Source organism: Anastrepha obliqua, chromosome 1, assembly GCF_027943255.1.
Source record: "Anastrepha obliqua isolate idAnaObli1 chromosome 1, idAnaObli1_1.0, whole genome shotgun sequence".
NCBI lineage: Eukaryota > Metazoa > Arthropoda > Insecta > Diptera > Tephritidae > Anastrepha > Anastrepha obliqua.
In genome coordinates, this window is record NC_072892.1 from 97,049,090 (window position 1) to 97,337,447 (window position 288,358).

The following is a 288,358-nucleotide window of genomic DNA, read 5'->3' on the forward strand; positions in this document are numbered from 1 at the left end:
CATATAGCAATCCCCTCTGAAAATGTTCAGCTAGTGAAATAGAAAAATAAAAGCTTATATAATGATGTCCTGCCCAGAGGATATCACGCACAATACACAAATATAAAAAATAGGCCGCATCGAAATACCAAAGACGGATTTAAGTGCAAGTGATTTATTGATTCCGTCTTTTTTTTGGGGCTTTGCCAAGTGCCAGCATACGACAAGGAGCAAATCTGCGACGCTCATCTTCGATAACATACACATGTCTACTTTGTTGAACTCAAATATTTGTGTGTGTATGTGTGTTACTTCCCTGCACATCATTGTCCAGCTAAGAAATTAGCTAATGTAGACATATAAGGGATCTGCCAAAACCTTAGTGGCATTTGTGTTATCGTGGTAGTCACCATCTCCACCTCTAACTATGGGGATTCTGGCATAACTTATTGTGTGTATAGTTGCGAATTGCCTGAACAAACAGAAATCAGGAATATCTAAAAGAATCTAATGAAATGGTCTAACTATTTGCTTTTTTTTAGACTAACTTTCATGTGTGGAAAAAGGTCACATACTATATTTTTTGTTGCTCATCATTTAGAGGATATGCATTGCATCGGCATTTTGGTAGGCGCTATTTTTGTGGTCCACTTTATTTCAAATTTCTTACATATATAGCAGAGGAGACCAAAACTTGCCAAAACAGCTTTGTGACTGCTAATTCTAACGGCAATTTGTTGATATTGTAGAAAAATTAGGAAAGAGTGCTACTTATTTAAAGCAAATGACTTTAAAACTAAAACAAAACAGAGCTTTCACTTTTGTGCTAAAACTTTCAATCAATACTGAATTGGGAATAGGGAACAAGAAGCATTCAAAAGTATAAGCTAATTTTATGAACTTAACGAATTTCTAGGTATGCTAGTGAGCAGCTTCATAATAACTTGCTCTGTATTAAAAATAGGCTTTGGGATAATCTGGAATTAAATTTAACGGCATCTGCTGGAAAGTTTGCAAAAAATTGTTATTGCAACTTTCACTTCAATTGGTGACCCGAGCTTTTATCGGCTCTAATTTAGAAAATATATATTTAAAATGGTTGAAGAAAGTTTGGAAGAAATAAGTGAGAAAATTTAAAATATCTTAATCCTTACTTTTATTCAAGTAACTTTGGTAAAAAATAGTAAATAATTTACAAAGTATGGTGCATTGCCCAAAAGCTTAAGCTCCCGATAAAGTCTTGTATCACGTGAAGGAAACACATTTATCTTATATATATATATATACATATCGCACCCTAAATACAAAAGGGTCACAACTCAAAATGTCCCTTCTGCTCAAATATGAACGAGACGTTATCAATAAAACGGTCGGCGGATGACATATGGCAAAAATAAATTTTTTGTTTTTTGGTAGGACTGTTACAAGCTTACATGGCAAATTTCAGCGTGATATGTCACATAGTTTGTTTTCTGTGCTACTGTAAACAAGTCAAGCTCGAGTGTGGAAAATTTTGAGTTGTGACCCCTTTGTATTTAGGGTGCGATATATATATTAAATATCATTGACGCTAACACCTTTTTTTAGTTTTTGGTCGAGGTCCTCCTTCTATTTGTGGTGAGTGTCTTGATGTTATTCCACAAATAAAAGCATCTACAGTTTTACGCTGGAGGACAGATGGTAATATAATATGATAAACTTTTTCGCGTCAAAAATACACGATGCGACTATAAGGGTCGCCTCTAAACAAATACTCCTACATATATCTGCTTACATGCCTTGAAAATTTGCTTGGGTAAAAAAATGTGTTAAAACTTTTAAAAGAAAACGCTCCTAATAAGTAAAATTAGGATTGAGAAGAGATTTCCAACTTATTAATAAAGTTTCGCTTTATAAATTATTAAAATTTTCCACTGGACGATTCAATCACAGGCTTCAAAGACAACCCGGATATTGTCCCGATAAAAAAGCTTAACGGTCTACAATGGGCTGGTCGCATTATAAGAGCAGAGGAAGCATATCCACCGTAAAAGTTCCTAATGGGTATGTGCAGAAGAAATAGAGGGAAAGGAAGGCAAAAACTCCGATGGTTGGATGGCTAAGATCGGGACGCTGAGCTATTCGGTAGTGTTGTTGAAGCATTCACACAGAGTGAACTTTTGGACTATTTTGGTGTTTCTTATAGTATGAAATATATCTTTTTTTTTTTAAATATAAAAACTAGTTTAAAATAAATAAAAAATTATGAAGAGTCAAAGCTTTACTCAATACAGTCAAATGTCAGGTGCTTCATATTCACATAAAAATTTGTATGTTATATATTAAACATATATGTGAGTAAACCCCCCATACGTCCTTCAGTAAGCATTAATCTAAGCTTCTCATTAAATTTATGCTGTGCGTCTTAATGTTGTCCTACAAAGGTGGGACTTACTAATTTCTATACCGCCCACGAAATGCAGTAGGTTTTTTTTAACTATTTTTATCGAAGGTTTGCTATTGCCTGTCGAGAATCGTCGAGGTCTATTCCACATTCTGTCATTTGATGTTTCATGCGCGTGTCGATCCCAGTAGTAACCAATTAGAAGTCACGAAAAATCTCACTGGACTACGCCGTCTCTCAGGCTTATGTACATACTTATGTACTTGCATACATGAATTTGAACAGCGCTTCAAAGCCTTATTGAACAATGTAATAAACCCTTCCTATGAAAACACTTCACTCTGCCCAATTTCAATATTGATGAACCCTCAATTTCTCTGGCTTATTCCAAATAAAAATAATTGAAACCCACCACAATTACTGTACCAGTTTTCCATCATTAAGAAAAACAGAACTCAGTCTAAATGAAAATTGCCAGAGTTTAATGTGGGCCTGCATTAAATATTAAAATTCCCAGCAAATCCATCACAATTGCCATTAGGCCACACAAAGCCACTTACAAACTATCGATGAAATTCAATTACAAAAATACATACATACATACAATGGTAAAGGTTTATTTATTTAAGCATTAAACTTGATATTTAACTCCCCTATGGGAATACGAATAAAAATATACAAAATCAATAAGTGACCACAACTTTACGTAGAAAAGGGTTAAAGGCAATTGCTTGATATTTGCGTGCACTCGGCGTAAAGGATTAAATTACAATTTACAAGTGGTCAATATGCCGGTCAAATGAGTTAAGCGCTTTTAAGCGATCAAAGCACTAAGGATTCAGGAGGAATTCAAGAGTAACGGCACTTTAAGGGAAATATTTTGCCGATTTCCACTCTAGCTCCATCATGGGTTTCACATGTGATGCGGTCAAATGGCAATGGTTTTTCCTTTTTGAAATAACATTTGCACTCATTAGCTACATTAAGGCTAAAACTAAGACCCTTGATGAGAGCGAATACTCGTGCATAGCCACAACAATGGGGAAGTTGCTTAAACGTAGACTGATAGCTTGAAGTGAATTGCCAATTGGAAATGCCTTTGGACTATGCAATGGTCGACGTTCAGGAAGAACTTCTGCAGACAGATGCAAAATAGAGCTTTTAGGGGATAAAGGCTTGATAAGTTTAAGCTTTCGCAAGTGTGTGTTTGTATCAGATTAGATCTTCGAAATTTCGAAAGATAGCCATGCAAATAATTTATGGTCAGAATGAGAGGAGCAACATAATAAAACTAAGTCTCATATAAGGTGGCGCAAAATTAATCACCGTATCGGAAGATTTATAATTTTTGCAATTGGCGTCGTACTTTAATCATATTCGACACTTGTGAACTTGACAATTGCATTAAATGTACAAGAAAAGGAGGGCGTAGAGGTCAAAATAAAGATATCTATCACTCAGAATCATGTTTTTTATTTATTAAAACAAATTATTCAAAAACAAAATTGAGAGTTCTTGAGGCCATGTAAAATTCTAAGGTCAGCATAAACTTCCGCATGCTTTCTTAAACGTATGCTTTACCTTAGCGCTTCCATTATTGTGTATCAGATATGCATACCGCTACTTTACTTAAACTTTTCATTACTTTTTTTTGGTTGTTTTAGAATTTTATAAGTTGGTGTAATTTCAAATTGTATGGTCAGTATGAGACGTTACGATAACGCTGGGTGAATTGCCAATTGATAAGTACTTAGAGCCATGCAAAAGCTTTCATTATTGTTTAGTATATCAGATATGCAGTCAAAGCATGGAACTTTCATTAGCTGATCATGAAAATTGTTGAAGCTTGTTTCTCTCAATTATATTTCTTTGAAATTTCAAAAGCTGGCCAACTAAGTTAATGTTTTATATTTACTCAAATGTTGCCTGCAGGGCTTTTCATAGATTCTACCCAACCATACCACGCCTACGCGCGTTTCGTTTGATATCCAATCGCTCACTTTTTATTGAAGCTTACGAACGGATTTTAAGAATTACCGGAAGAAAAATGCGCTCAGCTCAGCTGGGCTAAAATCAATTACAACCGCATTAAGGGTCAGCAAATTCTAAACGAGTCAGGAAGAATGTTTGGAATTTGCGCATTTTTTCCTATTTCAGCTTAAAAAGCGCAATTAATTGCTAATACAGTCGGTAACAAGTGCAAGTACAGCACCCCCACCTTATTAAATTTCAAGCAATTACCACATTAACTCGAAGCTTAAAGGCGAAAAACAGCTTTTGAACTTAGGCCGCGTTGGATGTAAACTGATAAGGCTTCCCGGTGTGTTTACGGCTAATATGTCTTAAGTGTGAGCATTATTTAGCGGGTGTTGTTTGAAAAACGGCACCTTATGCCGTTAAATGGCAAGTGTACAACACCCCCATATAGTTTTGGTGGATCAGAGCACCAAACCGACAATTCAAGTAGGAAATGTTGCGTGAAAAAATAAGGATGAGTCAAATATTGTTCACTCAGTCAAGTGAGCCATTAGCAGTTCGCTTGCTATTAGAGAAGGTTTTTTGTTGTCGCCTTTACTTGGGCTATGCCCTACAATAATTTTAAGCTCTTAAGCCGATTTTAAGCTTATGAAGTAAGGTATTTTGCGCTCATTTGCCTTAACTTTGTTGTCCCGCTTGCTGTAGTTTTTGCTATGCCTTTTTACTTCTACCCAATTACTTTATGCGTAATTGTAGAGCGGAATGTGCCAACGTTGACACATTTGCTGGGGCGTTCGCATTTGGGATGGAAAATACCAGTTAAAAAGCAGCAAGTGCTTTTAATGGGAGCAACATGCATCGGAGAGCGTGCGAAAAATATGGGTTCAAGTTAAATTTACGAATTCACGTCGCCAATAAGAGGGCATAGAGCCGTTATAAAGAAGTAATTAAATTCAGAAGTAGAGATAATGAGCTTGCTGTTGGCAGATTTTATATTTTTATAGCACAATAAGTATACCACCAGCAAAAGCTATCAAAATCTATTAAAATTTGTTCTCGCCGAAGATAAAAAATAATCTCGGATGCTTCACAAGCATGCGCAAAGACAATATATGGAATTATATAAACTCTTCGGCCACTCTCAATATACGGAATTTGTGCGCCTCTACGACGTTTTCTGTTATTCCCGCATCGCCAGCCATTCGCAGAAGAATGCATTAATCCCAAAATTAAACCCAACCAACATGACAAAAACCCAAACAAATGGAATGAGTTAACAAACCCGTCTAAAATCAAATTTTTAAGCCTGATTTGGGCCAAGGAATGTTTGCGGCACAGCTACTTTGCGCGCTACTCAAGAGCATCATACTCAAAGATAAGTACGAAACCAAACGAAACGAAACAAATTTAATACCATAAATTTCTATAGAATTTTGAAGTGTGCGCGCGACTCCTGCAAAGCGCTTCCCACAACGCGCAACACAACGGCAGATGAGTTGGCCTTAAAAACGGTCAGCGACGAAAGCCAAAAATAAACGAAACTCCGACATCAGCAAGCAGCAACTGGTATTGATTCGACTCGAATTGACTTTATGTCGCTCGATGTAGTTTTTTCTTTTTTTTTTTTTGCCTCTACGACACACTATTTAGTTATTTTCATTTTGTCCTTTTTGTAAAGCACATGCACACAAACAACAAGTGGGTTTTTGTGCGATCCGGTGCGGTGCGATGCGGTTTGTCAACCGTCGCGTTGCGTTATAGAAATCCGATTTAATGCGTACGTGCAAGCGGACGGCACCGATTGAGCGGCTTCTATTTGAAATTTTTGTTTAACCAAAAAATAAAAAATATATTTGTAGCTACTACAGAGTAGTCAAAAGTAAAAAAAAAAGATGTTTTTTTTTTCAATAAGCTGCATAACGCAGTTTCATTAAATCAGTTGATTAATAAACACAAACGTTGATGAAACGGGCAAGCAAACGACGGAGAAGTGGCGAAAGTACATATGTATGCATGTATGCGAAGCAACAAAAGAAATAAAAAATATTGATGCTATTTTCAATTCTAAGAAATTTACAACAAATCCATTTGGTGTGTAGAGAAAAAGGGTGATACTTTTTAAATCAGATTGGCTAGTCTAGCATTCAGCAGGACAACTCACAAGCAAAATATGATGGATTGGTAGATCTAAGCAGTTAACACTATCAAACACATTTGGGAATTCATAATTTCGAATTATGCGACTATAATTTTTACTATTTGAGACTATTTCAAATTATTTCAATTGGCCGTTGAAGCCACATGAGGCAACTACGATCTGTATTAAAATACACTCATATGGAATTTTTCAAAGGAAACTGACAAATGTTGTGGTTTCTTGAACTTGAAAACCAATAACTCAAATATGTCAAAAGTCAGATGATTTCGTTAGCAAAACCCAAAGTACATATCCGTGATTCTCAAAATTTTTGATACAATTCTTCAAGGCAACGAATTCAACGCGCCACCAACAGAATCACAACAGTGCCGGAGCCACATAACTCGAAACACATGTTTGTTTGTTTGTTTGTTCATTTGGCTGCATACACATACACCATGTACGGAGATATGTATGCCAATTCCTCGCCACAAAAGTAGCCTCTTTACTCCTTTGAGATTTTAAATGTGACACCCGAAAACCGCCTATCATCAGCAAAGCTTCTTTTTCTTTTTGATTGCATCTGAGCATTGCCCAAAAGTGAAGAACTGAAAAGACAAAAATCTACCAAAACATAGGGCAAAGACTGAAGTAAGTCTGAAAGCGAAAAAAGAGGGACGCAAAAGCGAATGACTGCAAACCGCAAAGAAATTTCGCCACATTTTGACAAAGAAAACCTGAGCCCATCATTCGAATGTAGACTGTCCCGAATGACTGCTGATTTTGATGTTTATGTCACTGATCGTGAAGGTATAAACGAGTAGACTTGTACTCCTATACTGTCAAATGTTCGTGCCAATAGATTGCTGGATTGGCATGAAGAGGAAGGGGCACTAGGTGCATGTACGTGATTATGACGAAATTGATAATAATGACGTATCGCTTGTTGATCGTTGACGAATTGTCCACGAAATTTTATAGTTGACAAAAGTTACGCTGTACAACTTTTTTCGTTTTGTTATTTGTGTTTGTATTCATTTTTTTTTTTTTTTTTTTTGTTCTTTGCATTCACTTTTGCGTTTTGTGACAGTTCCATATTTTTAGTTTTTTTTTTCTTTGAGTTTTGATAACCAACAAAAAAATGGGCAGACGCGACACTTCATCCATAATAAAATCATGAAATCATGCCACAAAAGTTTGCAAATTTTCGGATAAAACAACATGCATTGTTTTTGTATTTGCAAAGTTTGGTGTCCTTTTGCCAAATATTTTTTGCGCTTTCATTCTCATTTTTTTTTTCTTTCATGTTGGTGAGGTTAGCATTAGTAGGGTTTCCTTTGATACGATTCACAGTGATGCATTCAACCTCCGTTGTTGTTGCTTTAATTGTAAATTCTTTGGTTTTTACAAATGACTGCACACATTTCGGCTAAAATTCGTTGTGTCGATCACTGGAACACTTGCGTCGATCACTTGATCTTCATTGACAGCAAAGAGCGTTGATCAAAAATGTCACTCGTAAATAAGGTTACTGTAGGTATTTTAAATTATGTTGTTGTTGCACAAATTAAAGTGAGCAGCCAGTCTAGCAGACAGTATGACGTCCTCTCAATTGTCCGAAAAGTTAACGAAAACCCGTCAACCACAAAACGCAAATGGAGATGGATGATATTAAGGTCGAATTCGATTTTTTTTAACAATTTGAGGCAAGAAACTTTTCGTGGCCTCAACTGGTTCTTACCGAAGTAAAAACTAATAATAAAAAAAGATGCACGCAGAAAGCTATTGCGCTCTTTCAAACCTCAAACTAGTTTAATTCATCAGATACCTCTTAACACGTTTCCTGACATGCCGCTTATGAGGAGATATTATTTCTAGGCCGGCTTTAAAATTTTCGGTACGCGGTAGCAGAGTATATAATTGTTTGATGGTCACAAATTTTAAAATTAATTAAATAAAAAAAATGCTGTCAAAGACATTACGTCACATAACACAATCTTTTTCCTCCTCTTTTTTTTGTGGTGTACGTCTAGATGCTGTTCCACTATTGGAGGGATCTATAGTTTTAAGCCGACTTCAACGGTAAATGGGTTTGGAAAAATCTATCATTCAGTAGTTCATGCCCGGAATTTCGAGCCATGCTCTTCCGCATTATAGTCATAATCACTAGATATCTACTACTCACTATCGTCGTGTTCACGACTATACGCACCACTCATCTCCTCTACCTAGAGCACTTTCGTCTGCCTACAGAGGCGGAATGTCGAAAATGTGTTGAACATATTGGAAAACAAAGATACATCCCTGGCCAATATAAGAACCAGACCAAATGGAAATAAAGAAAGTGTTCAAAAGTAAGAGGAGAATAGCAATCTGAGACATCCTGCTCTTTCATGGATAGTCTGGAAAGATTTTCGAGTATCAGCGTTTCAGCTAATAGCGCTGGGGCAGTGCTACCGGGGTATATTTGCATGTTAATGCAAATTATTTCCTAATTTAATAGTACCTACCATGTAAGCGATATCTACCGAGAGGTCGATATAGTAGTTTTTTAATCATTCATTTTAATCATATGACAGTAACTATTCTTTCTGGCAGGATATCTTGATAGAAAGTCAGCATGATATCTCCGCGAAACGAAATGATTCGCTTTACGCTTGAGCAACTTTGTGAAATATTGCAAACTTATTTCTAAAGTCAATGTGGTTTAGCCCAAATAGTGCGTTTATTTAAAATTAGTCAAAATCATATTTTCTGGCAAAGCGCATTTTCATCCAATTCAAATGCATACTCAGAGAGGGTCAGTTTGTGGCAACATTGGCTAAGCTTTCCTCGAAAATGCTGCTAGGAATGCGCTGCTGGGAACGCCATTCCTGTCAGCAGTTAGCGCTACAGAGGCATAAGAAGTGATGTTTTGTAGCCGGAAATTGAAGATATGAACTTAGACGATCTTTGATATCAGCAGGATTGCGTACAAAGTCACACACGGCTCATGCCACAATCGAGCTTTTGCGCGCCAAGTCTGGTAATCGTGTTATCAGCCATCTCGACGACGTCATTTCACCACCTTGGAATTGAGATTCGATGCAGTTAAGCCTTTTTGTGGGGTACCGTGAAGGATCGATATTATGCGTATAATCCATTAACTATTGAGGGCCTTAAGACAAATATCGACTAAGGCATTCGTGAGATAGAGGCAGAAACCCCCACCAAAGTCTTCGAAAACTGTGTTAACGGGATACGATACTGCGAACTAGCCGATGCAGTCATATGAATGAATTAATTCCACACCAAATTGGTTTTTGTATTTTTTTCTAATTTTTAAAAAGAAACTACTTTGTGGATTACCTCGTATAATATGGACGCTCATCAAAGCCAATATATTTGAGCGTGACCACCATTCGCAAGTGCCTAGGTTCGAAACCTACTGTGTGCATGGAGCATCAAATCATAGAAAAAGTTTTTTATGCAACAACATCAGTAGAAGCTAGCCTAAATACATAAAAAAGGAATTATATATTTAGTATACCTATTGTATAAGTAAATTTTTAGAAGTCTAACGAACTGTTTTTATTATAGACTAAAATTAAAGTATCTGCACTCGCCCATAGTTTTATCTTCAACCCTTACTAATTAGTTTTCAGCGATTTGAAAGTCCATCTGAACAGCTTACGCCTCACCTTAATTTACATTTGAAAATTCAAACGGCTACTAATTGACGCAACTGCCATTTTGTTTAGGGAATTAAAGGAAAAAATCAAATTGGGCGTTGAAATCAGTCAGCCAAGCCATCACTTTCTTGCCGACTGCAATATTTTTGTTTGAATTTTTTTTTTCATTCGAGCAATGCTATTCGTAAGCAACAAAAAATCGTAAAATAAAAAAAAACGCCAACAAAAATTCGTTTGAAACGCTCGAAAGACCTCAGTCAACACGCCCACGGCAATCACGCAACGCAACTTTGCAGGAGAAAACGATTAAAACAACAACAACACCAAAATGCAACCAACAAACACTTAAATACTTGGGAAGCCAAGTGCGCTCGTCGGCCAACCTACAAAAATTACAATACAACAGAAAATCAAAGTGGGAAAACCCTCCTCAAATGATCCCCAATAAAAATTAGTAGCAAAAATAGAAATAAATGTTAAAAAGGAAAGAGCAAATGCGAGCAACACAAAAAAGTCAATGAAGGTGTTTTCACATGCTTCGTTGCATGATTTAAACGCTTAGCGTTAGTGTTTTGGTAGGTGTTGTTGTTGCAACTTTTTATACTTGCACACGCATTAAATGTAGCAACATTCGTTGCCAACGTTATCGCCTCTATCAAATGGCAAATAACTAAGGTAAGAAAATAGCAAACAAACAAAAAAACACAAAAAGGAAAATACAATAAAAAATAAAAATAGCGAAAAAGCTAAGAAATCGTGCACCCACAAACAACCCTCAGTGTGGCATACAATCATATTCTTGATTGGTGGCTCAAAGGAACACCAACTAGCCAACAACGAGAGGCGGCAAATGACGCGGCGCGCCCAAAAACCCACGTAGTAAGAAAATGTACTTGGAAAACGAACAAATGGTAATCGAATTACAACATTTTCGCCCACAAATTTGATTTTCTCCGTAAGGTACAATAGCGGAAAAATTTTAATGCCATAATCTTCACACACACACACATACTTTATCACTTTTTTGATGAGTGAGTGAAGAGCGCAAATTGCTGACATTTTCGACACTCTGCCTAAAATCCACAAAAAAAAGTAAAATACGAAACAAAAACGAGCTATACAATGGAAAATGAATTATGATCTCAAAAGCATGCCTAGCTTATTGACTACACAATCTACGGCACTGGCTGATGTTGTTAGCTGTTACCGCCTGCTTGTGAATCGCTTTTAAGCAGCCGCCCTTATAATTCGCATCATCTTTTCGGTGCACTCAGCTGCTGCCGCTATTGAAATTGGAGACGCCACGAATGCCGCCGACACGCTGACTGCTGCTACTGCTTGCTCTTGCTGTTGCTCTTTTGTTACAAAGCGGCTTTATGCCAACAGCTTTCCAAGCCGTCGAAGGGTGCAGCACTTTTAATAACTTCATTATAACGAAATTTCATACGATTTTTTGCCCCAAAATCGGCAACTTCTACCTTTTCCCAACATCCCCAAGGATGCTGCGCAAGCAGCTTAAAACTTGATATACTCTCACTACAAGTAAACATGAGTATGCCGACGCAGAACACTGTTGATTGACCGGTCAAATCAGCGCCGAAAAATTCAATTGATCTGCTTTATACTCGTAGTTGGTAGGTCGAAGAGTATTTTCGTTCGAAAAGGACGTGGTGTAATTTGAGTGCTGTAAATGAATGCCGGCGCATGTGGCATGTGTAAATGATAGGCTGGACGTTACAATGATTATACTGAGAAAGAGATTTTAAACAGGGGGAAAAGAAAACAAACGAAAAAAAAACTATCTGAAATTTCAGGGAATGTGTAAGTATAATAACAAAATTGCTGAGGGCGAAAATTTTCTATGCTGGAAGAAAAAGTGCAAGTGCGTGATACGTAGTTAGTAGTTGAAAGACAAGTTAAGCTGAAAATTCTAGAAAATATTCAAAATATTATTACAAAATACTATTTAAAAATACAGTAAGTCTACATTAGATTATTATGAATTACGAATCATTATAAAATAAATTACTTAGATATGTAAAGTTTCTACCTAACTTTGAAAGTCACAAGTTTTTAGTGCGTCATTCTCAATTTCTCGGCCCTGCTGGGCTTCAATTTATTTTAAAATAGAACTATTCTTAGCTGAAGTGGATCTCTCCCATTATTTTTCAAAGCTATTTAAACCAGATTAACCAGCTAACTCCCATATTTCCTGCTAAATTCGCTTTGGTTTGTAATTAGAAAATGCAATCCCTTGAATTTCGTAAACGGTTTCGCATTTATTTAACTTATACTTATACATATATACATACAAAATTATGGAATAAAATAAATTACACAGTTATGGAGCATTCGAGAAATAAAATAGACATTCTCTTATATATGTACAAGGCCAAAACTAAGCACCCTATCTAAATATTATTGCTTTTACTTGAAGTTTTTTTTAACAATATGCGCATATTTGCAAAAATACAAGTATAATAAAAATTTGTTTAACCACTTTGGGTTGACAATATTACATGACTGCAATTTGAAAAGCAACAAAATAACTTTGGTTAGTCGTCGGTTGAAAAGAATTAACAAATATGTGGATTTTTGGCAAAACAACCTCAGTTAACTTACCAATGTATGTCCGTTAAGCATAAAATTTCTGAGCCTCAAAGCAATGTTAAAACTATTAAAAATTTATGGCTGCAGCTTAGGAAGTAATTTAAATAGAATTCTAACAAAAGTTTTCAATTTATCAGCGAAAGAGTTCATAGTTCATTGATCCAAAAAGCAAAAGCTGTTAAGACAGATAAGAGCGGTTCTATGTCAAGTTATCCAAGAAGTTTGAACATTACCATAAATTTTTCTGAAAATTCATTTATTTGTATTTGCTTCAGTTATACATATGTAATAAGCGGTAAACTGAAAAATATTTTGAACAAAACAACAGTATGATTCTGAGATTTATTCAATTATGAAAATTTTGGTACATGATTCTTAAAGACATTCAAATAAAATTTTTGTTTAATATTATATTTTAGGTGAAAGTATACTATTTATACAAAATTTTTGTGAGAAAAAAGTTTGAGAAAAAAATTTTTGGAGAAAAAATTTTTTTTAAATTTTTTTAGTTAAATTTTCTTGTTGAATTTGTGAAGAAAATGTAATTTTTTTACAAAATTTGTCAGAAAACATATACCAACACTTCGCTCGAGCAGCATTTTGCACGGATTTCTCACTGATTCACTGTGCGTATTTGAACAGTTCCAAAAAAAAAGTTTTTTCGAATAATTTTTAACAAAAAGTGGAATTTTTATGCAAAAAATTTTATACAAAAGTTATTTTACTATTGGGGAACAAACTTATATTATATTTTATTTATAATTTGTTTATATCGCTTAAAAACCTCTATACCGAAATTTTCCACATAGAGGAAATCTTAAAATTTCAATTGTAAATCTTTTTTAATTTGAACAATTTATTTTTCATTCTTACTTTAAGCCCACAGATACACCAATTTTCAGAAAAACGTACGACAATATTTTGTACATTGGACCGCTTGACATGGCATCGCTCGAAAGTTACTTTGCCAAAAGCCCACATATACCTATGAATATGCATGTGTAGGTAAAGTATAATAGTTGTTGTATTTAAAGTGAATATTTAAAAAGTTTATAAAAATATGATGAGAAATACTTATAAATACAAATGTTTAAGAACTTTGGAAATGGCATTTTCCTCATTCGCATCATACGTGATTGGAGACAAATGAAGCGATTATTTTCACTAAACGGACTTTGAACTACTTACGTATATAAAATGTGCATGTCCTTTCAAAATATAATAACTGTACTTCATATATTTTTTGCACTGGAACTTATCAAAAATGCATGCACCACCAAGTTGCTTTCCCTGACTTAGCAAACACCTACATATAACATATCTGTGCTTGCGGTTATCAAATGTTTCAAAGCGTTGGCTTCTCGATAGGCTTTCATTATATTGATGTTTTTGAAGCAGCTTTTTTTTGATTATTGAGCTTAGAAGCGAGTGAAAGGTGGAGTAAATAACAGCTTCTTAAAAGTGCTGCTATACAAAACTAGCTGACAATGAGAGATTACTTTTTATATTGTCAAGAAAGCTGGTGAAACAAGTCCAGTTTTTTAACTAGGTTTACCAGAAACAAATGGAATATTTCTATTGATAAGGCAAGTGGAGCAATCGACGACCGTCTTCTTCATCGTTCATTGATACACCAACGCCGTTGACTTTTCAAATTGGTTGACAGCTGCTTGTAATTGCCATACATAGTAGTTATTTAAGGATGTCATGTGTTTACAGTATACTCAAACTTTTTTTAGAATATGCGCTTTCATTGCTTCAATTAACAGCTTTCATTAGGTATCTGAAAAAGAACTTTCCTACCTTCGGCGAAAAAGGAGCGAAAAATTTCACCATAACACTCGTTAGCTTTCGCTGGCTCTGTGAGATCAGCTTCTCGTGAGATATGGTCCTCGTTTCTGGTGCAGCTGTGAAGTGCGTTGGTGGCCGGAAGTTCAGCGTCACAACAATTTTTTTTTTTTTTTTTTCGGTTAGCCTCAGTCCAGAGTAGTTGCTGCTGCATCGGGTGGAATTGCTTGTCGCTCCTGCAAAGCTGCAGGCCTTCAAAATATAAATGCTACGTAGGAGTCGCCTTGTGGAACTTTCGGGAACTGTACTGTACATAAATTTTCCGCATCATTCCATAGTAAAGTTTTGCAGCTGAATTTAGACTACTAACTAACGCCTCCCCACTCTTTTTTCGTATAAAAATTACAAAATGCTTGTGTTTCTTATTTTTTCAAATATATTATTCATATATTTATTGGCTAACTTTTTTCATCTCTCACACCTTCGATCTTCTTACTTTCAACCTTTTTTTATTAATTAGTTCATTTTTCTGCTTAAATCGTTAGTTATTATTAACTTTTCCCATTCAATTTTTTTGTAATTTTGTTGCTATTTTTATTTTTTTTTCATCGTTCAGTATTAATTAAACATTACACTTTACGTTTTGCATTTCTTTTAATATATATAATATTTATATATATGTATGTATAATTTTTATTTACTTTTGCTGTTGTTTTTTTTTTAATTAATATTTATACGTAGTTGTTAGCAATTATTGTATTATTTTTTTTTTGATTTGTTAATATTTTTTATTCAATTAGTATACATACAAATAATTAAAAATATTACATTAAAATGTACTCGTATATCTTGTAAATTGTTTTTTTTTTGTTTTTGCATTCTTTATTTCACTTAATTTCAGTATTTTTGTTTTACTTTTATTAATTTCTCTCATGTTTTCAAAAAAATATTGGTATTTTAATTGCGTTTTATTACAATTTTGCTAATAACTATACAATCAGCAATTAAATAAACTAAGATAACAAAAAGGAAGGAAGTACATAGTACGTATTTATGTATGTAAAAAGATTAACGACGCAAGCGCGCAAGAACAAAAACGAAAACGATTTTGTTGCTGTAGGTATGCAATAAAACAAACAAACAAAAAACAACACCTGAACAAATGTTGGTTTGTAAAACTACTTTAAAGCACTAATTTTGCATGAATGTATGTATGTATATAAAGAAAAAACTCATATTTTTCACGTTTTTAATTTTTTTATTAGACAATTAATTAAGCTTTAATAATATATATATCACCTAAAGCAAATTACGTATTTCAGTTGCGATATCAACGTTTCATCCAACTCCATCCTCATTCTGATTTTCTTATGCTCGTATCTCAATACCTTTTAAAATTTCCATTTTTTTATTTTTTTTTGGAATTTCTCATTTAACAGAATAACAAATAGTGAACAGAATTTCTGCGTGCCAAAAATATTTTTTTTTTCTTTTTTCTGATAATAAAAATAATACAGTAATTATTAAGTATTTAGGTCACTTAAAAAATTGAATTTCAACATAGCAAAGCTTTTGGAAAATCGTTTTCACTGTGTTCATTGCTCAACTCATTTTTATTACTAATTTTCATTAATTAGCGAACACAGTTTGCCACGATTTAGTTAAAAACTAAAATAGGAAAATTACTTTATTAGTTCATAACATATTTTAATAATTCTACCCGTTGCTATTTGCTTATAATCCAGTTTTTATTTATTAATCCTTTTTTTTATTATTAAATATTTTACAAACAGCACAAACGCGCTTAGGTTCTGTGCTTCAACAAAATCAGTCGCACTTGTGCTTTATTATTATTTTCATTTTAGTTTTTTACATATTTGTATGACAAAAAAGTACAACAACTATTTCCTTTACCAGCTATTTGAATTTTCACTCCTTTCACGCCTATTTATAATTAATTTTTTGCTTTACTTACGCGTAAGTTAAAGAAAAACGTATACAAGTTTTACTATATTAAAAAATTTTGTTGCATTTCAAAAGTTGCTACTATCATCAGCTAGAAAAGTTTTGAAATTTTCTTAGATAGTTGCTTTTCCATTATTTCTATTAATTTTCAACGCTTTATATTGTAGTATTTGTTGTTGTTGCTTCCAATGCCCATATAGCTTTACAATTGAAGCAAGGAAAAAAAATATTGTATTTATATGTATAATAATAATAAGTATTCTAGATTTATAGTTAGTACGTACAGAGATAGTTCATTGTCCTTTCGATTTTCTTGTGTGAGTTTTGAATTTTCCATATTGGATTTTAAGTACGTATTTAGAAGCGAAAGAACAAGATAGTAGTTATGTATACATTTTCTTAAAGGTCATGTGGCAATAGAGGGGGGCATGAGTTGAAATACGAAAAGCAGCACGGAGCTTTCATAATGAGTTGAAGGCAAACAATATAACGCTTTCGCCGCAAAATGAATGAAAGCTTAACAGCGAGAGTGCGACGCTGTATGTTGGAAGATGTACCTAGAGGAAGAAAGAGAGAGAGAGAGAGAGGGAGGGAGAAATTTGCTAAACTTGCAGAAGATAATTGGAACTATACGCCAAGTAGACTTTGATATTTTCATGCCTGGGTAGTTTTTCAGTCTTTCAGTACCCATGCGTCTCACAGTTTTTACGCGATTTCTATATACAAATACACATACATATGTGTATACATATGCCAACTTGACACGCATAGCTACATTTTATATAAAAAATTATATAATATACGAGTTATTATGTGGAGGAAGACGCATACTAACTAACTTTCAAATTCCGATTTGAATTTTTTTTTCAAAAATTTCGAATTTCTGTAATAGAGTTCTAAGGCAGTTTGATTGCAATTTCATTCATTTCAATTTGATTTCAATTTCGATGTAAACACATTGAAGACCTGTAATTTGATGAAACTTGAAAAAGTGCCAACATCTGAATTTCTCTACCTATTCATCAACGAATTGTGATTTGAAATGGCGTGCTTAAAAGCTTAAAGCTCGCTACTTAATACATTTTCACCTGCATCGCAAAATGTAAAACTAAAAAATATGCTTTCTTTCACAACACAAAACTCAATTTTCTGAAATACATTACTTTCGGACACTCCTCATGCTGCCCCTCTTATACCACTTCGCCGTTACTTTAGTTAAGGTTCAAAGATTTTTTCTTTTGTTATTTTTCATTTTTTGTTTTTTGAATTTAAAGTTGTAGTTGAAGTCACAATGTACATAGTAGGTATGGTTTACTCATGCCCGGCTCTGCTACACTGCGCAGCGTGGACGGGACAAGCTAAGCATAGGAATAGTATTTAGTATAGTTTACTTGTCTGTTAAATGTGTGTGTGTGTGTGTTTGCTTGTATGCTATGTTGTATTTATGAATTAGAAGTTTAATGTTAGTAAGTTTTCGTATATATGTATGTATATTTTCCTCTCCTCTTTTTATCATATATTAAACTTCAACACTCTAAAGTAATAGTTAAATTTAATAAAAAAATAAAAATCATTTCGTATACTTTCATTTGAACTTAGGTTTTTTTCCATTTTATTCACACTAACTTGGGTTTTTGTTATGTATTAACTAACATTTACACTACTATAAACATTTTATAATTTTTTTTATTTGTTTTTGTTTTTTTTTTTTTGTTGCAGTATATTACGTATAAATGGTCGCATTTTTTGAACAGCACTGTCGGTTGTAATAAATTTTGTTGGTGAATTTGTTAGTAGTGAAAGAAAATTGTTTGTGCAATATTGGCAAGTTTAAAAATGAAGCATAAGTTTATTAAGATTACGAAAAATATGCATAAAAATTAGGAAAATTTTGTATGGGCAAGAGAAGTTGCAAAAAATGCTGAAAAGCCAAAAACAAGTGGGGAATAAAGTTTAGTTGAAATAAGAGGCCAAAAAAAAGAATTAAAAAAATAAAAAAAAACAATTCAGCAATTTGAGCATGTGTTATATATGTTAGTGCGCTTGTATGAGTGTTAGTTAAGGACATGAATGGTATGTTTGCATATATGTGTTTTTGAAATCGTATAACAGCTGGTTTTTTAATTTTCCTTAAGAAAAATCGTATACTTTGTGTTTTAGTGTTTTACTTTCATCTACATTTATTTTAATTTTTTTGTTTTGTTTAATTACGTATTATGAGTTTATTTTACTTCTTTTCAAAGGAATATTATTGAAAATTAAATTAACACTAACATTTTCACCGCTTCTAGTTTCCCTCTGTTATTAAAGTTGAGTTTGTAAATATATATATATTGTATTATTTGCCTTAAATATTATTTTAAATAAACTTGAATTTCTCAAGTTGCTGTTGCTATTTTACAAAATATTTTCTTTTGCCTTCAACTAGTTGTAAACCGACTAATCGTACTCAAGCCAAGAAAAAACAAAGAAACAAAAAAAAAAAACAAAAAGAAACAAAAAAGAAAATTGCGCTCAGTGCATTTTTACGTATATCTGTTTACAGTTACACTAAACGCTTGCCTAAGTATGCTCTTTCACGTACTGCCCTCTGCTATTGACTATAAACTAGACCTTCGCTCACAATATACATTAGACTTTGTATATATATATATTTGTTAATTTTCAGTTATTTCTTTACGTATATGGTTTTTAATTTTTTATTTAGTTACTTATATTCTCAGTCATTACAAATTATTACGTATATCCGTTGTGTACAGTAGTTTTTGTAGTAGGGGTAGAAATCGTAGTATTAGTGATTGAAGTATATATATATGCATTTTTTTGTTTCTGTTTGGAAGTAATGTTCTCTACCCATCTCTTGAAAAGTTACGCCGCCCACTGTTTGCAATATTTAAATTAAAAAAATTTAACCGAGTTGATTAGCTGGTCATCACCTTGCGCCGAGAGTTTTTGTGCAACTGTGTGGATGCTAAGATCGCTGCTCCTAAAGTGGCAGCTAAAAGCGCTTCGTTCGGCAGTCGCATGCGCGCTCGTTAAAATGTTTGGCCTAAAAATGCAACAACTGTTCAATACATTGTTTGTTCGACTGCAAACCGTTTTCTGTAGTTCAGCTGCGCGTTAAATTAGGTCTCTGCAATTTTTGCATCATACAGCTGAATTATTTAATTTCATTTTTTTTCTTCTAAGCAAAGTTACCGTATAAGCCCTTAACCCCAAAATTGTTAACTACTCAAACAGATGATTTCAAAAAAATAAAATCTGTTTGTCGTCTGTTAACGCAAACTCACTAAAAATCCGCCTCATTTTTAATGTGATAGCTCGCATATGTCTGCTCCAAGGGCGTGAAATGTTGTTGCAGCTGCTGCTGGTTCGCCGTATCCTGAGTTGCATCATTTGGAAATACATTTTTTTCATTTTTAGTTTTTTATATTGGAGAAAACAGTAGGAAGGGAACAAGCAACGAAAGATTACTGTCGAGCTACTTTCAATTTTGTGGTGAAAATAAAAGTGGGAACTTTCAATATTGTCTGCGCCAAAAAAAATGCTCAACTATATACATATTGAAATAAAAGACCCACCTCCGTATAACGAATGGAATACTGCGGAAATCGAAAGTAAGTCAAAGGCGGTATTCACTGTGTGGGGTATTTTCAACGAACTCTGTTCGACAAAAAAGCTAATTTTGAACTCAAGCATAATACGTAAGTAAGTAAAGGTGGCTGCTGCTAAAAATCAGTGGCACTTTGCGCTTGCTGGCAATTGAAATTACGCAATTCATATAATACCTTTAGACAATTGTACTGTGAATACCGTCTTTTGCTCTTTTAATTTCCGTTTGGGTTCGTGCTATAATGGGCGGGAGGCGGCGGTAAATAGTTTACTAATGTATGTATATAAATAATTTAGTTTAAATCTTTAGTATTAGTTGAAATAAAATTTAATATATGCAAATATATAGGTATGTATTTATAGTTGGTTGGTATATATAAATCTTTTGTAATAATATATTCATATAGAATAGTACATATATATATATTACTTTATACATATATATAAACATATATATATAAATATATATATATTGGCGAGCTATATGGGCCTCTTGCAAAAACGAAGTACTTTTTCTCACTTTTCCGTGCTCTTCAATGCGCTTCTTTCAAATTTTCATGGCATTTTATTGCGTTTGCGCATTCGCATTCATTTCAAAACTTTTTACTCAATAACCCTGGCATTGGTTTAACATTTTTGTTTTAGTTGTGGTACCTTTGTGTTAAAAATTGTATTTTCCTCTTCTTGCTCTTTTACTTATTACTTTTAACTGGTTGTTATTGGGAAACTTTTTACAAATGTATTTTGTAGTTTTTTGTTTAAATTTAAAACTCTTTTTTTTACAATAGTTTTTGCAAAAAACAATAAACAAAATAATATTAATTATTATGGATTTTGTTATTGTAATGCAAAATTTTCTTATGTGGTATTTACACAATGTCATTTGAATTCCCACCGCTGCCAGCGCGCACCCGCAACGCTGCAAACACCGCTGCTTGCAACAAGCATGAATGAACATATTTCACTCACACATGTTGCTAGCAACATTGTTGCAACGCAGCAGATTGTGCTGGCCGCCAACAAACAAATTCACCGTTCTTTGCTTTTGCGTTGCATCTGTATTTGGTTTTGTTTTGATTTTTCTATTTTAGTTTGCTTTTCTATTTGGCAATTGTTGTTGGTGTTTTGCGCAAAGTGCTTTGCGTTGCTGTTGTTTTTCTTTGTTTTCATTTGTTGGTGTTGATCTGGCGATGTTGCACCCACGTATAGTGACAATAAAAAATGGCAATGGCAGTGATGGTATGGCAACGGAGGCGTCGACGGCGACAACTGCGTCTGTGTTTGCCACTGCGACGGCGTCAGCAACAGCAGCAAACGATTTGATTTTAATTTGCAACTAACAGCTTTCAAAATTACATATTTTATATGTTTACTATTATTTACATTGCATAGTTGCATATTTTTGTTGCAATTATTTTGTTTATTGCTGATTTATGTATGTACATATAAATTTTGCGCTTGGCAATGCCGCAATTTTCTCTTTTCAAATTGCTACTCATTCCTGCCAGTTGTCAAAACAGAAATAGAAACAAAACCATTTTTTATTATTTAGCTGCTGGGACATTTATCCACCAGTGGAAGAATGTTGCTGCGGCAATGTTGCTCAGTTGCTGTTGTTGCTGTTGCTGTGGCGTTTGGCGGCTAGTTTGTGCATGCGTTCGTTCGTTTGTGCATTCGTTTGTTTAGATAAATTTTTGTTTGAGCTTTTCATGCTTTTGAGCGTTTCAATTTTATATTTTTTGGCTGCCCATTTCCATTTTTCTTTGTTTTACTATACGTGTGCGTAACGCCTTATGAATTTGTTTGTTGTTGTTGTTATTGCGGTGTGGGTTTCTTTACTATTGGTTTTTTGTTTAATAAGTTCTTGAGTTATTAGTTTACAATTTTGCTTGTGGCCATGTTTTTCTCCTTATTTCTGACTTTCTTGAATTTGTTTTTATGCTTTTTCGAAGTTTTGCAATTTTTTTTGGCATTATTCGTTTTCATTTAAATTTTATTAGTACGGATCTTTTTAAGTTTTTTTTTATTTTACTTTACTTTTTATAGTTATTATTATCATGTTTTTTTTTAATTTAATTTAATCCCAGGGCATTGTGAGCACCCGCTTCGTTTTTGCAAGAAGGTCGTTATCGTACTACGAACATGGGTGCACCACCGCATTGTAGCTCGCCAATATAGGACCATGTGCTCCCGCGAAGGGGGTACTCACAACGTCTGGTGTACTAGCTCCATCGGTGTGCGATGTCGAATCGGCATTACTTCTTCCTTCACCATTAGCTGAACCTACTTCTGGTGGTTTGGTGGTGTCCCGTTCGTCAATCACTAAATCTATTGGCATTTTACCCTTTAAACATGAGATGTATCGATGACAGAAATTGTCGCATAATTCATGCACCTGCAATTGTACAACAGAGAACACGAAGAGAGAGATAGAGAGCGGGAGAGAGAGAGAGAAGAAAAGAAAGAAAAAGAAAAAAGGTTTATGAGTCGTGATTGCAAAATTTCTTGGCAAAATGTAAAAACTAAGCACTAAAATATATTTTTTCTATAGCTATAATATTTTTAATTGAATATTAATATGAATATTTTGTATGGTAAAAATTTCAACGTTTTTTGCTCCCTATTTTTTAACTTTTTTTTATTCGCTATTAAATACACGTACCCTCCTACACTTGCAAATGTGGGCAGATCTTAAATCAAATATCTGTTACTGAATGCATCAGAGTAACAGTTTTTGATAATAAATATTTGAAGAGAACATGCATTTTTTGGTTTAGAGATTCTGCATAATATAATATAATGGTTTGCCAATTTTTTGTTGCATTAACCTTAAATGTTTACGAGAAGTCTAATAATTTGTATATTTTCTAAGACAAGGGTTTTTGGGGAAATGCTGTGACAAATTTCATTAAATTTTCATGCATTTTTATATGCTTAGTGGCGCCAATATTTGAGAGGCTAATGTGGTTACTTAGTTCTTATAAATTCTGAATAATAAGTGTTATAAATTAATTGCTTCGCATAAAAAGTGATTTATAAAGGTGGGCAAATGTGACAAATTAAATTTAATAACACCTCTGTTATGCAAATTAATATAATATATTTTAATAAGCAATCGAGGCGGTTGAACACTACCTGTAGTGGAAATGTTAGAACATGCATACATATGTATGTATGTAGGTTTTATGCATTGATTTGCCTCGATTAAGCGCTTTTCTTGTTGTGTAATTTAGTGTCGGTTATTTGATCTAAGATTGCCTAATAGTATGATTTCAGAAGGAAATAAGCATAGTAACCGCTTCTAACTTTAAATTTATTTAGTTTTTCTACACAAGTTCGCTTGCTTGTCTATACTAAAATATCGTGCAATACCGCTTTAATTTTTTTTTTATTTATCTTTTTTCTCGCTTTGTGTGCTTAAGATATCTAATAAGGGCTTGCCATATACTAATAAAAATAAATTTGTATAATTATGGCATGCCATATATGCCATATGTATCGCATACAATTTATTCATGGCCACTTTCACCTATCAATTTTAAATTTATTAGAATTTTGAAAATTTAAAGAGCAAAGTTTTATATTCAAATTGTGCTATTTTAAATTTTAACAACCTGAAGTTGTGCAAGTTTTTGCTTCAAATAGCATCGTATGTCAGTCATATTTGATACATGTGAACAGGACTAAGGTCAAAATATAGGTTTCCATGACTCAACATCTTTTTTGTTTTTATTTAGTAAAAACAAGTTATTCAAAAACAAAATGGATGATTAATTTTGCGCCAACTTGTATATGTATAATAAGTTTGCTTACTTATGAGCATACCATTTATTGGTCAATGTAAATAATTTAGTAATTCAAATTTTTTATTGGAGCATTTATGGCATACCATTTATTGCTCGCCATATCTGGCATATCATTTTATCAAAAATATTTAAATTTTAACTTGCGTATTTATGTCATCAATTATTTTGTGTTATGCCATTTATGTATGACTTTATGTCATGACATATTAGCATTTAAGTTTTGCCATTAATATTATTATTATATTACCTTTCTAAATCACTTTTATACAAAGCATGATATTCTTAAAAAATTACAAATACTATTTTGGATAATGAAAGAAGAATGCAATTATATTCTGAAAAAAATTCAGCGCATATACATATGTATGTATATACATCCATATATATTAGGGTGGTCCAAAAATGCATGGGAAAAAAATTATATTAAAATTTTTATGCTGCCGCCCCCCATAATGGTAAAGAATGAAAAATAAAAAGACCCGTATTTTTTTTTTTTTTAATCAGACCATATTTAATGGTGCCGACGGGGCTTTGAAATATCCCATGTATTTTGCATGGGAAAAAAATACTTTTTCGTAGATTTCATGTAAAAACCTGAAAAATGAATATATTTTAACCGGATACCTCAGTTTCTCTTCATAATTGGTCAGGGAATAACAACCAATTATGAAATAATTAATTTTCTTGTATTAACTATTTTTTATAGAACCCCAAAAAGCCCCCATAAAATTAAAATCTAAGAAAAAATCGAAAAACAATATTTTATATTACTTTTATGATATTTTTTTGTGAGATTATTTCATAATTGGTTGTTATTCCCTGACCAATTATGAAGAGAAACTGAGTTATCCGGTTAAAATATATTCATTTTCCAGGTTTTTACATGAAATCTACGAAAAAGTATTTTTTTCCCATGCAAAATACATGGGATATTTCAAAGCTCCGGTGGCACCATTAAATATGGTCTGATAAAAAAAAAAGAAAAATACGGGTCGTTTTATTTTTCATTCTTTACTATTTTGAGGGGCGGCAGCATACAAATTTTTTTTGGACCACCCTAATATATATGATGCCAACAATCATTTCGCACTTTATATTTACACTTTTTCAACACTGTACAAGTTCATGAATAATAACTGCACATTAAAAATATTTATTTATTAAAAAAAAAGTAAAAATCTTTCCAACGAGTATTTAAATTGTCTTAACTACCCATCAACATTCGCTTATTCATCCATCCATCTATCCATCCGTCCAATTTCATCGTTAAGGATGCACTCATTGCAAGCAAAATTTTTCGCGCAATTAATTACGCACAGTGTTGCATGCCACATATGTAACTACATACTAACACGCATTCACTTGCAGTAGAATTCAACTGTCAACCTCAACACTGACAGATTAATTAAAAAATTATTATGTTTATGATTATTATTATTGTTATTGTAAGTGTTATTGTTATTGTTGCTGCCACTACTGTAGTCATTATCAGCGCATCAGCCGACCTCCCCACCACCATCCGATGCGCGCAGATCGCACCATAAACATATCAATTGTGAATTTATGTGCAAGCGCGTGCGCAACCAACGCCAACCAAAGCACAGCAAAGCAAAGCAGAAAACAAAAATATTTCACTTAAAATGTCTGTTGGAATTGCAATAATTATTTGTGAGTTCGCTCGCCGGCTGGTATTGTTATCATGAGCATTATTAATGTTCTTGTTGTTATTGTAATTATTATTACGATTATTGTTATGCTTATGTGAATGTTTGTGGCATTGCAGCAGCAACAACAACAATAACAATAACAATAAAACGCAATCATCAAGCCGGCTGGTCGCACGAAATTGATTTGTACTCATGTTATCTGTCACACCACCAGCACATCCGCAACCGCCATAACAACAATAACAACGATAACAACAATTGCAGAAACTACTCCAACTTTGCTGCAACACTCTTTAACGGCAACAAGTGTTGCTACTATAAAAAAGCGTTAACGTTCGCGCTAAGGAATTTTTGCGGCGCATTCTTGTAGTCCCTTTGGAAGTTGCACGAAGTGACAAGACAAGCGCTAACGCGACTGACTAACTGAATGACTGTCTGGCCAGGTTATGTTGCAGTGCAGAAAATGATTTGAGCAACGCTGGACTGTTGGCCATTTCTGGTATTTGTAGTTTTGATTTGATGGCAATACGAGAGCGAGGAGAGTAGGGCAATCAAGTTGCTTTTATGGCAAACGACATTTTCATGCAAATCTCGTATGACCATGCATTCGACGTGCAACAATTTGTGGCACATTGTGATTAGTCGGCTGAAATGTATTTTTATGTTTAAGATAAAGCATGGCTTGAGTAACTAGAAAAAATATTTATTTACCAATTTTTGATCCTCAAATAATCCATATTTACCACAACTACAGCAAAGTTTCTTTTTTCCCAATAGAAATTATTTTTGTGCACTTTTTGCTTAAAATGTTTGATGCGAATTTTAAAACAGGCCAAAATATCATAGTAAAAGGCAAAAGAGCCAGCTTATTTATTTATTTATTTGCTTTTTTTGCCCTTAACCCAACTTTCAATATCGCTGACTTAAATTACAATAACACTGACCACAAGTACGTGCAGACAACAGTAACGAACAACAGGTAAGTGGTGGCTGAAAGTATGCACTATGGCGGCAACAGTGACGGCGTTGCACGCATTTCTTATAAACTTCTTTTTTGGCTGCATCAGGAAGAGGCCAATGCTGCAACAAACAAGTTTGACCACTTTTACGGCGAGCTGAACTGTGCCAAAGAATATGCAAATGAGTAAATAGCACGTAAAAGGAATGTTGGAGGTTTCGAGATGAGGCACAGAGGCCAATGCGCGAAAAAAGCAACCACTTAATTCAGAAGAAAGTATCAAGCCGAACAATAGACTGAAAAAGGAACTTATTTTTAAATTTTGATTCCGAAGACTATTTTATCAAATAACATTAAATGTGCCATAGTTTAACTGCGTAAAGTTGCTTAAAATAGAAATAGCGTTTTGCCGCACAGAATGCAAGCGTCGCAACAACATTGGCATTTCCAAGACTATACCACAGCATTACTACTCGTTTTGCAATGTGTAGAAACTTTAGTTGTAGGTAAGTCCAGACATCATCAGCTTTTAGGTCAAATCCACCAAGTGCATCATTAAGTGAACGTCGGCAGCAATGCACTTCATTTCGTTGCACATTATTCAATGCCCTTCGAGTAAGCTGGACTTTGAACGGCCGACCAACCAAGTCCAAGTCTGTTGCTTTATTGTTGGTGCGGGTACACTCAAAATGTCAGTGCTTATGCGCGCCTCGCGTTCATTTCCTTATCGCAGCTGTTTATCACACATACGCAGCCATACTTACACACATACATACAAGTGTGCCTGTGCAAGAAAAGACTTAAATCGCTCGAAGCTTTTGGCTAATGCATGCTTGACATCGTTGTTGTTATTGTGGTTGTCTGGCATCCACAACTTTGTGCATTGCTAGACTTGCATGTTGTTGCTATTATTTTCAGTGTTGCTGCTGCGCATGCGTACATGCACTGCTATTATCTCTATGCCGCAGCTGGGTGAGTATACGCGTGTGTGTGTATGTGCGTCTGCATATAGGTAGCATTGTTTGTGTTCGTTCCCTGGACCCGCGGGCAATTCGACTTTTATGCATATTTATGCGATTTTTGCATTTCAACCGGCCGTCAGTCGGTCGGACATTTAAGCGCAGAGACAAGAACTTAAATTGCTTCGCGCTGTGCAAAATTCTATATTTCGTTGATTTGCATTTGTTGCTGTTTTTTATGGTTTTGCATCCTATTTCCAGCTCGCTGTATACAGCGAGTGCGAATGTTTGATGAAAAAATTTGTATTTTTTTCGCATTTTTTTGTGATTATATTCGCCCGCCATTTAAGCACATTTCAGGTTTTACGTGCTATTTTTGCGCCCTTCATTTTATATTCAATCTTCTTGTACGAATGTACGTTAATATGTGTGTACGCACTAAAACTAATTTGCATGCGATTTGCAGGCAGTCAAGCCTACGTAAGGCATACACTGCATCAGCCATCTTCTCCTTCCTGCCAACATTAGTTGATTGGTTGGCCGTTTGGTGGTGGCAACAAAGCAATTTTTGTAAAGCCAGGTAAGCGTGTTAGTAAAATTTAGGTGTTTGGTGCAAAAAAGGGTTAGAATGGTGAATGAATGAATGGTTGGAGAGAGTATTCTTATTGAGCTTTGAAAATTTTTTCCAGATAAAAGTGGTATTAAAAATAATGTGCATAGTTATGCAACATTTTGCAAGTCAAACAAGAACCAATTTCGTTACTTGACGGTTTGTTAGTTGGCAGTTCGGCAAAATGTGATTTGCTGTGAACGAACTTTTTTACTTATTCCAGTTTGTTTGGTAATATTCTTTCGCATCAGCTCACTTAGCAATTTTACTATATATACCAGTACAATTTAAAGCAAAAAAGTAAAAATGCCGAAATATGGCGAAAAAGTAAAAAATTATTAATCACTTAATAAAAACCGCTTCGGGCCAAATTACTTGGAGTGGAGGGAAATAGGCATAAGCAGTGCAAACTTACTTTTTTTCTTTAATTTGTGATAATATAAACTTAAACTGCGCACCTGACCACCAAATTTTCAAACAGCTGATTGTCAATTCACGAACTTCAGATCAACTTGCCAGCTTACCACCGCGGCGCTTCGTTACATGGCGCCTTCGTGAGGTTTACAAAAGCAAAATGTATGTCGTTCCATAAGCAAACAGTAAAACAAAAATATTTATTTTATTATTTTTCAGCATAATTGCCTTTCAGCTCTACACACTTTTCTCGAACTTTTTGAAGCTCTCTAAGAAGAAAGATTTTGGAAGGTCCTCAAAATAGGCTTTTTATGCGTTGACATTCTCATTTGACGTGATCTTTTATCGACTGAGCAATTTTTATATCGGTTTTGAAATAAAAAAGTCGCTGGTGACCAAATCCGGATGCTGGGATAATTCAAACTTTTAATTCCATATTTGCCTTGCCATTGAAACTTTACTGGCGAGTTTAAACACCAATCGAAACTCAGTTTTTGTCATTCTTCTGAATAAGCAAAAGTTACTTGCTTCAAACGAGCATTAAAATAAAGCCATGTGATCGCTATAACTTAAACTTTTACAGGTATCAAGGGAGTAATGATGGTTACTAAAAATAAAACGTTCTCGTTGTAAGGTGCGCTATCGCTGAGATTTTCAAAGTAATTCAGTTCATAGAAATTCGATAGTCTGAAAGTGTCCTTACAGCACGCGCTTCATTTACTGTGTTCGCTTTATTTCATCAAAAACTGCACAAAAATAGGGCAAGACATCACATCGGTTCACAGAAGCATTACACAAACAAGCAGTTAAAATTCTGAGCGGAAGAAATCTGCCTGTGTCAAAATAACATACAAAAAGTTTCTTGTATTTAGCTCACCCTGTAGTTTACCAATTAGACCTCTTCAAAATTACGAGTATTCAGCGCGTAAGAGTTTCACTCTTAAACTATTTTCCAAGCAAATTTGAAAATATTTTGAATAACAATAAAAACATTATTTAAAAATATAAAAAAAATTTAGAAATTAAAGTCTTTGGATGCCAAATATTAAAACTTAAAAGTAGTTTTCGAACTAATTTGCATATCTAACATTAATCGACACACAAGTGGCGGCAATCTTTCACCCTCTAATGGCAACACAGAAAGGCCATCGCACAGATGTTTCTTTGCCCCCAAAACGCATTCCATTCGACTGTTTTTTGTTATTGTTTTAATGCATTTATCAGCATTGGAAAACGTGAAAGACTAACGCATACATAATTTTTTAATCATTCAATGTATCGTTAAGCAACAAGTTTTTACTAAAATGAAAAACAAAAGAAAAAATGTAGTAAAAGGTAAGCCAATGTATAAAATTTAAATATAAATATAGGCATGTACATACATACATATATCAGATATTCGTTTGGATGTGCACACGTACGAACAAAACTGACCACAGTCCCCCATCGGCCGGTCACATTTGTTGTTATGAACAAGAAGACGTAAGTAAGGTATCTTTTAGATATGTAGATGCACATATATAGACATAAACACACAGACATACACGCATACTTGAAAGACAAAAGCGTCTGTCACGCAAACTAGAACTACTTAAGAATTGTGCTCGAACTCCGCATTTTAAATTATCAAGGATACACATGCACTAACTGCACTATATGTATATGTGAATACATACATACATACATGCATACATATATAAACTAAGTCACTTTGCATGCTGCTTGTCGCTTAGTTGTATCTGCTAAATGCAGATGCAAATCTTTTTGTAGTAATTTTCGATTTCCTTTCGCAGATATCTAAACGATGACAAGTGACTTAAAGGCGGCAGGCTGTATGTGTAGTTAGTGCCATTAACTAATGCAAACGACTAGTAGTCAAATGAATTGTAACCAAAACAAAAAAAACAAGCACACTTCAAATGTTTTTTATTATTGTTATTATTGGAAAAAGAGGCGAACAAGTAGAGAAATATTGTTAATTGCAATATAAGTGCCCAAAGTCTAAGCGCATGAGCCCACTGCGCAAACTCAGAGTGGGTTTTCAGTTTGGCGTGTATTTAGCTGTTTATTTGTTCTGCTTGTACAATTGCAATCGGATGTACGTGTGGACCGCTTGGCGTCAGAACGTCACAGAGTCATAGAGCCACATACTGCATACGAGTATTATTCTGTATACTCACTTTAGCAAATTTCTCCGCAACCGCGCCAAAGAACAGGTTTCTCAGTGGACCAAAAAAAAATTAAAATAAAAAAATCCTGAGACTCACACAGATTGTTAATAGGGCAGACACTGACTCAAACTGACAAATGGAGCGAACGATTACAATTGTATAGCAGACAGGCTGAAGATGGGAGGTGTACAGGGCAAAACAAGTGCACTTGTTATTATTAGCATTTTTTACAGTGACTGCAAGTAAGTATTTTATATTTGCTTAAAGTAAAAAATCAGCAACAAATTCGTAACAAAGTCCGCAGGGATAAGGTATACAGGCAGGCAGGCAGGTGGTGACAGAAAAAAAGCAAAAAGCAGCAAAAAAAAAAAAAAATAAGTACAAACGAAAAACCGAAAAAAGAACTAAACAACAGCGTCTTGCCATTTCACGTTACATATTAGTCGTACAGGTTTGTATGTACGAAGGTTTACAACAACACAGCTATTGTCAATAAATATAGGGTTTCCTAATAGGATCTGGCAGATGTTGACAGGCTGTGGCGGATAGGTTGTTTGAGCAGTGTCCAACAAATACTTCATTCAGTGAATTTCACCATTGATTTTGTCTTTGGTAGACATTTATTAAGAAAGATCTCAAAGTAGGGTCATCATTAATGGAGGTGCTGGGAATTGGCTATCAGAACTCTGTGATTTGACATCACCAGACTCTTCTTCGTGATATTTGCTGTAGTTCGCAGGCTGATGCACTCAAAATTAGCACAACCTAACCATTGCTCAAATTGAAACGTATCTGTGCTGCAGCGCAATTGAAAAACGCACATCTCGGATGCATGCCACAGCACGTAACCGTGGCGGACATTCGATGTAATTATTTATATGAAAATGTAATATGCTGTGTATATAAAGTTTCGAAAAACCAATTATTTAATAATACGCACAGCACAGAGCTAATTTGATTCCATTACGATACGCCCTTATTGGAAAACCCTATATGTAAATCATTTTTCATTGTAACTACAAAACTTTTTCTACGCTTCGTTTGTTGTAAGTCTTTTTTTCTTATTTCAATTACTTTTTTTTTGTATTTTTTTTTTTTATATTTCCATTGCAATTGTTATTATTTCTGTTTTATGTATGACTCTTTTTATTTTTCTGTTATTTTTGTGATTGTTCTTATTGTACTGCCTTCTTTTTCTTTTGTGGAATCGCGCCTCAAATACAACCCAGCGCCACAGAGCGCCGCAGCGAGTGAGTGACAAATGACAAAACAAAAACCTGTCGTGGGATGCGATAAAGATCGTTGGTCACACCGGGTTGCATGCATTACTACAAAATACACATGCACCAACACATGCATACATATGTATATGTACATAGCCAGTGACAATATTACCGGCTGGCTATGAGCAAATGTGGCACATAGTAGTTGAGGAACCGAAATGGCATAGCCCAAGACTGGCTGGTTGTTGGTTTGGCTGACTAAATGGACTCATGCATGCATGGGTGGAACGACAAATGGATGACTGAAGTGATGCATAACTGCTTATTTCAGAGGTTTGCAGCGAAGGCGCGGGTATTATTTTCGACCCCCACATTGGAAAGTATTCGTAAGTCCGTTGTTTATATTAAAAAAAAGTTGTTTTTAAAACAAAATAGCTGCGAGTTTCATTCAAGCAAATGTATCTTGTTCACGAAAAATTTAACTAAACTAAAGAAAAATGTCGTCATCAGTGTCTCAACTTCAATAAAAAGCAAAAAACAGAAACAAAAAAAAAATAGAAAATAGTGAAAAAGTTGGCTCCACTGGCAGTGAAAACTAGGTGCAACATTAGCGTCTTATATGTCGCACTATTAGCAGACATTTGTCAATAAGTAATGCACCTGTCAACTAATCAACAGTTCATTAACTTTTTACAGCGACAGTGTGGCAGACCTACATATTTAATATGTAGCTTTCACTTATGCCCGTATGAATAAAAATGAAAAGTTTGAAAAATCTAAATAATGAAAGTCAGAGTAATTAAGAACAGTTTTTGCACTTGTACGCAATTGCTTTGTTACGTTGCATTTGTTGCGTGCATAATACGCAATCAGAAAGAAAAAAAAAACGCATTTCACATGCAGACAGTAAATTTCACTACTTTTTTTGCGTAACGCAAAATTAAGCATTGCTCGCATGTTGCAACGAAACTTGGTGCGTAATTTAGATGCATTGCATTTACAAAACTAGCAATAAACATGTGTTTAATAAATAAATAAATAAATAATTGGCGCGTACACTTCTGTTAGGTGTTTGGCCGAGCTCCTCCTCCTATTTGTGGTGTGCGTCTTGGTGTTGTTCCACAAATGGAGGGACCTACAGTTTCAAGCCGACTCCGAACGGCAGATATTTTTATGAGGAGCTTTTTCATGGCAGAAATACACTCGGAGGTTTGCCATTGCCTGCCGAGGGGCGACCGCTATTAGAAAAATGTTTTTATTAATTTTGCTTTCACCGAGATTCGAACCAACGACCTCTCAGTGAATTCCGAATGGTGATGACGCACCAACTCATTCGGCTACATGTGTTTACATCAATCTAATACGCCTAACTGAACTATTCAGCGCAAATAGTTGAGGCTTAATATATGGAAATAATAAATTAATAACAAATATTTTATAATTAAAAATTAATATATCAGCGCTATTTAGCTACGTTAAATTAGTTGAAGTAGCAACATAAATGCTATCATTTTGGCTTTGAAATTGAATTTGGAAAAATGCAAAGTTAATTATTGCAATTCAGCTGAGCTTAATTGTGTCTCAGTGCAGAAAGGTCTTATAGAATTGCATACAAAGATATTCTGCTAAGCTGAATTTGAAGTGTTTCGGCCGAACTTTACAAATACTGAGATGGTTATATTTAATATAAATATAAGTCTTATTTTTGGAGGTAAATTTAAACACTTTGACTTAAGTTATTTGAGTTTGATTTATTCCGCAAATTTTCATATAAAAAATTTAGACAGTGACAATGTTTCACCTACAGAGTTCAGTGTTGTGAACTAATTGAAAAAAACCCTCGAAAGCTGATTAATTTGCAAAACAATGTATCTATCTAAATTATTTAAAATCATTTTTTTTATTTACAGCGAAATTTATATTAAATTTTTATTCGCTGCGCCAAAATACTCGAACAAAAGTAATATAGACAGCAAAAATATTTAAGCCAAGAGCGAAAACCAGTTTCTCATCCCAGCGCTTACTGTGCTGTTGCTAGAGCCAATATGCCAGCCACTGCAAGCATGCTAACAGGCAGCTGGAAAGGAGATATGTATGTACTCTTGTGTATGAAGAGAACGAAGTCCCGAATCGGTTGTAGCCGAAAAAAATGTGACCAACAAAATTTTTGCAAACAGAAAAAACGATGTATTCAGGAGAGTAAAAAAGGCATTTAAAAAACGAACAATATTTCCAAAATAAAAATTAAAAGAAATCAACTACAACAGTTGAAATACCAAAGCTTAAACAATTCGAAATTCAAACTGAAATTGAAACCGAAACAAACACAACAATCGAAAGGCAGCCAACAATAACAGCATGGCGAAGCAGACAATCGCATTTACCTGCATTGAAAAACAGAAAGAAGGCTCAAAAAACATAACTGGAAGACGACAGTGACACAGTCTACGCGATTCATTTGTATGCGATCATTGATTTTTAACAATCCATTTCTTTCTTTTCTTTGTTGTAGATAGAGGGAACAAGTTCAGCTTGAAAGCAGTAAAAACGAATATGCGCTTAAAATTTTGAAAAATTATTCAATACTGCTGCAACGGATAATCATGTGGAGCATCATTACGAAAATGTTGATAGGCAACATGTTGCGCCAAGTAGAGCAAATGGTTAACAGCAACGCACACACAGAAGATTTCCGCCGTTAAGTTACATGGGCAACTAACAAAGCCGACGTCAAATGCCACAAACTGAGAAATACATATGCACATATACATACACATTTGTGTGCGCCAAGTTGGAATTTATTTAAATTTTTCTATTCTCATTATATATATTTTTGTTTTGTAAAATTAACTCGCATTTGCATAATTTCTTACCTAATTCTTAATGAAAATCATCAGACTTAGCGTTAGTTAAGTGGACAAGCCAACAACATGAGCACGTAGAGCTAATAGGTTGTACTGAAGCGGTTGGTGGTTGGCGGTTGGTGTTGATGTTGGTGGCGTTGGCAATCAAGTGAAGGTTGTAGCCACAGCAGAGCGACTGCGCCCAAGAACGAAGTGGCCACTGTAGCGAATTTTATGGCGCGCATTTAACTGACGCCATGTTACTATTGTAGCTATGTAGTGACCACTGACGACTGACGTTGAAGTTTTGTTCAAGTTATGCTCGGCTAAGCATTTGCTTAATTAATTTTTGAGCTGCACGCATTAATTTTGAATTCTCAAGCTGTTATACAGTGTTTTTGGTAAGCAGTAGTATTCTAATAAAATTGTCTTGTGCTTATATTTTTCTTCTAATTTTTGTTTTTTTATTTCCCAAAAATTGGTTAAAAACTCCCCCATCAAAGTGCTTGTAGCAAATTAGGCAAACAAACAATTCATTTTTTTTAGTAGAGGAAAGAAAAAATGCTGAACTGAAAATATTAAAAATTAAAAAACGAAAATTGATATAATGAAGTGGGTGTTACTGTGAATTTACCAACTAACAGCGCATGAATCTAACGCACGCATACGCACACAAACACGCAGCACAAATATTTTATGATAATATTTTTTTATAATGTATTCATTTAAATTTTTGATAGACCAAGTGCGGATGTCTGACAAAATGCCAAGCGCTGGAAAAGATATTATATTAAAAAAGTAAGTTTTGATATCATCTTTTAGATAGACAAAATTTATGGGAAAGAGTAGGGTAGAGGGGCTGAAAGTGTTAGTTAAAGAAATGGCTTTGCATTTTTATGCGACGGCACCTTTTCTTATCAACATTATGGCATCAAAATATTACAGAAAATAGATATGTACTAAATAAAAATATATTTATGAGATCATTTATGACGCACAAAAAAATTTATGTTCATTATGTGAATTTAAAATAAAGTAAAAATGTTCATTAACAACCAACGTCTATGCATAATGCAAAATCACACCTCATGCTTTTCATTGAAAGGTCACTTAGACAGACAGGAACTACAAAAGAGTGACTTTAGGAAGATTTCATTGACTGCAGCTGAATGGCATTGCGCGCTGCTACTCCGAGCGTGGAAAGCAATAATTTAAATTTTAATGTGTTATATATATTTTTAGTGTAAAAAGTTATTTGAAAGAAGCTAATAATATTCATAAATACAAAACCAAAAGCAAACAAAGTAAAAAAGAAATAAAATAATCCGAAACAAAAGTTTGAGAACTCTTTGTGCCAGCTGCAGCTATATACGTACAAGGTGGCGCAAACTTAATCTCCCTGTCGGAAGATGTATAATTTTTTCAAATGGCGTCGAATGTCAATCGTATTTGACACTCATGAGTTGGACAGCTGCAGTATACAAACAGACAAACAATGCAGCGCGTAAAGGTCTAAACAGAGATTTCCATCACTCAAAATCATTTGTTTGTTGTTTAGTAAAAAAGGTATTCAAAACAAAAATGGATAATTAATTTTGCGCCACCTTGTACATATATGTAAAAGCGTTTTACCTATAGATAGGTTGGAAAAACGTTTATTAAAATAAAAGCTTTTCAATTTTCAAGAAACTTGGTTTAATTTATATATTAAAGTTTTGTGGTCCAGAGAGATGACAAATATGTGCATTAAAGCTATGCAGAGCTACGCCTGAATGAATGAATGAAAGTGAGGTTTGCACTTTGACCTCATGATCCTTTGTGCCCTCTACTCATCACAGTGTCTCATCCAAGCCAGGTTCCCTTCATAAACCTAAGATAGAGCTGCGGTGGACAGAGCAATCCTAAGCAAATGACTACGCAATCTGAAGTGCCCTGTGTGAATGCCCGTCAGCATTCTCAGTTTTTCCTTAAGCATAGTTATGAGTCTTCTTGATTAAATATTTTAAAATTTATTATTTCAAGATTGATCTGTTTTTTGTTTGAATTTTAAAGTCAATTTGTCTTCAATTTTAAATGATTTTATTTCATGGTCACTGAAGTTTTACCGATAACAAAAAAGTTATATCCCAAGGCAAAACGCTGGACAAATGCCGAAAATATCCCGAAATCTTCAGATCACAATTTTCCGCCAATATTGGCATCCCTAGTGGATATGTATGCCTTTGACAGCAGACATCCATCCGAAAAATTTATTCAAGATAAATAATTCGGCTAGACACTATTCGCGAAAGTGAAAGAATGACTAGTGGAATCGACCAAAACCAAATTTAGTGAGCTATTGGTCAAATAAATATTTTTATACTCTTTTGCTATAGGGCAACTTTTTGCCCAGCCTGTATATTTTTATTCAATAACAATATTTAAATTTTACTCATTTTCGCATATTGCCGAGAGAACGTCAAGAAGAACAACAATAGTGCTAAACAGCTGAGTATTTTGCCATGACAAATAGAAAAAATCACATTTTCCACCTGCTTTATTCTTCTTCTTCCTTTTATTACTATTTATTTAATTATCGACTATATGTTGTTGGTATTGTTTTATTACGAGTGTGCTTGACGTTGGCGTCACTGGTTATATTGTTAAAGTTCGTGTTGGTGGTGCATTTAATGACTTTATTGGTGCATACTTGTTTGTTTGTTGTTTGCATCCATTTAAATGGTTTTGTTGCTATGAGTGGTTGCGGAATTATTTGTTTATGACATCAAACAAAAAAGCGGTGCGCATTCAAAGTTGAAATGGAAATAAAATAAAAAATAAAACACAAAAAACAAAACTTAAGGAAACAAGTATTCCATGTTTTTGTTTGTTCGAGTTGTGACGGTGGCAAGTGGCAACACTGAATTGATCTACTTGCTATAAGCAAATATAAGTGTGTGAAACTGGCAGCAGTAACACAAAAGCATGTATAAAAATATAGGAATTGATTGGAAGGAGCTCAAACAGAAAAGCGCGGTTAGAGGCAAGGTAAAAAGTTATTAATAATAAAACGAAATAAAAACAGAAATCAAGAAACTGGACATTTTTATTTTTATTTATTTTTTTTTTGGTTTTTTTTGCAATATTTAAACAAAGCTTACTAAAGCGCCGCCAAACTTAAATTCAGAATGAAAACTTGACTGACAGCCAGCAACATATGTGTGGTATGTCATTTCCATGTCGCCCTTGATGGATAATCCCCCGAGTGCAGCAAAATTAATAAAGAACAATAACAGTACACATATAAATAAAAAGGTAAACATTAAGCCGCCAGCAGTAGTGTAGGTATCTACATTTGCTGCCATTTTCGGCACTAAGAAACCCCTTTTGAGTTTATTTTCAAACTGTGACGCAGTTGTACAATCATACACCTATGTTGCTTTCAACAGTAGGCCATTGATACCTCTTACTGGTGGCTACCGTTGCCACTGACGAATTTTATTGCTGACAACAATTACCATACCATGTCAGCAGCAATTCAGCCAACTAACCAATTACTCATTCATTCGCCCAAGCGGGTAGCCTGCTAGTCGGGCAGTTATTCAACTGGTTATTGTCGCTTGATGTTTCATTTCATTTTGCACTGATCAGTATTGACTTAATTTAGACATTTGGCTTTCAGCCACCACAGCCAGCAGTTCGTAGCCAAGTTTAAAAGGCGCATAAATTGCATGTCAGCCATGCTGCAATGTAACTCGTTTCGTTACTTCACATATACCTACTCGTAGGTCTGTTTCTAGACACATTTGTATGTATGTATGTATGACTACTTGAGAAATTCGCAATGGCTATGATATGTCAATACATTAAACAACTTGTCGCTGCCATTGCGCCTTGTTGTCTTATGTACTTTCCATCAGTTAGCTGTCTTGTTGACGTTAGTTACAGCATTATTATTTTATAATTTAATTAAATTTGCCTTTAAAATAAGTTGTTGTTCCATAATTGTTTTCCTTGTATATGTTAAAAGCTTTCACAAGGTAATTTAGCTTTATTCCATACAATTCAGCTATGTTACGGTAACTTTTAAATGTATTCAGCACTTATTCAGCTCAATTCAACGCATTTTATTTGAAATAATGGCAGTGTTTCCGCAATGGTGGTTGTTTTATACCTTGAATTTTATTTATATTCGCGAAGTTAAGTCCATATAGCAGAATCATGCGCAATATAGAAAGGTTGACTTTGTGTAAGCGCGCGGAATGTTGTACAATTAGCATCATTCAGAGTATTTTTGTAATATTCAGCACTTTCCAGTTTCCTAACTTAAGTTTGGTTGATTTTTATTTAGCTAATTGTTTATATTCACCAGCAATCAGCAATATTCAGCGCTTTTAAGTTCAATTCAGCCACCGGTTAAAGCGTGGCAAATATGTGTAGCAGTTAAAGCGCAGTTACCAAAAGCATTATAATTTAATTCAGCTAGCAGTATAAGCATGTTTGGGCTGTATTCTGTGTCTTTCTGCTTCATTCAGCTGGCAGTCGCAGCGTGATTCAGCTCTATTCATCAGATTAGTATTATTCGCTAACATTCAGCAATATTCAGCGCCTTTCAGTTTCCTGCATTTTCCAGTTTTCTGAGTTACCATGTTCGAGCTGTATTCACCAAATTAATATTCTTCGCAAATTATAATTATTCACTAAATGAATATTCATTAAGGTTCAGCGCCTTCCAGCTTTATTCAGCTGCCGGGCAAAGGACTTTTGGAACGTATTTTTTTTAATTTTTAGTGGAAACCTCAATTTGCAAGCTTTTCTTACAAATTTCTGTAGAGTATTAAAGATTTTGGGCAAATAATAAAATTCTCCAACTTCGAGTAACCATATTATTTGTTAGTTAAAAATATGTTTTATTTGCAATTTGTTTCTCTGACTTTATTGCATTCTTCTTTCATATCCTAATTCTACCATAATTTATTTTTAAAACAAAAATTATGGTACTTACTTTTTCTAACTCTAAAAGGTGAAACCGAAGTACTTGTATTGCTTGCACCATCTGGAAAGAGCAAAAATAATCATTAATGTAAATAAATAAGTGCAAAAGTTACGTTTATCTTAAAAAATATTGTTTAAATATTTAGCTTATTATCAGCAAACGATGTTTAAAGTTCACCTTGGCACCAAAGCATTTAGCCTAAATTATTTCCTATTTATGCAAATTTGCGTCTATATTTTATGCATTTTTTTGACTTCAATGCGGATTTTATATTCCAATGAGGGAAAAGTGAGCCTTAAACCTGCAGATGAACGGCGATGAGTTAAATTTTACGCTTCATTTAAACGCACCTTAATTGGCTGTTCGCAGCGACCGAAACAAAAAACTTAAAACACAAACTTGCCTTTGCACACACGCAAAAACCGCGACAAAACCGAAAAGAAAAAAATTTAATCCAAGCGCTGCTGCCGTGGGCAGTGCATGCATGTACATATATTATATTATATATATTGTTATTGTTGCATGTAGTATTTATAATTTCCATGTTGGGAGTTCAGAGCTTTTTAAGAATAAAGAAATCAGACGTTTTTAAAACGCTTAGTGTTCAAATTTTTTTTGGTTTAAATATATTCAGTAATTTCAACCATACTCTGCTACGTTCAGATTTCATTTCTACTTTTTCATTTTATTATGTTTTGCTTTGTTCACACATAAGCTGCAAGTTTTAGTCACTTTTAATCGCATTAAAAACGATTTGGAATTTCAGGCTAATGATGATGAGCAATACATGTGCACAGGGACAGGGGAATACAAAGCGAAGCAGAAAGAGCAAGCGAAAAGGCTTGCAAACTTTCCACAACCTTAATCGCAGCAGGCGGCAACAGTAACAGCGAAATGAGTTAATAAACGAAAAAGTAAGCTGCATTTAAAACATCACCAGTGTTCACTTACAAGTGTGTGCGTGTGACTGCGTGCTTTCCCTGCAGCCGATTTCAGACACTTCACTGCTAAGAGAGGCGGTAATAAAAAATTGCACTGTCAAAATTGGCTGCTTACAATAACTAAGCTTACGAGAATGTGTGTACAAGTAGAAAAATAAATCCTGTGCTTGGCTGGATGCCTCGTTACAGTCTCACCTAATTAAACTGTCAACTTGACATTTGACATTTTTACGACGCTTTGCAGCCAGTAAAAGAAAAAATGAATAAAAGCAAGAAAAAATGAAGCCACAAAACAGATACTTGGCTATTAAAAAGTCTAACTCCTTACTTAAAGACGGACTGACTGACAGAGAACACAAGTTCATACACATACGAGACAACACAATAGTGAGTGGAAAAATCAATAACCAAAAAAATAACAACTGCAGCAGTGCCTACAACAAGACACGGCATATATTGACAAGTTCAACTGCAACATATTGCAATTTTCTCGCCATACAAACCATAACAACATAATCACGGTACATTGCTAAAGGCCGCGCTGCGCCATGCCGCTTTGTTGCGACCAGCTAGCGCTAACTGACTATGTCCAAAACAGCTAGCAACAAGTACAAAAACAACAAGTGCAATAAATGGCGATGGAGCAGATATCCAATGAAAATAAAAATGAGTTTTATAGCCTAGCGTTTTTAGCTGCTGCGTGTCGCTGATGTTGACGCTGACGCTGCGCTTGCTCTTACTGCTGCTGTTGCTGTCGCTGTTGCCGTGGCCGCCACCGCATTCAGACTCTAGTAGTCGCCGCTAGTAGAGTACTTAAAAATACAAACGTTAAGTATGTGTTACTAAATGCACATTTAAATGTTTATTCAACATTTTGCGCGCATTCGCACATACACACACATATGTATGTGCATATATGCATACATTCGTAGTTATATGCACACAATTCACTCACTCCACTGGGCGGATTCATGGCATGGCATGGAGTACTCGTATCCGTAAGTGAGCGTTGCAATGAAAGCGAAGCGCAATCCGTAGTAGCCCATGACAGCTTGGCTTGGAAGCGAGGCAAAATGATTTATGGCACAAGTACGCAGGCGCACTGTCAAACTGACAGTTGGAACAAAACACTACAACGCCATAAAATGACGCGCCACTGTTATCGTCATCATGTAAGCAATAGTATAGAACGATATTGTTGGTATTTATGCGTTGATGGCGGCGTTTATTCCTGGGTCCATGAGTCCTCGGATTGAATTGCATTGCATAGAAGGGGAATTGTGCAAAAAATTAGCGGGAAAGGGTACGTGGGGGTTAGAGAAGCGATAAAAATGGGTGAATTAGCAACATGTGCCCGCAGCGCGACAAAATGCTAATAAAATGACGTCTCCCAATGTCTGGGCATTCTGGGAGAGAGTAAGACGGCATAGTCGTCAATGCTGCATGATGGTTGTGCCAGTACTTATAAATAATTGGAAGGAAGTAAGGCTGTACAGCGGTGAACATTTTACGCTTGTAGCTTTTGACTTTATTAAGCGCGTCAAAATACTTTCACAGAATTCAGTGCGCTTTCAGATATATTCAGTATTCAGCTTTATTCAGCAATGCTTTAAATATGAAATTAAGGCTCATCACAGACGACACTACGTTTATGTGTTAGTTTCCCATAAATTCAGCTCAATTCAGCTTAGGTTTAAGCTCAAAAACCCCATTTTCGAACATTGCTGTTACAGCCGTATGCATGCAATCCAGCGCTTAGTATTATTAAGAAGTAGTTATTGGGGTGTTCCATACTTCGGCGTACTTTTGAAGTTTAGATTTTGTGCCTACTTGATAATTTTGTTGTATTTGGAGGGTATTTGAGATGTGCCAACTGGTTTTGCAAAATTAGATTTTTTTTTTTTTCAAAAAAAGTTTCGAAATCTATTGATCCTAGAAAAACATTTTTTTAACAAAAGTTACAGAGAATGAACTAACTATTAATAAAACATTTTTAAAATGGCTAAACTTAATGTAGCAATTATTTTTTACGCCAAGGGAATAATCAGAGGTTATCAAAACATATTCTTATTCAAATTAGAGGAGCTCTTAAGTAGTCTTGTAAGTATACAAATATAAGTGTTGTGCTTTTCTAGAGCAATTAATTGTTGAATTTTTATCTCATGGTTCATTCACCGCGGCTTTCTGGTGGCGATTGCAAGCTAATGAAAACTTTTTGCAAAAAACAAATGTTTTTCTAATACATTTTATTACTAATTTCCGCATCATCTACGAGCTACGCACTGAACTATTTTTGCCGTGATATTCTGCACGACGACCATTCGGAAGTGCGTACGTTTGAGTCTCCGGGCATGAACCACCAAATGATGGAAAAAGTGTTTGTTCCGATAGCGTACGCCCCTCGGTAGGCAGTGGCAAACCTGCGAGAACATTTCCACAATGAAAAATCTCCTCATAAGAACTCATTTGGCTTAAAAAACTGCAGGTCCTTCCATTTGTGAAGCAACATCAAGATTCATCCCATAAAAAGTTTAGCTCGACCAAACACCCCATAAAGAGTGTAAGCACAAATTATATAAATGTATGTACGCATATGCTCAGTAGGCCTAGTCCACGTGTCCTAAACTAAAAAAATGAAAAGCTCACGGACATATGGAACGTCCCTATTATCAACTTTTCAATAAAATATTGGTTTAGAACTGCACGTCGAGGCTATTGCAAACATTTCCACTACCACACTCTCTAATGCGAAAATTTTGTATGCAACACACGGAGTGCTGTTAGCGCTTGACTAATGATGATTTCAACACTTAATAAATGCGCTTTAACTGCGATTAAAGTGTCACTTTAAACGAAATGGCATTATTGGTATGCATAATTTGCTTTCCCTGCAGTGCATTGCGCTGATTGGTAATTGCTGTGTGACAGCGAAATTAACATAAACGCATTTTTGTTTTTCCAAAGATTTTGCGCAGATTAAACAGCACGGGTTTAAATTCATAATGACACTTACTTGCTGGGCATGCAGTATCTAGCTATTAAAAGACATATAAGTTAAGCGAAACAAAAAAAAAATATTTGCATTTTTCTTATTCAGCGCAAAAAACATTTATTCAGCCGAATCATTTGAAGCTTAATTATTAAAAGAATTAATTTTCGTGTATATTCAGCTCATTTTTATCGTATTCAGCGCAATTCAGCAAAGGTTTTTTTAATGTTTTTAATATGCCACTTTATAATGTATAAAATAGTGAGGAAGAATAAAAGATTGGTCGCAATTAATGATTCAGGAGTCCTTAAATTATAGCAATGTTTTACTTAAGGTCTTACTGTATGCAGCGCAGTGGAGTATAGAGAAACTTTGTCTTTTCTTTTTTTGTAGAATTGACTACGAAAATGTCATACGGCTCATTTAAATGGTACGCGCCATATTCGGCTACACCCAGTGTGGAAGCCAAGAATTGCTCGAACGTTTTTATTCTCGCAAATCACACTTCGAGTGAGAGGTACTTGTACAGGCACAACGACATATAATGAAACCACATATACCATATGTAGGTATGTTTATGCATGTACGTAGCTTAAAACTGTGGCATGCCACTTAAGCAGCTCGGGGTATTAAAAGATGCCAGATGCAACAAAGGCAGTGAAGTAGTGAATTTTTACGATTAAATTTTACTATAGTCGGCATGACTAGCATGTTGTTGTCTTTCGATGCTGGTGGTAGTGGTGGAGATGGTGGAGATGGTGGTGCTGGTGGTGAAGGTGCTGGGGCGAGCTGCGCTGTGGCATATTGGCATGTTGCTGGGATTTTACATGCATTAATAAAATAAAATCTTCAAAATTGTATAAGCAGCGCATGGTGAAAATCGTTATTGTTGCTATTGTAATGATTATTGTTGTTGTAATTGCAACATTGACAGCCTTCAGCATACTGGCATACGTATGCCGCGCAACAAATTTACCGCGCACACTCAGCCAACTTCACCCAGCATCACCTACCATCACAGCATAGCCGCTGAGCTCAGCTGCGCTCAGCAGTCAAGCGCTCGACAATAAAATAAGTTAACAACTCAGTTATTGAAGGAACGACTGTTTTTAAACTTTTTTTCTCATGTGTATTTTATTCCGATTCGAAAAAGTTTATTGTCTTTGTGTGAGTATGTATTGCTTTTTTTTGTTTTTTACTAATATACAACCCAGCGAATGTGGGCTGAGCGGGCATAACTAAGTTCCAGCCTCCAGCAGACAGAGTCGTGCATTTGTATCTAGATACTTGTGGACTGGTTGCATTGTTTATGGTCAGCAATGCCACTTCAACACAAGCTGTCAAGCTTCTTCATATATAACTGTTTATGTGTGTGTGTGTGTATATGTTTGTTGCTTTACACTGGCATGACTGCGACGAGCTTGTTCGTCACTTTGTATTTGTTTATGTATCGCACAGCTTTGACATGCCGGATCACAGCCACTTGAGATTAAGAATGATAATTTTGTGTCGCTTTGTATTTAATTTTTATTTTTATGTTTGCAATTTTTCTTCTTTTTTTGTCACCGCAGTAGTGTAAAGTTTTATTTAAAAAGCGACTGTAATAAAAATATACAAAGAAAAAAATTAAAAACGTATGTATACTTGCACATAGCGAAACTGCAGTAACGACATTGAACTTGCTGGACGACAAGTGCGCATGCGCTGGACAGTAGCTTAGGCCGATGCTGCTATTACTATTGCTGTTGCCATAGTTGGCGCGGCCTGCGGTAAATTGTGACAAATTTATTTAAGCAGCAAATAAAAATGTTAACGAGCAACAGTCACAGCGGCAACGCCGGCGACTGCCGCTCATCTAATTGAATTGAATTGAAAAAATTATATGTGTGCAACATTGTGTGCGTCCCGCGTTAAATGTTTGTTTGTTTGCTCGTTGCTGAGAATGGTTTTTATTATATTTTCTTAATAGTTTTTATTTGGTATTTTAAATTTTGCATTTTATTTTGAGGTCAAGGTGAACTTGTTGCGCCAATATTATGATTCTATGCAACATGCATTTATTACTATGGCCTTAATATGTTGCAAGCGCATTTTATTAACCTATTTATGGGCTATTCTTTATAGTGAAACACTCATACATATGCGCTGCAAATCAATGTGTGTGCTTTTGTGTTAATATGCCACTTACCAGTGAGTCGACTTCGGGATCCGCTGTGTAGTAGGGTTTCTGTGATCGTATCTGCAATGGATTGAAAAAGAAGATTATGTAATAATTTTCATTCTTAAAAATTATATGATTTTACAAAATGGTTAGTCATTTATACATATTTAAATAGTCATATTTATTTATATGTAAATTTAGTCTATGACAATGCAAGTTCTTACAGCCTATAAGCAAATAAAAAGTTTATTACTTAAAGCACTAAAAATTTCATATTACAAAAACTTAGTAAAATAAAACATTAAAAATAGGAGTTTAAAATTTTAACACATTCATATTTCGCTAATGAAAAATCAATTGATATAGAATTGTATATTTCACTACTATTTTTTATCACAGATAGGTAAAAATGTTTGAATGTGTACAACAACGGAAGCCTACTTGGCAAAATTTTGAAATTTTTTTTTCTAATTTGTAAGGAACTCTCAACAATATTTTTTAGTATTTTAACGCAACTCAGCGCACTTAAAGTTCACTAGTGCCTTCTAATTGTAGTGATAATATTTTAGTTAATTATTACACTAGAAAATAAATAAATAAAATCTTTTATAATGCATTTAGGCATTTATTCAATAAAACTTAATACTCCAGTACACTACTTGCCATTCAGCTGCAATTCAGCATAATTCATACGAGTAACATTCAGAGAAAAACACACATTTTATTTCTTGCGCTCCAGTGTAGAAGGGTACTAGAACTTCGACCACATAAAAGAAAGATAATCATATTCTGACATACGCTAATACTGGACGCTGTAAGTCAACTGGTTTCCTTGCAGTTGCGCATACACCGGTTCCGTCCATAGCGATACCAAATGGAGCTTTATAGTTATGTGTTTTGGAATAGTCCACCCGCATGGTTACCGTTTCTATTACGAATTTAAGAAGGCATTTCCAACCTACTGCTGAAATATCTTCCAATATTGTAAAAAACAACTCGACGGAAAGTTGAGATATCTGAATCAAATTTAGAACCAAATTTAGTGTTGGTCCGAGAAGAGATTCATATTAAAAATTCATTTTTAAAAATTCATTTGCAAAAAAATAATAATAAAGATTGCCCAATTAATTTGAATTCTCGTTGTTTTATTTCAATTTAAAATCCGATGTCTCTAAATTGATCACCCTTTAATTATAAATTTTATATAAATTGTTTTATTAATTTTTTTTTTTAAAACAACGATCATATGTGGAGAAGTGCAATTTTTCAAGATGCTAACACGGAGGGGACATAGAAAGTCGGTCCAAAAAAAAATTTATTTTGCAACTTTCATCATTTCCATATCGACCACATTGGCGGCATTTTATCAAGTTATTGCCTTGGTGATTTTTATCTTAGTCTAATCGTTTACATTACCCAGGCATGTGTGCATGTGTGTGGCGTGAGTTGGTTTTGTTGAAGTTGTGACTAGTAAGCGCATTTACACCACAACTGAGGCTAATAAAAATTATGTTATCAGAAACCAGCAATAATGCTCATTACTGAGTAGTATAGCGTACAAACACATACATACATACATATGCACATTCATTTGTAGATGCGAGTGTGCCTAAGTTGCGCGCTTTGCGGCGGCTAGCATGCGTAGTAATTCGCATATTTATTGCAGCAAGTGCAGCGTACTACAAACATGCATATTTACCTATGTATTTATATCCACACACACATACATAACTAGGCAATATTGCTCATGTGTGCGTACTTAGGCCAAGTAACTCTAGACATGTGTTGCTCATTGCGCACAAATGGTATTTTTCCCGCGCCAAAAACACTGCCGCAAACCCTGACCGGCTTATCTTGTCAACGGTTTCAGTTTTACTCTTCTATTATTATTATTATTTTTGTTTTTCTGTTATACAATTTTATCTATTTTTTATTTTATTCCGTGCATTTTTTGCCTTTTTGGCAGTCGAGCTGTGGGGTTTCTGCTGAAAATCACATGGTGCATACCCAAAGGCATGCCTGGAAGCATATGCATGTATGTACATATGTATGTGTGTAATGTGTATTTATGTAAGTTTGTTCATTCGTGTGTACGTATTTTCATCAATAAGACCATTAGTCATGCTTGCGGCATGACGAATCCACATTTTTCAGCACAGCATTTTGATTTTCATGCAAACAAAGCCTTTCCATGTATTTTTTTATTCGTATTGGTTTTTGTTTTTTTCTCATTGCCCTACACATATACAGGTAGTTTGTCTGCATCTGCTCGCAAGAAGAACACTGACAACATTGTTGCGGTCTAGCAGGTAAAGTGTCTGCATTCATTTCCATAAACAATACATATACATATACATATACACATACATTTACATGCATTGTAGGCTTCTTTACTTTACTTCATATTTTAAATTTATTTTCTGATTGTTTTCGTTGCTCTACGCTTCCCGCTGCGTTCTGTAAAATGTTATTGGTGTTTTTATTGTTGTTGCTGTTGTTGTGTACAATACACGCTTAGACTATAATCTGCTTAAAATCTCTGCAACACCAAAACTCTTCGTATCGTTTCGTTCTGTCTGTTTTCCATTGAAACAATTATGTTATTGTTGTTTTTATTTGCTTTTGTTTCGGAATCGCTATGCACTTTTGTGTACATATCTGCTTTGTGTTGTGTTGTTGTGTTGGTGACATTGACAGTTGGCTGTCAAAATGCATTGGTGTGTCAGTAAGTCTTCAAATTGTGCGCTGCTCTGTAAGTGTCCAGTGCCTGTGTAGGTGGGCGGTCTCTGCTGACTTTTACGGTTTTTACTTTTTTATTTATTTGTCTTTCAGTTGAGCCTATTCGGCTCGATCTTGCGGCAAATTGTTAGCTGTTTATATGTTGCAAAGTGTTAAAGTGACAGCTGTCAAACAAGAAAGTGTTACTGTGTCTTTTTGAACTGAAAAAAATATATTTTAAAGTTATAATGCCAGAGACAACCTACATATGTTACAATAAGTTCACTTATTTAGAGCGAAACGAGAGTAACTGAGAATGACTGTAACGCTAACCGTAATGCAATTTCCATGTTTGCAGTAATCCATTTCTTCGGTTTCGAAGGAAAGCGCCAGAAATGCTATATTATAACAAAATCCACAAAATCCTCACCCAAGAGTGGTAGATTAGAAGGTTTGAGTTTCTGAAGCTAATTTGTGAGAGTATAACAAATTACTTACTAAATAAATAATAAATGATTTTGAGTAATGGAAATCTTTACTTTGACCCGTTTAATTCAGAAGTGTCAAATAGTACCGTACGCCAGCGCAATTTCCAAAAATTATAAACCTTCCTATATCACCCTGTCTCATGAACACAATCTCAGTTTCGACGTAAACAAACCGCTGTCACATCACCTGCTACGTCAGCAAATCAACTCATTCCTTCAAAATCGCTGAGATCCGGTTAAAGGGTTGATGTTCACCAAACCTTCCAAATTCTCTGCACCGTGTTTCTTACTGTTTATATATTCAAAACGAATTCACACCGCGAATTTCGGAAAATAACGAATTCGCGCAAGAATGATAGAATATAAGGTTGCGCCATCCCAAGTGTGTGACGTCAGTACAGAAAATAAACAAACGAAAAGAAGTGAAAGAGCAAGCGAGGAGAGTAGAAAGCCAAGAATGATAAAATATATACACTTACATTTTCACGTGCATATATTGAAACACAAAGGCTTGTTTATTTATGTGCTGACGTCACTCGATGCTCAAATTCCCTAAGATCAAAGTAGCGGTTTTCGGATGCTCGGTGTTCTCTACATCATGGAATTCGGAATAGATGTTTGGCGAGAAGTATCATCGAACAAGTTCTACTCTGCAATCTTTTCACTTAACTATTCCTTAATTATTGATACGGTAATTTCCATTATAACCTTTTATTTGATAAATCCACTCCAGCTTTTCCAAATACACGTCCACTTACTAAATTCAAGTTTGTGAAATTGAATTTTTCATGACTCGCCATTACGTGGGGCGAGAAAAACTTTAATCACAATTTGTAATTTCACAGTTCAGAAACTCCTATATTATATTACAAGAATAATTTCAATTTCAGGAGTTTTCAAAACTGCAGCATTTACATAAACCGAAATTAATCTCTTGTAGAAATTATAATTAGGATTTATTTTTGTCTCTCATATGTATGTATATTTATTGTTTTCACTAAATGCTCAAAAAATGTGTTCTCATACATCGTAATCACGTCGCGAAACATGTTGCAGGCGCATTGGCAACATAAACAGTCAGTACGCCGCTATGCTATTCTTTGCAACTCAACAAAGTTGTATGCTGCCGAGCAAGTAAAGCTGGCCAACAGGTTTAAGAGAAGCAAAAGCAACTAAAATGAAAACAAGTAAAGCAACAACAATAGCAAGGGTGAAAAAACCAACTACCGCCGCACAAGAACAAAATATTGCAGCATTACTAGTAAAACACAAAAATCAATATCGCACGCATTTTAGCAGGCCAGCAAGCAATGAGGCAATGGCAGAAAAAATTATGTATAAATAAAAAATCAAACTAAAAAGCGTTCGCGGTCCTAAGATGCTTCGCTAGCGCAATGTGACTGGTGCTTGTCTGGTGTTTTGTTGCTGTCGCCATATTTGATTGCTCATGCCGAAACGTCAGTGGCAAATGTCAGGCGTCGAATGGTTGAAAAGAGTGAATACAACTAAATACATGTACTACACACGTATGCTAGTGTATGTGTGTATGTATGTATGAATGCGAAGTTTGCGCATAACGTCAAACGCCACCGAACGCTTGGTATGGAGTTAATTACAGTGTTTGGTGGTCGCCACAACAACAGTAAATCGAAGCAAAAACAATTCAGCAAGTAAAGAAAACAAAAGCAAATAATTGAAAAGCGAAAATGCTGTACAAAGCAACCAAAATGGAGCGCCCCGAGCTACTACTTCGATACGGCCCACTGTGCAAACTCGTGTGCACACATACAAAGACACCAAAAAGCAAAAGTAAGCTTGAGTCACTGTGTTTTAGTGTGCGTGAATTTAAAAATGGCCGACATGAGTGCATTTAAAATGCTGTTTGCAACTAATTACAACATGAGTGCGCTACATGAGCCTGGCATACATGCAGGGGGTGGGTGGCGGAGGGGCGGTGTAGGTTGCAGGCTTTAGTAAAAGTCATAAGAAAAATTAATGACTTCGCAGCCTACAAATCAAGCCACTTGCATGGCTGTCAAGCAACATGTTGCCTTCATTTTGGTATATGTTTTTAGTATTTATGTAAATCCGAACATAATGACATTATTCGAGATGTGTTGCAAGCAACATGCACCCAAACAGAGGCACCAACATCCCGCACAGCCACTAAATGCAAAAAATAAAGCAATACAACATAACGGACGTGCGATGGCTAGCGAAACATTGATGATTTTATTTTGCAAATCGTTTTTACTATTTGCTTTTTTGGCAGCTGTGTGATATGCTGTGATTATTTTCTTCGTTTTTTATATCGTTCATGTATTTTTTGTTACCGCTGTCGTTCACTGGCTGTTCAGCGCTTCTTATTCATGGCGTTGGTTGGGTTTTTAAAAATGTATAAATCATCATAACAAGTAAATTCACAGCATGAGACATGGCTATAAATAAAATTGGTTTGTGTATATGTGTGTAAAAGCAACAAAATTTTGTCGTATTCATGGGGCTGTCAGTGAAGACGTTCGCTACCAAATAAAAAGGCAAGCAAACCAAAAAATTCAAATAAAGAAACAAAGAGTTTTTGAGATCATAATGAAAGCAAGCGAAAAATGAGTTTTAAATTTAAATAAAAATATAATTTAAATGCATTTTTTGTTTTTTTGTTTATCGTTTATATCTGATTGCTTTGATTTTGCTTTGCTTTGTTCTCTGTGTATTTAATATGCAGGCAGCGTTGCAGATCAGCTACAGTGGAGCAGTATTTGATAAATAGAGCATAAATTTGATGTGGAAACTGATATAAGAATTTGAAACGAAACTAAGAATCAAAATCTGAGTCACCATAAAACTCTCAGTGTCATCACTTATAAAGAATTCGTGGATTTTCTTGGGAAGAAAGTGTAACCGTAGCCATACCAGGTAGTGACAATATGTTGCAGACTTCAAATCATTTGTGCTACACTAAATTAATATTTCATATTTTTATTTTGTTTTTAGTTCTCTCAACTATACAAATCTATAAGCTAAAATTATCAGTGGACTCAAGTTTTATATGCGAAAAAAGTACTAAATTTATTTTGTACTGGAAAAAATGCCCAAAAAAAGCGTCATTTATGAACGCTTCAATAGAACTGAGCTTGGTGTGACTTAAAGTGGACTTAAAATTTTGCAGAAATAAAAGAATGAATTTTACAAAAAAAATTTAAAAATTTTTTTTTTCATTAAAAAATGTTTTTCTTATAAATAATTCAAATTTCTGGTTCATTGAGTGCTTCAACTATCAAGGCTTTGGTTTAAAATTGAATTGTGAAAAATGTAAAGTAAAATAAATTGGTTATATACCTTCTAAAATTTCTCAAGCTATCGCATTTTTTACTAGCAATGCACGCGCCACTTTTTGCAGTCTAAGGGTATTATGTGTATCGAAGCGAATGCTCACGCGTAAATTTTGGACATTGACATTATGAGGAGACAATGAACACAATCGTTGGTATTTGCTGTAGGTGTACAAAAACAAAGTGTACCTGATTTTGACAAATCAAAGCAAAATTATTCTAAACAAGAAGTGTCAGCTTATTATTACTATTATTATTATTATTGCCGCTTAAACCTTTTGTTGATGTTTGGTCGAACTCTTTTGCCAATTGTTGTTTTTGATGCTCTTGATATTTTTCCACAAATAGAGGGACCTAAAATTTTTTGCTGCCTCCTGCTGTCAGATGATTTTTTTTAAAGAAGGTATTTTATGACAGAATTGTACTCGGAGGCTTGTCACCAGTTGCCGAGAGGCGACCGCTACTATCAGAAAATCTTAAACAATCACAAATAGTGACTGCTCATTCGCCACATATTGGTGAATGCATGCTCATTGGGCCAGCAGATGTATTCGCTTCAGAACTCATAATAGCACTCTAAAATTTTCAGTACATATTTTCTTATCACAATAGCTTATCAAATATCATAGTAATTGCATGATCACTTTCGTTTTTAAGGTTATACAGTTGAGAAAATGTCACTCATTATTCTATGTAAATAATTGCATGACAATTGGCTGCTCTTAGCTATGACAGTTGCATGAAAGGCACGTTACACGTTTTGCGCGGACTACAAGTGCACTGAAAGAGTACCACTAGAACAACAACAACAATTACATCTATTTCGCACTTGTTTTTGGACTATTGAAAACTGGATATGGCTTAAATTGTTATATGAAAAGTGTAAACAAAGTTTGAAAATTTAGATACCAAATAAAGTGGAACACATTAAATCAGCAGTTCTATGCCTACTCACTACCTGTTCAATTTGCCTTGAAGATATCAGGAATCAAAATCAAGAAAAGTTTTAATACGTGTAGTTAAAAGAAAAACACAATAAAACTTTAGAAAAGTAACAAACTACAAATCAGTGAAAGCACCAACATTTTTTTAAGCCCAACAATATTTAGATTCATACATACATACATATGTATATATAAGCCCATTATCTGTGTATACAACAACCAGCTCATGGCAAGGTGATCACAATAATTTTATTTTCATTTTTTTATCTTTATTCATTACTTTTTAATATTTTTTGTGTTTTCTTTGTTCTACATGTGTACATACATATGTATTTACGTAAAAATTGGTTTAGTAGCATGGCAGGCCATCAGCAATCAGGGCTCGCTTATCAATGCCATACTCAAGCGATTATTTGGTAAATTGTATAATGTAATGAGTGGTGGACGAGCGCCAGTGCTGGTGTCATGCGGAAAAATGGGATTCTTTTTCATAAGCACATATGTATGTATGTACCTATGCATAGGAGCAGTTTATTTCAAGTTATCGTTCTCTCGAAAACTCACTGCATACCTATACCTATTCGTGCAAACACTAGTAGTCGCTCACCGTCGACGTGCGACGAAATCAGAACCCAGAAAACTGTCTATCAACAAATATTTATGCATAAAACTCTAAAGCTTATTGTTAAATTCAATGCTAGTGCGTTGTTGTTCTTGACTTTTTAGTGTTTATTTTTGTGTGCGGTATTTGTACGTAGAGTAATAAAGATAAAGTGCGACTTTGTACCTTTACAACAATTTTGTATGTATCTACAGTAAAAAAGAGATACCATGAGAAAACTGTTTCCTTAAAAAACTACACCATTGGAAGTTAGATTTCGATAAATGTTAATTGGATATTAGAAAGCGTCAATTCAGAGTAGTCAATTGGATTTTAGAAAATGTTAATTGGGTTTTAGAATAGTAAATTGGATTTTAGAAAACGTAAATTCGATTTCAGAATAGTGAATTGGATTTGAGAAAGCGCCAATTTGATTTCAGAATAGTGAATTAGATTTGAGAAAATGTTAGTTGTATTTTAGAAAGCGTCACTTTGATTTCAGAATAGTGAATTTGATTTCAGAATAGTTAATTAGATTTGAGAAAATGTTAATTGTATTTTAGAAAGCGTCCCTTTGATTTCAGAATAGTGAATTGGATTTTAGAAAATGTTAATTTGATTTCAGTATAGTGAATTGGATTTCAGAAAGCGCCAATTTGATTTCAGAATAGTTAATTGGATTTGAAAAGATGCTGATTGGATTTTATAAAAAATATTAAATTCGATTTGAGAAAACGTCAAAGGAATTTTAGATAAGTCCATTGAATTTTAAAAAGGACCAATGGAATTTTAGAATACGTCATCGAAGTTTAGAAAGCGTCAATTGGATTTCAGAAGGGTTAATTGGTTTAGAGAAAACGCCAATTGATTGTTTTGTTTCTATTCCGCATTAATTGTTTTTTTTTTTAATCTACAAAGGTTCAAAAGGGTCTTTAAGTGTGGTTTATGTATGCCATTTCCAGCAGGCCACTAAAAGTAGCACAAGCCGAACGCGTCACCACACGCAATAAATGTACCATAATAAAGGCAACAACAATAAAATTATATCAACAACACGAAACACAAGCAAATCGGCGATATAGACAATAATGTGGCTTATAATTTTTGTTTGATCTATAAACGTTGATTCACTTGTGCGCGTGTGTGTGTATCTGCGCGTATGCACTTTTTAACAATTTGTTGTTAACATAAATTTTTATCTTTACAATACCGAAAAGTAGGAGCACACAAAACTAACATTATCCGGAACATTAGACGTATGTATGTATGCATAGCAAACCGATAAGAATTTTCAAAAAATTAATAACAAAAGCACTCAACTGGTGTATCATTTTTTCATGTTTTTGATATTATATTTGAGGTGATAGCTGCAAAGCAGCAAGAAATATGGGAAAATAAATAAATAGAGTGAAGAAAAAATAACCAACGTAAGTGTGTATGTATGTATATCAGAAGCAACAGTTGCAGTCACTTTGTTCAAAAATGTCAACAAATGCATTATAGTTATTGTCTCAGGGCAAAGAAAAGTGTAGCAGCAATACAACACTGGCAGAGCAGCAGCAGCAGCAGCAGCAATGTGCTTAAAAGAAGGTACTTGTGTGCTTAGATGTACAATAATGCGAGTAAGCATGCGCAAGCACAATGCAACTGCTGGTTGTGTTGTTAGGTACATAACAACAAATATGTATATAGGTATGTACATAGTTAAATATTTGCTTAGTAGCTGTGTAATGTCGAGATTCGAATTGTCTTTGGTCGCTGCTGCAGTTAGTGCCGTAAGAGGCGCACGTTGTGCTACTGACTTGACTACTTTGAATACGGAAAGACAAACATATAAACATGTGTATGTACATTTATGCGTGAAGCGGTGCAATACCAGCTCCATGTCGAGTGCACTACTTATCAATGGATGTTTATACATAAATATGTATGCTTGTAGAAATAGAGACTTCTTCTTCTTTATTATTTAGGCTAAAAGCAACTAGTTGTAAAAAAATTTGATTGTCAAATAAAAAAAGGTGAAATTTGTAGGTGAATGCACGTTAAGAGGGTAAGTACTTGCTTACTAGCAGGCAAAGAGCGCAGAAGGAAATAGGATAAATAGTTCTACAATCTAGTTGTAATGGTGCATAAAGAAATTGCTTTATATGACTGTTTGGCTATGATATGTATGTATGTAGGCTTGTCTTTTTCTAGATTTTGTTTTTCTTTTTTCATTTATATTTTTTTACACACAAATATCCGGCCGCTTTCTGATTTAAGTGAGTGCAGTAGCTAATCCCTATACTTGTCTGCCAAGTTAGATAATACAACCATACATACATATGTGTGTACAAACGTTCCTGTTGACTTATGTGTGTATGTTTATGCGTCATAATTTGTATGTACATATTTGTGGGTATGTTTTTATATTTATTGTACAGAAGTTAATTAGGTAAAATCAGTGAAAGACGGTCGAAATCTATGCCATAAAATGATATGAAAAGGCAATCATAAAAATTCGTTGGCACATTGATAAGCTGAGTACGCAAGCCGCGAAAGAAATTTTTAAGTAACTTTAAAAAAAAGCTAGTAGGAATGGAATATAACATAAATTGAATACCTTCTAGGAAATTCTAAAGAAAATAAATTTTATACAAATAAATTCGAACTTTAAATTAAATTTATTGTAAATGAATCAAATTAAAAAAAAAGTATTAACTCAATTTAAAAAGTTTACATTTAATTATAAAAAATTTGGCATTAATTAATTTTGGTTTAATGAAGTTATATTATAGTTTAGTTGTTTTTTTCTATCTTATTAAAATTATTTTATTTATATTTCTTATTTTCTTAATATTTTGTTTTTTCAATTTACTTTTGAATCTATGCGCATTAAAGTAAAAAATTCTACATTAATATTAATTTCAAATCCAACTTCAAGTTTAAACACAACTTCATTCTAATATTTTTTAAAGTTTCATTTAATATTATTTTAATTTAAATTTTACATTGAATTTTTATTTTAAGTGTAGCTTTACCTATAGCACTCTGCAACAAAAACTAACCTTTTTTATTAACCGCAAATACTGCCTACCATATGCACCTGATATGGATATCAAACGAAAGAGAATACATACAGCTAAAAAAAAAGTTTTGCGTACTTTTCACCACGACCTATACAGATTTTTTATGCAGAAGTTCCACTTCTATTTTCACAAGAAAAACGTGTTGAAAAGTTTTTCATTTCAATTTTCATTTTAATTATAATTTTCATCTCACTTATTAATTTTATTTTTAATTTTTTTTTTTTCAATGTTAAAGTTAATATTAATATTTATCTTAACTTGAATTCCAATTTAAACCAAATTTTGAACTTAATTTTTTAATAATTTTAATTTAATATAATATAATCAAAATTTTAATTTTATCCTGAATTTTCATTTCAAATCTAGCTTCACAATACTTATTTTTATTAAATTTAATTAATTTTAATTTACGGTTCAATTTTTCATTTTATTTAGATTTCAATTTTTACTCTATTTTAAATTTTAATTTTAATATTGTATTAATATAATATTAACTTGAGTTTTAAAATAAATCTAGCGTCATTTATGATATGAGTTTTAAACTTAATTTTCATTTAGTAGTTCTTTAAATTTCTGTAAACAAATTTAAATAAAAACTTTTGTAATAATTTTACTTTTCTACTGATTTTATAACACAATTATTATTAACATTATATTTAATTTTCATTTTTATTTAATTTTAATTTTTATTTTCAATTAAATTTTATATTTAGTATTAACTTAAGTTTGATTTTAATTTTTTTTATTTATTTTATTTTATTTTATTATTCACTTGAATTTTCATTTTCATTTATATATTTTCATTTTTCTATATATTTTCATTTTATAATATTAAATAAATTTTAATTTCCATATTAATTTTAATTTTTAATATATTTTATTATTCACTTGAATTTTCATTTTCATTCTGGCTTTAAACTTAAAACTTTAATAAATGTTTATGAAATTTTAATTTTATTTTTAATACTAATTTTAATTTTAGTATTAATTTAAATTTTATGTTATTTTGATTTTTAAATTTAAAAAAATTAGTCATATACATATTTCAATACATTCAACTATTAGAGTAAACCCAAGCTGTTTATATTGAACTATTTTTCACTCCTCTTCAACTCTTTGCCATTTGATATAATTTTCTGTGTTGTAATTACTGCTTCTTGCTCTGCATTTTATTTGTCCTCGCAAGCTTTATGACCCCGCACTCCAGTGGTTTCCCATTTTACAACATAGCACCTACTACAATCCTTCTTCGTTCGAAGCTTTATGACAGCGTCGGTAGTCAAGATAAACAAATATAAAAAGAAAAATGTACACATATGCGAGACTACACATTGAAATACATATGCACACACAAGCACACTCGTACAATAACGTATATGTATGTATGTATGTATATTCTTGGTGTGTATATCCCGTATTCGGTGTTTGGCCGAGGTTTTCCTCGATCTTTCTGACGAGCAACCGTTATTAAAAAACAATTATTAATAATTTCATCCTCTACATTCACAGTGCGTTTCGAACTCGGTACCTAACGAATAGAACTCACGCGGCAGCCGCATCCATATGGTATAATTAGTGTTGTAGGATTATATGTAGCAAATGTTGCCCACAACAAATAAATGCCAATTTATTAGCCACAATTTGCTTCAACATTTTTACTTCTCACTTTTTTTATAATATTCTCATTGTTGTTGCAGCAATTTTCATTCAGTGCTTTATAAAGTTTTATATGCCTCTGCTATTAAACAGTCATCACGTGAGAAATTAAATTCGTTTTGATTCAATAAAAATTTTAGAAAAAAGACGCTGAAGAGTTATGAAACTTAATAACTGGTGTGTTTTTAATTTTTTTTACACCGATTAAAAAAGTGAGAGCCAGTAGGGAAAAACTTGTCATGAAATTTACTAATCTCTAATACATTTGCCCTATTGGGAAAGGAGGTAGAGCCAATGGGTGTAGAATACTGGCCTTATTCAATCAATAATGACGTGCTGCTGGTATAAACTGTTATTAACTGTTATTGTATGCCTTGTATGTGTTGTTTGTTTCTTTTGGCTACTGCCTGCCATCCTCATAAATGTTGTATAATTGATTTTATTGCGTCCGAATTGGCGCTCGTGTGTGCTGTTTAAGGCAATTATAAATTGTAGTGATTTGAAGTTAAAGTCTTTCCAAATACCACAAAAAAGTATTTCTGGTTTTTTTAAAGAAAATTTATGGTACGAGGAAGCAACAAGAGAGAAAGCATTGCGTAAGTGATAACAAAGAAACGAAAGAAATGCCAAGTAGTTTTTAGGGTAATAAAATGCGCTATTAAATTGTAACAATAAAAGCCTACAGAGGGGAAGACCAATCAATTGTTTTGCATCTTACAAATTTAAATTTAAAATTAAATATAATTTTTTAATATTATACTTCATGTTTGAATAACAAAAAAATTGGTTCAGTGTAGTTTATTTTTGTTTTTTTCTATAGATTTACTGTATTTCAACAAAAATGGTATACAATAACATAGATTCCAATAAAACAAAAAACAAAAGAAGGAATATTTATAACATAAGAGTGAAGCTAAATTAAATAATCAAAAAATATATGAAGAATGAATAATCAGCTTACTCAGAAACTCTTACACACCCACAAATGTTCATCGACTAATGTTGCCGCAACATGTTGCTGAGGTAGCACAACTGCTAGCAATCAACATGCAAACAAATTGCATTGGCATTATTCACACGTTTACTCCCAGCATGTTTAATAACACGCAATCATACATGTTGCTGCAACGTGTTGTTGACAACAACCAAGTTGCCTAATAAACAACGAAAACTTGGTTAAGAAAAGTGAGTGCGCACAAAAGCCATAAAGCAGCAAAAAACTTCAGGAAAGCCAATAACAAGAAAGCTACCGAAAAATGATTTACAACACAAGCGTGCGGAATAAAAGCACGCAGCAAGTTTATTATTGCTACAGCGAACGAGCCTGCTACCTGCTGCTGATGACAACATAGCAACAACAACATTAGCAGCATCCCAATATCATCAACAAATACGCGCGTTGATAGCAACAGCAATTAAATCGCAAGCTTTCAACTAAATCATTTCTTTATATGAATAGAGGCGTTATGGTAATCACACAGAATAACAACAACATCGACAGTGCCAATGCCAATGTTTTGATCATAAATTTAACGTCGTTTTTCTTTTATTTGCTGCTTTTTTTCAAATAAAAATGTTGCGCAGCAAGCGTTTGTCACGCGACGAAGAACGTTTATGCAGCCGGTTACTTAGATAGATGGTTTTCGTTGTTTTAAAAACTACTGCGCGTGAGATTCAATTTATGTACCATATAACGAAAAATGCAACTATTATTAATTCGTGTACTTTGGTTTTGTTTTGGAATTTGTAATATTTCAATTTGTTAACAAAGGTCAAGTCAATTACTGCAATTTGAAACTGATTCAGTATAGTTTTAAACACTTTGTGAATGCCTTGCCTTCTTTCTATTTTTGTTACGTACGCGAATTCGGAATAATTGTTCTACCGGATTTTCATCAAATAGTTGTAAAATGTGTAAACAATTTTTAAAACGCAAGCCCACGAGTGTATTGGGATAGAGAATAAAATAAAATCAACAGTGGAAGGTATGAGCCAAGTGCTGAGGAGATGGAATACGATTAATTGGAATGCTTAACCCCTTAATAGCACGAAATATTTCACACTTTCCTCACTTCTTTGTATTTTATAAAATGAAAGAAATATCAACTAAGGTTGAGTGAAAGCAAAACATTTCAATAATGAACTTGAGAAATATCGGTAGAAGAGTAATTTTTTGTTTGTTTTTTCGAATATTGCGTGTTTTGTGCTTTTTGTATTTTTATTTTATTATTTGTGTGCAGCCCACCTTTTCGTTCTGCTTTTAATTGCGAAATGATAAACAAAAATATCAATCTCACGCATATAAAATGTAAACAAATTCTGCTGCAACACACACAAACTTACAATCAGTTAGACAGCGAGGCAAGCAGCAGACATGTGGCAAGCAGCGAAAACAGCAAATAAGTATTTTTTGTTGCATTTGTTCATTTTGAAGTGAAGTTGAGATATACAATGGGGCGCAAAATTAATAATCCTGTCGGATGATTCAATCATATAGTATTTGACACTTGTGAACCAGAGAGCTGCAGTATACAAACAGACAGCCAATGGAGGTCAAAATAAAAATTCACATCCCTCAAAACTAGTTCTTAGTAAAAAAGTGATTCAAAACCCAAATTGGATGATTAATTTTGCACCACCTTGTACTACCACAACTTATCTAAAACATGGATAACAATTCCAACTCGTTCTTTGATATGCCACTTTTTTTGTTGTTAAGATTTACATGGAAAAAGCGATTTGCGAATGAGCGTCTCAATGTTATTAAATAAATTTATTGCGCTTTTTAGACTTCCTGTAAACAGTCAGCAAGCGTTCAAAAACGCTTTTTCTCATTTTCCATATTTTATATTAGTTCCTTTTCACGGGCGCACATCAATCAGCGGCGTTTCGTGATCATTGCGCCAAGCATATCTGGATGCATTACTAAACATAGAAAATGTTTATCAATTTTGTATTGTAGTTTTATGCAGCTGTGCATAACAATTTTAGTAAGTACACACATACATACATACATGTGTGTAAATGTGCATTCCTATCAATGAAATAATCTAAATCGATCTACTTCAGCGTTGAGATAAATTTCGTATAAAGGATATACCGTCAATCAATGGCGTATTCTGTCTTTCGACTAATGGATCCCATAATGTAGTAAAATTTTATGTCTGTAATTTCTTAGTGAAGATGATACCGAAGTCAACTGTACCACAGCACGTTTTTGCTTAAAATCTTGACTACGGATGCCACTTGTGAAAAAAATTATCAACCAAAATCTAAAAAAGAAAGCAAAAGTCGTGATCCTGACTGTCAGTCAGTGTCAAACGTCCGCCTAATGCTTGAACAACGTTGAGAAATATATTATGTTGTGCTGCTTTTTTGTGCAGTGTCCGATATAGGTGGGAATCCATAAAATTAAAGCATTTAAAGCGAATATCATCCAAGCCACAAATGAGATAGAGCCAGAAAATCTCAACAGGGTCATGCGCTACTGCGAGACCCACCGATCCAGTCACATGATTGAAAACGCTTTCCGTAAATAATTCAAATACATATTTGTTATTTTTAATAAATCCATAATAGACTGAAAAAATTACTCTTGTTTATTTTACTTTCATTATTTTTGAAAAGAAATTTGTACTTAGACCCATTTCAGGTACACGTAAAATGAAAAAATCAAAGTAATAGCCCAATTGCGTGATCTCTCAACGAATTTTTGAGCCTCCTACTGCCCTACACCGAATACGCCCCTGCTTTTATTGGCGTAAATTTGTGTATTCTGTATACAAATACAAATTTGTGTGGATGGAAAAAGAAAAATTATTTAAATGTTTTTGCTCCATATGCAACAGCGAGGGCTAAATCACAAACACAAAGCCCACACAGCGGGATATTTTTTCAGCATTCGTCCAAAGGTCAAGAATAAAAAATAATAATTTTAAAAAATTTTAATATTTTTCTACTGAGCTTCCTAAAATTTTAATTCCTACACGCAGGAAAAGATACATAATGAAAGCTCTTTAGATTTAAAAAGCTCTGCGCCAAAAAGGCGCAAAAAGTGATTTTTCAGCTATTTTGTATTCCATACTCTCATTCTCTATGCGGATGTAGACGAGGGCCCAGTAAGGACTGGATACCTGGCTACTAAAGTGTTCCCATTAAGCAGTGTCAGGTGATGATACCTACTATTGAATTAAATAAATTCAGTGGAGATTGATGAGAGACCTAGTTGTATTCCATTCTAGGCTAGAACTGCGCACATGTCAGTGGCTCTGTACTTCCTTTATTGCTGGCCCGCGTAAGGTGAGGAGAAAACTTTGTATGATTTCATAACTCATCCAGTGCTCACCATAAAAGAGGATATATTGAGCCAAGTAACTTTTTTTAAAGAAATAAATTGAGAAGAAGCTTTGATTGAAATAGTTTCGAAAAGCTCTAAAGTTTTCGTTCAATAAAAGAGAAACAGTCTCGTTTGTACTTGGAACAATTAGGTTGTTATTGTCACAGGAACAATGAGACTTCTCAGCATATTTCATGCGAATGCCTAGCCTTAGCTATATTTATATAAACATTTCTTTAGAAAGGTCTACCTTATCCTGTGACTTCTAGAGAAATTGAGGTTTAGGGACCTAATATCGGTATACAAAATTTCTTCTAGGCCGCAGTAACCGTCCTTTACCGCGTACCTTATCTTTGGAAAAAATTGTGAGAACTAAATAAAGTGTTGTGCTTTGCACTCGTATTGCTAAATTACTTACAAAAGTTTTAAAAATATAATATTTTAGCTTCCAGTTCAATATGTATAAATTATTTATTGAAGGCGATAAATTTTAAGTAATTTATAAAAATAGCAGAAAATATGTATTTCTTTGACGTTTTAAGTTTTTTTACGCACTTTTCATCTTTCGATTTATTTTTAGTTTTCTATTCGCACAAGGAATTGCTTTTCCACGAACATCAAAAAAAAAAAAACAAAAATAGAGGCGTTAAAAATATATATTATCCAATGACGTCTGTCTCGCGACTGACTTGTAAATGACAAGTCAAACGGCATTGTTAAACATACAGATAAATATTTGTTTGTATGTATGCGTGCTGTGTTGCCTTTGTGCTTTCGTGATTTGCTTGATTTACGAGCGAGCGAATTTCTATGCCACTCAATGCGCTACAGCGACGGCCGCCAGCCGGTGACGGCATGCATGCGTGGGCGGGCATTTGATGAGGATGGGTTTTTGAGTGTGATGCGGTAGTGGCCAGCACTGCTAAGTGGCAATTTAAATTTAAATAAAAATATATTAAACAAGTAAGGACGTGCGAAGTTCGGTCCGGGCCGCACTTTATCAACCCGCATGCATTTTAGTTAATTTAGTAATGCAATCGCATTTGCCATAAAATGCGCGTAGCACTGCCCATTTTTCAAAGTTTTACTAGCTTTGCATTTATTTTTTTCGGTTGGTTAATTGTACTAAATTAAAGTAATTCTTTTTTTATTTTCAGCAGAGATATCACGCTTTTCTTTTCTGGAAAAAAGTTTTACAAAATCAATGTAATTTTTTACCGACTTGAAATTTGCATTTTATAATACCAAAAAAGTTGCAGACTCGAAATTTTTTTAAAAAGTTAGAAACTCCTACGAATATTCTCTGAATTTTTCTAAATTTTGTACAATATCCGAAACTTTGCGTTATACGGTTTTTGGTATAGTATGAACTACAATACATACATTAAAATAAAAATAATTTTAATAAAAACAAATAAATAGTCAAATCTTGTCAATATGTGGTGCACCCTTTTTTTTGACGCTGACAGTATGTGTATATATATCTCGATTCCTTCAGGCTGTTACATACAACCGTTATGTGAGCAAACTAGGAATACCTTGCGCTCAAGTGTGCGGGTATAAAAACCATAAATAAGTATAAATATAAACAAGTATGAGTGCAAACTAATACATAGAAATCGATCTTTAGAAAATACTTTTCTGATGTATACGAGTAAGAAGAGAATTTGTATAACACGTGCATATGTATGAGCTTTTATGTAAAAACAAAATCACAGAGAAGTAATAGGAAAATACAACAAAATAAAGAATATACAACACAACCAGGTTTTTTCCTTCTGTAAATGCAGCAACTGCAGACGTCAATGACCAGACCAAGCACAAGCTAATGTAAACATTTACGAAAACGTTACTGCTAAGGCCGCCCTGGTTGAGGCGCTGCTGGTGCTGGTGCCGGTGTCGGTGGTGGTGCCGCTGCTGTTACACTTGTGTGGCGCTTGTGACATGTACTAGTACGAGTACATACCGCACCAGTTATTTGCTCTAATCTGAATTTCAATTTCAATTTTGAATACGAATTTCCAAACACACACTCATTTAACGCTTTTACACGCCAGCAATATTGTTGCAACACACAGGCGCAGCCAGTCAACTGACACGTAAAGTATTGCAACGCAACAAATGGAAATAATAACAACATTTAAAAGGCGCCAAGTGGTTTTATAAACAAATATTATGAGAAAAGTTAGCAACAGCAAGCATTTTAAGAGAAAAAAGGTAACAAGCGCACTGCGTTCTTCATTGCGTTCATTTCTCCGTTTGGCCTGTGGCAACGAACTGTCTGTCAGTCGAGCTGTCATTCAGCACGTTGCTGAATACGAGATTCAATTTTTCTTGCTGTTCATGCACTGCTTATGAAATTTTCAATAAATAGTATGGTATATTTGAAAGAATCAATCTTTTTATAAACACAAGAAGTTGATGGTTAGCATTGTGGTAAGGATAGACCAATGGGCAGCGGTTGGTGGGGGCTGGCATGCAGCCTAAAACGTCTGCTTGATATTTCAACAAGTCTTCATAGCGAAGAGGGAGTAAGAGGAAAAAGCGCCACAAGAATGGCATACTGACGTATTTTAAATAAACATTTTCGGCTATTGGTGGTGGGTAAGCGGTCAAAAGCTGTGGAAAGAGTTTGATCAGAGAATGCAAAGTGAAATAAACATTAAAAATACGAGAATATTGTGCTAGAGTATGAAGAAATATAAGTATAAATAGTAATTACATATTTTTATTTGAAGATTTTCTTTTTTAATTGGAAGTTGAATTTATTTTAATATAATTTGGTTTAATTGTATTAATTATTTGATTACAAATTAGCAAAAAACAATTTATTAAAAATTAGCAAAATTTTTAGAAAAATATAAACTGGTTTTATGCTAAGCATAATATAAGATTTTTGGAATTGACATGAGAAAAATAATTGCTAAATTTAAGGAAAGAGAAAATTATCTCCCAGAAAAGAAAGAGAAAATTTCAACTCCCTCACAAATTATATATACAGACACAGGCACACAATCACAGTCATGTTAAAGCCGGCTCTAAATAAGTTTAAAGCATGCACTTAAGTGAATTTTATCTTAGCCCAGGAGTACTAATGTTAGTCATTCGACTATGTTCGACTAACATAGTTCATATTTCGTAGCACAGTTTTTCTCACATTTTGCCGAGCGATTTCAAATATCGTGTAATCTCAGTTGCTGTTGTATGCAGTATCATGTTATCATTTTACCTTGTTGTAAAGATTATCTTAATCAATCTGTTAAGGTAGAAATGGCGTGTGGAGACCCCAAATTTCATTGCCTTCACAAATCTATCTTGCTGAAATTCTGGCCATCGCTGTCTTAACATGAGTTGCCATTTCGTAGTTTAACAACTCAATTTTCATTTTAAAAATGAAATGTAGCAAATTGGCAAATTGACTAAATGTGAAACAGAATTTTTACAGATGTTAAGCTACATTTAGCAGAAGGCGTAGATGTGGGGCAAACAAATCGCTCATTAGCTGCAAGAGTGTCATAATCAAAGAAATGAAAATACCGAGAAAAACGGTTCCAACTTTAAATTTATTCTGTCGTCCTGAGTAAAAGTGTATACATATTTTCATCTAATGTTTTACTGTTAATAGATTTCGCCATAAATTTTGAATGCGGCACAAAATAACGAGCTTTGCCGAAGTTGTGTACACAGATAAATTAAAATCTGCTGGACAACGCTCACCCCCTTTCTGCATTGAGGAAAAGAGCACGACACCCTGGTAAGAGAAGAGAAAACGCTGTTACAGTGTGTGAAAATGAGAGTAAACTTTTTTTTACTTCCAATTTCACGAAACAACAGTTACGATTGCGCAATTGCTGCAGTTAGCGCGAAAACTATTTGTAGAGGTTAGCAACGCTAGCAGGATGCTCATTTCGAGAAACTTATTGTGTCCTTTATAATCGCATAAACATCTGTACGTGTATGTAAGTGTGAACCAGGAGCGCTCTAAATGCCAATACATTTTGAAAAGAAAAATATATGTATGTACATATGATAAAGGCCTTTGTTCGGTAACCTAAAACCGCTTACAAACGCTCTAAGGGTTGACGAAAGGATGCACGGCAATCTATGATATAATTTTATTTTTTTATTTTTTTTTTATTTAATTTTTTGTTTTTGTACTTCAACTCATTGTTGAATTTTTATGTACGTACATATGTAGGTATTTTTGATGCGCTTTAAATACATTTACGGCGTTGAAAGAGGGTAGTGGCAAATTAAAAATGTACCTACCCCACACCTTTTTTCGAAAAGAAAGAAACGAATCGAAAACTAAAAAAAAAACGTATCGTATAATTGAAGGAACAGGCATATTTCTTTATAATAGAATCTTAACAACAACAACAAAAAAATACGGAAAAAAGAAATGGAACAAAGCAGATTAAATGCACAAGCGCAAAAGGAATGTACGCGCACAACTTGCTGAAGGCACACAAGTGAGCAATACTCGTGCACGCATGCGCAGCGCAATAGCAGCCCAGCAAGGAGACAAAAATATGCGTTAATGCCTTTTTCTAATATTTATATGCATATGCATGTGTATATGTGTATGCGTATGTGTATGTGTCTGCTTTTCCCAGCATTGTTTTTTGTACTTTTTTCCAAAGCATTTTTTTCTCCGGAAAGCAATGCGATTTCAAATTGAAGCAATGGGCAGAAAAGGTAGAGTTGAACCTTTGATGCTTCAAATAATTACAAAATGAAATAGTTAAAACCTGTATGTGAGGCGTATATTCTTGTGGCGGCAGGTAAACTAGAAGAAAGATCGCTACGCCGTTAAGAAATCATAGAAGAAATTAACGAAACTAGTAATTTTGGGCAATTCTAGAGAAACGGCACAAACGAAAATAGAAAAGGTAAATGATAAAAACTGTTAAGAACACCCAAATAATTTTGGAACCACGAAAAATCTATACTTTTTTATGTTCGCATATCTTTTTGTAAAAGCAGCAAAGAAGAAAGTAATGAGAAATCTTTTAAAAAGATCCAGGCTTAGATAAAGATGTGTGGAGAGCGTGTAGTCAACCTTATGGTTTGCTTTGACAGCTGGATATTAGATGAGGCATCAAAAGTTGGGCGAACCAAAGACAAAAAATAAAATAAAAAGTAGAATGTGGCATTTAACAGGCAATGCGTGCAGCAAAGATCCTAAATGGGATAGCAGACTGAGAGTGGCCGAGTGAAATAACTACAAAGCGTCCGCATGTGGTTATGTAACTTACACTCTTTTTTTTCTAGATTTCATTAGAAGTGCTGTTCGGTTTGTGGCGACAATTATGTCAACACTTTCGGCTATTAAATTGCCAACACACTTGCCACACTGTACTCCCTCTCATAATTTTTTCATATGTGGGCATGTATATTATTTTTCTTTCGCAGCTGTTTAGGTGGGATGAGCGCAATAAAAATGTCTACCTACATGTAATTTATTTGTTTATAATTAGCAGTGTCTAAAATCAGCTACACGCAGTTAAATATACGTTTACAAATGCATGAAATTGTGGCAAGTGCCACACAGCGGCTAAATGAATGCATGTACATACATACGTAGGTGTTGCCACTAACTGCTGCTCTGCGGCGCTGAGTAATTTATTTGTTTGCATGCTGCGCTCAATTAACCGATTGATTTACGCGATTAATTATTTAATTAATTAATTGTGATTTTTAGACTAAATGACTAAAATGGTAAAATGTCAGAATTGCAATACTTGTAAAAATTAAATTAAATTGAATGAAAAGATGAAAAACGGCAAATAAATAAGGTTTCACTATATAACTGTACTATATACATATTGCTTATCTGCTGTAAGAGTGGCATAATCCAAAAAACATTTTTTTGCCGATAAATACCAGAAACTACAGAAATTACCACTTATTTTAAGATATATAAAAAATTCATCACGACATCTTTAACAGTAATTCGTTAGATTAAAAGGGGTATTTACTTTTACTTGGAAAGGCATAGTAATTAAAATGTTATTTTTTTTAATTTTCTCGACATTTTTTTTTTTTTTTGTTGACATTCACAAAGTTGCATTAGCTTCCGAACGCATTTGTCTTTCATAAGCAGATTTTTAAAATACCGGCCTTACGTTAAAATTTAAAAAACTATATGCCTACAAAATATTTTCTTCCATAAAAAAAACTTTGTCGAACTCACTTTGTGCGGGAAAAAATGCGTAACCTCTCAGCAAAAAAAATTGCCAAAAATCAACGGTATTTCGTAGCCACTTGCAATTTGCACTTCATTTTACTAAAATTGCACGGACTATAAAACTGCATACTAAAAATTATCCGAAAAATTCGGTTCAAAAAGTTTGAAATTTCAGTAAAAATTTTCAGAATTTTCATAAGTTTTGCACAAGTTTAAAAAAATTACTTACAAGGATTTTGTTGTATACTGAGTTAAAAATTTATAAAAAATAATTGAAATATGAAATAAAGAGAAATAAAATAGCAAAATCTGGTAGAAATGTCGCGCATCTATTTTGTTGTTCATCATACTGTTCATCACTTGTTTTTTTTTTAATCAAATACATGTAAATGTATTTATATATTTATTTTTTAATGTTTGAATAAAACAAAATGTTCTCCAATTTTGTGCTTGTTTTTCAAATTATTAGGCATAATTTTTTTTAGTATTAGCAGGGGCCTCATCATACCCGCTTGCATGCAGTTTCCTAATTAATTTACCTTGTTCCCAATATTAATGATATGTTGTTGACCAAATTATGCATACCTAATTCTTTCAATTAAAATGTATGTTTGTTTTTTCAGAAGTCAAGATGAAATAGAAAACGCAATAAGCCAAGCCCATCAACGTTATACTCGTACATACACACATACACACATAAATACATGGGCACATAGTTTGCAACAAAAAACAAAACATTGAAAAATTATTTTCATACAGCTTTTCAGCCATAAGTAGCGACTGCGGCAGCAATGTTCGTTGCAAATTAACAACAACAAAAACTCACAGCAACAAGCATTGACAACACCACTGAACAAAATCTAGAATCTGAGAAATTCTTGTTTTCATGCTGATGGCTGCGTTAAAACAGAATCACAACATTGTACATACATATGTTTGTAAGAAAAAGAAGAAGAAGACAAGGAAGTGTTCACAGAGTAGACACACAGACAGTTGACAGGGCATACAGCCAGACAGACAATCAGCGAACATATGAATAAGCCAACACAGTTAGAGTGAAAATCAGCAGTCAATACCATCATCCTCATCATCATCAGCCTAAGCATCAGCAACAGCAACATCAACAGCAGCAGCAATGCATGAGAACAACAACAATAATATTAATAAGCAAACTACAACCATGCCATTTACCCGCACTTCATTAATCATTATGCCAAATGCCAAAAATCCTAAAGCAAAAAATACAAAAAATACAAAAATCATCTGTAACTGAAAAACGCGTTTCCCACTTATGAATACTTTGCGTATAGAGGCAGTTGAGACGGTTGTGCGCGCTGAGTCAATTAATAAACCAGTAAACGAAAAGCATTTGAGTTGGGTTTACTAAAATTATAAAAAAAATATGTAGTTGACCAAATATCATCAATATTTAGCTGAAGCTTTTGATGAAGTTCTGTACGACATTGGAGAACTCCATATTCCATGTTTGGATCTTGCAGGCGTTAGAATTTTTGTTATTTTTGTATTTTAGTGTTTTAGAAAGAAATTTAAAACACTGGCATTTGCCGGCCGATAGCCGGAAGAAAGGATATATAAATGTGCTTGTCCGAAATTAGATCAAAAATGATATTAAAAGCATATAATTTCGAAACAAGATCAAGTGAATTTATTGCAAAGGCTTTGGCTACCACTATTCTTAAAAACTGATTATAAAAAATTGTGATTTTGTTTTTTTTGCAAAACTATCCGCTAATGATGATATTGTAATTCTATTGTTTTTATTCCCAAATTTGCATTTGTGGCTCACTGGTACTTGGTCTCTGGCCCTGACGTTGGTATCTCATTTCAGCTGGCAAGTGTGTATGTGAGCAACGCACATATTTTTAATTTTACGAAAGCAAATCCATTTCTCTGTGCTTTATGAATAATTTTAAAAATGAATATGCATTGGCCTGTGGAGCAACACAAGAAAGAGATTGAATGTGGGAGAGGCAGAGATGGCAGTAGAAGCCCATACTAGGGATTGAGAAAAATGTGGGCGCTAAATGAGATGTGCTTGAAGTTTCTTTATGGCATAGTGAGAGGAAATTGCAAAACTCGCATAAGTATTGATTTCATGGTAAATAAAATAATATTTTTAATGCATTTTGAATTGTGAAAGAAAATTAGGATGCATTTTTACATACATACATATCTCTCAAAGATTTTCTGTTCGTGTTTCTTATTTTAATTTTAATTTATTTAAATTTTTTTATTTAACTTAATATCTAATTTATTGCTCCAATTTTTTTCATATTTACCTATGTATTTAATGGTACACTCATGACACACTTAGTGTTTTATTTATATTTAAATTTTTTATTTTAAATTAAATTTCGATTTTACTAGTGATTTAAATATTTTTGTATCAAACTTTAACAAAACAAAATTTTTAATTTTTTTATAATTTTTAAGCTATTTTTATTCCAGTGATATTTTTCATTTAAATTTTTTCATATATATGTATTTAATATTGTGACCATTATCGATGTTTTATTTATTTCTAAATCTTTTATTTTAAATAAAATTTCGGTTTTACTTTTGATTTTAATATTTTTCATATACAATTTTTGCACAATTATATTTTTAATATTTTATAATTTTTTAGCAAATATTTTTTATATTTTGATTTATGCTTTAGCTACGAGTAATACATAAGCATCCAACTAAGTTAACTCAGACTGTTTTTTTTTTATTTTATTTTTTTTTTTTATCTATTTAAATTTTTTTTTTAATTCTTAAGCATAGATTTTCCACCTCATATTCCCCATTTGCAGTTACTCTGTGCTCTCATTACTGCCCCCCCCCGTTTGCCCACTTTGCTCCCGCTACACCCTGTTAATACTCCATCAGACTGCTTTCGCCTATCTCCACCGATCTGTCTGCCAGTTAATACGCCTATTTGCCACAATACAGATGCACACTTTGTAGTGATCGCCTAACATTTACTCACGCTCGCTGAGCCCGAAAAATTCTTCACACCAAAACAACCATTTTACCCCCACTTCTAAGAAATGCGGCACTCACACGAACAAAAAAAAAAAGAAAACAAAAATTATAAACACAAACACATATAGACGAGGGAAGGAATTAAGTATTAAAAGAACCGCATATATCAAGTATTTGATACACATATGCAACATCGCTCACTAGCTCGACGGCAAAGTTTAACCTCTACACTCGCTGCCTACAAATATTTCAAGTCTTTCGTTTTTTTCTTGTTCTCTGTGTTCTTTTGCGGCTTTAGCAGCTGTCGATACTGATGCTGATGCTTTTTCTTCTTCCTTCACACTTAAATAAAATATATGAGTTTCGAAATAAACCTTTACAAAAGTCAACTGCGGCAACTACTTAAATTAGAAACAACAACAGCAACAACGTGAAAGCAGTTTGAATAACCAAAAAGCCCCACTAACGAGAGAAAAATTAAAAAAGAAAAAAATCGCTGGGCACAACTACAAAAAAGCTTTTAAGAAAAGCAAAATTTAGAAAATGCAACACAAATAGCAGCAACTAATGTTCTGTTGGCGATATTTTTGGCAGTAAAAATAAATTAAAAAAGGTGAAAAATGTGGTGATCGTTTTTTTTTTTCTTTTTCTTTTTGCCGCAGTAAAATTACGTTGTGGACGCAACAGTCAAAAATACGCAGCGGTAGACAACGCATTGATGAAGACAACTTTGCGCCTGACAATCATGACGTTGTTGACACATACACACACACTTACACGCCGCGCTCTTTTGAATGATGATCGACATGATAAACATGTTGATGAAGTTGCTGCCGATGGCTGGCTGCCTCGTGGATGTTGCTCTTGCTGAGACTTTTCTTGCTCGCATGTAAGATTCGTTGGGCAAATGATAGTGCTTTCTTTCATTCTATGCTTAAGTTTATTTTCACATTTTTATTTTTTTCTCGACAAGTTATTTTTACAAAATTCACTAAGTGTGGCATTTAGAAGTTGTTGGAAATAATAAATTTATACGCATGTGTGTGTGGTTATGAAAAGCGAGACGCGCGCAAATTAGTATATGAAAAATTGTTGCCTCTAAATTTGTATAAAAAATGTGTGTTTGTGGAATTAAGTTTTTGCAATTGAATAAATGAAAATGTTGCATTTGTTGTGTCGTCAATTCTTGTGGTGATGGAGATGTGAAGTAATATAAAGTTGAGTAAAAAGTAGTTGAAAGTGGAATATTTTGGTTGATTACGTCAGTGAGTAAAGTGTGAGTACTCAAACTTTGCAAAACAAACAAAATATTAAAATTAAGTTTTGATAAATTATTTTTAATTTTTGATAAATAATTTTTGACGTTGTTGATAAAGAGTTTTTAAAAGTATAAAAACCATTATTAAACAAAAAAAATATAATATGTTTAAAATAAAACAAGAGAATTTTCGTTTGAATAGGCAACAACAAACTTTTTTTTTAATTTTAGAGCTAAGCTAATTTTTTAATTCAACTGGGTAAGTAAGTCTCGAGATATCATTCAAAACCTGTGTGCTTCCTGCACTAAGTAAAAATTTAACTGCCCAAAAGTAGCAGAAAAAAATTATTTGACTGTAAAACGAGTGAAAACCAAATATATTAAAAAAAAATATTATATAATTTTTTTAATTAAACTAAGTTCAATGAAACTGCTTGAAAACCCTATATTTGTTGAAAACTGTATAAATATCTCTCCATCATAATTCAATTATACGAAGTGAAAGCAATAAGTCGCTGGAAATTCAAGCAGCTGGTCACAGCATTTTTGCCTCAAAACAATATATCAAACATATCTTTCAAAAACAAAACAAAAGAGATTATTGTGGCAGCTATTTGAAACAAACACCTACGAGCATTTTGACAAAAATGAATTTCATGCGCTAATTAAATACTTTTCTTCCACTTTTCTCCATCGACTGGAATTACTCATCACTACATTAACCAATCGTTGGACTTGCTGAGGGCGCAATCGGGGTCATCATATAGGAAATCGGCAATAAAATCCTGATACTGATCGATCGGCGAATACAGTTGCACGAACTTAAAGAGCTGAGTTCATTTTGTATAAATATTCGGATATGAAAATGGTATATGCAAGACGGGTGCCACGTTTATTTAGAACTGACCACAAATGCAGTCTTCTTCACAACTCTTTTGACAGCTTCAAGGAAGTATCTGGCACTGTTCAATCACAATCCGCATGAGTTTTCGCGCCGTTCGTAAGTATGGACGAGGTGAAACATGGAATCAGCGAAGCCAAAAAATTCAAGGGTGCGTATGTTGAACAACAAAGTCATAAGAACCAATGGGTTAACTTGAAAAGGGTAAAACAGGACCACATTTGATGAAGAAACAGTTTTAAAATCAAACACCCTGCGCCCATTTCCTGTTTCCACATTTGAAAATATGACCCGACGGTAAGAGATTTGGGTAAAATATAGAGGTAATCTATATAATGACCGCCTCTTTTCAGCGCCACTAGAAATTGTACTATGTATTGATGTGGAAACTATAGACATATGAAGGAAACTATATAATATATTTTATATTGAAATATTTGTTGCTGATAGGATGGAATGATCATAGATCATTTAGAGCAGGCTCAGTATTGCGAGATGCTATGTTCTAGTTAGGGCCAGCGAGATGGGGTTCAGTGAGAAAATGAGAGGTATGTGCAAGAGCACATATACAAATTCACAGTCTTCTTCACTATCCTCACCAAAGAAGTTTCAGCTTGACTTATTGCTTTTTGGCAACAGTCGTTAGTTTTTAAAAAAATACGATATGAAAAAATTAAAATAAATACTTTAAGTATGTAAAGATCATCGCAATCGGCCATGAACTCCTGAAAAACTTGCCTCACAACATCTTCAACTTAATCACTCGCGCCTGACTCTACCAACGCAGCTGCAAGGCAACAGCAAAGACCTCAAAAATCCCACAAATGAGCCATAAATAAAAACATCATTTTTGTGATTATTATTTCAATGCACTGGCATGTCACATTTGGCATATTGATAATTTTTATGATTTTGGACTTGAATTTATTTTCTCGGCAACAAAAAAAAAATCAAAAAATTAACTTCCTTTCGTGGCTACTAAAGAAGACAAAGAGTGCTATGGTTATTTTTGTGCAACGCCACTTTTGACGAATTTTTGTCATAGCAGCACATGTGCTTTGAGCATACATTTAAATGCATGTATGCACATACATACATGCACACTTATAGGAGTATGATTGGCGATGGTGGCATGCAACATCACCAAGCTATGCAGGCAAAGAAGGGCAGACAAACAGCAATCATAATGTGATGAGGTGCCTGCGTTGATGGTGTTTTTAATGTGATCTCGCACCAATGCTGCTGATGTTGTTGGCGATCATGCCGTCGATGTTTTTTTTTTGTTTTCGCTTATTTCTGTTTTTATTTACTTTTCATTTTGTTGTTAGCTGGCTGCTGTTGCATACTTGAAGTTATCGTGCCATAAAAATAGTTGCAGACTCTGCGTCAAGTGCGCGGCGGACGGGAGCTTAGTTTGGGAGACATGCGCAAATATGAAATTCAGCAAACAAAAACAACACAAACAACAACCAAAACATCACAAGAATATGGGTATACGGAGTGTCGTCTTCGCAGGGTATTGGTACTGAGCACAGGCATGTTGAGGGGCATGTGCGCCACGCAGCGTGATTGCTGTCATCATCATCCATATGATCAGCAGCAGTACGCGTGTGATCTAAGTACCATAGCAGTAGCGGCTATCCAAAATCGAGAAGGGTAGCTATCAGCAGCCTCATCATAAGCCACATCAACTCCATCACCAACAACTGAAACTAGCTCACCCTATACGCCCGCATAGCAAACACATAATTTTGATGTTAAAACATCGTAAATTATTCAAATGTCAGTGGCAGCAGCAAGTACGTTTTTATGAAGTCACCAGCACAGTCACCGCAAGGGGGGCAAGGGGAAAGTCGCAGAAATTGTTGCTGACTGCTATGCATTTAGAGGAAGTGCATAAGTGTAATGGGGCGCTGTTGGTTGAAGTACTGATTTTTCATTTGTTGTTTTTTCTCGCTTTTGCCTCACAGCCTCATGCGAAGTTCCTAAAAACTGCATGGCATTTATTTGTGTTGGCTCCAGTTGCTACATAAAAGGAAGTGGCAACTTGTGTTTTCAATTTTCGTCGACTTTGTATTTCCTTTCGATTTGCTTGTTTCACATTTATAATTATTTTTAATTTTTTTCTTTTAATTTGATTTTCGCTGTTCATATGCGCTCAATTAGTGAGCATTACCAATATATGTATGTATATAGGCAGCAGGGCGTTGCTGACAAGCAGACTTGTTGGCTGAGTGTCTCCACGAGCATTTGAATGTATGTGCATATGTATGTCAGCGTCTGCAAGTAGGCATTCCGGTCCAAGCAAGCACACATCCCACCACACATATCTATACAAGTATGCATGTACGTCCGACAGTTTGCCCGCCTGCTTGCCATACGCATACCCGTACACACATTTGTCACATATGTTTGTGCTCAAAAGCGTTATTTTCACCGAAATAATATTATTATTGTGCATCTTTAGCATATTATTTCAACGCCACGGATGTGCACAACACCAACAACAACCACTACCGAATTGAACTACAACCTACAAAACACTAAAGAAGCGTCGAGAAAAAAGTACGAAAATTAAATTAAGTATCCTTACTTTATAAGTACACGCATACATACATATGTGCATACATTTGATGTTTGTCTGTCCTTTCATTGACTCAATATGCCTCAAGTACCTCTGCGGGGTTAAGCAAACCGATTGAAGTCATAAGGCGACCCTGCGCACTTATTTAGACTTTGAATTTACGCTGCTGTCATTTACTTAAATAAAATTCGCTCTCACTGACTGATGCATTTCTTGTTGTTTCCAACTATATCGTCCCGTAATCTGATCGTTTAACAGTTTTGTGCGCTTTCAAGTATGTGAGTGTGGCACATGTGTTGGCTTTCGAAAAATAATCTCCAATTACCAGTGAAGTGGATCTGCTGGCATTGGTAGGGACTCAGCTAGTCAGTCAGTCAGTCAGCAAGGCAGCGAAGTGTAGAGCAGATAATCCATCACTCGCTGATGGGATGTAACTACATACATACATATGTATGTATGTGCATGCTACTCACACTATAAATGCTCGCATAATTACTCACATATACGAAAATAAGATTTATTCATAAATATTAGCTGCAAATGTGCCACAGATATGGGGAAAAAATGTTACTGGTAGAGAAACATGCCTTCCAAAAATATAAAACGGAAGCCGCAAAACCAGCGAAACCGAGAATTTTTCATTGGTAAAAGTGAAATTCTATTACGAGGCACTTAAGTGGGAATTACAAGGAAAAAATATGAGCCTTCATCGAGGCAGGCTGGCACATATGGTGAGCCATTATTATGGATTAGGATTGGTAAACCACATTTTAAGCAAATCTGGGTAGTAACTCGAAACTAAAGAGTACTTGAAATTTCTTCAGAAAACAATACTAATATGCTCCAATAAGCCGGGAATTAGAACTCGAAATCAGTTTTGTATACAGACACAAACTTAATCAACTCAATCGACCAAAGTTTGTTTTATATTTATCTTATTTTAAAGTCTATGACTCGATTAACTTAATAAAAATACTTCCTGATGCTTTCCATTTCAATTCAACCGGGCTATTCGGGTCATGTTCTTCGATTTCGATGTAACTCAAATATGTTGCTCTCTGGTCAAAATAATGAGACACGTATTTTTTTTGTTCGCCCGAAAAAAAAGTTTTTTCGATAAGCAAATTTTATTTTTAAATGCCCATAACTTAATCAGAAATGAACCGATTTTAATAATTCTGGGTTCAAAATGATCATCATTACTTACACGAGCGACTTCATGTAGAAGAAATTGCAAAAAAGTAGTTGAAAATTTTTTATTTAGCAAAAAAGAAAAAAATGAAATTTTTTCGAAATTTAATATTTCAAAAAGAGTATTTTTTTTTTATAACTTTTTCCAAATTAAGAGGACACCTCAAACTTCAGTTGAGCTGAATGCCCAGTATCTAAAATGAGTTGTTTTTGAGAAATAAATTTTTGAGTAAAACCCTGTTTCGCACTTTTTGTTTTTTGGAAAATAAAAAATTGCCAACTACTTTTTTGCAATTTTTTCTACATGAAGTCGCTCGTGTAAGTAATGATGATCATTTTGAACCCAGAATTATTAAAATCGGTTCATTTTTGACTAAGTTATGGACATTTAAAAAAAAAAATTTGCTTATATAATGAAAAAAATCGATTTTGAGCCGAAGAACAAAATTGCCGATAAATCTTGAAAAAAAAATTTTTTCGGGCGAACAAAAAAATACGTGTCTCATTATTTTAAACAGAGAGCAACATATTTGAGTTACATCGAAATCGAAGAACATGACCCGAATAGCCCGGTTGAATTGAAATGGAATGCATCTCCTTTTAAAAATATGTGAGATATGTAAAGAGTATTATGTCAACATCCAGGCGTCAGATGTTAGTAATAAATAATTCATAGATGGTTTATATTTTCTATGTTAACTTTGACGCTTGGGTAGAAGGCTGGTGTATATTTCTATACGCTAGAAGAACGTGTTAAAGTTAATGAAAGTATTTCAAGCAATTGGCGCTGTCCAAGACAAAAAAGGCACTGGCAGACCAAAACCTAGACTTTCTGTTGAGAACATTGCTGCTGCAGCGCAAAGTGTTACTGAACAACCTTCATATCTCGTCAATATCTCGACGTTCCCAGCAATTAGGCATTCATGAATCGCCTGTTTGGCGGATTTCACCTGCAGACGTGCTCATGGATGTGGGCACTTAAATGAAATAATTTTTCACATATAATTGTTAGGCACCGAATGTTGATTAAAAATGGTGAGATTTAAAGGAATCTAAATTTTTACATGACATACTTTATTTTAAAACACCATCTAGGCACGTCGTTTGAAATACCCTTTATAATAAAACAACCACATAACTGCAAAATTCATTAGTTTTTATCTTACCTGTTTGCTGAACATTGCTATATCTTCATTGAATGATTCTGACGAACAGACATCACCACCTTGCACGCCGGGTTCTCGGGGCGTACATGTGGCCAGCTCACATTTTTCAAATATTAGCGCCAAGAGCGGGAATAGTGGATGTCTGCAAGAAGAAAAACGAACTTTTATTAGAGAATGTGGAGGAATATAGCAAAGGATAAATATTAACAAAAATAGCTATTTAATGGCAGAGTAAAATAACTTAAAAAAACTAAATGAAGCAAAAAGCAAAGTAAACGCTTTTAAGAACCCAATAAAAACCACATTTGTTTACACTAATGATCATAAAACAGTGCCTACTAAAAGTTTGGGCCACAAACGCCCTATTAGAGCAAACCGAAAAAGTACACACCAGCATACAATCGCTGGTGAAAACTATGGCACCAACTACATTTCTCATCATACCAAGCATTAGTTGAAATAGTAAATATGTATGTGTTGAGCTGAGAGTGACCAGGGTACTAAGTAATGCATTTTAATTAGAGCATGCACTGAGAGTCGCATCAGCGGCAGCCATTTTTAGCAACACCCGCGAAGTACACCCAAGGAACTTTTCGAAAGCCGGTAATGAAGCAAAGCGTATTTAGAGAAAGTGAACTGCATGGCACCCAAGAGCAGTGCAGAGTCTGAGTGAGAATATGACGTGCAACTTGACGGCGCTATGTACTCCGCTGGATACTGACTACAATATTCTACCGAAAAGTCATATGACTGTATGTTCTCAGATGTATGTACTTATGGCCCTCAAATGTAGAGTGATTTGGTGGTGCGGCGCGTCGCGTTTATGGTGTAACCATAGCCACGTTGTAGGCAGAAGCGAATGCAGTCAAGCACAAAACGGGCAAACGGGCATATGGAAGGCCGCGTAGTTGCAGGCGACGCGGGCATGATTTGATATGTTGCACGCTGTGGTGGAACCAATAAATGTGTATAAATAATGAGCTGCAGTGGCGTTGGTGCGTGGAATGTCTTTACTTGACGGCAGTTGTTGGCTGTTGATATTTGGATAGCGCTTTTGGTGTGTATGTTTTTGTTTTTATTACGTTGTTATTGTGGTACGAGGATGTGGTGTACTCATTAGATGGGACAAAATTGCTCAATAAATGTATGTATATATGTATATATGTATATATGTATATATGTGGTAGATAGTAGTATTGCAGGAGTTTAGGTATACATGGAAAATTGTGAAATTCAGAAGAACCCAAACCTTTAAAAATTTAAGAGCAAATGTCCACCAAATTTATTCAGAAATAAAAACAAAAATTGCATACACATTAAATACCATGTCATGCAACAATTGTTTGTTTACAGGCGCCATTCAGCAACATACCAATAAGCAACATTATTGCACAAATAAATGTGGGTAATAAAGTCAGCACTGCACAAAAACAAGTTTTGTACACAAATGTTGCAGCAACAAATTCACCTCAAAACGCCAAAGCAGCATGTTGCTGACCTTAAAACGTTTGTCTTAAAATTAATGGTTAAATTGTTTTAAATTGTTTTATATCATCAACGCAGCCTCACACCAAATAAATTACACTACACTACTGCGAGAGAGCACTACGACAAATGGCACAAAATGTGTCGAGGGAGGAGCGATAGAAGCGGGAGCGCAAAAGAGAGAAGCTTAACACAGTGTTGGGTGCACGTGAAGCACGTAAAAACAGTAAATAAGCAATTAAATATGTGTTTGTGAGCAGCGCCAAAAACCTGCATAAATGGTAATAATTTATTGAAATCAACAAGTATGTGACAGCAACAGCGCTAAAAAGGAGGGTCATTGCTGCACGAAAACGTAATAAATCTCAGAATACAAAAACGCTACACAAACACAAAAATAGCAGACGCAGGAGATACTTTATACAAGTATAGGCTTACAAATACATACACATTCACATAGATGTGCACACATGCATATACAGGAAAATGTGTGTGGCGCTGTTGCAAGAGCCTGCATAGGATTGAGTAACTGGGCAACTTATAGGGAACATGTCCGGGCAGTTTGTAGCATTTAGCTGTTGTATATTTATTGTTGTTGTTGTCAAATTGACTAATAAAATTGTAACGGAATGTTGCATGCGACTTTGTTGTTTTTGTAAATACCTAAATACGTTCGCAAGTTGCGCCTAGTGTGTCTTAATCAGCATTGACAGCAGCTGTCAAAAATTTTGCAAAACTCAGAACGCTATGAGGCAGTAGCAGTAGCAGCAACAACAACTTCAACAACTGCAATAAAACGCGCAACAAAAAAATGATACAACAAAATTTGATAAGCAAGTGTAGATCAGCAAAACAAACAAAAACAACTATTCTTAACTGTCAAAAGCAATGAATCAGCTGTTTACTTAAAGCATCTATTCGTTTTTTCACGCATGATACGAGCGTACGGGCATAGCACATGCCAAAGCGCCCACAAATGTCACAATGACATTACTGGCTGTCAAAAAGTGACAAGCGCGCAAACATGCGCGTTGAAAACTTTGACCAATATCTGTCAAAACGCAAAATATATGTCTGCACATTTTTTTATTCCTTCTTTTTTTACGTTTTGAGACTCACTTTCGTCTGACTGCTTTCGGCCTGTCACACTGGCAATTTGTGCGTGTCAACACTGAACTTCAACAGCAATAGCGGCAGCGGCAGCAACACATAAAACTGGACTCAACAACATTTGTTTTGTCCAGCTGTTAAGCCTGTTTGCCACCGTCCCTGGCCTCTCTCGCTTTGCTGCCGCTCTGCCATAATGACAAATTGATTTTCGTGTTCATATGTGCGTGTGTGTTTGTTTTGCCGGCTAAATTTGTTGTTGTCCTACTGTCACATGATAAATGGTTTATTTGGGTGTCTGCGACTGCACATGTGAATGCTTCTCAAATTTTTTAAAATTTATTATATTACTTTTTGTGCTTCATATTTCTCGCAATTTACATCTGAATAAAACGCGAACGACCTACATAGAGAAAATACACACATATGTATATATCTACATATGATACATTTGCATTTATGTTGTGTAAATAGTCTTGGCAGCAGTCTCTTGCTCTGTGTGTACAGGTACACAAATGTTGAGATGCATGTTGCGGCAACAAATGTAACGTGAAAATGTTTCCAACTTTTATATAGCTATTTACAAACATATTTACATACAGCAGTTGGTGTTGGTGGTTCACTTAGCATTCATTCTGAATTTTTTTTTAACAAACAAAAATCTATTAAGAGAAAACAGCTGCCTTTAGCGCACAGCCGGCCTTTCCGACTGGCTTACTTTTGCTTACTAACCACTGCTGGCTGCTCTTTTTCTTACACCTTTCTCGTTACTGTCTCACATGCTCTGTACCACATGCATGTTACACACACACAAATATTATCTATATACTTTTGTATATATGTATATTAGGGAGGGCATATTTTTCTTCGATCTCGCTCCGAGCAGATTCGGGTACTACACAAAATTCTATGAAAAAGCCCACTAGAACATTGCTAAACAATTCAATTTCCCAAATTTTAAAAGAAGTTATCTTTAATTAATAGGAAGTTATAAGAAGATTAATATTGGCCAAAGTATCGTGGATGTTATTGTATTTTTTTAATACAAACTTGTAGTTGGGGATTTTTCGTTTCGAATAAATTGTGGCGCTACTAAGCTAATTTTATGGAATTTTTTAGTAGTGAAATAGAAAAAATGGCGGCCGCCGTAGCCGAATGGGTTGATGCGTGACTACCATTAGGAATTCAGAGAGAACATAGGTTCGAATCTCGGTAAAACACCAAAATGAAGAAAAAGTTTTTTTTCTAGCAGCGGTCGCCCCTCGGAAGGAATGGCAAACCTCCGAGTGTATTTCTGCCATGAAAAAGCTCCTCATAAAAATATCTGCCGTTCAGAGTCGGCTTGGAACTGTAGGCCCCTCCATTTGTGGAACAACATCAAGGCACACCACAAATAGGAGGTGGAGCTCGGCCAAACACCCAAAAAGGCGCACGCGCCAATTATATATAAATGTATATATATAATAGAAAAAGTGACTGTATGTATATTTTGTATGAATGAATGTAATACTTACAAAAAACCGAAAAAAATTAAATTTTACAACATTTAAAAAAACATTTCTTCTAATAAATCTTATATTTTTTTACGATTAGCAACTTATTTATTTCGGTTTTAGCTCCTTTTTACTTTAAACAATAGGCGTATTTTTATACTTTCTATCGTCAGTGCCATAACTTCCGATAAATAAATTTGGCGGAGTCGAATGTACTTTTTTCTTCGTATTTTATGCAGAATGCGAAACTGATTGGAACGATACCGCCCTAATTCAAATATGTATATATATTTTTATTCTTTTCTTTTTTTCTTTTTGTTTTTGTTTTTGGATATCCTTTGCTCGCAGCAAATTTCAATAATCCATGCGCAAGCAGCCGAATAATGGAATTCCTCATACAAAGAGAAAAGGTATACTGCCCTTAAAATGATCAGGGGCTTTTGTATTTTTGATAATGGCTTGAAATGGCCAGCTACATGTGTTGCTTGGATTGCCATAGTTTTTGAAAAAAGGCCTTTAGTTACTTTTTATATTTAATTTTTATTTTTTGGCTCTCCTTTGCTCTGCATGAATTGATGGATTATGTATGGGCATTTGCGTCGAAAATGTGCCTGCCGCCGAGTCTGACAATGCAGCCGCAATCCAATTGTACTCCATACGAGACTCAATATACATTCATACATAGTTGTATGCACCAGTATATGTGTGTCAGTATTGCCTTAATTCTCCACGAGGGTCAGCTGGTGAGCAGCCATTAGTTGAACATACTTAGCTAGAGCGCCCATTTGCATTTTAGGGCACAAAATATGCGTTTTTAGTTTTAAAGGAAAGGTGCAGTAGGCGTTCAGTAATTTCTACATATTTTGAAATGATCACATCGAAATAAATAGGTTTTACAAAGTGCTGTAAATGATGCAGCTAATATCGTTACCTTTCGTACAAATGTGATACTTCAATAAATGGGTGCAATAAGACGTGGAAAAAGTACAGTGATCTCTAGTAATTTCAAATTATTAGTACTTTGCATTTTAACCAAAAAAAATTGTTTGCTTTAAAAAGTTTCGGCTTTTACTTATATAATCCATAGAACTTTTTTTAAATTAAATTTTTATTTATGTGTCTCTTTATGATACAACTTTGATTGATTAATAGTTAAAATATTTCATTAAAAACTATTAAACTTGGCCTTGACTGCTAGTAAATGGGAATTTGCTTAAAACTTGTTTGCTCAAAAATCTACAGTATACCAACTTTCTGCTTTCCAAGCTCTAAGAAAACATTAAATGTGGCTTCTAAATTTCTGAAAGCAGAAAAACCACACATATATTTTTTTTTAATTTTTTCAACTTTCAAACCATTTCTGCACGCCGTAAGGAAATTTCCTTTGAGCTGTCTTAAAAAATTTCAGACATTTTGATGTCTGCTAGCAGCCTTTGGCATAAAAACCAACCTAAACCAGAACAACAAACACCAATACAGTTGTCTTCACGCTTTTGAAAACAAATTGCACCTGAACAAAATTAGGGTATATGAGCACGCAACAACAAACATGAATCTAGCAACCTTAATAGCATTTTTAGTGAATATATTTTCTGCGTTTTTTTGTTACCAGTTAGCAAGCGCTTGCTTTCTTCCCTCCCTCACTTCCTCACTTACTTATGCAGGGCAAGTGGTAAAAAAGAATTAATAAAACTTCATAAATACACCTAAATTGTAGCCCCTCGTAGCTTAGTCACACTGCCTAGCTGCGGTTAACATCCACTTTTTTCACCCTCGCCCTGTCCACTTCAATGCAAACACTATAATTTTTCAATTAGAATTTCAAATGGTTGCTGTCACTCCCCACCATTTCGCCAGCACTCAGTCATTTGCTCGTTTATTTGACATTTAATTGAATGATTTTCTTTTCAGTGAAGAGCCAGCAGTAATATTTTGCCCGCTATTAAAAAACAAACAAAAAAATAAGCAACAACAACAAAAAATGTTTTAATAACATTTACTTGCTACTTCATTAGAAATGAATTCAGAAAAAATGCTTTTGGGGCGTTTGATATGCCTACACTTAAGGCACTTTAGCACATTGCAAGTAGTTGTTATTATTGTATTGCATGCGCTGCTGACCAGCAACTAAGTAATAGCGAATGCATTAGCGCTTGGTGCTTGTGTCCTTTTTTTCGATGTATCCTTTTATTATTGTTTAGTGCTGTTGTGAAAGTATCTTTAGGATAGCTGCTACCATTTGTGTTGCCAATAAAATTGACGACTCATGCACGCTCACAATTGTGGGATGACCAGTAAGAAACTGACAATACGCACTCAGCTCAAAGCCGCAAACATATTCATACGTATGTATGTATATACACATACATGAATTTTATACATTTTGACCGTTTTTATGGAGTCTCAATTGAACTGACTTTTGTGCAAGTCATAAAAGTCCTACGAACAGTTGGCAACACTAAAACGCTGCTGCTGCTGCTGCTGCTGCTGCTACACATTCAGGTTGTTTACTTTTATGATAGGCACTAACACGCATTCATCTGCTTGCCTGCGTGTGCGCAAGTATACACAGCCTGTCCATTTCAACTTTCAGCCAACAAACAGCTCACCTGGACATTTGAGTGCGCTTACAAGTTGTTAGCAAACACTTGAGCAAAGGTGTTAAGTTCTTAATAAAAATGTGCACTTTTACTGCTGCCGGTGCTGTCAGTGTTGCTGCTGCTGCTGCTACAATAAATTTCTTGTTAATGTTGCTTTTGTTTTCCTTATTGCACTACCACAAGATTCGCTTAACTCCTCCTCAGTGGCTACTCCTTAGTACTCTGGAGTTTAAGGTGTTTTTTCTACAGAACTATCTCTTGGCTGTTATCATTTTCGTTGTTAGCACTCGTACACACTCTGTGCCTTTGTGGTTTTATTGTTTGTTGTACGTCGTCTTACGGGCTTTACTCATACATATGCACATACATACACACCCAAATAAGTGTTTTCGTACAATACACTTGATTCTATAATTACCTTTTATGTATAAAACACTTATGAATTCACTCAATCGGCTGGTGAATGTATGGTAAAATAATGGGGAAAAATGTGCCAAAGGAAGTACGTATTTCCTTTTTTTATGGATCATTATATCCCGTCTTTATGAGTTTTGTTGGAATTTATGTTCCTGTTTAATTTTTCTTTCGATTTCTTATAGCGCATCACACTTCGGTAGGTGTGAATTACACATTAGTGCAATGTTTTTTAGCGCCTCTGGGAGCCTTTTCAAGCAGAAGCTGGTGTATAAGAAACAGGTGAATAGAATTTCGCACCTGAATACTAATTGACAGCATAACAATAAGTGATATTAGCAAATTTGGAAGCAGTAAAATTTGAAGCACGAGTTTGAGAAAAGTGTAGTAAATAAAAAAAAACGCTAACTGGAGTACGAGTGACAGTTATGCCAAAAAACGAACTAGGCTATCAGCTGTATTTATGAAGTGAAAGGTTTTTTAAGGAAAGAGCGCATTTTCTCTTTCATATATGGTATTTGGTTAGCTAGCTATAAACCTTTTTCCCAATAAAGGAAGTGCAAGCATTTCTTACACTAAAGTAATAATTCCTACTTTTATCCTAATCACTTTATAGAGGTCTAAAACAGCTTTCAGGTCTACTTTTTGTTTCACTTTCTTTATATGAGCTTAAAAAAGTGTTCATTTCATACTGAAAGCTGTCAAAATCAGCTTGTAGACTGACTTTTACATTTGTTCTAACACGTTCCTTATGAACTTTCATTTCATAATGAAAGCTGCCAACAGCAGCTTATAGACTGACTTTTACATTTGTTTTTACACGTTTTTTATGAGCTGATAAAAGTTTTCATTTCACGGTGAAAGCTGTGAAATTCAGTTTGTGGCCTGACTTTCACTTCTTATCTCTTTTTCTTTATATGAGTTTAAAAGGCTTTCATTTAATAGTGAAGTCAGCTTGAATGCCGTTAAATGCAAGTATAAGCCCAAAAAAATGCGACTTCAGGGGAGAAGCGATGTTGGAATTTCATATCGTTGAGATTTTACTTCAGCTTTCAGGTCTACTGATCCTTTAAGAAGACGACACTTCTCTTATACTCTTTCCTCTCTCATTGCCTCTACTTAAAAATAGAAAAGTGTTAATTTTTGAAATTCCGTTATCAATTACGTACATGTCTGCAATTTTGCATCCTTTCTAAGACTGTAAATTCAAAATCAAGTGTCAACTTAAGTACCATTCTCATTCTAAAAAAAGTTTCATTTCCCTCATTGTGGCAGGTCAGTTATTAACACCACTACTGCTATTATCATCAACTTCGCAACAGCTGAGTGACTCACTCACTCGCTCTACACACATTAATTAGTAATCCACAACAGCTTATGACGGATACAAATTGTGTATTTGATAAGCAAAACTGGACAAATACACATACGCACAGAGCGTCGGACGGAGGGAGAGAATTATGAATGGCAAAAACACTGACTTTCATATTCTTTTTTAATATTGATCAACTACTTGTATGAACGGACTGTTGAACATTTTTGCAAATACGAATACGCACTGTGCATAACAGGAATGACCGACAGACAATGCGACAAGTGACGCGGGTATTTATGTTGCTGTCAAAAAGATGACATATTACAATATGACAACTTGTCACAAAAACAGACAGGCGTGCAATGTGCACTAGGGTCAATACGGGGATAGAGCTGAGCTTGATTGCAATATGCCAGCAATACAAATTAACACTTGCAGGCAAGTGACAGGAAGCGAGAGAGAGAGAGCCCGATGGAGAAAACGAGAGCGATTTAGGAAGAACGAGTGAACAGTAGATGAATGCTCGATTAATAAGAGGCATTAAATGCAAATACGTATGGATAAGTGCCATGCAAGAAATATGCGTATATTTGTAAGTAGGTGTGTGTGTGCATGTGCGCAGCTGATTGATATTTGCGTGAAGAAAAGCTGACTGTGGCAAAAAACTGTCATATTTTATATGATTGGTTGCATGCAGATCAACGATTCGAGTTCATTCAATGCATTTTTTTCCTATCTACTCCTTGCAGCGGTCAAGCATTTGCATACAGTATTCTGCATTCGTACGTTCGTTAGCCTTATTGCATTCATTCATAAATTCATAAATATTGCAAATTGCTAGTTATTGCAGCAGGCACAAGAAAACAACAGGAAGAGACAACCGGCGCATATGCATATATACCATACATATTCACACATGTATGTATGCATGTGCATATATTTTTTAAGAATGTGCAAATATTTGCGCCTATTAAATAAAAGAGGCTGTTTGGCAGGCTTTGACACAAAAAAAGCTTTACAAAAAACAGCTGGAGGAGATCATTTGAATTGAGCGAAGAACGGTCAACGTTCAAGCTGACCAACAACGCTACATTGTCATGAATGGAAGCGTTTAAATAGATACGCACTCGAATACATTTTATAAGAGTACAGTGGTGTGTAATAAAGTGCAGTGGCATGACCGAATAAGGCGCTTACGATAAATATAAAAACAAAAAACGAACGAACGCCAACAAAAATGCAGGCGCTCATCTCATCGCTGCCGCCGCTGCTGCTGCTACAGTAGCGCGTGCAGCCATTAAGTGGCACGCCAAGTCAGCAGACAAACAATATTTGCTGCACGCATGTCAACGTTAGCCTCCCAGCCAGCCTGCTGCATGTATGCTCAACATACGCATTAGTACAATGCATGGGCGCTGCCGCAACTGAATCGCCCAGCAACCGCTAACCACGTAACGCATACACGCAATGCAACGCGCATGCAAGCCCAGCTAAGAGGCAGGTTTGGCCTGGGCTGTTGCTAAGCTGCCGTTAAGGTTTGCTGGCTGACTGGCTAGCTAGCTGGCTAGTTGGCTGGTTGGCTGGCATGAAAGCCTTGCACTCTTGGCTTGTGTGTCCCCATTTTATGGCCGCTAAAGTGTGTTTTGTATCTCCGCAAAAGCGGAGCGGCGTAGTTTAGTGTGAGTTCATGTATGCTTGCGCAAGCTTGCCATGTTGCTGCTCAGCTTTTGCGATAACGCTAACAATGCGGAATGTTGCCGAGATCTGCACAGTGCTTGCTGCTTCTTTGCTGTTGGATGGCATGGCAATAAGGATTAAGACGACTGGCTGCAGCATAGCCGCTATCTCTAACTTAACTTCACATGCAGCTAGTAGCTAGGCCAGTGGATGCAAAAGAAGTTTACAGCTTTAATGAGTGGTTAGTTATTTTTATGGTAGTCGCTAAACGGAAATCAGTTATGCAGCAAAAAAGGGGAGAAAGAGAGAGGAGGAAAAGTAAAAATCAACTAACAAAACACAAATAGACTGGTAAACGGTAAAGTAATCGCGGCATAACTGAATGTAAAATGCTAATATCTGCTGCACTACGCACCCGGGTTTGGTAGAATGATGATGGAGTGTGCGCGCTGATTAAGGAGAGCGCCACTTCTACCAGCACTGAATGCAGCTGAGTAGTGAGTAAATAACATACATACATACAAACATCTACTTTTTTTTTAAAGTTAGCACGCAATGTGCACATTAAATTTTTGTAATTGCTTGCATTTACACCTTGAGCAACAAACGCAATCACATTATACAAAAAAAAAACAAAAAACAACAAAATAATACACGAATGGATACGACGCAAGCCAGTTTTTGCAGTGCGAATTGACGCAAAATTTCATATATTGTAAAAGTGGGGCGCAATGCATTCGAACTGCAGATTAGCCTTTTTGCATTTTTTTCTTAATTTTACTTCCACAAATAAAGTGTTCCTCTTCATGAAGTGCTCACCAAGTATTTTTGCTTCACTCCTGTCACGTAGAAAGCAATCGCTAAAGCTCCTCTTCTCCAACTGGCCGCTCGAAAATCGAAAAGCAAATTAATACTTGCCACGAACAAGGCGGAACGCGTGAAAACGTCTAACCACACTGCTAACAGTTGCTAATACAGCAACAACAATCCAACTAAACACTTAACTAAACAACTAACCCCTAATAAATTTCGGCTTTTAATCAGCGCTTATACCACCTACCTACATACATACATATACACATACATGCACATATATATGACACGTCCGGCGAGCGAGCAATTTCAGGAACCCCTAATTTAACAATTTACACTCCAACAACGCCCTGAAATAAAAAGGATCGTTGAGAGAAAAAAAGTGACGCACGCGTGCACAAAAACCACACACCGATCACAGAAATTAAAAAGGTGAGCCGAGTAAAAGGTTTGCAAATTGTTTTCAATGAACTTTCAAATTTCTTTATTTCCTTGCAGAGTACAGAGTGACTTCAAAGTAGGCGCGGAAGGGAAGAGTAATAAAAATTAACAAACAAATAATTTATTTCATGGTTATTTTAACTAAAAGAAAGGAAAGCTAATTGCAGGGAAAAATAATAAACAGCGACTGAGAGCAAAACATCATTTAATTGAAGCAGAAATAAAAAATTTAGATACTTTATTTTTTGACACCATAAACAGAAGTTTAAGGTCGCACGAGTGAAAAAAGTACAAAATGAAATTCTTCTTTTTTCCTCTCAGTTCTACTTACTCATAGATCGCATCCTTATCACGTTTATGCACTTCGGGTATTGCGCCCATCAAGTGATTAGCAACCGGTGATACATGACTAGGTGTACCATGGCCACCAGCGCCAGTGTGGTAGCCATGCATGCCAACTGTTGCCGCCGCCGCAGCAGCGTGTGTCATGTGCGGTGAATGATGCGTGGGGAGGCCTTGTAATCCGGGCGGCCGATGTCCGACATGTGGATCGTACATGGCAGCTGCTGCAGCACCCGAGTCCATACCATAGCCATGCAGGCCATCGTCATACTGTGTGTGAGAGAAGAGGAAGAAGTGCAGAAAAATTTATTAACAATTTGAAATGTGAAAAGAAACAGAATAATGCAATTTGAACAGAAATTAGTAACAATTAATTTATTTGCCATAAATGTAATACGTTCTGTAAGTAAAATAAAAATTATGGGTAATAAATAATTTTTTGGTTGCCATTCCGCGAGCAGCTGCTTTTGTCGACACATTTGCCTTTTACAATGCGATTTTCAGCTACTTACATACTTGGAAGTACAGATATAGGCATACATACATATGTACATATACATAAAGTATTGAAATTTTAAATATCTATTTTTTCTTTTGACTTGTCTTTAGGTTATTAACACTTTGCACCAAATGCAGAAAAAATACCAAACAAGTAATTATTTCATTAGTACTTTTTTCCAATGTGTCTTTTCCATATTTGGTGAGGCTGTTAGTGTTTTTTTTGTTATGAACAGTAAATATAATTGTTGCCGTTGTCATTTTACTTACAGTCATATTTGCAAATGTATGACTTTTTGGATGCGTCATTGTTAGCGTTAAAATTGCTGTTAATTAAAATTAATTGCAAAATAATCTCAGTTATTTTAATTGGCAGTCGGCTATAAGCCAAAGCCGTGAGTGAGTCTAACGTGCAATATTCGTAAGTTTCCTTTTTTTTAGCATCTCAAAGTCGAACTCAGCGCGGATGCGTCGGACTGCAAAAATACTTCAATCACTGCTTGCCGTTGTGACTTAGAGCTTTGTAGAGCGAGTCTGAACATTTTGCAGTGATTTGCGTTGCAAACAGAGCGGAGGTGAGATGAGGTGAGGGAGGGAGTATGCAGAAACAAGTTGTCAGCTATAATCACATTTATTTTATAAATGCAAAATTAGATGTTTTGATGAATTACAGGTTTCAAATACGAAATGACTTTCGCGGAGTTTATGCATTTATTATATACACATATTATATTTTTCAAAGTGTTGCCAGACAAAATAATGTATTGATATTTATTCCCGCACTTTGCATATCTAACTATTATATTTTATTTTATCTGCAAGTCAGTTGCCATAAAATAGTTTGATAAATATTTTATGGCGCATTTAATAGCTCAATAATGTCAAGCGCAGCGGCTCATTAACACCGTCGCCCGACATACACATGCATACATATGTCGACGTCGCGTACATAGTTAGTGTGCTGCGTCGAGGCTATTAAATAGCCGTAAATCACTTGGACTTACTGCGTAAGCGACTTACAGCAAAGCAAAAAATGTCAAAAGAAAAAATCTACCCAACTTACGAGACTAGTTGACGGAAGTGCCAGCGCCCTTTAAAGTGGAATAAAAAGCTTTCGTGGATGTGCACACATATGTAAAGGGTGTGTTTTTAAGAACTTAAGAACTGACAATAGAAAATGATAATACAAGGCAGAAATATTGTTGGAATACATTCTTTTATTATAATCTGGTAGATCATTTCATCGCATTTATTTTTTGAATGTGACATCCGACATATGTCCGCCGCGGTATGAGTTGCATGATCCACTCGATACGTCCAATTTAATTTCTGACTACTTGTTCCAATAGATCTAAATGAACCCAACCAGCAAAAATGCGACGCAAACGTTGGTCATTGGCCTGAATTCTTGCACGAGCTGTATTTTTTAGGCACGTAAGCCAAGATCCTTACGTAAAATGTTCCACTTAGTGGAAGAACAAAGGCCCACAAGTAGAGAACGACGACAAATCGACTTTTCGGCGTCTTCTTCAATATTTCGCTCCATGAACTACGTGAACAGATTTCTTTTTTTTTCAAAAAAAATTTCCACAATTTTGAAGCGTTGTTCTGGTATTAAACTATTTATGACGACTTGCCAAACCTGACTGCACAGAAATGTCAACACACTTTGCCATTCTCAGCTGTTAAGCCATAGCTATCGATAGTTCTCATGCAACTAAAAAAACACCCGATATATATGTTTGAGGTACTTATGCTGGATGCGCGCGTGTTTGTAGATCTCCTCGCGTTTCTACTACGTATGCACGTCAAGTGACTGTCCAGTTTAGAGGTTGTCAAGCAGCTCTTTTTTACCTATAGATTTTGTTTTTTGCCTGCTGATACCGCGCTAAATTCACAGCAACAGCTGACACAGAACTCATTTCGAATGCTCCAAAAAACAAAAAACATGCAAAATACACGCGAAAATATTTCCAAATTTATTCCCACCGAACCAACACACACACACACAAGTATACGTGGATATGTTTGTATGCAAGTGTGTTGCCCAAAAAACCGCTTTCATTATGGGAGAATATTGACATTGTTGCGCTCATGTTGTTGTTGGGCGCTTTTATTGCGCTGCTGACAACAACTTCAACGCTTGACCTTGTAAATCTCACTCAAAACACCAAACAACTTTTTTTCACTTCTTTATTAAACAATCAACAATCACTTGACGAAACGCCAACGCACGGCAAGAATAAAGATGAACTTGCCAACCACTAAAACAACAAGTACACACACACACACACACGCAAACAAAGAAAAGTAGCTACAATAACAACAAAAACATTCACGTGGATTGCACGCATTTTGCATACGAAATTGACACCTTCAGCGTCAGCATCAAGCTCGCTATGGAGTTACTTGGATAAAAATGGATGTGAAAAAAGTTTCGCATATACGAGTATTGTATAAAGAACTACTCCAATGTAAATGTGACGCGCCACTTACACCAAAAAAAAAGTAATGAAATTATATCGCCTTTCAAGATCTGCAGCGTTAAAACTTTTGTAAGACATTAAAAAATTTAACGCCACGCTCACCTGACGTGCTAACACGCACAAACACACGCACGGGAATACAAAGAGTCACACACAAGAAAACAGTCGTACATAAGCCTTAAATGTCGCTATGCGATATTCACCGAAAATATAGTCGGGTGGGTGGTGGCTGTTTAGCGCGCACGAGGGGAATAATCGCATTCAACAAGTTTTCCTCTTGAAGATGGTTGTTCTTTTTGTTCTTTTTTATAATTTTTCTTCCCTACACTCTTCTGCTCTTACCTTTTACTGATTTGATATAAAGCAAAAGTTGAGGACACTCTGCTGACGCTAACTGAAGCTTGAGAATCGTCAAAGATTTTTATCACATTTCTCTTTGACACTCCACATACAAGCTACCCGACGACTGTGGTGTATTTAACACTGCATATTTTATACACGAATTGTTGTTGCCTTCTTATTATTATTTTTTTTTCTTTCATCGAGCAACATTTTAATAAGCGACAATTGAACGAGGCCAAACTGTGCTGTGGGAAGCTGCGTTACTCTGAGTTTATCAGGGGCACAAAATCGCAGAAAGGCTAACAGTCAGGTTGACTGAAATGAGCAATTGACAGTTGGTGTAAATGTCAAGTTGACAAGGGGAAAAAGAGCGATTCACTATTGTGCGAGTATTGCTGTGGTGGAGCGTGAGGATGCTGCGTACACAGGTACACTCGTATCAGATCAGACAAACGAAAGAGGCGAACAAGTGCATGCTTATCGGCATTCTCATCAGGCTCATCAGCAACGTCAATGGCAACATTGACAGAGCCATCAGCTATCAGCCACTAAACCAAAATGCATAAAATGAGATTAAATGATTCTTGTGCGTTTTATTGTCGGGGGAGGCCAAATGAGTTGATGAAGAAGTGGCTCTACGCATAGAGCTGGTTGTGTTTAGTAGTAAATATAAAAAATAAGAAGTAACAGAGCTGATTATGTTTAGAATTAAATAACAGGTGGCGTAAAATTAATCATCCAATTATGTTTTTGAACAATTCTTTTACTTAATAAAAAATATTTGGACAGATGGCAGTCTTTATTTTGACCTTATCTCACTCCATTTGTTCTCTGTTCGCATACGACAGCTGTCCAGTTCACATGTTTGACGCGAGTCGCCATTGGCAACTATTATAAATTTTCCTATAGGGTGATTAATTTTGCGCCACTTGGTATATATGAAATGTGCGATCTTTCGCGGGATGTTTAGTAATTTGAGTTTTCGAAAAGAGCTGGAAAATATTGGTCGACCAAATTAAGGAAAATTATTGTGCGAGGTATAACTAAAGCCTTGTTCAAAATATTACTAGTAGCCGTCTTATCAAGTTTTAACATTTTTTTTTACTTTGGTTTTAATAAAAGTATAGTGCATTCTATATTTAACTTAAAGATGCCGGCTTTGTATAAAAATAAAAAACAAAATTAAAAAATTCCAAAAAAATGCATCAAAATTTCCAAATTTTTATTTAGAATTGTTAGAAGAAGCCTGGGTAAGCAGTTTTATAACCCATTCAATTCAAGTATAAAAAAGTGTAAGTTTTGGTCGCACAAAATTTTCGTTGATTTTTGACCATTTTTTATTTCGCTGCAGTGTTGAGCCTTTTCCTTCATATAAAAGAACTCCGCTCATTTGCTTTATATGGAACTAAATTCGCAACATCAGTGCTAAATAACAGCAGCAAGTGCAGTCAAGTCCTACGTTACTTGATTTTTGTCGTGAAGCCTGCCAAGCGCACGCAGCTCACCGTTCCGTCGTATGCTGTCATCGTCCACGCTTCTGCGGCATACAGCAGGACTCATTAAGTTTGGGGACCTGTAAAGTTGGATTTTTGCCATCAATACGCACAACGAACAAAGTTGTGGGAGAACTTTGGCCTAAATACGGAACCGAAAGATGTCCGAGCTCTTTTTTATTATAATTTGTAGGCATTTAGGAAATTAAGATTTATAAAATAAAAATTGATGAGTGAAAATAAAATTTTCCCATAACGAAACTTTGTAAATAAATCGCAACTACCAAAAGTCCACCACACCAGCCAGACAACACCTGCGCGCGCTTACAACAACGTCGAGTTGATGCGCGCAAACCTTGAGCCATAACAAAAGCCAAACTAAACTACGGGGGCAAAGGCTTGCCACAAATCGCACAGTACTCACACGCATATACACACATGCACATACAAAACTCTATTCAACAACTAGCGCGCAACGACGACGACGACGAAGCATTTGCTGCTTGAGACAATTTTTCGTTACGAAAAGCAGTAAGCTTGTTTGTGTGCCTGTATGCTTTTACGCCTGCGCGCCAAAGTAGCGCACACAAAAAGCACAATAGCAACCAACGAGGGCACAACAAATAGCTATATATATATGCATGCACATATATTTTTTTGTTGTTGTATATCTTTTTACATTCAACTGCTTCTTAGCAGCGCAAAATTTACTGCTATTGTTGTTTAAAAATCGAGTTTAAGAAATAAGATAAAATGTCCTCCAACGTGGCACATACGTACACACACGCACACATTCACCTACACATGTGGTTAGTTTTTTGTACTGTGATGCATATGTATGCATGTGTATTTGTATGAATTGTGCTGGAAGTTTCAGCTCCACAAAGTTCGTCGCAGCAACTGTCAACGGCCAACAGGCCGACAAGTCAAGCCCGTCTAGTAGGCCAGTTGAGTCCCAGGCTGGCGCAGTGCAGTTGCCAATCCACATTTTTTTCTGTTCCCGCCGTCCTGTTATTGTTGCTTATTGCGCTTGTTGTGCAGCTTATTGCGCTTCGTTGCTGATTTTTGTGGGTTAAAAGCTTGTTTTTTCTTTTTGTTGATTTGTCGATTCAATTCATTGCTGCGCGTTCTTTCTTCGTTTTTTTTTTTTTTTTTGTTATTTTTCGGTAGATTGCATTTGTTGTGTGGCATTTGTCATACTTTAAAGCGGCGATGGTGGCGAATGTTGCCAATGTTAAGTTGCAAGCAGTCAGCAATAGTCAGCAAGTTGCAAGCCGTTCTTCCAGCTGATCAGTTGGGGTAACTAGTGTGGGACTATTTGCCGGCCGCCTGCTGCCTGCCTCACAGTGTCAGCTGCTGATCGCTTTAGTTGGCTTTATTGTATTTGTAGTTATATTTGTTTTTGCTTTGCTTTTTGCAGCTTTTAGCATTTTAGCGTTTTAGATACATTTTCGCAGATATTCGTAGCATAGCAAGTAGTTAAACTATAAAGTTGTTATGCTAATTTGTAGTGTGCAGACATTGAACTCGCTGTGCTTTTTTCTTGTGGTTGTTTTTGTTATTTGTTTTTTCTTTTTCTTACCAGCTAACTACGCTGACTAATCTTTGTATGTGTTGTTCATTTATTTTATTTGTATCTCTGTTTTTTTTTTTGCAAAATGTTTTCCTATTCGCTGCCGCATGTGACCATGACGGCTTACTGTGTGAAAAGTTGTTTGTTCGTTCGTAAAGGAAGCAGGAAGTAATTTAGCGTAAGAGCGCAAATTTGAGCGAAGAAGAAGAAGCAGAAATCAGAGACAGAATTGTTTCGAGATTAAAAGAGAAAAAACCAAAAAACAAAAAAAAAACAGGTGAATTGCACTTTGAATTAATTTAGCTTGTAATTGTTTTGAATACTTTATAGTGCTGTGCAGTGGGGGGTGTGTGATTATTTGCGCGTGGAACTGGAACGTGAATGCAAATTGCAATAGCTGGAGTGATGGATCGTTGGTTCAACGGAAAGTACTAACTTTTATCATATGAACTACATAAATGTGAATATCTATACTCGCTTTCGATAATTTAGAAAATGTAAAACTTTTCCAAAAATATTAAATTAAAAATAGCAATAAAAATCCTGACAGCCTCTTTAGGCAGTTTTATTGACTTGCTAACCTCAACTTCTCAACCAACATTTGCTTCTCTCTAATTTTGTGCAAACATTGGGATGCCATTCTATTTCGTTTTGTTGGTATTTTTTATGTTCTCCTTTGACAAGTCAACTCTGACAACGCGTGCTTGTTGTCATTTCTAATGTTTTATTTATCATTATGAAATCAATAATTCATTTTCTTAAAAAAATATTTTTTTTTGCCTTAGTCGCCATTTTTTATGAATTCTTGCTTATTGAATTTATTACGCGTATTTTGGCAGAAATTGAATTTCTTGCGAACGTAGTTCAGACATTCATTGGATACATTCATTTTATTTCATTTATTTCTGTTCAAGAAGTCACAATTGCCGATCTGCTGCTTGTGCTTTACTCATTCATGACATCGATCGCGCTTTATTTATTGTTGTTATCGTTATTGCTTTTCTTTTTTTTTTTTTTGGTGTGGACAAACGATACCTTCTGATAGCCGTATGAAAGATGCTGCTGTTGCTACTTTTCGACTACTAGACATTTTTGAATCTTGTCTGCGCGTTTTTTGATTACTTTTAAATGGCAACTTAAAATGCAGTTAATGTCTTGCATAAAATTAAAGTTTTTCGAGTTAAATTTTGATTTTTCAATTTTGTATGTTGATTTCATAGGCCAGAGGCCGTAAGTAAGGCTGATTTGTTTGCAGAAGTGTGCGCGCGAAATTGAATATTTTTCAAATTAAATATTTGTGAATGTGTGATATTCGTATACCTACGCGTACAAAGAAAAAATTTGTTTCAGCATACCAGGCGGCCGCCGAGGTCTAGTGTGCTAATGTGTTTGTGACATGCATACCGGCAATGTGCTTCGATCGGCACTTCAGGTATTAGAAACTTCAAAAAAGTTTTTCTAATAGCGGAAACAGATCTGTTGCTCAGTGGCGACAAAAACTTGTGGGACTATATAATTAAATAATTTTAAATGTAATATGGAATAACATAAAAATTGAAGAAAAAGCTTGGTTTGAATACCTTTCCAGCATGTATGAGTTCATATATTACACCACACGGCAGTAAAATCTATACCGAAAAGATTTCCTGTGGCATATGAAACTATAAGTTGTTTATTGTAATGCAGAAAGCGCGCTCAGTTTTTAGTTTTCAATTTTTTAATTTTTAAAGGACCTTAAATTTTGAAAGATTAAATTTTAAATAAATAAATTTTAATAAAAAATAAAAATACTTTAGAATACTTACAATAGCCATATAATATCAATAGGAATACCAAAGGAAAGAGGACATGTCCAGCTTTTTCGCATTACATTTGAACTCCGTTATTCTTGCTGTTTTATAAAAACTTAGAAAGATGTCAAAAGTTTCTCTCTATCGAACAAAGTATGCGCAATAGATACCAAGAAAAGTAAAAAAAAGTATTTGCGGTCTTTTAATTATGTGAAGCAAAAATGTCGGAGCGTTTTCCGGAAAATGGCTTTAGTAAGCCATATTTATACTCCAATTTATAATCCAATTTGAAAGAATGACTTTTTTTTAGTTAAAAAAAAATAAATGAGTGATGAAAATCTTTATTTTGGCCTTTACGCGTTCAAACTAAAATAAAAAGGGATAGCATGCGGCCAGAAAAATTCCGTTTACTACTTAAGGCTAAGAAAAACTTATTAGAGTTATGCTTATATGAAAATAGAGAATTTTGAATTTTGAAATTTTTAAATATAAAAAGTAAAGCATTTAAAAAATATTTTGTGTGATATACAGTAGGTTCTGTTTTTATGCGGCTTTTTTTTTATGCAGTTTTGAAATGGTGCGGTTTTTTTTTTTTAATTACAAAATGCATGTCGACCTATCGGGAATTGTACATATAAACAAGATTCTAAACCAGCTAAGCAAAAACTCATCACAGATTACATCAGAAATGCTAACCCTACAAGTATGGAACCGCCTGCATAACTATCTAGATCAGACGTGTACATTTCCTCAAGTGACGAAAGTGATTTTACGCCAAATCCTAAACGAACGCGCAACATGTGGGTATTATCTGATTCTATTTCTGACTAAAATTTATTTTTCGATTCTCGAAACGTCTTAAATAAAGATATAATTTTCAAAAATACAATATTTTGTTTATGCGATTTTATTACATTATTTCAGATTTATGCGGTTTTAGCACTTTTGAACCGTATCTATAGTTTTACTATAGAACTAGTAGCTTTTTTTATGCTGTTTTTTTTATGCTGTTTCTTGCGGAATGTATCTATCGCATAAAAACAGAACCTACTGTATTATCGAGCAACCATATAGAAATACTGTTTGGACCATAACGGATCAGAAATTGTGCTCATATAAAGGTTTTAGTACCTCTTGTTAGGAAGTATTTTGACTTTTTTCACCTCCATAGCTTGTGAAAAAAATTTCAAAATTTGTTAAGCCCATTTCCGTCAGTTTGGGCCTGAGTTTAGTTCATATGCAAAAACTGAGCGAAATTAAATAATTTAATTTATTTAATAATTTAATAATTTAATTTCGCAGGTATGCATTTGACATAGACCTAACATGTCAATAATAATGCAATAACAATGCCATCTCTCATACATATTAACACATACATACAAGAAACAGGAAGCCAGCCTGTCGTAACAGCGATATCTTAATCTTAGCATGGCATTAAATAAACCAGCTCATATTACGCATACATACGTCACATTATTGATTATAGCAATAGAAATACAACAACAAAAATAAACTAAAAGTAAGAACAAAGCTTCAATTTAAATTTATAGTTGCTATACACTAAGAGGCATATATATATATTTAAGCAAGTAAGTGTGTATATAAAAACACGGAAGCTTAAAATATAAAAAGAGCAGAGCGGAGCAATGAAAAAGAGCGACCAAAAACGAGTCATAAAATTACGCAGAAGGAAGTATACAAATTTCTTTATATTACACATTTTCTGTCTGTATGCTTACATACATATACATATTTCCTTGTATAATATAAACCATACTAAATGAATTGTTTTGCACACTTCAGCACTCGTATATTGATCTGTCTTCCTTTCACTTTGCCACTTCGTGCCACCAATTTTACTGCCAGCTCAACCACCCACCCTTTCACATCCACAATAATACATCGCAACAAATACAAGACTAAAGCTGTGAGTAGATACAACATTTCACATCCGTACATATGTATATTTTTTCCATATATATTCATGTAGATACAACAACTATTCCAGCCTAGGAAGCTACCACAAAATTCCAAAAAAAAAAAAATAAAACGAAAGCCAGAAATATCGCCGCCAAATCAGCGATGGTGGAAAAATCGTTTATGTCTGCTTTTGACAAGTTCAAAACAGAAATCCTTCAAAATTTATGACACCCTATAGTATGCGCAAACGCTTACTAACAATCCTGCTTACTACATATGTATGCATGTATGTATGTGTGCATGTATTATTATATGAGAGCTGTGTGTGAGTCAACTGAGAACAGCGATAAATGACCGAGTCGACCACGTGTAGTCTGTCCGCGGTAGTGCTGCTATGAGTGTATGTTTGTTTGCAAGTGTGTAAGAATGCTCGTACATAACAGAGGAAGGCCGAAAGCTCACTTGAACCCACAGGACTACACGCATGAGATTTGTTATTTACATACATACATGTATACAACAAAACGATTTACATATATGCATGCATATACACGTTTACACACATAGATATATACATATATACATATATACATATATAGATTCATATGTTGGGATGTCGGTACTAAGAATTGATTCGACATGCAAGGAGATTCACCAGAAGAAGCAGCAGCAGCGCTTACTCAAATGCTTACACACATACATACATAGCAAAACATGCCTATTAGTAAATTTACATAGTCATATATGTATGCTGATTAGTTGCTATTGTTGTAGTGATTGTGGGCGCATAAAATTAGTATTTTTTCATGTTTGCAACACATTAAGCTCAGTAGATGTAAGGTACGGAGTAGCTTGAGCGTGGGCCAAACACAGTTTTTACACGCTACAACAACTAACTGAGCTAATAAATATTTATGTAAGTATATACATATGTACATACACATATGTAAACAAGCAGAATATTTAATATTTATTTATATTTTGTTGCAATTTTTCTACCTTCAGTAATAATTTTTAGCATAAAAGGTTACACGCGATAAGCTTTGACTGGTAATAGGCATGTGTGTATGTGTGTACGTATGTTTTGCTCTATGGATAAATTCTTAGAAATGCCAGCAAAATGGCAAAGTATCGAATTAGAACAAATTGAAAGCGTGTAGAGTGCGCATATTTTTAAATATTTTTTTCCTCCTATTTAATAATAGCAAGCAGATTTTGCACAGAGTTTGCAAAAAATTAAACCCACTTAACTACCACAAACAAACATATGTATGTTGGGTGACGTTAGTTAATTGCCGCACATGCAGCACGTTGTGTTTTTATGTAAAATATGTGTTTTTGAAGTATGTAATTCTGCGGAGTTTTTTGCTTAAAGTAAAACTGTATGGCTGAAAAGCATTTATGTGCACAACTTATTGGTTAATGAAACGCATGCAAATGTTATGCTAAAAGTTATGTAAATAAATACATTTAAAAGACACGCTTTGAAGTCAGTTAACTGCCATAGAAAGCATGTTCGGGAGCGTTTTTGAGCATTCACCGGTCATAATCGGAGTTCGAACTGAGCGTTTTATGCTTTGCGGTGAACTCGAAAAATTAGAAAAAAAAACTTAAAAAGATTTCACACTGAACTGTGACATTTGGTGCATGCTAATCGATTGTAAAAAAATTATACGACGAATTTGGCGAGTATAGGTTTTTGGGCTGGTGAGATAATTGACCAGTATTTATTCGAAGTGTGAATGAAAGAGCTGTTACTGTCCATGGATATCGCTATAGGTAACTGATTGAGGATTTTTTGTGGTTTAACCTTGAAGGAATAGACATAGCTGATCTTAATATGCCTTTATCTTTTATTTTCAACGAAATGTAGCCACAAGCACCAAAATACGAGAAAATGTTGCATAATTCCGATCCACGTTTCTCTGTCGATTAATTTCACGTAATGGTGTCATAAACTGGCCATAAACTAGGTCATGAGATCTAACACCACTGCTCTATTTTTCTAGCTTTTTTAAAAAGCAAAGTCTTTGTCAATACGAAGCAATTCAGAGCTGAAACACAACATTCGGATCGAGTTTGCTGAACTAAATGCGATATTGTGTGAGCGAGGCCTTGACAATTTTAATTCTCATTTTTCACATATAATTGTTTGAATAAAAATAGTGAATTCTGGAATATAATTTTTCACATGTTTTTTTTTAACAACATCCAGACGCGTGATTTGAAAGATCCTTCATGATTGGCTGTGAATTTTGTAAATTTATTTTTTTCTAAGCACGAAAATGTTAAAAATATTACTTGGAAATATATTAGAACTATTACCAATGGTACTTTTAATGCAAGCAAACATGGAAGTGCTTGCAGAAAGCTTTAAAGCATAAATTCTGAGTAAGAAGACTCTATCAAGATCACGACTATTCGGTCTTATTCGCTTCAAGTCTTGAGGAAGTGCACCAATGAGTACCCGAGAAATTGCGAAAGAGTGTCCGGATGACCTCTGTGGTTTTTGACACATTGCATTTTCATAGCTTCCACAAACTCTCTTCTGCTATTTAAGTGCTCAAAAAAAAAATAACTACATTCTAAAGCACTTATTCCCGAAATTTTATACATTACCCAATTCAGCAGCAAATCGAATCAAATTCATGTTAAGCGAACGCGCAAAACTGATAGTAAAGGAAAATTATATTAGCTGATTGTCAAAGCGCGCAAACGGATGGTAGCTGCCGACCTTTTTGCTTCACACTGCATCTTGAACATTTTAAGTGAATGAATTCTCGAACTCTCAAATGAATTCTCGTACATTCCAACTAAGCTGTCAAAGAGAATCTGTCACGCAACGTGAAGCAAAAGTTTTTGTCTCTGGCAAACTCTTTATGGAATATATGTAAGTAGGTATGGTTCAACATTTTCTACAAAAACTAAAAAAACAGCAATCAACAAGAAAAAAATGTAAATAACAAAAATAAGAAACTATTGAAAAAACTTACATTTATTTACTACTCAAGTTTCTATGTTTATTGCAAATATTGAACCCTTTTTTGCGCGCCATAAATGCAGCGAATGTTGCTTTGAGGTTCAGCAATCTATCGCGCCTTAAGGTTATCTTCAACAATACTTTTTTTAGGTCACACATATACATTTTTTTCTTTTGATTTCCAGTACGCACATATTTCTAAGCTAATCTCAGCAATTAAGGTACTCCGAATTTATCTTTTATGCAAAATATGCATAATACACACATTTTATAACTTAAATAAATATGCAAAATATTTTTCTCATATCCGCTGCACACACTTTTAATTCAAAATCTATGCAAAGTACTCGCTGTGAGCGAATTATTTTTAGAAACAGCGCAAAAATTCGTAATCTGAAAACTTTTTTGTTTTTGTAGCGCTTTATCTTTCTCTGCCCCCTCTTTAGTGCTGCCCTATAAAAACACATTCAAACTACGACTGCAGCTGCCGCGAAATTGATTGCTTACATTGGAAAAATTTAAAAATGATTTAAATTGCCATAATTCGCACGCTACTCAAAATATTATCACAACTAAACAATAACAAATAAAAATTTACATTCAACTAAGCTCGAAAAATAATCAATGTGCCGGATTTAGCTTCGAAAGTCAAAGTAATATTAGGGATACATTTTTAGCATGGCAGTTGCATATGTACCATATATGTGCATATATGTATATAAATACACCTGTGTTCACAATAATAGTAGCGCTGTGACTATTTATTTATTTCCTTAATACCTTAGAATTAGAAACATTTCATCAAAAAAGAAGGATTTTGTGGGAAAAAAGCTCGTGAATTTTGCACCATGAGAACCAAGCGTCGCACAATGCCATCATTATCCGTGAATTTTTGACCAGGAACGAAACGAATGCCATCCAACAGTCATCGAATTCATCTGATATGACTCCGTGAGATTTTTTCCTGTTTGATTGGATAAGAAAACGACTCCGGAGAACGCGTTTTAACAGCCGAAAGTAGGAAAAATCGAGGACGGTTCTGATGGCTACACCGAGAATAGAGTTCTAGAAATGTTTGGAGAGTTGGATCACTTTTGAAACTAGGTAGTAATAAGTCAATGTTAGTATGTTAGATAGTAAAATGTTAATAATAAGATAGTATAAAAAATTCGTGAAGTTTCATTCAATTTTATTCAAAATAAAAGCTTAATTTGTTTTAATCTCAAGTTGTCCTCAAATACCGTACGCACCCTGGCGTTAATTGACGCTACCTGGATCTACAGTTTTGTGCCGCTTCCGAACGGCAGAAATACTCGCGGAGTTGTGCCTTTGGCTGTCGACCGTAGAGAGCAATTAAAACCAAACTTTTCTCTCACTTGGTTTTTCATGTCCGGAGCTTAGAATGGGCAACGAAAAATTAGAAATTTTCATTTTTTTTAAATTGCAAAAATTTTAGGAGTAGGCTGAACTATATTTTTGTATAGAAAAAATTAAATAAAAATAAATAAATAGTCAATACCCTTCAATTAATTGCGTTGCTATTATTGTGCGCACAGGTGTATATATATATGTACATTAACAAGTGTGTGTGTTAGAAAATGCTTGAATACGTGTGAAAATGTGGCCGACAAATGCAAAACTGCAAAGCCCCATAATTCAGGCTATCACTTTCATCTGAAGCGTTGCAAGATATGCAAACTATGTAAAACACAGAGTAGCAAAAACAAGGCTCCAGCAGGAGCGACAAAAAGCAGCGTTATGTATGTATAGTACATATGTACAACTGCCAATAGTTACACTTCTATTTTGCTTTGTATACTATTTACATATTTACATATGTACGACGCCGTTCAACTCCCTAAGTTTGGCAGCTTTTGCGCTCTTCGGCCTCTGCGCCTGTACATAGGAGTCGGTACGTATATATGTATGAATGTATCACATCATGTAACTCGCTATATTTGTTTACGTTTTATATAGAGCACATATATTTATTTTCTTGTTGCTGGTTTTGCATATTTGCAACAAAAATGCGTGAACTTGAAATAGCTGCCAACATTGTTGCCAGTTGCATTCAAAAAATTGCCTATTTGTTACCGGCGATATATGTGTAAAACAATGTATGTGTATTTTTGTTGTTATTGTTGCTCAAAAACGATGTAGCTATGCACACATATAAATCTATAACAGTCCATTCGGTCGATTTTGCCGCCAATGCAAAACAATAATGGCCAGCCAATGCCACACAATAGGCCTGGATGACATGCAGGTCTACATACGTATCTACATAGGAATGTGTGTATTGTGCAAACGCCACTCACCTCCAGTTCTACACACGCGCTTGAAATATGCCTGCATATTTGTACAACTGCGCGTAAAAGTACATATGCAACATTGCACGAGGCAACCAACGGCAGAATGGCAATATGAGTGCAGGAGGTGCCACATGTGCCTAGTTGTTGCTGCTGCTAACACAATTTAGACGATTTGAATTTTTTTTGCCATTCTTTAGCGGGTGCTCGGCGCTAGTTGCTGGCGCTATCAGTTGGCAACAACAATAAAAAAGCATGTACTCTGAAAATTGATGGCTAGTGCGCTTAGACACTCCTCGTTAGGTGTCGGCTTGTGGCGCATGGGCGAGCATGCACGTGAAACACTTGTACACACAGAAATGTAAAGAAACATGTTGTTGTGGCAACATTGGATAGAGTGTGTGAAAATTTCAAATCAAAATATTTGAATGTACATTTTTTAACCGCAAACATATTGAAGTGGGTTAGGTTAGGCTTTACGCAAAAATTTGAGAGTCGAAATCAAATTATAGCCTTTTTCTTCTTTGCTAATGCTGCGTTAATTTCTAAGCTCATATAATAAGAATGTACAGCACTCGGCAGGGTATTGGACCAAACCAATTTGTTTTTTTCTTAAGATTGAGTCATAAGAAAAAATACAATTTCTCCGAATTTCGAAGTTAGCCTTCGAAATCGCGATATGGGCTTTCGAAGTTCAAAATAGAGGTTTTCGTAAAAACTGTTGGGAAATCAATATATGTAAATAACTAAAATAGCAAAAAAGTGGTCGTGATCCGCTTGTTTCATATATTTAAATAGCTTATCACACTTTTCGAATAAAATTTTATTAGAGGTGATATTAGGAGTTAAAATCAGATCTTCGAAAAATTAAAGACCCTACAATTTACAAAATTATTGACCGATTTTTTAAAAATTGGCGTTGTTGTTAAAGTGATTAAATGTTATTTTCTTTTATATGCATAATTTTACTTTAAATACAATATATACTAAAATAAAACATATAAATTTAATTAAAAAAACTACTTTTTATAAAAAATAAATTTAACCAAAAATGTTTTGTGCACATTTGTAGTTATGTGCTTGAGTATGTGTGACTCTTTATAATTTTTCCTCACTTTTTCTAAATAAAGTATTGTAAAAAACCTAAAAATATTTACTCATTTCTACATTTATATTTATGATTTTATGCTAAAATATCCAACCCACGACAAAAATCCAGGTTGGGCGCTTATACAGGGTTGCCCATATTCGACGGACCCGACGGATTTCGATGACTCTTTGGGCCCCATTCCAATCGAGGAGGCTTGTCCGCAGGCAACAATCTTTGCGTCAATTGAATCTTATACGGGAGTAAATGCAAATCAATGCGGATAACGGATGTAACGTGGTCCGAGCAATGCCCAACTGCTGAGAACGGCGATTTTGGGATGTCCTTGGCGAGGCCTTGGTCGGTTTTGATTTGCCCTCTTTGGATTAGAAAGAGCATCACCAGTAGAAAACCTTTCGTACAAACGTTTAATGGTGTTCTTAGAAGGCGCACTTTCCACATTATTTAATTTTTTATACGCACGTTGAGTTTTCACAATTGACTTCTTTTGTAAATTTCAACAATTGTAAAAATCTGCTTGGACCGACGCTTGTATTTCATTAAGCGATCTGACGTCTCTGTCAAAAGATACAGGGTTGCCAGATGGGTTCGTCGAATATTAGCAACCCTGTATAGACTTTATTGTTTAGCATTTTTCGGATGCATGAGTTGCGTTGCTAATAGTACTATTTTTGGTAATAAAGTTATCGTCCACCTATTGATGCTTTTGATGAAATATATTGCAAGCATATATCACATTTCCTTTGCTAAGTTGAAATGAAATGTGTGAGCGTTCCTTATTGCACAGCACGCATAATTACGCTTCCAAACTTACATTTACACACATTTCTGTGTGGCTGCAATGCGTGTCCGCCAGCTATGGTCGATGTTTGCAAAATTCCAACTAAATAACTATGCAAGTGCAGACGTTTAGTGTTATTGTTGTTATATGAGTTCGTTATAGTTACTAATTGTTAGGTTGTGTTGTTGGTTTGTACGTTTGTACATACATAGGTATGTATGTAGGTGCGTAGGTATTTTGGACGGCGTTGAGGTTTTTATTCCTGCTTGAAATGCGCTCACATGGGAACAATACATGGGGCTGCGTTATCTATGCAAATGTATAGTATATACGCCATTACACATCATCGCACAAATATGCACAAATACTTTTACGCTCAAATATTTCCATGTATTTGTGACCACTCTGAGCTTATCCATTTACGAAAGCTTGCTACAATAGTAGTTTGGTTGCAAAAACGATTTGCAAATGCGCAACAGCTCGGAGTTGAAATAGAAATAACAGCAACAACTACAACAATATACACAAAAGCAACAACAACATTGCTCAACGACAACAACATAGTTGACAACAAAAACAGTAACAAAGTTATGGTATGTGCTGCTTCGCCAGATTGTGGCAGTTTAAAGTCATAGCTTAGGCGCAGTGCAGCCCGTACATTTTTGTTGTTATTGCAATATTTGCCAAATTGCATGGCGAAGGTGTTACTCATTGCCGCCGCCATTGTTTTTATGTACCTACATACGTGTGTGTATGCATGTGAAAGCTGGCGCATTTTCGGCTAGCCAAAAAGGGGTGCAGTTAACGGTGGTAAGGGGATTTAGATAGTATGCACCTACATATTCACATATGCATGTATGTATGTATGTTTGTGTGTGTAAGTATGCCCGATATTGTGTAGGGGAATCGTCGTGCGAGTGTCTCGGCTAAATGGAACGAACGCAGGAGCTACGACCGTGTGAATTCGCATGTGTGAGTGTGTGTGTATAGCACATTCAAATAGTGCTTAGGCAGCCCATTGAGGTTTTCGGGGTCATTTATCGCGTCTGCTGGTCAGAGCAGGCAAACCATCCTATACATACATACACACGCATACATATATGTGTTCATAGATACACATAATGATAAATATGTTGAAATGTAGATGTGTGCTTAAAAATTTACATATCTATGCATGTGTGGGCACACAGACAGCATTACAAACGGTTTTGCCACAGTTGCTGGACGGTGGTAAGCTTTCGATTTGCGAAGGCACTACATACATACATATCTATAGTTATGGTTTTGCATTTGGGTGCTTGGCAAGTGCATATGTGTCTTTGCAAATATGTTACTCATTTTATTTATTTACTCACAAGTGTCTGGCCACATGCCACAAGCCTACATAGAGCAACCGATTCAGTGGCTTTCGCTGCTATTCACCACTTTTGAGGGCGAATGCGCCTATTATCTCTATATGGATGTATATATGCACATATATGTATGTATAGTTACATGTAAATTTGTTGCGAATGCACAAAAATGTGGCAAGCAATGGTAGCAAAACTATTGATTTCTTTAAAGCGCCTCTCATAGCAAATGAATTTAACATTTATGTAGCAAATTTTTATTAGATAAAAATTTTCGGCGTTCAATTTAATGGTACAAAATACGAGTCGAAAAATTGGCTTGGTGGTTATTTTCAAATGTTTCATATTTATTCTAGCCGCTGTGATATTTTAAAGTTGTTTTACCTGGTCTCTACACACATAAAATTGAACGCCTAATGTGTATTTTTAAGTAACTCTGAATAGTCATTTTGTTTTTTTTCTTAGTTGCCTGTGTGCCCTGCTACCTTCGAGCGTTTATGCTTTCTTACTAAATTGTTTCTTAGCTTTCATCATATCAAATTTGTGATTCAACACTATTTGAGTTGTTTGCTGCTAAATTTAATTTTATATTTTCTATGTTTTTTAATTAAAACATTTTTTTTTTATTTCTCTAATTTTTTCGGTTTACTTCGGCACACACCCATATTTATTTGGTGTTAAGCAATTAATTTTTGTTGCGTGTCATTTGGTTATTTGGACGAATGTCGCTTCCGTCTGTTATTTTCAAGGCGTCCTATATGAGAATAGCTATTAGAAATTCTCCGCCCACTACAAAACCATTTTTTTTTTCATGCGCACAGTCAGATGTTTATGCGAAGATATATTTATCGTTTGACACACACAAATGGAATCGAGCATCAAAAGATTAAGTAATAATTAAAATAGAAATGTTTTTCATACATTTTTGTGGCATGTTTTCATGTTTTCTATGCCACTTAATATATATATATTACGGCGCCTTAGCTTAATTTGCTTCCATTCGTTTTGATTGCAATTTGAAAATTTTCTTAGACAGCCCTCGGACGCTTATGCGTGTCGAATAGCGATTAAAGATCAGCTTAAGAACTGCTCCAAAATTAGTAATTTGTAGTGTACAGTTGAAGTGAAGGGTCAATGTTTTGCTGAGTTCGTACAAAAATAGCTTTTAAGTTTTTGTAGTGGTGCGTGCGTGTAAGAGCTCTTTTGAGCGGTAAAAGTATATTTTCACTTTTTTAGCGAATAAAATTTGTTTCGAGTAGTTTTTAATTTTTTTTTTTTTGATTAATTTTATGGAGCATATTTGGCCGCCGCAGTAGACTACCATTCGGTAGGGCTCGGGCTCGAAACCCATTGTGGTCATGAAACAACAGATGGTGGAAAAAGTTTTTTTCTAGTAGTGGTTGCCCTTTTACAAGCAATGGCGAACCACTGAATGTGTTTATGTTAGGTGTTTGGCCGAGCTCCTCCTCCTGCAAAAGCTCCTCATAAAAAACCAGCTGCTGTTCGGAGGCGGCATAAAGTTATGGATCAACATCAAGGCGCACCATTCATTGTGTGAGGAAAAGCTTGGTAAAACACGCAACAAAGGGTGTAAGTGCCAATTATATACATAGAAGCATATATATGCAAATTTTTTTTATTATTTATTTTTTTTATTATTTATTATTTTTGATTTATTTATTTAATTTTATTTTTTTAATTTAATTATAGTGGCAATCAATTTTATTTTTTGTATTAATTTTCCACCCCATTACAAACTTATAGTTCAATGGTCCTTGGAGTAAAGCTTCTGTTCAAATAAATTTGTAGACAACAATGACATTTTAAATAGTTCTAGCAAAGCAATAAATAAACACTGAAGATTGGCACATTTTTGTTTTCAACAATTTATAATTTATTGCTTTAAAATATGTATTATATAAATTTAAATAAATATACAAATCGCTGGAATACTTGAGAGAAATAAAGAGTCTAAATCTGTAAAAAATAATCAGCCGAAATCCTATTTCAAAATTCTACCTATGTGCATATATTAAAAATAAGTGGACGACATACAAAGCAAATTAATGGGTATATTTTATTTGAAAATTTTCAAATCAACGCATGACACACAAAAGTCGCTTTTGAAAAATTTATGAATAAATTTTTAGAAAATTATTTAACTGCTTTGAAACGCACAAATGACATTTCAAATTAAGTGTTTTTGAAAGAAAAAATCAAAAGAATGTAAAAAATTGTTGCGTCCAAGAAATTATACAAATTAAAAACAAGAAAAAGTGGTATAAAAATTTGTTGTAGAAAAACACTCATTTACTACGCAAATATTTGAAAGCGCAGTGACGTTATTTTATATTTTTCTTATACTTTTTTCCACTATCTTAGTGTTCTGAAGTGTTCACATTTTTTAGGGCATTTGCTTCATTATTTCCATCAAAAATTGTCGACGGAAATTTGGAATACTTATAATTAAATCGATATGTGTGTGTACCCAAATATAAAATAGAAAATTTTGCATGTCTGATAAATTTCTTTATGTCACTGAAAAAGTGTTGCTTAGATTTCTGTTCGAAATGGTTTGCTACGGCTACTTCACAGATCCCAACTGTAGGCTAGGTGCCTAATTTCGGTGAATCTACTCACTAAACGAGTTTTACGAGTAGGCTTGTTATCTTAAAGAAATCGAGCTCCCCGCGCCAATTCGTCTCGTGCCTGTTGCAATATATTATATTTGTCGTAGTACCCTCTAGGCAAATAATCAATTAATAAAATTCTCTCGCTATTAATAAAATGGTAGCCATAATCTTCGACCTTAACTTTTCTACTATTTTTTTTTTTTTGCTGCTCTTTCTCCCCTGTACTACTGTCCACTGCATTGTTTTTTGCATATGCGGACCTACGGATCATACTGACGAATTTAGGTTTTATCGACAGTCACATTGCGGCTGCAAATCGTCACTGGTTGCCGAGCATTCGCAGATCTCAATATGCACATTTTTTTTTTCATATGAAAATGTTCATGTAAATTCTCTCCAATGCATTACTTGTAATTTGTAGTTCTTCTGGTAACCGCCAGCATTTAATTGTCCGACCTTTTGAATTGTGACCTTTGGTTACTATCGTGAGCCGTCTTCGCAGCTCTCTCTTTCTCGTATAAATAGCCGAACCTACTTTTTTACCGTTAAATTTGAAGATGCAAAATCCTCAAAAACCGGTAACATATCTCAAAAAATATTTGGGAGTATTTTCTTTGTTAATTAAATAAAAAAAAATCGAGAATTTGATTGCTCCAGAAATAGCTGTTAGTGAACCAAATAAAAAAAGGGCTGTTATTTATACTATCAATGAGTGACACAATTTGTATTATATATCAGTAACAAATGATGAAAATTGCTAAGTACCTTAGCTCGTAGTATTATCAGCTGCTCCTCGTACTTCGTAAAGATTGTAAATTTCATTGAGATCAAAGTTCCACACAAGTTTGCATAGATTTGTAACGTTTGCAAGTACTTATCTGGCACGCGGAGTTTGTTGGCGCAAGCGTGGTACGTGTTAGCGTAGAATTATTTAACAACAAATTTCGAAAAATAAAAACAAAAAACTTTTAACCATGACAAAAAATAGAAAACTTAACCAACCAGCAGCGAAGACATTGCCTTTGTTCTTAGTCAAGTTAACTGCCTCTCGGCTAGACTGTTAGTTTGTGCAACCGCCAGCGTTGATGAGGAAGACGAAAGTACAGAAAATATATGGAATAGAAGTTACTTAAAAATACTAAAATAAATTGCGTGCTGATGGCTCATTTAATTTAATGAGCAGCGTGCAACTTGTCTAAATGATTTTTGTGTTATAATTTGGCGCGTTTTTGTTTCTCTTCTTAGAGTTGCTGTTTTTTGTTTTTTTTTTTTTTTTTTGAAACGGTCTTCGCTATTCGGTCTATGCTTTATTTCATATGTACTATTTTCTTACGGTACAAAAAAACTTACATGCTATACCTGAACGTTTTATAACTTTTCACTTTAGCTTATTTTCATAAATTCATTAGTTTTTTTTTTTACTTTATGCCTTCTTTATGCGGCGAATTTGTCTATTGTAGCCCCTTAAATGCCTTAATGATGAGTTTAAAGCGTTCAACGCACGCTTTTTCAATAGCTCATCTTAGTTTACGTGTTTTTTTGAAAGTTTTGGTCAACTTTTTATTGCTGTTTTTTAATACATTTTCGCACATAAACGTGATGCGCTGAAGTTTTCAAGTTCAATAAGCGCTTGAAATATGTGCGCTTTTTTCTTCCTGTAGTTCGGTTTTTCGCTATTTGATCTCATTTACTTCGTTACTTTTATGAATTTTGGTAATGCGTTCAAATAAACATTTCCTTTGTTAAAATTAATTTCCTGAAATATTTGCTAGTACAAACGCTGCGCTGGAGAAGCGAATTGAACGGGAAAAAGGTCACTGACACAGCGAAAAACAATTGGCGCACAAAAAACTTATGCGAGTGGCTAATTTTGAGAGGAATTAAGAAAATTCGTATGCAGTATAAGAGACTCTAAGCGGAAAGTAGCATTATTTATCTCGCGTATCCTAATCAATTAGAACTCTAGGCCTCCATATCTAGCACGTTTAGATATTTATTAAATATATGTATTAATTTTATTAATTACTCATACAAAAATAAACTATATTAACAAAGTTACTTGCAGACTATTTAGATATAGGTGCCTCACTTAATTTAACAATAATTTGAAATTAGACTGGGGCATGGGAAAATCTGTGGCAAAAAAATGTAAGGGAACATTAACTTCATTCGGGATTCTCTCGTTAGGCTTCTAGCCTAGGAGCATTGGAAGCATAGATGCATGCACCCATCGTTTATATTAGGTCTGAAGCTGCATATGTTGCTATTTTGTGTTATTTTGTGTTCTCATAATCCAATCTAAGTATCTTCGTGCTTTTATGCTGCTCGTATTTTTCTCATATAATCGCACCGGTTAGAAACATTTTCCGCTTATAAGCACTAGAAAAACAGTAAGAAAATATCATCTATTTAAATATATAAATATAAGCATTTCCGCCTATAAGCACAGAAAAATTGGCCGTCTTTCCGGCTTATAGCACTGAGTTTTAATTTTGCACTTATCTCTACAAATAAATTTATGCTTAAGGTTGTTGATATTGAGCAGTATCTACTATTTCGGCCTCACTACAATCAGTGGAAAATAACAACCTTTTTGAAACTACTAACTAACAAAATCGTACATGGTACAAGGTGGCACAAAATTAATCATCCGTTTCGTATGAATTTTTAAAAATTTCTACTTCTTACTTTTTGCTAAATAAATAAAACGATTTGACTAATGGAAATCTTTAATTTATCCTTTATGCACTCTATTTCTTGTCTGTTTGTAGATATAATGCAGTACTTTAGTGCATAAGTGTCAATTTTAATTGGCAAAAATTATTATTTTTTTATTGACGCATTAATCACCTAACTGATTTTGGTCGAGTTCAACAAAGCGTGCAAGTCGTTTCTTTCAAGTGCTAACTGACGTCAATTAGAAACACTAAGTTAAACCAACTGCTTCTCCACTTGGTCCTTTTCCTCTGCTACCACACTCGGGTCGTATCGAATACTTTCAGAAACCAACGATACGAAATAAAAATATTGAAATTGAGCTCTTCCATAGTGAATGACATTTTCCATAAATTAAAGCTTTCAATTCACTAAAACTTGTAAATTTTCCATACAAAAATACTACGACAGCTACCATCCAAATATGTATTACAAATAGTTGAGCGTTCCGGAGATTGCGCTCAATTAACATTTTTCAAATTTTCGTATAACGATTTTCAAATTAAGCCAAAAAATGTCTCTCACCCGTGCGCCACCTCGCTGCTACGCGCTTAAACTGAGAACGTTCTGCTTTGCCATGACATATACATATGCACACACACATACATATTTACTCATATGAGTAGTGTAAGTAGCACACGCAAGCCTACGAGGAGCGAGCTAATTTAGCCTTTGAAAAATGCATTGCATTTAAGCGTCATTATTTTCAAAATTTACAAGTTAAAATCTGCCAGGGCAACAACACTTCGCAGAAGGCAAGAATTATTCTTCATTCATACGCAAAAAGAGTGAAAATGGCAAATGGTAAAGAAGGGCATTGGAACTACTGTAGGTGATGAAAGCGGGGAAAGCAGGGCAAGTACTGGACGCACGCAATGTCGTCATTAAGCTGCGCTTATTTAAATACACATGAAAATTGTGTTGTGTGGCGCAAGTTGAAATGTACAGGATTTGTGTACGTATGTAGGTAAGTTCGAACTTCGAAGTAGCACTTGCCACAATAGGTTGGGGGGACGGGGGAAATGAAGTAACTATAAAGCCGGAATGCGGAAGAGAAAACTGTAGTCGTACTTTAAAATTGAAGAAAAAGGTATTGAAGTATGCAGATCAGTAGTGGCACGATGCAACGTTTTGAAAGAACATTGTTTTATAAGAAACCGATATGTACAAACATACGTACATATGCATATCCTTGCCCGTAGCAATTAATTGCAGGCACTTGAGGAAAGGTGACCTTTTAAAGTAATGTGCATAATGGCAAAACTTGTTTAAAAAAACGTTTGTGTGTAAAAAAAAATATAAAGCGTTTTGGTTAAAAAAAACTTATCTTAATTTTAATTACATATTTGGCTTGAATATATTAAATTCTCTGCCATTTTATTGCCATTTTCTTACTTGGCTTGATAATTTTTCCATTTGGTTTGCTCTTTCGCTTGATTCCAAATATATATTTTCCTTTAAATTTATTGTGACTATTAAGTTTACCAATAGCATTCGCATATTTGTAAACCTTCACATAAAATGCGCGAACAGGCGCATTTTGCGGTTAACCTAAAAATTAAAATAACAGTCAAATTTGTTAGCTCCTTTTTTTTATATATACAATATAAATAAAATTACTTTACCTTCATGAAAATATATAGAATTTTTTTTTCAGTGCTACGCAAAAATGCAACGCTGCGGTTTCAACCATTTGACGTCCACAATAGACTGAACAATGAATGCATATAAACGCACAAATAAATTTACGTCACACGCACACGTAAGTGTGCATTTGTGTTTTGTGTGCGAAATAATCAAATTAAATATAAAAATTGCTTCCCGCCAGCAACAACAACAACGAGGGCGACAACAAATATTCATACACATGTACGTATATATATTTTACACGAAATACAGAGTTTAAAATTCAACCATTTGTATAATTCCATGAGCGGCCAGCTTGACTGGCTTGCCGGATAGTTGACTTTTGTTGTTGTTAATTTCGTTTTTCAGATTTTTCCTCATTGCCAATTTTGCGCTTTTTGTAATTTTATACCGCAGAATAGCGCAAAATTAACAACAACAATAAATATTATAATAAAATTAAACTGAAAGGAGCGGCGTAAAAAATGCAGCGGCAACAACAACAAAATAAAGGTACAAATTTACCGTATGTAAATAATAAAACCGCAACAAATGTCGCTGTAACATTGAACAACATTGAATGCTTGTGAGGCACATACACACACACGCACACATAACACCGGTACACATCCGAGTTGACTACAAAAATGCAATAAAATTTTCGTATGACACCGCGTGAGGAGTGACTGAGTGTGCGTGTGTGTCGGTAAGTATGTATGTATGTATAGGTATGAGAGTGTGCTTATAGGTAAGCTGCGCTGATACGCAGTTACTTTCCAACGCGCCGCAAAATGGCAAATGCGCGCAAAAATGGCAGCGTCAACAACAACCACCAAGCAATCGTACTGAAGGACTGCCGCCGCTCTGCTAGGATTGCCACTTTTAATTGTTGCTATTGCAATTCGTAGCCGTTGGCTGGTTGCAGCAGCAGTTAGTCGGCAAGCCACACAATTTTCATGGGTGTAAAATCGAAAATTAAACCACAAACGTAAATTTATTTGTTTTCAGCGTGAAATGAAAATGATAACTATAAAAATGCCGCATTGATAAGTTTGTGTGCAAGTGCATTTGCATATAGGTATGTACATATGTATATACATATGAACGTATGCATGTGTGAATGAGCAGATTTTCATGCACATATATGTCACTTGCAATAATTCTCTGGTTTATATTTGTGACACTTGCTTGCATTTTTCCCCCATCAAAGGTGTACTCTACTCTGCACACACACACATATAAACGCAAATGATCTGCGCATACATATTTTGACAATAACCGCTAAATTAACGCCATAAAAAATATAGATAAGCAACACGGAAATTGCCTTTAATGCGCTGGTAAGCCGCAACACATTTTAGTTGCACTTAATTTAGTTATAAGAGTAGGAAGAAAAATAAAAATTAAATAAAATAATATCGAAATAAAATCAAATAAAAATAAAAATAAAACAAAAATATTGTACAAAAATAAAAATGAAATTAAGAATATATGAATGAAAATAAAGTTTGAAAGTAGTTAAGCTGACGCAGTCAAAAAGTGAAGACGCAGTCAAAAAACGAATTGAATCATCTAATATGAAGCAAAATTTTCAAAATACTCAAATTTAAAAAAAAAATTTAAATAATAAAAATCAAATGGAAATAAACGCCGAGGCATCATAACAAGCTCATACATGCTTATGGATTATATATATACGAGTAATATAATTTTCTAGTTCCGAGGAGGAGCAAAATGCCACCTATGCTTTTTGATTAACTCAATTTAACTAGTTTTTTCGTGTACACCTCTAGTGTCATAAAGTAAAGCAAAAAATTACTTTTTAAATACCAAATGTGGATGTCAAATATAATTTATGATTATAATTTAAGAAATCCAATCTTGAAAATTTCTAAATACTAAGTATTTGATAAGATACATTTTACTAGTGCCTACATTATTTTCACACAAAATTTATTTTAATTGTTGCAGGAATTAAAAAAAAACATTTAATATTAAAATTTTATAATTCCTTTTAATTCTAGCTCACATTTTAGAATGTTTCAATTGTAATATTTGGCTAGTACTCAAACAACACAAAAAAAAATCAAAATATATTTTAAATTTGATTAAATTATATTAAAAACAGTTTAATTCAAGAAAAAATTAAATTAAAAAAATGTTCCACCTTTAAACTTTAATACAAAACCATAAAAAAATATATTTTAAATAAATATTTGCTAAATTACAAACAATTTAACTTAAAAAACAGTCGTGTGCGCATTAAATAAAATTATGTATTCATTTTTTAGACTTTACTTCCAAAGACATTAAAAAATATCAACTTTTGAAATAAAATTTAGTTCAACCGAATTTAGAACTTTTGAAGGAAGCTGTATATAACAAAACAAATATGTCAGAATAAAATGAAAATCCTATCAATTTTTGTCATACCTAATTGAAACTTCCGGGATTTGTGGCACTCAATTTAATTTGTTTACATACTTCGATTTAAGTATTCAAAAAAAAAAAAAATACTCTGCTGCTCACTTTTGAACGCTCAAATAGAAATTACACTGAAGACATGCACAATAATTCGGAAAATTGGCAAACGAAAAAAACCCGTCGCATACACGTAATTGCAGAGTTAAAATTTGTTTTTTAACAATTCAAAAATTCAATTTCAAATGCCAAAACTTAATCAAAAGTTAACAAACAACTGCAAATTTGTGGTTAGCAGACGCATCCCATTACTCACCAACTCATTATGCTCACATAAATCGCTTTTACTGCCTTTTTAAGCACTTTTTTCCACTAAATTTCTTTAACTTTTAATAAGAAAAAATATATTTGACTGCGCAACAATAGTCTGTAAATAAGTAAAATAAATTTCTGCTCCGCTTCGAAACCAAATCGAGTGCTCAGACGTATGTAGTTGCTAATGAAAACGTCGTTGTTCGTGGGACGAGGGGTAGCATTTCTGCCAACAACCGCAACGAGTCTCGAATTAAAGCATATCAAGTTCGTCTACTTTGTTACCACAGAAAATTAACAAGCTCATTGTTGTCTGCATTGAAATGCCAGAAAAGAAGAGATCTACTTTTGCCGATTCTTTTCTTATTTTTTTTTAGACCTTCTTTGTGAAGAAAACTCGCTAATACTTTGTACAAATAACACCAAACAATATCAACTAAACTATAAAGTTGCACTTTAGCAGCAAAACGTTAATACGACCACCAACAAAAGAAAACGAAAAAAAAAATACAACAATTTCCATTTCCAACAAAAGCCAAATGTTGATGAAACAAAGTAAACTTTCATTATGAAAAAGTTCTGACGAAAAAATGCAAAGTAATTGCGTGTAAATAAATAAAGGAGCCTTGATACAAACATATTCCATGTACAGACATACATACATATATAAGCATATGCACATGTTTCCTAACATATCTGTACAAGTATATTCAAATTAGTTGGCGCTTAGGTGCTGAGTTTCCAGTTTGAAAATTTAGTTCACATATTTTGCAATTGTATTTCGTTATTGGAAAATTTCACGATCACGTTTTCTGCCTTAACATTTAACTTGCACATGACAACCTGTGTGGGGCTGCAGTAGGGTAAATGATCAAGCCGCCGCTATTTTGCGTACTGGTGCTAACTTATTATCAATTTTCGAATGTTAATTCGCACATTTTCTGACGTTATTGTGGCCAACTACTGTAATCGCATAATTAAATTACTAAAAAAAAAAATTATGCGGCTTAAATTGTTAAATATTTTATACACAGTACACTTACTTCAAAATTAGCTTATGAGTAGTATTTAGAAAAAAAATTATAAGATTTTCAACAAAGGTCTAAGAAATATTTTTCAGAAAAAAAGAAAAATAACAACAAAAACACTTTTTAACATACTAATGAAGGCATTATAAATGCGAATCGGAAGCCAATATGTTTTTATTAATCACTTTTTAGGAAACAGTACTAGGAAACTCTGCTATGTAGGTCACGTAAAGATCGTCTTATTCGATTATTCATTAGCATATAGAGCCCGATTACTTTTAAATCATGCAGATTCAAGTACACAATTGCTTACATAAATATATGCATATCCATATGCGCCTATAATATATCACTTTCTTTCAGAAATATTTATTTTTTTTTTTAACTTTATTTTATATTCTGTGAATACTCATAATTCATAGAAGAACTTTTTCAAATATTTTACTTCATTTAGAAAGTGACATTGACTTAAGTAATAAAAGTATATTTCCTGTGAAATATCCTTTCTAGTAAACAAATTTAACTTTTAAGCTCTCAAATGAGCTGGTTCGGTGTTTTCCTTTGCAACCTTAACCCGCGCAATGGTGACATGAGAGACTGGAGCACGGGCCATTAGTGTGTGATTGAAGACGGTCTCAGTATTTGCTGGTTAAATATTTTTGCTCTCTTTTAAGGAATTTTTAAGGCCCGACGAATTTGGGCATTCGTCACGTACCACGGAGCGCTTACCAGGATGCGAAAAGAAATATTAAAAAAAGAAACAAAACTATGGGAAGAGTTTTTTTACACGCAGTTTTGGATGGACGGCATGATAAGTAACTGACGTAAAGTCTGGTGCTCAGACCGCTTTTGGACGATTTACAGCAGTACCGGAAAGGGATTGGTACTCAGATGGTAAGGGATAAAGGCTTTCGATGCTTCCTCCTCGTAAAGGAATAAATATACATCAGAAAAGTCCCAATTTCTAAACTTGCTTCATTTATTATATGTTATCTTTCTATTATATATCTTAATTATCTTCAAAAGCTTAGTTGCCAAAGTATGTATTTAAGTTCCTTAATTTTTTATTCAGATTAGAATACAAGTCAGAAGAAAATGTATTCTAAGTACACCTATTACCGCTTACCCTTTAAGCCTATGCATTGCCTACTCTTTGAATTTGTTATTGAAGTATTTAATGTATTTTTTATACACTTCGGAAGTTGTTCGCGCTAATTTCATTCCTATTAATTTATAAAATGTAATATCTAAAGTCGACTCGCCACATCAGTGAACATATTTGTCAGCAAAGTCTCGCAGGCGGCGTGTATTCTTTAAATCACAGTCATGTTTTATGGAGCAAAAGACGTGGACCTCAAAAATGAATTGGAAATTTTTCAAATATGAAAATAAAGTTTTAAAAATTAATAATAATTTTCTAAAAAATTCATACCGATTTAAAATTATGTACTCGGCATGGCAAGCAGATACATGACTCGAAAAAGAAAATAAACACGGCATTTCATCAATTCTATGAACAATTTTGCACTAAATCCAAATATGATAATCGCACTTTATAAAAGTCAAACGGTTTTCGAGATATTTCAAAAATTCGAAACAAAAAAGGAAAATTGTCAAATAGGTGAAAATATTGAGATGCTATCGTTTGTATATTTGTAAACTTAACTAAAAAAAGTAATAAGTATTGTACATAATTTTGCATAAGTTCCAAATTGCAGTGCTTTGAGGTGATCGCATCTTCCTGACCTTCATATTTTTTAAGTCAATTGGTAGCTGAAATAAAATGGAATAATCGACTATATGAGCTAACTGGTGATGCAATGGTTCTCAGGCGGTGACCCAACAACATATTTACAAAAGCACCATTATTGCGATAACAAAATTAAAATAACTTAACATTCGGTTCACTAAGAGAGAAAGATACTGAAAATGTAGTAGATTCACCATTTTTTAAAACTCAAAGCACCGAAAACCTTCAATATTTGGAAAACCGTTCTACTCTTATAATATGCGACTAGATTATTTGGATTCAATGGAAAATTTTACAAAGGATTGATGTATCAAAAGCCGTCGCTATGTGTGAAAATTGTATTCGAATTAAAAATTTGCTTCCTTGCCTTATGAAACAGATTGCTCGAAGAGTTCTTGAAAGCATGATTCAATTCATTGGAAAAACTCTTAGAAGCATAAGCAGCTCCCAAAATATTTTTAATTTGAATGAATATTGATTAAAGCTTTTCTTTATGCTATTTTGCTAATTTTATCGCTCTAGATAAAAAATTTTTGGTCGAACATGTTCGAGCACTCATTCACATAAATCATAATACGAGTAGCGAATTACGAGACTTTCACGGATCTCTTAAATTGCTGAAGATATTTATAGATATGCCGCGTTCATATAACGCTCTTTTACTTCAATAGTGTTATAGTTCAAAGAAATAAATTGTCGATAAAAAAGGCTTTAAAGTTTTTAAGTTGATAAGCCGCCTTAAGTAAAAGTGAAAATATATAAGTATAGTATATTTTCATCTAATGAAGTACTATTAAAGATATCGTCATGAAAAATAAGAGATTGTGGTCATTTCTGCATACTTATCTAAAAAAAAAATAATGAAAAATAGAGATTATTTAATAAACAAAAAAATCTTATTTAGATATTTTAGAATTTTTTTTCGATTATGTTACTATTTAAGTACTTGAATAAGTTGATTACTGAGAGTACTTTTTAAGTAGTTGAAACGAGGCTCAGCCAGCCACACTCCGGAAACTATGCCAGTTTTCAAAAATTAATAGAAAGCAATCGCAAATGCTAACCAATTCACATCAGTAGCTATAAATGAGATTGATTCCAAATTCACACACATTCAGTAGCTATAATTTTCTTTCTACAAATCCGACCGCCATTTTAGCAATAATTAACTTTACTTAAAATATTCGTATATTTGTTACTTTGACTTGTAGCCTGCTACGTTTTCCCAATTTGTTTTCTAGTTTTCTCAAGCTCTATCATCCCTGATCGATCCACCCTATTCAGGTAGCGAAATATAGGTCTGTTCAGAAACAATCAAAAAAGTCAAAAGAGTCATTCGGTAACCATGAAATCCGTATTCGAACTGTGACTAAGCAATTGGTATATCTTGCAGTGTTTTTTTGTTTTTTGACGGCATTGCATTTTGCTTGCCTATTTTTGAACACTAATATGTAGATAGTGAAGACAGAGTGAAATTTCTTGGGCGCCTCAACATGGCAACTGTCAATGCGCACATTATCATCTAACAAGCCGCATGTGGAATTAGTACACTAACGCAAATGATAAGCCAACAGCTAACCATGAACGGCCAAGCAGACAGCGCTGACGAGTAAAGGTAACTACGAAACGAAATCGAAGGAAAATTAATATTTTAAAGAAATTTCAGTTGCAAATATAGCACTTTTTATTATAACATTAATAAATATTAGTAAATATTTTAAGCAACTACTTCCACTGGTAAAGGGCCACTTTTCTTTCTGGAGAACGAATTAGTAATTTGTTATTTTTTCCTACTGCCCTATTCGATGAAGCGATTTTTGCTTTGCTGCCGCCCACGTTTAATTAGTAAATACACTTATGTATGTGCTTTAAAAAAACATACATACATATAATTATATGTACACATTGTGTACAGATATGAAGTCATTTAAATCGCCTCACTCAATCACTTAACAGGTCCGTGCAAGTATTTGCCAAGTATTTATTTAATTTTTTTTAATATTTTTTCAATTGAAATTTTCGTTCAACGTAGATACTTAATAAATATATTATATGTAGTAGCTACTTTGGTGCTGCTAACTTGCATTAAATAAGACGTTATAGCACATCGAATTTTGAGAAGAGCCGAAATGATGGAGAAAACGGATGGAAGCGATGGATTAAAGTTTAAAGCTAGACTGAGCTGCCGTGTGCGTTAGTTACGAAGTTAGCTTTTCATAAGTTCTTTACACAAACAGTGACACTATTTTCTTTAATTTTCAAATAAAATTTTCGCTTTTTGCGGTTATATACGCAATATTGGTTCCATTGCAAATGGGTTGTTCAGTCACCGCTTGAGAACCACTGCATCGCCGTTAGCTCAGTTAGTCGATTATTCCATTTTACTTCACTTATTTATTTACTTAAAAAATATAACGTTCAAGAATATGCGTTCATTCACCTCAAAGCAATGCAATTTTGTGCTTATGCAAAATTATGTACGTTTTTTTCCTTACAGTTAGCGGCAAACGATAGCACCTCAACATTTTAACCAGTTTTGCCTATTTTTCTATTTTTTTATTTTTTTGTTTCTTTTGAATTTTCATTATTTTTTTAAAAAGATAAACCTCGTTGTCTAACGAAACCATATAAAATCAAACATTCCGCAAAAATTAGAAAATTTCCACCAACTTTTCAACAAAATTTCACAGTTTTTAATTGGAATTTCTAGAAAACATTTTTGGTATGCAGTTATATAGCTTATTCAATATTAATATTTTTATATATTGTATATTTTTTTATTTCGTTGTTTTGGAGGAATATTGAAAATCCTGCATATGTTTTATTGTATGATATGTATGTAAAATTTAATTTTTTTTATATGGAGGAAAGTACATAACACTGAGCTCAACTTTTATAACAAGCCGATGATAGCCCCAGCTTCTAGTTGCCTTGCTACTATAATGTAATTATTTATATTTCATATAAAAATAAAAAAAAAAATAAGAAATATAGGAAATAATGAACATTCAAAAAATAACGATAAAAATTCTCAAAACTGTTCAAAATGTTCAGGTGATACGCATTGTAGCAGAGGTTGTACTCGTGATGTGATATGTATAACTCATTTACGTACTTCAATCGTGTTGTAATCGAAAAAAAAAATTATAAATTTTAATAAACGAAAAAAAAAAATTATAAATTTTAATTAATAAACTCTTTTTTTTTTTAACTAAACAAATTTATAGATTTTAACAATTTTTTAGAAATAAAAAGTCTAAATTTTAACAAACAACAATAATAACAATAACTTTAATAAACTTATTCTTTTAAGTAAAAAAATGTGTATATTTTAATGATACTTTTTTTATTAAAAAAAATTCTAAATTTTAATAACTCTTTTTTTAAAGAAGGATTAAAAAAGGACAATAATCTTTTATCTTATGCTGTGTACAAAAACCATGGCGATATCTTTTTGTAGTATCCCATTAGTTGAAAATATGAAATCACTTTTTTGAATGTACATTTTTTTTTCGGAAAGTGTTTTTTTTTTATATGAGGAATGTTTGTAAGGTTCTGTGAGATATGACACTATTGAGGCAAATGAGTGATCCATACAGGAATTGAAATTGCTTAAATAAATTAGACTATTAGCTGACCGCAAAAATCTCTTATATGGCTCAAGATTTGTTTGGACTGTGATTGCTGGACATGCAGTTACAAAAAAAAACATGTTTGTTAGAAAACCTACACAGGAAAATATCTAAATTTTTGAATTGAAATTTTTTATTTTTAATTATTTTGCATTTAATAACGAGTTTACTATACTGGCGTACTCAAAAATGCCAGTTCTTAAATTTTTGAAAATTCACTTTTCTCACTTTTAAATGTTTTGCTTTTCGTGGCAGGTTTGCTTAACACATTTAGCGTTTTTCTAACACCAACTATTTTATATCTCTCTGGAAAACAGTGTGAATAAACACTTAAAAAAAATAATCAAAATGCATATTTTCCACTGGACTCCTACTAAAACTTTCTTCAACATTATTTTCTTTTAAATCTGCTGATTGTGTTTAGCAAATTTGCGTATTTTACGCTCATTAAAAGCAAAAAAAAATACCTACGGACTATCCAAAATCTGTTTTCATTAAATTTTTATAATTAAATTTCTATAAATTTTGAAAACATCTAATAGCATTTTTTTGTTTTAAGAAATTCCTGAGTGTGGTTGGTTAACAAAATTATTCTAAATTCAGCGAAGGCAATGCATTTATTTGTTTTTTTTTTTAATTCCCTGGACACTTTTAAAATATTTCTTTGTTGCATATTTCCTCTGGTATTCTTCAGTTTTGACCACTCCCTTTTCAATTCCTTTCAAACAATTCATTTGCACGAAAACTAGTGCTTTTCAGCCTTTTATTAGAAAATATTTCTAACTTTGTGGTGCATCTTTCACTAGTTAAAGCTGTAGTTTCTTAAAAATTTGGCAGTGGCGTCAATTTGCGAACTTAAAAAAATTATGTGCACCTACACTATTGGTACATCTTTTTTTGGCAAATGCCTCAAAATCAAAATTACGCTCACTAATAACCCATTTTAAACACTTTCACGAGGTTTTCAACATTTTACAAAAAAAAACATTTCTACACGTCAGTTTGCGCCTATTACTGTTTTTATTTCAAATATTTCAAATTTTTTACGAAATTAATGCATTCTAGCGATTGGCTGAGTATTTTGAAGTGAACTTTTACTTTGTCCTACTTGTCTCTTATCGCTGAGTAAGTTAAAGTTACAAAGTTAAAAAATAATAGTTTTCCAATAAGTTGAAAGGCTGTTGAATGTATCAAAATTGCATGCCAAAATGTTTTCGAGATTATGTCTTTCGGCAAATTTCCTCGAATTTGTATTCTGACTTGCAATAAGCGAAAGAAATTGGTTGGGTAGTATGAGAAATTTTGTGTTGCAGGTAACGAAGCATTTGGCAAGCCGTTGGTGTATGCAGGTATGCATATTTTGCATTAGAAAATCAGAAAAGAAGCATTGCACTAATAGGATTCGAAAAATACTATGCATTCCATAGCATGTATGGAGTTGAGCATTAAAGAGATTTTTTTTTGCTTGTTGTTTTTTTTTGCTACAATTTGGGCTTAGTGTAATATCACTGACAAGACTCTTGTGAGCCCATTAAAGGTGCAGTGGTTTCGAAATGCTCATTTTTCGTGCACTCTGACTTTTCTTGAAGAAAACTCACCCTCTCACTAAATAAGCGGCAGTTCCAACAATAAAATTCGCAACTAGTCAGCAATTTTAATCAATTTTATCAGTTTTACACACTTCCAACACAGTTTTCAAAAAAAACAAAAATATTTTTCTGATTAAACAAATTTACCGTCGCTAAATGCATGCGACAAAAGCAACTGATCTGTGGCCTCAAATTAGTCTGAAATTCACTTTTTTCCTCACACGACATTATTAACTTAAAATGATGAATAATAAAGTAATTTCTTTAGTACTTACCCTAGGTTGAGCCATTAATGCTCTGGGAGCGATGTCCAGCCCGACCTGTGCCACTTTTGCAAGCAGCACACGCTGTGCAACGTTTGCCGACTTGTGGGTTTCCCTGTGAGGTGTTGAGTTTGGTGGGTGCGGGCTTTGCTGTGTGGCTGGCTCGCAAGTCCACTGTACGCTCCTTATCTATAGTATTTTTTAATTTTTTTCTTATTTGTTTTTGTAATTTTAGGAACACTTCACTGCAGTTTTCATACGTCTCCTTAGTTGCATGTATTCATGTAGCAGCAACTATGTATGCATGAATTTCTAGACAATTTTTCTTCTTCAGTTTTGTTCACTTTGCTTCTTTTTTTTTACTTCAACACAACAGGCACATTTGTTTGCAATATTTTTGTGGTTGGAAAGAATGATGAGATATTAGATTTATTTTTGTGTTTTTATTTTTGGTTACTTTGTTAAGCGACACACGCGACGGTAAAACGCGACGAAACGAATAGTAATTGTTGCAAGTAAAATATTTGTTAAATATACTTTCCGCTGTTTATATTTGTATTGCAGTTGATTGTTGTGTAATTGTTGCTGCTTTTCTCTAACTTAATCCTTTTTTCTTGTTCTTAAAGTGTACTTTATAGTTATTTAATTTTTAAAATCGTATACAATGCTTGTTTGTATATGTAGTTGTGGAATAATTTTGTGTACTTTATAAATTTATAATAATTTTTTATTGTAATTTTAATTTTTATATTTCTTTTTATTTGTTTTATTTGTTTGTTTAGCGCTAAGGGCTCGTATATAATTTTGTGTTTTAGTATACTTGATTGCTTCGGGATTGGTTGGTTTGTTTCAGCGACTTGGCATTTGGCTTCCTCGCAACTGTCCGTTGCGTTCTGACGTCTGCTTTTGTTCTTGTTGTTGCTATTATTTTGTTTTTGTGTATATGTAGTACTGTTGCAGCTGTCATAAATATCTTATTATTAGCTGCTTATTGTAGTTGTTGTTCACAGTATTTCTTGCCGCCAGTACCGCCAATGCTTTGCTTGTTATACTCGTCGTTGTTCTTGTTGTAGTTGCTCGTATACAAAGTTGCCGTGGAAAAGTTAAGTTGCTTTGTTTTGTAGGTAAAATTTCTTGAACGCCTCTTTGTCTTGTTGTTGCTTGCTTGCGAAAATTTCCAATTGGATTTCAGAGGTTTTGTTTCTTCGTCTTGTTTTAGTAGTAGTTGTTGTTGTTAGCGTGTATATGCTCACAAATATCACAGCTTCATCGACGTTCACTCGCTTTCCGCTACGACATCTACTTCAAAGGAATTTTCGCTTACTCTTCTCTATTCCTTACGCTTTCGCTTTTCCTTTGACTTTTGGACTACTTCTTATTTTTGTATAAAATGATTACTTCTGCTTTGCTACAAAACACATACAATTGCTAAACATAAATTTTAAAGTGGAAATTTGTCACGAACTTTTGCACAACTTTTTCGCCTCACCGAATCAAACGTCAGTTCTTTTGCGCGATTTTTTCGACGATTAGGACGACAACCGTGTTTCACGCTAATTACCGACGCGTTTCACTAACTGACACGACAAAGGAGGTTCGCAGTGCTGCAGGCGCTTACAGTTTTCGTAGTGCACACAAACTTTTGGCTTCACATCAAGCAAAAACGAAAAATTGTTCAGGAAAAACTTTGTGTAAAAAATTCCTGCTACTGCAACTGTTGGATGAATTTGCAGTATGTATAAGGATATTAAAAAAAAGTATATATTTTTTTAAAACAAAAGGCGTCACACAAAATAAAAAATCCAAATACACCTTAAGCTGTTCTGGCTGTTTTTGTATTATTTCATTTGAATACTAGTTTTTATTTTATTTTATTTTTTTTTTTGCAGAATCTACGCGTGGCGAGTTGAACCGCAATTAATCAAAAACAAATTGTTGTTGTTTTTACGCGCCACATTCACGGCAGACTGTTTTAAATTTTTGTTACTTGATTTTTGTTTGTTTACTATCTAATTTGCGTTTGTTGTTTCATTTGCGCGTAGAGTGGCAGCAGCAACTTGCAAATGATTTGTGTTCTACGGCTGAGTTATCTGCCTGACTGCTTGACTCGCGCGACCTGCTGCTGCACTCTTGAATATTAGCTGAAGAAAACACCAAATGCACGCGCACTTCGCAGAACGCACCTACACGCCGACTAACTGATTGCGGCTGACGAACTGGCTGACTACTCTCTGTCCAACGCCTGCCTGTGCGTTTCAACGCTCGCCGCCTCAGAATCCTGCCCAATTCGCAATAGTCCTGCTAATGCATTCTAATCGCTCCACTAGCGACGGCAATGCAGAAGCGTGCAATGTTCGGCGTTCTTATTTTTCTGTTCGTTAAAGGCGCGCAACAGCTACAGTAATAAATTTTCTTCTGCTGAATATATACCAAATATTTTGCATGCACCGCGTAGCATGAAGTCTTTTTTTTATTTTACTATTATTAGATTATCTTTGTTTTCATTTGATTTAATAAAATAAATAATACTTTACGCGTTATGCAGTATATTTCCAATTATAGTACTTATTTTCCGTTACAATCGCGTTACGCGTTACCGTTGTAGAAGGTCGAACAGTAGAGTAGAATTTTCGTTTTGTTATTGTTGCGATTTTTTGTTTGGGAAAAATGAATTGGAAATTACGCTTATTATATTTCGTTCTCTACACAGCACACGTTGTACGCGTTTCGAAGGCAAACACACACTGGGCTTGTCAATCACAACGCCAACTACACTTGGCGGGGGTAAATAATAGCCGCTGCCGACGACACACCGATAGGCAGATAAACACATACATGCTCGTCACTCGTCCGCAAAGGAACGCGCTCGCACTCAGCAACTTTGAAGTATTGCAAGTAGCAGCAGATAGTAAGCAGCGGTGCAGCAACAACTACAACGCTGCTTGCGAAATGAATGAGCCAAGCGCCCAACAGCCAAGCATACGCAGCAGATAGATGGATGGCTAGATGAATGACTCGACGGCGTAGGAAAGAAAGAACGGCCGTAGCGCCGTTAACGGATAGCGCGTTTCAAGTGCAAGCAGGCGCATTGCGAGTAGAGCAACAATTGTGCCATTAAAAATGTGCAAAAGAGATCGCAGGAAGCGCGCGCCTCGTTAGTATGAATGAGATAGCATGCTGTTGGTGGTAGTTGTTTAAGAAGCTAATAAGAAGAAGAAGTGTGAGTAGAAACAACAGCTTTGAAAGGTAAACATATGCGTCAGCGCTGCGCCAGGGTAAGGAGAGTAATTGAGTGATTGAATATGGGTTGTGCATGTATTGCAGCGAAGAGCGAGTGGTTTAGAGAGCCAGTGTTTTGACAAGCAACATTTAAGAATATGATGAGAGCGTTGAAGAGTGCTGCTCACAGAGGCGCATATAAATTAACTCGCGGCGAATTCAAATGCACATTTCAAGTGTCGAAATTATCTTTTTGGCACCACGGCTCAATTTGGTAGCGCCATTTCACTCATCTTTGATAGAGCGCCAAATAATGTTGTTTAACGCTCTAATCGACGTCGAATTCGCTCTACTGTTGGTGCGCGCTCATAAAAGTAGGAATGACTGATTTGTTAGTACGCCTCTTGTGACATGCCCATAAGAAAAAGTAAAGTATAAGCGAAAATTACGATATTTCCGCTCATTTGTCGCATATCACCAAACAAAAATGCTCAACTGTGCTTTGTTTGTGCAAAATTTTGTTATTCTTACCACTTGCGTACGCACATTACACAAACAGTGATACGCTCGTCTTAACACCTCCTGCTCTCGAACGCCCACTTCATGCAGCGCCTTATTTTCCAGAGCGCATACAACCACCCACCCGCACGTTTACATATACGAAGGGTCAGTGGGCGCAATTGCAATTCGCCTCTCTGGCACAGCTTGCCTTCCAGCACTTGAGTCACAGGCTTCAGCCAACTCTTCTTCTTCTACACACATGCATACCTCTTATTCTTCCTATATTTCTTCCTTATCATCATCTTCTTCTTCTTCTTCTGGCTGACGTGCGCTGTTAGTGCCGCCTTCACTTTTCATGCGCCCATCATTTTCCAAAGCGCTCATCAGCGCAGCCCCAAACGAAAGAAAACGGGAGTGATAGCAGCACAGGCTGTTTGTCGTCTGCTGAGTGAATTTAACTCAGCTCAATGACTTTGTTATTGCTTTTGTCAGTAAATTCGTTGTTGTTGCAGCCGCACAACTCAACAGCGCATTGGCATCGTCGCATTTCGCGCAAACATTTGAAATTTATTTGGCTTTAGCTGAAATGAGATGGCTTATATCATTTTGATGAAAAACCTCCACTACCCTACACTGGCTACTTGGCGCTTGCCGCTTGCTCTTGGATCTGCTCCAATGCTTTTGTTAGTGCTTGCGCGCGCTCACTGCTCCACTGCTCTTTGCCAACTACGGCTCTTCTTTACCGTGCGCGCCCTCCCAGCTTATTCAAATCAGCCACTCTCCGTTCACCTACCTGTACAATTGTGCCCTTTCACCCTCCGGTCCATAGATGCTTTTGCTGCTCATCCAATGCCCCGCGAACTTCCCTTGCAAATCAGCAAAAACCAATCCCATTTGTTATTTTCGCTTGAGTGAGTGGCAGTTTGCATCAGTTCGGTTTTCAGTCTTTTGGCCAACATCGTTGTCGACTTGATTGCTATTGTTGTTGCGCGTTGTTGTCATTGTTGCTTGTTGGCCGCTGTTCCGTATGCTGTGCGCTGAATGGTCGGTGGGTGGGTTTGGCTTTACTCGCTTGCTCAAAGGTGTTGTTGTATTTACTATATTGAGTACTACTCATTTGTTAGCGTTGTTGTTGTATTGTTAGTCGAGCGTGTCGCGTACGTAATGTAGCAATTTCTGTTGTTGTTTCCCCCATTCATATGTGTACAGGCGAAGGCGAGTGTGTGTGTGTGTGTTATTCAGGTGTAAGCACTACACTCATCATTTTCATCAACACCATTACCAGCTATGTCAACAACAACAATAACAATAACCAATACTCACTCGCTTACCACAAGTCAGCCAGCAGCCGTGTTGTGCGGTTCTTGTTATTGCTCTAGCTAAATTCCACATTTATGTGCATTTGTGTTGGTCCGCTCATTGTCGAAGTTAAGGCCACTCTGACCATTAATGGGACGGCGAAAATGTGACGGATTGATTTACAAAAATTAATAAAATAAGCGCAATTTTTCAAAGTTCCATTACTCAGTTAAAGGATTTTTTAATTGAGTTAATTGAGTTGTTGCTTTAAAATTGGTTGAACATAAAAAGTTGTTACCGTTGTTATGAAAATAAAAGTATGCCAATAAAAAAATAGAATTAAATCAGTATGATATTTACTGCATCTTAAACGTCTGACGGAAATAAATAATCTTAAACTTCTAGTAGATATCTATTAGCAAAGAAAGCTTGGAGCAATTACTCAACTTTTATGTGAGATAAATAAATAATTTTCATTCTGTCTCCAATGCACGCTTCGCTTTTAATACTGTGAAATTACAAACCGTAAGAAATTGCGACGGCAAAACACTTTCTTCTGCAAGTGTTTTCAATTTCCCTTAAATGCAATTTTTAAATCAAAAATATTTGCAGCACTGTTGGTTGCATGAATTCAAATGTGCTTTCTCACTTGTTTCCCCTGCCAACAACAATTATGTATTTGTGACATGCAGAGATACCAAGTTTGATGAAATTGATGTATTTTATGACCTTCGCAAATTAAATTTCACTGATCACATGCCTCTATATTTTGTGTGCGAGACATAGTTTCATTAATAATAAGGACGAAATTCTTGATGTAGCACTCATCCTTGCTGCATTTACCGAGAACACGACCCCCAGCAGAAAATCAAGTTCGGGAAGGTATGTGCCGCCACCCAATGGAAATTTTATAGCGCTTACGAGTATTTTCGTGTAATCACAGTTTTTAATGTTCGGTCGAAATTAATCGGTAAATATACTCGTACATCTATTTATAACAAAATAATATTTGAGTAAGGCACCAAAAACCAAAGTTTGGGTGAAAATGAAAATATATTTGAATAATGAATTGGTGATCATACGATAGTATTGGGATTGTAAATATAACTTCAAAATTTGATTTCCTAAGACAAATGCATTTATGATTTCTCTAAAGCCTAATTTTCTAACTAAATCAGATGAAAGTTATTTAGTATATTTTTGTACGTATACCTTTCAGTACATCAAAAAATTGTATATATGCAATCATCGAAAAAGCAAATAAGCTTTCCTACATTAATTACTCTGTAGCACATTGTCATTAAAAACTTCGCGGCTATGAGCCAATATCCTGAGCATCTCTCCCATCGTTAGACCTGAACCGAGGTACTTTGGTTAAACATTATTTTTTCACCTTTTTAGATTTATGCCGAGGTGGTTTAAGCAAATAAACATACTTCTTGTTTGTTGTGAATGCCTTCCGTGAGTGTCAGGAAATCTTATATGCCTATTACCGCGCTTTCTAAAATGAATAAATTTTAAGCCATTCGCAACCCCAAAGGAAATTGAGAAAACGAATTATTTCTACCTTATTTATCTCTGACAGACTAGTGAAGAATCGCCCCCAGCTGCAATATAAGAAGTTGTGAATTCTCTCAATTTTTGTAGAGAAAGCTTGTAGGTAAACACCAGCGCTTTAGCATGGCGTCCGTGAGGAGTTCTTCTTCAGCTTTATGAAGGGTCAAAGAAGGGTTTTACAAACACATTAGGACTTTTCGGAGCTTCAGTGGGAAATTTTTTGAAAGATTTTGGGCCTATTAGATCTTTTTGCAACCTTTTTTTAATTCCCTGTCCCTAATATGGTTAGAATTTCACTATTATTTCCTAAAGACTTATATTTTTCCAATATATTTACATATACATATATATATGTATATAATTGGGGCGTACACCCTTTTTGGGTACTTGGCCCAGCTCCTCCGCCTATTTATGGGGTGGTCCCTCCATTTGTGGAACAACATCAAGGCGCACACCGCAAATAGGAGAAGGAGCTCGGCCAAACACCCAAAAAGGGTGTACGCGCCAATTATGTATACAATATACACTTTTATAAAAAGTCTATATATTGCTAATATTGGAAATTTCTAATTTATTTAATAAGTTGTTTCATACACAAATTTTTTTTTCCAGTAACATCGCCTTTGTAAGATGATTTCTACTGATATTAAATAAAAGTAATCCTTTGCAATGATTACAGTAATTCCTAAACAAAAAGGATTGCAGTCATAAGCGGGTCTTCTCAACTGAAGACTAACTAACTAATCACAATCATTTGGTACTCCTAGTCCTTATCGCATAGCTCTGGATATTGAATCGACGTAAGCACCAGATCCCAGGAAGAGTGCGAGATGTTCATAGCATTGAATATAAAAACTTGATGGTTTGGACAAAGCGTCACCAAAGATATTAGTTTTTAATATTATTTGTTTGTTTTGTGAGTTGTTTTTTCCTAAATCGACACCGACTCATTTTTAATAAAGTTAAAGCTTTTTATGTAATACTAAATATTAAAAATATCTGGTTTAGAAAAAAAAACTGTTTTTCTTCTAAAATGTTTAATATTAATAAATATTACTTTTACTATTAATAAGTATTAATAAATATTAAAAAACACAAAACAAACAATAAATATTAAAAATGAGTATCTTTGGTCAGGCTTCGTCAAGACCATCAAAAAAATAATTTTTTTTTTCTAAACCAGATATTTTTAATATTTGTTAATGCATAAAAAACTTCCTACTCTTTTGTAAGTATTTGCGCTGAAAAAAATATTACTTTGGCATCCCAGCTTTTCTTCAACTCCATCAGATGCAACTCCATCTTCATTATATGCATGCAGTAACAACAACAACAGTTAGGAAAGTTTCGCTCCCATCACTGACATTATACTCATGTGCTGCTGCTTTTGTTGCAGTTATTGTCGTCGTCATTGTTGACGTTGCTGCGGGTTCTATCAGTCAAAAAGCGCTCAAAAAGGGGGATAGCTCGCGCGTATTCGCTCGCTGGTTTCGCAACAAGGCATCACAGTCCGACCCCGCTGATACCAACCCTTTTGCTCTTCGACACCATCTATAACCACTTTTAACTGTTTCGTTGAGGCGCTGCTGCCGATTTGTGAGTTCCTCTCATTTTTCTTTCTGTAAATCGCACGATGGGCTTTTCTTGCGCCATATAATGAATCGCTGGCGATTCCTCTGACTTGGGGCTGGTGCTGCTCCTGCTGTCTGTCTTCGTCGTTGTCGCTGTCGTTGGCGTTGCTTTTGCAATTGTCGGCTGTCGACTGGCTGTGTGTATGCTTGTATGCGCGTATTCGTCTTCTTTGCCTTTATGTACTTAAGTTTGTTGCTGTTGTGCTTGTGTAGACAAGAAAAGGGAACGCCTTCAAAATTTATAATTTTTGTTTTTGCGCGCTACCACAACCAACAGCTGCTCTGGCGGTATCAAAAAGGGAAATTCTTAAAGCGTCAACCCCACCTTCTTAATGGCTGCTTGGATAATGCGCTCATGCACACATACCTATATCAATATATTTCGCCGACCAGTATTAACCAATTTTGTGTTATTTAAGATTTCTGCGTGCAAATTATTTTTCTCTGAGTTTTCATTAGCTATATTTTTTTTATTATTTAAATACAATTTTGGTATGACTTTCCATTTAGATTTTTTTATTGTACATGGCATGAGCGCATCACCAATTTCTTTCATCGCCGAAAACAGCTGTTCACCACTCGCGCAAACGTGTTGAGCGTTTTAGTCGTTGTCATGTTGCATGTGGCGGCAGTGTGTGACACATTTAACTTTTGGGCCAACAGCAAAATTTTACTAACAAATTTGTTGCTAATAAATCATTTTCTGTTAGCACGCTGGAAATTTTCACACTCCCTTTACGTGCGGCGACGGTGGCGCAAAAGACTCCCGCCATGCCTACATTTCCAGCCCACACCACCCCCTTGCAATTTACCCTTTAAATAAATGCGCTTAACTATAGTTAGTAACTGAGTAAATATAGTACTCCGCTTGAACCCTCACAAATACTCCAATTATTCGTATGTACCAGGAAATTTGGCTCCCCGCAAATTCCTTGTCTTGCTAACCGCTCTCCCCTCTACGCTCTCATATTAAGTTGAGCGTGCGCGCGCTACGCGGAGAGCAAGTACAGGCTATATGCTTCCATAAGGTACCTACATACAAAATCCTTTTTCACTTTTGTTATTCACCGTCGCTCGGTCAAAAAGTGTCACTATACTTATTGGTGTTGTTATACACTGCCGTCTGCGTCGAGTCCTAGTGGCAGTTTAAAAAGCGGTTAACACATATTCCCAGGCAATTTTTCATCAAGCCGGACTTTTTCGTTTTTTGTTTGCTGTGCGCTCTCTCTTTCGACTTTTCGCGATGGTGGCGGCGTTGTATGGACAACATTGCCGCAGCAGCAGCAACGCCGGCAGCAACATCTGTGGCCTTCGTTTTGTGTTGTTGGTTTGTTGAAGCTAGTATTGCCGTCGCTGTAATGCTGGATCGCTGGCTGTTGGTCTGGCTGACTGGCTGACTCGTTGGTTCGTTGTTCCCCAATTTTTCGTTTAGGAAAATGAAAAATTACTTCGCTGATTTGGCGGCGGCGGCAACGTTTGTTACTTTTCCTTCTCATTCATGTTATTGTTATGATGGTCATTGTTATTGTTGTTTCGCTACTGTGCTGCTGCTGTTGTTGACGATGATGCTGCAACTTTGCATTGTTGTTTTCATGTCATGGCGCATTTTTATTTGTTGCAGCCAAGCACCGCGCCGCATGTGAAAATTGTGGCGAAAGCAATAAAAACTACAGCAAAAGCAAAATGGCAGCAGTTCACTATACCGAAAATTCATCAAAAACAGCTGATTGCCAGGCTTTTTTCGAAGAGCGATTGCAACGTGTCGTTGTTGAATAAAACTAGCGAGTGTGCGTGAGTGCGTGTGTGCTTGATTATTTGTGCACGTCATTGTTATTGTTTACACATACATGCATATTTTTACCTTGCTTAGCTTGCGTCGGTGTTACGATGTTTTGTTATTGCCCAACCGAGCCCTTCTTGTGCTTGTTCTTCCTCATTGTTTTCTTTTTTAATTTTCGTTGTTTGCGGTGACAAATTTATGAGACTTTGATTGATATGCGGTTGTGGATTTGCAAGTGATTCCGCAAGGAAGGTCGCCACCGCAGCGGCAGATAAACAACGTAAATAAACAGCAACAGCAACGGCAACAACTACAGTGACAAGCAGCGCTCGGTAATAAAAGCCATAACACGAACGGCAGTTATAAATGTAGCAGGTTTGTTTGTTTTAAGACACTGCCACAATGGCATTTTGACAAACATGCAACAACGCTGCGCCTACCAATAGCACGGCGTGTCCTTTACTGCGACGGTGTGTATGTGCGTAAGCATAATAAAATGTCTGCCAGCGAAACAATGATTTGACAAAAATTGCAAACTTGCGACGGTAAAGTCAATATAAACAAAGCATTCTAAATTGTTCTCGACTGTGATCAAAGTTTACCAGACAGCGATATGTACTTTCCCAAATCCCAATTACTAGAAGGTTGCGAAATTTTCAAATCCATACAACGCCATGAAAAAGATATACAGGGTTGCCCATATTCGACGGATCCGATGGATTTCGATGACTCTTTGGGCCCACTCCAATCGGCGAGGCTTGTCCGCAGGCAACAATCTTTGCGCCAATTGAATTTTATACGGGAATAAATGCAAATCAATGCGGATAATTCGTTGTAAAGTGGTCCGAGCAATGCCCAACTGCTGAGAACGGCGATTTTGGGATGTCCTTGGCGACGCCTTGGTCGGTTTTGATTTGCCCTCCTTGGATTAGAAAGAGCATCACCAGTGGAACACCTTTCGTACAAACGTTAATGGTGTTCTTAGAAGGCGCACTTTTCAGATTATTTAATTTTTTATACGTACGTTAAGTTTTCACAATTGACCTCTTTTGTTGAATGTAAATTTCAACAATTTGGTAGCGCTCGCGTGTCGTGTACTGTTCCATGGAAAAATCTGCTTTGACCGACGCTTCCAACGCGGTATGTCATTAAGCGATCTGACGTCTCTGTCAAAAGATACAGGGTTGCCAGATGGGTCCGTCGAATACTGGCAACCCGTACTCATACGTACTTTTGCATTTAAAATGCTTCTAATTGGATCTCAGACACTGATTTGTGCCTTGACATATACGGGTCTATTGCCTGCTACAAACATTAGGGGAATGAAAAAATTCTGCATATTTTCTACTAGATGTCTTCAGTGACCCAGAACTCACGACGTACATAAAAGGGGTACGGTACACTAGGCAGGGCTAGTGTACTGGCGTGGGGGTGCCCTTGTTTGGGAAAAACCCGAGTCATTCCGGTAACGTAAAACCGATTGCCATGAGAATCACAAAATTTTGGGTGTAACCTTCAACAGTTTGCTCTCCTTCTCTGCGCATACAACCGCTATTGCCACTAAAGTCCAAAATCACAACAAGCTCCCAAATCGCTTACCGGCAGCACTTGGGGCAAAGACAAATAAATGTTGTTATCGACATTTAAGGCAATTGGCCGGCCGGTTCTAAACTATGCTGCGCCTGTCTGGTCGCCTGGAATTATTAATTCGTAGTGGACGAAGCTTCAGACTTGTCAAAACACTGCCATCAACTGATATCCCCACTTCAACATCTACACAACAAAGCTCAGATGCTCCCTGTTAGAGAGCGCAAGAAACTGCTCAGTAAGATAGCAGGTTAAACTCCTACTTATTCAGAATTTACCCCGACATATTATACATATGTCCGGCATGTGAAGGCACGCCGCATGACACTAGCCACCTTTTCACATGTCCCATCCAACCCATTCATCTAACACCCCCTCTCCTTCTGGTCCGAACCTGTCGAAATAGCCAGTTTACCGGGCCTAACGTTAGATGAACTAAACGAAGAAGAATACTGCTACAAAAACCACAACAACGTACATAAATGATCTGATTGGAGGTACTTTTTCCAATAAGGGATTTTTGACAGATCACGCGTGACTACTGTCAAACTAAATATATTATTTTTTTAGTATTCATTGACATTTCATCATGGAAAGACTTACGCCTTAAAAACGTTTGCAAATCGTATAATTGCACGAGTAATACCAAAATCGACGCTCTGAGAAAAGTGTTCATCGTGGTATGGTGATGAGACTCATTTTTGGCTTAATAGCTACGTCGATAAGCAAAATTGCCGTATTTGAACTGAAGAGCAATCCGAAGCCATTCAAGAACATACATTTCATCCATTGAAAACCACTGTTTGTGCTGGAGGAATCATCAGCCCATATTCCTTCAAACACGGGGCTGACGCCAATGTAACAGGGAATGGCGAACGCTATCGCGCTATGATAAACAAAATGGAAATTCTAGCCCGTGATCTCTTAAACATTTCGTTCCAACAAGACGGCGCTACTTGCCATACAGCCCGTGAAACAATGGACTAACTCCGTCATCGTTTCGGTGAGCAATTTATCTCTCCCCCGGACTAGTGGATTACCCACCAAGATCGTATGATTTCACACCTTTGTGGATATGTAAAGTATAAATACTTTGTAGATAGATAAACCAGCTTCGATTGGGGCATTGGAAGCCAACATTCCTAAAGTTATTCACGAGATACCAACCGAAGTCCCCTAGTGAGTCATTCAAAATTGGTGTTTACGCATGCCCGAATTGCGGCGCAGTTGCGGCCAATATTTGAAAGGGCTTATCTTTAAAAAATAAATCTCATGAATGGTTCTACACCAAAATAATAAATATTATATGATTTTAAAAAATCAAAATATGTTAATGATAAAATAAAAAAACTACCTATTATAAGTAGCTAAAATCGAGCTCAACACACATACCTACAACTACGCGTATGTATCTGTGCTCATGTATTACTCATCGTTGCGTAACTTTCGGCAAAAACTATGCTCGACACGTCAACATCAACTGACCTTTTCACTTCAGGTTATATTTTTATCACGGTACAGTTCAGGAGCGAACAAGATATGAAATATTTTTGGGCAATAAATAAAATGAAATGATATGAAATATTTCCGAAATCCTCTAACCAAATTCTGAGCCTGTAGTCCCAACTTTATGTTGTTAAAGTCGATTGTAATAATCGTTCCACCAAGCAGACTGTGCTTGCTATAGTAGATAAATTTTAGTAGTAATATTCTCAACTGGTTGACATGCAGAAAATATCCACGATATACAAAATGCAGAGGTGTGGCCCAAATCAGACCGTTAGCCGCCTGGTTCTAAGCGATTTGGAAGAAATCAGCTGATTTGCTGACGTAACAGGGGATGTGACAGAGGTTTGTTTATCATAAAGCTGGGACTGTCGTATCAACGTACGTTAGATTATATAAGATTGCTTTGAGGTTTGCACCTAGACTTCATGGTCTTTTGTGCCCTCTACTTATCATAGTACCTCATCCAGACCCAGTTTTCTTATTAAATGGTCGATATGTCTCAACCTTCTTCGCGCTATAGCGTTGCTTTCACAGAGAAGGTACATTGGAGTCTGCTAAGATTGGTCACAGAAAATACTAGAATCAGTGGAACTTATCTGGAGCATGCGCAGATGGCTGCGCAATTTGCAATGGCATCTCAGAATGCCCTCGAGCATTTCTAAAAGGACACAGTAAAACGGTGTATTTGTAAGCAAGATCAAAATTAAAAAAAACTGAGTTTTATCCACTTCATCAAATAGGAGAAAGCCCCAAATATGAGCTTACTATTCCATTCTAAATAGATGTAAAACATGAGTGTGTGTGTGACCGCTTTTTAAATATAGTTGGATATTTACAGATATATATATATATATAGTTAGATAGTTATATATATATATATATATATATATATAAAAAATAAATAATTGGCGCGTACACTTCTGTTAGGTGCTTGGCCGAGCTCCTCCTTCTATTTGTGGTGTGCGTCTTGATGTTGTTCCACAAATGGAGGGACCTACAGTTTCAAGCCGACTCCGAACGGCTAATATTTTTATGAGGAGCTTTTTCATGGCAGAAATACACTCAGAGGTTTGCCATTGCCTGCCGAGGGGCGGCCGCTGTTAGAAGCTACTTTCTCATCATTTTGGTGTTTCACGGAAAAAATCCACCCAATATTAGGCGTGTTTTATTTGACCATCGCAAGCCAACAGCTTCATTATTATTATTGCAATACTCCTTGAGGAGCTTAAAAATTCAGCATAAGTTTCCAGAAACTTCTATTTCTAGCTATTGGCAGCTTAATTTAGCTTAATCTTGGACAAATAAAATAAATTTGTTGTCAATATTGGTACAAATTGTTAACAAGCGAATAATGGAAAGGGGAAATGCAAAAAGATAGTTTTTCTTAATTAAAACATAAGAACTGTATACTCAATATATCTCAATTATTTAAAGCAAAAGAAAAGTATGGGCAAAGAGCCATAACACTTGTCGCATCTTGTTTTAAATTTGACACGTTGCGCTATTACATGAACTGCTTTATGAGTCTTCCTTCAGCTGACAAAATGCCTAAATGTAAGTCCATTGTAAAACTTTTTCTAAAAATTTTAGACATAAAAAAAGGTGTTTCACTTTGAGTAGAAACACTCAGAGAAATGGCAGAGCCTCCACTTCAATATAAGGCACCTTCGATCCGATGCTCATCTGTTCGCCATGTTTCGGCTGTGTTGGCGAAAAATTTGCTTGTGAGAGCAGCAACAAAGTTATCCAGCAAACTTCGGCACTATCCAATATAATTATACTTCATAAAACTGGCATTGCATATTTTTTTCAAAGCCACCAATTTTCTGATATTTGGGAAGTTTCATTCGGCCGTGTTCATACAGGGAGACTTTTCTTGTGCCAACTTTACGTATTCGTTTTTGATGTTCCTGCCATTTTTAGTCACCTTGAAATTGTTAGCTCTTAGTCTGCAGTCGAAAGCAACATTGACAAGAAGAAAAACACAAAGGGTTTTGACAGAGCGCGATCATCACAAGTAAAAAGTTGAAGCAACAAAAATTGCTCTGTGTGAACGCTGACTTGCTAAAACTCATTATGTGCTACTACACCAATACCATTTTTGGCAGCTCTTTTTCAAGGCTGTTAACTTATGTTTGTTTATGCCAGTAGTTTCATCTCGCTAACACATGGCGAATCGAAGACGGTTTATATTGCTCAAGTATCCCATATAAAATATGTTACAAGCTTAATCTTATAGTTTTGATATAAGCTTAATGTCATGATCAAATAAAACACGCCTATTGTGACGATCATTTCGAAATGTTCGAAAAAAAGTTTCACGAAAATTGAGACATTTTTGAACTTTTGAACAATCAACATGATTTTAGTGAACTTCATCTATGTTAAAGGCAAAAATTTCTATACTTATATGTGTCAAGACAGTCGATGAGGGAATTTCGTGTTGGCCACATTTTTGCATTATGTACATACCTCGTGATATAACGGTATTCAAGTTAAAAACCTAATTATAGTTTTTACAGACCACTTAGAGCTAATATAGGTTTAAATTATTACAGAGAGTTAAATAAATAAATTTAAAAAAAAGAGTTGAAAAATTTTGAAAATCCCGATTTTGACACCGAGAAGTCAAACGTAAGTAAGCAAATAAAAGTGAATGCTCCGTAATGGGGATGAACAACCAATTTCTCCTTCAGTTATACTAAACACAAAAGGCAGTGGGGCCTTCTACTTTCTAGAGACTTTATATATATATATATATATATATATACAGGGCCGTCGAAGTAAATCCGGAAAACATTTCGAAAGCTCTAGAGCAGTAGCGTTAAGTTTAAAACCGCTGATAGAGGGACATATTTTTAGTGTATTGTTTCCTGATTGACATTGGAGTGCCGGAGTAAGTGCTAGTGAAACGATGAGTCGAGAGCAGGACAGAAGAGCTGCGATACTAGAGTCACTTCGCGCCGGAAAAATCCCTAAAGAGATAATTGAGTGGTTTGGCTACAAAAAAACGCAACCCTGGATGGACCGCGTGGCTGCTGGAAGAGAATATGTGTTTCAGCAGGACTCCGCACCTGCTCACAAGGCAAAGAAGACTCAGGCTTGGCTCCAGAACAACCTACCCTACCACTGGTCTACAGATTTTTGGCCACCATCAAGCCCAGACTGCAACTCTTGATTACTACGTATGGGGCACAGTTGAAGCAACAGTTAACGCGAAGCCTCATAACACTGCTCTGAAGACAACCATCGAGGAATTGATGACCACAATGGACAAAGAGGAGGTAGCTCGCGCATGTGGGCGTTTCAGGTCCCGGCTGGAGCAAGTAATTGCACGAGATGGAGGTTACATTGAATAATTTTCAACTATGATATGTGTACTCACATTATACAAAGTTAAGTGCATATAAAATTATTTTTGAGTAAATATCCAAAAGTTTTGTTTTTAAGTTGAACATTCCGGATTTACCTCGACGGCCCTGTATATATATATATATATATATATTATATAATAGGCAGGTACACCCTTTTTGGGGGTGTTTGGTGGAGCTCTCTCCTCTTTGTGGTGTGCGTCTTGAAGTTTTTTCCGACTCCGAACGGCAGATATTTCTTATGTGGATATTTTTAATGGCAGAAATACACTCGGAGGTTTTGCCATTGACTGCCTAGGGGAGACCGCTCTTAGAAACAACGTTTTCTACATTTGGTCTTTCACCGAGATTTGAACCTACGTTCTCTCCGAATTCCAAATGGTAGTCACGCACCAACCCATTCGGCTACCCTAGACTCTAGAGACTTTAAGTTAATTAAAATCAAATCGAGAATTATATGAAGGGATAGGATTTGAGAATTTTAACCACCTGAGGGCATATTTAAGGAACAGCTTCTGTGCCAGTTCTCTCAATTGCAAATTGATGGCAAAACCTCCAGGTAGTCGAATATCTGAATACTCTAATCTAGAGCAAACAAGGGAAGTAAAAAGTAATTTTAAGGGTGCGCGTAGTTCAATCTATTACGCCGCATACAAACTAAGATTGAGTAAGATTGGATATAACAAAGTTAATGGGACTATTGAATGAAAAATGAGAGTCAAACGTCACACCTGCATGAACAGATTGAAGTAAAGTATTAGCAATACTACACGATGACGGTAAAATTCATTTGATACAAACAAAGATTTCAAAAAAATTTGATGCTTATATAACACCTAATCTCCACAATACACGTTTGGTGGGCAGGCACTGCTGTAAATCTAAAAGCTGGGCCTGTTTATAATTGAAATGTTTCTGAAATAACTTTATGTAGTTTTTTCTAATTTTACTAGGTACTTCATGGCATTTACACAGCAAGTATATTCAATTGTACTCCTAAGCGTTCTAAATACAAACATACATAAAAAATGTTCTCATGAAAATTAAATTGCGATGACTAAATAAATACTGAAATTCTGTCTCCAATAAATGAAATATTTAAATTTGAAATTTACAACGGATGCGAATAGAACAATGAAGTCTAACATTGTATCTTAATTGTACTACCACTCACATACTTAGTTGAAGCAAGCACATAAATGTTTGTACAAGTGCAAATAGGTATGCAATGCTGTAAGAAAGGATATTGCAATGCGGTTTGTGGACGCCCACTTTTGCACACTCTCACATGCACTTTGACAGTTATGAGCTGGAACAAAAAAAAAAAAAAACACGAAAGTTAAGAAAAAAAATTTTGAAAATTGCAAGATGAAACCATAGAAGAAGTGGTTGCAAAGTTTTGCTCGTAGGTAAGTGTACTTGCTATGTCTTTGAAGAGGAAGAGCAGCCACAAAGAAGAAAGCATTGTGTTCGACAGCAGCAGCTGAAGAGAAGAAAGTTGCTGCAGCAAAGAAAAAACAAAAAATATGAAAGTAAATGAAATAAAAGGGGAATATAAAGCGGGTGGCGGCAAATGCAATAGCATGTTGTTGGATTTGTTGTTAGGGATGCAAAATTGTTCAAAATAGTAGGATCATTTACTAGTTTTGAACAAAATTTAGTAGTACTCCTGAAGGTACTGGAAATTAATTTGTCTTTTGGACTTAAAGTTGCCATACCCAGTTTTTTCTAGTATATAATGATGCAATATACGTAAAAATACGTACAAATAACGGCCTTCACAAAAAATTCTACTTTTTAGTAAGTTTTTATTACTGAAAACAAAAAAAATGAAATCACTTTCCGCGTTTGACGTGTGCAATAATTTCCTTACATATTTGCGTTGCATCAAAATGTTTTAATTTTTAATTAACTAAAAATTAATTTACTGATTTCTTTTCTTTTGGTAAAAAAAAATTAAAAAAGCAGTAAGAAGGCTATTTTGTTGTTTTCGTCTACTTGTTTAAATTAAAATAATTTTAGCGGAAAAAGTGTTTCTCATGCTGTCCGATTTTGGCCTGGAGCTACTGTACGTATTGTACGAAAACGTTAATAAAAAAGGTGGACCAAAATAATTCATATTAGGTTAATCAAAAATAGTGGATTTTTTGACTTCAAGAATTGTCAATCCTCAACAATTAAATTCAAGCGATAATAAACAAAGCGTCATGAAAAAGCTGATTCTAAAAGTTCTCTGTTGTTCGAAGGCGGTATAAAACAGTAGGTCGATAAAATGATGGTCGATAAATTGAAGGATAAGCTGGTCCACATGTCTAACAAAGGATGCACACTAAATACACGCATACAAATTTATGACCTTTTTGAATTACATGTTGCAATACTGATTCAAAAATCAAACATAACAATTTAACAAATTTAAGTTAATTGAATCTTCGAATTTATTTATAATTTTTTTTTTTTTTTGGTTACTTCATTATTTCGATTCAGCAAGTAAATAGTTGAAGAAATTTGTATGCAAAATATTGCATGCAAGTGTGCAAACCTATTATTTTGAGCATTTGTGTAAATAGTACATACCCCCATACATACATATATAAATATGTGCATCTGGTTGCGTTTGCAGATTTGATATTGAGATCTTTGTTGTTGTTAAGTGCTTCATGCTCTTATTGGTCTTATGCTCGTATTGTTGCTTTTGGTGGAGTTCCCGATTTTGGTTTTTTTTTTAATTTTATGCGGCATTTGAAGCTTCCAATCCTGGACGACCTCAGTGCAAGACAAGTAGCAACCACTACATGCACAATTGCTGCAGCAATGTCATCAAAAAGAATGACAATGCGATGTACAGGCACAACGAGTCCCTTGTTGTTGTTAACTGATGTTGCTGCGCGTTTCTGGCGCTAAAGAAATGTTTCTTCTTTTAATGCGCGTGACATTGCAGCATAGAGCGCAACATCAACAAAGCCAATAAAAGCAACAATAAATACAACAACTACAAAAGAAAAAAATACCAACAGCAGTTTCGACCTTAGGATGGACATTCACTCAAAATTATCGGTGAAGCGTTTCGATGCCCATGCTAGCACTGAGCGAATGAGTGATAAGTGGGAGCAACTATCACAACAACAATAAAACAACCAACAACTATGGGAATAGCAGTTTTACTTAAAGTAGCTGGGAAAAAAGGATCAAGCGCAACTATAAACGAATGGAAGAAATGCAGTTTCATGTGTGGATATGATTTACAGCGGCGCCCACTTTGTGCATACTCCCCTCAATCACCCGCGGAACCCAAACATTAATATCCTTTATTCGCATATAATACGCCTTCAAATGCAAGATATACGCATATAAAGCACACTCAAATAGTTGGGCGCACATACATATGTACATAGGTAACTGCAAGGCGTACACCAGCGTCCGTTTGATAGAGAGAGCACAGAAAATGTATGTACTCGTATGTGAGAATGAGTAGCGGAGTAGCGGGAGATGGGCGTTGGGTGGCGGTGGTAAGCAAGGTTGCATGCAACTGGCAACGATTGCGACAACGATGACAGCGCTGACGATGACGACGATGGCGATGGCGACGACGATGAAGAGAAGGAGTATTTGTTGTGTGTGCATGACAATTCATCTCTTTCTTATAAACGCAATTTATCAAATGGCAACGACGACAGCAACAGCAACAGCAGCAACAACATCAGTCGCTTTCGTTAGACAGTCAAAGGCAGTAGTAGTGGCTGCCAAACAAAGCTTGAACAGACACTACTACGACAATGCTGGTGACGCCGAAGTTGAAGACGAAGTGGTAACGACCACTTTGAAGTTGACGATTGGAGGCAATGGCAACAGCAACAACAACAGCAGCAAATCTGAGGTATCATTATTGCTATGGCAGTAGGGGTCGTTGACGAGAAAAAATTGCACCTCTCATTTTTGCACACATTTGTGACAGTCATTTGAGGTGGTAGCAGGAAGAGTGAAAGTAAGACGCGCGCAAGAGAGTTTGTATGGGGCCTCGGAATGAGGTGTAAAATATAAGCAAAGGATATGCAAGTATGTAACTGAAACATGAATAAATGGCGGCTGCAGCTGAAGTTGATTGGCAAAAAGCTTCTTGATAAGAGTTAGCATTTGAGGCGAAAATATGCAAACGAGACATTGAGCACAAATGAGTTTCCTGCAAACACATAAAATAATATCTAAATGCTTCGATCAGCCACAAGAAATGACCATCTGACCGCTTTAAGGTATTACCTCCTTCATAAAAATATGTATGTAAGGAAATATATTCGACAGTCACTCAGGAGTAAAAACAATGAGATCGATCACCCACACACACACGCACACTCACCCATTCGAATACAAGTCGCGGGCACTGAGCGAACAAGTGCAATAATGGCGCTCCGCAGCAAGCTACAATCGCCAATCGGCAAATATTCAGCCATCAGCCGTCAGCCATCAACCCGCCGCTGCTGCCGTAGCTGCCATAGTCTGATGTTATGCTGAGAGTTGTGGCGCCGCGAGCGGCAGGGTTTGTTTTGCTCATATTTCATGTCGACGCGTTGGCTGTTTTGCGGTCATACGAAAATAAGCTACTTGTTTTTATTATTGCTATTGCTTTTGCTGTAGTTGTGGCTCACGCACACGTGTTGGCCGTCAATTTTTATGGTTTGTTTTTGTTAAACTCGCCTATTTTTATTTTGTTCAATCCAACATTCATTTGAAATACCTAGCGAAATGGCATTGCGATGAAAAGCACAACTGGTGTGTGGTGAATGAGATGGCGAGATAGCACAACAGGCGAGTGAAGCGAAGAGCGGAACATGGATTGTGAGTGTGTGGGCTAGTGCGGCGAAATGAGCGTCAAGTGAGTATGAATTTAATGAGAACAACTGAATGTTGGCTGAGAAGAGCGATTCTTCAAATCTAGCTATACGAGCTCTCTGACTTTGTTGTAAATGAGTAAGTGAGTGCGAGCGTGGGGAAGTGAGTTAGACTCTTTTGCGCATTGAGTTCGTTTGTAAGATTGAGTGAGAAAAATTGAATAGGCAGGATTTGAAAATAGTTTAGAAGGATAACGAAAAGTACGTTTTTATTAAAAAACAAATTATGTACGTTCTTAATTGATAAGCCATAGTTGGGTATTCCTATACGAAATAAAAAAATCTGTTATTTTGTTTTTAAATTTTCTAAGTAGCCTTATTTCGCATGTCACGTAGAAATTGAATTTCATATATTTATTCACTTATTTGCTTACGGCGAATTATGCAATACTACGTTTGCCGGTACCGCATTTTTCATTATAATTGGAAAATTTTTCTACGCCGCACATATGGGACCGGTGTGTACGTATTTTCACGCATAGCGCCGCTACGAAACAATTCCTTGTGCATGTCGCGCCGTAAATTTAATTATTCAATATTTTTTACCGGTAAATTTAGCGTTTATTTGCAGCTATTCGGTGTTGTTTTATATTTAAGTTAAAGTGTTTTTATTAGCGCAAGCCGCAGTAAATCAGTTTGTGATTATTACCGACGGTTCGACACTCGAAAAATCATTTACCTCCATCACAGCACAATGCAAATTATGGCGTATTAAGTGTTTGCTTTTTATCTTTTTCACAGTGATTACTTGCACAAGTTTTTTATAGCAGCTTTTTAAGGTGTTATTATAAAATTAAAAAATGGAATGGAAAATAATATAAAAATAAATAAATAAAAACAAACAATCATTAAAAATGTGAATTAAAATGGTTTTATTTTTACTGTGTGGATGCCCAATAAAACATTCATATCACTTTTTGTCAACTAATGATGCGTATTAAACGTTTATTTCTTAATACTTATTTCTTAGTTTACAGTTTACAGAGAAATATTTTCTTTTTGTTCAACTGTCTAAGCCCATTAGGTGCATATTTTTTATATTTCTGAGCAGCTTTGAATTTGATAAATCGGTGTGTATGCTCGGAGTGATGCAATAATGAAACTGAACTGACCTAAAAAGGTTTCTGAGCAATAAAATATTTTTTCATAATTATTATAAATTTTTCCAGCAACGCATTTCTTCAAAAAAAAAATACTATGCATCTACAAAATATTTCCGGCATTTACATATAAGCTACGCGCTAATAATCAAATCTAAAACAAATACTCACTATTTTACAGTAATAATTTTTTACTATCGGTTAGAAATAATTTGAAAAAGTGATATTTGGCGGATTTTTTCCTTTGTACAAGCTGAATTTAATGCAAGTGTCTGAACGCACATGGATTTTTCAGAAATTAGCGCTTGAGATTCTTAAGCATTCGCCTAACGCATACTTATAACTCCCAACGGAGTGTATAAAAACTGTTTTATTCAAAGACTTTGAGAAATATAGCCTTGCAATTTTTTCTTAATAGAAATCTAAACAGTGACCGATGCAGCAACAGGTGTCTGTGGGTACCTTATCATTATTAGGCCGAGCGTTGTATTTTGTTTTCTAATAGCGATTCCTACTCCGCAGGAAAAGTAAATTCTTGAGTACATTTCGCCCATTAAATAACTTTTTATAGATACCAATCAGCCGTTCGGAACCGCCTTAAATTATAGCAACTCTATTTGTGGGATGCTAGGGTTCCACGACGCATAACACAAATTGGAGAAGAAATTCGGCGTGAACACTTTTCCATGATCTATGACTAGTCTATAATCTTATTTTAATTGTATTATGTATTTCCAACTTTTCGCAATCGGCAACGGTCTAAGTGATTTGGTTTAAAGACCGACTGCCACTTCTACCTAAGTAAAGCAGGATTTCTTAACATTCATTTTTTTTAAACAGCACCAAGATCCATAGTTTCACAGAAAGGAACAAATTTTGTTATCAAATTTTTGTACACTATTTGAGTGCGGCCGCCGTAGAAACAGCAAAATGATAGAACATTTTTTTCTAATAGTTGTCGCCCCTCAGCAGGCAATGGCAGTCCTCTGAGAGCATTTCTGCCATGCAAAAAAAATATTTTTTATTTATGTATGTGAATTGAGAGCATTTTTTAGGAAGAAATAAACTGACTTCACGAATATTAAAGCTAGTGATACAAGATTTGGAAAACAATGAAAATTGAAATAAAAATCATATAAGGCATCAATGTGTAGATGAAATCAAAATGTCCCAGCTTTCGAGTTTCCCCACTATCTGTCTGTTGCTAAACAAGTATTTTATGGGGTTGCGTGAGTTTTCAATAAAAAGTCGGACATTTTTGCTTATTATTGTACATTAAAATTACAATCCATTTTATTTCAAAAAATGTATACAAACTTGCTAGATGAGAAAAAAGGAGCAAGAAAAGTTCAAAGTGGATGGCGTGCCTGTTGCAAGATCGCGAAGGAAGTGTCCCACAACCGGAAAATTTTGTTTAATTAAATGCACACGTTCGATAAAACTATTAAAAAAATGAGAAATTTTAGTGATGCAAGAAGGTTACAATCTCCTTCACAGTCGCCAGCATTTAGTCATTAAAAATGCGGAAAATTTTGAACAAAATTTGTATACATTTGTATTGGTAAAGGATATGTCTGAAAATATTTTTATAAACTGTTGTCTACAATTTTGCTGAGAGTAAAATATCTAGAAATAGTTCTAGTAAAAAATAATTTAATAATAATGTCAAAGTGGGGTTTCAGAGGTCAGATATGTCGCAATTAACAAATATATATTACTAAAAGGAGAAAATAAACTATTTAAATTTCCAAAACTTTGAGAACCATTACAGCTGGTAATTAGCATAAATAATTAGCGTAACCCCCGGAAAAGGTAACGATATGCAGGGTCGCACAAAATTAATCACTCCATCGAAGGGTTTACAATATTTGCAAACATTGTGGAGTAGGCAACTGCAGTATGCAAACAGATGTAAAAAGAACAAAATACAGATTTCTATGACTCAAAATCATTCTGTTTTTTATTTAGTAGAAAGTTAGTAAAAAAAAAAATCATGCTGATTAATTTTAAGCCACCTTGTATATGCAATAGAATACTCTCATTAAGCTATCGAGGCCAGCGGCAGTAAGTGAGTGAATTAGTCCATTAGTTAGTAGCGAATGTAGAGGAACAGAAAGTCTAGCCAGGTATCTGCAATGTTTAAGCACATAGAACTGCAGTCAACTTGAGGTATTGCTGACTGATAATTTTTCCGGTTATATACACTGGGATGTAATCAGCACAGATTTTAATCATATTTGCCCCGCTTGCTTTCAGAAGAATGAGGCTTTGGGACAATTTTGGGGCACCTGGCTCGCCTTTATAAGGCGAAACCTTTCGAAAATATTTATTAATTGATAAAAGCATGAGCTGGTCTCTCATAATATCTGTATGTTTCCCTCCGATTTATATGTAAATCAAAGAGACTTCAAGCTAATTAAAAAGAGCACAAAAAAGTGTAATATACAGGATATAGTAAGAGTAGGTATGTATCGTAAAGTGAATACAAATTTTTTTCTCAAATGGTGGACCCTGGTACAGTTTTATGCCGCCTCCGATCGGCAGTTGGTTTTTCTTTGTTTATAAAGAGCGTTTTTCATGACAAAAATACACATGGAGGTTTGCCTTTGCCTGCCGAGGAGAGACCGCTATTAGAAATAGATTTTGTGTCAAAAATGTGGGGACTTACAGTTTTATGCAGGGCACAAATGTAGTTTAGTAAGCAGTCTTTCCATGACAGAAATACACTTGGTAATTTATTGTTGTCCTTTCGAGGGTCGAATGCTCCTAACAAAAAATATTTGCTATTTTACGCGAAATTTTAGCGATCGGGCCAAGAGCCTTAGGAGTGGCAGCCTAATATCACATAAAAAACACTAGTCTACTGCTGCCTGAATAATATAGAATTTATTGCTTCTATTGGGCATACACTACAACTATAAAGGAGAATGATACAAAACAATGAGTTATTTTTTAATTCACTGAAAGACAAAAAAGAAAAAAAAAAAACAAAAATGGTATGGTAAAATCAAAACAACTTATTATACATTTATCATTATTGCCATCAAGTTATTGGCTCAGCAAATCCATCCACGTTGCGGCAGGCATATTTTTCACTTTTGATAGAACAATTTTTGCGCACTCTATTCTTTTTTTGTATTTTTTATGTAACAAATTGTAGTGTAGTTAATAGAAAATAATTTCTTAAATTTATCTTAGCTTAAAAAACATACATATATTTTTCTTACGTTAAATTGCGTTGCATAGTCGCACTTTCCAAACAAATTTTCTAGATATCTTCCCACTAGTAGGACGACTACTAATACATTCCATAACATATTTATAAACAAGGCTTTTTAAATTTTCTTACATGTGAGTATAAATATATTCTTAAATTATAATACAAGGTGGCGCAAAATTAATTACCTCATCGGAAGCTTTATAATTTTTGCAAATGGCGTCGTACGTCAATAATATTTGACACTTGTGAACTAGACAGCTGCAGTATACAAATAGACAAGCAATGGGGCGCGTGAAGCTCAAAATAAAATTTCTATCACTCAAAATATCTTTTTTTTTTAGTTTATAAAAAAGTTATTCAAAAACCAAATTTGATGATTTATTTTGCGCCACCTTGTATAATCATTGAGCAAATATGTTTATGCACTCTTTCGTTTCATATTATATATTATGGCTATTTTTATTGTAAATAAAGCTACTTAATTTAAGATGTGTCAAGATAAAGTCCCTGCAGTTGTTTGTTTGTTTAATAAATTCTTAACAAAATTAGTCATTTTAACTAAACAAAATTTTTATTCTGCATTCATCAAAAAGAAAATAATAATAATAATAACAGCTCTTTTTTATTTAATTATCATTTTTTCAAAACATTGCGGACAAAGATTGTGTTCGGTGGACTTTAATCATCATCAATTCTGGCTTGTCTTCTAAGAAAGAGGGGGCAACATATGCTAACGTCAAAGAAGTTTTAAATGCATTGGCAAATGAAAATAAAACAAATAAAAAATAAATACGTGTAAGCTTTTATTAAAAGTTTGGCCGAGCTCCTCCTCCTATTTGTGGCGAATGTTTTTATGAGGAGTTTTTTTATGGCTGAAATACACTTGGAAGTTTGCCATTGCCTGCCCAGGGGCGATTCGTCTTAGAAAAAACGTTTTCTTCATTTTGGTGTTTCATGCACAGATTCGAGCGCGTGCACTTCGGAACGGTAATCACGCACTAACCCATTCGGGTACGGTGGCCGCTTTTTGGCAAATTAACCAAGTTACCATGTTTGTATCGGACGATTTCTGGGAGAGTCAATCACATTTAAATCTACAAATAATAAATCTATGCAAGCTTCTAACAACTCAGGAAGCTCTTTAACCCACGAAAATTTTCATATTATCTGGGTGCCGCAGATTTTGACTCATTTCGAGTATTGAATTATTTTCTGAATAGATCATAAGACGAGGTAGATACCTATATAACTCAAATTTTAAATGACGACGATTGTTTGACATAAAGGGGAACGAATAAAAACACTGCCGAAATTTATAAATAAGCTGCACTTAATTAATAATTTCATTTCCTCCTATTTCTTCATGTGTTTCATCACATCAATCCATGCAGAACACTTCAGAAACTCTATACTGGAACCCGAATGAGGCATGTTTTATTTCATGACTTCTCCCTCTCAAATTAGATAAGCTAAGATGGATAGTAAGTTATCCAAATATGTGGAACAGTCCATACAATTATCGTTTCTCAACTGTTAAGTTTAGGGCCCTGACCGCACAAAATAAAAATACGAAAACTAAATATTTAGAGGCCACTAAATTAAATTTGTTCTAAATTAAATTTGCACTCGGAGGTTTGACATGACCTATCATAGGGTGACAGCTTTTAGAAAAAACGTTTCCAATATCACTTGATGTTTTATGTTCATAGTAGGCATAGAAAATAGAACCAAAAGGTGATAAGTCATGCACAAATCCACACGGCTACGGCGGGTAACTTGACTCCTCATTATTGAACCAAAGATGTGCAGCAACATGTGTTTTTTCATCATTTTCAGCATTTATTAGCTTCTTCTATATTCAGGAAATCTGCAAACTGAGACGTTTCGATTGATTAAGGAAATTAATGGTGAGGCTTTTTTAAATGGACACGATTTCAATGCTACAAAAATGCTCATGTCAATATGAAAGACAAGATTCGCAGATTGAAAATAGTGATGAAAAAGTTAAGGTCAGTTATCAAAAATATAGGTATAACTATTTAAAAAAACATACAAATAAAATACCTCTTCAATGTATTCCAAATAGTGGCGTGCACCTAATTAGCAATGCGGTATTTTCTTTCTTTTCTCTAATTTTCATGAATTTTTTACAAAACTATGGTTTATTCATCAACAAATCCTGTATAAATCAAAACTATAAATTTAGTATTAAATTCATAAAAATTCGATAATTTTTTATAAAAATTTCACAATTTGTAATAAAAAATTTAGGTGCGCACTTTTATAGTTTAGTTTCAAGAAGATCAAATCTCTCGTGGATTTTTGATAATTTTCTCCCTGCTGGTGTTGCGCATTTTTTCCCTATAAAAGAACAATTTTTTACATTCGTTATTTGAAGAAAAATGTGTATCGCTAAATAGCTGTAAGCACCTGTATATGGTGTTGAAAATATTTAGAATTCCTATTCTTAAAAAAAACAACATAAAGCAGACATCGTGAAAAACTCAACCTGGTCTTAGCTACGAGTTTTTATAAATTTGCAGGATTTTCTCGGTATAAATTGAAACGTATACAGACATATGCAACATGACATGAAGTAATCATTTTATTTTTATAATATGTTAATTTATTTTATTGAAAATGTTGTTCACAAAATTTGAGACAATAATTTTTTTTTCTATTTTTCTAAATCGAATATCGGCTACAAATGTATAACAAAGATTTTTTTATATCAAATTCTTTTCTTAAAAAAAAAAAAATATTTACCCGCATAACATCCATTTCTTCTTTCAATAATCAGAACAGTAACTTCAGACGAAATAATAGTCCAGTGTTCAGGTGCTCGAAATAGGAGCATTTGATGCTATCATTTCAAAATCGAAAATATATTAAATATGCCATCAATCAACTTATTTAATGGACGATGCGATACACATATCTAAAGTAATATGAATATATTTATCAATGCGCAGATCTATCCATCACTTAGGTGGACACATTGACAAGTATATTGTTTTCCTAATTTAGACAGATTTATTTTAATTGTCGAATGAAATAAAAAATCATAAATATCAGCTATACCAATGTAACTAAATAAATAAATTTAAGTTTTAATGCTAAAAATTGATCAATCGCCGCATTTACAGATTTTGTAGGGAACAAAAATTTGCACAAGAGTATTGCAATTTTTTTCCCATAACGTTTGCATGTAACAATACAAAGAAATCGATATAGATATGGTCACATACATATATACCAAAATACTAAAAATGATGAGAGGGAGTCGATTTAGCTACATCTGTCCACCCCTCCGTGCGCATGATAACTTCAATGAAACTTGTTACACATATTACCTACACTTAGTCCAAGGAAGGTTGGTATTGAAACTAAGGGAAATCGGCCTGTCATTAATGAAAAATTTCAGAGAATAAAAAAACATGATATCTCTGTTATAAACGAGGAAAATACTATAATTTTGTACCAATGATGAACTTAAGAAAATAAATACGGCGTAAATAAGATTTTGTAGAAGGGGCGGTGGCACGCCCACTTGCATGAAGCGTATCTGTGCATGACACATCGGCTTTTATCCGATGAACAACTGAGAACTTTTCACAAAATCATTTTAAAAAATTCCGTTGGTAGACTTTTGCAAACCCCCGAGTGGATGGTGGTGTACTTAAATCGAATTGTAAAGGGTGGCAAAGTTCTGGTTAGTTTGACTGCTCTAAAAAGGCGAAGTACATGGTATTATATCCCCGGAAGATGCTCTATGCCTTCTGAATTAGGTGAGAGAAATCGAAGTCAGAAAATTGCCTCCAAATGTGTGTCTTATGAATGTATTTTTTACAAAGAAAATAAATGCTTTATATTTTAATTTTTTTATTTTATATTTTAATTAAATATTATTGCTTGTAATATAGTTTATAAAGTTTTCTAATCCAAGAATTTCTGAAGCTCAAAGTTCAAATGGCTCATTCGGACACAAAAAAAACTAGTGGTTTGATCAAACAGTTCCCGGAACAACCGTCGTGACACTCTAAGTTAACTGATTTGAGTTCTGTTTTTTGTTATTGTTTTTTTTTTTGTTAAGGTACCACATCTGTGATTAACATTCCTACCAAAATTTTATCGTCATTGCTTGACATTTGTACAATTTACGCCGCCTTGAGTAAATCTACCTCTGCTCATGTTTCCGATTTGTTACAGTTTTAAAAATGTATTTGAATTTTCAGCAACGCGTTTGTATTAAATTAAGTGTAGGGAAACTGTAATGATACTATAAAGTAAGCAGCCGTTTACGAGTTGCATGAACGCTTCAGAAGAGATTGTGAGTCCATCGAGGATGACGAACATAATGGCAGTCCGCCGAGGGCTGTCAGTGGACTCGAACAGTGCTTGGATGCACGGATCCATTCAGGACGTTGTAGTTAAGGATCTGTGTTTGCGGCGTGTTGCTGCAAAGTTAGTCTCAAAGACGTGAATTTTATGCAAAAAAGGGACAGCGTTGATAGCGCCAAAGACATGATTTGCAATGCTGAACATTCATGAGGCGACTCAACATTCAACAAACCTATCATTACTGGAGACGAAACGTTGGTTTATGAGAACAACACGCAATCCAGAATTCAGGCGACTGAGGAGAGCTTCCAATAAAACAATAAAAAAAATCCACGTCATTTTCTGTTGAAAGAGAAAGCCATGCTCACGGTTTTTATTGCACTGTGCACAAGGAATTTTCGCCAGAAGGTCAGGATTATTATTTGGGCATTATGAGACGTTTGCGTGAAACAATTTGCAGAAAAATAAAGGATTTGTAGGAAAACCACTCATGGATTTTACACCATGACAACGCACCGTCGCCCAGTGTCATCATTCCGATATGGCTCCCTGCAATTTTTTTTTTTTGTTTGACCGGGTGCAAAAACCATTACGAGGAACCACTTCGGAGTTTTAACAAGCCGAAAGGAAGTAATGAAAAACTTGAAGGCGGCTCTAATGACTATATCGAAAATAGAATTCCAGAAATGCTTCGAAAGCTGGCATAAGTGTGTTGCAGTTGATGGGGAGTACTTTCAAGGCGATAGTGATATTACTCAAAACTTGTATTTTGTATTTGTATTTTGAATTTGTATTTTGAATTTTCTGAATTATTTCGGCAACTTTTTAATCAAGGCGGTAAGTCATCGAATGAAGTCTAGAACTTGGACAAACGTAAAAATTATAGCGTGCAACTTTTGAAGAATACTAAAGGATCTACAATGAATTGTACTCTCAGTGCAAATTCCTCTATTAGATGCCTTCGGTGGAGAATTAAAAACTCGTTTCACATGAGTTCGGTGCTTGAAATTTTTTTATAACATTTTGTAGCCCATAAATCAATAAATAATTTCTGAGCCTACTGAATAATTAAAAGTTCATTCAACATTATTTCTTTTTTTTGTCCGGAAAACTGGCAAGTGCAGCACTTAGTTACAATTAAGTAAATTGTACTACACTTGGATTCCCTTATAATTTTCTTAAAATCTATCTGATCTCCGAAGAAATCTTGGTAGATCTTGTGGTGCCAAAGAGCCGAGGTGGTCGCTTCTTAACACATCAGCAGTACCAAAGACCTCAAACCTTATTCGAGCGAAGGCGGCCAATTACTTTTTTGAATAATACACATAAGATCATAGTTAGTTATCTCCTTATTTTGTTTTGATTACCAAGGCCGAAATGGAATCTAACTATCGGCGACTTGGAGGTCAAGGGATTTTTTTCTAACTTGAAGAAGGGAAATCGTGCCAGTATCTGACATTGATGCAAGCAGTTCATTGTGCGAGTTAAGAAATACACAAATGTGCTTCGAAATTACTGAATTATCTCAATTGGATATTTGCAAAAATCTAAGAAGAATTGTTCACCTTAAACATTTGTTTAATCTGAGAATATTGTTGACAATTCCTGCGTTTCTTGCAAGGGGTCAGTGAAGTTTTTTTCTGAGATGAAGTTTATATAAAAAGTGCAAACAGCAAACAGTTAGTAGCAGTAGAGCAAGAACCATACGAGCAATATATTTTGGTTTTGATTCAGTCCCTAAAATATAGAATATCTATAAGCAAAAACTGGCAGCTTAGAGTAAGACCAATTCTGCTGCTCTACTTTTACTAGCTGTTCATGTGCCATGGGTGCATGCAACAAAGTCTGAAGAAAATGGAAATTAATTGGCGAAAATCATATTACAAATAATGCTGATAAATAAAATTGAAAATTGTTGTGTAGCCGCTCACATTTTTCAAATTTCGAACAAACATTTGAGCAGTTGAGCAATGAAATTTCGAGCGTGCATCAAACTACTCGAACTGCTCGATATGACACCCGGGTATCTGTTAGTTTACTACCTACATACATAAATTCGCAAAAAATGTACTCGGGAAAAATCTAACAATTCACAAATTCTGAAAAAAAAAGTCAAAAGTGAATTTAATATCAATAAGCCTGTAAATAATAGGATTTTAAACTATGCTTAGTTACTATTATACAACATAATACTTTCTTTACTAAACTTAAATTATTTATGACTTTGTTTATTGCAAATTTAAATAATTATTCCACGCAACTTGAATTTATTTCATTTCACTTCATTTATTAAGTCTATGTTTACAAAACCTTACAGACTAGAGGTACAAAATAGCTTAAAGATAAGACTTAAAAGTAGTTAGTTAAAAATACTATGGATAACTACGAAGCACGAAATTCATGTTGATACTATTAAGAATTCTTTTAATTTCATGAAGTAATTCTCGCCTAATTTAAATAATTTGATTTAAAAATTTTGTCACGCAACGGAAAATGAAAAGGAAAAAAGCTAAATATTAAAATTTTTATGTTAGAAAAGCAAAGCAAATTGCTATGCTTAGTGATGTTTCTCAATCACCTCAAGCATTTCAGCTCACTTTACAATGCCGCTGAACACAATTTCCTACTCTCCGATTCTCTTAGTCTATTATTTTAATCTTTACGGACTCCAAAGCTTGTCTGTTTGTATACTAAAGATGTCTAGTTCACACGTGTCAAATAAGATTGGCGTACGACGCCATTTGCAAAAATTAATTTTCAAATGATTAATTTTGCACCACTAAAATGTTTAGTTCTCTTTAAAGCAAATTGGATTAAGGCATTGTAAGTAGAGAAAAGTTTCGTTTGTGGAACGAAATAGTGATTTTTCATCCAAGTCTTGAATTAGTTTTCAAGTCTGCCCATTGCGTTAGTGAATGCGAAAATAGGTAAAGGACTCTTTAAACTATAGAATCTCTTTAAACATTAGAATTATTAGGGTGGTTCTTATTCGAACAATTTTTTTTTTGCCACGTGCCGTACTCTTGTTTTATTCTAAGTCGTAAAAAAGCGTTAATTATCTTTTTTGCATTTTGAAAGTAATATTTAGAGGTCACCAGCAAATGAAAAATTTCAAAAATTTATTACTTTCAAGATTTTTATTAATTAAAAAAATGATAATGTAACATAAATCAAACAATTATTGCAAGAAAAGAGAAGTAATTTTCCTAATAATGTAGATTTCATGCTACTAGAGCCGTAAAACGCAATGTCCGGTAAAATATTTAAAACCCACGTGTATGTTACTCCTTTGCGATAGAACTGAATTGACATTGGTGTGTCGCGGGGTAGAATATAAGACTTAGCGCTACGTCAGAAGATGTTCAGTGGCATTATTTGTCACATGGATATAACTAATTCAAGTGTTTTGCATATGGCAATTCGTAGGAAAGCTAATTATTATTTTCTCAAATTTTATAGATGGCAGGAACACTTAAAACTAAACATAAAAAATAAATAAAAATCACGCGCTCTTTATTTTAGGTTAGAGAAGCGAATGGCGAGTTGACGCTACTACTTTTCGGAAGTTTAAAAATAAGGGACACCCTACGCAGAAGCATTCTTTTCGTTTAGGCTGAATGTTTATTATTTACAATTATCAAAGCTTTGGTAGATTTAATAAATAGTCATGCATTTTAATAAAAATATTTGCACTGCTATATTTGACAATTTATTTCATATATAATTCTGTTCATTTGACTTATACTCGTACTAGCCTGCTTTTACAATATGTACATATCTAATTATATATTTAATACCTTTGACTTTGTGTGCATTGTTCATCAGCTTCCTAAATATTTAGCCATACATACAAACCTCTGGCCACACAGTCAAAGTCAACTAAAAATGCAGCTGTGAAGTGTAGCTCAAAAAGCGTCAATGCTGAAACTGAAAAAGTATTAATCCGAAGACAAACTGTGTGAACCTCAAAGCCAAGTTGTGTCTCCTTATTTGCTTACTTATAATACATACATTTTCGCTGACACCTTCCCGGGAGATTTACACAAATCCAGCTGAAAATTTGTTGTACGTTGCATGTAAGCCCCTATGGATGTAATACTTACATGTTTCCCACACTGAAATCCAAATGCTAGAAAATTTAATTTAACAATTGTTTTAAAATTCTTGCTACCACCTAATGAGAAGTTACAGTAATGTAGTCTCTTCTCTCCTAAATTATTTCAAGGGCGATCTTGCGCCGTTCGACTCGCTAATAACTTGTGACTTTCAAATGCTTAAGTAAATATAATACAATAAATACTTATGTGCTATACATTACGTACATATATATAAATAGGTATACTATAGTCTGACTTTCTAACACATAATATGTAAATAAATAAAATTCATTTCAGTAAAATTCTTTGACCCTAGAACACTTACCTGGCTGTGGGTTTTCATCATATCTACTTGCTTGTGTGGGTTGTTGCTTGTTGCTGCAAAAAGGATCAGCTTGAAAGGATTATGTATTTTGTTTGAATTGTGTTGCAGTTAGTTTGCCTACAGAGCAAACAACAATTTTTTGCAAATCTAATGTCCTGCTGTGATTTGGGTCTAATTGTAAGTATGTCAAAGTGTTTTTCCAAAGTCACGCCTTTGGGGGTTAATACTCTAACGAAATATGAATAGGTATACGTACATACAAGGAAACTGAAGAATGTGAAAGCGGTTCGGTGGACGATGGCAGATGAAAAATTAAAAGTGCACAAGAATTATAAAATTCTTGAAGAGCTAAGAAGTGTTCGAGTCAGATAATCGTCTTTTTTGTATCGATAAAACGATTTGTATAAATCTATTAAAAAACAAACATTTTTTTTTACTTTTACACATTTTTTTATTTTTTATATAAAAAAAAAACATTTTTTCGTTATATTGAAAGTAAATTTGGTTAAATGCATTAAAAAGTGAATAAAAATTTGCACATTCACATAGAATAAAATTTATTTTTAGTTATGTTGTAATCGGTACGCGTAAATTATTAAAAGAGCAACACCGAACAGAGTTAATAAGAAAAATTTTATGATGCATGGCGGCATAAAATCAAACCCGAGTGACTGTGCCGTAAACCCACACTTGTAATTATCTGAATTGCAATCGACGTCGATGGTGAAATTTCTAGTGTAGTGACTCTTAGTATTTTCGAACTGCAAAAAGCCCACTTTAATTTATGAAGAAAAATGAAAGCAATGGATAAACATCTCTAAATACAAGGTGGCGCAAAATGAGTCACTCTTTCGGAAAATGTATAATTTTTGGAAATGGCATTGAACGTCATCCAATTTAGACACTTGTGAACTAGACAGCCGCAGTACACAAAGACATAAGCAATATTTTGTCTGAAGTATTGGGTTTCAGAAAACTGTGAGCACAATGGCTGCCGCATTCGCTAACAATGGAACAACACTATGTAGACGTGAATGCGACTTTCTCAGCAACATTTAGGGTGTCTTCGAAAGGATGAAGTGAATTTGGTGCGTCGACTCCTCACTGTGGATGAGACTCTTAGGTCCACCACTATGAGCCTAAATCAACACAAGAGGTCAAAGAATGGCGTGAACCTGGTTCTTCGGCCCAGAAACGAGTTCGTGTCCAGACATTGGCCAAGAAAATGTTAGCATCAGATTTTCGGGATGCGAAAGTAATTTCGTTTGTGGACTACTTGCAAACTGGTAAAACCATAAATGCTGAATATTATTGTAATCTTTTAGACCAGCTCAAGGAAAAAATATTTTTTATATTCGTGAAGAAATACCCAGTTTGGAAAAGAAAAAATTCTTTATTATCAGGAAAATGCAACGTGTCACAAGAGCGTCCTGACAATGGCTAAAGCCCATCAATTAAAGTTCGAATATGTGACCTCCAACAAAGATCTCTCAACAGACTATCACTTTGGTGTAAAAGTCGAAGACTAGAGGTAAATCCGGAAAAAACGGATCTGATACTTTTTAGTAGGAAACACAAAACACCTACTCTTCAACAAATATTCCTAGGAGGGAAACCACTTAGAGTAATAGAAAGGGCAAAATATGTAGGACTTATACTAGATAGGAAGCTAAATTGGGGGCTCACAGTCGCACACAGAGCACGTAAAGCTATGACCGCAATGTACTCCTGCGGAAGGCTTATTGGAAAGAAATGGGGATTGGAACCCAGAATGATACATTGGCTCTACACAGCAGTGGTTAGGCCAATTCTCTACTACGGTATTGTAATATGGTGGGATGCCCTTCAGAAGGGTGTGAACATCAAGAAACTTGACAAGATGCAAAGACAAGCATCTGTTCCGATAACCGGCGCCATGTCAACCACACCATCGAAAGCATTATATGCGACACTAAACCTCCTTCCGGTAGATCTGCAGGCAGTATATAACGCACGCAGTGCGGCAATAAGACTGAACACTCTAAACAAGTGGTCAAACACGGATTATGGCCACGGTAAAACCCTGGCTGACACTTTGGGGCTTCCCAGACTGGTGGACTATGCACTCCCGCCTATACTTGCCATTACATCGTTTACGACCCTCCTACCCTCAAGGTAAGAAGAGTGGGAACGGGACGACGTGAGACAGGGCGAGTCCATCCATGTATACACAGATGGCTCAAAGCTCGAGGGCAGGGTGGGCGGAGGTGTATATTCTGAACATCTGGGGATCTCCTTCAGTTTTCGGCTCCCCGACTACTGTAGTATCTTTCAGGCTGAACTGATGGCAATAATAAAAGCCGCGACACTGATACAGTGTGATGCGATATCCAGAAATGATATCTACATTTTCACTGATAGTCAAGCGGCGATAAAATCCCTCACAAAACAGTCGACAACCTCCAAGGTAGCCATGCAATGCCGCACATCTCTTAACGAGATGGCTGAGTCATTTCACCTAAAGGTAACATGGGTTCCTGGGCATCGCGACATTGAGGGTAACTGTAGAGCCGATGAACTAGCAAGACTCGGCACTAAATTGTCTGAAGAGCACATAGATAATGAAATAGGGATACCCTTACAAACATGTAAGCTACACATGCAAAATCGCCCGTCAATTTTGGCCGACTCTAAATGCTAAACGCACAGAATCTCTGCTAAGCCAAAATAAACACAATCTTAGCATATTGATCTCAGTCATAACGGGGCACTGCCTAATAGTTAGACACGCCCAAAGGATGGGTGTGCAAACACATGACTTCTGTAGAAGTTGTCTAGATGAGGACGAGGAAGAGACAATCTCGCACCTACTGTGCCACTGCCCTGCTCTATCCAGACGCAGGTTTACTATTCTGGGTAGACAATTTTTTAATGAGCTAGAAGACCTCAGTACTATAGAAATCAGAGATATTTTAAAATTTTTGAAAAACACACACTGGTTTTAGGAGAGATAGGGACAAGCTCCCCACGCGGCATCACAATGGGCTATGAGCCTGAGTGTGTCCCACAGGACACCGCTTCAGCCTAACCTAACCTAAGCATCCACAACGTCTGCCTCAAAACCTGGTCTGAATTATGGTTATGTGGTACACCGAGTTCTAAAAATGCCGCGTTGCAACTAATGAGGTTCTACAGAGAATGGGTTGTGATCGAGAGCTGTTAGCAACAATAATAATTCCAAATACGAATTACTCCAACTAATTGTCCATGAAAAAATCGTAGACGAGGTATTGGCCGAAAACTTGAATTTTCATGGTTACGTAACATTAGACAATGGACCGAAATATAAAATGTTGCCAACCTCAGAAATAGTGAACTTATTTTTTAAATTTGTTTGTTTTAACTTTTTGTATTAATAATATGAAACATAAACAAAATTAGAATTTTATGTATAATTTAATAGGACTATGAATAAGTTCCTTGCGGTTTTACAACAGATGGCGTAACTTGATTATTATTCCATCGATCCACATTTCCAAACATTCATTGGAGAGCTACTGTCGTAAGGCACAAACGTCAGTATAAGTTTTTTATTTGAAGCGTAAACAACAATATTTTTACCACACTTGAAAATGTCGAATTTCGTGCCAAATAATGTGTTTTTGCGGGGAATTTTTTAATATGAAGAAAAAAGCAGCCGAAAGTCATCGTATCTTGGTGGAAGTTTATGGTGAGCATGCTCTAGCTGAGCGAACGTGCCAGAAGTGGTTTGCACGCTTTAAAAGTGGTGATTTTGGCTTGGAAGACGAAGAACGCGAGGGTGCGCCGCCAAAGTTCATGGATACCGAATTGGAGGAATTGCTCGATCAAGATCCGGCTCAAACGCAAGAAGAGGTTGCAAAAACTTTGGGAGTTGATCAATCAACCATTTCCAAACGTTTAAAAGCCATGGGAATGATCCGAAAGGTAGGCCATTGGGTGCCGTATGAATTGAAGCCAAGAGACGTTGAACGCCGTTTTATGGCATGCGAACAACTGCTTCAACGGCACAAAAGAAAGGGTTTTTTGCATCGAATTGTGACTGGCGATGAAAAGTGGGTCCATTACGACAATCCAAAACGTCGGGCAACGTATGGATACCCTGGCCATGCTTCAACATCGACGTCGGCGCAGAATATTCATGGCCTGAAGGTTAAGCTGTGTATCTGGTGGGACCAGCTGGGTGTTGTGTATTATGAGCTACTGAAACCGAATGAAACGATTACGGGGGATGTCTACCGACGACAATTGATGCGTTTGAGCCGAGCACTGCGAGAAAAACGGTCGCAATACGCCGATAGACACGACAAAGTTATTTTGCAACATGACAATGCTCGGCCACATGTTGCACAAGTGGTCAAAACATACTTAGAAACGCTCAAATGGGATGTCCTACCCCACCCGCCGTATAGTCCAGCCCTTGCGCCATCCGATTACTATCTCTTCCGATCGATGCAACATGGCCTGGCTGACCAGCACTTCCGTAATTACGATGAAGTCAAAAAATGGATCGATTCGTGGATTGCGGCAAAACCGACCGAATTTTTCACAAAGGGAATCCGTGAATTGCCAGAAAGATGGGAAAAAGTAGTGGCAAGCGATGGACAATACTTTGAATATTAAATTTGTAACCATTTTACGTCAATAAAGTTTCAAATTTCGAAAAAAAACCGCACGAACTTAACCATAGTCCTATTACATTTGAAATTTGGTAAATATCAAAAATAATACGTTATTGGATCGCCTATATAGGAAATCGAATTAGCAAATAAAGAAGAAGGATATGAGTAGCATGTAGAATTTTCTTAACGGCACGCATCGTTCCCCTAATTAACCATTAAATCGTTACCCGATATCTACCTGAGTACTTGCACGAATCACTCTACCACAAAATGTGCTCAGTACTTTAACAGTGTATCGAGTATTTACTCGTAGTTACTCGTATCGTAACAAGTATTTTTAAACCAAGTTTTAAAGATCACCTCAGCTAACCAATCGAGCGAACAATTTTAAAAACTTCGGAGAGAAGGAAAACGTGTTTATCGACATGGGAAAGTGAATTGTAGTATTAGTTGCGAGAATAGTCCAGAACCTTGCAAAATTTAAAGCGGAACAATTACTCCGTCAAAATGCTGTAACTTTTCACTCCCAATGACTGCCTTAAACCTATATATACCACATAGCAAATACAGGTCAACGCCATCAGCGTCATCGAGCCATCATAATGACGTGGACATTTTTGTTCGTAGCTACATATTGAGTGCCGAGAATATCAACACAGCGTCATTGCATTGTATAGACTAGCAGGTCGACTCTGTATTTGACAGGCACATGATGTGCGCTAACAAATGCGACACTTCTGTCTACGCCGGCGGTCGGCGGACAGACATTCATAGATGCTAAATCTCTCAGTATACATACGTACGCCAACTTTAATAAATCGAGCAATGTATGTTCTTGTTTTCATAACTTGATATTTATAGCATTTTAACTTTGAAATTTCAACATATCCGTACATATTAGGTGAAGTACAAAGTTCTGAATCCACTAGCTCATTAGATATCTTTAGTGTGCTATATCTCGCGACGAATACATAGCATCGAGTCATACTATGCGCTGTTTTGAAGTAGACATTATTGTCCAAAAATATTTTCAAAGACACTTCTATGTTTGATGAGGCGAGTTGTAAACTGCAGTATTTTAAAATCGAGGTAAAAATGAGAAAATTCAATACCTTCTGCAGTAATATTGCGATCAAGGCGTAAAGTTGGAGTAGAGGGATAAAAAATTGTTTTGAATTTATGAACCAAATATATCAATACATAGAAAAGCAAAACGATGATTTCAACTCCCGGTGGAAAGAATTCAGAAGGTGGCCAACATGGCCGTTAACCAGTTCTAAGCGATTTTGAAGGAATCAGCTGATTTGCTGACGTAACAGGGGACATGACAGCGGTTTGTCTATGACAAAACCGAGATAGTATTGTTGTTATAAGAAAGTATAAACACAACCGTTGATTATGTTATTACTTCGTTGCTGACTGATGAGAACAGCGTAAGAATAGGTGCGAAATGAGCTAGCCAAATTCCCCTGCCGATTCCTCTCTGACGTGGCAACTGAAGTTACTCTCACAAAATTGCTTTGGCTGCCTGAATCCTCTTTTATAATGCTTATACATCAGGCCGGGTCGATTTGTGGGGAGGCCAAAAAAATCGCCCATTACTCTGTGAAAATCATATTCTAGGGATCAAAATAAGAAACTTTGCCGAAGGAACCATACCTCTAAAACTAATTCTGATGTCCCCCAATTTGGGTCGAACTTTTTAGTTTCTTTTCTCATGTAAAGACCAAAAATGGTAATATTTTGAAATGATTGTATGGGGAACCCCCCAGGGGAGTTCCAGGGGGTGTGCTACTGGCATGGGTGGATCGGCCGTCCAAAGTTAGTGGGGGTCGGTCATACATTTGGACTCGATTGGAGCACTCTAAATGGGTCAAAGGGGGATTTTTCGTTCAACCCAAATTGGGGGACATCAGAATTCGTTTTGCAGGTATGGTTCCTTCGGCAAAGTTTCTTATTTTGATCCCTAGAATACGATTTTCACAGAGCAATGAGTGATTTTTAAATCGACCCGCCCTATTATACATTATTCTTGATTGCATCTATTCCTATCATTGAATATGTTGATAAGGCCCTGAAAATCCTGTTGACGTGGACAGGTAAGTTAGCACTTATTCGAAATTGCCCGGAATTCAAGATAAGTCAGAAAACTGTTCGAACTATTTACATAAGAACTATAAATATTAATACTATATTAAATTTCAACATAATAACAACAAACAAACAACGAACCTTACGAACACACCTTAGGTACTTTTTACTCAACCCAATATTTAAACCCACCTTTGCGGACATATAAATTCTTCCATTTCACGCACTTTAAACATCGCCCATTAATTTAATTTGCGAAATAAAATATTTTATGCCAAGCGTCTGCTTCCGAATATATGCTGGGGTATGCTTATATATACATACATATATATGTATTTATGTTGCAGAGTTGACATTGAAATCGTGTCCTGGCCAGGCACTTAAAAGAGTCTCACACAGCAGGAATCGGCACAGTAAGGCGTATACTCCCCTAAAGAGCCCAAGTGCATACTTGCTTTGAATAGAAAATTTACCAACAAATACTATAACATACATACATATGGTAGATATCAAAATTTGTGTGCAACACTGTTCAGCGTATTGTTTTGACAGTCACGCCTTCCAAAACCATAGTAATGGAAAAAAAAAATGTGCTTTAAAAACCACCGACCTGCCGATACAATTTGCCATTCTACTATGACTAAATATTATATATTGAAGCAGTCGTACTCTACGGCAATAGTTAAGTACTTTGACCGCACTTCGGAAACGAAATGCTTGTCATTTATCAATCTGACTCGCTCTTCTTAGCTCTATGCTGTCTTTCTAGTTGGGTTCAGCATTCTCTTCGCCTGAAAATGATTCCGCACGTAATTAATTTTTTGTATCTTCATCAAAAATTTGTCTGGTCATCCTGTTAGTGCCGTCCAAACAAAAATTGTTGAGTTCATTTTTCTTCTTACACAGTTAGCAGTTGATTTCTCTGCTGTCTACAAGTATTTACTTTGAATCATTCTCTGTCTACTAAAGGAGTGTAAGTTGTCAACTTAACAATGTATACAAAGGTTGATGTATGTGTTTACATATGTAATTGGAAATTAACTGAAATTTGTATGAGTATAACGGTGACAAATGTGTTATTACTTTACGTAAGGAGCATGAATCTGTCAGGGACTATTTGATTAGAGAAAATCACGTAAGGCGTTTACTATTTTTGAAGTGTAGAAGTCGATATTGCAATTGCGCTCGTATCGAATTGGAAAAACTTACCTGAGACTTGTTGGTAAACAAATTTTAATTATTAGTTTACAGTACCTGAAACAAGACAAAAAATATAACTTTAGAAACAAATTCATATTATTATTATATTTTAATTGCAAAACAAATTGCAGTGCTAGATATAAGGGGCAGTCAAAATTTTCAAAAAACTATTTTTTTTTCCATTTTCCTAAAGTATAATATTGTGTGAAAATTTTAAGTGAATCCGAAAAATACTTTTCGAGTTATTCAACAATTAGCAAAGGGCGCTCGGGCGCTCTGGAGCTCGATAGCAAAACTTTAAATGCGTTTTTCTCAAAACTATGTTTTTTGAACTGGTGATCACTGTAACTTAGAAACCGCTTGGTAGATTTCAATAAAAAAATTTTGAAAAACATAAAAAACTCGTACCTGAAAGAATAACTTTTTTTCACAAATATTGATTTTTTTAAACAATTAATTGTTGGTTTTTTTTCGAAAATCTGAAAAATATTTCCTGAGGCCGCCATATTGTTAATTTTGAAAATAATTAATAAAACTAGTTTCTCTTGGCCGATTGATTTTAAATAAATCTCCAAGGACTTGTGATGATCACCACAAGGGACTTCTAGAGAAACGGGATCCACACAAGCAGCGATACCTTTTACAATTATTAATTTTTTTTCTGATTTTGCTAAAGTCAAGTCGAAACATGATGTATTAATGCTACAAATTTATTTTTGTAAAATAAAGCAATTGACTAGCAAAAAAAAAATATTGATATTCATAATTTTTCCGGAGCTCTAACCCCATAAGTTCAATTGAAGTAATTTGATGAAAAATTCAATTGAAAGTTAAAATTTGAAGCTGCTTTCCACAGCATGGTTTATGGTTTTAACTCTTTTTCCTTACAACCGAAAATAATATTATTCCTTTATCGACTCACGTTCAGGGTCGAGTTTCAATGAAATTACGATTTAGACCATTCTTCCCTGTAGTCTTTAATTAATCTGCAACATTGCAACTTATCACCAAATAACTAAAAAATGTATATACATTAGAGGGAGTTAATTTAAAATAAAAAATATACCCAACTTGGTTTCGGCGACTGAAGTATTCTACAGGAAATTTTGAACAAATAATATCAATCACCATATTTTTCACTTGTGAACTAGACAGCTACAATATAGTTAAAGTACAAGTAGACAAGCAATGAAACTCCTAAAGGCCAAAATAAAGATTTCCATTACACAAAATTATTATTTCTTGTTTTATTTAGTAAAAAGTTCTTCAAAACCAAATTAGATGATTAATTTTGTGTCAATTGTAATATGGTACTTTATCAAACTCGGTGTACTTTGGAACCGTTAAAGGTCTAAATAGTAATTTCCATCACTCAAAGTTAGTCAAAAATAAAATTGGATGATTAATTTTGCGCCAACTTGTATATGATCCATTGTACTTTACCGAAAAGTAATCAATGCTAGTGTGCTATGCACGTTGAACTCTCTAGTTTTGGTATTAAAGTTGGTAATGGGGCAGCGCTTATACTCGTATATGAATTCGTCTATGCAAAGCGGGTTACGTGTGAAAACAAGTTTTCGAGACAACAGCTGCTAAAGGTAGTAAACAATCCCTTTCGTCAATTTCCTTTTATTCTTCCTTTTCCTCACTTTGAATAAACTTTTCAACAATTATAACTTTCTAATTTTTGCCATGTGAAAGAGCGTCTCAAACTCCATACGAATCGGCAAAAAAGTGGAAAGTGATCTATTTCCACATAAGCCCGCTTTTCACAGACTAGGTCGTCTATTTTCCCAGTTATCGTATTCTCTTTTTTCATAATTTTCATGCATATCACTCTCAAGATGCAAGAAGCAGCAATAGCTCGGCTAGGAAGTTGCCGAGTTGTATAGTTTGTTCAATAATTTTTGCAGTTCGGTAAGAAAAACACAATTTTAAGGTCTGAAATACCCTTTATTATTCAGTATAGTCTCTCTGAACGTCAACACACATGTTCCAACGAGATTCCAGTTTATGAATTCCATCCCTGAAGAATTTGGAAGCGCTGCAAAATACGTCTCCACAGCTGTTATGATCTCATCATTTGATGAAAACTGTTTCCCACGCTTTTTTAGGTCTGGAAACAGATGGAAGTTGCTAGGGGCCAAATATGGTGGTATTCAACAACAAGTGGTGGATGCTACAACAAGTCGAAGTTTAATTTATGGATTTTAGCCATTGTCAAAATGCTTTTGTGGCACGGTGCATTGTCCTGATGAAAGAGATTTCTTTCTTTTGAAAACTGGGTCATTTTTCACGAATTTTTTCTTGGCCGATTTCTTGACACGAACTCGTTTCTGAGCCGAAGAACCAGGCTCCCACCCCTCTTTAGGCTCTTGTCCAGTCTCATCCATTGTGAGGAATCGACACACAAAATCCGCATTGTCCTTTCGAAAATGCTCTAAATGTTTCTGTTCCATTGCTAGTCAAAATATTGCTATTTATTTTTCGATTTCTGGTGTTGTTTGTCTTTTGGGACGACCTTGACTTGGATCGTCTTTAAGGCTTGTACGATCAGCAACGTATCTTTTTACTATACTAATTGACGGTGGGAAGTCATTATACACTTTCAACATTCGTTCATAAATTCCCTTTGCTTTTAAACCTTGCAAAAATAAAAATACAATCACTGCACGATACTTAATTTTTTCCATCGTACAAAATACTGTGACACGCAAAATTATAAAATATTTCCAAACATTTTTTCAGTTGACTTCTTATTCTTCTTAAGCCTACAAATGATGAAAGTTTAACGCCAGATTCAGAATACTTTTAGGGATCACAAGTATAGTTTTAACTTCTTCTAATTGGCGCGATAACCGCTAACGTGATTTTGGCCGAGTTTAACAAAGCGCGGAAGTCGTTTCTTTCTCGTGCGAACCGGTTTATGAAAAATAATATAATATAAGTGAAGTTATTGCGTCTAAAGTGTCAGTAGGTTTGTGTCATCGGTACAAAAATGAGTTTCTAACAAAGAGCTAATATCATATTTTGTTTTAAAATCGGTAAAACGGTTACCGAAACATTTGAATTGATGACGAAAGTTTATGGCGATGATTGTCTATCTCGTGCCAGAGTTCATGAGTAGTTTATATGTTTCAGAGATGGTTGTGAGAACATAAATGACAATGAACATACGGACCGCTCAAAATCAGTAATCACCGAATTGAATATTTCCAAAACATTGATATATCGCATTTTAATTGATCATTTGGTCTCAATTGCTCAGAATTTAACATTCGAAAGACCTCATTAAAGAGGCAAGAAACGACGAGAATTTCCTTTACAACATTGTAACTGATAATGAAATGCGGTATTTCCAATATAAACCTGAAACTAAACGTCAAAGTGACGAGTGGAAGGCCCCAGACTAGCCATCATCCAAAAAATCGCGTTGGAGAAGTCAAAAATCAAGTCGATGCTCATTTGTTTTTACAATTCCAAGGTAATTGTCCATTAGGAGTTCGTGCAAAAGGGCCAAACTGCCAATGAAATTTTCTATCATGGCGTTTTGAAACGTTTGTTTCATCGCATTCGTCGAATTCGCCCTGAATACCGCGATGGAGGAAGCTGGCGCTTATTGCATGAAAATGCACCATCTCATCGATATACTCTTGTGACTGATTTTTTAACTAGAAATCGCATTTTACTCACCGTATTCGCCTGATATGGGTCCCTCTGACTTCTATCCATTCGGAAAATTGCATTTGGCCATGAAAGGAAAACGTTTGCGTCCGTAGAGGCCACACAAAATGCTTGTACCGAGATCCTGAAGGACATTCCAGTCCTTGACAGTCCTGAAACACTCTTTTGAAAAGCCTTCAGATCGCGCAAAGCAGTGTATCGGGGCCAAAGGGGACTATTTTGAATAAATAAACTCGAAGTTATCTGAACAAAGCTCCTGTCGTTTCTATTTTAGCTCAGTTTTGTTTATTTTGGACTTTACCTTGTAAGTTTTCATTGCGACTAGAAAATATTTAAAATTAACAAGCAATTTGTATAAAAAAGTTAGTATTGGGTTACTCTACTTAAATATTATGGAAATAAATAAATGAGTTTTTTCACAATAATTGACCAGGATTTGAGGCTTTTTGCGTTAATCCTTCTTCCCCATTTAATTATTTCAACAAGGATGGATGCCTCTGTGTTAATGTGTTTATTCAGTCTCACTTTACGAAAATTGGCTATTTTCTTTATTATGTCTGGAACTGAATTAAGAGCGAGGTCTCGTTCGAAATCAGAGCAACGGATATACGAAGGATCACCTACGGCCCATTTTAGCATTTTATTCTGAAACCTTTGAATTGGTTACATATTACAATACTTTAGCTGGAACAACCCCACAACTGAATGATTCTTGTCAGTTCAAGCGGGAATACGCCACTCTGTATGATTTTGCAGAAGATAGATGCAAATAAGGAAATTTGTTACCATTTCATATTTTTTTTTATTTTTTGGAAGAAAATATTCCATAAATACTGTAAACGATTTCAGTTCATATAAAATCAGCTATAAAATCTCCCTTTTGTATTTTTAAAAACGGAAAATTGTAATTCATTTTAATCTCCAATTAAAATCTGTGTTAAAATTGTCGTAAGATTTCCATATGTGCACACAAACAAGCAATTACGTTTTTTCGGGCATCATAAAATTTAATACTAATGAGCTCAATCGTACAATTTAAAGCGTTTTTGTGGAGAAAAAGTAAAAAAAAAATAAATTTAACTGAAAATCCAAAGCTTTTGGACTACAGCAAATGCGTAAGAATGTACAAGTGTGTCATAAATTTTATTAAAACGTTTTGTTAAGAATTTTTTTTTCGCAAAAAATTTTCCAAGTATGAATTTATCATTTATCTTTTTCAATTGCAGCACAGACTGAGCGGATAGCAGTGGCGTATGGATGCCAATGAATAACCAAGCGCCCGTCCCTGAATCAGGAGTACAGGAGTAGATCTGATTCAAGCAGTCAAATACTCGTATGCACTCTTATTGACGTTGGCGTTGGCGTCATCATGCAGATCATTGTGTTTTCGGTTTTCGGGTGAGCTGTTGTTATGTGATTTGTATTTTTTCGCTGTTGCTTTAGTTGCATTGTTTGTTGTGGTTTTAATGTCAAATAAATAAGTTTCATAAAATTTGTGTGAAATGAATAAAATAAAGTAAAACTAAATAAAATTAAATACAAAGAAATGAAATTTATGTCATTTGCAAAAATTTCCATGCAACGCAATCAAAGGCGAGGAGGCATACATATGTATGTGCATTCAATGCATGTGTACATATACATACATGCGTACATATACCCCATTCAACATATATGTATGTAATGTGGATGGTTGTATAAGGTGAGGTATCCGTTGCAGGGGAAGTTTTAACTAATGAGGTAAAATAATACGCAAAAAACTTGTTTTTTTCGAAATTATTTAAAATCAATAAAGGACACTGCTAAAATTATACGAGTACTGTGAGCAAAGTTGGGTTGAAAACGAAGTAGTGTTGAGGCAGCAATGCGATTTATTTACTGATCTTTTGACAAAATTGTTGTTATTTTATTAATTGCATTTATTGCGCTTGCTTTGTTTGGTGTTTGGTTATTTTTTCTTTATTTATGGTTTACTTATATTCCTCTTTGTTGTTGTTGCAGCAACGTCAATTCTCAGTGCGTATTTAACCTAATAAATTTCGATAACAACAAAGGCATCAGCAGCAGCGTTAACATCAACAATCAAAACACGTTGCCGACGATACGACTTTGTTGTTTCAATTGCCATTTCTGTTCGTTTCGTTGCTTTTATAAGTATTGCTGTAAAATGAAGTAAATTTTATTTATTTGCTTAAATAACACTCGCCTTTGGCATTAAAAGCTGAATGCTTATTTGTTTATTTAATTGTTTTTTGAGTAAACATGTTGGCGATATGAATTTAAATTCAAATGCAAATGCAAAATAAACTTCAATTTCAGCCAAACAAACACAAATATACAATTTCAAAATTTGTGTGTATTTTTGCACCTTCTTCGCCAACCTCTGTGGATTTGCCTTTTAATGTAAGCAATTTTTGGCAGCCTGGCTGGGCTGTACTCGTACAAGTACAAAAAAGCGCGCTTTTGATCCAAATATCAAACAATGCGTAAAATATAAATAGCAAATTTAAGGCAAAGCAAAAAAAAAGAAACAAAAACACACCCAGGAAATTGAAAAACAATTGCCAAAAAATGTAAGTGCAAATGAAATGGTTCGGAACTGTCAGCAAGCGATTTGAATAATGGCGAAGCGATTGAACATCAACTGAGAATGCTCGGATTCTTCTAGCTTTGTCGACAAACATACATATATGCACAGTTGTGAACATGAAAATATCAGCATCCTTAAAAAGCTCTTTTGAAGCATTTTTTTTTCTGTAAATCATACGAAAGAGTATTCAATATCAAATATCTACGAAGGGCTAAGGAAATATTATTACAATTTTGCAGAGATTTAGACGAAAGTACGTTTTCAATTTAATTTATTTATATTTTTTACATATTTTTTTTTTAAATTTTTTTTAATTTATTTATATATATTTTTGTATGTAGTTTCAGTGAGTGTCATTCTTAATACGAAATTCTGCATCACAGAACAACGAAGGCAGATTCTGAAATTGAGATCTGTTGCAAGATTTTACACAGAAATACCAAATATTCATTTCATGTTTAGCATAAATGATTTGAAATACAATCAAATTTGTGGAAAAGTTGGAAAAGGAGCAGAAAAACGAAAAACTTTCCTGCCAGATGATCGCAGAATTGTAACACCTCCAAAGAGAATCCCATGAAGTCAGCCATACAAATTAAAAATGTTGTGCCAAATGATTCTGACATGACTGAACGGAGAAGACTATGAGAAGCTGGATTAGTAGCTCGGAGCTCACGAAGAAAGTCACTCCTGACACCAAAACATAAGGCAAAACGATTGGAATTTGCCATACTAGGACTTAGGATTTTATGAGCCGACGAGTCTAAAATAGTTTTGTATGGCGGCACGGGTTCTCGAAAATATGTTAGACGTCCAAACCGAAAATCAGCCACAATAAACATTAAACACAGGGGCTTAAAAATAATAGCGTGCGGATGTTCCTCAAATCCCCCTCCTCCCCTATACACAAAATTGGTGGCATAATGGACACCACTATTTATGTGGAAATAATACAGAATGTTATGTTGCCGTCTTGCAGAGAAGAAATGCCAATAAAACGGATCTACCAGCAGGATAATGATCTTAAACTCACGTGTCGGAAGGCCTGAGATTGGTTTCGCGCAAATAAAATTGAGGTTATGAAATAGCCAGCTCAGTACCTTACACCTTAATTCTATAGAAAATCTGTTGGGGAACTTAAAAATAGCTCAACACAATGCCAAACCGAGTAAGAATCAAAAACTTTGGGAAATTGTTAAAGATGCGTGGCTGAAGGTTCCGTAGCAGCGATGTGAGCAATTGGTGGACTCGATGGCTCGCTGTTGTGCTGCCACAATAAAAAATTTGGGAAATTCAACTAAGTATGAGTTACAACTTTGTAACTGCAAGCTTTGTCAATGCAGTTTTTCTTTAATTTTTTTACAAACTTGGTCAGAATGCGTCACTTATATGATCACTACTTTTTTAATGTTTGCCATGCATTTCTATCTTTTGTTATAAAAATTTGTTTTTCGTTATAGAATTGATTTAAATATGGGCTCAGTTAAAGAATGGAATATTATTTCAAAATAATATTAAAAACAGTTTATTCACTTCAATTTTTTGAAAATATTTAATATTCTTTTGGCACTGCTATTTTCATGTTAGCAACTGTATGTTTACTATTATTTCATTTTTTTCTTTGTATTTTAGAAAAACTGTTTTTTCGCTAGTTCTGCATTTGGTGAAGCAAAATTTCGTAGGCCTAGGCAGTTCATTAAAAAATTATTTGTTTATTTATATTTCGATTTTGACCCAATAGCAACAGTGAGTGTGAGCAGCATTAAAAAATGCACACAAAAAAATTGTATATACATATAAATAACAAAATCAAAGTAAACACTATGAGTGTAATACGTAAATTATTCTAAATCGAAAGTCTAGCGCATAAGGTGATGGAAAACTACAGATGCCCCACTCTTTTACCTTTTTGAAGCGTATATGGATGCCTCCTTGCTTAGCATTAGGAAGGTATTGAGAACGGAAGTAAAATTTTTTCGCATATGGCACTAACAGAATTTTGCCAACACAATACCCAAGCACATTGCTGAAAGAGAATTATTCTTCCCAAAAAAAAAAAATCTGTGTAGCACGTTTGAGTTTTTTATACCCGCGCTTACTAGGATACACAAGGGTATTACAACTTTGTTCATGTAACTGTGACATGCAACAGCATAACAGAAACGAAATAGATCTAGGCATATGTATATGGAGCCGTTCACCACAACTTCAATCTTTGCAAAATTCAAAGCACTTAAATTTATTTAATTATTTTAATTCTCGTTTATTTACTGTTAATGTAGATTTTGTATTTGCTAGGCACGTGGGTCGTGTTCGCCACAGCTGACGAGAGAACCAAAAAGTACGAAGCGATTATCATCATCATAACAGTTCGGGGTGAACTATTGCTCCCGTTACAATTCGCCTGCACGTCCCTTGGTTATTAGCTTTTGGTTTGATATCAGATATGCCCATAACTCCAAAGTCGCTTTCAATGTCATCTCTTCGTCGTTTTTCCCGCCGGAGTCTTCTTCTGTCGCCTTGTGGATTTGTTTCGAAGATCGTTTTTAGAGTACTACCGTTGCTCTTTCGATAAATGTGGCAGTATCATCGAATCTTTTGCGTTTTGATGTACCTGGTTACATTTGCATCCCTGATAAATGTGTCTAACTCGTTGTTGTATCATCTTCAAGTCGTATAGGTCCATATATTTTTCTTAGAATCTCATTATTTTAAGACAATTTAACTGGTCGGTTTCATCGGATTACAGCATTGGATTTGTGTTATGACAGTTTCGCGCGAAGTAGGATTTATTTGCAAGTACGAAAAGAAGGGAAAATAAAATTAATCAAAATTAGTTTGATTTTCTGCAAAGCAAACTTTCTTTCGTTCTCGAGGACTATTTTGCGTGCAATTAGTAGCTTCAGAAATATTTTCTTGACACATATTTACTGTATTTATGTATATCAGAAGGTTCAGAATGATGAAGGAGTCGATTTAGCTTCGACGGTTCATCCACCCGTCCGTGCGCAAGATTAATATATTTCACAAATTACTATATTTCAATGAAGCTAATTGCACTTACACTTGCTTCCTCTTTTTCTAAGGTGGTTGGGTATATAAATATAATTATAAATGGGGGAAATCGGTGTTGTTTCACACCCACCTGCCATGTAAAGGTAATTTTCGAAAAATAAAAAAAACCTGACTTCTATATTAACTAAGCATTTATGCCCGTGTGGGCTTATAGCATACAGCAGTGAGGCTGTGCGAAACAAACACATATTGACTTGCCAGCCCAGATGAGAAACGCCGGAGACTCAAACATAAAAACTCTCATGATCTTTTTTCAGAAATTTAATCGGGTGGCCAACAGATGTAAATTTCTGTCAGCTGTCTTTCAGTATATTTATGTATTTCCTGTAAATACTGTCGCATTTTAATTAATAGAAAAATATTTATCAATAGTTGTAATTGATTGAAATGTATTTGAGAATTTATAAAATTTTATGAAAAAATAAAATCTATATTACAATATAAATGAAACAAAATTACTCAAATTTGCAAAAATATTTAGCCCAAAAAACTACATATGTATGAGAATTGGAAATTGGATGGCGACACGGGAATAGTTCGAAAAAAATTTAGAAATATTTGGGAAACTTTGCAAGGACCTCCAACTAAATACAAAACGAGTTTAGGTTAAATAAGGGAGAAGTTTGCAATAATAAGTCCCAGCTGCCATAGATTACCGTTATATCTAAGTAATTAATTACACACATTTAGTACAAATGATGAACCGAAGCAAAGAAATACGACGCAAGTAAAGTTTTGAGAAATCGGTGATGCCACGCCCACTTTTCAGTAAATGTGGTAGCTCATTAACCACTTGGTACAACTCATCTGATCTTAGTTCATACACTGCTCTCCACCTCATTTACAACCGTTGAAAAATATAATACCCAGTTGTCTCCATTTGAGAATTTTTCAATAAAATCACTTAAAAGTTTTGCGTAAACAATTTCGTTGGTCGGACGAAAATCGTTGTAACACCGAATTTACACAAAGTATAAAAATAATTTTTATTTTACTTTTTCCCTAGTACTATTTTAAACAAAAAACTCATATCAATTCTCTTTGTTATAAACAAAATGGCGCAATTTAGATTTTACTCCTCTCATTATGCTAGGGACATCAGTTTTGTTGCGGTATCTGGTGCTCTCTGCCAATACATTTGAAACTGCTGCTCATTTTCAATTTCTTTTTTCAGTTTCAGCAATTTTCTTATAGCACTTTTCCAATTTTTTCCAATGGATCGCAATTGTGGACAGTCTGGTGGGTTGTGGTCCTTTTGAGCAGTATTTACCCCCGATTTTCATACCAGTTCATGGCAAGACGGCCTTAATAATACGATAGATCGAACTAGAAAAGAACTGAGCCTTTACGTTGTTTTATGAAAGTCAGCAACCGTTCTTGTACGGACCTGTTTTGCAGCATCTCGAAGTGAAAAGTCAGTTTTTTTTTCAAAATAATGACTCCACTCTTTGGCTTTGGATTTCCACTTCAGGCCTTCGTTCCACCGACAAGGTTTCATGAAACACATAACACATAAGCTACCTACTTTTTGGACAATTTAAAGTTTTTGCTTTGTCGTTGTACGATATGAGAGGTTAGAAGGCCTCTCGGGGTTAGAGCTTCAGAGCTTTAGATTCGCAAAGGACGCAGACATATTACAAGAAGCCTACTACAAGGAAACCTAAGCGTCAAGCTCCGCCTGGTACCACTTAGGACCAATAGGTCTATGTGATGGCTTTCAGCCAGCCAGGTCAGCCTAACCTAACACAATCGTTTATTTTTTTTTTTATGTTCATTCTTTATAATAATATATTTTGTAAATTTAAAACGTTTTCAAACTGTATCGGTCTAAGAAAAATATAATTTTTTTTATTTCATGTACAAAAGTTAATACAAAGCGAAAATTCTTCGAGGAAAATACTTGAAAACCAAACAATATAATAGTCAAATCATAAAAAAATGCAGGCGAAAGGGAGAAGTATATATTAATATTTTGTTGAACATCCTTTTTGTTTTTTTACTGCTACGCAGCGCCTTCGCATTAAGATTAAACCTCAACAACGTTCAACTGGAATGGATTCCCATGCTGTCTTGGCCTTTTTAAATAACTGGCCGAAATTTGTGATATTCTGCGTACTGAGTGTATTTCTTACGTCATTCAAAGATGTTCTAATAGATATAAGTCGGCACTCAAAAATGCCTTTTTCAGAACAATGATCGATTTGTCTTCGAAAACCTTTTTTGCAACGCGAGAAGTTTGCTTCGGATCATTGTCTAGTTGAAATTTCAAATTACCGGTAAATTACTTCCACATAAGGTAGCATTACATTTTAAAGTATCTGAACGTGATTTATCGCATTTAAATTACCTTCAATACGATGAGTCGGCCCGACACAGTTCCACGAAAAGCATCCCCGCACTATTATTAAGCCTCCCCCGTGCTTTATGATTAGTGAGACGAACTTGGGGTTTAATGCTATACGTTTTGGCCGCCCCACGCACTGCCTACCATCTGGACCAACTCTATTTATTTTCGTTTTATCGCTGAATAAAATATAACGCCACTGATTTTGAGTCCAGGAGATGTGCTCTCGAGCAAACTGAAATCGGCGTTGTTGTTACCAATGGCTGCTTCCGTGCCAATCGACCGTGAAGTCCTGCTACTGCCAATCGAAGCGCAACTGCTTTCGTTATTGCCTTTTCCAAGCGCAAAAAGTACCATTGCGGCATCGTATTCGATAAGAGATAAGCATATGTAGATGGTTGGCAACGCATCATTCTAATCCCTATTCAGATAGAGATAAAAATCACGTCCACTTTTTATATGTTAAGACTAAATTTCTATTCGTCCGTTTGTCATTACAAGTAAGAAAGTTATATGTACTTGGTACGAGTATATTTTCCACATAACAGCAATTTAATCAGCAACGCAAGAAGTTGGGTAAGGAGCAAGTACATATTTAATTTTGCAATCACAAAAGTAAAATAAAATTTTTCAGAAGACAATAACAACGGATCATCGGTCAAGAGCAATAACCAGCTAAGTTGATTTTAGAAAGAATTGAGTTAACTTATTCTACAAACAAAACTGTACAGTTACATAAAATTATTTCATTTATATCAGAGCCCTTTAACACGTAGCTATCGGCTTCTGTATGTTATTTATAAGCGTGTCAGTGCCTTGTATCGATGGTAATTTTGAAATTAGGTGGTTATTCTTTGTGATCACAAATATGTAAAGTATATCGACTTGGATAAACGAACATAGCCATTGCAATATTGGCCAGTAAATGTTGTTATTGCAGTTTATGTCAGTCATTGCATGTATGTACATATGTATGTACATACATATATATGTACGCATGCCTTAGCAGATCCAAAAAATTTGTATGCACATATTTGTATGTTTGCTGGTAGTCAGATAGCAACCAGCTAAAATCTAATGAAAAATTTAACATAACTATTCGACATGACGTTAGCACGAAAATGTACAGAAATAGAATTACAACAACCATAGGAAAAGCAATATCAACACAGTATACAAACTGCCATAAAAAATAAACAACAAACCTATGTAAGAGTAAATACTACTAATAATCTACACAAAATAAATTTATGTGCATTTCCGCTTCAAAATTGTTATTGTTGTACCAACATTGGTACTCATTGTGTGACAGCTACTGTGCTAAAGTTGGTTGGTGTTGTTGCAACTGCATTTGCTTCCGCTAAAGTAAATAACAAATATTACTTTATTTTATCGCACGAGCACAATTCGAAGGACAACGAGACTGAGACGAAGTGACCAGACTAAGAGCGACCAGCAACAGAAAGCAACCCGCTAAGTCAATTGTCCAGTCTGGTTATGCAAAGGATAGTGGTGAAAAGGAAGGAGTATTGCTGAAACAACAACAAATATTAATCGTCAATGTAAACAATATCAAAAACTAACAGTAACTACTGATGACTACGAGCGACTGTGACGGCGATTGGGAAGATGGTAGTGGTACCAATGACCAAGAAGAGGGAGTGTAGACGACTACAACATGGAGTGTGACAAGAAAAAGAAGAAGACAGCGTAAAAATAACATAGGAGTGAAAGAAACTTAAATCATATCGAAACAACAGCGTCTGTTTAGTTCCAAAATGTGTTAAAAAAAAGTTGTATATTTCTGTATATCAAATTATAGTACGCACGTATGTATGTATGGAAACAAAATAATAGGGACACTCACGGAAAGAGTCGTACCCTGCTGCATATTTGGTGTTATTCCCAAAACCACCTTGTGCTTGAGGCCAGTGTTCAGTAAAAGAATAGGAAAAACGTATTGATCCTACAAAAGTATAAGAGAGAAGTACTGGAAATTAACTCGTATAGGGCTCATTCTGAATTACACACAGAGAAGGTTTTTTTTGCTATTTTATAAAGGGTTGAAGTTATGCTTTTAAGAACGTCCCATTCTAATGGCACGTTACTCTTAATGGCTGAAATTGGTGCCGCTAAATATTTCGAAAATTCGTCAAAATATTTTTTGATACTTTGTTTGCTCAAGCACGAGAACTTGGTGTACATATCGTATACCATCTCAATATCCTCCTTCGACTCACTACTGCTTGAAGTGTGGTGAACTTCGGGCTTACCAAGCCTTCCAATCTTTTGGACTGCTTTAGAAAAAGCTACGGTCCAGAGTAATAGCTATATCATTGGTACTATAGAGCTCTACTTGGCCGAAGCGTTTTTCTAGCTCCGAATTGCTAAGCCCCTAAAACATGATTTATATACATATTTAGAAACGAAAATTCTTCAAAAAAAGTAGAAGGTGGCGCAAAATTAATCACCCTACTGGAATGGCATCTCATCATATTGAACACTTGTGAACCGGATAGCTGGGGTATACAAACAGACCAGCAATGGAGCGCGTAAGGGGGAAAAGAAAGAGTTCCAGCACTCCAAATCGTTTGCTTTTTAGTAAAAAGTTATTCAAAATCAAGATTGGTTGATTAATTTTGCGTCACCTTGGAGAAGAGCGATTATTGCTCTCTCTTTTGTTTTCACAATTGTTGAAAGTGAAATTTGAAAAAAAGGCGAGCCAAGAAGCACCTAGAAAATGGTAACTGCTAAAACACTCCGGCTAAATGGTTCATTATAGTGAAAGCTCTGGAAAGTAAAAGGGTAGAAGTGAAAGAAAGAAAGAGAAAGAGTAGAATAGAGACAGAGACAGAGACAAAGACAAAGATAGCTAGTCTTGTAAGAATTTTCCAAATTCTTTGATAAATCTGAAAATATCCTCCAATTTGAGAGAACGAATTTTACTCGTTCTATGACATCGGAACTTAAAATTCGTAGCCTACGTAGATCTAGAAAATGCGGGACACTCACAGAGAAAATGCTCAGTACCATATGCCTCCTCTAAGCAAGGCTGGCAAATCGGGTCCTCAATGATTCCAATGGTGGTCATATGTTGACCCCATGGAGTATGTCCTGTAATAATGCCGACCATAAGTCGAACGTCTTTTCTTCCAAGTTTTAGAAGAAAGTCCGATAGTTTTCAGTTCGGGCTTGTCACAAACCACTTTGCTGTTCTGCAGCGTTCTGGACTGCGTCTTCGCTCTTTATGTAAATTGCATACATAATCGCTGATCCACTTCATGATTCCTGCGGTACTCCTTCCAAAGATTGGATCTGGTCCCTCTGGAGGAGCCGCTGAACACCGCAGTGTCCTGGGACCCATATAAGTACAAACTTATTCTGTCTTGCAACAGAATTAAACTTCTTCTTACATTCTTGAACAATCTTTGAGGTTTGCTTTGCATTCTCCAGGCCCTTCAGTGCAGCGGACTGTCACTAAAGACTCCCATCTATTTCCCCCTCCATCTCCTGCCAATTATACATTCAGCTACTTTCAGAATAGCAAAAATTTCCGTTTGGAAAACAGTTGCATTTCCTCCCATTGTGTAATGAAACTTCCCGATTAGAAATTTTGGTAAGGCGATGATTAGACGCAAATAAGGCAGCCAAACTAGGCCCAAGTCTCGAAAGGTATCGCCACACATCTGCCTCATTAGGCGCAGGTTCGAAAAACCGAACTTCGGTAACACTCCGGATGCCCTTCTACAAATCAGTTAGGGATTCCAATTTATGCTTAAGTGAGACACTGCCACAGATTTTCGTGACCACAACCAAATTTGGTATTGTTCTGGCATGCCAATCTTTACCTTGCCTAACGTGGGCCTGATAAGGTAATAGTGAGGCGTGCCTCAGTAAGGTCTGCCTAATTCGGGCCTAACTGATTCTTCGGCATGCCTCACTGTAATTTTAGTCGGGTTATTACTATCGTTTAATTACCATCCGGCTCCAGAACCTATTTCATTCTTGGACCCATTGTTATCAAATTTCCTTGCCAAGAAACTATGAGCATAAGAACGTCCTTAGATGTAAAAAACTGTGGATACTGCTCAGATAGCATTTTAAACATTTCTCTGAGTCCCGAAGTTCCGTCTTCGTTCCAGAAACCATATTTATGGAGTCTAGATATTGCTTTTTTGGCTTTGTGCTGTATATTAAAATCCAATCGGAGCAAATAAACCATAGTATTTAGGGCATCGCTGGAGGTTGTACTCATGGCACCCGTAATACATAAACATACACTTTTTTGCAGTTCCTGACGTGCCATAGTCCGTCGCCACCAAAACACAGAGACATAAGTAATGATTGATCTGATAAGTGCTGTGTATATCCACAGGACCACAGCAGTTTTCAGGCCACAGGTTTTACCAAAGGCTCTACGGCTGGAGAATCTTTAATGCGAGATCCACCTTCAGGGAAACATGAGCCTTCCTAATCAGTTCTTACACAAGATATTTAACTTCGTCAGCAAGACTGAGTGCCACACCTTTCATTTCCGTTGTACTGCGGAGAAACTACCTTAGTTTTGTTTGGATTCACGGAAAGACCTTGTCACCAGTCACTGATTTTATTCAGAATTCTCTGCACTTTCATACAAAGCCTTCTTAGGGATTTATACGATGTTGGCGCACAGACATCGTCGGCATATGCTTGGGCATGAAATCCGAGTTCCTGCATGTCCGGTAGCCGAGAATCTACGACAAAGCACCATAACAGCGGAGAAGAACACCCCCTTGGAGACATCCTTGCTGGGCCCTATGGTAATTAATTCGTCACTGTTCTTCAAAATTATTAAGAGTAACTTTGATTGCCGCCGCCGTACCCGAATGGATTGGCACGTGACTACCATTTGGAATTCAGAGAGAACGTAGGTTCGAATCTCGGTGAAAGACGAAAAATGAAGAAAACGTTTTTTCTAATAACGGTCGCCCCACGGCAGGCAAAGGCAAACCTCCGAGTGTATTTTTGCCATGAAAAAGCTCCTCATAAAAAGTATCTGTCGTTCGGAGTCGGTTTGGAGCTTTAGGTCCCTCCATTTGTGGAGCAACAACAAGATGTACGCCTCAAATAGAAGGAGGAGCTCGGCCAAACACCCAAAAAGGGTGTACGCGCCAATTATATATACATATATAACATTGATTGCCCATTCCTTCTGTTCAAAGTATTAATTTTCTGATGAACTCTTTCTTTTAGTTTAGTTAGATGTAAGTTTGTAATTTAATTATTGTATATAATTTCAATATTCTTTAGTTTTAGTAGACAGTTCGAAGTCTTGTTTTCTTAACTCCTTCAAGTAAATAAATAAAATTAAAATAAATCAAGCTATGCGGTTTTATGATTTGATCAAAGAGAATTTATCTTGCCTTAATTTTTGTTATATTTTCAAACACTGATTCCATAGTTATTTTAACAGGAGAGCAAAACCAAAACTTGCAACGAAGAATGACTGAAAAAACAGAAAACGTCATAGTAATTTTATTGAACGTAGTATGTATGTATGTAATATGTATAGACATGTTCTTTTGTTGCATTGTAAATAAAAACACATTTCATGCCCATGGTTATGTCTGAGGCCGCCGTCAGCTGACGCGCCAATAGATGGCGCTAAGGTGTCACTTATAGTATTTGACATGTCAACAACATTGATGCGATGAGCTAACTGCAGTTGTTGTAGGCACACGTGCTGTCGTTGTTGCTGCTTTGTCGCTGTCGCATTACATGCAGTTATTTTACTAGATGTTATTGTTTTTGTTTTAGCTGATCATCCTGACACAGCTTTTATCGGCAAGTGTAGGTGTTGCAGTTGTAGTTGTTGGAGCATACATCCACACGCCATGTATGTATAGAGTACGAACTAAACATAGTTGTTGTTGTTGGTGTCATGAGTTTGTCAGTTTTAGGTTAAATTTTTGACAGCAGCCGGCGCGTCTAGCCGAGTGAATGTCTCACAGTGTCACGTTTTGTATTGCCGCAAAATCTGCAATGTAATGGGCGACAATGAAGCGCCGCCATCGCACACATATGCGCATACGCACACATACTTCCAAAAATGAATAGATGTTTGTGCTTATTTATTTATGCAAACATACGTACACTCATACATTCCTGTGCATTAAATAGGCGCGGACAATAAATATTTTTGATTTCATCGATTTTAGAAATTTATATAATATAAACTCTTCTGCTTTATTTTATTTTTCTGATTTTTTTTTTATGCAGCCGATGACATGCCAAAATATTTTTGAAGTGTCATATAATTTTGTTGGTAGTTTTGGGTATTTGTTACTTTTCCAATGTACGAATAATTTGCGGAAAGTATACAAGTGATAAATATGCATGTGTATGTGTGTGTACATAATACTCGTATAAACTTTATCTAAAGAAAGCAAAAACATTGTAAACACAATTTTTGACAGGTCTGACAATGCGTTGCAGTTTTATTGTCTGAAGGTCAACTGGTAATGAACAAGAATTAGAAACAAAGCTTCGAAACTGAAACGGGGAATAAATGCATACGCATTTCAGTAAGCTTGCATTTATAAACAAACAAATATTATATTTAAGGTGAAATTGACAAAATGTATTTATCAGTTACAACTGTCAATTTGACAAATTGAAAGTAAGTATTTTTACCAGTCTTGTAAAATGAGCATTAATAAATACCAAAAAATATATGTAGATAGCTTACGAGAGCTTTTCGGAAAAATATTTTTATATAAAATACTTAAATTTTGTGGTTTTAACAAATACACTTTCAAACAATAATGGTTTTTCCTTTAAATTAGTAGTGTGGTCAAATACTAATTTTTTTAGATTTTTTTAGGAATTTTTTTTTAAGAAAATAAAAAAATCTCCTGCCAGAATGACAAGCCTACCGAATAATAATCATTTTAACTATTTCGTTTCAGATGTCCTGAAGAGCCAAAATCCTGTTGACAAGCCACCTATATTTTTTTAAGACGCTTATTTTGGTGCCACTCAACTACAACAAAATATGTAAAAAAGAAATGTTTTTGTATACTATTTGATGTCAATAATAATATACTATAAAATCAAAATGATCGCATTTTATTTCCTTAAAAAAAATTCCTAAAAAATATCTATAAGAAATTAGTATTTGACTAGACTACTTCTTTTTCTTCTTTATTGGCTCGATAACCGCTTACGCGATTTTGTCCGAGTTTAACAAAGCGCGCCAGTCGTTTCTTTCTCGTGCTAACCGGCGCCAATTAAGCACACCAAGTGAAGCCAAGTCCTTCTCCACCTGATCTTTCCAACGCAGAGGGGGCCGCCCTCTTCCTCTGCTACCACCAGCTGGTACCGCATCGAATACTTTCAAAGCCGGAGCGTTTATATCCATTCGGACGACATGACCCAGTCAGCGTAGCCGCTGGATCTTTATTCGCTGCGTTATGTCTATGTCGTCGTAAAGCTCATACAGCTCATCGTTCCATCGTCTGTGATATTCGCCGTTGCCAACGTGCAAATGTTCAAAAATCTTACGCAGAATCTTTCTCTGAAACACTCCAAGCGTCGCTTCATCGGATGTTGTAATCGTCCAAGCTTCTGCGCCATACGTTAGGACGGGCATGATGAGAGCCTTGTAGATTGTTAGTTTTGTTCGTCGAGAGAGGACTTTACTGCTCAGTTGCCTACTTAGTCCAAAGTAGCACTTGTTGGCAAGAGAAATTCTACTGTGGACTTCAAGGCTGACTTTGTTTTCGGTGTTAATGCTGGTTCCTAAATAAACGAAGTCTTTTACAACCACAAAATTATAACTGTCAACAGTGACGTGGGTTCCGATACGCGAGTGCGCGGACTGTTTGTTTGAAGACAGGAGGTACTTCGTTTTGTCCTTGTTCACCACCAGACCCATTCGCTTTGCCTCTTTATCCAGTTTGGAGAATGCACAAATAACAGCGCGGTTGTTAATATCATCGGCATACGCCAGCAATTGTACGCTCTTATAAAATATTGTGCCTGAGTGATTAAGTTCTGCCGCTCAACATCAGGTTAGTTAGTTTTGTGGGGATACCAAATTCAGACATCGCGGCATACAAGTAACTCCTTTCCGTACTGTCGAATGCAGCTTTGAAGTCGACGAAAAGATGGTGTGTGTCGATTCTCCTTTCATGGGTCTTTTCCAAGATTTGGCGTATTGTGAATATTTGGTGGATGGTAGACTTTCCAGGTCTGAAGCCACACTGATAAGGTCCAATCAGTTGGTTGATGGTGGGCTTCTGCCTTTCACACAATACGCTCGCTAGAACCTTATAGGCGATTTTTAGAAGACTAATCCCGCGGTAATTGGCACAAATTGCAGGATCGCCCTTCTTATGGATTGGGCAGAGCACACTTAAATTCCAATCGGCAGGCATGCTTTCATATTTTGCATAGGAGCTGATGCATGCACCTTACCAGCTCCTCGCCGCCATGTTTGAATAGCTCACCCGACAGTCCGTCGGCGCCCGCGGCTTTGTTGTTCTTTAGCCGCGTTATCGCTATTCTCATCTCGTCATGGTCGGGTAGCGGAATGTCAATTCCGTCGTCGACGATAGGGCTTCTGGATCGGAATCTTCACATTCTCTGTGACATGCGCAGCTATCACTGTTTAACAGGTTCCAGAAGTGTTCCCTCCATAATTTAAGATTGCTCTGGATGTCAGTCACCAGTTCGCCGTCTTTGTTCTTACAGAAAAACGCCCCGGTCTTGAAACCATCTGTAAGTCGCCGAACTTTCTGGTAGAATTTTCGGGCGTTGTTCCTGTTGGCCAGGATCTCAGGCTCCTCGCAATCACGTATTTCGGCCTCTCGTCTCTTCTTTCGCAAAATACGTCTCTCTTCCTTTCTTAGCTCTCTATAGCGATCCCACATGGCTCGCGTTGCGCCCGATCGCAGCGTGGCTCTATGGGCGGCATCCTTTCTTTCTCGCCGGAATCCGAGTTCTTCTCCGGCGGCGGTACATAGGGAACGAGAAATATTGCTTCATTGCTCGTGCATGTCGGTTTGTTGGGCAGTGCTCTCTGAGAGCAGGAGTGAGAGTCGAGTGGCGAATCTTCTGGCTGTCTGTTGTGATTGCAGCTTTTCGATGTCGACTACTACCTTAAGGAATTGCATTTTAAGAAATAAAATTTTATTACTTTGTCTCAGAAATGTATAAATTATATAGTGTTGAATTTAAAAAAATATTCTAATAAAAGTAATTTTTTTGTTCCATCGATTTAGAGCTGTAAACACGAAAATAGTAGTACACTTAAAAAATTCTTTTGAAGTCATTTCTTTTTCCCTATAAATGATGCAAAAGAAAATTCTAATACAAAATATCTACGAAGCATTTGGGGATTTCAGTTTTGTAGAGTTTATCTGAATAAATCTGGCAATTACGTAAATAACGGTTCTTTACTGGCCTCATTACGTTTTAAGGGGACAGAATAAAATTTCGAAAAAAAATTGTTTTTTTTCCATAACATGTTAATATAATTCAATATAATTAATTGTTAATATAAATCGAAAAAATTTTAGAACGTAAATTTAAGTATTTCTTATATTATAGATCGTCAACCCTGACGACTCTGTTCTTTGCGTTCGAGCGCTGGGAGAGGTATAGTTATGTATTCAAACGTTAGACGCGTTTTTCTCAAAACTATATTTTCGAATTGGTGTACACGATAACTCGAAAAGTTATGGTCGATTTGGCACACATTTTTTTATAATATTACTTTCTATGTGAATTTAGAAGTTTTCTAAAAAATTTTCGAAAAAATAATTTTTTCGTAGCAAAAATAGTAGGAAAATTCGCCCCAAAATTAATTTTTTGTTTTTTGTAGATTTTATTCCGCGAATTTTTTTAAATTCATATAGAAATGATGACATTAATAAACAAAAAAATTTTTTGTTTTTTGTATTTAGGTCACTGACGCCGATGCTACAATGCCCGCCAATTGAGAAGCCCCGCTGCGACCTTCCTGGAAGAATTGAGTGTATATCCGCCATTTTAAATTATTAAAATAAAAAACAATGTTTATATTATTTTAATATATGAATAAACTCTATGCCAATTTTGAAAAAAAATATTGATTTCTTCATTTAAATAATTTTAATGAAAATCAGGGAAAATATGGACGTTTACAGGCATCTGTCCCTTCAGTTCAATATTGAGATAGCATAGCTTTCAGTTGTTTAAGGTTATACATGGAATATTATTAAAATTTTGCACAGAATTAGTCGAAAGTACGTTTTTTATTTTTATTTTTATTTATATATTTTTTTTTTAATTTAGGCCAGTGTCGTGCATATATTTCTTATGTTTTGACTATAGTGGGTCGAACGAGACACTGCACCACAGAACAATGAAAACAGATGGATGATTTTACAAAGAAACACAAAATATTCTTTAACGTTCAGCAAAAATCATTTCAAATGCAATCCAATTTGCGGACGAGCCGAAAAAGATAAGGAGAACGAAAAGTTTCCCTGCAAGACGATCGTGAAATTGTAAGGTGCTAAGAGAATCCCTTGAAGTCAGCCATACAAATTAAAATAGACCTGAATTTAAATGTTTCTGACATGACTGTATGGAAAAGCCACTCCTGAGACCTAAGCATAAGGCAAAACGTTTGGAATTTACAAGACTGGGACTTCGGATTTTTTTTTTTATAATAGTTTTGTATGGCGGCACAGTTTCACGACAATATGTCAGACGTCCACTGGGTACCGAAAATCAGCCGCAATACACTATAAAAACTATTAAACATGGCCACTGCTATTTTAATGTTAACCCTGAATTTCTATTTTTGTCATAAAAATTTGTGTTTTTAGTCATAGAATTGGTTTAAATATGTGTTTGGTTGGAGGGCGAAATGAGTGAAGCTACGTTGTACTCGCTCGATTCTATCAGCGTGTGAGGCATCAAATGGATTCCAGAAAATACAAGGTGGAACAAAATTAAACACCCTATCGGAAGATTATAATTTTTGCAAGTGGAGTCGTATATCAATCATATTTGACACTTGTGAACTAGAAAGTTGACTGCGTCAAAATACAAATTTATATCACTCAAACAATTTTGTTTTTATTTAGTTAAAAGTTATTCAAAACCAAATTGGGTGATTAATTTTGCACCACCTTGCTTTTCAAACGATATTGATGCAACTTTTTTTCTAAGTTGTTGCAAAATATTGAACATCTAAGCCCTAAGATCCCGGGATTATATAATAATATGGATTTCCAGAAAATCCCGAGATCGTAAAAATCTAAAAAATTAACATCCACAGTATGTATGTATGTATGTATATCTATACTAAACGGCACTTACTCATATGGAGCAACATGTTTAGCCAGCGAATGTCAAGCGTTTCAATGCTGCAAAGCATCAAGTGAAATGAAAAAAATATGCTGATTGTACGTAAAGGCGATCGATTCCGCGTAATAATCCGAAAACCAATTCCACAGAATTTATTGAATTTTTAATGTTGACATTTACGTCAAATTAAATTTAATTGCCGTTTTGTCAGTTTGCATGGCTGGCGAGTTGGCTGAAAGCGGAATTGTGTGGCTGCTTGGCTGCCAGCGAGAGAAGTATATATTTATAGAAAACCGCGGTGGCAAAACCTTGAGTGGAATGGAAAAATTGCAATAATCAGCAGAAATCGCCAACTAAAAACAGATATATTTATTTATTTGCATATTTCTGTTTACATAAAGAAATATATTTAGTGAGAATGTTGTGTGAGTTGGCTAAAAATTTTCGATATCATCAGCGGCAATCGCACTAGAGATGGCGCTAAACTACAAGCAACAGCATACCCAAATTCATTTGAACCTATATGTATGATGACCTTTTGACCAATCTGTTTGTAAAATCTAGTTCCTACACGGGTTCGTTCTCATACTTGTTTGTCTATGCTGCGGGATTCATGATATGAAAACGGCGCCTACTTGTCATTTAGGTGATAAGTTCTTTATCGCCTTCACAACCTTATCTAATGCGGGCCGTATATGTGCACATACTTGGTCCATAGAACCCATAATTTCCTCAGACCGTTGTTTGTTGTACTCGACTCTGATAAAAAGACTCGGGAGACCCTTTTTTATGCACGCTGTGCGCGAGAATTATAACCTTGGCATACATATTTATTATTGGCCATCCAAGCCTCACATGGAAATTTCGAATTGCATGCAATTTTTTATTTCCCTGTATCAAACTAAGTACGACTCTTTTTTAATTCAATTCAGCTCGAAGGCATTCATTCGTTTTATTTTTTAGTTCTGTGTTTATATATAAAATGAAATCAATTCGATATTTTTAGGTTGTTAATCGCATTCCCTAATTATCAAAGCGCATAAATTGCATTTTATTGGATTCACTTGCAATGGGCACCAAAGGACCAACTGGCCAGCATAAACGCATATCAATAGCAATGGCAAATTTATCGACTGGTTTCTTGTTGCGCTTGGAAGGCAGCAATTGATGAAGGCAAAGGACAAAAATTAGTAGCTATTAAGAGCAACTTCAAAAGCAACAAAGTAGCTGAGAGAGATTACCAACTTTAATTATTGAAATAGATTTACTATAATATTTCCATTTTACTGGCATTCAAAACCGCATCACCATCATCATTAACATCACCATAATCCTTTGTATAAAGTGCAGGCTCACTAGCGAGCTTTTGCCCCTTGTTGTACTCAAAGGAAAAGCACTAACAAGCAGCCAAATTGTAAGTACCCCTCTTTATAAGCATCCAATATAAAAGCTTGCTATAAAAAGGGGAAATGCCACAATACCAGTAATTTCCCCTACACATTTGGTTTGTTCGTATTATTGCTGCACGCATCTTCCCCTCACAACATAAATATCGGTATGTATGTATGCACATACATATATATGTGTACATGCAGTGTCGTTTCACAACGCATCAAATTGACGCTTCACATCGACGACCACAACGGCTGACGTTTGTGTGATTAATGTTACCCACCCATTTAAATGGAGCGCGCATTCACTTGCTTGCTACACTTGGTACAGTTGTTCTCATCAGAGATGTAGAAAGGTGCACGCGCTCTCTCTCCTTCACACACTCTTTGACTTTACAAGCACCAGCAACAACTAAAATAGCAGGCTAACTCCGTCACTCTCGAGTGTTTGACACTCGGTTAAACGAGCTGGGTGTAAATGAGAGTACTCTTCTCTGAAGTGTATGATTTTCTTATAGCACGTTACTTTTGTTGGTTGCCTTTTGCTACAGCAGCTGGCTGAGTATAAACAAAATTGAACTGGCGGAGTGCAACAGCAACCATTACGAGAAAATTCGTAATGGCCGAGAAAGTGAAATAGAGATATGGCGCGGCTGCACTAATGTAACAAGGTCGGCAATAAATCAAATTGCAAAAACATAGTATAACACTTCTCGTGTGGCAGTGGTAGTTGAGCAAGCAGCAATAACAACGGCAACAACGACAACATTTCAAAATAACACCACAGCCTTCGCGAAAATCACATCAAAACGCCATAAAAGCGGCGCTCAAACCTATTGACCCCAGAAAAAAGCGTAAAAAAGAAAAAACCGATGATATTAAACAAAAAGCTAAAACGTCAAAGCTCGAATTCGCTTTTAACTGCTATACACGTACAATTGGCTATAGGCTTTCTTTTCTTCCCATTCCCTTTTCCCGTTCCTCAAACTTGCATGCATGTGCTCTTCGTTGTCGCCTGTAAATTGCCGCTGCGAAATGAGTTATGTGCATTTAATAGATCGGCACACACAACAAAAACAACATCAGAAGCAATGGCAATTACCAACGTGATTTGTGCGCTAGCAAACCAGCAATTCGACAAAGAACGCCGCCGTCAACACAGTGTGTAATACATTGCGACAAATTGCCCACAAAGTAGATTGAGATTTATCATTATTTTAATAGCAAAAACAAAAGCAACATAAAACACTTAAAGAAATATACTAGCGTGCATATTGTTTCCAATAAATATAAAACAATAAATCTATACGTGACACACATCGACAAATTATTTAATACGTAATAGCTTGTTTCTGTAGACAACTTGAGATGGAGCAGAATGGGGAAGTATTTGTATTCAGGGTTCATTAGGCTTAGTTGAGGATGTGAAAAGACGGACTGCACATTTAAATATTATGACAAATATTGGTCAGTAATATATATGTAAAAAGGGACCTATGAGCTTCTGATCAAGCTTGCTGTAAAGCCTACTTTTCATGTTTAATTAAAAGATTCAATATTCAATTAAAAAGTTCAATAAAAAAAATAGCCGATTGGATATGTACGTACATACCTTTCGGTACAGAACTTCCAGCTTTATGCTTCTAGTACCATAATTATAACAGAAATCTAGGTGTGGTGGGTGAGAAATTGAGATTGAACTTAAAACTGGTCTTTGAACCCCTAAAGCCCTATCTGCGTTCGCCCCTGACTTACAGGTGGTGCAAAATTGATCACTCTATTGGAAGATTTATAGTTTTTGCAAATAGCGTCGCACACCAATCATATTTGACTCTTGTGAACCAGACATCTGCAGTATATGAACCAATAAGCAGTGGAGTCCGTAAAGGTTAAAATAAATACTTCCATTACTCAAAATCATTCATTTAGTAAAAAATTTATTTAAAACCAAATCGGATGATTAATTTTGTGCCACCTGTAAGTCATTATATTGAATATAATAACGGGTGATCAAATATGGTTTTTTTTGACGACAGATCACGTGTGACTACTATCAAACTAAACACATTTTTTCAGCACTCATTGAAATTTCATTATGGAAAGACTTATGTTTCAACAACGTTTACAAATCGTACAATTGAATTGCGAAAATTGACGCTCTTTGAAAAGTGTATGTATAGCGCTCAGGCCAACTTTTGGGGTACATAACAATCCTACCGAGCACACATTTCGGAAAAATCAACAGCAAAACTCTGAATAATTTTACATTATTGGGTGCTATTCGACCGAATACACCACGTAAATGAGAGTTTTGCCGAAGACCTGAATGAATCGATTCGGTGCCACTCTCAATGGCTTGGCCTATCTTATGGCTCTACTTGGGCGATTTGACGCAAAGATCTTGGTTTGAAAGCGTTTAAAATGCAGCTAGTCCAAAATTTGAAGCCAGACAATCTTCCAAAGCATCATAATTTCTGTCGTTGGGCTCTTGGAAAAACTCGCCGTAGATCCATATTTTGGGACCCATTGGAACCAAAATTACTAAAGTTATTCACGAGATATATACAAGCCGAAGTCCTCCAGCGAGTCATCCAAAATTGGTGTTTACGGATGACGAAATACGGCACAGTTGCGCCCAACATTTGAAAGGGATTATCTTTAAAAATAAAATCCTGAATGCTTCTACACAAAAATAATAAAGATTGCCAAATCCATTTGAATTTTAGTTGTTTTATTTTAATTTAAAATCCGATACCACTAAATTGATCACCCTTTAAAATGAAACTGTTTACTTCCATTATTTTGATGAACTTTTGCGTGGACAGACCAACTAAAATCTGCTGGAATTCACTTCTTGTATACGATAGAAAATTATGCACTTTTTCGTGGCCAAAGTGCAGTAGTTTGAGAAAAGAACACAGCCATGGTGGAGTGCAGAACGAATGAAATGGAATCAATGTTCCTAAATTCAAGAATTCGATTTCAATGGGTTTTTACAGAACAATCTTCCGGGCGGATATACATGACATTGAGATATGTGTTAGGGAATGTTTCCGTAAGAACCCACAATTATAAATCAGATAATCTGGCGGCCTTGAAAGCCTTTGTATCAACCTCAAAAATATTTATTGACTACCTGAACCTTCTTTACATCTTAAGGAGCTTCAGCACAGTATTATTAGGTTGGATTTCTGGGTATGAGGGAAATTAAATGGCCCATCATCTAACTAAAAATGGGGCAACTATGCCTCTAATTGGTCTTGAGCCTTTCTATGGACTTACGATATACCACATTAGCAAATTTCCCAGAAAGTGGGAGGAGAAGAAATTCTTTGAACACTGGCAAAATTCTATAGGTCAGAGACAAGCGAAACAATTGCTAACGCCGGACAGAGGAATTATTGGTGCACTACTTTCGCCCAGCAGAGCAGACTTAAGACTTTTGACTGGTTATTTTACAGACCATTATGGTCTCCCTGAGACTATCATCTATCAATTCTGTGAAATGGACACTGAAAATTCAAAACACATTCTTTGAGAACGTCTTGCACCCCCTTGGTAGTATTGCCTTGCATTCATATAAATTATGTAACAATAAGCCCCAGAATGTGATACAATTTTAAATAGTCTACCTCAAAAGGCTTCGCAAAACACATATCTTTTGAACGCAGTGCGAATTGCAACTAACATTAAGTACATGGATCTTAGGTGGATCTTTGAACTACGTTAAACATTAAACGCATACTAATAATAAAGGCAGTCCATCATATCTTATCACCACAGAAATCTTAAACAATCTTCCACCAGAGACTTTAATTAAGCTAACATGACTTGTAAGCGCCTTTATGACTTGTATACCTTAAGTTAAAATATGTGCCAACGTACTGGAAAGTTTCAGAAGTAATACTCACAAAAGTCCTCATGAAGTGTCATCATACCATTCGATCCCCTTGTTACCTATATTGTCTAAGTTACTCGAAGAAATAATTCTGCGGAGATTGTAGCCTTTTATTGAAAACAGACGGCTTATTCCTACTCCCCAATTCGGATTTTGATCAAAGCACTCAACAATTGAGCAGGTACACAGAATCACAAGAGTAATAGAGACGCCATGGAAAAGAAAAAATTATACTCTTCCATATTTCGATAAGGTATATGCTCTGGCGGCCGCCACTACTACCTTTCGGAATTCACAAAGAGAACGTAGGTTCGAATCTCGGTGAAACACCAAAATTAAGAAAAACATTTTTCTAATAGCGGTCGCCCCTCGGCCGGCAATGGCAAACCTCCGAGTGTACTTCTGCCATGAAAAAGATCCTCATAAAAATATCTGGCGTTCGGAGTCGGGTCGAAACTGCAGGTCCCTCCATTTGTGGAACAACATCAAGACGCACACCACAAATAGGAGGAGGAGCTCGGCCAAAGACCCAAAAAGGGTGTACGCGTCAATTATATATATATATGCCCTACCAAGAACTACTGCGTAAGTTACAGTTCTTGGTTACACTTTTTTGGGTGCTTGACCGAGCTTCTCCTTATATTAGCGATGTGCGTTTTCCTACCATAAATGGAGGGACCGCCTCCGAGGGGCAGTTGGTTTTTATTAGGAGCTTTTTCACGGCAGAAATAGACTCGGAGGTTTGTCATTGTCTGCCAAGGGGCGGCCGTTATTAGAAACCAATTGTTCAATCATTTGGTGTTTCATGCCTGAGGTTACTAACCAGTGCACTATCAACCCATTGATATAGTTAGCTCTAATGCCCGGTTTCACCAATCAATTTTAAATTTATCAGACTGTTAAAATTTACAATAGCAAAGTTTCGTATTGAAATTAACACCCTAGTAACGTCAATTTTTATTATTTGTAACTTCTGTTATTCTCTCTGTTTTAAGTCTAGATTATTTTTTTTTTACATTCTATGGTTCCAGGGAGGACTAAAGGCCGGTTTCTTATCTTCTTTTAAGTTTAAATTCATGGCGCGAGTTTCCAAATCCAATAATCATCTCCAAATGTTTGATGGCATTCTTCGTGTATGGCTCGCTTGGGAATTCCACTCAATAGCGGGTCTTTTAGGTCATCAAATTGTCTACAAATGGCATGGCCACTTCAACCCCATTTTCTTTTGCAAATTTCAAGGACTTGGAGTATTGGAGTTTGCTGAGTTGTTATCCGCAGATCAGCCAGAAGATTTTTAGGATTTTGCGAAGACATCGATTAGTGAAAACTTGCAGTGCATTTATATCGACTGCTATTGCATAAAACTTTTCACAGGCATAGAGTTGAGATGACTTGGCATTTAAATTAAAGATCTTCAGCTTTGTGCGTTGCGAAATGTGTGATGCTTTCAAGATTGGACGTAGGGAACTAAAAGTTGCTAAAGCTGCCCTAAGGCGGTTTTTGAGGTCTTCGCTCAAGCCACCAGAGAACGATATGATACTGCTCAGATAGCAAAAAGATTGCACTTCCTCCAACAGGGTACCCTCGATCAGGATCCGATGCGTGTTTTGAGTGTTTTGTATGCATCACTTTGGTTTTGGAGATGTTGAGTTTGTTAGATACTGATTAATCATATTATAGATTAAATAAAGACGAAGAATAATGCTGTTCTATTTTATTTATAAAATTAAGTACTAATTAATATTTTTTTTTTTTTCAAACATAACTTGTTGTAAAGGGCACTGCGCCTAACGGAGGAGAAAAAACAGAGGAAAACCTAAGCTTATTTTTTGTAATAGAATTTATGCCCGTTGGTTATTTGAGAAATAATTATTTTCAAAATAGCGCACATTCGTTTGGATATCATCTTTTTGTGTTCTTTGAACTATGCAAAGTGAATCAATGCAAGTTATCAATTTACTTATACAACTCCAGTCTATGTCTTGACTTCACTTTAGCGAACGTTGGAAAACGATTTTCTAACTCTCCGAAAGCTTTGAAGGCCCACCCAGTTTTTGAGCTAGCGACAATGACGTTCGACAAACAAGCAACAGCGATCGAACTGGTGCGATCAATCAGGGGTAATTGATCATCAACGCAATTGACTACAATTAAACAGCGTGAAGTTGGCTGCAATTCGCTTGTTAACATATTCATTAAATGGAAATAAAAAGCCATAAAAGCAATAAATCAAAAGAATATGGAAAGAAAAAACTCCATTAAGGAAGTATATCGAATTTGTTAAGGTAAAGACGATCGAAAATGTAGTGCTATGATGCGTGGCATAACTCTGTGCAGCTAAAAGCTAGCAACACATTTCTATTTGTTTGGCGCTGTGGGAGGCGGCGGGCAGCCTGCACAAAAAACAAAAACGAAACACAAAGCATTGCCATTGGAGACAAGGGGGGCGAAAGTTCTCTCGCAGCAGCTTTGATTAGATATATACATATGTGTGTATATGTTTTTTAGTTTTTTTACGCCGCTCATGCTAAGAGGCATCCATTCATTTCCAAAAATCTTTGCTATACAAACGCTTGAGGAGGATGTTGTATAGTGTGGCAAGCTAGCATATGCATGTGACAGCATTGCGTTGGATGTCGCTGATCGTTTGCTGCCGTCAAACGACGCGCTATCAGTCTATGTGCGATCGACAAGTATAACAAACATTTGGATATCTATTGCCTTGCCTTGGCTTGGCCGCAGAAACCAGCCTTTGGACGAACTGCCTGCGCTGTGGCGTAGGGGGAGCCGCACAGCGATGTGTCAGCCGAAAAATGATTGAGTGGATTTTTGTTTTAAGTGCTGAAGAATTTATTTATAACTTTTTTCTTTTTTTTCTCCCTTTCCGCGTACAAAACGTTATGAAATGCATGAAGAAATTAAGTGGGGAGTCCGGCGTACCGAAATGGAGTGTTGCGAGATGTAAAGGAATATTTTAGGCGAAATAGAAAATATTTGAAATAAAAGACGACAAACGAGCCACTTTGGTTACAATTGAAAAATTATTGCCTTTGCATGTATGCATAATTAGAAATCTATGACCAAAAGAAAAAACCTCAGTCTTCAAATGTAGTTCAGATTAAATGTAGAACTCTATTAAATTAGAAAACGAAAAATAAATATGAGCTGAAAATAAAGTATATAAATCTGAGTACGATATTTATTTGACAAAGCAAATGTGCCATCATTTATTGGAAAGGGGCCAAGAAGTTATCACACTTCATTTGCAAGGTTGGAGTGCGTACAAAAGACGCATTCATCATTTTTATTTTAATAAAAAAATTATATACACGCATATCTCGGTTTGTTACAGCGTTATTGGTGCAAAGTACAGCACTTTGTTATGAGCATGAAAAAAGCAAAAAAAAAAAAATTATACAATCTATGTAAATACATACACATACACACAATCGTATCCGCGTAATGAAGTGAACCAAAAATAATGTGGGAAATTTTCAATTTGTTCAATTCATCACGATATCGCACAGCGATTGCTAGTGTGGGTGCGAGCGTGGCTCAAGTGGCTTAATTTGGCCCCCACACTCGAAATCACTGCGCAGCGTACCAACATGCCACTAGCACTAGAAGTGACAACAAAAAAAAAAAATACCAACGAGCGCCATGTTTGGCTTGTGTAATGTACAGGGATAATATATTGTAAATAAACTTATATGTACATATGCACATACAGATAAGTATCGGATCTTCCGAAACTCGTATTTACTTTTTATCAATGTCAGCAGTGTTAATATGTAAATAAAAAATTAAGTTTTTTTTGTTTTGTGATAAAACTCTTTGCTCTGATTTGGGAGTACTTTTGTTGTTGTTGTTGCAAGCTCATTATATACACAAAACATCAATTAAAATCCAAATGACAAAAGCTGAATAAGTGCCCATTTAGAAAAATTGATACTTGTTAAGTACACACAAAGCGAATGCATTTAAGCGGCAATGCAACAGTAACAGGAGCAGCAAAGCAATAATTGGCACTTTTAAAAGCAACAATAGTACATACACACATAATACTAATCGATAGCAGTACACCGCTAGATGATAATAGTAATCAGTTGGTTGATGGTGCCTAGAAATTTTCTGGCGCAATCAGTATAAATTGATGGATAGAACTGATATTAATCACACCTCGAATAAATATTTAGTGTGGAGTTTGCTCGGGTGCAGCATAACGAACAGTTGGAGATCGGTTGCCACTATTCGGCTCGGAAAAAAGTAACTTCCGACTTGTCGTGTTGAGCGAAAATCAAACTTTGTATAGGGTGATCAATTAAGAGGAGTTTTTTTCATTTGCGTTTTTTTTACAGATCGCGCGCGAGTTGTGGCAAACTGTCATCGTGGATTTGTTGAACAGCGTTTGGCATTTCATCATGGAAAGACTCACACCGCAACAACGTCTACACATTGTTCAACTGTATTATGAAAATCAGCGTTCTGTGACAAATGTTTTTCGTGCGCTTAGACCACATTATGGTCAACATAATCGGCCTGCCTTAAACACTATTCGACATAACTACCATCAACAAATTTGAATCCGAATATTCATTGGTGGATAATTCTCGACCGAATAGACCACGTCCAGCAAGAAGCATTGAGAATATAGCGGTTATAGTGTTATTCACGACATACCAGTCGAAATGCTCGAACGAGTGATTGAAAATTGGACCTTCAGAATGGACCACCTTAAGCGTAGTTGCGGCCAACATATGAATGAAGTCATATTCAAAAAGTAAATGCCAAAGAATGTCCTTTCAAATGATAAATAAAGGTTTTGAACATAATTTACATTTTTCTTTTTTTTTTTAACTATTGAAAAAAGCACCTCATGATTGATCACCCTATACTTACAGCTTGTCACAGAATTCTTTTTACAATCTAATATTGTGTAGTATCATAATTTTTTTTTATTTTTTCATTATTTTTTTTTTCGCCCACGGCATATTACTTTGAATTCCTTTTGCTTTGTAGCAGAACACCTTGCTGACGCCCTCTATTTGCCCCTGTAAACAAAATTTGTTATTTAAACGCATACTATGTATGCAAAAATTAAAACTTAAACCAAAATGCGTAATATTTTACGCTGTCTGGAAATTGTTTCCATAACTCGAAATAACATAAACCATCACCAGAAACATAACGGTATATAATACTGTGGGCAAAAATTAAGGTGAATTTATTTGTCAAACTTCGCGGGATTAAAATTTCGCTCTAGTTATTTTTTTCATAAGTTGGCAGCACTGTTAATAACATCTGGGCCAACTCTCATGTGAATGTCATTATCAGTAATATATTAACGCTTGTGTTTACCAAACGACCAAGAGTGCATTTTTCGATTTGTACAATGTCTGATTTGATTGAGCAGAGAAGTGCCATCAAATTTTGTTTGCGGAATGAAATTTCGGCTGCGGAAACGTTTAGCATGTTGCAGAAGGCATTTGGTGATTCGACCATGTCGCAGACAAATGTTTATAAGTGGTACAAAGACTTCAAAGAGGGTCGAGAACGTGTTGATGACTTGGAGCGCTCCGGACGACCATCGACGCCAACAGATGACGAACACGTCAATAAAGTGAAGGAGTTAGTGCTCAAAAATCGTCGGTTGACTGTTAAAGACCTTAATGATATGATCGGAATATCAGAAGGATCTGTGAAAACCATTTTGAAAGACCATTTGGGCCTAGGAAAAGTCAAATCTCGTTTGGTACCGAAAACTCTCAATTTCTTGGAAAAAAGTCGTCGCGTTGATGTGTGTGAAACAATGCTTTCCGACTATCAGGACAAGCTCAAATGCATCATTACGGGAGATGAGATTTGGATTTATATTTAGGACCCTGAAACAACCGACCAATCAAGCGAATATCGTGCTAAAGGCGAGGCCAGACCGAAAAGAGCACGTCAAAGTCGTTCAAAAATAAAGGTCATGATGACAGTTTTTTTCAATTTTCGTGGTGTGGTGCACTATGAATTCCTTCCACCTGGCCAAACTGTTAATGAGGAATATTATTTGAGCGTTATTTATAATTATGGGCCAACAACTCTTTCCATGGATATTGACATCGTTGCTTGAATCAACGACTGTTTGAGACTCTCCAAATTTTTGCGAGGTCTTCGACAGGCCATTTTCTCCAATTCCGTCCACAAACTATATATCAATGGGTTCAGATTTGCACTTCCACACAGCCAATCTTCTGCGGCTAAGAACCCAGCAATATTGCTTTTTAGCCACTGCTGGGTGGTTTTTCGCTTATGGTCTGGAGCGGAATTTTTCTAGAACATCCAAGGCTCTCCATTGAAGGAAGTACTGATCAAATGCTTCACCACGTTTTTTAAAACATCCTTCTGGTACACTTTTGCGCCGATCTTAATCCATTTTTCACAGAAATGAATAGATGCAACGCCTTTACAAGACACTCCCCACACAACCATTACAGAGGCTGAATGGAGGCCATGTTGAACCCTTTTAACAACAATTTTTGCGCCTTTAGAAATTTTAGAGCAGATTTTGTCGTTTTGCTTATAAGAAACTTTTTCAACAGTGAACATTTTCTCACCTGTGAAAATAATATTCTATTTTCATGACCATTGACCGCGTGTCACCGATGAAGCTGCTTGCATCTGTCGCGTCTAGTCAAGCGCGTTGTCAAAAGATGACCAGTTGAGCGAAGGAGGACTTTCACGTAGAGATCATCTTAAATTAGTCTTGGTATGAATTTGGGCGATACATTCATTTTCCTGGACATGATTTTATACTTTCTAAGGGATTTCTGCGGCTTTTATGGCTGCACTGGTGCGAATCATGCGAGGACGATCACTTCTTTTTCTGTCTGTCACTTCAGATATTCTCGAAATATTCAGTTTTTTCAGCAATTCGTAAATCTCACTCGCACTTTTACCACAGTTGTGCAATACGATTTTCCTTAGCTCCCCACTCCATATTTGTCACAGAATTTATGGCAAGACTAAGTATACACCTTTTTAGTGTTTGTCCGAGTTTCTCCTCCTATTACCAATTTTCGTTTTTTTACAGCCTACCTACACTCAGAGGTTTGCCATTGCCTGCCGAGGGGAACCCGCTATTAGACAGAACTTTTTATCATTACGGTGTTTCAAGAACGGAGATTCGAATCTACAAAATTCCTAACTGAAAGAAAACGTCTTGGCAATAAAAATAGTATACGATAGGTTTATTATAATTGGCATACAGGTAAATCAGCAAAACTAACGGCTGAAATGTCGAGTTAAAACACTACAGTGGCAGGCCAAAAGAGCTCACACCAAGGATGAAAAGGTCAATGGTGAACCAAATTGCCGAAAACTCGTTCCATAGGCAAGAGGTTGGACGGAAAGGCCACGCGAGACCAAACAAACGCTAGATTGATGTGGTCACAGTCGACTTGCCGAAAATGGGGAGCGCAAACTGGAAAGGCGTAACAGAGGATCGATCAGAGTGGAGAAGAGTAGTTGTGGAAGCAATGGTATGCACAAGACTGTAATGCTATTGAATAATGAAGTGAAAGGCTATGTGGTTGTATTTGTAGCAAAGGTATGGGTGATATTAAATTATTGAAGCCAACCTGACAAAAGAAATCTATTTAGAAATTTAACGTAATCATTTGAAACGAAGTGTACAAATATTTGGAAATACTGATCCAGAAAGTCCAAATAAATTGTTACTCAAATTACACAAAGATCAAAAGCGTAAGTCTTACATACATTTTGTCAAAAAATTACCGGGAATTTTCAATGAAACGCAAATTAATTATTTAATCATCAAAAAGCAATACATATACGCCAGCGATTAGTCCAGTCATCAAAGAACCTTTTAAACGCGTTTGAAGGGATCTTCTTCAGCTTCTTCAGCGAATTCTCCTTAATGGTCTCTACCGACTCAAAGCGGCGACCGCGGAGTGGCAATTTAAGTTTTGGATAAAGGAAAAAGTCACAGGGGCTAAATCCGGTGAATACGGTGGTAGTTCGATGATATTTGTGGAGTATTTGGTCAAAGAACTGTTCACAATATGAGCCTTGTGAGAGGGTGCGTTTCCTACTCACAATCTCTCTCAAACGTCGCATGGCTTCCAAATAATATTTTTTATTTACTGTAGAACCATTGGCAATGAATTCCGAGTACACAGCACCATGATAATCAAAGGAGAAGAGTAGCATGACTTTCACTTTTGACCGACTTTGACTGGTTTGCATGTCAAACTCATATATCCACGTCTCACCACCTGTTATGATGCGTTGAATAAACGTTGGGTCCGAATTCACTTGTCTTCAACCACCTTCTCCGATGAATTTTTTGAAAGAAATTCAACTCTCTTGGAACGAGTCGAGCAGCCACGCGTCTTATGCCCAATTGATGGTGTCAATTGTTGCGCATTGATTCGTAAGACACTTCAAACTTAAATGATGGTTTTCCAGCTCCATTTCCTTGACTTTGTCAAAGTTTTCATCCGTTGAAGACGTTGCTGACGTTGAAGACATTTTCAACGATTCGGCACACGAAATCACGTTCAAAGCACAAAATTTAAAACAAATTTCTTTATAAGTTCGCTTTGCGGAAGCGTTTTCGTTCATACGGGTGGCATGGCCAAGCCAGCGTAGCCACTGTATTTTTTTCACGCTTAACTATGTCCATATAGCTCATACAGTTCGCTCTTCCACCGTACACGTTACTCCTACTGTTCACGAAGTAACACCTGCTGGCAAGAGTTATTCTCCGCTTGATCTCAGGCTGACGTTATTTTTGTAGTTGATGCCGGTCACAAGGTAGACAAGTCCTTCACAACTTCAAATTGCTGTTTGTCAATACTGACATATTGTCCAAGACGCAAATACTTTCGGTGTTTTGACAACAGGTACTTTGTGTTTCCCTCATGCACCGAAAGACCCCCAATGCACACTTCTCTCTTTAAGCTGAAATATGCCGAGCATACAGCGCGGCCATACTGTTGATGTCAGCGCAGTTTAGCTCGGCAGCGCGAAATATTGTTTCCAGTGAGAGGTTGACAATTAGCAGGATAGAGAATCACCTTGTCTGAAACCTCGTTTATGGTCGAACGGCTCGGAGAGGTTACTGTCAATTCTGACGGAACTTGCAGTAGCGCTCAACGTCATCTTACACAGCCGTATAGTTTTGCGAATTTGATTTCTATCTGTGCTATCGTAAAAATATTCATGCACAATTATTTGATATTTCATTTTGTTGAAATATTGAAGAATTTTGATATGAAATCTTTGATTTATGTGCTTGTTTTCTAAATAATCTTGAGTAAATAATTCTCTTGTTTCACAAATGGCGTACAAATAAAATAAGTTGGTTTTGTTATAAAAATAAATAAATAAATGTGTGCAAAATGTACATATTTAAGTAATGATATTTTACCTATGTTATACATATTATACCCTTCGCCTGACATATGCGTCCATAATACGAAATACGGTACGAAATAATCGCAGAATATTATATAATCTTAAAGCATTTGTAGTCGATAACAAAACAGCCTACAACGAAAATGTATTTTATTTTGAAGTCGGCCGTATCCATCGTCACCACTCGTCCTTGTACAATAGACGAATTTCTCACTAACGGTTACAGTAGTTTATTTTCATTCTTGGCCAGTTTAGATTCCTATAGTGCGCGATTAAAAAATTACGTACAAAATTGAACTTCTTTCTCAAGTCCTTGAATGTAGTTTTCACTATCTTATGCGGAGTTCTAGTGATTTTTGTGCAGATTAAGTTTGCCACTCTCAATCTTTTTGACCTCACCTGTTGCTGCTAATCTTACGCTCAGTCTGACTTACGACCACACTAAATTAACCCTTTGCACTTGAAATGCGAACACTGGCAAAAATTCACTTCACTGCTGTTCAGGTGTTCACAGAATATTGCTCGTCTGCCACACATTCATCGTAAATTTTACGATAATTGAACGTTTCACGCCTTTTTTCCACACTTAACGCTAATGTAGCATAAAAGTAGCAGCACCAGCTACAGCTCCAGTGACCAGGCAGCAAATGCGTATTCACCTTAAGAGGAAACTGAGCGTAGGTACGGTGCATCCATGAAATCTGTTTGTTGACAGCTGGCATGTGAAAAATTTACCAACAAATGAACGTGCGCCATCGAAAAATTAAAAAAAAAAAATAAATAAATGTAAAATGAAAATGAAATAGCAGAAAGGATTGTTGCCGCACTGACAGTTTTGGTGTCATAAAATGCAACAATTTACGAGACAATGTCAACTATTAGCGCAACGCTCTTTGTAGTTGCCACAGTTGCAAGCGCAGCCACGCCACCAATGGCAACATTGGAGATTTGCTATTAGTGCTGCTGCAGTTGTTAACTATAATTAAGCATCCGACTGAGAGTAGAGAATAAACGCATCTGCGAAATCGTAAGCCAAGCGGTCAATTCCAGGAATCTACGCACATTTAGGCAAATTATAAACAAAAAGATGTCACTTTTGGTAATAGTGGAGAAAAAGGTGCAAAGCGTTATGAGCCAAACTTCCGCTTTGAGGTAATATCAGGTTAAATTGAGCGTTGGTGAGTCTAATGTTCAAGCGTGCCTAACAAACTATGAACCTTGCTTGTTCTTTTCGCCTTGAAATTAGACAACTTTATTGACTATTGAATTTGCTCATGCCTTTCGATAAACAAGAATGGAAGGCTCAATTCGAGCCGAATCGAACTTTATATACCAGCGCATATTTTAGTCAAACCTAATTTATTATTATTATTATTATTAGAAGGCTATTACGCACTGCGACCAGAGCTGATCTATTGTGAAAGGCCTATTTTTGTAACCCTAGAGTTTTAGGCTTTTTAAAAATTTTAGCACAATCTTAGGTTTGTTGTTCCAAAGATTGCATGGAGATACTACGATACCACCAAGGTGATGAAGTCTCTGTCTGCCCAACGCAGGCCATTCACAAAGCACACGTTCTGAGCTTTCTATGTCCATTTCGCAAAAGCGGCAGACATTGGTCTCAGATAGACCAATATTATTTAGATGATACCTCAGGTTGCAGTGACCTGTAAGATATCCCGTTAAAAGGCGCAGATCTACTATGCTTAGTGACAGTAGCTTGTCAGATATTCCTTTATTGGGACTTAGGAATAGTTTGGCTTGCCGCTGACCGGCACAGTTTAGCCAGTGTGCAGCAAATTTCCTTTCTTCCCATTGCCTAAGGAATTCATTAATGTGGCTTTTTGTTAGTCCACAGAAAGGCTCAGGACCAGTAAGTTGCATATTTGCTCCTTGTTTTGCAAGGTCATCAGCCATTTCAATTCCCTCATGTCCTTCATGTCCCGGAATCCAGCCTAGTGTTACTATGTTGAGGTTTCCTAACGTGTTGAGAAGGTTTAGGCAATCATTTACCAATTTAGAGGTGATAGTTGTTGATAGAAGGGCTTTTAGAGCCGCTTGGCTATCTGAAAGTATGTAGATGTGAGTACCTCCTGCTAAGGCATTCTCTCACACTTATTTCAATGGCATGTATTTCTGCCTGGAATATTGTTGGGTAGAGTCCCATCGGAATCGACTTTTTTAATTTAGGCCCCTGATTCCTGTCCCTGTTCTACCGTGAAACCTAATTGGGGCTGGTTATAACTTTCGGGATCAAACAAAGAGGTAGACAGTGAGAGTTATAGCGTAAAACAACTGCGAGACGGACGGAAACTTAAATAAAAGTGGGAGTGGTTTTTATCCGTTCTCAGTAATAATCATGTCGGATCTAAATGAGAAGGAAAGTCTCTCTTGTTCCAAGTGATGATGAAAGCCTTATAAAGTGTTAATTTTATTCGTGAAAGAGGACTTCACTACTCAATTGCCTATTTTGCTTTTTTGCACTTTTTGGCAAGAGAGATTCTACGTTGTTGTTGACTGTAGATCAAAAACTAAACAATTGCAAGCAACGGAGTTACCGCGACACGATCGTCAACACCAAAAGAGAATTCTGAAAGTTCAAGCAATTAAAGTCTAATGAAGCTCTGGGCCTCTTCTTTTCGCCAAGACTTAGCAAGTGGCGAATAGGTGAAGCAACTGGTACAAACGAGCATATATTATATCAGCAATGCGGGAAGAGAACTGCCGTCGAACTGCTTACACGTCTTGGTAAGTCAGTGCGGCCTAATGAGCTATAGCCATACTCGCTAGCGGCAAATCTTACTCGATAACTTTATTGTTGCTTTCGCATGCACATTTTTCGTCAAGTTAATCGAGCATAGAGATAGCGAGCAGGGAAATGTCGAATAGTTGAGGTATTCTCTTGAAAGAGAGTAGGCAGAATTGAAAATGATGAGTTATACCAAGGCGAATTTATTACAGGTGACAGCAAACACATATAAGTAAAACCCTACATGTATTTGTTGTTGCGTTTGGTGCAAGCATCATGTCAAAATCAGCAAGCAAATGTAAACATACGAATGTAAACATACCAATACATACAAACAAAGCATATTATTTTGACGTAAGCCATCACTACGGCGAAAAATTCAGCTGGGTGAATGCTGTCACCTTATTAAATCCACCTTGAGTTATACTAGTGGCGTATATTGCTCGTTTAGTTTGTTGTTGCTTTCGCATGCAATTTTTTCGTCAAGTGAGCAGAGCCGCAGAAAAGTAGCGAATCGAAGGCTCCTAATGTTTATTACATCGACATTGCTTTCAAACTTATAAATGAAACATTTTTCTCAGTTTTAATATTTTTAATTTGCTTAAACCCAATTTTAGTACCAGCTTTTCAAATTCGAAACGGCTTTGAGTTGTAGCTCAGTAGAACATTGGTGGCTTAACAAACATAAAACTGCTATTATATTGGAAAAATAAGTATGTAAAAATACTTGGATGTTTTTTTTTTGCAAATTCAGTCACTTTTGAACAACTCGAAAATCCGATAAGCGCTTATTAAACGAACGATCGTTTTTATTACATTTTTTGACTTCATTGAACTTCGAGAGCTCTTATATTTACATATAGTATTCATACCATTCTTCAGGGAGCTCTTGCAGAAACTTATATACAAATATTTTATTATTCTTTAAACTGCAAATACTTTCCAGCTCTTTGCATTTAGCACCTCCCACCTATTTCGCATCCGTGTAATAAAATCCGGCCAAATGCCATATAAGAACCGTTTCGCATTCATCAGTCACACGCATTGCTGCAGCTGCTGTTGCTCCTGCTGCTATTTACACCTTGGCATGCCGCGCGCATGCGCATAGTAACAGAGCACCAGTTAGTCCAATTTTATGGCAACATTTTTTTATAGTTAGTTATTTAAAGTGAAATAAATATTTCCAGGCGAATTATTTGCTTCGAACATGGTTTATGAGACTCATTATTTTGTATTTACGCATTTATATATATATTTTTTTATTAAGAACACAAAAGCTCTTGCGAAAGATGTAATAAAACGGCTTTTAATAGCTCCATGTGCTCACCTACAATCATTTAGCATCAAATTAAAAATGCGTTTTCCATGACTTTTATTGCCATTAACTTTTTACTGCCATGAAAAAATCGTATGTTAATCGGGTCTATTGTGCGCAGAAAATATTTTAACAGCCGACTGAGTTTTTATTAAGTGACTGAAGCTCAGTAACAACAACTGAGATAGAATTATGGTTATCCTGAGTCACTCTTAAGCACAGAAGTGAGTACAGAGACTTAAGAATTTGTGGAGTTTAAGAATCATGCACTTTTTTTCTCATAAGTATTATTACTTTATTCATGTCGTTGGAGTGGATACAAACGCTCCAGCACTTGCGGCACGAGCTGATGGTAACAGAGGAAGAGGAGGGGCTCTCCTGCGTTAGAGAGATCAGGTGGAAAAGGACTTAGTTTCACTTGTTGTGTCCAACTGGCGTCGGTTGGCATGAGAAAGGAGCGACTGGCGCGCTATATTAAGCTCGGCCAAAATCGCTTAAGTTGCTCTCGCGTCCATCAAGAGGAACAATCATAAGGTGGCGCAAATTTAGTCATCAAATTTTGTTTTTGAATAACTTTTTTACTATATAAAGAAAGGATTTTGACTGATGGAAATCTTTATTTTGCGTTGCGTCAACACTCTTCTTCGGTTGCTCAGCCCGTTGCTTGTTTTTCGCATCAAAAGAGTGAATTTTAAACCCGAAAGAACATTTTCTGTGTTTTGGATAAACAAACGTTTGACGAATTTTCTTTAAAATAGTCGAGAACTTCCCGCAGTTGCTCCTGTGTTGGCGTGAAAGTTGACATTTTCGAGAGACTTATAGGTAAACTAATAGATGTTTTATTTCGGCCAAATGTTTTAAAGAAAAAAGTGATGCTCTCTTTTCTCCCGTATATATAAAATGCTATCATATAAACTCGCTTTGTTCCCCCAAATGGAAAGTCACTTAAATAAAAATGACCGCCGTAGCCCAATGGGTTGCTGCGTGATTACCATTCGTAATTCACAGAGAGAACGTTGGTTCGAATCTCGGTGAAACACCAAAATTAAAAAAACATTTTTCTAATACCGGTCGTCCCTCGGTAGGCAATGGCAAACCTCCGAGTGTATTTCTGCCATGAAAAAGCTCCTCATAAAAATATCTGCCGTTCGGAGTCGGCTTGAAACTGTAGGTCCCTCCATTTGTGGAACAACATCAAGACGCACACCACAAATAGGAGGAGGAGCTCGGTCAAACACCCAAAAAAGGTTGTACGCGCCAATTATATATATATATATATAATAAAATAATTATAAATTATAAAATAATTATATATATATATATATATATATAAACCCAGAGAAATTTCTGATAAAGTTGAATCTTATCGGCGCATCAGTGTATTGTCCATTGCCTCTAAACTTATGGAATCGCTTTTTCTCAAAAGAATGATGTTCACCATTGAAAATTATGATTCGGCTTCAGAAAGACTCATGGTACCATGGCACAGATACACAGACTCGTAAATATGATAGTATTCACAAAGCTTTTGAGCAGAAAAATTATTACGCAGCCGCATTTCTCGACATATCCGAAGCCTTTGGCCGCGTTTGGCAAGACGGATTGCCATGTAAAATAGAATACACTTTACTCATAAATTATTACACCTATATCAAGTCCTACCTCGAAGACCAACATTTCTTTGTTAAGCTAAACGAAGAACACTCTGAACTTTGTGAAATTTTACCTGGTGTACCCCAGGGCAGTATACTTACTCTACACTCACGATGTACCAGTCACTGAGGAAACTATCGTCGAAACTCTTGCAAATAGCAACGCTGTTCTCACAATTGACTCTAAACCCTAGAAGGCTTCGCATAAGCTACAAAAAGGATTTGATATCTTAACTCAATGGTTAAAAGATTGGAGAATAAAATCCAACGACACTAAATCAGTTCAGTAGCTTTTACACTCAGTCGAAGCAGTTGCCCTCACGTGAAACTCAATAATGGTATCATACAACAAAATAATGTTACGAAATATCTCTCGACAGCAAGCTGACATGGAAAACACATATTTTCACTAAAGCTCTTGGAATCAAACTTTGAAATCTATACTGGTTACTTAATCGAAATTGTCACGTTTCTCTCAAAAACAAGCTTCTACTCTACTCGGTTACCTTAAAGCCAATATGGACCTATGGCATACAACTCTGGGGCTCTGTAGCCAATTCTAACATCGAAATACTCCAAAGATTCCAATCGAAAATATTTAAAATGATTATAAACGCACCATATTATAGCACAAATGCCCAAATCCATCGTAATCTCAAATTTCCCACAATACTTAGGTCAAGAAATAAAAAAGCTTCCCACATACCACAATATAAGACTCCAATCGCACTCAAACCTTTTAACACATTTGGATACTTTATAATTTTTGTATAAAGTACAACACAATTTTGATTTGTATGGATTTTTCGTAGAAAATAAGCTGTATTTCTATAAATGAATGCTGAACATTAGAAAAAACAAAGAACGCATTGCGAAAACTTGTAAAAATTTTGAGGTGTTATCATTTATTTTCGCGAGCGGTATATTTCGTAGAGCTCTAACAAATGATACTAAACTCCCTCAGCTTGTCAAAATGTATGCTTCTAATTTACAATCTCATTTCACAAACCAAGTACAGTCTACACTCAACATTACTATGTAGGCGCATTAGCCGCTGTTGTAGCCATAACATGTCAATGAGTTGAGAACTGACTTATACAAAAATATCTTTGCTTTCATACCATACTTTTATTTCTTCGAAAAAATCGGTAATATCGTACAAATGGTGTGCATTTGAAGTGAAAGTGATTCACAGCAGAAATCACTTTTTTTTATTTTTAGCAACCAGCAAATGGTAGACACACCGGTTGGTTTTGCTTTTGTTACGTTTAATTTGCTTTGGTTTAATTTAACTATTGACCAACAAAAGACAAAATTTGTAGACTATAGAAAAACTGATCTAATCCACTTTTCCGCTGCTGGAAGTTTTACCAAAATCAAAATGCTAAACAATTCGCTTCTGATCAGTTTTTGATTTTCTAAAGAAACAGCAGTCCCTTGAATTCAACAGGATTTCCTAGGTAATCTGTTTAGTACACAAAAAACGCATATGCACTCCAACATTTACTATACTCGTATACGTGTATAAGTGAACATTTATGTGCATACCTGCTACCAAATGCTGAATATCTTCCCTTGCCCGCACAGTCAACCCAAATGCAGTCAAAGGACAAGAAGTCAATTTCCAATTTACGAACCTTTTTAAATGAGTGATTTCAGTTGTTGTCCCTCCTCATTCCCTGTGCCTTCGTTTTGCTAACTGTCACTGTTGCTATGAATTTTTTGTTGTTGCTGGTGCTTATCGCTCTTAAGGCTTGCATGTCCTGCTGTGTACAATGCGCTGTGTGTTGTGTATTGGGTGTTGTGTGCAGATGTGAAAATTGCTTTGCGTTGACTATTTTGACTTTTCATGTCGCCTTCATTTTCATTTTCATTTTCAACTTCATCTTCGTACTCATCACCGTTTCAGCAAGTCCGCTCGTCAGCTGCGCTTATGAAAGAGGCATTTATATATACATATATTGTACAATATGTTTGTGTTTGTTGTTGTATCGTCGACTGTTCGCTGCTTTTGAACTTGTCGTGCCTGCAGCAACCATCAGCAAGCCAATTGCATTCATTATTTCAAAGACATGTGGAGCGAAATTTCCTTTTTCGCTTCAGAAAAGTGCCGCTTGTTGAGTGTTGGACATTATGGAGTTGCATTTGCACGTTGCACTGTTGTGTCCTTAGATTCTTGCACCCTTGTTGCTATTCTTATAGTCTTCCAAAAAATATTTGTATGTCGCTCTATCTCTGCTGCTCTTCTGGAGCATACTACTCGCTCAGTGCGCGAGCGTTGAATATTTGAGAGAGGCGGAGAAATAATTATTTGTAATTTTGTGATGGTCAACATATTCATTATCGAAATGGAAATGAACTAATATGTTTAAAAATATATATATTAAGTATATGACCACTAGTAAAAATTGCTTTAGGCCATGTTTCTTTGTATATGAAGCATTAGGAAGTCTCCTATCAGCACATCTAGTTAAATGAAAAAGTGCCATAATGATTTCCAATGAGCTCTGGCCCGCCAAGCTTGTAAGTATTCTTTTAATTTTTGTAAGATTATTTTCGAGGTAGTTCAACTATTAGTAGCACATCCTGTACCTTTACCCATAGACTAGTGTAATCCATATTTTTCAACTAAATCAGCAGTTCCAGCCTAACTCACTATGTTGTAATATTTTTTTATTTTTATTATTGGTTTTTTTATTAATCAAACATACAACCATAAGTTATTTTACAGTGTTTGAGCTCAATTCTAAAAGATTAAAAATACCATTAAAAATAGAGATATTTTAGATTAGATATATTTTCAATTTTTGTTATTGTTTTATATTTTTATTTATTTTGTAGGCACAATTAAGAATTGGAGCTATAATGGAAGATGGTCGAATCAGAGGAAATCATGAAAATCTTTTCAAAATTATGTAAATCGCGTGAAGTTGATTTTATTTTCTGTTTTCTATTTTTCTAAATCAGCCGAGGCTTTGGTTTGTTTCTACTGCAAGCTGTTTGTACGTAGCGGTTTCGAAGTCTGGCAGTCAACCGAAATCTATATGCATTTTCTAAACATGTTTATATACGGAGCTCCTTCAATAATTTTATTCTTCAAAGTTTTACCCACTTACATCGAGTTCTGGGCACGGGACCATCCACGCATTCTATGATACTTCAAGAGCGACTTTGCAATCTGCGCAAATCAGTGAATTTTCAGACTACTTATAGTGTAACTTTTTTCAACTGATACTGAACGGTACTGGTACTGAAGTGTAGAACTGAATCGTTCAAAGGTACTATCTCTTATAAGTGTTTAGCCTTTTCGAAAGAACTGAAGTGAATAAGTTTGAAGATAAACGACATCAACACAAGTTATATCCAGTCATCAACGAAAAACTTAGCGCCTTCCCGTCCTCGCACCCACTAGTTGGTATTTATAATTTTGAAGAAATTTACTTTGTTTTCTTGGCTACCAGAATTAACTCCATTAATAGTGTCAACTTTAAATTCCAATAACGAAACTCTTGTCAATAAGTTGTATTATGGACTGAGTAGCAATAGAGAAGTAAAGCTCTCTGTTGGCGAACAAAAACTACTTTTATAAGTCCCTCATCACACCCGTCCTATTATTTGGCATAAGCGATGACAAAATCTAATAATTTGTGGTTGTTTGCGTCCTAGCGATGACTAAACAATGCTTTGTACGAGCTTTACAGAGACATAGCCATAATCTGTCGAATAAATATCTAGCGGTTAAGCCATCTCGCTCCAATGAATATAAACTCTACAGCTCGGCATCAGGATTAAAGTCAAACTTTTGAATGGAGTACTGGCTGTTTGAACCCAAATACTCTCACTGCTCTTCCTTGTTTTGCGGAAACCATGAACTTATACTCAAGTTATCATTTTTATTTATTCTTCCATATCTATTTCACCTCCTTCAAAGGAGCGCCCCATAAAGTGCTTTATGCCTAAATTTCTATTATGATACTAAATCGGGCGAATTTGGTAGCAGTCGAGTTGTATGGGTTGACTTTCGATCAAATAGGCAGGAACAATAACACCATTTTAAGCCGGTGCATTATCTCACCACAAATCTGGTATTATTTCGAAATACTTTTACTTAAAGACCGCAGACTATCTACATAATATACCTTCTTAACAGTTTGACTGAGTAGAAAGGAATTCAAGGTGCACCACGCATCGATATTTGCACAAATGTTTCCTAAAAAAGTGGTACCTAGTTTAAGAATTGTTTTTTAGACTAATTTAGGTCGCTGAACATGAAAATAATTTAATTTTTTGTTCCACATTTTCGATATGTAGGCACAAAATCTCCAGAAGGGCGAACAAAACTTTGTCTCGCTCATGCGATCTAAATTGGAATTTGGTGTCTTTATATGGAGGTCACATCACCTTTTCCATATTAATAAACTTAAACGACTTCAAAAGCATTTTCCTCGTTTCGCTCTTAGATCGCTTAACTTTGTTTATCCGATTTCTTCGTATAAGGCAAACTGTGCCTTAATAAATTTGAAGTCTTTACAAAATAGAAAGAGTAATTTTTCCTCCTGTTTTATAGTTGATATTGATGAGTCGTGATATTGATTGCACTCTTCTTGACATTACGCACTTATTTTTACATTCCTTAAAAACCTGCGGAGTATTAATTCATTTCATTTCTGGAGCGGATTACAACATATTAGGTCTATTATGCTTCGATGCAGAGAACAATGAAAGAGCTTAATAGTATTTAAAATTTTTGGCTTTTGATTTGTCATCCTCTATGCAAACTTTTAAATTATCACTGAATGAATTGTATGTATGTAATTACATATATATAAGTAAGCATGAAACCGAAGTAATGAAGCCGAACTGAAGTGGATGTGGTACACAACTCTAATTGGCCGCTTTTATGTAATTTGGCATAACTTTTACATTTTTTTCGACTTAAGCGTTCTAAGACTTCGGATTTTCATAATGAAATTTTCATTCATTTTAATAGTTTTATTAATTTTTTTACAAACTTTATCAACTAAAAATAATTAATAAAAATTAAAATTTAATAAAACCATGAAACTAACCTTTTTTTAATTTAAATGTCAACAAATATTCGAATTGACAAAAAAAGTAAATTAGCGCAAGGAGGCGGAATATAACTTTCGAACAATATTCATGAAAGGTGGGTTTTATTTATTTATTCTCAGTAAATCCAAAAATGCATGACTTCTTACAGACAAGAATACTTAATCGTTTCACACAGTTAGCAACAGATTTTATTCTCATTTCGTTTCATTTAGAACGTTACCAGTATTTCTTACAGACTAGAGTCATTCAATTTTACTTGCAGCTAATGCAAATGCTAATAACACATCTCTTAAATGAGGTAATAAAACTAACAGTACAGAGCGTCAAAGGAAGATTTAAAAGCATATCCTGCAGATAAAAAGCCAATATTTTTTTAAGATTTTGTTATATTCCGAAAGTGCTCGGGTTATAGATGCATGAGAATGATTATGGGCTGCTGGTACATGGATATAAAAAAAGCTTGAAGACGGAAAACTTTTCTAAGTTTCTATAAGCCATATGAGCTAATGTAATCGAATAAAGGAGTTAAGGTAACCTCAGTTTGCAAATGTGTTTGATACGAATTTTCAATCATCGCTCACATTTGGCACTATATTCGCTAGAATAGTCGATGGTTTCTATTTCGAAACTATAGATTTAAGTCTCATCTATAGTTATGATGGTTGTTATGATTATTTATAAATATATATATATCTGGCGTTGTTTGGCGATTTGTGGCGAGCGTCTTGATATCTTTCTACAAATGGAGAGACCTACAGTTTTACGACGCATTCGAGCGGCAGATGGTTTTTTTATGAGGAGCCTTTTTTCATGCCAAATATACACTCGGAGGTTTGCCAAAAATGTTTCTATCATTTGGTGTTGCGTTGCCGAGGTTTCGAATCCGGTCGCTACCAATAGCAGTTACGCACTAGCATAATATTCATAAAAGATGCTCGATGATGAATAGTGTTTTTGGAACCAAATGAGATGTTGACTGTTTGTGACCTATTTGATTGATATATCTTCTTCTTCTTAATTGGCGCGATAACCGCTTACGCGATTTTGGCCGAGATTAACAAAGCGCGCCAGTCGTTTCTTTCTCGTGCTAACCGGCGCCAATTGGACACACCAAGTGAAGCCAAGTCCTTTTCCACCTGATCTTTCCAACGCAGAGGAGGCCTTCCTCTTCCTCTGCTACCACCAGCTGGTACCGCATCGAATACTTTCAAAGCCGGAGCGTTTGTATCCATTCGGACGACATGACCCAGCCAACGAAGCCGCTGGATCTTTATTCGCTGCGCTATGCCTATGTCGTCGTAAAGCTCATACAGCTCATCGTTCCATCGTCTGCGATATTCGCCGTTGCCAACGTGCAAAGGTCCAAAAATCTTACGCAGAATCTTTCTCTCGAACACTCCAAGCGTCGCTTCATCGGATGTTGTCATCGTCCAAGCTTCTGCGCCATACGTTAGGACGGGCATGATGAGAGTCCTGTAGAGTGTTAATTTTGTTCGTCGAGAGAGGACTTTACTGCTCAATTGCCTACTTAGTCCAAAGTAGCACTTGTTGGCAAGAGAGATTCTACGTTGAATTTCAAGGCTGACATTGTTATCGGTGTTAATGCTGGTTCCTAAACAAACGAAGTCTTTTACAACCTCAAAATTATAACTGTCTACAGTGACGTGGGTGCCGATACGCGAGTGCGCCGACATTTTGTTTGAAGACAGGAGGTACTTCGTTTTGTCCTCGTTCACCACCAAACCCATTCGCTTTGCCTCTTTATCCAGTTTGGAGAAGGCAGAACTAACAGCGCGGTTGTTAAGGCCGATGATGTCAATATCATCGGCATACGCCAGCAATTGTACGCTCTTATAAAAAATTGTGCCTGAGCGATTAAGTTCTGCGGCTCGTACGATGCTCTCCAACATCAGGTTAAAGAAGTCACACGACAGCGAGTCACCCTGTCTGAAACCTCGTTTGGTATCAAACGGCTCGGAGAGGTCCTTCCCAATTCTGACGGCGCTGCTGGTGTTGAGCAACGTCATCTTACATAGCCGTATTAGTTTTGCGGGGATACCAAATTCAGACATAGCGGCATACAGGTAACTCCTTTCCGTACTGTCGAATGCAGCTTTGAAGTCGACGAAAAGATGGTGTGTGTCGATTCTCCTTTCATGGGTCTTTTCCAAGATTTGGCGTATTGTGAATAGTTGGTCGATGGTAGACTTTCCAGGTCTGAAGCCACACTGATAAGGTCCAATCAGTTGGTTGATGGTGGGCTTCAGCCTTTCACACAATACGCTCGCTAGAACCTTATAGGCGATATTTAGAAGACTAATCCCGCGGTAATTGGCACAAATTGCAGGATCACCCTTCTTATGGATTGGGCAGAGCACACTTAAATTCCAATCGGCAGGCATGCTTTCATCCGACCATATTCTGCATAGGAGCTGATGCATGCACCTTACCAGCTCCTCGCCGCCATGTTTGAATAGCTCAGCCGGCAGTCCGTCGGCGCCCGCGGCTTTGTTGTTCTTTAGCCGTGATATTGCTATTCTCACCTCGTCATGGTCGGGTAACGGAACGACAACTCCGTCGTCAACGATTGGGGTATCGGGATCTTCACATTCTCTATGACATGCGCAGCTGTCACCGTTTAACAGGTTCGAGAAGTGTTCCCTCCATAATTTAAGATTGCTCTGTACGTCAGTCACCAGATCGCCGTCTTTGTTCTTACAGGACAACGCCCCGGTCTTAAAACCTTCTGTAAGCCGCCGAACTTTCTGGTAAAATTTTCGGGCGTTGTTCCTATTGGCCAGCATCTCAAGCTCCTCGCACTCACGTATTTCGGCCTCTCGTTTCTTCTCTCGGATAATACGTCTCTCTTCCTTTTTTAGCTCTCTGTAGCGATCCCACATGGCTCGCGTTGCGCCCGATCGCAGCGTGGCTCTATAGGCGGCATCTTTTCTTTCGGCGGCAGCATGACATTCCTCGTCGTACCAATTGTTTTTTCGGGCTCGCCGGAATCCGATTTCTTCTTCGGCGGCGGTACGTAGGGAACGAGAAATGTTGCTCCATTGCTCGCGCATGCCGGTGTGTTGGGCAGTGCTCTCCGAGAGCAGGAGTGAGAGTCGAGTGGCGAATCTTCAGGCTGTCTGTTGTGATTGCAGCTTTTCGATGTCGAACATTCTTTGCGTAGGTAGATGTACGTTTTTTGCTGCACAGAGGCATGTGCGCAGTTTGGCTGCCACAAGGTAATGATCCGAGTCGATATTGGGTCCTCGGATCGTACGTACATCTAATACACTAGAAGCGTGTCTTCCATCTATCACAACATGATCGATCTGGTTTCGCGTTTTTCGATCTGGAGACAGCCAGGTAGCTTGGTGAATCTTCTTATGCTGGAATCTGGTGCTACAGACTACCATGTTTCGGGCCCCGGCGAAGTCGATCAGCCTCTGTCCGTTACCGGATGTTTCGTTGTGCAGGCTGAATTTTCCGACTGTGGGACCAAAAATTCCCTCCTTGCCCACCCTGGCGTTGAAGTCGCCAAGCACGATTTTTATGTCGTGGCGGGGGCAGCGCTCATAGGAACGTTCCAAGCGCTCATAGAAAGAATCCTTGGTCGCATCGTCCTTCTCTTCCGTCGGGGCGTGGGCGCAAATTAGCGAGATGTTGAAAAATCGCGCTTTGATGCGGATTGTTGCGAGACGCTCGTCCACCGGAGTGAACGACAGTACTTGGTGACGAAGTCTCTCTCCCACAACAAATCCGACACCGAATTTGCGCTCCTTTACATGGCAGCTGTAGTAGACGTCGCAAGGTCCCATGGTTTTCTTTCCTTGCCCCGTCCATCGCATCTCTTGGATGGCAGTGATGTCAGCCTTTACTCTCACGAGGACATCAACCAGCCGGGCAGAGGCACCTTCCCCATTAAGGGACCGGACATTCCAGGTGCATGCTCTCAAATCGTATTCCTTATTTCGTTTGCAGGGGTCGTCATCAGTGTTGGAAGTTCTCATCCGAGGCTTTGTTGCTGTTTTCATTGGGGGGGCTTTTTAAGTGGCGGGTCCCAAACCCAGCGCACAACCAGCTATGCTGGGATGCTTCGCCTTCTCACTTTAGCTCACTCCCGAACGGGTGTTCGGAAGCTAACCAGAGGATACGTGGGCTAATCCCGGACGTTGTGAGCTGCTTGAACCATATGTAGAAGAATCGTCCTGGCCACTCCCAAGTGAATGGCGATCAGTAACTTTCCCCACTTGCGTGGACTTCTACACATGGAACCATCCTCCTTTGATTGATATATAGTTATTATAAATATGCCAATAACACCTCTTACGGTCCAACTGAAATTGACTGATTGAAAATCGCATATTTCTTCTTTTTGTCATTTCTTTTTGCAATTCTTTGCATTCCCCGAAAACATTTGATTTTTAACAAAGACAGCGAAGGTTTCTTGTTATATGCTTAATTTTCCTGAAAGAGAAATTTCCTGTTTCCAACTAAATTTAATGCAACTTTAAATAAATTTTATCACAAAACATGATATGGCAATGGAACGAATTTAGGTGAAGAAAAGAAATTTGGCACGGCCGCCTTACCAACTGAAACAAAAAAATATTTTCGAACCGATATGTAAACGTATTTAAATTAAGAATTAATCATCGAAATATCTCAAAATGCCATTTTTTTTAATTTGCATTTCAGTAAAAAAAAATTAAGTAAAACGACACTATAAACACATACGAATATTTATTTTTATTCAACAACGAAATTAACAAAGTTAGAATTTTCCATTTTAGATCAAATATGCGCCATTTTGTTCGATAACGCTCATCAATTTCAGAAGTAATTTCATAATTTCGCTATTAAATGAGTTCTCGTCACTATTGGTAAAAAACTTGACCAGCTCATTTTTACAACCCACTTTGGAGGTCACTTTTGTACCATCAAGAAAATTTTGACTATACAGAAACTGTAGCAGAATCTCCCATCTAAAATATGTGCGACCTGACATTTTCTCGATGCGACACTTGACCTTTCCAATTCGCCAATTCTAGCCACTTCTGGACAATAGCCATTCGCAGGCAGCGTAAAAAGGGTGTAAGCGCAAATTATATATCTAACGCCAAAAAGTATCCAATTAGATTTGGTGAATAAATGAGAGTAGCTTATAGGGGGTGATTCCGATTGTTTTCCAAACAATCATGCAGCAAAACCTTCTCGGTCATTAATTCGAGCCTAGTGATCGTTTCGCACGGCTCATATACCTCGTCATATAAATGATTGAGGCTATTAATAAATGCAAATATCAGTTGGCAAATGCCAATTATTAATTCATATGATGAATTAAGCAATAAAAGTAATAATAAAATAATTACCAAATGACATGTAGACGTTTATGACTAAACTCGCATGTGAAGGCATTTACTCAAAAAATCACATTAATCATTCCAATCAGTGCATTGGCAATTACAAATGCCACAAAAGTAAGTGTAATAACGAGAATTTGATGGAGAGTTGTTAGTGTGACTACAACCATAAGCAAACATTTTATTGCCATTCTAAAAGTGACGACGGTTATTTACAAATCATTGACTTATACATTTTTACGACTTTGAAAATTGGTCAACTGGGATTCAAATTGGAGCTCTGTTGACTAAGAATTGGTTTTATACCCAATGCACAATTGTACAGGAATGCCATTCTTTTATTGCATAATGTAATTGCTTTTTCCACCAAGAAGAGGATATTTGGATTTTTGAAACTTTAAAAAAAGATGGCAAATTTCGGGCTAATTGCAATGATATCAGACTGAATGTATGCCAACCATTGCACAAATTTCAAATTAGGGCTAGATTGCACTTCTTCACAATTCTGTTGTGAAAATAATTTTTCTACACGAATCCTAAAAAAACGTGAATGCGATAACGTTAAGGCGCTTTACCCAGGGTCAGTGACTATCTTCACTGATGGCTCAATACTAAATAATGAGGTCGAGAGTGGCATCCAATCAGAAGTGCTGCAGTTGAGCTTTGATAGGTAGTCGACCTGACTATTGCAGCGTTTTTCAAGATGAGTTAATATGTTAGCTATAAGGGAGGCACTGTGGTCGAGAACTCGTCTATTGCAGTAAAACCGATCACTATCTACTCTGACAGTCAAGCTGTCATAGAATCTCTATAGTACCAAAATATTTGATCCAAATTAGCAGTCGCACGTAGAGCTAATCTTAATGAACGAGCTAAGCGGTGCATCACGAATGTTGTCTAAGTTCTTGGACTAGGAGGGGCACTGATCTTAAGTCATTTAATTCTGCCAAATATGTAAACATACCTTTATCCTCATACAGGCTCTGGATCAGGTTGATCTGCATCGCGCAAGCAAATAGCAGGTGGACCACGTAGCCCATTTGAGAGATAACTACACAGGTTTGGCCTAGAAGGAGTGAGCACGGAACTAGGTCCCTCATAAAACTAAACTATTAGTACGGTGGCTGATAACATTACCGGGCACTGCCTAACGGGATCACATGGGAAACGTAGAGGGTTTATCTAAAATGACTTCTGTCATAGCTGCAGGAACGAGGAGAACATAGCGAGCTTTGAACACTTCCTCTGACACTGTCTTGCTCTTATCAGAACGCGATATCGCTGTCTAAACTTTTACTTCTTTGGATACCTAGCAGACACGGAATCGATAGCCATTCACAGTATTTTAACGATTATCCAAAAGTCGAAGTGGTTTCACCATATTTTGAATTAAAGGAGGTCCATATTCGTGCTATCATAATGGACCTCTAAACTTAAGTGGGCTCCCTCTACACCAAACCTGCATAACCTAACCTAACTTAGGAGTATTGAAAGGGTTGAACTTACCGGGTTTTCTTTAATAGTGGGGACATACAATATATATATATAATTGGCGCGTACACCCTTTTTGGGTGTTTGGCCGAGCTCCGCCTCCTATTTGTGGTGTGCTTCTTGATGTTGTTCCACAAATGGAGGGTCCTGCAGTTTCAAGCCGACTCCGAACGGCAGATATTTTTATGAGGAGCTTTTTCATGGCAGAAATACATTCGGAGGTTTGCCATTGCCTGCCGAGGGGCAACCGCTATTAGAAAAATGATTTCTTAATTTTGGTGTTTCACCCAGATTCGATCCTGCGTTCTCTCTGTGAATTCCGAATGGTAGTCACGTACCAACCCATTCGGCTACGACGGCCGGGACGAACGACCCCATTTAATATATTGTATGTTTCATAATTTATGTCTTCAGTAAGATAGGATAGGCTAAATGGCTGCCTACGCGAGGGGCCCACGTGGGCAAATAATCAAAAAATTCGTCCATTGTGATTCCATACAGAAGGAAGACGGAAAGAAAAGAAGAAACAAGTGAGAGCGCAAATGCCTGAAACCTACCCCGCCGAGAGCAGTGCTGTTGTGAAGAAGGTGCACAGATGATTCCACCTCATTTTCCAAGCAGATTCTGCAGAAAGCACTTGAAGCAATCCCAAGTCTCATCGCATGGATGCCCAACGGGCAATGCCTGGTAAAGACACTCATCAAATCGGAGAGCTGCGGATGTGTTAGCTTTATAAGTTCTCTGTAGCGGCCTCGATCTACCCGTGGCCTGAAGGACCTCGAAACTTTGCATGTTTGCGTACTAACCCAGCGCTCGCCGAGTTGAAGCGGGGCCCATCTTTCTAAGAGTATACCACAGGTTCTCAAGGGACTCCAATCCTCTCATTTCGCGGTGAAACCGAAGACAGGGTCTCCTGTCTAGTCAGCTCATCAGGCCAGCAGTTTTCACTATACCACTATGACCGGCAGCCCTAAGGGAAGTACTCCGAAGCGGTCGAGAGAGAAATCAAGCATTCCCCGATTAATTTCCAACGCACAAACAACGACAACATGTCCCTAATTGCCGCCTGGCTGTCGGAGTAGATATTTACCTCCATTGTATGAATTCAGTAACATTTGCCAATTCAATTTTAACAGAATGGTAAAAGGATTGGGAGCTTTATAAAATTCTGGAGTTCACATTTATAAAATAGTAATAGAGCGAAACTACTTTCGTACCTCTGGAATCATATTAAGCAGCCAAAAACATGTTTTATTTAGTCTCATTTTAATAGTCTCTTTTTGTAATAAATTATAAATAACTATGATACATTACAAAAAAAGGTACCAGCTCCCGTGGTCATCGTCTTAAATCTTGCTTGACCTTGCGCAAAAGGTCCTTGCCTTCCGAGACTTCCATTCACAATCGGTTCCCATATACCAATGTTATTTAACCAATATATTTGAGCACTGGGTATAAAAAGTGGATTGCTCTCAATTTAAAGAGATTTTTACTTCTTTTTTGTGACCTCAGTTGTTGCTTTGTAATTGAACTCGCAATTTGGTGTTAATGTCGGTTCCAAAGTCAAACACTTAAATTTTAAATAGTATAAATTCACGCCTCGGTTTGAGGGTAAATTAACCAAATAGTAGTAAAAGTACATAGTAATCAAATTCAAGAAAAAAACACAATAAAACATAAAACATTGAAATTCAAATAAAAAACGCTAATTATGTAAAATGTTCACAACTTAATTTCGAGAGTCGTAAAAATGCATACTTATGCATATTTGATGTATGTATGTATGTAAGTGAATGGAAAGTAGCCGAATAAGTAGTAGAAAATGTAGGAGTAATAAAAATTGAAGAAAAGGGACATTCCACAGTGGTTTCGAATGCTCGTAAACTCGTGGCTGAGCCCTTTCACTTGTCACACGAAAATTTGTGGAGCATTTGTTGTGACTGTTGTTAATGGGGTTGTCATTTCTCTCATACAAGTATAATTTTTGTTGTTGATTATTGTGTTGTTGTAGTCGTAAATATCATGTTCACAATGCGCATAAAAATCACCTAAAAACCGACGAGGCGACACTAAAACTTGAAATCTTATCAACAAGTCTCCCACCCGGCATTTACACCCCGTCATCTTCGTAGCCATAATGCTGTCACTGGTATGGGGAAGTTTTACTACTACTGTTGTTGCTGTTGTTGTTCCTGTTGGCGGCATTGGAAGTGAAACAATTTATGTGTTGCTAAGTATGCACGACCAACTTCGAGTGCTAGTATCTCAATCATAGAATAACTCCACAAAAACAACCATGTCAAGTACGTATTTTGTGTGTGTGCATGTGTGTGTATGTATGTTTATGCACCCCGTTCGGTGTCGGTTTGGTATCTTTTTTATGATTTTTATAGCGGAATTATTTTCATTTAAGCTTCGAAATTTTACGACCAACAAATTGTCCTACAAATTACAAGTTAAATAGAAAATTATGACAAACAACAACATTTGCAGTGTCATTACTGTCGCTCTGCCATTGGTGCCAAGTCGATACTGCTGCCAGTGTAGTTGTTTTTTACGTTTGTTCGCTCTGACATTTATGTACGTGTATGTAGGTCGAATCGGTAGTACTGTGCCCGCTGCTCATATATTTACCTTTGGCCAAAAAAACCAAAAACAAAGTCATGTCTTGAACGGCAGAAAAAGAAAGCCTGAGCGCAAACGGTAAAAAATGGAGGAAGAAGAAGATTAGTAAGAGGAGTACCATAGTAGTAAAAAAGGTTCGCCGTATGCTATGGGCGGTGAGTTGCTTAGTTTGTTTGGTTGGTTGTTCGTTCTAGCTCTGTTCGAGCGTTCGAGCGATCGTAAAATTTCTGATGCGTCAATTTGATATTTAAGTAAGTGTCATTATTATGATGTTGTTTACAAACACAACACTTTTCCACGTTGCCGGCTTTTGCTCTTACGTATACTAACATATACATACATACACACGCAATCATTGTGAATAGAGCTGTTACGCCCGGTGCACTAACAACACTGTTGCTTTGTTGGTGGCAGTGATTTTCCAAATTCAAAAGAAAAAAGTAAAAGTAAACAAATCCTTTTTGTTGTTCCTGCAGTCACACACTTTAGCAGAACGTCGTAAAATTTGTGCTCGGAAATGATGAAATTTTTACGACTTTCTGATGTTCGGTGCGTGTGCGACCGATACGAGTGCTGGCTGTGGCCACTTTGTATGGTTGTGGATGGATATGGAGATGTAGTTGATGGCGCAGGTGTTGTCAAGTTGTTGGCTACGGGTGCAAAAGTGGGTGAAAAAGGCATAAATTTCCATAAGCCAAAAGGCAGATGTATGGAGAGTCACACTGCACTTGCTATTGCCGCTACTCTATTATATTTTTCTTCCTATGCGCACCGCACTTTTCTCACTCTCCTATCCATGACTCTATCTTGCACTGATTTGCTGTTCTGATTTGATATTTACATTAAAAGGTATCGCTTAACCTTGATTATACTCAGCGGTTTTATTGCCACTGTTAAATATTTATATACATACAAACAAATATGAAAATATATATGGCATTGTATGCGTGGGATTATGAGTGGACAGTCGGTTGCATCAAACATAAAAGCAACCGGTGGTTTGGTAATCATGGCAACATTTCCAAATTGATGCCTTAAGTTTTATTGGTAGCGGAAAATCAGAGCGTCATGCAAGCTTGATTGATATGTACATATGTAAGTTTGTACAGTAGTATACATATGTACATACGTACATAGTTTTTACTTTCGTTCAATTATATAGGTTTTGGGTTGATTTGTAAATTACAATATTTATTAGAGAAAAGCATAATAATTCATGCATTCAAAACGGCAGGACATGAAGTATAAACCTAAAAGAAAAATTGTTTTGTGCAGTCAGTTACCGATCGAGAAGCAATGAAAATCAGCCGAGTGTATTCAGGTCAGTAAGACACTGTATTTATGTATTCAACCCTTTGGTTTTATGTATAAAACCCTTTCGGACTTAGCGAAAAAACTCAGTTTCGTATCGTTGGAAGTTTTGACAAGAACAAAAGTTGTTCATTTCGAATACCAAATAGTTGCAGTTCATTTCTAATTCATTTAAAATAAGAGAAAACCTAAATTGCTTTAATACCTCAAAACCGGAACAAGGCTTAAAAAATTTAATACTCACATTTGGTACTTAATTTATTTTAGAAGCAAGTTTTGGTTGTCCAGGTTTAAAACTTATCTAATCGATTATTTGGGTGTGTCCCCTGTATGCAACAGCAATCTGCATAAGCCCCCATTTAGTTTAAGTTATAGAAAATTCTTCTTATTATTCCTACAGGCATTCCTTATAAAATAACAGTAGAAACATCCGATCTCTGTAACCGTACCAAAAATTAGCATGTACATACATATAATATTGTAATCATATTTGTTTTTCTATCTGTATTTTTCGTTAAGCTAACAGTGCCTGCTTTGCAGATTTGATACTATAAATAAGGTTGCAAAAATACATTGCACCCTCTTCTACTTGGTGCGTGAACAAATCCACACATTGTTTTTCACTCGGAAAAAATAATTAACAGGATTAAGAAAATACTTAATTCCTCAAAACATCCCCATTAAACTCTACTTTTTGCTATGACCCAAAGTTGGGCCGCCGTGCCCGAATGGATTGGTGCGTGACTACCATTCGGAGGTGTACAGACTCGAAACACCAATTCACAGAAAACGTTTTTTCTAATGGCCGCCACCCCTCGGCAGACAACGACAAACGTCCGGGTGTATTTCTGCCATGAAAGAGCTCCGCAAGAGAAACCATTCAGAGTCCGCTTGAAATTGTAGGTCCCTTCATTTGCGGAATAACATCAAGACACACACCACAAATAGGAGGAGGAGTGCGGACAAATATTCCAAAAGGCTGTATGGGCGGCATGATTCTACATCTCTGCTGATGTCCGCTACCTAAGGTGAGCAAAGGTGGCCGTAAGAGAAGGAATTAAGTATATTTGTTAAAGTTATGCGCCTGCCCGCACTTATACATTATTGCATCGCAAAATCACTTAAGTGGCTGATATGGCAAATATAGGGTGTTCCATAGGCAGTTTCTTATTCTTTTGAAGAAAGTAGTAGAAACTGAATGAGTATCACTTCGGTGTGATGTCAGCTGGAGAGCTTGCGAAGTATTAAAAACTTACTTCCAGAATGCGCGCTAGATAACCCAAACTTTGTTGAAAAGTGTAGTCCAAATTATGGAAAAAGCATAGATGGGACGCATTTTCATCTTGTTGACTCTATTGGATAATCAGATAATGAAATTTTCACATCGGGGGCTCAAAACCATTGGACTTCAGGGGTTCATTATAGAGACCGAAGTGAAAGCTTCTTGCCGATTTCTGAGTGGTGACATTATTGCCCATTTTTTTGAAAATGTCGCTGAAAACCCTATTTTGGAAGTGGTATCATGCTTACTAACTTTTTAGGGCGCGAAATTGATCATATAACAAACTCAATTTTGGCGTACTATGGCATGCATTTATCAATACTTTGGTCACTAGATTCGGCTCGTGTTATCAGATGGCTCGACAATGGCCTCCTCGGAGATAAAATTAGACACCATTAGATTCTTTTTGGTGGGGTTTTGTGTGAGGCTGACCTAATGTAGATGTAATTCTTTGTTCCTCTCTAGATCTGTAGAATTTATGTATGTATACATAATTGGATGATCTACAAAATAAAACCATTTGGAGCCATTTGTGAGATAGAGCCAGAATCCATCAACGTGGTATTGGGTTGTAAGAGGCTAATTCAAAGTATTTTAGTCAAGTTATATTCTTCTCCTATTAATTGAATATTAATTCTTAATGCAGCAACATTCTTTGAAAAATGTTCAACAGTTTAATAGCATTTTTTTTAAATTAAACAGTCGAAGGCCCCGAACTTATGTATGTGCCCTACTTTCAGATTAAATTACGTCAGCTCATATATCGAATTATTTCGTAGAAATGCAATGTAACTCAATATCAAGCGCTGCAGGTGCTAATTAAGTGATAAAAAGTATAAAAGCAAGTATTTGCAAACACTTGTATAAAATTGGCCTCCTACAAATATTGCTTCGCTGAAGCGCTTTTCACATAACAATAACTAGCTTAATAAAAAGAACAAGTTGCATCATAAAATCAATTTACAATTCAATAATTTTAAAGAGCGAAATCTTACATTTTCATTTTGCATTCAAGGCGCGAAGTCATTAAACTGCGAGCAATCATTTTGATGAGGCCATAAAAGCCATAAAAATACAACAAATTCACAAATCATAAATTTCGACGAGAACAATAAACGAAAAAGGAAAACAAACATACATATATGTAAGTGCAACAACAGCGGAAATAGCACGAAAATAACAGAAGTGTACACAGTGATTGTACAATAAAAGTAGCTGCAGCTGGAAACACGATTAAGACATCGTAAAGTTTGAATTTTGCATTTGACAGACAAAGAAAGGAATAAAATTTATAAAGAACACAAAAGTTGCATTGCAATGAACAGAATGCAAAACCCAAGCAAAAGAAAACAAAAATCAAAAAAACGCAAACAAATCAGCATAACAACAACAATGACTTAGCAGCCTTTAAGTTTAAATCCTTTTAAGCTGGCGTTGACCAGGCTGATAGCCGGCAAAAAACTCTTAACCAAGAAGTAATCGTACGCAGTAAATCTTTCTGCTGACACTGACTTCAAATACGCGAAGTCTCCCAGCTTCACTGTCTGCACCACAGCCTACTTTTGCGTATAAACGAATGTGCAAGGGTACGCGCATGCGCAAGCGCGTTGATAGATTTATGGCGCCAAATGAAATGCCATAAAACAACAACAACATCAGCCACAGAACTTTGAATGCATTTTCTGTGAGTGAAGGCGGCATGCCGCATATGTACCTTCAATAAATGCCTACACATGGCTTAAGAGTCGGTGACCAGCAGCTAGGGGGCATGAGGAAAAATATCTAAAATTCGAAATCTTGTTTATCACACCAGGAGTGCTGGAAATGAGATCAGATGCTGGTCAGGCTTAAAATAAATTGCAACAGCTGTCTGCCCAAGTGGTCGTGTGTTATGCATTCAGTGCGTTTACACATGCGCACAAAACATAATTATAATTTTAACTTCGATAATTAGCCGCTGTTGTGGTTATATAACATTTGCCCGCTACTTCTGCTGAATCTGCTACATCATTTGTACAAACAAGTACAGAAAATGTATATTTATATCCTGCTACCTTTCCTGGCAATATAAGTTGTGAAAACAGGCAATGGCACTGGCGCATGCGCTTCGAGTAGATTAGAAGATTTATGGCTATGTTAAGAGGAGAGTGTTGGTTCAAAGCGACAACAGCAAAAAGCCATACAAATTGAACGATTCTTGCTTGGCTCCACCACTCGATTACTTAAGTAGTTTGATTGAAGGATTTGAGAGGTGTATATACGAATGTATGTATGTTCAAAAAAAAAAAAACAAATTTTATACTAAAATAATTGAGATAGAAGGTGTAGAAAAACAATGCATTTATTAACCATAACACAGGGACTTATTGACAAGTTTTGAGAATTTACTTGTTACTCATTTAATTTTAATATTTTTTTATGAAAATATAATTCATTGTCCTACAAAATCCTAATAGAAATCCAGGCATCAAACCTTGTGCATATTAAAAAATAAATGTTAAAAATTTTCATCAGAATTTTAAAAAAAACTTCGAGTAAGCAGCTTTACAGCTAGCAAAGGTATCAAATAGTGTACTTTTGTACAACTTTTAATTTTATTGCGGATTCTGGTAAAATGCCATCCCGTACAAATTTTTGTTCGGGAACATTTATCAACTGAAAATGTTTGTTCAGCAATTTTTCTTTTTTTTTGCAGAAAAAGGCTCAGAAATGGGCGTAACTGTTCAAGTAGCGCGAGCATATATAAAGTCAAACGATTTCTATTATACAGGGTCCGCCATATAACTTTACGGAATTAAAAATGCTATAAAAAGAAACTACTCAATATTTTTCCAAACTGTTTTTTTTTTATTTTGAAGTACAATCCATCTGGTTAATGATGGAACACAACTTCATTCATATGGCTGCCTCGGCTAGCCATGCACCATCCCATACGATCGGTCAATTTTTCAACACATTTTCCATTGTATGCGGCTGTATTTCAGCTATGACATCGCGTATGTTGGTCTTCAGTGCATCAATTGTTGCTGATTTGTTGGCATAACACTGGTCTTTGACGACACCCCAAAGATAATAATCCAACGGCGTCAAATCGCAGCTCCGAGGCGGCCAAACGCAAAATAACGAACGTACGCTTCATTCAGTGATTTTCTTCTTCCCATTGCCGTACGTCAGGCCAATGCGTAGGGGCGGGGGTTGGGGTTTGGGGGTTTTTTTAATCCTTCTACAAACCGACGAAATGGTTATTTGACTTCCGATTTCCAAAAACAATATGTCATTATTCCAGTATTGAAGAGTTTTATATTTCATTCTAATATCCTTTTGAGCTCCAAGGTCGTTCTCGCATAGTTGGATCAGTTGTTTAGATTTTTACTCTCCCAAGATATTCTTCTTGTGCTGTCAAACTCAAGTATTTTAAAGTTCATTTAAAGTTAGCTTTTATACTATTTCGCTGAATTCATAATCAAAAAAGTTTTAATATTTCCAAAACTTACCAGCTCATAATCACGCATTTACTTAGATTTTGAAGATATGCGCATTAGAGTAAAGGACTATTTTCGCAAATGGGCTATATACATTTTATAATATTACCGGAGTACTTAGTAAACTATCTGGACAATAAGGTTCTTTTTAGGCATGCTTTGAATAATTTGATGTATAAAATACTTTATAATAAAAATAAAATACCATTCGGAATTCACAGAGAGAACCTTGGCTCGAATCTCGGTGAAACACCAAAATTTAGAAAAAAATTTTCTAATAGCGGTCACCCGTCGGCAGGCAATGGCAAACCACCGAGTGTATTTCCGCCATGAAAAAGCTCCTCATAAAAATATCTGCCGTTCGGAGTCGGCTTTAAACTGTAGATCTCTCCATTTGTGGAACAACATCAAGACGCACACCACAAATAGGAGGAGGAGCTCGGCCAAACACCCAAAAAGGGTTCACGCGCCAATTATATATATGTATATATTATAATATATATATATATATATAAGGTTAAAACGAAAACCGTGTTGCCCACAAAGTGATGGCAAATTTTCCGCAGCAATTAAAAAAAATTGAAACCTGTTTTATGAAAGTGATTAATTACAACAGTTCTGAAATTAAGGAGAATTCCAAGGATCCTTGTAAATAATTAAATGTTTACCCTCACTTGATACCTAAACCTTGACGAGGCAGCCTGGAGATGTAAGACTGATATGAGTACATTGGATATATCTAGACCACCGCCCCAATCTGGAATAGCACATGCCCATAGCACTTGTTTACTGTCGGGGGTCTTATTTTGGCGTTGATATCTACCCACCTCAGTGCTGAAAGTTAAAAAAGGCTGTTTTGACGTTTTTTACTAAATTATCAAAGTTTATTAACTTTTTTCTGGAACAAAAAATTTTTTTATATCGACATAAGATAGGTTTTCTGAAAGAAAATTTCGTCACCTATATTTTAAATCTAAGTTTGTCTGAATCCAAGAAAAATTGTAGAAGTTATAACGTATTATGTGAATGAAGACAATTTCATCGTCTGTTGTATATCCTTTTGATGTATACAATACGGTTTCGAACAAAAGTAAATCATGCCAGCCTGTGTATTGAGTCACGCAAAATAACTGTTCTTAGGCTCACTATAATTAGAAACAATATTTATTTATTTGTCAGTATCTTCACCAAAAGAGGCGATTCCGTTCTAAAGATGTAAAATTCATTTAAAGGTTCATCGTTCAACAATATTTTTTCAGTCGAGCTCAATTGTTGAGTAAAAACATTGAATAATCTGCAAGGTGAAGTCCAAAATAAAGAAGACTGAGCTAAAATAGAAACGGCAGTTTATTTATTCAAAATAGTCCCCTCTGGCCTCCATACACTGTTTTGCGCGATGTAAAAGCATTGCGAAAGAGTGTTCAATGTCCTTCAGGATGTCGGCACAAGTCTTTTGGATGGCCTCTAAGGACGCAAAACGTTTTCCTTTCGTGACCAAATGTAAATTTCCGAATAGATAGAAATCACAGGGCGTCATAACAGGCGAATACGGTGAGTGATTGATGGTTAAAAACCGATTACTAGTCAAAAAATCAGTCACAAGAGTGGATCGATGAGATGGTGCATTATCATGCAATAAGCGCCAGCTTCCTCCATCGCGGTATTCAGGGCGAATTCGACGAATGCGATGCAACAAAAGCTTCAAAACGCCAAGATGGAAAATTGTATTGACGGTTTGGTCCATTGGCACGAACTCCTTGTGTACAATTCCTTTGGAATCGTGAAAACAAATGAGCATCGACTTGATTTTTGACTTCCCCAAAAACAATTTTTTGGGCGATGACTCGTTTGGGACCTTCTATTCTGCATATTGACGCTTAGTTTCAGGTTCATGTTGGAAATGCCACCTTTCCTTGCTTTGAAAGACGGTCTCGTCTTTTTAATGAGGTCTTTCGAATGTTGAATTCTGAGCAATTTTTGGTCCTCAGTTAACTTGTGCGCAATGAAACGTGCACAGACCTTTCGTATGCCCAAATGATCAGTTAAAATGCGATAAATCAAGGTTTTCGAGATATTCAACTCCGATTCTATGAATTTCAACCATTTTTTTGGTTATTTTTCAATAAATTGACAAACAATTTCAATGGAGTTTTCGATGATTACTGATTTTGGGCGGCCCGTATGTTGATTGTCATTTATGTCCTCACAACCATCTCCGAAACGTGTAAACCGCTCATGATCTCTAGCACGAGATACACAATCATCGCCATAAACTTTCGATCATCATCAATTATAATGTTTCGGTAAACGTTTTACCGATTTTAAAACAAAATTTGATATTAGCTCTTTATTCGAAACTCAGGTTTGTACCGATGACACAATCATACTGACACCTTAGATGCAATAACTTCGGTTCCACTGAACCGAATGTCACCAAGCTTTCACTGGAAGTCAACTAGGGATGTAACTTCCAAGGCACTAACTCATTAAAAAGATGGCGCTATCACAAACATTTTTATGACGCCGGTCTGGTTTATATTGGACTTCACCTTGTATATTGAACATTAAAATAGTATTTATGATATTACAAACTTTTCTTACTTTTCGTACTCTATCTAAATTCCGAAGTGATACTTTTGTACTTTTTGTTTATTTTACGACTGATAGTCACCGTCAGGGGGAAAAATTATTGAAAATCAACGAGAATTTTAATACTTCAAACTTGAACCATATTGAACTATTCGATGAGCAATAAAACTGTGTACCCACTTTTTTGTTTAAAAAACTTGAAATTTCGAGAAAAATCTATCGATTTTTTATAAGTTTTGAAAGTTTTAAACTTAGTTTTTATAAACGTTTGAAGCTTAGGTTTTTGTGGGCTTTGGTATAGAATGAACTATATTTTAATAAAAAATAGTTGAAATTATAAAATAAATAAATAAATATGTCAAAGCGTGGCAATATGTGAATTTTGTGTTTAAATAACTCTTTTCTACCAACAAAAGAAAAAAATGTTAACGGACCTTATTTGCCTTTTCCGTGCTCAACTGCTGGTCTTTTTGTATACTACGACACCCTTCTAATTTCTAATTTTCGTGCCACCCTGTATAAACAAAAGTACTTCATATATTATTTAAATTCTTCATACGAGTTCAGTTATAAAGATGTAAAATATTCATTTGCTGCCTAACAACGCACGGAGAATTCGTTCCATTGAACAGAAAATTGCTGATATAACTGCTACTCGACCGATGCAATTAATCCGAAAGTCTGAAATTTGGTAATAGTGTAAGAAAATATGGTATCTACATACATTCGTATTCCTTGCAAGCATGCGCAACACTGGTAGCTAATAGCCTTCGTACAACTCGCTTTGCGTGTTGCTTTTCATAATACGCTTCACTTCCTTTGATTGCGTTTGTGTGTTTGTATTTACATCTCCATATGTATATTTATAGGTGGGAGTGTGTGCGCGCGCATCTGATTTATGGCGTGTTGTCAAATTATCCTTGATAAGTCATTTATAAAAGTGTAGAAATTCAACTTTATTACTTATTTTTATATTCATGCTATTTTACGCTGCGTTGGATCGCTCAAGTTTTAGTTTCATTTGCCGCAAATCTGGATATTCATAGGTATGTATGTATACATATTTATGATGTTTGTATGTTTTCTGGAATTTTCATATTTCGCTTTACGTATGTTGCTATATTGTTGCATCTGTTGTTGGTTGCATGCCCAATTCGATTTATTTTATTTTTTACTTCTTACATCCATACATAAATAAATACATGCATACGTACAAGCACCTTTCTGATTTCATTAAAAGTGTAATTGTAGTATTTCTACGAGCTAGTTTTCATCAAATATTTTATTTTTATTGTATACAGTTGGTGTTAGCCTGTTGGTTGTGGCATGCGAGTTTTGCTGATTTCGGAATTTGATATGATCACGCATGATTATACATTCAGAAAAACGCATGCACACTCTCATGCAAACATACATACTCACTTACATGCATTTATCAACGTTTATACGTTTGTAACTCCAAACGCAGATGTTGCAGCGCTTGTTGTTGCTTGTGCATAGCTGCCACACAAAGCTCCATCCACGATAACTTACACTTTATTGTTTTGGTAATGTGATACTTATGACCCCTCGGAGAGGTTCCTTCTGTGGCGCAAGCATACAAATTACTCGTAGGTTTTTTCGATGTTGTATTTGAAATATCATTTGATGTTGCAAGTTACTATTGCTCGCAGTTGAAGTCATTCGTTGGAAACCCATTCAGACTTTGAGTCCAGAAACATTGATCGAAAGGTTGGCTTAAAATATTATACTTCTGACCATGTCATAGTTGGTTGGTGAGAAATGCATTTGTTGTTGTTTACTCGTGTTAGTCATGCCGTACCTGACTCTTCAACAACAACCACCACAATAATACGAAATCAAAAATCACTGCAGTTTCACGTGTAGTACAAAATTCCATCTTATCTCTCATTAATACCCCACAAAGCCACCGCCTAAGATAACCAGATAATAGTCACACGTCAAACGCAATATTAATACCCAAAGCAATAAAATTCCCAATCATATCATCATCGTAGTTTGCCGACACATACAGTGTTTTGCGGACAACTGGTGTTGAGGTAAATAATATTTACAATGCAGATGGAGATGGAGGTGGAGATGCGATGTTCAAATATAGCGGTGCTGTCTTTTAAGAGTGACAAGGTTCAAAATATGCACAAAATCCAGGAAAATTATTGTACTGGAATATAAGTTTTTCTCCGTTTCTTGAAATGTATATATCGAGTGTGCAATTGCAGCTTAATCTTTATTCACTGCCTAAATGTGGGCGGGTATCAAATAATATATAGAGGTCCAAAAACTTAAAACATTAAATACTACTAGGAGCCCAGGCTCAATAGAGCTTTCTCTTCTCTCTACTTCTTCTTCTTAATTGGCGCGATAACTGCTTACGTGATTTTGGCCAAGCCAAGTCCTTCTTCCTTTAAGTCGCGTGTCCCAAAGCCAGCGCACAACCAGCTATCCTGGAATGTTTCGCCTTCTCACGTTAGCTCACTCCAGAACGGGTGTTCGGAAGCTACCCAGAGGATACTTGGGCTAATCCCGGGAGTTGCTTGAACCATATGCAGAGGAATCGTCTTTGCCACTCCCAAGTGAATGGCGATCTGTAACTTTCCTCACTTGCGTGGGCTTATGCAACCATCCTCTCTTCTCACTAGCATATAATTAACATTCAACTTTTTAACCGGGTATGCAGTTTTATTAGATTCAAATTAATAATTTAATAATAATTTTAAATTTTAGTAAAACAAAATGTAAGTTTCACGGAACTACAAAATACCGTTGGTTTTTGGCGATTTTTTTGTTGACGGTGCTAGGCCAAAGAGGGTAAATTAGAAAGTTTGGCGATCTGAAGCAAGAACGTGAGAGTAACTTCGACTACAAAGTAATCGAGAATTCGGTAGCAGAATTGTGCTCGCTCATTTGACATGGATCAGTCGTTGTTCGAACGGAAACAAAATCAGTTGTATCGTAAACAAACCGCTGGCACATCTTCTGTCACATCAGCAATTAAATTAATTTTTCCAAATCTCTGAGAGCCGGTTAGCTAGAACTTCCGAATTCTATACACCATGGTGCTAGGGTTTTTCTTCAAGATAAAAAAATGAAAATGTATGGAAGAAAAGGCGTGAGAACATAGGAGAAAAAATTATCAAAAAACCAATGGTATTTTTTAGTCATTTGAAACCCACACTAAAATTTCGTGGGATATAAAACTACATTTCCAGTACAACTCTAAAAATTCTCCAAAAAAATGTTTAAAATTTTGATGAAATTTTGAAAAATTTTGTACAAAATTTGAAACTTTCGGTTAAATGGTTTTTGTTATTTTGTAGTACGCACTATATTTTTAATAAAAAAATAGTGGTGTATTTATAATTTTTGCAACGAGAAGAAATCGTAGGGGTACGAATTAATAGTGGTCAAGGAATGTATGTAAATAAAGACGCACCTAAATGCGGTTTTAAAATAAAACATAAAAAAATTTAGATTCTTTCACATTTCATGTTTTTATTCAAAATGCGGCTCTTAAGAATTATATGTGAGTAATTACATCATTTAAGTACCCACATCCATGAGCAGCTCTACAGATAAAATCCGCCAAACAGTCGCTTCATAAATGTCAAATTGTTGAGAACGTCGAGATATCGATGTTGTTGAGAGTAACAACAAAATGTCCAGATTTGGGTTTGTCAGTCATTTTTCTATCCTCGGTACCCAATTTCTTGACTCTTTTTCAACAACTTTTGCATTCGGCCGATTATTTCCACCAAAAAATTTACGAATTTGCGATATGTTGTTCCTAAAGAACCATCATTTTCGTAATAAGTTTCAATAATTTTAAGGCGTTGGTCTATCGTATAAAATTGGACATCCTCTACTTGACAAATGTCAAAGATGACATAAAACAAAGTTATTGTCAAGGAAATAGTTTCTACTGACATAGGCGTCACTTTAAAAGGATCCTTTACTTATTCAAATATATACACTAATTCCAAAGATTCAAAGCGCAATACACACGAGATGTGGCAATAAAGTTCCGGAGACTTGTCAACAAAATACGAGCAAATTAATTTGCATACAAATTTTATTACCAACCTTCACAATATTCCCCCTCTAACTCTACACATATAAAATAAGTGACCCAAAGTTGCTCTCGCGATTAGAAGCACCATTGGTAATCCTCCGAAGTTAATAAGTGCAGAATCACTGTTATAGCGACCTCAATCAGCCGAACACATTAATAGTTCTCGACTCTTGGGAAGTAAGAAAAAGTCGACCAGACGACCACACCGAGACTACAGGGTGCGTGTGGCAACACTGGTCTCCTTTTTTGCCAAAAAAAAACTCTTGCAAAATGATGCAGCCTTTCGAAGCTGGTTCAAGCCGAATATGGAAAACGCGTGCATACTAATGAATATGCCAACATAGTACTTTCCACTCCCTGTTTGCCCGGCAGAAAGATTTTTTCAATAAATTCTGCCTCAGATATCAAAAATAACGATCAAGATTGTTTCAGCCTTCATTTGTTGGCCGCTCATCACCCTTTTCCGTCCTATGCTGAGTATTTTTGCGAGTCTTGGGATCCTGTTGTTGTTGAAGTGGTTGAGTTTTTCTACTGAAATAATCCTAATTAGCGACCAGCACCGTTTTACTACCACTGTTCTCGTGTGATGATGTCTTGGTTTTTTTTTGTTTCTAAGTCAGATCCATTTTGTGAGATCCAAGTATAGCGCAAATTCTTTATCCTGATGTCTGAAATCCCATTAATTTGATATAAGAAAGGTTTAGCGAAAAAGCGAAGTCGTTCCATATCTAGCTTGGGATCCTACACATATATTCAGGTATCCCTGGTTTCAATTCCGGTGACTACTGGACTCATTTGATCTCTGACGTGACCGAGATTTCACTAAAATTAGACCATAACAAGTTTGCTTGCCATTTTCATGACCCTACTAAAGTGCTGCTTTTGAATAAAAACATAAAAGTTCTCCTTTTTCAGACCTGTTTGTATTGTCAGGTTTTGAATAACTATGATAAATGCCGGCCGTCATAGCCGAATAGCTTGGTGCGTGACTACCATTCGGAATTCACAGAGAGAACGTAGGTTCGAATCTCGGTGAAACACCAAAAATTAAGAAAAACATTTTTCTAATAGCGGTCGCCCCTCGGCAGGCAATAGCAAACCTCCGAGTGTATTTCTGCCATGAAAAAGCTCCTCATAAAAATATCTGCCGTTCGGAGTCGGCTTGAAACTGTAGGTCCCTCCATTTGTGGAACAACATCAAGACGCACACCAAAAATAGTAGGAGGAGCTCGACCAAATACGCAAAAAGGGTGTACGCGACAATTATATATATAATATATATGATAAATGCCCAAATCTTAATTTACACGCCATACATCATACATAATTTTTATTCATCATTGCTCGACTTATTCGCAAGCAGCGTTTACAAACTCTGAAAAACGAAAACCAATGTTCAGCGATTCACCTTATTTAGGGTATGGGTCATAGGCCAACTGAGACAGCATTTGCAACCCAAAAGACGCCAAATTGCAGTCACAATAGTTCCAATGTCAAATTGGGAAATTGAAGTCATAATTAGCAGTACAATATTTATTCAAAAACGAGAGAAATCGAGCAGTATGAAGCCATAAGCGATAATTTTTTATCCTTAGTAAAGCGGGAATATGATCTCGAATGCGCTCTGCAAAATGTATGTGTGACTCAAGGATGTCTCCTTTCTGTATTTAATTACAAATAAAACTTCCTTGTAAGCCTCCTACCTACTTTATTAGTATGTATAAGAGGTATGAACTCAGTTCAGAGCGAGCTGATAGCACCAAAGTCAAAAAGAAAATACTTAACAGTGCATTTGATTTTCTTAAATTTGTCTAAACGTATAGGGGTTTTCAAAAGTGAAATTCCTAGAAGGTACCTATTTTTAAGACATCTTTGGCATTTGTTAAGTAGACAGATGAACAATTTTACACGATGGATCAACGCGTTAAGCACAAATGCCGGATCTGGGGAGGCGAAAACTCTCGAGTAATTTCAGAAAAATCAATGCATCCACTAAAAAGTATTGTTTGGTATGGGTTTTGGGCTGGTGGAATAATTGGTCCGTTTTTCGTCGAAGCTGACAAGGAAAGAGCTTTTACCGTTAATGGGCACCGCTAGAGGTAACTGACTGCAGATTTGCGAAAGCTTTTGATCTTGAAGGAATAGACATAGATGATCTTTATTTTGAATAGGATGAGCTCAAAAGCCACACAAGATTGGAAAACATTGCATTATTTCGATTTAAGTTTCCCGGTACATAAATTTCACGTAAAAGTGCTATAAACTGGACATTTAAATCATGCGATCTAACTCTACTAGACTACTTTTTGTGGGGTTTTTTGAAAAGTAAAGTCTATGTGAATAAACCAACAACAATTCCAGAGTTTAAACAGAACATGCGATTCGAGATAGCTGAACTCTTTGCGATAATGTATGAGTAAGTCCCTAAGCATTTAAATTGCCGTATGACTGGCTCACTTATAGACTGACTGTCTGAGTTCAAAGAATGTAACTTTTTACATGTTTTATTTTAAAACAACATCCAAGCGCGATTTTAAAAATATGGCTATCCAATATTTTATGGTTATTCAATATTTATTACTTCAAAAATGATCATCACAAATGGATACTTCTTATTCATTTCTTATGTAAAAGATAACATATTTTGTAAGGATTATTTACTACATAGCTTCACTCATTTTGAACTATAGATTTCTGAAAACTCCACACCGAATCACTGTGCTACTACCACCATTTGAGCCTAGATGTACTTTATATTGGCCATAATACAACGCCGAGCAACTCACGTTGATTCATATATATACATATGCATGTATGTATGCATGTCATTAAGCTTCGCTGATGCATCAATAAATTATACATTCATTGTTGTCATGTAAACTGGCAGCACGCTGATGACAAACACACACATGCTCACGCCAGCAGCCAACCATATACGCACTCACGAATGTTGATGAAAACATGCAAAATACTTGCTAATTGCTAAGCTAAGCAGTGACAACAACACACCAACATAGCAATACCAACAACAAGCAATAATTGCCGCGGCTATACTGCATACAATAAATAAATAAATCAATGCAAATCCATCAAAATACGAACTTGTAACTTATAATAAATTCCGAATAAACAATTTTCTCTTTGCGGCCTTAAATTCACACAACCATACACACATACAAACACAAGTATGCTTATATGGACGTTTATAAGGTATGTATGTATGTGTGTTTATTAGCATATGCTCTTGTGTGCCTAATCTAAAAGATATGTAAGTATGTGTATTTTATCCATAGTGCTCGTTTTGCGGCAGCGCAAATTGACAACTTAATCCTGCAACATGTCAATGGCTGCTCAAAGCAAGATTTACAAGCCTAAGCGCGTCAGCTCAATGTGGCCTAAAGTCTTCCAGCCGTTTAAAATATTTGTTACCGTATTGATGAATGTATCTCGGCGACTATTAATACCCGAATAAAGTATAAGCGCCTGTAAGTATTGTATATGCATACACATTTATATGTATATATGTATATGTATGTGCCTACCCTGCAGTAAAAAATATCTATTGCCAGAACAAGGATGGCTTCTATTCTACGGTAATTATAAAAAATGCCCTAATTTTTACACAATTAGTTCAAGATACTGTATAACTGCCTGCAGTAGTGGCAGTAAAAGCTGCAGTGGCAATGCCAAAAATAAGCTGTCCAATGAGAGAAACTAAAAAAATCGGAAAGACAGCTTCAAACATTCTCTCGTTAGTAAAAATTAACAAAGACATTAAAGGCGAATATATACAAAGTGATAGTGGTATTTGTTTAGCCACCACTTTAATATTTATAAATAGTATTTCAAAAGTTGTGCCTTGATGTTGTTTTAAAATAAAACATGTAAAAAATTATTTTCTTTCAGGTTTTACTATTTTGATTCAAAATACGGCTTTTAACAATTATATGTGAAAAATTACATCATGAGCACATCCACAGGTAGTCATACGAAAACTAAAATTTCCACGGACTCGCCCACACATTATTGCATTGAGCTCAGCAAACTCGATCCACATGTTCTGTTTAAACTCGACAATCATTGTTGGCATATTCAAATAGACTTTACTTTTCAAAAAACCCAGATAAAGTTGAGTTAAATTTCATGATCTAGGTGTCCAGTGTTTGCCATTATTACTGGAAATTAATCGACTAGGAAACTTAGATAGCAATAAAGCAATGATTTTCCGTGTTGTGAGACTTGCAGCTCCACCATTTTGAAAATAAACATCATGTATGTCTTGTTAAGGAGTTGTCTATAGCGATATTCATGTATAGTAGAAGCTCTTTAATTTGCACCTTCGAAGAAATGTGAAACGAGCTTCGTCACTAAAGATGATTTTGCGTGAAAACCCAGCATCTTGTTCAAAGAACCCATTCACGAAATTTCAACATAGATAATGCGGTCTTCCATCGTGTAAGTATTCAAGTTTAAAATTATGCATCTGTTTACTTTACTAAAGGCAAAGATGGCATAAAAAAGGTAGCGCCTGGAAATTCTTCACTACTGACATCTAGGCGTCAACCCTGTATAGGTTGTTCACAATATACTACGTAATACATATGCATATGTAAGAGGCAAAAATGAGGAATTTTTGTAGAATTTGCCATTTCACACTAAGAAAAACAAAGAAAATAATAATGGAAGATAACAAATTTTGCTCTAATTGCATATGTTATATAGTATAAGATAAATGCATGAACAGGGTTCTGTGGTATTAATTAATTGTTCCTGATTTAAAGTTAAATTACTTAGGACAATCAAAATGTAAGCAAGTAAACAAAGCAACAACACAAAACAAATATAATAATTTTAACTTTCAAATAACCAAATCGCACAAAAAAACAAAGAAATTGGATTCTACTAACATCTTGTACCAATGCGCATTGAAAAAAGTTGTTAGATAATATGAGTATGCCTCGGCTAGGTTAGGTTAGGTTATATTGAAATGGTTGCCTGAAGAGAGGGCACACTTGGACGCAAATCAAATTTGTGCTTTGTGATATCATTACAATGGAAATACGATGGAAAGAGAACTAACGGTGACTGAGTTACTGCTGATGAAGTTCATTAAGTTTTTAATATCAGGGATTGGTATATCTGCAGGCACAGTTAAGAAATGAAAGCTAATATACTTAAATCTTAGCCCCGCGAAAGCAAGGTACTGAGATCCTCCATACAGTTGACGCAAAAGGACTTGAAGTAATGCCGAATCTCAGAGCATGCATTCCTCGCGGAGAATATCCTGCAAGGGCACCCACGGAATTTGAGAGCTGAGATTTTGTTAGCCGCAGAATATCCCTCGAGAGCCTCCAATCCACGCATGGTCAGAATGCGTAAGCTGAGAAATGAAAAGGGAAAATGTATCCCAGAATATGTATTAGTATAATATAGAAGTTTCGGAACTCGGGTCTAGTTTCCAAAGCCCACCGCTTCATCGTCGCCATAGACTACAGGGTTTGATTGAAAAGTAATGAGCCTTCCCGCGCGGAGCGTCTGCCAACCGAATCGGCTGGTGGGGGAAAATGATCGTTGGACCTTCCCCTTCCACTAGAAACTGGTCCCAGTTCGCTGGCAACAGCGGTGCAGTCAACATAGCTCCGCGCGTTAAAGCTGTTTTAAAAGTGTGTTAGGATTTTGCAGTGGCAGCGATCGTTGGAGCAACGTTACTCGATCAAATTTTGCGTAAAGCTAAACAAAACGAGTACCGAAACCATTCGGCTACTCAAGGAGAATTACGGGGACCAATCTGTGTCCAGTGCCCAGGTAAAACGGTGGCACAAGTCGTTCAAGGAAGGTCGGGAGGACGTCGAAGGCGAACAGCGATCTGGAAGGCCTCCGACGACGCAAAGAGACGAAGATGTGAACCTCTGCTTTGGCCAAGATGTGGGTTCCGGTGCTTCCCCACCCTCCCTTCCCCGCCCAGACCTGTCCCCTCCGGACTTCTTCTTGTTCCCGCGCCTGAAAAGAAAGCTGAAGGGAGGCGTTTCGACTCCATCGAGGCGATCCAAAAAACTGTGACAGCCGAATTGAACGCGATTCCGGCGGATGAGTTTAAAAAACGTTTCCTGCAGTGGAAGGACCGCTACCAGCGGTGTATTGACGCTCAAGTGTCCTATTTTGAAGAATATTAGTTGTATAAGCCAAAAGGTTTAATAAAACTGCTTAAAAAAATTAGGTTCATTACTTTTCAATCAAACCCTGTATTTTATATCAATAAAGTGTTAGTTCACATCTAACACACCTTGGGGCCGATACCAGTTAAAAATAAATTTCTGTTAGTTTCATTTCCTGCAGGGCAAAGGAGCATTATCCACGAGGTATGTTATCATGAAAATCAGTTAGTGTTTGCGTATTTTAAGCGTTTGAGTGACAAGAGTTTTGTTCTGGTCAAGAGTTGAGTTAATGGCAAACAGTTGGAAGCTTGTCATTTTTAGGCCATATAATTTAAGGAAATGGATATTTCTATTTTAGCGAGGCGCCGTACTTATCTAGAAATTGACCTCAATTCCAAATCCAATAAGATATTTTTTTTAATTTATACACTTAAAGGTGTTTCTATGTGATGTGGCCTTTCTCTGAGTTTTGTCTGAGTTGCATGTTACCGAAACCTAATTACGAGCTTTTTACTTTTGTTATTTTTCTATTTAGCTGAGCTAATATCTGAAATAACTGAAAATATTTCAACAGATCAATTGAATGGCTCCCATGATGAGTTATATTGCTAATTTCGCATCCTAAACGGCGGCTGACGTAGCCTAATGCATTAAGATGTGACTACCATTCGCAATACTTTCGAACAGCCAATCGGTTCTCAAAGCCTTGAATAGCTTCACATTCAAGTCAAAAGTCCTAATAGAGTTTAAAAATGCACTCAACAAACTGGCCACTCATAGTCAGGTCTCACTGATTTGGGTACCTGTGTATGAAGGAAACGAGAAGGCAGACTTTTATTGCCAAAAAAGGGGCACAAGGGCTATTTATTGGACCAACCCCATTTTTCGGCTTTAATAAAAATAATATAAAACAGGAAACCAAAAAATGTATTCAATTAAAAATCAGGGAACACTGGAGTGGCGCAAGTGGCTTAAATCACGCCAAAAAGTTTTTCTACTTCAATACCAACAGAGCAAAATCTGTTCCAACCCTATATTAAAAGGACCTCAGATTACTCTGTGGGGCACTTACAGGCTACTTTGCCTGTTATAAACACTTTAACACAATAGAGTTATCTAGTACAAGGTCATGCAGGTTCTGCTGTGATGAAGAGGAGTCTATGGAACACTTTATCAGAAGACACATAATCCTGGCATTGAAGGACCATGGTGAAAAAAAGTTATAAGGTGCGGCTGATATCAGACCGTTAACCGGCGTATTTGAAAGAATCAGCTAATTGGATAAAGTAACCGGGGTCATGGCAGCGATTTGTTTGAAAAAACTGGGATTATATTGGCGATATACGAAAAAAATTAGCATGGTCTTCGCTGCAAGAACTGCAAGGATGATATATTTATTACCAGGCTTAGCCTTCAGCAATGGTGAAAACAAAATTGAGGGAGTAACTTCGGCTGCCACTTCACCATCAAATTCGCTGAGAGCCGGTTAGCGGTGTGATCTTCGTCAGACCTCTGTAATCTTTTCACCATTGAAAATATTGCAAAAAATGTGTAAAAATACATATAGTGACTTAATTATGTGAGCACAAGTGTATATACAATATATATAATTTTGTACGGGTTAATCCTTTGTGGACTGCATATTTGCTTAGCAAACAACTGCATGCAAAATTAATTTCATATGCATGCATTGTATATAAGAATGTGTGTGCTTACACATGCTAGGCACTTAGCGCATAATATTCTTATTTGTTATTCAAATATCCCACGATCCAAAGCTACTTAACTTTTAATCTATTTTGCAATTTGCGGTAAAAGTGGCAAATGAATATGTCAACTTACAAAACGCATGCTGTCAACCAGAGGTGCCAGCCATTGTCAGGCACATACCTCTGCAAGTGCAAATACATTCTCGTACAGACCTACATATACGAGCTACAAACCGCAACACCACTCATCAACAACAGAATACAAACAAACAAATAAAAATAAAAAAACAAAAAAAAAGATGACAATAACAGTAAAGAAGGTTAGCGTGTAATAATAAACATTGCTTTTTAGTTAAAGATATTGCAATGAGCTTTACGACCGAAGGTGTGGCAAAGGTAGGCAACGGTAACACACTGTGGCAATAAACGATGAGAAACGCATGAAATCATTTTAGAAAAATTGCAATTTTTTTCTTCATTTACTTCTATTTGTTTTATTTTTTTGTTGGTCAAAGGGGAAATTTTCTTCAACCGTTGGTGCTGCTGTTGCAAACCATACACATACACCAGCAGAGGTGTTGGAGAAAAATGAAAATATAACTGATGGCTCTACAGGCTGCAGAGTGAAAGTGAGTGCTGCTGAATTCCCCAAAGTACGGCTGGCGGGCAAACGGCCAGCAGGACAATAGCGGAAAGCAGGGCAGTTAGATAAATAAAAGGTAGATATGCCGCATATACACACAACCACTCTATCATGCACACCCTGCAGGAAAAACCTGAACCATTGTGTCTTATGCAAGAAGTTTGGACACCCAGCATCTTACAAAGGCTGCGACCGATACAAAGAACTGCAGAAGAAAATTAGATTAAGAAAACAAAACCTCATTGCTGCTAAGACAAGCACCACCTCAAAATTCACTACCCCTAATTTAAGCTATGCCGACGTAATTAAAGAAAATATTGGGGCAAATAGTCCTACTAACAACCAAAGTTTAATACTGCTAGAACTAAAAAATACAATGTTATCTCTAAGTAGGCAAATTATGGCTCTTCAGAAGCAGCTCGAAATACAAACTGCACGAATCGATGCAATATGTAGTCTAGTAGACTCAGTATAAATTCGCAATCCCATTTAAAAATAATTTCCATTAATGTTAACTCAATCATCAATATAAATAGAAGAATAGAATTAAGTAAGTTCTTAACAGATAACAATCCAGACATAGTTTTGCTGAACGAAACCAAACTAAACGCAAAGCACAAGCTAAAATTTAATGGATATAATCTAATAAGGAGAGATAGATCTAGTAGAACGACAGGTGGAGGAACTGCGATTTTAATTAAAGAAAATATGAAATTTGCCAAAGTCTTTAATTATAGAATAGACTCCCTTTCTTATTTAGAAGCTTGTATAATTAAAATTCATATGCCCCCGAACAATATCATGTATCTAATTGCAGCTTATTATCCATCAGGAAACAACAACGAAGCATTCAAATCAGAACTTAATGTAATATTTGAAGCTCTTGACCTTCAAAACCCAGATCATTACTACATATTAGCAGGCGACCTTAATAGTAAGCACTCGGACTGGGGAAACACGCAAAACAATACTAAAGGCAACGCTTTAAAAGATTGGATTACTTCAAATGCAATAGAATTTAGATGTAATATGTATGCCTCCATAACCCCGTCTTATGAAAGAACCCACTCTTTCCTAGATATTTGTATTGCTGATCATAGAATAGATATTCAAAAGGTCAATGATACAATTAACTGTTTAAAATGCATCGACTATGATAGCGACCATTGCGCTATCGAAATCAATGCTACTCGTAGGGATGGCACATTCTATCCTAACTTGGCAGGCAATCCAATCCAAAGAACATTGGACTATAAAAAAACCAATTGGAAAAAATTTCGAAATACCTTGAACACACAGCTTCAGAAAGAGATTTTGGCACCAAACGATAGAAACTTAACTAATTCCGAAATTGATCTTCACTTGCTTAAACTAAATAAAATTATTTTAGCAGCTGTAGAAAAAAATGTACCAAAAGTTAAGACAAAAAATTCTACCAATACTCTTGTAAACCTACCTATCATAAAAACACTACTGAAAGAAAAAAGTATAATTCTTACTAACATCAAAAAACACAACCGTCTACAAATATACCTCCCTCCTAACATTCTCCAACAAGAAAAAACAAAACTAAAGCTTATCAAAAAATTAATTAATGACAATATAAGGATTCAATTTAATAATCAACTCGAACACACACTTGTTTCCCTTAAGAATACCGACCCCTCAAAATTTTCAGTAATTAAACGAACTTTTCTAAAAAACGACAACCCAATTAGTCACATAAACGTTCCTTTTAACTCATCAGATATACTTCAAAAAACTGGCCTCGATTGCAATCTGCTAGAAAAAAATTTTACAACAGGCAACTACTACATCAAAAACAGTGAAGATATACCCGATATAGTAGGGCTTCATTTTGAAGCAATTCATTCTTCAAAACAATCTAAACCTGATAATCTCGTTCACTTACAGGTGCAAGAATGCTTCAACAAGTTTTTAGAAACAAAAACTTTATTCGACAGCTTTCGAGCAACCAAAACAAGATTTGACGCCATCAAACAAGCCAATAATTTAACCGAAGAACAAACAGGCAACTTCTTTATTAGTTTCGATGATCTCTCAGATATATTTTCCAATCTGAAAAGTAAACTGTCCTCAGGCTTAGACCAAATACCTAACATCATTCTGAAAAACTTATCCCAAGAACTAATTTCAGAATATTGCACACTATTCAACAACATGTTGAATAATGCCTATTTTCCTCCTATTTGGAAAACAGCTAAACTGATCGTGGTACCAAAAAAAGAGAAAGACAAAAACTGTTTGAAAAATCTCCGACCAATTAGCTTGTTACCAAACATTAGTAAAGTTTTTGAGGTCGTAATCAACATAAATATAAATAGGGTCTCTAAAACCAATAACTTAGTGAATTCTAAGCAATTTGGGTATAAATATAGACATTCAAGTATACACGCAATTAACCTTTTGACCTCCGAAATTAACTGGAGCTGGAATAAAAAACATGTCACAGGAGCTTGCTTCTTAGACATTGAAAAAGCTTTCGACAAAGTGTGGATCGAAGGCCTAATGACTAAACTCATAGGCTATAAATTCCCGGTTCACCTCGCCATTCTCATTTATAACATGCTGTCAAATAAAAAATTTTCAGTTCATATAAATAATATGAAAAGTAAGCGCGAATTTAATATAGCAAATGGGTTGCAACAAGGGACAGTAAATGCGCCAGTACTTTTCAATCTCTTTATACTTGACTTGCTGGATAAAATAGACAATATCATAGCCTTTGCTGATGATATTGTCATTTACCATCCAGACAGAACAATAGAGGATATTAACAGAAATCTACAACTGAAATACAATATCGTAGAAGATTTTACAGCAAACTGGCATCTTAAAATAAATACAAAGAAATGCAAAAGCATTTTATTTCGTCCACCCATAAAAAGATGCAACTCAAATATCAGAAAAAAATGGAAAAATCTAAATATAATATCTAATGAAACCAGAATCCCTATTCAAACCACTGAGAGAGTCAAATATCTCGGTATTCACCTTGATAAATTTTTATACTATAACGATCACACTAACCTCCAAGTCGAGAAGACCGCAAGAGCCTTCCATATCTATAAAAAAATGTTTTCATCGAAATTACTACACAAGAAAGTCAAAATATTAATGTATAAAACCCTGGTAAGACCGATACTCACATATGGTTGCTCAATTTGGTACAACATTTCACCCTCATATATGGAACGACTAAGGAAGCTCGAGAGAAGAATACTACGATCATGTACTTCCTTATATAGATCACAAAATAGTAACTACACCAAATACATACCGAACTCAAAGCTTTATAACACAGCGAAAGTGCCCAGAATTGATTGTCATATTATTAATTTAATAAGAAAACATATCCAGCGTTGCCTACACAATACCAAAAACATATTAATAAGAGCGTTTTACTACGAAAGCGACGATTATTTCTCACTAGCTATTTCTAATGGATTTGCACCTGCCGAATCCTTCCTATACCTCGACAAAAATGGCTTTATACAAAACGAAAACCACACGCCAATAATATATCACATATTCAGAAGAGCGAACAATAAAATAATCACATCAAAAACACTTAATGCAAATAATAAACGTTTTGATACATATATTTCAAGCTGCGACAAAATCGAATCCACCCTTACTATTAAAAACTGTTGGTGGTTAACAAATGACACGCAACACTAATTCATACCACCTTTCTAGTCTGACTACCTTCTTTTACTACTTTTAAGCCTTTTATTATAAACAATAATCTATGCATCGTTTTTGTTCCCTTTTTCCCTGCATCAAAGATACAAAATATTTAATAACTTGTAAGTTAAAACAAAATGAATTTCAATACTAAGGAAAAGTTACTAGACATCAGATAATATACGTACTTGAGAGCTCGTCTAGAGACATTGTACGACACATCATTAATATACTAATACTATTGTTTATTGTAGTACTTAATAATATTAATTGATAATAAATAAACAAATATAAAAAAAAAAAAAAAAAAAAACCTGAACCATTTCATCCATTTCGAATCATTTCATTATACGTGTCCCGAGTAACGACAAATGTGTTTAGTATTTGAAAGTACTATAGGAGACCTTGCGAATTGGCTACGGCTTTTGATTCAATGAGCTCCCAATTCATATTGGACTGATTGGTGAAGTACTTCTTCTAAGTCTTTAAATTTAATTAACTGTAAGCTATACTTATACCAGAAGTTAGTGATGGGCATAAGCAAATTAGACAACTTAGTGTAAATACTTTTCCTAGCTACATATGCTGCAGGCAATTAACTCGGATTTTCAGCTAGTAAATGTTGAGCAACGTGTTTTTTATAAAATCTTCGTAAGCTTTTCTCAGATTTTCCTAAAATTTTGGCATAGCGTTAAGGAAGCGTTCAAATTCAACATTTTAAAAATAAACCCATAAAACTCGTTTAAAGTTTCTTTTAATTTTAGTTTCTCTAACTGGACTACTTTATTTAAAGTCACATATTATACCCTTGCCAATAAATTTAATATAAAAAATGTAATATTATAATTCAAGAGCATTCTGTATAACGGCCGGACTACCAACCCTGCGCCACCCTACGTAAGTCTGCAGGAACGGACTGGTGAGGTCCAACTTAAGGCATCTACTTCTACCTATTGCGAGCCGCTTGCTCCAAGTACAGATAACCGCTTACGACCACAGATATTTCATTTCTCTGACACCACCAATATCTTGGAGGTATTCCCTTATCCACCATCTGGGGACTTCCCTAGAAGGCAGTCTGTGCATATATTTTTTCACATCACAGCGTAATTACGATTTTTAGGAATATGTGAGCTACAGCGCTTCTTTCGAATTTGGGCCAAATTGGACCATAAATATATTTAGCGATATCTCGATCACAGCGTCATCTATGTATAGGGAAACCCTCTGATTTTCTTCTAGTACATACTAGCATTAACCGATTTGAAGACAAGCTTATTCTGCGAATTTCGGCTACCTACTTTTCCAGTAAAATGGCCAAATTTTTATATTTTTGAATATTCTCTGTTACTTTGGAACTTAACGTACGTTTTGAAGTCTTAATCCAATATTATTTGTTCATTATTATTTATTCTAACTTGCTCTAACTGTTCGACTAGTAAGCCATTTCTACATAGTCTGGTATATACGTTCTACTCAAATATGAACGAGACGTTATCAATAAAACGGTCCGCGGATGACATATGGCAAAAATAAATTTTTCGTTTTTTGGTAGGACTGTTATAAGCTTACATGGCAAATTTCAGTGTGATATGTCACATAGTTTGTTTTCTGTGCTACTGTAAACAAGTCAAGCTCGAGTGTGTTCTTCGAATTTAACGATGGAAATTCAAGTTGAACAAAGAATTTGTTTGAAATTTTATTATTCCAACAAAATTTCGGCTTCAGACGCCTTAAAAATGTTGCAGACAACCTATGGGGACTCTGCTCTATCGCGTGCACGTGTTTTCCAGTGGTACAAATCGTTCAAAGAGGGCCGTACATCAACCCAAAAAACCACGCCAAAGTCGCTCAAAAATTAAGGTTATGCTGACTGTTTTTTTTGATTACGAAGGTGTGGTGCACTCGGAGTTCCTTCCGCAAGGACGATCGGTTAACACTGAATATTATTTAGACGTTTTAAAGCGTTTGCCCGAGATCATTCCTCTTAAAAGGAAGGAATTGTGGGACAACAAGTCATGGTTCTTGCATCACGATAATGCACCAGCTCACACATCACGTCTTGTTCGCGATTATTTGAACAAAAATAATGTTAATATCGTTCCGCAAGCACCGTATTCGGCTGATATGGCTCCATGTGACTTTTTCCTGTTTCCTAAGCTCAAGTTGCCGCTCCGTGGAAAACATTTTGAGACAATTGAAGTCATAAAAGAGAATTCGAAGAACACACTCGAGCTTGACTGGTTTACAGTAGCACAGAAAACAAACTATGTGACATATCACACTGAAATTTGCCATGTAAGCTTATAACAGTCCTACCAAAAAACGAAAAATTTATTTTTGCCATATATCATCCGCGGACCGTTTTATTGATAACGTCTCGTTCATATTTGAGTAGAAGGTATTTATACGATTACATTGGATTGTTAGAGCTAATTAGGGTATGTAGACATATATTGACATTTGTTGTATTGTTTCTGTTTGCACTGTGGAAATTTGCTACTCTTCTCATTTCTAATGTACCATGGCGCTCCAATGATTGTGGCAGTACGTTCAGATTGGCTTTAGTATAGTAGTATACAGCAGAAATATAACTACTGACAATAATTTTTCTGCCACATAGATTTTCTTGCATGGCATTTAGGTTCTCTACAGTTCTATCCACTTCTGCGATGGCGGTAATGGCACCAGATAAATATAGCATTGATTCTTGCTTAGAATTTTAAACTTTTTTGGCGCTTTCGAAAAAGCTTTTCAAAGCGTACCAAATACCACCTGCTGAATTGAGGTTAGGTTAGATTGTAGATGTTGTCCACTATGGTGAAAACTTGTATTTGAAACAGAAGTGAGCAGATCAAATACTTTGGAACATACTTTATTTTCACAGTGTTGAGATCTTCCAAGTCATTAAGAAATTTTCCAAGAGAATAGCGTACCACAGATAGAAGGCGCATAAACGTAACATCCCTTTCTTCATCTAGTACTAGTAAGTAGAGCTCTCGATTTTGTTCGAACATTTCGAACAGCCCGGACAAATAAGTAAGGAGTACCCGCACACTTGATCGATGTTCTTTACTCGAAAATGTTAGAGAGTGAGTTCGAGTATATCGAACAATACTTGATTATTTTGACTTTTCTCTCAGCATTTTTTTAACTATATAAATAAGTTATATACAGTGCTAACGTCATTGGAAAACTACAGCAGTGCTGACAAATAATGGCTCGAAAATTTCGAACAAATATTTGAGCAGTTGAGGAATGAACGAATTTCGAACGAGTTTCGAGCTGCTCGATACCTGGAGCTCCACTAGTTAGTATGAATATACAAAAGTATTAACTACTCACAAGCATACGAAAAAATCAAGCAGCGTACTTCATCCCCCTGTAAACATCGTTTAAAAAAATCACCACTTCCTTATATGGGAAACAGAAGAAATGGGATCTGGTCATGGTTCTACATAAACTCATTAGAAGCGCACCAGTTTGGTGGCAGCGAATTTCCTGCAACGCACACGTAAGCCAGAAAGTGTATTGTATTGTTTAGAGTTTTTGTTCGATTATGCGAAGTTTTCAGGGTTGATCAATTTCGCATTTACAACACCAACAACAATAAATTCCCACTAAATATTTTTACTAAATTACATATTTTTTGTAGGGCTAATGTCTGCGGCGCGTTGTGTTTTTCTCAGTTTCACTCTGATGCTATGCGTGCTCTGGCAGACACACAATTGGGCGTGAGCCGAAGTACCCACTAAAATACTGCACACGCTCATCACCAACCACCAACCACACAGACACACACATGCTTACAAACTTGACGTTTAATTTTTCTTATTTGTCTGCTCGATTGATTTCACATGTTAGCCATTCCAGCTTATTTTTTGTTATTGTTCTTATTGTAACTGCTGTCAAGAGAATTCCCAACGGTGTGGCAAGCAAAGTGATTATCCTTATAGTGTCCTCAATTGGTGTAGTGTGAGAGTAGGCAAGCGTATGAGAGTAGTGAAATTGTACCACATATGGGCATATATATTTACATATGTGTATGTGTCTTAATTGAAATGTTATTTTATCTTCCAACTACCTTTCTTCGTATGCAGACGAAAAGAATTTCTAAATGCAAACACACACGTATATGTGGGTATATTTACTCTTCTCTATTGTATCCAGTCGTATGCGAAATTGTTCTGCTTTTCGCATTCCGCTTTTTGCCGGTTTTAAATAATGTATGCGCGACGGGAATGCAAGACATTTGATGCTCATTAAATAAAGTGGATTTGTGTGGACTTGGCGTTAATGCTTTGTGCACGCACATACACACACTCACTCTTACACACAAACAACAATATGGTTAGTCATAACTGCAGCCAAACTGGTATGGCAAGACCTGGCTTTGTGAATACACCCACTACTCACTGCTAAGCGCTTGAGTTAATACGAGTGCCAAATGGTGCAACAACTAATATTCGTGTTTTGTGTTAATATATTTTATGGAATACCCGCGAGTACCCTGTATGGAAAAATTTGAAATTCACAACTATGTAATGATTTTAGATCAACACAAAATGATCTGAAAGTGACCAAATTGTTACCAGTCGAACATGAAATTATAATAAAAAATATGTTTTCTTTTTATAATGAAAATATTTTTAGCAACATCAGTTAAATGTGGTGTAGTCGAGTGAGTTGGTGCGTGACAATCTTTCGGTATTGCACGGGCTCGAAACTTTGGACATGAACCACACTCCTCTTATCCTTCGGCGCACCCATTGAGGTATTTTTTTATGCCATGGAAAGGCTCCTCATAAAAAATCAACTGACGCTCTGAGGTAGCATAAAACTGTAGGTAAAACATCAACACGCGCACTACAAATAGGAGGACAAAGAACAAGGAAGTAAGCCCCAACTATATATGCATATTAGGGCGGGTCGATTTAAAAATCGCTCATTGCTCTGTAAAAATCGTATTCTAGGGATCAAAATAAGAAACTTTGCCGAAGGAACCATACCTCTGAAACGAATTCTGATGTCCCCCAATTTGTGTCGAACGAAAAATCCCACTCTGACCCATTTAGAGTGCTCCAATCGAGTCCAAATGTATGACCGACCCCCACTAACTTTGGACGGCCGATCCACACATGCCAGTGGCACACCCCCTGGAACTCCCCTGGGGAACTCCCCCTGGAACTTCCCCATACAATCATTTCAAAATATCACCATTTTTGGCCTTTACATGAGAAAAGAAACTAAAAAGTTCGACCCAAATTGGGGGACATCAGAATTCGTTTTAGAGGTATGGTTCCTTCGGCAAAGTTTCTTATTTTGATCCCTAGAATATGATTTTCACAGAGCAATGGGCGATTTTTTTGCCTCCCCACAAATCGACCCGGCCTAATGTATATATGTACACATATGATCATTAAAAGAGCTACGCTGCCTTTATCTATCGATTGCTTTGTGCCGCTCGGGAAAAGTTAAGCTATTATTGAAATTTCGCTCTTTTATAAATGGCTCACTGATTCGTGGTAAATTTAAATACCCGCTATATTACGTGATGTTGTTGGTTGCAAAAATGTTGTTGTAAATGCCCTAAAGCCCAAGAAATTTTCAGAACGACGTGGTGGCAAAAAGAAAATGACTTGACTCAATTGAGACTCTTGCCAAGAGGGATCATTTTAAGTCTTCAGTTGAAATCAAGAACGTAGTATCAGCGAGAACTGTACGGCGGCGATTGTACAGCGGGAACCTACCAGACAGAGTAGCTCGTAAAGTTTCTCGTTGAAACAAACATATGTGAACCAGAACCAGATAATATGAAAAATAATATATCATAATTTGGAGCTATGAAATCAAATAAATTTATTTGGAAATAATGCTGGGTGAAATATCAGACATCCTAAGGGACAAGAATTCTCACCTAGGCTCACAAAAACAAAAAAAAAAAACAGTTAAGCACGGTTGGGCGAACATAATGATTTGGGGATGCTTCTTTTGATATGAAATAGGATCTATTCACCCCATAAACAATAAAATGGACAAATTTATTTACATGGACATACTTCGAGAAGTGGCTGCCATCTGGGAAGGAAATGCCACTCACACAGAACCCAATGTTAAAACGCCATTGAAAACTTTTGAGGAGACTTAAAGAAGCGGATTGAGAAGAAAACATTCAAAAATAACAGAGATATATGGCAAAAAATCAAAGCACTATGCTATTTTACTGCCACAGAAACCTTCCATAGTATTATGAATTCAATGCCACATCGAATACATAAAGTCTTTGACAATCACGGTGGACACAGCGGTTATTTATTAAACTTAAACAGCGTTTTTAATAAAAACCTAAGCTATTTTTGTATCGTATCTCTTTCTTTTTCGTACCTATTTTATGGACCACATGAATACTTCCTTTTTGGTTTTATTTTCACTAGTTTTAGTTTTAAAAGATCATAGAATTATTACTTTTATTTTTTATATTAATCTATGAAACAAAAACCACATTTGAATCCACAATTGAATATTCGTTATTATTTATTATTAATTAAAAAAAATTGCATTTTCCGTATGAACTTGGAGGGCACCTTTTTTAATGACCATATGTGTACATTTTTTAAGATGGTAACACAATAGTTTCGCATATTCGTTCAACACAATTCGAACAGAATTATGGGATTTATATTGTTCTTGTCAGTCAATTGAATCTATGATTCAAGGAGATTTTTCAAGACCCAAAACCATTTTTTTCATACTATCCGCTAGTGCCTTGTTCTATGACAAAAAAAATTAAGCACACATTTTTTGGATAGGTTATATTTAATGTTCACCTTGAAGTTTACCATTGAATTTCCATGGGAAAAATGCATTTTTCCATAAATTTTACATAAGATGCCAACCAATCGATGCCATTTAATCTCCTCATTCAATTTCACTTGAAAAGTATAAAAAACAAGGTACTCCACACTTTATTTAAAACAAAAATTATTTATACTATTTTTTATAAATATCCAAAATAAAAAAAATGAAATTCCTCTAATAATTACAAAAAAAATAATTTTTATAGGCATCCAAATTAAAAAAAATGTTTAAACAAAATTCGCCTAATCAATATCTCAAAATTATTCCAACTATCCAAAAAATGTTGCATCGGCGTATCAAAAGTAAACAACTAAAACTAGTAACGGCACCGAATTCATTAGGAAGTCACTAGTCCATTATCAATCGATTACCCAGAAGGGTTTACCATATGGATATATGTGCACCGTTATACTTAATGCTAATCTACTCTATAATATTTTGCTTACAATTCCACAATTGTCTATTTTTCACAACTTTATGTAATATTGATGATCTAGTGTTTTAGCACATGAAAGGCAGGCGAAATTGTTTATGTAGTTATTGTTGTGTGTTGTGTTTGGCAATTACTTAAGTATGCTCATGTGGTTGGTTTACAAATTGAGATGAGAGTTATAACAGTTACTCATGAAATTGTTACTGCATAAATATTAAGTGCTTTTCTCTTTAATCTATCATTCATCATAGTGTTAACTGGTGGTTCTTAATATACATATATATTTACACACACTTACATTACATACATATAATTATGAAATATGCATCCTTTGTCGGGTGTTTGACCACGCGTTGCCACACAAAGAACGTAGTAAGCCAAGAAGGAGCAGTTGCCAGCCTGTTCCGGCAACAAAACTCGGCTGGGGAATTCACCACCCTAAAACCAGTTCAAGCTAATTAGAATCAGTTTATGCCTTCTAGTATTTACATATATGTTCTTTGTGTCACATACTATTTGATGTAGTGTTACAAATTCCGCCTCCAAACGGTATGGTTTTGATGAAAAGATTTTTCATGCAGAAATACTCTCAGTGCGCTAGTAAGAAGATATACATATATTCGGTTTTGGGAGTTTTAGTAAGTCCTACGTCAACTCATAGTAATCGCAATGCTCTATAGATATCCAAAATATTATCTATGCTGATAACTGCTATCCGCCCCTTTGACTCCACCACAGGAAATTTTAACAGATTTGATGCTCGGAATGGATTCCCAAAGTCCTGCCTCAGATCTTGTCTACCATATCTTTTCGAGATGAGCAGGCATTGCCCGAAGCACTACTTTGTCCGAATGCTGCTGGATTTTACTCTTCGAAATTTTTAAGCACATTTCGAGTTAGTCCTCAATGATTTAAGAATGTTGATCACCAGCTGATAGTAATAGGTTCTTCTTGCACGATTGTCATTTCTGTTCTGTTCAAATTGAAGGCATGAGATTTGTCCGTTATTCGCAGTATATTAGACGCTTTAAGTCTTAGTCTAATTTTACAAATATATATCTGCCCTTCGTATCCCCAGACAGTCCCCTGAACTGTTCTTTTTGATATAGCCATGATAATCATTGTACCTTTCGCAGGTTGAGCATTTGAGTTTAGGTTTTAGCCGCATCCAAATAGAACCACGCGCTATAAGTAAGTACAAAAATCACTTAAAGCATCTAATGTGTTTTCTGCGATCATAATCAACATCTTTACTAATCAATCGTATTCTATATAGGAGTGAAATGATTTAAACGCATCGACCTACTTTTTCTAAAAATGTTTGGACCCAGAATAAGTCCCCGAAAATGTGTTTCTTTCAAAATTACTAGAGTTTTAACATTTTTGAACAAAATATATATAGAAAGCACACTAGCACTAGCACAAATCAAGGAGAAGAAGTCTTAAATCAGCTACCAATTATTATTATTTTATTTATCCAGATTATTATTCATCCCTTTTCTTGTAAATACCAACTTTCAATAACAACCTTAACAGGGCGATGACAATAAATAATACCCTAAATGCGATAATATAATACTGGTATATATTGAATATAACAATTAGGTTCTTCTGAAGATTGAAGATTGAAAATCGCTGAGGCAGTTATCGCACCAATCAAGAAATAAATACAATAAGATCAAAAGTTCTTGTAAAACCTAAAATCATACCAAAAATATGAAAACATCAGATCTCAGTTTTCTCTTATTCTAATTCCAGAATAAAAAATTATCGTCTAAATAAAACCACAATAAAATGAAACCACTTTCTGGCCTTCAATTCTGACTGAGAATGGCGAGATGGGCTTGATGGTTGTCGGAAGTATTGGAGTGGTATTCGCGAACCACAACAAACGCGGGCTCCACGGGGGCTCTCTTATGACCTGGGGTGCTCTTAGCTACAGCAGCAAGACCCGAATTTGTTTTATTTTGCTTAAGATGAACACCGAAAACGATGTGGAGAGCTTGAATAATATTTTATTGAATTTTGCTAAAGAATTTCACGGTGAGTTTTGGGCGTATCAACAGGACAATGCTGCAATACACAGCACTAAGCGCAAAGGAAAATATTCCTGTGCAATTATTCCAGACCTAAATCCAATTGAGAACATTTAGAACATTCTTTGCAACAAAGCTTATAAAGGCAGTCGCCAGTTTAATGTTCTTTTGCACCTTAAAAAAGCTATATATACGGCCAAAAATCGACCCTAATGTCCTTCAGTCAATCGCTAATTCGATGCCACGTCGACTAGTATCAGTTACAATAAATAACAGAGAATATATAAAACTAATATATTAAATATTGTCTTATATCTATTGTTTCCTTAAGATCTAACTAAATATTATTTTTGTCCCAAATATGTATTTCTTTTTACGCCCTTAGGTTAGGTTAGGTTAGGTTTGGTAGCCGCATCGCACATAGAGACAGCGATGCCACTTAGACCACGAAATGTGTCCGGCACAGGGGCTGGGTTACATTCCCCCTTCCATATTAAACCATCCTGAGCTTTTGACAAAGCGTAAAATGTTGTTGATACCTAAAGTGTATAGATTATCTATATTTATTGAGGAGTAGGATCTTAAGTATCGGTTTCTGCTTCTAGCTAGAGCCAGGCATGTGCAAAAAAGGTGTTGAATTATTTCCAACTCCTCCTCATTTCTGCGGTTACGACAGAAATCATGCATGTAAACGCCTAATCTCTTTGCTCGATTTCCAATGAGACAATGTCCTGTGAGGGTCCCTACTAAGGTCCTGATATGAAGTCTACTCAGTTTTATAATACTCCTGGACAGACGTAAATTTAGCCTTGGCCATGTTTGCCTAGCAATTTAACAGGTGTTAACGCTAATTCATCTTTGATTTGCAGAATTGATTAGTGCGTCCTTAATGAAAAGCTTACAAGTTGCGAGAGGTATCTCCATAAAATTACTTATGTCTGGCATACAGGTACCTTCTCTTGCAAGTTGGTCTGCTCTACAGTTCCCTGGTATATCTCTGTGGCCTGGAGCTGAGCATAAGATAATACGATATTGTTTGGCCATCTCATTAAGAGATTGGCGACAATGTAAGACACTCCTTGATGTTATTTGGAATGCATCCAGGGCAGCTGGTCTGTCTGATACTTGATGGTATTCTATTTATCTCTAACCATCTTTAGGCTTCATGAATAGCGTTTATTTCCGCTTGAAAAATACTACAGTGATCCGGTAATTTAAAGGATTCACTGATAAAAAGTTCTTTCAACATAACCCTGATCCTACAATGATCCGTCAGTGTAGATCTTAACGGGTGTGTTGGGTGATGGATCTTCTCTAAACCCTTCCAGTCTAGAAGGGATTTTTATTGAGAAATCCAGATGATGAAATTTTTCCAATAAGAGGCTGAAACAAATCCTTTTACAGGTTTTATTCTTAAGCTTGTTTTCTTCTCTTTTGCCGAATGGTAAAATGATTTAACCTCTATTTATTTTATTACAAGAAAAGTTTTTTGTTAACTGAATTCTTCAGGGTTCATTATGCAACAGATGGCTCTCTGAATGCGAGGTTAAGTACACCTGATATTCATTATTCACTTTAAGAAAAATAAAAAAGTCAATAGCTAGGCTTTGATATTTGACTGCTGTAATGGAGAAAAATTACATCGACTGCTTTGGAAAGGCTAACAAGAAAAAAATTAGATGTCGGTTGGTTATTAACTCCTACCTTCTGTCAAATTGGCGAAAAGATGGACATCGAGCCAATTAATCGTTTACGTTCATGAGAAATGCTTATAATTACAAAAGTTTAGCACGAATTATGAAGACGTGGGCTTTAACGAACTCAGTCCATTTTTATAAATGAAAATAAATTGGTTTTGCTGTATACCGAAAAAACGTCAAAACTTAAATGTTAAACACACCTGAAACTTGAAATGTGACATTTTTGGGCGTTGAAAAGCAGCTACCTTAACTTTTACGCCACACCGATTTAGAGCAACAATGCTCTCATCTACAATAATAAACAAGTAAGCTGCTGTGCAAAGAGGCAGCTTAAATAATTAAAAAAGATTTTATTAATAAATTTCAAATGGAAACAATACAATGCAATAAAAATGAAAAATTGACTTCAGCAACAAATGAAATCAAATAAAAGCCAAAGAGTAAATAAATCAAATTAATCGAACAGTAAATACGCTTTGAATAACAGAATTTCGGTACAAAAGTCTAGCGCAGTTCATAACTACATATTAGACATAAGAATAGAGTACAAGAAGAAATAGATACACTACATACGGATATATGTATATCTGTAGGAGTTATTCACCGAATATTTAAATAATAATTCACTAACATCTGAATAACACAAAGGGGAGGTCATAATTTTTGAGCGAAGAAACAAAAAACTTGTTTGTATGAATTTAAATGCAGTTCCAGTCTATGTGTGCAGGTAAGTGTCCATTGATTTGTGTAGGTAGATGTATCTGTATAATTGCGCTTAGCTGGTGAGTTATGCCGATAGATAGTCGTTCAAACAAATGTGGACACACTATTAAAACCCATTAAAAATTACTACTAATGTGCACCAGAAATACAAAAGGACGCATACACACAAAAGCGCACGTATTAGATAATATGTGCACACACACATATTCACATTTAAGTAGATGCTATATATGAATTCACAAATGGATGACCAAATGAATGGATAAGTCATACAGACAGTCGTTACCGTGGCAGTGCTGCAAGTGAAGCCATACACCGGCTGGCCAACACGCCGATTGCTAGGCGGGCAAGTGAGCTGCGCGCACCGACAGGCAGACAAACGGACGGACGAGGACAAAAAAGTCACGACATTATTAGTCGATTGAAGATTGTGTTGTGGCATAGACTTGTGTAGCATAACTTCAAACGGCAACCCATATACACAAACATACATAAATACCTGTACTAGGAGTACTTATATATACGCATACATACATATACATACATATGTATACGAAATTGTACTCCTTTTCGGTGTCGAAAGCCAAACTAGCAACTGGCAGCGTGTCTAGCAGACCGTCTTGCAAGCAAGGAAACTGAAAAGTTGCTACAAAAAAACAAAAAATAAAAAAATAAAAAAATCAGAGAATGAAAACTATAATCAACAACAAAATAGAAGCAGCGCATAGTTAAAAAGAAAACACCGACCGCTGCACCAACAAAACGAGGCGACCTGTAGTCCAAAATCATTTCAATAGCCAGAGTCAACGTCCAAATCGAGGCGACCCCAAAAAACACCAAGCAGACCAACTGTGGAGACAAAACATTAAAATAAACGACAGTCAATCCATCTTCTTTTTGTGTCGTCGATTGTTCACTTGCCAGTTAAATGTGGTTGTTGTTTTTGTTGCTACTTTGAAAATGGTAATGGTAATTGGTAATGGAAATTGGAATAGAAGTAAGAATACTCATAGAATTGAAAATATTTGATTGAAATGAACGGAGTTCGATTGGAAATTTAAATCGGGGTAGACGCTTTGTTGAACGATCATTTGGTTGAGGATGTTTGTATGTGTGTATGTATAAGAATATACGCGTATTAATAAACTCAAGCGAAAGAATATTAGTATTTGACATTAGACGCGTTTCTGTGGCGTATTGCTTTCGATAATGATGGATACCTTTCTGATAGAAATTATCGAATATTAACAGAATAGGAGTAGCAGGTGTGTTAGCATTAAATAAAAACAAAAATATTTTTAAAATATATCCACTTCAAAAATCGTATTGCAAAATCGGATTGATTTGACATGAGGATCTAGCAATTTGTTTAGTCAATCAAAGTTTTGAAAATAAATTTGAAAAATTTATATCAAAACTATTAATCGGGTAGCTATAAATAATAATAGTTCTTATTTAAGAAATTAACTCTAGCACTTCTGACAATCAAGTAAAGTCATATTTGACAAACATATTTAACCAAATACTAAATGAATCCTACTTTAATGAAACTTTGAAAAGCTTTGAATAAATTTACTTTTTACATGAACCGAATGCACTTTTTCCTTCAAGTATGACTGCTGCTACCTCATCGCGATCAAAAAATCATGCTTGATAACTTCAGCCCCAGAGTAGGCAGGAAACGAATTAAAAGAATGAGTCAAGAAATTCAGCAACCACGACTTATAGCCCAGTTCTGTGCACTTGATAAATTTATTTATCAAGATTTGCTATTTATCAAGGTTTTGGTATTCTGTTTCAAAAATAAAAAGCTCTTTTCTTGATGAATTGTCAAGATACGAAATGCTCTTGACAAATAAAACATGGATTTTACACTTTGATTATTGTGGTACACAGGTTTTTTAGGCGGTTTGTTAAAAATGGGTGCAGATATTTTACTTTTACTTTTGTTGTTAGAGGAAGATGAAAATTATGAAAATAGGCATCGCACGCGTTACTAAAGAAGTTTGTGAGATGCCAGTGATCCATTTTCCTTAAGTGAAAACGCGTTTATGAAAAATTTTCGCCTGACATGTGAAATTTGTCAGCATCTTATTCATAAAATTGAGGTACATGATGTTCAATAAACTTCTTTGCCTTTTACTATAAGGTTTCTGGCAGTGGCTCTACATATGCAATCTAAACGCCTCCCGAAGTTGGCAGCGTCTGTCTCGGAGCGAGCGCCTGCAAAAGGTGTCTGCTCTTCAGGTTAGAAGCGGCCTCACGCTTTTGAGTATACGAGTATAGTCATCTTACCCGTGGAGCTCACCAGATCTTGCTTAGGCTTGTAACTTATGGATGTACTCCACGTTTTTCGAGCTACATATATAACAACATGCATTTAAAAACGCGAGAAGACTGTATTTCTTTTTATTACAGTCTCCAAGTTATTACAGAAATGTGGAAAAACCACTTGCTACGGCAGCATGCACGTTGGATTTGGAGGCGCAGAATTTGTGTTTATATGGAAGTAGTTCTGCAACCGAAGCCTCAGAGGCTCTCTATTCCAATCGGGACAAAAAAAATTAATGATGCTGTATCTACTTGGATTTGACGCTGTATCTACTTGGACTTGATGCTACTCTCAGTTTGCAGACGTTGAAGACGGAACAGAATTCCCATTTACACGTAGTATTGGTTCATAATTTTCGTAGTAGTTACCATCACAAAAAAGTTCAACAGCCGAAGTGACAAACCACAATGTGCCAAAATGACAACTGGCAGTTTTAACCTTAACCCTTTTAATCAGTAATTTATCATAACAATCAATGCAAACGTGCATGTGCACTTTCGCACAAACAAATGCATGCGTCTGTAATTTACAATATGGATTTCTTGAATGGTAAATGAAGAGTTGGTTGAAAAATATTACGAAATGCTGAGAAGATGAAGAGAAATATAATTTAGCAAAAACTCGCACGGCTGTCAGAGTAACTCATACATCTGTGCGAATATAGGTTTATACATGTGTATGTATGCTCGCATAAGTGCAAGGGTCTGTGTGCATAGTTGCATGCGATTCACTGCACCTTGACCCCGCTGCATTGCAGATATAATTCGCTCTTTTTCGTTTTCTTATTCTTAAATTATTTTATGTTTGGCTTTTTTTCTTTTTTTTGCAATCTTCAATTTCATGGTGGGTGTAAGCGTGAAAAATGTGACTACAATGTACGGTACGCTGTGCGGCCAAGAATGTGTCGGCGATTTGTTGTTGCCAACAATGTCCAGCAGACGACAACGAAATTCCGATTTGATGCCAACTAGTGTTGCGGCACTGTTGCAAGATGAGAAATGTCGGTGCTGCTGAGACGCTAAGATGATGTTGGCTGATGATGTCGCTGATGACCGACGACGACGATGACGGCAACGATGGCTGGCACACGAATATGGCCAACATGCCAATGCCAAAATGTATCAGATTTCACTCACAATCAGCGTACGAGACGAGCGAATGAGCGCGCCTCCGTTGCGAAAACTGAAACATTCACGGCAACATCATTGTCGATGGGCAGCAAGTGGGCAATAATAACAACAACAATAACAGCAATAGCATTGATGAAAAAAGCACAACAACAATCATAACTGCAATGGCCTTCGCTGTAACATTTTATTTCATGCATATTTTTTTTTGCTGTTTTTAGCTAGCATTGTTATTACGAGTATTGCTGATAAATTTTTCTTGCTGTTGCTATTGTTGGCGGTTTAGTCAGATTTTACACGCTTACAATGTGCGCTGTGAAAATGCGAAAAGCATCATTACCAACACTCTGAATGGTTTGCTGTTGCAAATGAGATGAGTGGAGACGATCCAATAGCCAGCGCATTGGACAGCGAGAAGACAATGTCCGCGCATGCGAACACATACTTACAAACAAACATGCGAAGTCATATGTACATATGTAACAATATGTTTGTACGCCAGTGACGGCCATGTTGTAGATAAGTTCAGCCGCCAGGTCGACATGATTGTGCCTCAATAAAAAAAAAACACAAGAGCAAGCAAGGCAGGACACCGAGCATCAAAAAACTGCTCATTGCATGCCACGAAATTGAGACTTTGCTGTCTGTCCGGCGCGGTTGAGATTTTCAGTGCTCTAATGTTGCTGCTGTTATTGTCATTGTTGTTGTCGTTTGTTTGCCATGCTGTAGTTGCAACCATAAGTGCGCGCGATAATGCATTGCTGAATATTAAATGTTGATTGCAACATTTGCTGCGCAAAGTAGGCATGTCGCATTTATAACTGTCCAATAGCAGGGGTGAGCATGAAGAAGTATGCGAAGGTGGACGGCACCAAAGAAACAGGTGGTTTTGTCATTCTTACCGCAATTCACAGATAGACATTCAAATTTGTTCGCATGTACTACCTTCGCGATAAATATTTGACAAGAAAAACACACCAAATGAAACATTTAAAATAAAATAATCAAAAACTAACAAAAAATTAAATAACCCAAAAAATGTTGGTTGTAAATTTTCGCAATTTTAATTAATGAATATACCGCAAACGGCAACTCACATCCAAAAAATCTGTGTACAAGTTAATTAAATCAACATTGGCAGAAATTTAAATGGCATTTGCACATATTCATATATGCACTTGCCTACCTTCTTTGCAATGAAAAATCGTTGTTTGTCAATATTTTGTTATTATTCACTTTTAATCTATCGACAATTGAACAATTCTTTTAATTAACATCTCGCGTTGTGTGTATGCAAATGTTCAATTTCTCAGCTCCATCCGCAGTTGGAAATTATTTGTCAATAAGCATTTTTGGACATAGCGTTGCTAATTAGTAAATATATGTTTGCCTTTATCTTAAATGAATTCTGCGCTAGTTGCCTGCCTTCAATGCGAATAGTTTTAGTAAAGCCAACATTTCTCAGCGCAGTAAACTAAGCTGGCCTTGGCCCGCATCTGCGAACCATAGACATACTATTTGATTCACATTTAGATACCGATTTGTATGGCATTTGCTCATTGTATAAACGTATGTTTACTGAGATTGTGCAACAGCAAAACATCGACTCCTCATTAATCTCAAAAACTTAACTTCATTGACTAGACTGATGAGAACTTTGACCAAATTTCTACAACGATTGAAGTACAGCTTTCAATTGACTTGCAACGCTTCCACGGCGATGACGAGCCTTATAGATACGCATATGAAGTACTGGGAGCTTTCAAGCTCGGACTAAACTTTTAGCTTTCTCAACAGTTTGTTCCAAAACATCACTTTGATTTTACAAAGCGTTAATTTGAATTGAGAAAGTATCATATGGATTTTAGAATACTCATTTAGAGTACTCAAGTGTGTTTTAGAAGGGGTCAGTCAAACATACTTCAAAATTATCAAATTTTGTTTAGGTTAGGTGAGGTTAAATGGCTGCCCTTGCATGAGGTCCACTTGGATAAATATTTAAAATTCGTCCCTTGGGATACCATACAGGGGAAAGGAGAAAGGAGAAGGGAGGGAAGGAGGGAAGGAGGGGCTTCAAGATTAGGAGATAATGACCATGCACTTACGACGGCAAGTGATATTTAAATTCGCTATATCTCCAGGTGTAGCGAAAAAGTGGGAGCCCAGACGTTTAAATCTTTGCCATACGAGAGCAGGGCAGTTGAGAAGAAGGTGTTGAGATGATTCCACCTTGTGCTCAAGACAGCTTCTGCAGAACGGACTTGAGGCAATCCCTAGTCTCACCGCATGGACACCTAACGAGCAATGTGCGGTAAGGATACCTACCCAATTCGAGAGCTGCGGCCAGTAGGGTCTCCCGACCTTGCACGTTTGCGCACTCGCCCAACGTTCTGTGAATTGACGCAAGGCCCATCTTTCCAGGAGCAGACCACAGCTTCTTAAGGGAATCCCCATACTCTCATACTGCGACGAAACCGTCTTCAAAGTTCCCTGTGCAGCTAGGTGATTAGCCTAGCAGTGTCCCTCCCAAATGAGCCTGTATTCGGATGCAATCGAAAGAGAAGCCAGACATTCTCCGACCAATCTCGAAAGCATAAACAACGAGTCCAAGGCCCTAATTGCCGCTTGGCTGTCGGAATAAATATTTACATCCTTAACGGTGAGCAACCAATCCACTGCTTCTTTAATTGCGGCTACCTCCGCTTGAAAATCACCACAGTGGTCCGGAAGCCTGAATTTAAGCTTCATAGAGATCTCCTCACAGAATACTCCCCCACCAACCCTTCCGTCTAACTTCAAGCCAATGGAGGACAAACATTTGTACCCTCTCCAGCTTCTTAACTGATGCTATTCGAAATGTCATAGGTGTTTGTTTATCTGATTAATTTTGGGAGACAAATATTCTGTCAGTATGATTCGATAGAGCTCGGCAATGGCAGCTTCCTCCTCATTTCGAATGAAATAAGGATCTATGATGCCACCAATGCTCTATGAAATTCTCGAGCAGATTTAGTTTTTTCGAAGTTAATTTCCACAATTTGGAAGCGTTGTTCTGGTTCATGATTACTGGCCAAATCTTACTGAGCAGAAGTGTCAACAGAATTTGCCATTCTCAGTTGTCAAATCACAGTTATCGATATCGATAGTTCTCATGCGGTTAAAAAAACACCCGATTCAAAGATTGTACTAAATAATTTTATTGGATAATTTTTATAATCGCAAGAATTAAGAAATTACATATTTTCACTGTTCAACTGACAAATTCACAAGTGTAAGTGTAACAGTGTGAAATGACGTATGTTGCTCTATTGCTCTGGCTCAATCTCCACCATTTAAAGTAACGACGGCATCTTAAATTAAGGCTCCTAAGTACCGCAACCTTTGTTCAGCAAATGCTGGTTCGATCACGTCCGCAACCTGTATGTTTGACTCAACATGCGCCTAAGGGGAATAATAAGCTACTAATAGCATATATACATATATAGGCGCTTACATTCTCTTGTTGTTTGGCCGAACTTTAATTTGTGGTGAGCGTCTTGATGTTTTATGCCGCCTCCGAACGGCAAATGGTTTTTTATGAGGAACTTTTTCATGCAGAAATACACTCGGGGGATTGCCAGTGCCTGTCGAAGGGAAAACGCAAGACGCACGCCACAAATAGGAGGAGGAGCTCGGCCAAACACCTAACAGAACTGTACGCGCTAATTATTTATTTTTGTATACATTTCAGTTTTCAGTTGGTTTACTTTTCTCCAGCTTTCGGGTAACATGTGACATTCGCATCGAAAGAACTCCTCACCTTTATAACAAATTCACGAATCGATGCATTTCTTGACTTCATCATACGAGTAAAAAAGCTGATCGGTAGAGTATGTGCCGTCGGTCGAAATGAAAGATAATCGAAAGAAGCAATAAGTACGGTGGGTGGCGTAAGACCTTTCATTTAAGTGAAGATATTATACTGGATTTAACATATTATACTGGAGGATGAATTTGTCATGTCCCTCTTTCTTGGTTTGGTGGAGGATGGGGGGGATGGCGCCCCATGCCACAAAACATCTTTTCCGTGCCAATTTCGGTAATCGTGTTATCATCCGTCTAGACGATCACAGTTGGCTGGTTCGGAGCTGCGATTTAACGCCATTGAACTTCATTTTGTGATATACCGTGAAGTAAAAATAGTATGCGAATAATCCATTAACGATTCATGCCCTTAAAGCGCATGTCGATCAAGCCATTTGTGTCATATAGCCAGAATCTGCCATCAAGGTCTTGGAAAACAAGCTTAACAGAATGGGCTACTTTGAGGTTAACCAAGGCGCCCGCACGAATGAAATGGAATTCCATAAATTTTAGAACGTTTGATCTTTCGAATTAACGAGTAATATAATTTTTTATAATTTTTGAAAATGAACCAGTATATTGATCACCTAACAGTCTTGTCCACCTAATTGTCTATCTCATTTTTATATAATGATTGGTGTAACGGTTGCTCGCATAAACACCTTTCCTTTTTGGAATTTTAAATCAGGTTTTGTTTTTGTAAAAGGGTCAGATTGGTGTCCATAATAAATATTTCGCTTGAACTTCGTCAACCTACCAGAAATTACATTCCTATGTGAATTAACCAGCACTTAAATTCCGTAACTCAATTTGCAACTTGAACTGTCCGAAAGCTTATTCCTGCTGCAAACAAGCGTCAAATATTTTAGCGAAACAAAAAGCACCTAAAAAGGTGATTCCATAAATAAAATGTAATATTTGCAGACACATTGAGGCACATGCCACAAACGCCAGAACATAAATAAAACACAAATAGAAATATTGAATTTCTGGCGCCCGCAGCGATCGTCGCGCTGTCATAATCAAAATTTTCCGACCACGCACTGGAAAATCGATAAATGTGGCAAGCAAGCGCGCGGTTTCAAATTCATACATTTTTATGAATATTTTTGTCAATAACAAGGCGTGGGGATATATACCATTATGTACCTACATACATATGTGTTTCCTTATTTCTCTGTATGCTGGGCACAATTTATGGAAACCAACTGCAATTGTAGCCTTTCTTGTCACTGGTTAAATAATTTTTTTTTGATTTCGAAATGAAGGATAAGCAAAAAGTAAAGCTATTTGTACATTTTTGTAGGCATCCCTGTATGCACATAAGTACAAACACGTATGTATATGTATGTATGTACATGAATTGTGCAACACTCTGCCAACTCATATTGCACCAATGCGGTGGCCATGTTGCCACTACGCCAGCGGCAAAATAAAATAAAATTACAGCAAATAAAAAGTACATTTTTGCGGGGAAAGAACAAGCATTTCTATACACACATACGCATGTACATATGTACGTAAGCGCGCATGTAATATTCTATGGTCACAAGATGCCAGAGTTGTGCAGGCGCGACATCGGCGTGTGTGTCCAACAACACATGCAGATGCCAGCGCCAACGAACAACATCAACAACATGCTAGAACAAGCAGAAACACAAAAGAACAACAGCAGCCGCAGCAGCGGCCGTCGAAGCAGAAAGGAGCAATAGCGCCGGTGGAGCGAGGAGTAATTGCAAGGAAAGGAGTAGCTACCACGAGATGGATATACAGTGGCCAGCCGGCACCACGTTCATGTCATTTGCGTATGCGCGGCATGGCGCTGGGCGCGCGCATGCGTAGCGTTGACAATGATGATATGGCATTGGTGGTGGCCCCCAACATGGTGCTATGGCGAACTAAAAATAAACAGTGCTGCAAATTGCAAGAAACACAAATACAGTTGGGGTACACTTTGTCGTGGGTACCTACACAACTCAACTTAACCGGGCTGCTGGGCTATAGCTGACGTATGGGTATGTGTATGCAAGTTGTGCGGTTCTTGTTTGTCGTTTGGAAATTTGCGCTTGCGCACTGAACATGATTTTAATTGCAATGTGTAAAGTAAAATAAATACAAGTCAGCAAAAAGTAAACTGTACTGAAAGATAAATAAACATAAATAAAGCAGACAACAGCGTTCCTCGTGGAAGGTTGCAGTGGGGGCCGAGGTCAATAGCGGCAACTTAACAACAGTAAAAACATTAAAAACCAAAGTACATATGTATGTATATACCACATACAAGGTGGTGCAAAATTAAGCACTCTATCGGAGAATTTATAATTTTTGCAAATGGCGTCCTAAGTCAATCATATTTGGCTTTTGTGAACTAGACACACAAAATTTATTTAGTAAAAAAGTTGTTTAAAAACAAAATCGGATTTCGATAATTTTGTGGCAGCTTGCCATCTCCGTTACACATATGGACAAGTTTTGACTTTTCATTGCTTTCTTACTTAATTTTAATAGGTTTCTTATGAAAATATAGTTCATTCTCTCACAAAAGCCATATATTTACATTTCGAAATTTGTGCAAATGCAAAAAACTCAACAAATTTTGATCAAAATTTCAAACTTTTTAATTAAAGTTAAAAGGAAATCTAGGTACGCAATGGGCTATCCATTATATTTATTTTAACATAATAAAGTGTGAGTTCTAATAGGCTCAAAAATTGCATTGATTTTTGCCAATTTTTTTTTCACTGGCGTTCAAAGAAAACCCGGAAAAAATATAAGATAGCTCCATTAAACGTAATACGAGGGTGAAATTAATAATTCCTTCGAAACAGAAATAAGGCACTCTAATAGAAAGTCTCTATGTAGCCGAGAACGTTTAATTTGTCATCCCAAGTTTCTTTAATTTGTTTATTTCTCCAAATAACTAGAAATCTGGAGTGTCTCAAACGAGGCTTTTGTCTCATCGACGATTTCTTCAGTCGACACTTGCCGCTAAGACTTTTCTTAATATTTGGAAACTGAAAATTAATATGTCAGATCATGCTTAGAATGGACGGGCAATACGTTAACTAGTTCATGCAGCTTTGTATTGCAACTGCGGATTTGTGCCCCAGTTTGCTGTCCTGCGCGAAATAATCTTTTTTGCTCGCCAAATTTTGTCGATTTTTATTTCGCTTAAAATCGGTGTTCAACCGATCCAATTTTTTTTTTTATTTTTTTTTTATAATTGGCGCGTACACCCTTTTTGGGTATTTGGCCGAGCTCTTCCTCCTATTTGTGGTGTGCGTCTTGATGTTGTTCCACAAATGGAGGGACCTACAGTTTTAAGCCGATTCCGAACGGCAGATATTTTTTATAAGGTTTGCCATTGTCTGCCGAGGGGCGACCGCTATTAGAAAAATGTTTTTCTTAATTTTGGTGTTTCACCGAGATTCGAACCTACGTTCTTTCTGTGAATTCCGAATGGTAGTTATGCACCAATCCATTCGGCTACGGCGGCCGCCAATCTAATAGCTCTGTATAATAGGCATGCGTTGGAGATTGCTTTACTTTATTAAGGGTAATCGTTGTGACGACGACCTTGTCCTCTACTTTGCTTTTTTCAACCTGAATTTACCAAAGAATTCCACTGCATCGACTGCTCCTTAACCTCTAATGCGTTGTGATGCATCTATGTTTTGTCTCGTTTACTGTTACGAAACGCCGAGGAAACTCGTTCGGATTACGACTGAACATCGTCGAAAACCCCTTCGAGGTAATCAAACGATTGCAGTTATTGCCAAGTGCAGACATATTTTTTTATAATATTGAAAGCGTTAATCTATGCGATAAGCTTGAAGAGGCTGCAACTTATAAGCACCTCAATGTGCCCTGTGGGCAACGAGTGAGCACTTTTCAAGAACAGATCGTGTGACCTAACCTCTTCGAGCACGCGCTTGGTAATCAAACGAGGTAAACCTAGATTTATGCATGATAATCCCAGCTTGGCGGCCGCCGTAGCCGAATGGGTTGATGCGTGATTACCATTCAGAATTCACAGAGAGGTCGTTGGTTCGAATCTCGGTGAAAGCAAAATTAATCAAAACATTTTTCTAGCAGCGGTCGCACCTCGGCAGGCAATGGCAAACCTCCGAGTGTATTTCTGCCATGAAAAAGCTCCCCATAAAAATATCTGCCGTTCGGAGTCGGCTTGAAACTGTAGGTTCCTCCATATGTGTGGAACAACATAAAGACGCACACCACAAATAGGAGAAGGAGCTCGGCCAAACACCTAACAGAAGTGTACGCGCCAATTATTTATTTATTTTTTTTTTTAATCCCAGCTTAAAATAAAAAGTTAAGATGCACATTTGTTTTTGATGCGCGTCATCTACTTCGAAAAACGAAAGAATTGTGAAAAAATAATAACATTTTTTTTAATTTTTTTCTAAGAAAAAGAGTGCTTACTAGTAGCGTATCTGGCGATAATTTGAATATAGCAACAGAGCTGAAAATTCGATCTTCCTGATCTTTGGTGGATCTTGTCAAGGAATTACTTAGTAAATGCTTAACTATTGTGCGGTGCATCTATAAAAAAAGTCAGATGTATAATACACGCCAATTTCGATATTTTTAATCGAAAATTATATCCGAGGCATGACTTTATAGCAAAGACCCAATCGGCTATTTTTTTTTTTTGTAAATTGAGTCTTGATAATCGATTCGTTTTGACTTTTAGATCTCAAAAACATATAATTTGTTGGTCATTCTAAATCAAGAAGCGAAACACAAACTAGCTGCGGTAGGATTCCCGCATTGGCAACAAAGTAAATGCCGATTCTTAATGTGGATCTGTCAAGTATTTCATTTGAATGTCTGTTGCCAAATGCTTGATTTTGACTGTTGTCAGTTTTGTATTTTTGCTTTTTTGAAGAGCAAGCGCGTTTTTGTGGAATTCCTGTCACATTTAAACTTTAAACATAACACGAAAACTAAAAAGTTCATTGTGGCCATATTTTACTACTACATAAATAAAATGGGGGATTGATTAAATTTCCTTGTTTTATAGAAGACCACACTAGGCTGATTATAGGAAATCATATAAAGGATATAGAATATATTGACAAACTCAGTGTCGAGCATCCTTATATGTTAAAGGAAATAATTTGATCCAACGCATTGAAATCTGCGGTTTGCAACTTAAAGGGAATGAAATATAGCTCTTTTGCTCATTTCAAGTGATCATATTTCAAAACTTTTAACAGAAAACCATTTTGTTTAAGCAGCTCATTTCTCTGAGAAAATATTAATATTAAGCTTTAAAAGGCAAATCGTTTCCACGTTTCCAAATCTCGGACAGATTAGGTTTTGTTGTTTCAATATTCAATTAAGTTCGCGTCAATATCGATACGTTTCTCTTCATAGGAATCACCCTCGAAAAAAGCATTTCGGATTTCACCCTCAAGCTGGAAAGACACCTTATCGGGACACGAATTTGCCAACTAACGTTCGGATAAACCGCATCCTAAAAGGGAATATGAGCATTGAAGATCCATAACCCAATAGCAATCGACTACTTTGAAGCGTGAAATATAACGAGTGAGGTCATGTCACCACTCCCTCAATATGCATATTTTCTGCAGAGCTCCATCTATTTGGGAATTCTAGTTGAGGTTTCAGAAGACTTAAGTCGTTCATCTTTAATCAGGAAATTATTCACAAAATCAGTGAAAATACGATTAATCTATTCAGAGATTCAGAGGTAAAGCATCGGATAATTTCGCATTAACTCTCAGCGGTTTCAAGACAAGTATGTAAATACAGCACTCCAGTGTTGATCACCAGCCTTATTCAGCGAAACTTGCGCCGTGCGTCTTCTATCAAGGAAACTTGAGATCAATGAGAATAAGAAAGCTGCACTCACCCTGAAGAATGGGAAGGATGTATATTGATAATAAATAAATATGCATGAAATCTAAACTAAGAAATTTACAGACTTAGCCTCGCTATTGTTCGTCATACCATTCCCCATGTAATGAAAGCCACAGGATTGGCTGGAGAAGACAATATACAACCAAAAAAGAGCAAATATAACTGCAAGAGAAGGAAATAAACAAATCTGTCTCGCATGCGTAACTCTATGCAATCAGCCCACACTCGGCGATGGAGTGGGTTAGTTGTGCCATTTAAGGAAATAAATAAATCTGTGTAACTACGCGCCTAAAAATGTTGTTGTCTGTAGCACCAAATACTTGCGTATTCGCATAAAAATGCACAAATGCTCAGATTTGTATATACTGCCCAAATAGCCAAACACCAAATTCGGTAGATGCCAAGGAGCGAACTCATAAATGGCATTAACTGTGTCAATTCAGACCGTTGTTAAGATTTCAGGCAAATTCTTCTTCATTGTAAGAGTGTCAAAGTTCAACTTATGACAAATTTGGACTCACTAAATATTTTTGAATTATTAGAAATTTTTGCGTTTTCCGGGTTCAGTAAAAATATAAAGACAATAACACTGGCCAACAAAAAGGGGCAAAAAATACAAGAAAGCGATATACTATAGCAAATGTGAAAGAGAGCTGTAGAATATTGAAACGCTTTTTCAAGCAATTTTCTCATTAAAATCACAAGTTTATTTTAAATGTATTAATGTTTTCTAATTTGCGTTCAAGTTGGTCTAAATTATTTGAAAACAAAAAACACATATAAAACTAGAACTTCAATATTGCCCTATGTTCTACATTGGAACCCTATGAATTTATGATGATGAAGAAGGGAATATAATAAAATGTAATCGCTCATGGCGGCCGCCGTAGCCGAATGGGTTGGTGCATGACTACCATTCGCAATTCACAGAGAGAACGTCGATTTGAATATCGGTGAAACACCAAAATTAAGAAAAACATTTTTCTAATAGCGGGCGCCCCTCGGCAGGTAATGGCAAACCTCCGAATGTATTTCTGCCATGAAAAAGCTCCTTATAAAAATATCTGCCGTTCGGAATCGGCTTAAAACTGTAGGTTCCTCCATTTGTGGAACAACATCAAGACGCACACTGCAAATAGGAGGAGGAGCTCGGCCAAATACCCAAAAAGGGTGTACGCGCCAATTTTATATATATATAATGGCTTATACTATTGTTTACTCACTTATTGCTTACTTAAAACAAAAAAAAAAAAAACAAAAAAACACAACAACCAGAATACAAAAAATTAAAGCACAGATATAAAAAAAAAATTATAACAATAATAAAATGCTTATGAGCTCTTCTCATAACATCAAAAATATTTTCGTCTACAATTTCCGTTTTTTGTGATTGATTGGACTTATAGTATTTGTCCAACTTTGTCTGCTTTGCCCTCCTTTCTGATTCTTTTTGCTATGTTTTGTAACACCTACGCGTTGAGTTTAGCTCTCGGGATACCTTATTGCTGCGTTCTTAGTTGGGATCACTTTTATCCGTTATTGTTTAGTCCATTTTCGAATTAAGAAAACTCATCTCCCAGCGCTTTTATTGTCACCTGCCTGGATAAAGAAGGCCCTGGCTCCACACCAAGTGTTCGTCCGCTTACTAACTGCATCAGTTCCCTGTTTGAAAGAGGTTGCATGCTTAGCTAAATTATTGACCGGATAATGAAACATTTTAGGATGCAAATCGGAAAAGTGTCTTAATTTAAGTGCGAGCGACCCAAAAATATTCTGCGCCAAATTTCAATAGTTGCGCTCAGTGGAATCTAACGTTACTGTGCGTTTCTTACTTAAGAAATTCTCCGAATGGTTGAAATTTGGCGATCTTTTCTGAGAGAGATCATAAAACGGAGATTATATTTATGTTATGTTATGCGCCTTAGAGCGGATATATTTATTAAAAAATATATATTCTCATATAATTATTGTATTGCATAAGTCACACATATTCTGAATAAGAGTCCAATAGTACAATTATTCCAAATTTTTCTCAGTTAAAAAAAATAAAGAAGAAAATTATTTTGAGATGCAGATAGTAGTTAAACTTTTATACACGAGCTTTAAGTTATAGAGTGGAATTCTTGTTTGCCACATGTCTTGGAATTGAAGATTGCGGAATGTCTTGCATTGTCTTGGAATTGAAGAGCTCCGAGAGAGATTCTGACAAAAAAAAAACTTTATTCTATGGATTCATTTGTTGAAATTTTAGACATATTCTTTGAATTTGGGAACGCATTATTTTGGAAAATGACCCATAACTGTACTTAAAGAAGTATCCGTATAATTCGTCGAGTATGATGCAAGCCTTTAACTTAAAAGTGAGCCGCAGTTCGAGCTTGCAAGGTTCGCTAAATTGTTACAGAGTAGTTAAAAAGGTATTTATTTCAAGAAACATCATAAAATCAGTTCAGATTTTGCTCCAACCCACACCAATTTGTCAGTGATACGCTGACCTTTTTCGGACAAACACTGGCCGAAAAGTGAATAGATCCTCGATTTTAATGTGATAATTTTATAATGGTATGGGAATGGTCATCTCAGTATAGTATCTGCACTATAACTTTTTGGACCGATTTGAATATAATAATGAATTTAAAAGTGTAACATCGAGCCAAGCATGTCACTTTTGTGGTCATTGCAATACTATAAAGATCAAAAGCACAGCTCAGAGTGTTTTCTCAAATTCGTTACAGTAGAAAAAATTAATGTCCTTCAATATTTAGTTCAGCCCTAGAAGCTAAATTTAATCGAGAGTCTCTGGAAATTGGTGAATGGAAGAATAGGCGAGGATAGCAACGGAAACTAATGATTTCAAGCTGCAAAAATGCTTGGCTAAGTTCACTTAGAAGTTGCTAACAACCTGTTGCTAACAACACTATGTTTTTTGAACTGGTGATCCCTATAACTTAGAAACCGCTGGGTAGATTTCAATAAAATGTATATTGCTTTTGAAAAACATAAAAAAACTCATGCCAGATCGAAGGATTTTTCTTTTTCGAAATTTCGATTTTTTTTAAACAATTAATTGCTGATTTTTTTCTCGAAAATCTGGAAAATATTTCTTGACGACACCATATTCTTAATTTTACAATAAAAAAAAGCTTCGATCAGGCACCAGACTATCTATTAATAAAACTGATTTCGCTTTTCCGATTGATTTTAGATGAATCTCCAGGACGGGGTCCACACAAACAGCGATAACTTTTACAATTATTAATTTTTTTATGGAAATTTTGCTAAAGTCAAGTCGAAACATGATGTATTTATGCTATGTTTCTATTTTTGTAAAATAAAGCGATTGACTAGAAAAAAACTTATTGATAATGTCCATTTTTTCGGGCCCCTAACCCAATTCTTTGTAAAGCATTTCAAGTTATTGCCTCTCATAGTAAATATTTTCGATTCTTAATTTGACACGTACATAAAATTTCCTGTTACAAAAGAACAACACAATAATTAGGAAAGATATTTTGTACAAAAATTATACTGGCAAAATTCATTCAAGTTCCCCCACTAATTCCCTATTGCTCAACGCTCTCCACTTTTTCCTAGTCTCAGCAGGTGAAACAAAGGAAGAGAGATTTTATGGCATCTTGACTGTCTAAGGAGGTAGTGCCTGGTACTGCTGCAACAAACGAGTCTTTGACCCACAATGCAATCTTATTTGTAGCTATGAAATAAGCATGAAAGACGCTATCAAGTAGTAACAGTCTTAAATTTAGCGCAACGCCTCTAAATGGATGCGACTCCCGATCTTATTATTTAGAATTGAGGTGTCAGCGAAGATAGGCACTGACCCTGGGCTAAGGTCCTTAATATTATAGGATTCACATCTTAAAAATTGAAAAATTATTGAATTTAGGAGCAGTGAGTTCTCTATGGTCCCGGAAGAGTTTAGAAATTTTCAAGTGCTCAAACCTGAAATTTTTTCAAGAATCTCATTACGTTCAGTCTCATTGCATTGCAATTAGCTCGGAATTCACTATGGGTATGGGAAGAAGGTCTAACAGAGTCTCGAAGGGCTTAGTGGTGGTAGAAAGCAGCGCTCCTGTGGTAAATTTGGATGTTCTTTCCATTTTCCTCCTGGATTCTTCTTTCCTAACGCTGTTCACCAAACAGTGATTCCGTAGAAGAGAATGGGCTTCACAATCACGTTGTGCAGCCAGTGTACTAAGCGCGGTCTTAGGCCCCACCCTTTACCTGTTGCCATTATGCAAGCATATAAGACAGTGTCCGCTTTTTCGGACCTATGTGAAGGCATGTTATTAACCTTGAAATAAATATTGAAAACCGACCGCTGATGTTACAATTGCGAAACATTTTTTTTAAACGGTAGATGGAAACCTCATACATGGAATTATTTTTCCATTCACAAGAAATCTCTAGTCATCCAAATATTATTACATTTCTAATAAACAAAACATTCCTATTAAACTAAAACAAAATAAATGAAAAGCATTTTGGAGTTAAGTAGGCAACCGAATCGAATGTGACTTTAATGAGAATTGCATTGCGATTGTATTGAGCAACTAATGCGCCAAGTGAAAGCATTAGCAATATCAGCGCAGCAGTAAACATACCAACCACTATGTTGTGCAAAAGCCACTACTATTCGTCACCATTTTCTGGCCGCAATTGTGTGCACAAAAACTCATTATTTTAATTAACTTTCTCTTCAAGTTACCACCACAGCTGCACAATAGCCGCCGACTGTCTTTGCGAGTACTACACAAATGAAAACGCGGATCCGAACATGCAATCAACCGCCTGTCCAACTGGCAACCATTCACTCGTTTTGCAAAATTTAACACTGAAAATGTGTGTGTGTGTGAGCGCGCGTCTGTATATCTTAGGTTGATTGTAGTTTTGGCATTGCAAAAACATGTACAACGCGTTGAATATTGCATTCAGCTGGAACGAAAGCACCAAGTGCCATTCACTCATTGCACATGCATGCACTTATACATACATAAATACATACATACATACACAGAGCATAACATAAGTAGATCTACTAGCGAATACAGCCAAGCGCATTTGCGTTTACGTTGCGGTTATCCTTTATCCCAAACTAAATCGTATTACGAACCTGTCATGTGAAATGTCAACCGTAAAACGTTTGTTGATTGTTCATTTCACTTTTTCACTGTATATTAGGGCCAATATGCATAGGTTCATATGAGCACGCTTTGGCTGGATTGACAATATTTCTATGACTATGACTTCATGTTCGGATGAAATTACTTGGTGTCTATACTCGTATGTGTATGCATTTACACATTCCAAATTGCATATGTAGACCACACTATTTTATTGTAGATAGTTGGTTTGGTTATTTTCTGTTATATGCACTCACGAGGCGACAATTGCATCAACGCGTATGGATGGATGGTCGTGTAGGCGGAAGGACGTGCGTGAGTCATTCGAGTCGAGTCTGAGATGTTGTCACAGGAACACGAGCACTCAGCTATACATATAAACATTATGAATGGGCATAAATATGTAGTATTTATTGTTAATATACCGGTGTAGAAATTTTATAAATTTAGTCGATTTCACTCAATTAGATTTGGTTAAGCCGTTTTATGGGATGAAGGTCATTGTTATTCAGAAGCAAACTGTTGATTTTATTGCTTTGGATGCAAAGTTTGATAAACATATTAGTAATTATAGAGCTGGATTAGGTGTTAGGTATAGCACGAGTTTCAGCTCCAGTGTGCGGTAGATGCCTTTAGTTAATATAAGACTAGAGGATCGAAAAGTTTATCTACGGTCCACATATTAGAAGCTTGACATTAAAAGCTATACCCTGAAAACCAAGAGCATACATATTTAACATTTTCTTCTGTGGAGTTCTAACTTCACGAGTTCACCTCATAAAGCTTAAAGAATGTATGGCAGCTCACCGGAACAATAAATTTATTAAAAGGAACATAATACTCTTTCCATAAAAGCGGCTAATTTTAATAGTCTCCGGAAGGTCCAAATAATGCATTGCACCTCTTCCCAATAAATTTATTAAAAGGTAATGCCGCACCATACCAGAGCTTTGCATATAATAATGAGTTTATCTATAAACGAGCTCGCACGCTTGAGAATTTTTAGCGAATCGTGATATTTTTCTAAGCGCCCGACACGGCCCGGCTGTATGGCACAGTGGTTTCTGAGACGGAAAAAATAAAAAAATGTGTTGCTTCAAATAGAGACGTTTTTGGTATGGTTGGAATACTTTATAAAGAAAAAATTTCAATCTTCATTTCAGTTTTAATTTCATCGAAGATGTGAAAGATATGGAAAACAAATTTGAATTTTATAAAAAAACAAATTTGACTTTCGGTTTCAGCGTATCCTACTCAACTAACACATTTTTAGCTAAATCCTTTCATCTTTCTATTTTAGCCCACTTTGCTCATCGTGTATACAATGAAAGGACTCGTCGGGATGGTTTGCCTTTCCTCTTTTTTCATACTTTTTACTTCGTAAAAATTAGTTGAACTGCGTATTTGAGAGGAAATGGATTACTGCACATATAAGATAATTTTTCTTCGAAATTAGGACTTTATGTTATTACTTACTCCATGCTGGAGATCAAATAAATAAATAAATAAACCTGTAAGCGAGCATACCTTCAAGCTCAAATAACACTCCCCCAATCCTTGATTCGCCCTCTCTCTCTAAGCTAGTCAACTTCTTCTAAAAAAACAAATTCTAAATTTTTTACCGTTTCTATGCCGTCAACAACAACAACTTCACCTTGAACAGAGCTTTCTTATAGTCAAATGCTCAGGTTATATAATTCTGATATCTCACATTCTTTTGATATATCTACAATGTCAGCTAACTCACGCAACTTCACTTTTCGATCATTCAAAACAATTTTGCATAATATTTTGATGTTTTCTGGTTTTACCGCCTCATTTGCACGTCCACTGCGTTGTGCATCATCGGTGTCTCTACAACCACGTTTGAAGTCAGCAAAACATCATTTTATTGTTGTTTCTGAAGCACCGGAGTCCCCATAATACTTTTCAAGCAATTGCTTTGCTTGAACAGTATTTTGGTATTTTTTCCCATTAAAAAACGAAATTCTTTTGATCCATTCTTTTGAAAATAACAAAAGAAGAGTCATTCTTAGCACAATATCTTACGAACTAATAAATAGAATATCATGAAATTTTAACAGCTGTCTTTCCAAGGTTCGTACTAACTGAAAAAGAGGTGAATGCAATAAAACTTGTGCCATCTATGTTTTAGGCCCGGGAATTTTCAGCCCATGTGTTATATGTAGATCAGTTTTCATAGTTTCACAGTAGTCAAAGCAAAAACACCTCTTTCATCTACATAAGGGTATAATTTTACATGTTATTGTTTTATTGAGAGACAATTTAATTGTCTACATTTTCAGCACTGATTTGTTTCTCATGCATTTTTTAAACTTACAGAAGTCACGGGCGTAGATAACTACGCTACCTGCATTTCTCAAATAGTATACGAATATAGTGAACTAAATATTACATTACAGAATCCACAGTACCCAAATTGTTCACTATATCAGAACTAGAACTGTTCAAAATCTTGTTTTATTCGTACGAGATTATCAGCAATAAATGCACTTCTTTCCTAATAATCTTCCCTTTAAATGTTAAAATTTATTGGTGAAAATAATCCTATGGCTTATTGGCTTATTTCTGAAATTGTTGATTTAGCTACTCCAAATGTTTTTGCTAAAGATGAAATGCTAGCGCCTTTTATGATTTTTTTCAATAATTTTGTATTCTTTCTTTAACAAAAAGAGTTTCCGCGCAAAATTGATTATCCATTTTTGTTTTTGAATAATTTTTCTATTAAATAATAACTAATAATTTTGAGTGACGGAAATTTTTTCTTTTGACCTGCAGGTTTGTATACTGCACCTGTCTAGTTCAAAAGCGCCAAATATCAATCACAAGTGACGCCATTTACAAACATTATTAATATTTTGATAGGGTGATTAATTTTGTGCCAACCTTTTTGCGGGTCTAAATGAAGATTTTCATCACTCAAAATAAGTTGTTTTAATTAGTATAAAAGTTATTCAAACACCAAATTGGATGATTAATTTTACGCCACCTTGTTAAAATACAATACATACAATACAATGCTTTTTTTAAATACCCTGCCAATATGGTGTATTATTACAGTTCACTACTTACCACTATTTTACCATTTTAAAAAGTTGCACTTGCATCTAACATTTCAGTTGACCAGTCTATTCCAAACAAGTTATTAATCTGCAAACAACTGAGTTTTTGTTCAGTGCAAGCAAGAATGTAAACAATGAAATTCCTGAAGGCATCAATATTGTCAACACAACAAATGGCTTGACATTTGTTTCAGCAATCAACTTGTCAAATTTTCGAGCACACTTTTCTTTCACCCAAGCACACACTCCTGCTCTCTTTCGCTATTCCTCTCTCGTGGCGCTCCCAGCATCCTTTTTATGCAACGGTGAGCAGCTAACGAAAATTGCAAATTTTGAAGGGCGCCACGCGAGGGGGTTGGAAATGGTTGCAGAGCGGCGAAGAGTGACAGAGTTTAGCTAACAAAAATGTAAACACGAACGACAGACAGATGAAGACTTTTTTCCACGAGTCGCGCACTGTCAAACCCGTTGGTTGTATGTGGTTAGTGGCTGGTTGTGGACCATAGTTGGGGACATACAACACAGCGAGATGAAAGGAGTGAATACGCGAAATTCTATTGTGTGGAGCACCAGCCAACGATTAGCAGCGGCGACGGTGACAATGTCTGACACTAAAGAGACAAGGCGGACAGGCGCCCACACCACGGACCGCGACAGCATCTTGCCCACCGAACTGCAGCAGGCAGGCAGCCAACTGCGGGGACATGGCGATGACGAAGGAGACACGGGGATTAAATTACAGTATACAACGTAAATATTTAACAAATTGATAGTGAATATTGAACTCGGCTATATCTATTTAAACTAACGCGGTTAGAATGCACAAAAACTCATTCCATACTTTAGCTGGCAACCGCACGCACGTCGAGACTGCGATTTCTGTGAGAACTCACGACAAAGATTTTGCACACTTTTCGGAATTTTTTCTAACTACATAAATCCAGTTGCTACAAATCACGCACTTACACTTTAGCATTTCTAGGAACATTTATCCATGGCCGTTGGCCATTGCAATTTCATTGCTATTAAAAAAATTGTGTATTAAAAAAGAATGAAAATATCACAAAAAGTTCTTATTTCGTTCGATTTTGATTAGAAGTGGCGGCAGCAGCAGCAACATCGGCACACACAAAACGCAAAAAACAACTAAAAGCACACACTCACTGACTGACATATGCGCTCAGGCTCGCTCGCTCGCGCTGCTTTGTGTTTTTGTCAAAGTGAATCAAACCAAAGTGACAGCCAACACAATCGACAGTTTTAGCAGCGATGGTGACGATGATGACGGCAGCGGCAGCAGCAGTGGCCGCACAGCGCTCCACTCATGGACATGCTCCGGCAGGGCGCGAGCTAGCGGTAGCGCCAACCATACGAGACAAAGCAAAAATCTCAACTCGCCAAAATCATTTCACCACAGTTTGGGGCAGGGGAAAGGGGAGAAAGAGAGGGTTAAAAAACACGGGGGATGGGGTGTGCAACAACAACATTTCAACATAGCCAGTCATCCGGCATTTGAAGCGACCTAGTCAAGCGTAGCGCTCAGCCCTTCAGGATCAAAATATCCGCTTGTGCTTTCCAAGCATTCTATGTGCATATTGATATGAACAATATTTCGCAATAGGTAGCTAGCCGTCACACAGCCTTCCAAGAACAAAATTCGCATCAACACCTACCGCAATGCACACATCCAATTCTCACATTTCTGCCTGCACCACCCAACTCACCCTATGCTAGCAGTCGTTATTTTGTCAACCACAGCAATTTTGGCATTTGATTTCAGTTTATCTCATTTCAATGCCGCTCAACTCATCGACTAATCGTGCTACTGCGGCGATAGAGTCGAATCAAATGTCAAGAATTGGCATTGTGCACCAGTGAAGTGCGCGCGCCCACAACACCCACTCTCCTTGCCACAGCTGGTTGTTTGCTGAGAGCTCGAGCAAGCATCCTTCAAATGTCGCAACTGCTGTCAGTGCCTTTAGTCAACAACATTTCGCATCCAGCTGTCATTTCTAATAGAATTGTTGTATGCGCTGGAGATGTCGAAGATGACACTGGAATATGATGAGCGCAAGAGAGCAGCTAGACGCTAGGCCAGTTCGCTCAGGTGTTGACAGTTATGCGCCTTTACGCTCCCATTGGAATGTGCGCGTTTATTGATTTTTCCATACATATTTGACAGTTGTCAAATATTTGCGTACGCTACTGTGTAGGAATGTTTTGCTGTAAATAAACGCTTTATTGCTTTGCTCAAGGATATTATTATTCGAAAATAAACGCACACGCATCATTTT

At 35.9% G+C, this 288,358-nt stretch overlaps 1 protein-coding gene across 1 annotated transcript; it reads right to left on the reverse strand.

Moving 5' to 3' along the window:
* Window positions 1-21,178: 21,178 nt before the first annotated feature.
* Window positions 21,179-130,498, reverse strand: LOC129253054 (homeobox protein homothorax-like). Its single transcript, XM_054891286.1, has 6 exons — window positions 127,561-130,498; window positions 90,937-91,217; window positions 79,261-79,402; window positions 45,867-45,917; window positions 39,758-39,808; window positions 21,179-22,517 (listed from the first exon to the last, which is right to left on the reverse strand). Exons 1-6 carry the CDS (start codon window positions 127,573-127,575, stop codon window positions 22,257-22,259), a joined length of 801 nt encoding a protein of 266 aa, XP_054747261.1. The 5' UTR covers window positions 127,576-130,498; the 3' UTR covers window positions 21,179-22,256.
* Between the last annotated feature and the right edge of the window lie 157,860 nt (window positions 130,499-288,358).

What these genes read in the sequence shown, in the direction of transcription:
- LOC129253054 (XM_054891286.1), bottom strand. An exon ending in GATAAGGATGCGATCTATGA is followed by an intron (nt 79,403 to 90,936) that starts GTAAGTAGAACT and finishes TTCTTCTTGCAG; the next exon opens with ACATCCACTATTCCCGCTCT. An exon ending in ATCCCGAAGTCGACTCACTG is followed by an intron (nt 39,809 to 45,866) that starts GTAAGTGGCATA and finishes TGCTCTTTCCAG; the next exon opens with ATGGTGCAAGCAATACAAGT.